The following is a 288,358-nucleotide window of genomic DNA, read 5'->3' as shown; positions in this document are numbered from 1 at the left end:
AGGAAGGAAGGAAGGAAGAGGAAGGAAGGAAGGAAGGAAGAAAGAGAGAGAGAGAAAGAAAGAAAGAAAGAAAGAAAGAAAGAAAGAAAGAAAGAAAGAAAGAAAGAAAGGAAGAAAGGAAGAAAGAAAGAAAGAAAGAAAGAAAGAAAGAAAGAAAGAAAGAAAGAAAGAAAGAAAGAAAGAAAGGAAGGAAGGAAGGAAGGAAGAGGGGAAAGAAAGAGAGGGAGGAAGAGGAAGGGAGGGAGGAAGGAAGAAAGGAAGGAAGAAAGAAAGAAAGAAAGAAAGAAAAAAGAAAATAGAGCATTTAAATTTTTTAAATTAATTTTATTTTATTTGCCATTTCAAATTCTCTCCTTCCTCATACCAGATAGAATATCAATTAATTATAAGAATAATCAATTATTATAAGCCAGACACTGAGCTGGGAATATAAACACAGGAAAGACAGTACCTACCCTGAAGATACTTGCATTGTAATTTGAAAAGACAAAATATAAAGGAGAGCTGAAAATAGGAATAGCATCTTTCATTCAAGAATCAGGCATCCAGTGTGGAGATGGCATAGACCAGTATGGTGGTAGAGATATTCTTAACAAAGAAAAAAAGTGACAGAAAATATCAATACCCACAACCCATACATTTTTCTCATCTGTATAAAATCTTTATGAGAAAGATCTACACAGGGGCAGCTAGAAGGGCAGTGGATAGAGTACTGACCCTAGAGCCAAGAGGACCTGAGTTCAAATTCTGTCTCAGAAACTTAATAATTATCTATCTGTGTAACCTAGAACAAGTCACTTAACCCCATTGCCTTACAAAAAAAAAAATTTAAGTCCCAAATTCTCTTCCTCACAATCCCCCTCATTGAGAAGACAAGCGATTTGATTTGTCATACATGTAAATGTAAATACAAAACATTTTCATATTTTTCATGTTGTGAAAAAATACATAGACAAAAAAATTTCTCAAGAAAAATAAGTTTAAAAATATATGTTCCAATCTATATTCAGACAATATCAGTTCTTTCCCTGGGGATGGATAGAATTTTTCATCATATGTCCTTCAGTTTGTCTTGGATCATTATATATTGCTGAGATCAGTGAAGTCATTCACAACTGATCATCTTACAACGTTGCTGTTACTTTGTATAAAATCCATTTTACTTTGCACCAGCTCAAGTAAGTCTTTCCATGTTTTTTGAGAACATCCTGTTCATCATTTATTATAGCACGATAGTATTCCATCATAATCATACACCACGATTTGTTCAGTCATTCCCCAATTGATAGGCATCCCCTCAATTTCCAGTATTTTTGTACACATAAACCCTTTTCCTTCTTGTTTTTTATGTTTTGAAATATGGACCAAGTAGTTGAATCAATTACAACTCCACCAACAATGCATTAATATCTCATTCTTCCTACATCCCATTCAAAATTTGTCTTTTTTCTTTTTCCATTCTATTCATCATTCTAACAGGTATGAGGCAGAACCTCAAAATTATTTTAATCTGCATTTCTCCAATCAATAATGAATAAGAGGGGGCAGCTAGGTGGCGTAGTGGATAAAGCACCGACCTTGGAGTCAGGAGTACCTGGGTTCAAATCCCATCTCAGACACTTAATAAATACCTAGCTGTGTGGCCTGGGGCAAGCCACTTAACCCCATTTGCCTTGCAAAAACCTAAAAAAAATGATGAATAAGAGCATTTTTTTCTTATGGCTAGAGCTAGATTACTTCATCTGAAAACTAATACTTTTTGATCATTTATCAAATGTGGAATGACTCTTATTTTTATAAATTTCACTCAACTCTCTGTGTTTGAGAAATGAGACCTTTAATCAGAGAAACTTGCTTCAAATTTTTTTTCACAGTTACTGTTGCTAACTGTCTCTCTCCATCCTATCTTTCCCATTTATTCTTTTTTCTACTTTTACCATGTCCTTTCTCAAAAGTGTTTTACTTTTGACTACTCCCTCCCCCAAATTGCCCCCCCTTCTTCACCCTCCTCTTTCTCTGTTCCCCTTCTCCTATTTTCCTGAGGTAAGATAGATTTATATATATATATATATATATATATATATATATATATATATATATATATATATGTATATGTATATATATATATGTATATATATATGTGGTTTGTGTGTATAATTTCTATATCCAAGTATGTATATTATTATTTCTTTGAGCTAATTAAGATTAGGGTTCACTTATTTCCTTTTCCATCCTCCCCTCTTCCCCTCCACTGTAAAAGAGCTAGCTCTCTTGCCTCTTTTATGTGACATAATTTACCCCACTCTACCTCTCCCTTTCTCTTTCTCCTAGAACAGTCCTCTTAGCCCTTAATTTAATTTTTAGATATCATTCCTTAATATTCAACTAACACCTGTGTCCTCTGTTTATATAGACTTCTAACTACTGTAAAAAAAAAAGAAAATTATTATGAGTTACAAATATCATCTCCCCATATAAACAATTTAATGATTTCCCTTTGCTGTTTATCTTTTTATGCTTCTCTTGGGTCTTGCATTTTCAAGTCAATTTTTCTATCCAGTTCTAATCTTTTCATCAACAATACCTGAAAGTCCTCTATTTCACTAAATGTCTACTTTTTCCCTGGAGCTTACCTGAAGTATTCAGTTTTGCTGGAAGGTGATTTTCAGCTGTAATCCTAGCTTCTTTGCCCTCTGGAATATTATATTAAAAGTCCTTTGATCCTTTAATGAAAATGTTGCTAAATTTTCTGTTATCCTAATTGTGACTCCACTATTCTTGAATTGTTTCTTTCTGGCTGCTCCTTGACCTAGATGCTCTGGGATTTGGCTATAATATTCCTGGGAGTTTTCATTTGGGGATCTTTTTCAGAATATGATTAGAGGATTCTTCCCATTTCTATTTTTACTCTCTGGCTGTAGAATATCAGGAAAATTTTCCTTGATAATTTCTTGTAAGACGATGTTGTAGACGCAAGGATTTCAGGAAATACAATAATTTTAAAATTATCTCCTCTGGATCTATTTCCTAGGTCAGTTGTTTTTACAATGAGAAATTTCACAATGTCTTCCATTTTTTTTTTCATTCTGCTGGTTTTGTTTTATTGTTTCTTGATTTCTCATTAAAGACATTAGCTTCCATTTCCTCAATTTTAATTTTTAAGATTCTTCAGTGAACTTTTGTACCTCCTTTTTTCATCTGGCAAATTCTACCTTTTAAGACTTTTTTTCCTTCAGTGAATTTTTGTGTCTCTTTTTTCATTTGGTCAATTCTGATTTTTAAGGCATTCTTCTCCTCATTGACTTTTTTATACATTTTACCATTTGACCTATTCTGTTTTTTAAGATGCTATTTTTTGTATCTCCTTTACCAAGTTGTTGGTTCATATTTCATGATTTTTTTGCATCACTACCATTTCTCTTCCCAATTTTCCTTTACCTTTCTTACTTATTTTCAAAATCCTTTTTGAACTCTTCTATGACCTGAGATCAATTTATATTTTCAGAGGTTTTGGATATAGAAGTTTTTTTTTAATCTTCTGTGTGTGTGTGTGTGTGTGTGTGTGTGTGTGTGTGTGTGTGTGTGTTAATCTTCCTTGTCACCACCGTAACTTTTTATAGTCTGAATTTTATTGTTGTTGTCTGTTCATTTCCCCTGTCTATTTCTTTACATTAAACTCTGTTAAAGTAGGGCTTTCCAGGGTGGGGAGTGAGCTTTCCCAACCTTCAGTGAATTTGTACAGCTGTTTTCAGAGATATTTCTAGGGACCCGTAAGTTTTTGGTTTTTCCAAAATGGCACGATCTGTTTTCCTGGCCTGTGCTATTGTCTATGAGTGACCACAAGCACTCTTTCTGCTCTGGAACATGATGAGAGTCCTGCCTTCCCTGAGACCACAAGTTGCCCTGGGATTGCTATTCAGGATTAGCTTTGAGTATGGATAAAGAATCAGAATCCTACCTCCAGTGCCAGCAAAAAGACCCTGGTAAACTTCTTCTATCAGTTGTTTGACTCCTTTATCATCTGTGGGCTGAGATCTGTACTGGTTTGGCCTTTTCTGGACTGGGCTCCATCTCCCCTAGGTAGCATAGATCTTTCCTGCTGAACTTCTAAGTTGTCTTTAACTGGAAAATTATTTCACCCCTCTTTTTGTGGATTCTGCTGCTCTAGAAATTGTTTTCTAGCAGTGTTTTGAAGGGATGGGGGAAGAGTTCAAGCTAGTCAATGCCTTTTCTTTGCCATCTTGAATCTGCCCTCTGAGATACTCTTAATGAAGGTAAGAAATAGGTTCAATCAGGTTTCATGGATGATAGTCTTATTATCCATGTACAATCATTTTAAATCTATTTCCATTTTAGTCATGTTATAAAAGAATCAGAACCACAGGAGACTTTCTGATTTGACTACAAGAGTAGAGAATCTGATTGTCTTTCTAATTTGTTTCTTGTTGTCCTTTAGTTGTGTCTAACTCTGTGATTTCATCAGATGAACTAGAGAAAAAATGGCAAACTACTCCAGGATTTTTGTCAAGAAAACACCAAATGGGGGGGGGGGGGTCACAAAGAGTCAGACACTACTGAAATGATTATACAACACAAATAAATTATTATGACATATAGGAGGAGGGAAATTACAGACATCCATATTCATACAACTTACAGTTTTATAGCAGGCTTTCACATTTATTAACTCATTTGATTCTGAAAACAATGTAATGAAGATGGTAAGAAAATTGTTATGGAGAGTACTATTCTCTAGAAAAGGAAACTGAGCCCCAGAAAATTGGGTCCATCTGATTAAAGAAACCATCTCTGACTTCCTCCTTTCTCCCTAAATTTTCCTAGAGCACTCTCAAGCCAACAAGTCTACTAGGTACTAGATATGTGCCAATGATTGGAGATACAAATGAGAGCAAAAAAAAAAGATAATCCATGTCCTCATGTAGCTTACATTCTAATGGGGGAAAGACAATGCAAAGAAGCTAAAAAAGCATCAAAAGCAAAGAGAAGACAGTAATGAAAACTTGCTGGTTTGGGCACTTCCTCAAAATGGAGATTCTTGAAAGACACTAATAGGAAAAAGGGGACCACAGGGCAGAGGGAAGTTCCAGGGTGAGGAGACAGCTGGGGTATGGAGGTGAAATCTGTAGATCAAAAGCACAGAAAGGAAGGAAATGAAGTATGGCTGATCAGGCTCTTCTTCAAAATGGAGGTTCCAGGAAGAATTCACCAAAGAGAGGATAGAAACTCAGATGTGAAGGGTGAGAAGATAGCTAATACATGGGGGTCATGTCCAGAGAGCTAGTTACTTGGGATCCTCCTTTGCTTTGATCAAGTTCAGTTTTGTGTTACACTTGCTAAAGTACACATCTTTCCCTACTATGAAGCTTCTTAGGGTAGAAACTATTTCATTTTGTATTATATTCATTTGTATTTCCTAAGCCACTACAGTGCCTAGTACATGGCACAAATGAATTAAATTGAGAGTAAGGTTTATGTTATATTGAGTTTTATACCCATTCCCAATTCTAGCACCTCACACAGGGTAGGCTCATATTGATAAAGGTTGATGAATTTAATTGAACCAAATTGAATTGAATTCTAGGAGGGCCCCTACAAAGCATAACTCAGGGACCTCTCAAAGTGGATTCCACCTAGCAGCTGAGGAAGAGAATGGAAGGAGAGAAGAATGAATACTAGACTATAAAGAAAAAACTATATTGGATGTTCCCAGTTGAGTTGACCTCAGCTTGGGTTTATATACTGATGTGTGTATGTGAAAGAGATGTTTCTAGTCTATTCATTTTTTGGTAGTATAGATGTGTTGAACAAAAACATTTGCTGCATGGGGTATATTTCATTTCGTATCATTTAAAGTACTGTGAACATATGTTGAATAGCTAAAATTATCTGATAGAACAGTATCCCTCCCACACACAGAAACCCTCTGACATCAGAACATATTTTCTTTCAATATACTCCATTCTTTGGATTGGGTCTATAGGATATGTATACATATATGTATATAGGTGCAGTATATAAATATATATATATATATGTATGTATGTATGTATAGGTGCAGGAAAGGAAGCTTCCATCTAAAAGCAGGTCATTCACTTCCCTTCACTTGGAGGAGGATGAAAAAAAAATCATGATTCATTCCCTCAGGCCCACTGAGAAACCTTCAATGAGATACATCTGCAGCCCCCCAAATAGACAAGAGTCCTTCTCTCTTCTCTTGGATGGATATTTATATAGGATCTATGGAATCTATGGCAGTGCAGAAGTATAGCTGTCTAGGATACATTAAGTCAATTCTAGAAAGGAAGCACTTATTAAGTTCCTACTATTTATCAGGGAATATTAAAACTACATCCCAAGCTACAAAATTTTATAAGTTATCTCATGTAATCTTCACAGTCTTGTGAGGTAAATAGTGTTATTCAATTCAACAATCCTATCCAATAAGTATTTTTAAAGTGCCTACTATGTGCTAGATACTGTTCTAGGGCTACATAGGTAGATAGGTAAATGTAGAGGAATGGATAAATGAATAGATGAATGAATTAAAAATATAAGAGGAGAGAGAGAGAGAGAGAGAGACCTGATGTCAAGAAGAATACAAGCACACAAAAAATCCATAATTAATGATTTGAGTTACCTATTTCAGCAGACTGATGGGGACAATCATCTTCTGTCTTGCAACTCTCAGCAAAGAGGTAGTAGACTTGAGGTAGGAAACAGGACATAAAATTTCAGACATGGCCAATGTGTTATTTATTTTGCTCATAATCATTACTTGTTAAAAGGTATAGCTGTGGTTGGGGTCAGTGGAAAGTTGCAATGACATTAAAAAAGGAACATCAATAAAATATTATTTGAAAAACCATATTTCATTGGAGGGGATGTGGGAAAACAGAGACATTAATGCATAGTTGGAGCTGTGAATTGATCCAATCATTCTGCTGGAGAGAAATCTGGAAATACAGCACTACTACATCTGTATCCCAAAGAAATCATAAAAAGGGAAAAAGACCCACATGCACAAAAGTATTTATAGTAGCTCTTTTTGTGGTGGCATAGATTTGAAAACTGAGAGTCTGTTCATCAATTGGGAAATGGTTGAACAAGTTGTAGTTTATGAATGTGATGTGATACCATTGTTCTATAAGAAAGGATGAGCAGGCAGATTTCAGAAAAACCTGAAAAGACTAGTATGAACTGATGCTGAATGAAATGGGCATAATCAAGAGAACATTGTACAAAATGATTGATTATGATAGACTTCACTCTTTTCATCAATAAGGTAATCAATGCCAATTCTAAAAGATTCATGATGGAAAATGCTATCCACCTCCAGAGAAAGAACCTTGAGTTAAATGCAGATCAAAGCATATTATTTTTAAATTTTTCTAATTGGTTTTTTGTTTTTTCTTTCTTGTGGTTTTTCCCTTTTGCTCTGATTCTTCTTTCATAACATGACTAAAATGGAAATAAATTTAAAATGATTGTACATGGATAGCCTATATCAATATTGCTCTCTGTCTTGGAGAGGGGAGATGTTGAATGTTGAATTAATGTTGAAAAATATCTTTTTGTGTAATTGGAAAAAATAAAATACTATTGAGATAAAATCATATTTCTATTCAAGCATGATTTTGATAACCGTATCAAATCTTAGAACAGTACCTACTGATAGTCAATGAGTTTTTTTCTTCAACCAAAGAGAAAAAAAATAAAATTAATGAGGATTTTACAGATGTCAATATACAATTAGACAATTTTTTGTGTTGGCCCATAGTATGTGGACTCTAGAGAAGGACAATAAATTAAGCCCAGAATTGACTATGAAAATCACAAAATTTGAGGGTTGAAAGGGCCTTAGCAGTCATCTGGATCAATCTATACTCAATAAAAGAAACCCTGCCATAATGTATTCAATTACTAGTCCTCTAGTCTCTAATGGAGCCTTATCATCTCTCCAAGGAGCCCTGATTTTCTCTGGCACTTTCTTTGTTTTTAATTTTTATTTAAGGCAATAGGGTTAAGTGACTTGCCCAAGATCACACAGCTAGGCAATTATTAAATCTGAGGCTGGATTTGAACTCAGGTCCTCCAGACTCCAGGGCCAGTGTTCTATCCACTACACCATTTAGCTGCCGCTGGCAATTCAATAAAACTATATTTCTCCCCAAGACAAGGGCTCATCTTCTAAACACCATCATCTTTCCAGGTATTAATTGGATAATGGAATACCACAATTTGGGGCAAAATCACATTTGCAAATAATACAAAGTAAGAGAAGCAGAGATCAAGTTGAACCCAAGTAAGCTGTTTTATTTAGTAGTGATATCACTACATGTGAAGGGGTATGAAAGGCATCATTTGTTGAGTCCTACTTCTGGACTCCCTCAATCTTCTCCAGGCTAGCATTTGAGGAGCGGGAGACAAGGATGACAAAGGAGACAAGTACTCCTTCAAGATCTCCAAGTGCTCCATTTATTTACTGAAACACCAGGGCTTAAATACCTTAGCGGTCTGTAACCCACTCCCACTCCCATGGCACTTAGTGAGATAAGATTCTGGTGTTCAAGGATACCAGGTGAAGATAATTTACAATGCTCCCATACACAATGGTTCCTAACAATCATTAATGACATGTTAAGATCAGAGAAGCAGGTAGGTTGGTTAAGTCATAGGAAAGAGGAATAACAGACCAAGTGTCACAACAGTACCTGCAACATTTTAAAAGACATAAAGGAAGACCTCAGCATGGGCTGGCATCTCAGGCTCTGTCTAGTTTCAATTCCAAGGTTTCAACTACTAAATTCACCATCATGCTGCTAACTCAAGCCTTGAATGGCCCCACCTTCCTTATCCTCCTTTCCCTTTAGATTGGAGGTTGAAGGGCAGAATACCAATCTCCTCTCAAAGCCTTCCTTTATTAGAGGGTGAAACTGGACTTTCTGGCTCACTCCACTCTGTATCTGCTGCTCTGCCTGGTTTTGGTTCCTTGGAACAAGATACCTCTGCACCAGGCTTCCCTTTTGGGTCACCCCACCCCGTCCCCCAGGTTCCTGACTCCTTATGTGTATTGTCTCTCCCTTTATAGTATAAACTCCTTGAGGGTAGAGACTGTCTTTTTATTTATTATTTCACCTTGCTTAGCATAGTCTCTGGCACATAAAAGATGCTTAATAAATGTTTATTGGATTAGGTAGATCCTTTACAGATGAAATTATTTTTCTATTATATTAATAAGCAATTACTAAATCAGGACCCAAGCCTTTCTCCTGTTGCTTTACTGAGGCCCGGCTCCTGTGGAAGGTCGGCTTCTGAAGGACATGGCTGACTGCGATTATCCCTTAATCCTCAGGCACACACTCTTCAATCTTGGGTCAGAGCTCTACCTCTGGGAACCCAAGTCCGTGAGTCTGCTCTGCCAGACTGCAGATAGAGGTATTTTAGTCAGTCCTGGGTGTCCCATTTTAGCAATGGGATGTTGATATTGATAAAATACTGAAAAGCTATGACAAGCAGACAAATCTTAAAGACTATAAATCGCGAAGGAAAACATGTGAGTAAGTATGGCATGTCCATATGGTAGATGGGGTCATCTCCCACTCTGCAGCTTGCCACTCTAGCTTGGCTGCCTCTCTGTGGTCAGAGGGCTGGGTCGGGCGGCCCGGCCTCCGGTCAGCTCTAGACTGGCCCACGCTCCTGCCCGAGGAGCCGCCAGGTGTTAGAGCAGGAGAAGTGCTGGGATTCAGGTAGACTCTGCTCTCAGCCACTTCCAAGTCCGGCTTCCCTTGTGGCTTCCCCAGTCCTGGTTGGCTCCGGCTTCTCAGCTTCCAGTCCTGAGCCGTGGTGCCCAGGTCCTCCTTCCCCGCAGTCTACCCTCTGGGTTATGTTGGTCCCCAGCTCCGAGCCGAAGCCTGCCCCGACGAAAACCAGCAACAAAAGAACAGAGAAAACCCAAAGCGTCCTTGGAGATCCCCCCCCCCCTCCAGGAGGCCTGGAGCCCGAGGTCGGAAGAGAGGCTGGGGCCAGAGACAGGGCAGAGCAGCCGGGCATCAGGGTGATCCCTGGGTCACACGTGACCGTAGATGCCCGCTGGCAGGGCCTCGGTGACATCCTCCTTAAAGTGGGACAAGATCAAATGAGAGAAGCGTTGTATAGAGCTCTGATGTGCTTAGAGGCTTGTTAACGGCTTGTTTCCTTTCCTCTTTTTCTTCTAGAACAGCTTTATCCTTTTTTCTCATAAGAAACTTTCTTGTGCATCCCCTTTGATCCAGAATACCACTACTGGGCTATACCCTGAAAAGATGATGAAAAAGGGTAAAAACATCACTTGTACAAAAATATTCATAACAGTCCGGTTTGTGGTGGCAAAGAATTGAAAATCAAGTAAATGTCCTTCAATCGGGGAATGGCTTAGCAAACTGTGGTATATGTATGTCATGGAACGCTGTTGTTCTGTTAGAAACCAGGAGGGACGGGATTTCAGGGAAACCTGGAGGGATTTGCATGAACTGATGCTGAGTGAGATGAGCAGAACCAGAAAAACACTGTACACCCTCACAGCAACATGGGGGCGATGATCAACCTTGATGGACTCATTCATTCCATCAGTGCAACAATCAGGGACAACTTGGGTCTCTCTGCAATGGAAAAGACCATCTGTATCCAGAGAAAGAACTGTAGCGTTTGAACAAAGACCAAGGACTATTACCTTTAACTTAGGGGAAAAAACCAGATATCTTATCCTCTGATCTTGCTATCTTTTATACTTTATGTTTCTTCTTTAAGGATATGATTTATCTCTCATCACCTTTAATTTGGATCAATGTATACCATGGAAACAATGTAAAGACTGGCAAATTGCCTTCTGGGGGGGGGAAGTAAGATTAGGGGGAAAATTGTAAAACTCAAATAAGTCTTTAAGTAAAAAAAAAGAAATTGCCACTTTCTTTCAAAGATGTGATATTAAATAAATTACATTCTTCAGTAAGATTTAAAAGAAGAAAATGTCTTATCTTATTTTTTTTACCTCCCCAGCTTTCATACTAGAGAATTCATTTAAAATACAGCAAATCTCCATTTCTGATCATGGAGAGTGGAGAGGGCTTGTTACATTCTCCATGAAATCTTGTGAAGGATTAATGATGTAAAGAAGATCCTATCTTAAGAAGAGAAAACTTGGGGCAGCTAGGTGGCTCAGTGGATAAAGCACCGGCCCTGGAGTCAGGAGTACCTGGGTTCAAATGTGGTCTCAGGCACTTAATAATTAACTAGCTGTGCGGCCTTGGGCAAGCCACTTAACCCTATTTGCCTTGCCAAAAAAACCTAAAAAAAATAAAGAAGGGAAAGCTTTTCCAACCACTTGAGAAGCTAGCATAAAGATTTGCTTTTCCATTAGGCTTTGAGATTTATTAAGCACTTGCCTCACAACAACTCTCAGGGAGATCATTCAAATATTATCCCCATTTTGCAGTTGAAGTAGATAAGACTAACAGCTACATATTAATTGATTTGCCCAGGATCACTAACTTCTGATATAAACCAAGGACTCCTAACTCAGTTTTCCCCAATTTTTTTTAATTTAAAGCAGTGGGGTCAAGTGATTTGCCCAAGGTCATACAGCTAGGCAATTATTAAGTATCTGAAGTTGGATTTGAACTCAGGTTCTCTCCATCCACTGCACCACCTAGCTGCCCCCCAGTATTTGGTTTTTGCTGTTGTGCAGTCATTTTTCAGTCCTGAGCCCATTTAGGATTTTTTTTTGCCTTGGCAAAGATGCTATAGTGGTTTGTCGTGGTTTGTCATTTCCCCCTCCAGTTAATTCTACAGATGAGAAAATTGAGGCAAACTGGGTGAAGTAACTTGTCAAGCCAGATTTGAACTCCAAAGGAAAAGACTATCTGACTCCAAGCCTACACCACCAACTGCCCCTTCTTCTGTTATATTGGGGCTAGGTCTGAAAATCTGAAAGGTTAGGAAGAAAGAAGGAAGAAAAGAAGGAAAGGAGGGGAGAGAAAGGAAAGAGAAAACGTGGGATTTAAAAAGTGTGAAAGAGGTAGTTTAATGCTAACATTTTCAATAAAAGGTCAGTGGGACTCTCAAATGCCAAAGACCCTTCATGGTCGTGGCCTCACAGTTTCTATACCCTGTTCCTAAGTATGAAAATCAACCCTGATTGGTTAGCAATTAATAAGAAAAAGAATATTACAATGAAAAGTTGAGCTATACTCCAAAGATAATCTTGGGGGTATTTGATTTGTACTTCCCAATTCTTATAAATTTCCATATCACCTGTCTAACCAAAGGGAGACTCCACATTTTCCTAGATCTGTCTGAGTAAACACAACAAACTGGAATATTCCCATTAGCCCAGAATGATTTAGCCTGGATAAGTCTTTGAGCAAGATTTCCGGATGAGGAAGTAGAAAAGGAATTTAAAATCTTGGTTCTCATTCAATAATTAGTTATTAAAAATAGAAAAATAATAATTCAGAAGAAAGGGAAGAGGAAAGAAAAAGGAGGTGTTCAGTCCTTACCATGCATAAAGCATCATGCTGAGAATACAATAGAAAAAAGCTAATTATTCTGTGACCTCCAGAGATTCACATTTTAATAGGAGGGAAAAACAAATATTAGAACTTTCATCTTTTGGATGAATGGAAAGGCCTGATGGATCTCAATGAGCAGAAGGTAATCGGCAAGGCCTAGCAGGTTGGAAGATGATGAGACCCCAGTGGCTTCACTATCATTCCAACCCCAGAAGACTTAGAGAAGAACCCTTAACCTCAAGGTCTTATTTCAGGTGAGTCATACCTTAATTGGGGCTTTCTTAATTATTTCCACTATAACATCTTCCTATTGGTGGTCACCTTCTCTAAGGTGAGGAGATTCAGAAGCTCCAGAATACCCTCACTGAGAAATATCTCACAGTGTCCCAATATTTGACAGAAGGGGAAAGAGAGAATGAGTTTTGAATTTTTTTTTTGGTCTCATCACTTTGGGACCAAATTAATGTCATTTACTGTGTGTATTTGTGACTCATAGACCCAGTCTGTTATTTCATAATTATCTCTAAGCTCCTAGATTTTAACTGAGGAAGGAAAAATATTACACTTCTTTAGGGAGAACTTGGTTCTATAATTCAGACTTTTTTAGTAATTCACACTGGACTTATTCTCAGGTTTCATTATTTTCAGTATCCTAGCTAATAGAGGAACAAGTTAATTGTGACCAAAAGTTGGATGTGTGAATTAGCTCCCAAAAAGCAAAAACAATTTATTGGTCTGATGACCTTGAGAAGGAAAGCTTCTGGAATATTATATGCCTGTGTATGTAATATAAACAATATTAAATCATTTGATGTGTTCCTATGTATATTGCAAAATTCTGTTCTCACAAGTCTGTGAAGAAAATAACAGGGTTATCATCTCCATTTTTAAAAAAGGAGGAAATATATTTTATAGAAGTAGCTCTGAAATTCCAGTCCAGGGTGTCCGATACAATGTCCAGCATACTCCTATACCACTACACTAGGCAATGGATGGATAGAGATGTAGAATAATAAAAATAATAATAATAATAACTATTTATATACCAATACTATGTGTCAGATACTATATTAAATACTTTACAAATATTATCCCATTTGATCCTTACAATAGTCCTCAGAGGTAGGTGCTACTATATTACAAATAAGGAAACTGAGGCAAACAGCTCACACAAATGGTATCTAAGGTCATATTTAAAAGCAAGCATTCCTTTCCCCAGGCCCGGAGCTCTACCCCACTATGTTACCTCATTGCCAGATAGACAGTCAAACAGACCTAGAAAAAAATAGCTAGAGATAGATAGATAAAGTATTGATAAAACCAAATTAGATTGATAGATATTCTTGTTCAGTCATTTCCAACTTTTTGTGACCTCATTTAGGTTTTCTTAACAAAGATACTAGTGGTTCCCCACTAGAGAAGGACTCCAGCTCATTTTGCAGTTGAGGACACTGAAGTAGACAGGATTAAGTGGCTTAGCCTGGGTCACAAGCTAGTAAGTGTCTGAGACCAAATTTGAACTTGGGTCTTCCTGATTCCAGGCCAGTGCTATATCCACAATGCATAAATGATAAGTAGATATTCAGATTGTTAGTCAACAAGTATTTGTTAACTGCCTCCTATATCCTAAGCACTATGCTAGGGGCTGGAAATACAAACAGTACAATAAAAAAAAAAAAACAGAGAATCAATGTCTGCTCTCAAAAAGTTCACCATCTACTGGAGAGGCAACATTCAAACAGCCACATACAGAAAAGATATGTACATGATAAATTGGAGATAATCAACCATGTATAAACATTTCTGATCTCTTCTGTCCTATTCTCATCTGCTTCCTCAGCCCTATTCTCCTCAGTATTATATGAAAATGAATTTTGAGACCTAAATAAAATATAAATAAGTCCTTAGACCTGAGATACTACTCAGTTTAAATTTTGAGGTCTGGCCCTTGATGTATTGTGATTTGACAGAATCCATGGTTATGAGAAATTGCCTTATCCTTTTGTTTCAGATACGTTAAAAAGACAAACATGCAAATAACTCTTCCCTTTAAAAATATCCTTCTTACATCTTTGAAGAGTTAGTCTAACCCTCCCTGGTTTGTCGTCAGGGTGGAGAAACACATTGTCCCAGCCCTAACATTTACAGACCACCCTTCCAACCTCACCCAAGGTCATGGTGCTCCAGGGAAAACATGCTGGTGACTGGTAACTGAAGCTCCAGGTCCTCATGAAAGGTCTTTCCTTCAGAATACAAAGCCCAGTGTTAGCCCAACAGTTTAATATCTAGTACTCTGGCAACCGTGTGGATGCAAAATGAATGGTGGCAGGCAGCTGGCATGGCAGATATTTATACCTGGAGGAATTAGTTGAAAGAATGTTGGTACCAAGCTCTGGGATCAGAGACTCTTAGAACAGAAAACCCCCAAGGCAAATCATTCATTCTCTTCTCCTGACTTCAGGCAAGACCACTATTGAGTCATTTCAGACTGATGAATTTCTTTTCTCTTTTTAAAAACCCCCAGGAGAGATGCCACAATATCCTTTAGTACAGTGTGCTATTCAAAAAGCAAAAATACTGAAAGCCCTGAATCTGCATATTTAAAGTCATTTTATTTGAATGATCAATCCACACTGTATTCTATTATCTTTGTTCTGTTATGATGCCCAGGGGGTGTTGTCATTCAAGGTGAATGGTTTTTTCTTGCTTTTTTTTAAATTCCTAGAATTTTAAAAATCACTAACATTAAAGTAGAAAGAATTTTTTTAAAAAGTATCTTGTTTCCTTTGAGTTTTTGTAATTGCATACTGGTTTCAAGGTTTTAGATATGGCTAGCATCCAATCTGGAATACTTAAGACATGGATTGAGTGGGTGGAGTATGTTTAAAAGCAAGCAACAGACTTTGGGCTCTGGAGCTAATGTTTATATAGCCTTTGAAGGTTTACAAAACACTTCTCCATATAACTCTGTGAGGCAAGTGCTATTATTATTCCTATTTTAAAGCTGAGGAAACTGAGGGCGAGAGGTGCTTAGACAAGATAACATGACTATCTCATGTCTCAGAATTTGAATCCAGATCTAGTCCATGACTTTTTCCACTATCTTACCTAACACCTAGGAGGTGCTGGAGGGCATTTCAGATGGAAAGCTTGAAGTCAGCAAGATCTGTATTTAAGTCTAATATCTGACACATACTAACTGTATGACCCTAGGCAGTTCATATGATAATAATAATAGCAAAATCAACAGTAACATTTATGCAGCATCAAAGGTCTGCAGATTTCTTTACAAATATTATCTCATTTCACCTTTACAACTACAACTCCAAAAATGCCATTTTTGACCCCATTTTATAAATAAAAAAAAACAAAATAAAACAGGCAGATAGAGCTCAAGTCACAGTCAGTAAGTCTCTGAACTGGATTAGAATTGATGTCTTCCTGTGGTTAGGTCCACACGGTGCTTGTACTACCTAGTTGCCTTTCAGTGCCCCCAGGCAACTTAATAAAACAATTACCTACAAATTGAATGCCAATCTGCATTTGTAAGAGAATTTTCCTTATCCAAAGTTTCAATGAAATTATAACTCTGGACTAAAACGATTAAAAAAAAAAGGTCAGGCTTTGATGGCAAACTTCAGATATGACCTCACCCTGATTCTTCATTTACCCTGTCATTTTGTCGAATTCCAACTCAATTATCTGGTGAAATGATATCTAGGCCAGTTCCTATCTCAGCTTTATCCTTTGCTCCTTTATCCCTGTGTCTTCCACAGAGATCATGATTTTAAACCAATCTTTCTCATGTGTTGAAACAGAATAGTATTATCCCAGATCAAGTTTTAGAGTAATAAAGTATTCTATCACTAGTGTAAGACAGTCTGCTCATCCTTTGTCTGTTTACTGGCATGTTTCATTAAACATCTTTTTCAGTAGTGAAGTGTCATCCTTTTAAAGTTAAGAAACAGCAGATTGAATAACTCTATTCTAAAGTGCTTCAGGCAAGACCACTATTGAGCCATCTCAGACTGATGAATTTCTTTTCTCTGTGAGCAACAGAATAAGATCTCTCCACCTTGGAGTTTGAATAGACCTGTGTTTAAATGCCTGCTTATATATATTTAGGAAGAGTGTGATGTCAGCCAGGTCCCCAGGATTTGTATAGGAAAAAAAGGTCTTGCTTTTTCTAGGAAGTTAACAATATAGAAAGTCTGGGATAGAATCAGGCTGTGCTCTTGAGTCTCTAATTCTAGACACAGGATCATAGATTTGAATCTAGATGGCATATAATTCACTCCCCTTCCCTCTATTTTAAGAATGAGGAAATGGAAATTTAGAAGAGTTGTTTGACATACACAAGAGCCAGGATTTGAACAAAAGTTTTCTGATACCAAATCCAGGACTCTGTGCTAACTGGGAAGGAAAAACAATCTTGTTATCAGAGGAATGTGCTGGTAGACTGAATTACTACCTCTATTCTACTGTAAGTTAAATAACAGAATCAACTCCTTCCATCCTGTTTAGGCTGATTACACAAAGTACAGCTGCACATGGGACTCTTTAGCTGAGAAGGACCCCACCAATGTTTCACCCAACTCGAAACTAGGAACTTTCCACACTGACTTCCTTATTTGGACCGTCTGTATCTCCCTAGTCCACTCAAATACCTCCAAATGCTGCTGATCTGGCTGTATGCTCTAAAGTGACTCATCCCAATTGTCCCAACAATCTCTACCTTTCCAAGTGATCCCAGGGCTTAGGCAGCAATAATGGCATCACCTGAAAAGCTTCTTGCTTGACCCTCCTCCTGGATGTGATTGTAGATTTCTCCAGTCCAGTCTTTCCAGCCTAGATTAAAAGGGATACATGAATAGATTGATGTGGGTGTTTAAAACTTTACCATAAGAAAATGAACAAAAAAAAAGACAGTTCTATGCAAGGGTTGCACACATAACTACATACATGTCAGTGTGCATGTGTGTACACATATACCCCTCCAAAACCCATTTTAATGTTTTGGATTCATCTTTTGAAATTACCCCACAGTAATAGCTTGGCTGATTGTGCCTATTTTCACTTGGCTTTTTTTTTATACTTTGTTTTTAAATCAAAGTCACATTACTGTTCTCTATTTTGGTAAGGGCAATTTTGTTTTAAAATTCTAAGCAGACCCAAAAAGTTCTATACAATCAAGTTTTGTGCCATAGGGAGATGAAGTTTCTATTGGCAAGCAAATTTCCCTAGTATATAAATACATTATTCCTCCTACAACACAGCTTTCCCCATTGTGGTTTCAATATATCTTGGATCAGCAAAAGAAATTAAACAGGGACTTTTGGGGAGTTTTGCAGAAGCCACAGATAACATGTGAAGGCCAATAGACAGCACAAAAAGTTTAGAAACCAAGAAATTCACAAAATATTTATATAGTATTGTTTAATAAAAACATATTTTAACATTTAATTCAGATTTCTTCTCTGGTAAAAAGGGAGGACCAAACAATTTTATGCTAATTTTACAGGTTGCCACCCCTAACCCCCTAAATGTGGAAGGAATAACTATCCAAATATCTAATTTGGCTACTCATTTTATTTGACCTTCAGTTTTGCTGATGCACTGGAGAGTGAATTATTCCATTAGACCAAACCTTTTCTGGGTGAGAAATCTCCCAGCATGGTTCAACACGACCTAATGTGTATAAATTATGCTAAATAGTTGAGGGATGTGTCGGGGGAAAAAAAAGATTGACTCCAGAATCAAAGGACCCTGGAGCAAAAAATAAGGGTTCATATGACTGTAGGCAAGGTAACCCTCAGTTTCTTTATCTATAAAAGAAAAAAAGTGTGAATTGATGATTTTTAGGGATTTTTTTTTGCAAGGCAAATGGAGTTAAGTGACTTGCCCAAGTCCAAACAGCTAGGTAATTATTAAATGTCTGAGGTCGGATTTGAACTCAGGTACTCCTGACTTCAGGGCCCATGCTCTATCCACTGTGGCACCTAGCTGCCCCAAATTAATGAATTTTTTTAAAAAAATATTTTGTTTTTCCAACTACATGCAATATAATTTTTACTAATCGTTTTTTTTGCAAGGTTTTGAGTTTTCTCCCTCCCTCCCTTCCTTCTTCCTTCCCTCTTTCCCTCTGACAGAAAGCAATCCGATGTAGGCTCTACCTTTATCACCATGCTAAACAATAGGTTCATATTAATCATGTTGTGAGAGAATTAAATCCAAATAGAAGAAAGAAAATTTTAGAGAAGAAAATATGACATAAAACCCAAGACAATTTAAAAAAATGAAGATAATAAACTTTGGTCTTCTTAATTTTTTCTCTAGATATGGATAGTATTTTCTATCACAAGTCTTTTATAATTGTTTTTGATTATCATACTGCTGAAATGAATGAGTCCATCATGGTTGATCATCACCCCATGTTGTTGTTAGTGTGTATAATGTTCTTCTGGTTCTGCTCATATCACTCCTCATCATAAATTGATGAACTTTAACATTGCCTCCAACTCTATATCCTATGATCTCCCCCACAACAAGCACTTTATGCTAAAATTAAGATATTTGATGAATTTTATTTCTTCTGAAATGGATTCATGAATGCCTCACACCAGAGTCAGCAGTTATTCAGCTACCAGAGATTTAAATTCATTCATAGAATAGTTGTCTGATTCAGGCAATACAGTACATACTGAAATACTGTGCCATTTGTGCACAAAGTTCAATTTGAAAGATTTCTTCAACTGCATGAAAGAGAAATCCAAGAAGAAAACATTTGCCTCTAGCAAAACAATTGCCACCTTCTCCACAAGCTCTAGAGAGCTCCACGTGATTTTTAGTTTGTCACATGTATATACAATTTTGGTAATTTCACTGGTACAGCAAATGCTTTGAAAAGAATCTCTCTCTGCACTGCAGATTGGCAATTGTTTGGCATTTTACAGTTTTAAAACCAGGGAGATATGAATTCAGATTTACCACTTACTGGCTGTGTGACCCTGAACAAATCACTTTACCTGTCTCAGTTTTTTCATCTGTAAAATGAGGATAATAATAATAATACCTTATCACCAAGGGTTATTTTGAGCATCAAATGAGATTATACTTGTAAGATCCTTTGCAAACCTTAATGGCGTATATAAATGCTAGCTATTATCATTAGCAATTTGCCCAGGGAAACACATTTAAACCTAGTCTTCCTGTCTCTCAGGCCAGTTGTCTATCAACTTCATTAAACTTCTCTTAAAAGATAAGACTTCCCCAATAAACTTTCTAAATGGTATATTCAGAAGTAGAGGACCAGAGACAGCGGTTCAGGACTTGTTGCCACATGATTGACTGTAAGGTTGGAAAAGCAACCTCAAATGAGATTCTGTGAATTATCACTTATGAGCCAGAATCATGTTGCTCTGCATCCTCAGCAGATTTCACATCTTTGTAGCTGATCAAGTAATATATTTAACTACATGGTATCTGAGTGGCCTATGTGAAAAGAATGAAGGCTCATCAGAGAAACTCTTTAAAGATTCCAAACTTTTCCCAACAGACAACTTTTCCCAACTTTTAGTTGTCTGTAAATCATCTAATTTGGGGAGGTATTGCATTGTTAAGCCAGTCTGTCAGCAAGCTTTTATGCTATGTCAGGCCCTGTCCTAAGCACCAAAGAAACAAACAAACAAACAAAAAAGGCAAAAATAGAGTTCTTGTCCTAAGGAAGCTCACATTCTTATGTGGGAGATAATTGACTTGGCAGTTGAGTGGAAGAAGAATTAAAAGACCAGAATGGTTATTGCCTGGGTAAAGGTGATAAATAGACTTGTACCAGGATGGCATCTGAGTTGAGTTGATAGAAGAGAAAGTATAGAAGAGTTACCATAGTCACCATGTAATCTTGTCCAAAAAAGTATATAACATATCCTGGAATTAGGCTTATGGATTCATTCACTACTATCAGCTATTTCTGATAGTATACAATAGATTCTGTAACTGACAGAACAAAGTGTACTGTCAGAATAATCCACCAAAAGTAGCCTGCTTTTCCCTGGAGAGTAATCTGGGACCCAAATTAATTTTGCAGGACCATTCTAGGAAAGAATTTCTCTTGATTAAATTTCTCTTTCTCAAAGTGACTTATAAACAAGGAGTCAAACATGTGGGCCAAATGTGACCCACAGTATTTCTGAGTACTTAAATGTAATAAGGAAATAGAAATAAAAAATTAATAAATGTAAACATTAATTTAGAATATAGATATAAATAAACCTTTGTAAAAATGAATTACTATAAATACAATACAATAAATATAATGTTAATATGTGGTTTTCTACTTCAATATGTAGCTCACAGGGACCCTTACATTTGTTTTGAAAATCCTATTTCTTCTTGAGTTGGATACTGCTGTTGCAGAATCTTCAGGAAATTTCATCTGAAGCTTTTCAGTACCAGCCACATCTATTGATTGCTAGGTGCAATGGTTTCTGCAATGGGTCTGAATTTATTTGATACAAAAATTGTAGAGTGACATCATAGCCAAGCTATTAAGACTTTGGTCCTGTGGAAAGGTAATTAGGTTTGGAATGAACATCCAAATTCAAATCCCATCCTTGTTGCATTAGAGTGAGTAGTGTCTCTGGAATCAGAAGATTTTGGTTCAGATTTTGTTTGACTCTACCTTTGTGAACCTAAACAAGTGACTTAAGCTCTCTGAACCTCATTTCTCCTTCGTTAAATGAGTTATTTTAACTAGATGATCTTAAGGCTCTTCGTGTTTCTAAATCCAATTCTGACTTATAATCTTAAACTAGTTGCCTGTAAGCTTACTCAGTGTTCTTATATTAAAATATTATTAACTAGCATTTCTATACTTAAAGTTTGCAAAGCACTTTACATGTATTATTTAATTTCATACGATTATTTTATTATTTATTTATATTTTATTGTCTATTAATATTTATTATCCTCATTTTTCAATGAAGAAATCAAGGCTATAGGAGATTAAATGGTGACCAGGTTCACATAACAGGCATTTGTTTGAGGCTAGATGTGAACCTAAGTCTTCCTGACTCCTGGACCAATATTTTATCCACCATGCCACCTTGTTGCCCTAGGCTACTCAATTCTTATCTTCTGGAGGAGATCCTCTACCAGCTGCTATTACCTCCCATCTTCCCTTCTATTTTCCTTAAGTATTTGAAAGACTGTCACATGGAGGAAGGATTGTCGTTTGGACACAGAACTAGAAAAAAATGACTAAGTTACAAAGAGGAATTACAAAGATTTAGAAGGGATGCCAGAAAAACCTTGTTAAGTATGAGAACAGTTCAAAAGTGCAATGGGCTGCGTCCAGAGGAAACATACTACCTCCATTGGAGGTCTTCTAGTAGAGGTTGGATGACCCATTGTCAAATATGTGATAGCTAGGATTCCTTTTGTAAATGAACTGGTCTAGACCACTGCTGGGATCCTTCCAATTCTCAAATTCTGTTATTTTGTGATTAAGAGGAATGCCCATAATTAGATTGTTGGAGAAAATTGACCCTAAATCAACAGGTTAATCCACACTACACAATCCTGCTAAATAATTGGTGAGGCAACATCTTGCAACTTTTCTCTACCATGTCTATCTAGACTCTTCTGAGAACTTATAAGACAAAAAAATTCTAATGTGTGCTCTTGAACTATACCTATCTAGTCTATTCATATTTTTATCCCTCCTCTCCTCACAAAGGTTTAAAAACTGTGGATCAGTATAAACTCCTGTCACCATATCTTGAAGTTATTGTAGGCCCAATATGCATTTAGGCCAATGATATTGATCAACTAAAAAAAATTCTACTGAATTGACAATAGCCAAAGTATTAAAAACACCTCCTCCAAAGTGATCTGGAATTTATTTTTATTGACATTTCTTAAAAAAGTAAACAGTCATGCTTCTTTGGTCACCATAATTGAAGTGGTGTCACCTTCTAATATAGAACAGAGAAATCTCACATCAGGACATAGTCCTGCTGGTTAAAATGTGTTGTCTAAGAAGAGTGGAAAAACAGGATAGTAGAGAGCAAGGATGTTTCCTTTCCTTTTGAGTTCCTGAAGTTGAAGGCTGCATTGATTTCTGGAGCAACTTCTTATAACACTACAGGCATGTGCCAACCTGCTCATCTCTTGCCTAAAATGATAACAACTAATTTCATTATGACTCTTCCCATGTACTTTCTTGTGTGTATCTTGTGTTTTTCCAGTAAGATCCTAAGAGAATAACAGGTCCCTTATGTGGCATATCCTTAATACAGTATTTCAAATGCAAGAAACATTAAATAAATATGTTGACAATCCCAAAGGCATCAGGGTATAGTTGAGAAATCACTAATCTTCAGGTCTCTTAAAACAAAATCTTAGCAAAAAAGAACAGAGGGGAACATCTTTCAGTAAAGTCTGTGGTAGGGTAGGGGAGAGGAGGCCTGCCCAGGACAGAGAATAGAAACCCTACACCAGCTGTAACCAGGCTAGGTGGAAGACTAACCTGAGAACCATGGTTGTGGGAGTAGAATCCTTTGTAGTGTGGGTGAATGGGAAGAGCTCTAGCATGACTGCCCGGGATACCCAATTTGGCCAATTACAGCTGTTTTGAATTGCCTGAACAGTGAGGCCCTAGTCTTCCTCAGGCAAACAACATAGAAAGAGCCCCAGGTGTTCATATCTTTCCCAGCGGGACAGGGTGGCTAACTTTCCCAGGGCTGACTATCCAGAGAGAACCTCTCGCATTTCCAGCCCTGCCAGTCAAGTCCAGAGACTAGATTGTCACTACAACCCCAGGCATAGGGAGTTGGGAGCTAAACTCCCCAGTGCAGACAATTTACCCACTTGGAGTTCCTAATATCTATGGCCCCAGGCCACTATGCAAGCCTATAGGGTTCTCAACAGCAAAGTTCTGCTGAGTAAGTCCTTTCCCCAACATAAGACCCTTGGGATAGGTTAAAAATCCCAAAATGAATGACAAAGATCAGAGAAAAGCAGAATCTATTGAATGTTACCTTGGAGATAAGAATACTAGCTCAGAAAAGGAGGATAGAAGTGGCATTATATGTGAAGTTCAGAAGAGAATATGAGTTGGTTTCCAGCCGAGAAAGACTTCTTAGAAGAGGTCAAAAAGGAGTTTAAAAATAGGAAAATTGGGGAGAGAAATGCAAAAGAAAATTAACTTTTTTCCTTTTTAAGTTTTCAAAAGGCAAGGGGGTTAAATGGCTTGCCCAAGGCCACACAGCTATGTAATTATTAAGTGTCTGAGGCCAGAAAATTAACTTCTTGCAACAAAAAAATGACAGAAGTAAAAAGATCCTTTAAAAATACAACTGAATAAGCACAAAAGGAAAATATTTCCCTGAAAGACACAATTAGGCAAATAGAAAAAAATAACAACTCCTTTAAAAGTAGAATTGACCAGTAGAAAAGGAGATGCAAAAGCTAAATTTGATTTTTAAAAAGGAAGAAAACCAAATTACCAAAAATGAAAAAAAAATGAATTCACCACCAATGAGGGGAAAATTAAAGTAATAATTTGGAGCTATTTTGCCCAATTTGTGCCAATAAATTTGACAATTTAAGTGAAAGGACTGAATATTTACAAAAATATAAACTGTCGAGGTTTAAAGAAAAGGAAATTAAAAAGTAGCCCCATCTCAGAAAAAGAAATTGAACAAACCATCAGTTAACTCCCTAAGAAAAAGTCTCTAGGTCCAGATGGATTTACAAGTGAAATTTTCCAAATATTTAAGGAACAATTAATTCCTATTCTACGTAAACTATTTTTAAAATAGCAGAAAAAGGAGTACTGCCAAATTACTTTTATGACATCAACATGGTGCTGATGCCTAAACCAGGAAGAGTCAAAACAGAGAAAGAAAATTATAGATCAATTTCCCTAATTAATATTTTAAATAAAATCTTAGCAAAACATTTAGAGCAAGTTATCACTAGAATAATACATTATCAGGGCGGCTAGGTGGTGTAGTGGACAAAGCACCAGCCCTGGAGTCAGGAGTACCTGGGTTCAAATCTGGTCTCAGATACTTAATAATTACCTAGCTGTGTGGCCTTGGGCAAATAATACATTATGATCAAGCAGAATTTATACCAGGAATACAATATTGTTTCAATATTAAGAAAACTATCAGCATAATTGACCATTTCAATAACAAACCTAACAGAAATCATAAGATTATCTCAATAGATGCTGAAAAAGTTTTTGATAAAATAGAGCATCCATTCCTATTAAAAACACTAGAGAGATGGATTGTTCCTTAAAATGATATGCAGTATCTATCTAAAATCATCAACAAGCATTATATGTAATAGAGAGAAACCAGAAACATTCCCAAAAAGATCAGAGTTGAAACAAGTATGTCCATTATGACCACTATTATTCGATATTGTACTAAAATTTTTAGCTTTAGCAATAAGAGAAGAAAAAGAAATTGAAAAAATTAGAACAGAAATGTAGAAATAAAACTCTCACCCTTTGCAGATGGTATGATGGTATACCTAGAGAACCCTAGAAAATCATCTTAAAAAACTACTCGAAACTATTAGCAACTTTAACAAAGATGCAGGATATAAAATAAATCCACAATAAATCCTCAGCATTTCTATTACTAACAATATTAAGCAGCAAGCGATTGAAAGAGAAATTCCATTAAAGTAATTGCAGACAACATAAAAATACTTGGGAGTCTACCTGCTAAGGCAACCTCAGAAACTATGTGAAAACAACTATAAAACACAAGTAAAATCAGATCTAAATAACTGTGTATACATCATTTGCTCATGGATAGGTTAAGCCAATATAATAAAAATGACAATTCCACCTGAATTAAATTATTTACTCAGTGCCATACTAATCAAACTTTCAAAAACTTACTTTATTGAGCTAGGAAAAATAGCAACTAAATTCATATGGAGGCACAAAAGGTCAAGAATATCAAGGGAACTAGTGGAATAATTGCTAAGGAAGGTGGCCTAGGCATACCAGATCTAAAATTATATTATAAAGCATCAGTCATCAAAATTATTTGTTACTGGCTAAGAAATATAGTGGTGGATCAGTGGAGTAAATTATATCAAAATAGCAATAAATGACTTTAGTAATCTAATGTGTGATAAAACCCAAAGACTCCAGTTTCTGAGATAAGAACAAATGATAAAAACTGCTGGGAAAACTGGAAGATAGTATTGCAGAAATTAGCCATAGACCAATATCTCACATCCTATACCAAGATAAGATTGAAATGAGTACAGGATTCAGACATAAAAGGTGCTATCATAATCCAATTATGAGAACATAGATCTGTCAGATCTATGAAAAGGAGAGCAGTTTATGACCAAGGAAGAGATAGAGAACCTTTATAAAATGCAAAATGGATCATTTCAATTGCATTAAATTGAAAAGTTTCTCTGCAAATAAAACTAATGGAGTCAAGATAAAAAAAATGAATGCTTTAATTTGGGAAACAATTATATGACTAGTATTCCTTACAAAGGACTCATTCCTAAAATATATAAAGAACTGAGTGAAATTTTTAAGAATATAAGTCATTCCCCAATTGTGAATGATCAAAGGATATGAAAAGGAAATTCTCAGATGAAGAAATTAAAGCTATCTATAGTCATGAAAAAATGCTCTAAACCTTTATTGATTAGAGAAAAGCAAATTAAAACAACTCTGAGGTACCACCTCATACTTATCAGATTGGTCAGTATGATGTTTGTCCTTCATTTCAAAGAAGACCACAACATCAAATATGTGATGCCTTGACAAGCACATGAATTGGATTTGAGTGAGGGGACATTGTGCTAAATCACCAGCCTCACTTTCTCCTCCAGAGTCATCTGGCTCCAGTGATCTGATATGAACCTGGACAACTGGAGATGACCCTGGATGCGAGGCAATCAGGGCTAAATAACTTGCCCAAGTTCAACAGCTAGTAAGTGTCAGAGGCTGGATTAAAACTACTGTCCGGATTCCAAGGCCAGTGCTCTATCCACTGTGCCACCTAGATGCCCTTGGTCAATATGACTAAAAAAAGAAAATGCTCAATGTTGGAGGGATGTGGGAAAACTGGGACATTGATGCATTGTTGATGCAGTTGTGAACTGATCCAAGCTCCCTGGAGAGCAATTTTGGAATTATGCCCAAAGGGCAACAAAACTGTGCATACCCTTTGATTCATTCATATTATTACTAAGTCTGTATTGCAACGAGATCACAAAAAAGGGAAATCCACACGTACAAAAATATTTATAACAGCTCTTTTCATCATAGCAAAGAATTGGAAATAGAGGGGATGTCCATCAGTTGGGGAATGGTTGAACAAATTGTGGTATATGAATGTGATGGAACACTATTGTTCTATAAGAAACCATGAGGAACAGGACTTCATGAAAAGACTTGCATGAAGTGATGCTGAGTGAAGTGGACTTGTTCATTTCTGTAGTATCATAATCATAGATTTGTGATGGAGAGTACTATTCAGATCCAGAGAAGGAACTGTGGAATTTAAATGCAGACCAAAATTTACTATCTTCAATTTAAAAAAAAAATTGTCTTATAAAAAAGGAGTGGGCAGGAAAAAAATTCCAGAGAAGTTAAAATACATGCAACTATTAGGACTGAGAAGTCTCTTTCTGGGCTAAGGGCTTGGGAACATACTGTAGATCTAAGGGGACTCCACAGGATGGTTCTACAAATAACAGAGACAACAGCAGAGCAGAAAACATCTGCCTGTGGGCACAATGCAGACACCTGTTAATGACAATTTGAGCCAGTTCCCTATACAAAAGTCCTTGCCATCAGGAGTATCATCTTCAAATACAGGTAAAGAGATAGAGACAGAGACAGACGAGAGGCATAGAGACATTATCAGATACATAGTGACAGAAAGACTGATGGTCAGACACAGAGAGACATTCGGTCAGTGTGGTGCATGTTTAGTCGTATTTCAATAAAACAATCATGCTTGACTTTTAATAAAGAACAATAATTTTCTTCCTCTCAGAGATTGAGTTGTTCCTGGCTTTCTAAAGCAATTATAAGTTTCTAGCTCATTTTTTGCTTCCTGTTCAACCTAGAGCAACTCTTAAGGCTAATAATGGCAATAAAAGTCTACAAATCTCCTTAGATAGTTTATCCATGCATAGTTGGGAACTAGCTAATGATTCTAGCCCTCATACATAGTGTTCAGCTAATACAACCCTATACAACTCTGGAGCATGTACAGATATTTGGTAACTGGTTTCCTTCTACTAACCACATGGTGAAGAAGAGCCTTTTTGATGAACTATAGAAGTATATTCTGTGGAAACTCAAAAGGCAAAAAGTAGTCTTTTTTGGTCAGATACTTTCCTGACTGATCACAAAACGATAAGGGAAGAAAGACAATGTGGAATGAGAGAAGTCTCAAACCTTCCCCATTAAAGTGTTTAGAATCAGGATAGGGCTATTCTTTAGAAAGTCACTTAGGGGTCAGTTAGGTGGCGCAATGGATAGAACACTAGCACTGGAGTTAGGAGGACCTGAGATCAAATCTAAACTCAAACCCTAAATAATTACCTAGCTGTGTGACCTTGGGAAAGTCACTTAACACCATTGCCTTGCCAGGAAGGAAGGGAGGAAGGAAGGAAGGAAGGAAGGAAGGAAGGAAGGAAGGAAGGAAGGAAGGAAGGAAGGAAGGAAGGAAGGAAGGAAGGAAGGAAGGCAGGCAGGCAGGCACTAGAGGTTTGGAAGGAGAGTGTATGCTGTGTTCTGTAGCCAGCTAATCCAACTCCAAGGTTGGAGAAATCCACTAGTTGAGACTTGGATTCATCTAGCAGTGATACCACATTTGAATATAAATATGGTGAGACTAAAGCTAAATGAAAACTATGTTAAATCTAAGCCCATTTTCCAGAGAGATTAAGGTGGTTTGGGGAGAATGCGCTTCTGAGGTGTTGGGGAAATGTTTGTACTTTTGTTCTAGCTCTCTCTTCAAAGTAATATCCCTTTGTCAAAACTAATTGATGTGAAAGTAATCTGGAAGAAACTAAGTAAGAACAATATCTTAGATCACATAACAAGATAAATCCCAAATTACATTAGATTAAAGGTGACATTAGGAAAAGTAATGAAGAAATTATCCATCAGATAATATTCTCTTGGAGAGGAGAAGAGTTTATAAGCAAAATATGGGATAAAGATCACATAAGATTAAAATGGACAATTTTGATTCCATAAAATTAAAAAGTTTTTTGTAAAACAAAAGCAATGCAGTTAAAAGAAGAAAGAAGCAAATAAATGGAGAGGGGAGAACTTCACAACAAATTTCTTGGATAAAGATCCCATTTATAAGGAAAAAAATGAAACATTCAAATTTATAAGATTAATATCCAATGCTGAATTGATAATGGTCAAAAGATAGGAGCAGGAAGTTTTCAGAGTCCAGACTACCAACTGGCATCATTATCATCATCATTATCATCACCACCACCACCATCAGCAGCATCCTACTTAGCATCCTACTTATTTCCTTAGGTTGTTGTAAGAATCAAATATTTCCAAGATACAGATATTAAGTATCTTGGAAATATTTGATTCTTACAACAACCTTAGGAAATAAGTGTTATTATTATCCTCATTTTACATTTGGGAAAACTGAGCCAAACAGAAGTTATTTGACTGGTCCAGGGCTATGCACTTTGTAAATATCAGAGGCAAAATTTGAACTTAGATCTTCCACTGAGCCACTAAGCTGGAAAATTGCTCTAAACCATTAATTAGAGAAACAAAAATAAAGCAGTTCTGAGATTGAACTTCACACCCTTCAGATAGGCAGTGACCATCTCAGAAACTTTATAAAAATTCAAATTTTTATACTTTCTTTGTTTTCCCATGTGTATCTCTTTATGCATGCTTTCATCTTCAGCTTGAATGCCACTCTTTTTACTGTCTACTCTTGCCCCAATCTCCTCCTGTTCATTTAAGAATCCACTTCCATGAAGTACTTTCTGATGTACTCAAAAGATGTAGTCAATCCCTGAATCCTCATAATACTTCTTTCATATTGATCTTTAATCAACAAGAATTTAATAAGAAGCCACAATGAGTCAGATATGCAATGGGCTAGAGATATAAAGCTAAAAATGTGAGTTCTTAATCTCAAAAAGCTTATATTCTATTGGAGAAGACAATATATATATATATATATATTTAAATATGTGTATATATATATATATGTGTGTGTGTGTGTGTGTGTGTGTCTAAATATCCATAAATTAATTTAATTTTTATGTGTATTATAAAGGCTGCTTCATGGAATAGTCATTCTAGTCTGACAGAGTCTGAAAATTCTGCCTCTAACATTTACTAGTTATGCAACTCTGAACAAGTCACTTTAGGCCTTCTCATTTTCAGTTTCCTCATCTGAAAAATGGTGATAATAACATCATCTACTTCATTGAGTATTTATGAGTATTATTATTAAATGATAAATATGGCAAGTGCTTTGCAAACCTTAAAGCACTATATAAATGATGACTATAACAGTTATTAAATACATATTAATTTATATTATATTACATTTTATAATATGTTATATATATTTTATTGTATTATAATATTCACAGTAAATTAGGTACATATATGTGTGAGTGTTAAACTTTAGTTTTGGGTATTTAGTATTGGGTATTTGAGGCTCCATTAATATCCTAATTATATTGGATTAATGATGGAGTTTCTTACTATTCTTGTGCACTGCACATTTCTTAGCCTGGTCCTCAGCATAGTACAGGCACTCAACAAAGATTTGTGGAATGACAAAAGATAGGCATGGATCAGCTGGATTATAGCTATTCAGCAGGCAAATAAGCTAAGGCCAATGAGTTGTGATCAGGCAAATTCTCCAAAAACTCGAGGCCAATTAGAAACAGACTTGGGGAGAGAAGCTAAGACTCCCATGGGAAAAATAAAGCATCAAGTATTTGTTCAAATACTGGTTCTATTCTTTACCACTTGAGTGAATAAGGCAAATCAGTTGACATTTCTGGTCCTCTTTTCCTTATCTGTAAAATGAAAGGATTGAACCAGATGATCTTTTAAAATTCTTTCCAGATTTCAATCTATCTAGGAAGACAACTAGTAAGATGAGTACCAACCAATTTATTTAGAAATAAAACATTCTCCCAGAGCAGAAAAACAAATTAATTTAGAGCACTTGCTTGCCACTGAACCTCCTGATGGGACAACCACCTAGGTTTTCCTCAAGACTTATTGACAGCAAGGCTAATATTCTTAATTGGTCCCATTAAAACAGGACTTGGGCAATTAGATAGCTCAGTTAATAGAGTACCAACTCTGGAGTTGGGAAGTTTTATCTTCCTGAATTCAAATCTGATCTCAGATACTAACCAGATTTATGACCCTGGGCAAGTCACTTAACTCTGCCTCAATTCCTTATCTGTAAAATGAGGTAGAGAAGGAAATAGTAAATTAATCCAGTGTTTTTGCCAAGAAAACCTCAAATGAGCCCATGAAGAATCGACATGATGATAAACAAATCAATATCAACAACAAAACAGGATTTTAGGTGAAATAACAATATGGAGGGGCAACTAGGTGGCACAGTGGATAGAGTGGATGGAAGCAGGAAGACCTGAATTCAATTCCAATTCAGACACTTAATAATCGCCTAGCTGCATGACCTTGGGCACTCACTTAACCCCAATGCCTTAAATAAAATAAAATTAGGAAAAAAAGAAGAAATAACATTAGGGGCAGGTATTTTTATGGAATAAAATGACTATGGTATTTCATGATTTTCATAGTGCTGTTTGACTATAAAGTATGTTAATGATTTTAATTGTGAAATAATTTTATAAGGGACATGCTTGTCTAAAAGAGAGAGGTGAAGGTTTGTCAAAGCAGGAGAAACATTTCCAGTCAGTCATAGGAACTCGGTTCTCTGTTACTTCTTATAAATTGCTTTCTTTCCATCTTATCATAGGCAACAAACTCACATATGAACACACACAATCTTAGCAGGCAGTGAATATGGCTTCCTGGTGAATGGTTCAGTTATTGTTGTCAGGGAACGGCAGGAAATTCACACACATCCGGTGAGTTTTGCCTTCTGTGGCTACCTTGGTTGAAATATGTGGAGTTTGGCAAATTTCCCAGCCCAAGGAAGTTTATGGGACAGTCTAACAACAGAGAGGAGAATGATCTCCAGGAGAATTTATTGGAAGGGAAATGAGCTGCCCTTATAAGGGAAAAAGTTAAGATGAAAAACAAAGTACAGTAAATACTGTCACATTATCTTGCCTAGTAAATGGTTCTCTATAGATATCTTTCCAGAAAAACAAGATGAGGGATTAGGAGCTCCTACATTATAAGAGAAAGTTAATTACCCCACATTGTAAAATTCTGCCCCACAAAAATAAATTGGTGCTCTCTAGTCTGAAGACCCAGGAACAAGTTCTAGATGTAACCTGCAACCATACAACCTTAGGCAAATTATGGCAGACAGAGGGTGTCCTCTCCCTGGATCAAGTCACACCAGACTGTGTTCAGTCACATTTTTGGAAAGATATTGATAAACTGGAAAGAAACCTGAAGAGAAAGGTCAGGATGTTGAAAAGTCCCAAAATTATACCATGAGAATCATTTAAAGGAAGTAGGAATATAGCCTAGAGAAGAGATGATGGAGAGAGAAGAAAAGAGGCATGGTGATAGCTGTCTTTAAGTTTTGACAGACTGCCATGTGGAAGAGGAATTTGGCTTTCTCAGCACTCTACCCACTGAGCCATCTATACCATTGACCAAAGGCTGCCCATATCAAAGGGCAGGTAAGACCAAGAGACCTGGAAATAAAAATCTTTATCAGAACACTGGTCCTGCTTCTAGTCCAACCTGGCAGCTATCACTCCTGTGAAGATGCCACTTGGCATGAGTTTCATAAGGGCATCAGCCCCTGAGACATCATCAGCTACAACTGCTGAAGGCTAAGAAAAGAAAGTTCTTGCCCCCAAATCCTTGACCTCATCCACTGGTTTAAAATCAAAAATGGCTATGATTATATTAATGATAATGATGTTTCTCTTCCTTTCTTGAAGATCATGACATCAAGGAGGTGATACCATGACAAGCACATGAGTTGGATTTGAGTGAGGAGGTGCTGTGCTAGGTCACCAGCCCCACTTTCTCAATCCGTAGCCATCTGGATCCAGTGACAAGATATGAATCAGGTTGACTGGAGATGGCCCTAAATGTGAGGCAATCAGGGTTAAGTGACTTATTCAAGGTCACACAGCTAGTGAGTATCACATGACTAAGGCTACATTTGAACTAAGGCCCTCTTGACTTCAGGACTGGTGCTCCACCCACTGCACTATCTGCCTGCCCCTTATATTGGTGAAAAGGCATTAAAGATAATACATTACCATAAGATTTACTTCTGTACCCTAAGGACCATGCTATCTTTCCATATTACTTGCAGCTGAAACATGCTCCCATTAGAATGTGAAGTTTTCTTGCCTATTTCACATTTCCATTTGTAACCCTAGGGTCTTCCACAGTGATGGCACATAGCAAGCACTTAAATTTTTCATTCATTCATTCATGTACAACACATAGAACTTGTGATCTTTTTTCTCTCCCTCCCTTCTTATGCCTCATTAAATTACTCCTCTCTTCTATGACTGTTAAGGCCATCAGCAACCACCCAGGTTTCATTCTCCTAATCATCCAGGTTTGATTAGATTATTGCCATCCTCAGATTCTCTCACTTATTGATAATATAAATCTGTATGATTTTCTTATTTCTACCTTCCTCAGTTCTCCTGTATTTATCTCCTCTCCTTCACTTCACCAGCACCCTACTTTAGACTATCATTACTTTTTGCATGGACTATTATTGTAAGAGCCTTCTAACTGGTCTCTCTGCCTCAAGTCTCTCCCTTCTCCAAACTATCCTTCCCTCAGTTATCAAAGTGATTTTCCTAAAACAGTTACTGTGTCACCTTTTCCTCTTTCTTGGTGAGTTCTAGTATTTTCCTATTACTTCCAGGATCAAAAATAAACTCCTCTGTTTGACATTTAAAGCTTTTCACCATCCTGGCCCCTTTCCAGGCTTCTTCCGCTTCCCTCCTCTTCAGAACTCCATGATCTAGCTCCAACTTACTAGTTCCTTGAGCATCCCAAAAGCTCTGGGCTTTTTCCCATACCTGGAGCATTCTCCCTCATCTACTCTACCTCTTAGTTCTCCTGACTTCCTTCAAGACCTAGCTCAATTCCCCCTCCCCTAGGAAGCCTTTCTTGGCCCATACATACACCCAGCCTCTGAGTTTACATCTCATCTACTTGGTGTATATCTTGAATATTATTTACATGTTATATTCTCCCACAAGAATGTGAGTTCCCTAGATACAGGTGCTGTTTTTGTCTTTTTTTATCCCCAAAGCTTATCTCTGAGCCTGGCACATAATAAACGTTTAATAAATGCCTGTTATGGATTAAGGTCATCTAAAATTCACCATTAACTATGCTATAAGAAAACAAGCAATGAAAGTATACCTCTCTTAATTTTCTTGTAAAAGATAAAGAAGCTATGAACATTACAGACCATTAAACTTTGAAGGTGATAGATAAGTAAATAATTCCATGGATATATCAATATATAATTACTTGTGTCTATTAATGACCATCTCTGGAGTGGGGGTGGGGGTGGGGAGAAAAAAATTTTGTTGCATTTTTTAAAAGATGAGCAAGTTGTACATAGTAGATTTGCAATTTCATGTGCAATCATCTTTTAAAATTATACCTTGTTATGGAAATGCTTTGTTTTATTCCATAAATTAAAAATAAAAAATTTTAAAAACAAAAAAAGAATAGGAATTCTTAACCTTAGATCAATGGATTCTCCTCCCACCAAATTGATCTCTAGGAACCTGTGAAATTGGATAAGAAAAAAATTCAACTGTATTTCAATATAATTGCTTTCCTTTATAATTCTATGTATTTTATGAATTTAAAACAACATTCAGAAAAAAAGCCCATAGGCTTCACCAGACTTCCAGTATGGTCCATGACACAAAATTGGTTAAGAATATCTATTTTAAGAGTTGTCTGGGACTGAAAAGAAAGACTGAGAAATGAAATGATTTTTCTAGGTCATCCAGTCAATATGTCTTTGAAATGAGATGTAAACCCAGTTTGTCCTCATTCTAAGATAAGTTTCTCATCTATTACCTTGAAGCTTCTCAACCATAGATGCTATGATGATTCTCATTTTGCAAATAAGTAAACTGAAGCTGAGAGATGTCATGACACAAGATCATAAAGGTGGGAATTTGCAAGGTTAGGATTGAAATTCAGTTCTTCCTGGCTCCAGATCATTCTCTCCACTAGGTCAAACTGCCCTCTTCCAACTATTACAGTGTTTTGTGCCTCTCTTGGAAAGCAGGACCTGTGCCTTAGCTTTCTTTATATTTCTCATAGCATTCAGCTCAGGGCTCTACACACAAGAGGTATGTAATAAATGTATTTTTTGTATTTTATTAGATTGTATAGTTTCAGGCCATTCGGAGGCAGATATTTAATGGTCAAACCTCTCATCTTCTTAGAGAAAAGATGGGGAGCATATGCAATATACCCCACAGCCTATGGGTCTTCAGAGAGATTCATAATGAGCAAAGGGAGGCTTCCTCCTTACTCTTCCTCCTGTTTTCCATCACAAGCCCTGTCCAGCAGGCTAAATCATCTGCCTGGGAGCCTTCAATGTGACAGGGCAACATTCGTGCACAGAGACATTTGGCTAAAAAATGTGATTGCTGAACAATGCACTTGAACCAGGCCAGCTGTGTGTACACAATCCTTTGTCTGAAAAAATTAAATCCAAGTGTTACATAAATACTCACATGGATGCCCATGTCTGCCTCTCAAAAAAAAAAAAAAGAGAAGAAATAGATAAATGTGAAACACAAGAGGAAACTTAGATTCCCTTCTCCTACCCAAGAGCCCAAACCCCTCCTTCACTTCCAGATTTTCCTCCTCCCTTACCATAAGGTATCACATTTTTGCCTCTACTAGTTAAAAAGATGACACTGATTTCTAGTCTCAGAAGTTACTAGGACAGCCCTTGCAAAGCACCAAGGGTACTTTGATGGGCAGCTCAAGTTGCAGTCAAGAGAGCAGAGGGATGGCATCCATGAATCTGACAAGAAGGTAGAAAAATGAAAAGCATAGGATCATAGATTTTAGAGCTCCATGGGACTTAGAAGTCATCTAGTTCAATCCCCTCATTTTACAGATGAGGAAATTAAGTCCAAAAAGATATAAAGGATTTGCCCAATGTCAGATAAACAGAAAATAGCAGATCTGGTATCTAAGTCCATATCTAGTGTTCTTTCCTAGGACCCTGAGTCTTGAAAGGTTTCCTTTTGTCAACATTAAAAGAATGATGACATGAAAAGAAATTTCTTGAGAGCTATGTGAAATTGGGTCAATGCTGCCTTTCTGGATTAACTGTAACATCATTAGGACAAGAAGGGAGAGCCCTGTGCTTCTGAAAGTGTGTTAGGAATTTAGCTAGGCTGCCTGGAATCTCTCAAGAGTGAGTGCTAATCTCCAACTGAGGACTTGGCTTTGTGAACACAGTTTAAAACATAATTTTCATGAGTAAATTGACCCAATGAAATGAAGTGGTAAATCCAGGTTAAAGGGGCTGCAGTGTAAAGGAGGTAGTGGCCAGACTGATCCCCTTGAAGTCAATAAGACCTGGCTTCAGACTTGGCTCTTAGACATGCCCATTAAACCTTATAGAATCCTCTTTAGGAAGAGGGTTGGATTTGGGATCTGAGGACATGCAGTGGAATCCTGGCTTTGCCCCCTACAACCTATGAGACTTTGGGTAAGTTATTTGCCAAGTTTAGCCTCAGTTTACCCATTTGTAAAATAAGAGGTTTGCATCAAATGTTCTACTATTCCTCCAAGCTCCATATCTATGATCCATTTATGCTCAAGACACAGACTCTGGAAACTGTATGTTGTAGATGAGTTGCTGGGCTGCATTCTGCCTCAGGGGATTGAGTTGCCATTCCAGGAGTTACTGAGAAAGATGTAATCACAGCTCTAGACAAAAGCAAAATTTGAGGTTGATTCATGAGTTATTATGAGTATTTTGGATATTCTAAACAAATTATGAGTGTCTATTCTTTTTCAAAATTCAAAAGCCTTTTGGATGATTGGGATTTTTAAGGACCCTCCCCATAATTCAAGAAAGAAAGGACTGGACTTTTAAAAAAGGAACATCTCAGAGTAGACATCATTCATGGAAATAACATCAAAAGCTAAGATGGAATGAACATTGCCTGTCATCCACATCCCTGCTCTTTTCCCTCTTGGTTTCCCTTTCAAGCATCAAAGCAAGTAGTGGTTATGGAAAAAGTGGTCTGGATTAGATGCAGAAGCCATCATTTCCTCTTGCCATAAGCTCATAAATATTATAGGAGAATAAAATATAGAGAGGAAGGAAAGGGGGGAGAGAGAGAGAGAGAGAGAGAGAGAGAGAGAGAGAGAGAGAGAGAGAGAGAGAGAGAGGAGGATAGGAAGGAAGGAAGGAAGGAAGGAAGGAAGGAAGGAAGGAAGGAAGGAAGGAAGGAAGGAAGGAAGCAGGGGATGGATGGAGGGAGGGATTGAAGGATCAAAATTTATACATAGTTTTATTGAACATTGGGCATAGGTCAAAATTTCTCTTCAGAATGGTCATTTCAATTCACAATTCCACCACCAACAGCAGTATCTCAATTTTCTCACATCTTCTCTAGCATTTATCATTTTCTTTTTCTGTCATATTAGCCAACCTGATAGTTATGATATAAATAGTTTTCAGTTAAAGAAATTAAAGATATCTTTAGGAAAGAAGGATTGAAGGGAGAAAGGGAGGGAGGGAGGGTGGGAAACAGTGAGGGAAGAAAGTAGATAGCCAGTCTGTAGGGTGCAGATTGGAATGTGTCTTCTTTAGTTTCTATTGATAAAATCTTATCAATTTCTGTACCTGCTTTTGGTTACCCTCACCCATACACTTTTCAGTCTATTCCCTTTTAATAAATATTATTTTGTAATTTTAGATTTTTAAGAGTATTTCATGACTAATTAATGACTGATTGAGATTGATGTCCTTTAGTATTTCCCTAGGTCACTGCTTTTGTTTGCATTCTTTAAATACTTATGTCTAGGCATTATTCTGGGCCATTATCTTCTTTATATGCCACTACAGCTAATGAAGACCTTATCTGGCATTGCTGACATCTACTTGATAATTTCTTGCCTTGTCTTGGATTATCACATTGATACCACATTAATGATCACTGATTCATAAGTCTTAGTCATATTTTTGGACATGACCTAGATCAGAGAGATTTACAAATTAATTCTATCAAACTCTGAAAGAACAATGTCATAAAGCTGCTCATAAAAATAAAAAGAATTCTACCAAATGACCTTCTATGTTAAAAAAATATTTTCACTATCTAAAGCAAAGAGAGCTAACTAGAGAAACAAAACTGTAGATCAATATCCTTAATGAACATTGTTCCAAAAATTTTAAATAAAATATTAGCATATAGGCTAAAGCAACATCTCAAAAAATATATCATATTTGTTCCAAAAACATAGGTTTGACTCAATATCAGGAAAAATATAAATATAATTGGCCATATTAATAATAAGAACAATAGCATTATATGATTATATCAATAGTTATAATTAGGAAAATATTTGAAAAAATAAAAAACCTATTTCTGTTTGAAAAAAACCCTGGAAAACAAGGAATAAAAAAGACATTTCTGATTATGCTTAGAAGTATCTATTTAAAGATGGTGGAGAGAAGTCAGGTCCTGTGCTAAAGTTTCCTGGTATTCCTTCATAAACAATATGAAACAAACCTCTTAATGGAAGTCCCATCAACAAAAAGAAAGAGAAGTGAGAAAAACAACATGTACCTCAAGGTCTGTCTTCAGGGATTGGGGGGGGGGGGTGGAGAGTGTGACAGCCAAAGAGGAGGGGCAAGAGTAGGACTAGTCTAAGATCAGCTCCGGGAGGCTTTTGCTGTGGGAACCACTTTGCTCTGAGAAAGAACCAGAGAGTGAGACTGATAGTCTGAGACTTACAGGAAAGGCAGGAGGGTAGGTTTCAGCCTCTGATACCCCCTATTGACTGGGAGGAGATGTTACATTCAGATATATACATCCAACATACCCTACTGGCCACTCAGTGAACAAAGTGTTCAACACCAGCCACTTGCTAGCTGGAGATACTACACTCAGTGAATAAAGCCTCTAGGGATCTGTGAACCAGCCCCTCCCCCAACACAAGATCTTAGGAAAATGAAGAAAGGCCAGAGAAAAGGGGGTACCATAGAAAAATTCCTAGAAGGAAAAGACTTTAATCTAGAGAGATGTAGAACCCTGAGGAGAATATAATTCAGTCTCCAGCACAGAAAAATGTCCTTGAAGAAATCAGGAATGAGTTTAAAAATCAATTGGAAAATTTGGGAAAAGAAACCCAAGAGAAAATTAACACCTTGCAACAAGAAAACAAATCTCAGGAAAATTGGACAAATGCAAAAAGAAAATCTCTCAAAACCTCAGATGATCAAAGGGAAAACTCTTACAGAAAACAGAATTGACCAATTAGAAAAGGAATTGCAAAAGGTAAATGAAGAAAATTCTTCCCTAAAAAAAATGAATGGAGTATATGGAAACCAATGACTGCATGAGACAACAAGAATTTGTTAAACAAAACCAAAAATTTGAAAAAATAGAAGAAAATGTTAAATACCTCATCAGCAAAACAACTGACCTTGAGAACAGATTGAAGAAAGATAACCTAAAATTTATTGGTCTTCCTGAAAACATTGAAGAGAAAAAACTGCTGGACTCAATATTACAGGATTTAGTGATGGACAGCTGCCCTGATATCATGGAACCAGAGGGCAAAATAGTTACTGAAAAAATACATTAATCCCCTCCAGAAAGGGATCCCAAAATGAAAACACCAAGGAATATTGTATCCAAATTCCAGAACTATCAGATAAAATAAAAAATCCTGCAAGCAGCCAAAAAGAAACAATTTAAATACCAATGATCTACAGTAAGGATTACATAGGACCTGGCAGCATCAACATTAAGGGATCAAAGGGCCTGGAATGCAATATTCTGAAAAGCAAGGGAGGTTGGAATACAGCCATGAATCCACTATCTATCAAAGCTGAGCCTTCTCTTCCAGGGCAAAAGGTAAACATTTAATGAAATATGAGACTTCCAACTTTTCCTGATGAAAAGACCAGAGCTTAATAGAAAATTTGGACTTCAAACAGGAGATTCAAGAGAGACAAGGAAAGGTAAAATTTAAAAAAAAGGAGGGAGAGGAATGGAAAAAAAACTGTTATCAAATAAGATGAAATTGACAATATCCCTACCTGGAAGAAAGACTTTAACAACTCTTGGAAATTGTAACTCTATTAGAGAATTTAATTAGCCAGAAGAGATGGATATACATAACTTATTTGAAAAACTGTTAGCCAATAAGATGAAAGTGGAAATATTCTTACCTGGGAGAAAGACTCTAATAACTCTCAATAATTGTAATTCTAGTAGAGAGAATAGCCAGAAGTGATGGACACTCAAGACCTTTCTGTGACTCAGATAGAATGATTTAAAAACAGTACCTTTTCTTAACAAGGGGGACAACAAGGAGATAGGAGGATGGAGGAGACTGAATGGGTTAGGGTTAGGGTTAAATGAAGAGGATATTAAATACCTAAATAACCCTATCTCAGAAAAAGAAATTCAACAAGCCATTATTGAACTCCCTAAGAAAGAATCTCCAGGACCAGATGGATCCACAAGTGAATTCTACGAAACACTTAAGGAACAATTGGTTCCAATTCTATATATAAACTTTTTTGGAAAAATAGGTGAAGACAGAACTCTGCCTAACTCTTTCTATGACATCAATATGGTGCTGATACCTAAACCAGCAAGAGGTAAAACAGAGAATTTTTAGTATCTTTGAGTATCTATGTCGGAGAATGCCATCTGTATCCTAAGAAAGAATTGTGGAAATGAACAAAGACCAAGGACTATAACCTTTAATTTTGAAAAAAGTTGTCTGTAATTCTGCTGTATCTGTTGTAATTCTGCTCTATCACATACTATATGTTTATTCCTTAAGGATATGATGTCTCTCTCATCACTTTCAACTTACATCAATGCATGCTATGGGAATGATGTAAAGACTAGCAAACTGCCTTCTGGGGGGGGGGGGGAGGAAACCAGATTGGGAGGAAAATTGTAAAACTCAAAATAGACCTATCTCCCTGATGAATATAGATGCTAAAATCTTAACTAAATGACTTCAACAAGTTATTACTAGGATAATACATTATGACCAAGTAGGATTTATCCCAGGAATGCAGGGTTGGTTCAATATTAGAAAAATTGTTAATATAATTAATTATATCAATAACAAATCTATCAGAATTCATATGATTATATCAGTAGATGCTGAAAAGCATTTGACAAAATACAGCACCCATTCCTGCTAAAAACATTAGAGAATGTAAGAATAAATGGATTGTTCCTTAGAATAATAAACAATATCTATTTGAAATCATCAAGAAACATCATATGCAATGCGGATAGGCTAGAGACATTCCCAGTAAGATGAAGGGTGAAACAAGGATGCCCATTATCACCACTGCTATTCAATATTGTATTAGAAATGTTAGCTTCAGCAATAAGAGAAGAAAAAGAAACTGAAGGTAGGGAAGGAAGATAAAACTCTCACTCTTCACAGATGACTTGATGGTATACCTAGAGAATCCCAAAAAATCATCTAAAAAACTACTAGAAATAATTTGCAACTTTAGCAAAGTCGAAGGATATAAAATAAACTCTCATAAATCCTCAATATTTCTGTATATGACTAGCAAGATGCAGCAAAAAGAGCTAGGAAGAGAAATTCCATTCAAAGTAACCTCAGACAACATAAAATACCTGGGAGTCTATTTGTCAAGGCAGACTCAGAAACTTTTTGAAAACAATTACAAAACACTTCTCACACAAATAAAAGCAGACTTAAATAACTGGGCAAATATCAACTCCTCATGGATAGACTGAGCAAATATAATAAAAATGACAATTCTACAAAAATTAAACTATTTGTTTAGTGCCCTACCAATCAAAATTCCAAAAAGAATTACTTCAATGAGTTAGAAAAAATTGTAAGTAAATTCATATGGAGAAATAAAAAGTCAAGAACCTCCATGGATTTAATGAAAAAAAGTACAGAAGAAGGTGGCTTAGCCTTACCAGATCTAAAGTTATATTATAAAGCATCAGTCATGACAACTATCTGGTATTGGATAAGAGTGGTGGACCAGTGGAATAGACTAGGTGCATTAACAGGAAATGATCATAATAATCTGCTATTTGATAACCCAAAGAGTCCAGCTATTAGAATAAAAATACTCTCTTTGATAAAAACTGTTGAGAAAATTGATAGTGTGAAAGATACTTGAATTAGACCAACACCTCACATGCTAAACCAAGATAAGGTCAAAATGGATACAGGATCTAGACATAAAAAAAGCAATATTATAAGCAAACTAGAAGATCAAGGACTAGTTTCCCTGTCAGGTCTATGGAAAGGGAAGCAGTTTATGACCAAGGAAGAGATGGAGAACATCATTAAAAACAAACTAGATAATTTTGATTACATTAAATTAAACAGCTTTTGCATAGATAAAACTACTGTAACCAAGATCAAAAGAAATATAATAAATTGGGAAACAATTTTTATGACTAGTGTTTCTGATAAGGACTCATCTCTAAATATACAGAGAACTGAGTCAATTTAAAAAAAAAAAAAGAAAAGCCATTCCCCTACAGACAAATGGTCAAAGGATATGCAAAGGCAATTTACAGATGAGGAAATCAAAGCAATCCATAATCATATGAAAATTTGTCCTAAATCACTAATTATTAGAGAAATTCAAATTAAAACATCTCTGAGGTTCCACCTCACACTTCTCAGACTAGCCAATATGACCAGAAAGGACAATGATAGATGTTGGAAGGGATGTGGGAAATCTGGGACTCTAATATGTGTTGGTGGAACTCATCCAACCTTACTGGAGAGCAATTTAGAATTATTCTCAAAGGGTAATAAAAATGTGCATACCCTTTGATTCAACAATACCAGCACTGGGGCTATACTCTGAAAAGATTATGAAGGGTAAAAACATCACCTGTACAAAAATGTTCATAGCAGTTCTGTTTGTGGTGGCAAAGAAATGGAAATTGAGGGAATGTCCATCAATTGGGGAATGGCTTAACAAACTGTAGTATATGTATGTGACAGAACACTATTGTTCTATTAGAATCCAAGAGGGATGGGAATTCAGGGAAACCTGGAAGGATTTGCATGAACTGATGCTGAGTGAGATGAGCAGAATCAGAAGAACATTATACACCTTAACAGCAACATGGGAGTGATGATCAACCTCAATGGACTTGCTCATACCAACAGGGTAACAATCAGGCACAATTTTGGGGTATCTGTGTCAGAGAATGCCATCTGTATCCTGAGAAAGAATTGTGGAATTTGAACAAAGACCAAGGACTATTACCTTTAATTTTAAAAAAAGTTGTCTTATGTAATTCTGCTGTATCTCATACTATATGTTTATTCCTTAAGGATATGATTTCTCTCTCATCACTTTCAACTTACATCAATACATACTATGGGAATGATCTTAAAGACTAGCAAACTGCCTTCTATGGGGGGAGGGGGGAGGGAAGCCAGATTGGGGGGAAAATTGTAAAACTCAAAATAAATAAAACCTTTCTAAAATTAAAAAAATATCTATTTAAAACCCACATCTGGCACTATATGTAGGACAAATAAACCAGAGTCCTTTCTAATAAGAAAATGATGACCATTATCAATTCTTCTATTGATACCATGCTAGAAATACTAGTTATAGTAATAAGACAAGAAAAAAATAAATTAAGGGGACAAGCATTAGCAAATTTTTTTTGGTGATCAGTATTTTATTTTTTCTAATTACATGTAACTATTCAACATTCATTTTTTTAAGATTTTGAGTTTCAAATTTTCTCTCCTTCCCTTCCATCTCTTCTCCCCAAGATAGTAAGTAATATGATATAGGTTATACTTATGAAATCATGTAAACATATTTCCACATTAGTCATGTGAAAGAAGAAACAAAACAAAAGGGAAAAAAACCACATACACACACACACACACAAAATAGTGAAAATAAATGCATCAATCTGCATTCTGATTCCATATCCTTTCTCTCGATGTGGATAGCATTTTTTCCATCTTGAACCTTTTAGAATTGTCTTAGATCATTGTTTTGTTGAGAACTAAGTCAATTATAGTTGATCATTGCACAGTTTTGCTCTTAATGTGTACAATGTTCTCCTGATTCTGCTCACTTCACTCAGCATCAGCTAATGCAAATCTTTCTGAATTTTTCTGAAATCCACCTGATCATCATTTCTAATGGCACAATTACATTCACATACTACAACTTGTTCAGAATTCCCCAATTGAAGGATATTCCTTCAGTTTCCAATGCTTTACCACAACAAATGGAAGTGTTTTAAATGTTTTTGTATATGTAAATTGCTTTTCCCTTTTTTTATGATCTCTTTGGGATAGACCTAATAGTGGTATTGTTAGATCAAAGTTTATACACGATTTTATTGACCATTGGGTATACTTCCAATTTTCTCTTCAAAATAGCCATTTCAATTCACAATTCCACCAACAATAGCAGTATTCCAATTTTCTCTCATCTTCTCTAACATTTCACATTTTTCTTTTCTTTCATATTAGCCAATCTGATAACTAGGATATGAACAGACAGTTTTCAGTTTTTAAAAAACAGCTATCTGTAGTCATATGAAAAAAGCTCTAAATCATTATTGATTTTAAAAAGGAAATTAAAGCAATTCTCAGGTACCACCTCACACATAGCAGATTGATTAAAATGACAAAAAAGGAAAATGATCAATTTTTGAGGTAATTTAGGGAAATTGGAAAACTAATTCATTGTTGATGGAATATATAATGGAGGACAGTAGCAGACTTACATCATAGGTTTCTTGTGAATATCAAATTAAATAAAACTTCAAAATACTTTTAAAACCACAGAATGCTTCATCAATGTTAGGAAGCATCATATTTTATGAACCATAAACATATTTATTTTTAAGATTTACAAAATGTTTTCCTCAAATTACAAAAGATAAAATATGCACTGTTTTCACTCCCATTTTATAGAAAACTAATAATCTTGGATGATTTGCCAAGATCAAAAAATAAGAAATAGTTTAACTTGGTCTCAAACTCTCTTTTGATTCAGATTTCAGTGTTCTTTCTATTCCTTCATGCTGCCCTTTGGGAACCTGCATTTTCTGCTGTCATTTCTTAGAGTCACTCCAGTCATTGTACAGCTCATATAGTATTTCAATTTGGCTCAATTATAGTTTAACATATAACAGGAAATACCCTCCCAAAATGCAAACAAAAAAGACCATTGAATGATCTTTCCCCAAAGTAAGAGACCACATCCAAGGCTTTGTCCTGGAAAATATAGAGTGTAGATTTTCCAAGAGGTTACCCTGGAACTGGAATAAGAAACTAGTGACTTTACCCTTTCCAGATTGAAGAAGGGTATATAAGTGCAATATTTTCTAGGAATCTGAACCAAATGAAATTGGGAGTAAGGTTAGGGAAGGGGAAGAAGTTTCTAAATTTTCAATACTACATGATCTATCCAAAGTTACTCCTTCTGAATTTCATGACATGTTGGAAAAATCAACCAACTATTGCTATCTTAGAGCACATGTTCTCAACTTTTTTTTTCCAAGTTGGTAAAAATTGACTTCCATGAGATCACAAATCATCAGAGGACACTTTGGTCTTTAGTCTTAGAGAAGCAATAAGTATAATAAGTATATATTGCTGGACTTGTAGTGGGGAAGACTCAGATGACCCCATTGGACAGGTCACTTAATCTAAAGCAATTAAGCCCCATATTCTTTATCTGTCAAATAAAAGTTTTGATTACATATGGATAACTCTAAGCCTTTTCCAGGGCTTATATATAATTCAACCTCTTGCTATGAAGAAATTGAACTTGCCTTTTTTTAACCCACTTTATTCTTTTTTCCACCCCTATCTAGATTTGTAAAGCATCCTTAACTTGAGTAACAATCAGCTGCAATAGTTTTTAGGATTTAAAAGACTTTCCTAAGAAGGTGAGGTCAACCAGCGATTCTAAAGGCAAAGGATCCTTATTTGATCTATTTTCTCTCACTAGAAGGGAAGGCTTAAGACTTAGGATTTAAAATTGGAAGCAACCTTAAAGTCCATCAATTCTAGCTTTCATATTTTACAGAAGGAAATTGAGACTGAGGAAGATTAAGGGTTAATAAGTGGCTAATGAAGGATTTGAACTAAGGACTCAAGATTGACACTGGATCAACTGCTCTATCTCAGTATTAGAAATGGAAATAGGCAAGAGGCAGAGACAACAAGGCAATCACCAAAGTAGTTGTGATGTTCTTTGGCCCAACTAGAAGAGGAAGTAGGTTCAATGATTTACCTACAGAGAGACTACTCCTCTGCTTGGGCAAACCCGGCTTCAACTCTCTGACCATTCCTTCCGATTGGAGAGACCACCAACAAATCTATTATCAAGTATTTATTGAGCATCTTCTATGTAATAGGTCTTGGGGACAGACTTACAAAAATGCCTTCTCCTGAATCATGTATCAACTCTCTTCCCTGGATCCAAGAGAGAGGATGTCCCCAAGAATGGGGCAGAAGGTCAATGTATTATAGAACTCACCCACCCAGAGCTGAGACAAGACAGTTCAGCATATGGATTCTCTCTCTTTTTTTTTTAAGTTTTTGCAAGGCAATGGGGGTTAAGTGATTTGCCCAAGGTCATACACAAGTGTCTGAGGTCAGATCTGAATTCAGGTCCTCCTAACTCCACGGCCAGTACTCTATCCACTGTGCTATCTAGCTGCCCCCAGGATAAAGGGTTTTAAAGGGAGATGAGATCTTACTCAGGTGCTTTCTATTGATGTCCCACCTCTAACTTCTCAGACCAAGAGCCTCCAATTAGCAAACCTACATGGGGCATAGGATTCTAGTTGAGAAGTTATGGGCACAGAAGATTCTAGAAAAGGAGTGAAGTACCAGACAGGAGGAAGGGTATAGCTAGAGTAAAATATTTATTCCTGTAGCAAAAAAGATGAAGGCCAGAAAACAAGAGGGACTTTCTGAACCTGTCCCATGGGTTTGACACCATCTTTTTTGTGGTTAGAAACACCTTGATGATAATTACTCACTTCCTCACCATGTACTGGGGTCCAAAAAAACACTATAAAAACCCACCAGATATTTATCAGTTTTAGCATACCCAATTGTACCAGACTTTCCAGAGAACTTATTTCCATCTTTCCTGATTAAACCTTTTTATTGCATTTCCCCTCAGTAAAGCCTTCTTGCTTCACATTCTGTCTTACAACCTTGTGCTTCCTTGTATTTATCCTGGCATCCTGAACCTCATTCAAAATGCATTGAGACAAGCTCCCATGATGATCTAGATTGGTCATCTGTTGCTAAAAATATTTTAAGCCCCAAAGCTTTCGTCTTATCTATGATTGAAGGAGCCCCCAAGACTAAAAATACCAGGTACAGCCCTATACACAACCTGTTAAATGTATATTCACCTTTCCATGGTTTAACATCCAAAGTTCTATGGGCACATAAAGGGTATGAGTTTTCAGATCATACCTCCAGGTTACTAGGTTACCTGAACTCTTCTGCTCCCCACTATGGAAATCTGTCATAACTCATATGTCATATCTCTACTCAAAATATATCCTTCTTTATATAGTATGTTTTCTATTTGCACTAGTTTTTAGAACTCACCCTATAAATTGGTTCTAGAAATCAACTACTTTCTGGAGAGTCTTCAATAATCTGTGAAGATTCCCAATGGTTTGTAATTAATAATTCATGTCACATCATTTTGAAAGCATAATTTGAATCATTTTTGCCTTGCATACATTATGTCACATTTGCCCACACTGAAATACATTTGTCATCTTTTTGGTCATTTACACAGCAAAATGAGAGTGAAATGAAGAAATTGGATTGGGTAATATATATGAGGTCATTTCTAGTTCTAAAAGTTCTGTTGGGAAATAAATGAGATAAACAATATGGGATCAAATCATGGATGACCTTGAATGGCCACAAAAGATTTCAAACTTTCTCTTCTGCCAATGATCTTCAAAGAAGTAGCATAGCAGAAGGACTCTGGAGGATTTGGGCATGTGAGAGGATGGGTGAATGGAAGAGTATGAACTGCCTCCAAGAGATGTGATCAACCAGTCAGAGAAAAGGAAGATGGGTCACATCTTCCACCCCATATACTAACACTCTACTCCCTTCCTTTGATGTAAAAACTCTAGATCTCTATTGGTCCAGCAGGTTATTGAGATAGTAACCTAAAGGATCTCACAGGGATACAGGTGGCATTTGGAAAATTCCAGCCCCCAACCACCACTGCCTGGTACTTCCTTCCTTCCTGACAATTTGGGGGAAATGTATTCATGATATGCTTTTTAATTAAATCTGCAACATTAACATTTCCTCCATCACTTTCTTAAATCTATGCAATCAACAAAACAAACAAAAAAATGAGACATAGTTCCTGATGTGTAAATTTAACATGTCTCTCTGATCAGCTGGCAGCAGCACATCTCTGATTTTACCTCTATATCTCTTGCATCTGTTTCCATTTCTCTACTTAGATAGCCTCATATTGAGATCCCCATCACCTCTCACCTGGACTAGTGAAAGAGTCTTCAATTGGTCTTATCACAAGTCTTTTTTCACAATCCATTCTCCACACAGCAGTCAAAGTGAGTTTTCTACAGTGCAGATCTGACCATCTTACCACCATCCCTCCCTCAAAAAACTTCAATGGTCCCCTATTGATTATAAGGTCAACCATTATTTCATTTATAAATTTTACCTCACACACTTACTAGCTGTGTGACATTGGGCAAGTCACTTAACCCTAATTGCCTCCTGAAAAAAAAAAAAGGAGTATATTATTTCAGTTTTATCTCATACTTTGCTAATTTCCATTTTGTGTAAGCTTTTATAATGCACACAATAATATCATTTTGCATGCATATAATTCATAAATAAGTAAAAATACACATATTGGAGTATACACTCAAGATGTGTTACCTTCAAGGAAAAATGTCTGGAAATGACTGCTTTCAACAAAGAAAGTCCAGTCAAGGTTATTACAATTATACATGTAAGATGAGCAGATTATGCAGTTCATCACATAAAAAAATGTACCAACTAAAACTTCATAAACTGAAATTATAAAAATCACACAGAAACAATGTACTGAGAGCTAATAAATCTAGATCCTACATGCTATTAATTTATGTTGATCTTGGCAGGAATTTCTCAGTCTGAGTTTCTTGAGAACTCAAGAAGAGTTTCACCCATAGGAAAGTTCACAAGACTGGAGAAAAATTAAAGTGAATAGTCAAGGAAGATTGTTTGATGCTAAGAGCTTTAGGTTCCTTGGGAACAACAGACCTGTCTAATAGATTTTTCAGGCTTTTTAGAGTATATGGCCTACAGACCAATGGGATATAGTCTTGTGGTCTAGTCTAATAAGGAAGTCGATCAGTAAAGTTCCAAGTTCAGTGTTAAGGTCAATATTGGCAGAAGCCAGGATAGTTAGAGTGGCCTGTGCAACTGAGCTTTATCTATTTAACCCAAAGAGGATGGAAGTTGTTAAAACAGGTTTTGTTTTTTTCAGTTCTATAGCAGAATTCAGTCAGGTTTAGGTTTAAATGAGTCAAATATTATATTCCTCTATGGTGATCCCAAATAAGGAATTCACTGTTCCTCTTTGGATTTGATTCTTTATCTGTAGATTATATCACATTTAAAAGTTGTGGGGGGGTTTTGCATAAACTAATCCAATGTAACTAATATTGGAAGGAAAAAAGTTAACTGGGGGAAAACACTTTGAAACAAATTTCTCTTTACATAAGAACTGATTAAAATTTATAAGATTAAATGCCATTTTTCAAGTGATCTAGATTACTAGCAATTAGAGAAATAAAAATTAAAGCATCTCTGAGGCTCTATCATCAATCTATCAGATTGGCAAAATTGACAAAAGGAGAAATAATAATGTGTTGGAGGGATCATGAGATTGAGGTGCATTGATAGTTCTAGAATTTATTCTAGAAACCATTCTAGAAAGGGATTAAAAGTTACTTAACACTAGAAATGTCCCTTTGATCCAGGGACATTATTACTAGGACTATACCCCAAAGAGATCAAAAACAAAGGAAAAAAACCACATATACAAAAATATTTAAGCAACTCTTTTTTGTGATGATAAAGAACAGTTGTCCATTAACTGGAAAATGGCTGAATATGTTATGATATATGAATATAACGGAATACTGCTATTGTGCTATAAAAAATAAGAACATGGAAAGGTCTTGGGAAAACTTGCATCAACTACTGCAGAGTGAAATAAGCAGAAGTTTCTGTTTCCACATCAATGATTTAAGAATTCTGATCAACCAAATGACCAACCATGATTCCAATAAATACAATTCCTAATAAAATACAGTGCTGCCCTCCTAATAATAGGGATATCATCATGGACTTGTTCATTAGGGCAAGATAATATACATTTTTGGATATGGCCAATATGGGAATTTATTTTGCTTGATTGTATAGCAATGAATATGTGCAATTCATGTAACACTTAGATGAATTTTTTAGAAGTTTAGAAGGTTTTTTCCAAAAAGTAGGTGGAGGGAGGGAGAAGGAGAAAAAAGTTTGACAACTGAAAAAATATAAAACTTGATTTAAAAAAATGTTTTCATTGGCTCCTCTGAGTTTTAATGACTTTACTTGCCAATCTTCTGGATTCATAGACCCAGAATTTTCATTTTACCAGTATGGAGACCATTTAGAACATGACTTGTGCTTACTCTTTATTAAAGGCTCCCTGTGGACTCCTATCTCTTATGGCAGTACCACTCCTCAGATCCTCATATAATGATCCTTTTTTTGGTCCTTGTCAGAATTTTGTTTAAAAACATATCTACTTTTCCCTCTCTACTCACTAGTACTGCCTGCTGAAAAATGTTTACTAGATCTCTAGATCGAAATTCCAATTGATGTCCCATGTGGCATTCACTAGATCCCTTAGGATCACAGCTCTACATACTGCTCCTTAAAAGAGAACAAAATTCTGAATAATGCCAAATTTCATTTCCTTTGTGCTTTAGTGTTTCCAAAGTATTTTCCTCACCACAACTTGACAAAGTACACAATGTAAAACTGTATTACAGTCCCATTTTCATTTGAGGATACTGTGTCTTAGAGAGATTCATCTACAATCACTGTGACATTTGAAAAAGTTAGAGTGATATAGTTTCTGGGTAGTTATTTTATTGATAATGCTAGTATTTTAGTAATAAAAGATATTATTAATAAAAAGAGGTCAGTGGCATTCTTTTTTCTAAAGAAAGATTCTATTTATTTTGAATTTTAAGTGACACTCTTAAATGCCAAAGCCCCTAATGGAGGTTGGTTCACAGTTTATATGACCTTGGAAGAGCAGATATTCCTGAGAGTGACAATCAATTCTGATTGGATAATAATTAAAGAGATAATGAATATTATAATTAGAAGTAGGTTATGCTCCATTGAGGGTCTTGGGGGTATGACATGGTCAAAGAGACTTATCAACTTCCATTTCATCTGTCTGACAAAAGAAAAAAATACATATTTTTCCAGACCTGTCTTTGTAAACTCAATGAATAGGAATCCACCTAGTCCAATAAATTTAGAATTTTTTTAACTGTCTTTGATTAGATCTTAGCCTGGATTAGTCTTTGCCCAAGATTTCCCACAATCTCTGGATGAGGAAGTAGAAAAGGGGGGAAAACTTTGGTCCTAATTCCATAAAAGGTTATTAAATATAAGAGAAATAAACATTTCTCTCAGTCACAAGGTTCACAAGGGATTAATCCAGTGGTAGAATTCAAATAAATTACCAACCAGTTCTCTGTCTAGTGACCTTTTATGTATACAAAAAGATATACCAAAAGGTAGTTTAAAATTTCATGCATTTAATTCTCCAATAACAACAATAAAAGAGGTACACAAAACTTGATTGTGTTATATTACTCATAGTAAGCAAATGTATCCTTTTGGAACAAAAGTAGCCACATGTTGGAATGTATGCAGAACCAAAACTCATTCTACCTATTCTAACTTTTTTCTACTACTTACATGACTTTCAAAATGGACAATAAGATTACCCTTGAAATTTATATTTCTACTGGTTCATTTTGTCCCAATTTTCTATTGGTTCCACCATTCAGGGAAAGCCAACGCACTCATAATATCTCAGGGGAATTTGGGGCATTATATACAAAGTAAAAACAAATGACACTTTGTCACCCCCTGGTTGTTTGGAACTTTTTTCCTTTATGTTATATGTTTGTTTATTGAAGTAAACAAAATGAGGGAATTAAAACGTAGTATTTCAACAAAAGTATGAGTTTTAAAAAATGAATAAATTAATATTACAAGCATAGTTCTATCAATTTTTTTCACCTGTGGATGGAATGAACATTACTATGGGTGCTTCAAAAATGAATGTTAAAAATAGAGTAAGGAATGTAAATTTGTGATTTCTACTTTGGGTGCCCAAGCACCCACCTTAGAGTGAACCCTAATTACAAGTGCCATTTTGCCTAACTCAGTATAAAATTGGATATCAAACTGACTGAATTCTACTACTAGAATCAATTTGTTCAGAGTCACACGGCTAATTCATGACTGAGGCAAGATTTGAACCCAGGACTTCTAGCTTCTTGTCTTAGCATTATCCATTGTCCCAACCAAGCTTATCAAACCATTTTGATATAATTTTTATTGTACAGTTGTACAGTGATATTTTGAATCCCAATCAAGTATTGAACCATACTGTCAGAGAGTAATACTGAAAATAGCCTGCATCATCTTGATATATATATATATATCAATAAAGCTAATGTTCTGCCTTCATGAGGGCAGAACTACTATTGATATTACTGTTAATGGCAATGAATAAGGATTACTTATGGGGGTGACTAGGTAGTGCAGTGGATAGAGCATCAGCCCTGGAGTCAGGAGTACCTGAGTTCAAATCCGACCTCAGACACTTAATAATTACCTAGATGTGTGGCCCTGGGCAAGCTACTTAACCCCATTTGCCTTGCAAAAATAAAAAAAAAGGATTACTTATAGAAAATAAATTTAAGTGTTAAGTGCACAAATTTGAAATGAATCCCATTCATATTTTAAATCATTGTATTGATTAGCTTCATATGTTCTGGAATAAAATAAAATACACAATTAAAAAACAATTTTCTGAGAATGGGAAGGGAATAAGCACTTCCTATTCGTCCAGCAATGTGTTAAGCACTTTAAAAATATTATCCCATTTCATTGACCTGCCAAAGGGGTTCATGACTCAAGAAAGGTTAAGAATCCCTGCTTTGGTTCAATCTTACGTTTCTTTAAGGCTCTTGGACTAGTAAGTACATTCATGTCTAAAATAAAGGGGCTTACCTTACTCCAGGCTGTGAATCTCTCACATTACTGTAACCTCAAAGTGAAACATAACCCTAGGATTAGAGGAGATTAACTAAATTTTAAAAATATGTGTGGTTCTGTGTGGGGATAGAGTATGTGCTTCAGAGGTGATTATTTCTTCTTTTTCTAAACAGAGTGAAAGGCCAAACAGTATTAAAACGGATGAAAAAGTTTTGTGAAAGCCAAAGTCTCTCCCTTTCCTGCCTTCCCAGCAATGGCCTTGCTTTGATTGGACTGAATAAACAAGGACAGGTTCTTGAGGAAAAGTTATAAGTCCCCCAACTGGTTCCCCAGGCTTAGTCTTGGCTGGGCTGAGAGCCCCAAAGAAAAATCACTCCAGCTGAATCTGGATGTAGTTGGCCCTAAAGGCCAGGGTTGGCCCAAGAACATAAAAAGGCACTTGTCAATGCCCTAGGAAGAAGAAATTGTCTTCTCCTTATTCACTCAGATCAATTAAATTCAACTGGATTCAGTTCAACTAATTGCTATATATGAGGTACTGTGATAGGCAATGGAGTAAATCCCTACCTTCAGGGAATTTACACATACAAATAATTTCAAACTATATGCAATATGACTTCCAAAGAGTACAGATTTGATATGAAAAAGTTTGTTATCACAAGACAAACTGGAAGGGCAGGAAGGAATAGGAGAGAGATATTGATAGACAGGATTTGTCTGACATGAAAGGATATAGGGAATGGGGAATGATAATCAAAATGTAATCTTTGCTTATATTAAAGGGTGTTGATAATATATTACCTTTCTTAGGAGAAAAAGGAATGTTGATTTGATTTTCATTACCAGAGAAAGAGGTGGGAGTAGGGATGTGCTGGTTAATATATAGCAACTGACTATTCTGAAGGGGTGGGAAGAGTAATCACAATATTCTTTTAAGTTTAATCTTCATTATTACCAGATCCAGTCATTTCCCTACCCCTCCAACTTTCTTCTCCTGTCTGATGGTCAAGACAGGAATTGATCACGTTCAGGGAGCAGTCAAGTTATAATGAGGTGAGGAGTTTTAAGTGTTTAAGGAGTGTTTCAGGTACCTACCCTAAACCAGGTCAGTAGTGTGCTCCATTTACTGAGCTCCAATGTTAAGTATAGAAAATTTACTCAGTGGAGCCCCAAAGTAGACAGTCTGCCCTGTTCAGCAGACCAAGGGTCAATGTACAACATTAAGAAGACTTTATTGGGATAATGTTTCATGGAAAAATGCAAAAACTAAAATACTTATTCTTGCTGGAAGAATTATGTAAAGAATACAGCAGCTTCCCAATCTGATAAATGAAGAAGTAGCAAGAACACTCAAAAACTCCTGATTGATAAGTTGAGCTCCCCTGTGAGAATAAGACCAATACTAACAAACCAACACCTCTGTCCTACCATATGGAATCTAAATATCAACTGGCCTCCTACTTCCCAGAAGTCCACTATCATGAACCCGTACCAATCTCGGCCTAGCTCTTTTCTTCCTGGTTTCCTGTTAGACACAGAAAAAAATCTACACTGATCTGAGGGGAGGGGGCATCCCATCATCTCAGAAACTCCAGTAGAGCACCCAATTCTACCTCCAATGGATGTGATGGGACTATTTCTATCATTCTTCCTGATTTCCTTTTATTTTGAAGTATTAATAAAGTTAGTCTGCTTTACTGTCTTGTTATGGGTTCCATGTTTCCTTGTACTGGACATTTGGTATTTCAAATTTCTCTGAGTCTGTTTTAAGGTCCATGGAAATTAAAACTCTCCACTTTTTTCTATCCAAGAAATGGAAAACAAAGTGGGTTCTCAAAAATAGGGAGATAATTGGACAACTTGAACAAAAAATAATGAAGCATTATTGAACTGAAAGAAACAATGAATATAGGAAGGACAGAAAGATTTATCATATTGTTTTTGCTTTTCTTTCTATTCCTTATGGTCAGAAACATGTCTGGCACATAAGAACTTTGACTAACTGACATACTGAGCTGATGCAGAGTAAAGAAAGTTAGAATCAAGATAATGGTAAACTCCAGGACACGGTGCTTTGGAATTCGGAAAAGGAATGTTAATTTCTTTCAGGAAAAACTAGTAAATGAAACAATACTAAAAAGACATCAGAATTCAAATGAAATGAACAACTTTGGCTCCAGAGGAAGGATGATGAAAAGCATTTTCCTCTTCTTGATAGAGAAATAGTGGGCTGTAGGTATAGAGTATTGAACATGATCATTATGATAGCCATTTTTTTCTCAAATTTTTCTTTATTACAAGTTGGAGTACTAAGGGAGTGGAGGAGTAGTTAATTGAGAAGAAACAGAGCTGCAAAAAGTAAAGGTCATCAATAAAACTTTTTTTTTGCTCTGTCTGCATAATTGGGTCTCCTAATCATCTGGGCTTCTAGAATATTTCACCCACTAATAGTTCAACAAGCCTGGACATCAAATAAAGTGAGCAACCAAACTGAAAAGAAATTTATTAGTGCATTAATCGGAAGTAGCTTCCACTCCCTAGCACATGATTCTTGGTTTATATAGCCTTTAGTCAATCCACCTGTCAATCAACACAATTAATCAGAAACTTTGATGGAGAAAAATAATGCAGATAGTTCATATAAAGAATTTGGTCCAAAAATCTCCTAGCTCACACTTTGGTGGTAACATCGGTGGGGATCATACTTGTGTAATCAGTCTAAGTAGAATGGAGGTATTGATTCAAATAATACATTAATCGGTAACAAGGTTGTTTTTCCTCCATACTCTCAAAGGCCATGATATGACCCTTTCTTAATTATGCTCCAATTTTCTGGTATTGTTAAGATAGCCATTTACTTATAACTATTGTTCATGGACCTTATTAATTCTTGGCTTTCAGTTCAATGACTAGAAATTCAAATCAAAGGCAAATTCAATGAAATAAAATTACTAGCAACACCAATTAAGCAAATGATGTATTAAGCCCTCTCAGTATTCATTCTTAAAAGGCTGCTATCCCTCTTCCCTACATTTATACCCAAGAGGGTGTAAGTCTCACTCCCAGTTAATCACTAGTCCACCCAACTCAAAGGGAATAAAAAATTAGTCATTGATAGCAGATGTAAACTTCAAATAGCTCCATTTTCTATTCTAATTTACTCCTTCCTCAGCTTGGTGCCTGGCTCCTTCCCCAGACTCCTGTTGCCCCAATCTCTGGCTAAACTTCTTCTTAACTCCAGTGAGGGTACTCCTGGATAAGTCTGCCCTTGCTCTCCTTACTTCCATTTCTTTGCTTTAATTTAGTCTATTTAGGTAGTCACTCTCCTACATCTGGCCCTCCCTTGAGATTTCTGTTAATTTTCTTTAAATGGATATGCAATACAGTTCTGAGAAATTAACATAGCACCTATCTCCTGGGTCTGCCATATCATTGTACCATCTCATAGAATTATGGAGTTTAAAAGATGGAAGTAATGTCAAAACTTGACTAATTCAAATTATAACTAAATAGGAATTATCTCTTCAATATTCTCAACAAGTTTTCAAGTCTGGGCTTAGGTCTTCCTCAAAGGCAATACATTCCAATTTTGGATAGCTCTAATTGCTATGAATGATGTTTGTCCTTCATTCTCAAAGAAGACCATTACATCAGGAAGGTGATACCATAAGAAGCACATGAATTAGATTTGAATAAGGGGTGCTGTGCTGTACTAAGTCACCAGCCTCACTTTCTCCCTCCAGAGTCATCTGAGTCTAGTCTAGATGGTTGGTTGGTTCTTGTCCTTTGTTAACGAAGATCAAAATGACATCACTATGTTTGAGACAAATTACAGTGTGTTCATCTGTGACTGATCAGACCAATATGAGCTCAGAATGCTCTACCTCAGGTTGGGCACAAGTAGTTCATGTGAACATCTAGGGTGAATACTCTAAACTTACTTACGTCCTGTTTCCTTTGAGCTGCTTCAATTCTGCCTTCCTCATAGAGAGCAGCACCCTCACTGATGAGGGCACACCATGTTTGGCAGTCCTGTGCCAGTGTCTGCCATGGTGGACAATCAATTCTAAAATTCTTAAGAGAGACCTGAGGGTGGGGGATTCATTGCTCATCCAAAAACTGAATGAAATTTTCCAGGTTATATGACATGAAGAGGTTATCCCCTAAGAATTCAAGGATGGCTCCATCCTATAAAGGCAAAGAGAATAGATTGTCCTGTGACAATCATAAGGTTATTTCTCTTTTAGTCATTGCTGGTAAGATTCTTGCCAGAGTCCTCAATAGATTGATCCTTCACCTGGAAGATGATTGCCTCCCTCAGAGCCAGTGTGGTTTCAGAAAGGGTCGAGGAACAATCGATATAGTATTTTCTGTCCAACAACTCCAGGAAAAATGCAGGAACAGAACAGAGGTCTATATACAACATCTGTAGATCTGACCAAGGCCTTTGATACCATCAGTAGTGAGGGTTTAAGGAAAATTATGTCAACATTTGGTTGCCCAGAGAAGTTCATCAGTACTATAAATCAGTTCATGATGGCATGCATGCCCAGGTTCTGAATAGTGGACAATGGCCTTGAGGTTTCCCACTCACTAATAGAGTGAAACATTGGAGTGAAACTTGCTCCCATACCTTTTAGCATGATGTTTTCATTCAGGTTATCAAAGGCTTTCACTGAGGATGAATGTGGCCTCAAAGTCAGTATCCAAATAGGGCAACAGGAGATGGTCCAGGATGAGAGGCAATCAGGGTTAAGTGACTTGTCCAAGGTCACACAGCTAGCAAGTAAGTGTCCAGTGTCTGAGGTTGAATTTGAACTTCTGTCCTCCTGACTCCAAGACCAGTGTTCTAACTACTGTGCCATCTAGCTAACAAGTTTTTCCTTGTATAGGGTTTTTCCCTTTCCTTTTCTTTTTTTCAAAGAGAAGGAGTAAGGGGAGAAAAAGGTTTGTTTTTTATTGAAAGTCAAATAAAAATATATTTTTAAAAATGTATCTCCTTACATCTAGCAAATTTGTGTTAAATGTAAAGAAAAAGAAAGGTCATAATAACTGGAGCTGTCTAAAAAGTGGAATGAGCCGCCTTGGGAAATATTGAAGGTTTTCAGGTTGAATGACTATTTGACAGATATGCTGGAGGGAGTTAAAAAAATTAATAATATTTTTCCCAATTACATGCAAAGACAATTTTTGAATTCAATCATGTAAAACATTTCCATGTTAGTTATGTTATAAAAGAAGAAACAGACCAAAAGGAAAAAACCCATGAAAAAATTTAAGTAAAAACAGTGTGGTTTGATATGCATTCAGATTCAATCAGTCCTTTCTCTGGAGGAGGAAAGTATACTTCATCAGGAGTCCTTTAGAATTATCTTAGTCACTATATTGTTGAGAATAGCTAAGGCATTCATAGTTGATCATCACTTACTTCATTCTGCATCAGTACATGTTTTTCCAGGTTTTTCAGAAATATACCTGCTCATCATTTCTTATATGCTGGAGAAATTTTTTGCTGGGGATATGGATTGGATTTGGACTTTATGACCACTGATATTGCCTACAACAATGAAATTGTGTGAAAATCTGTATCTCTGGAACTTCCATCTATTGTTTCTGGTTCTGTCTTTAGGAGAAATAGAGAATGAGTCTAATCCCTTGTCCTTATGATAACCTTTCAAACAATTGTTTAGAGTCAGGCAACCTTCTTACTCCCTCCTCCGGTTTTGGTCAGCCTCTGGACACATTCCAATGATTCAGTGTCCTCAAAGATGATGTACTCATAACTTATAAACCCTAGATGAGTAACCTCCCCACCTCACCTACCCATAGAGATATTTCTAATGTTGTTGTTCAGTTGTTTTTCGGTCATGTCTAACTCTTATTTCCATTTGGGGTTTTCTTGACAAAGATACTGGAGGGGTTTGCCATTTCCTTCTCTAGTTAATATTACAGATTAGGATACCAAGGCAAACAGGGTGAAGTGATTTGCCAGGATCACAGCTAATAAGTATCTGAGATCAGATTTAAACTCAGGAAGACTTATTTTACTTATTCCAGACCCGGTTTTCTATCCAACAGACTACATAGCTTTATACAGCGCTTTAATATTTCCAAGAAACTTTACAAATATTGTCTTATTTTACCCTCACAACAACCCTGGGAGGTGGATGCTATTATCCTCTATGCTATTTTTACAAAAGAGCAAATTGAAGAAGGCAGCAGTTAAGTGTGACTCAGGGTTTCACAATTAATGTGTCTGAAATTGGATTTGAACTCAAGTTGCCTGAATTCAGGACTAGTGCTCTATTAAATGTATCATAATGCTTTCAAGGCTATTTTTTTGTTAGAGAACAACTTGCCTTGATTGTACATGTATAAGTTATATCAAATTGCTTACAATGTCAGGGGGAGAGATGAGGGAGGGAAGGAGAGAATTTGGAACTCAACATTTTAAAAACTGAATGTTGAAATTATTTTTCAAGTAAATGTGAAAAAATAAAATATTTTTCAAAAGTAAAAAAAAAAAAAACAATACTATGCTTCTCCATTCTCCTGTCTTTTTTATCCCAGTCTGCATATTTAGAGATTTATAAAAAATAATGATGAGGTGTGAGTACTAAGGTTGATATGATCTTGCAGGATGATAGGTTTTTGGGGAACACAAAAGCATGCCAGTTAGGTGGGAAATGAAGAAAAAATGAAAGGGAAAAAGGAGAGTCCGAGAAGGGAAATGCCTTGTACAAGATCACACTTAGTGAGGATTCATTCATGCTCTTGGTTGCTATTAAGTTTCCACTCACAGACAGCCATACAGGGCTGTTGACTATTCGCTATTGATTAACAAGTGAAGTCTTGCCTATTTACTCCAGTCCTAGGTCATTGTTCCTTCCTCTGATGTTCTATAATGTTTTGGGTACCTGTTATTCTTTTTTCTATGCATTCTGCCGTGTGTGTGTGTGTGTGTGTGTGTGTGTGTGTGTGTGTATAATATACATACATATTTTTCTCATCTCCTTCCCTAGCCCCACCCAACCCTATAGAACCGGGCTTCTCTCCAAAATGGGAGTGGAGGTAGGAGTGGGAAGAAGGGTAGCCTCAGGAGCAGGAAGTGAGCCATTTGTCAATAGACCCAGTAGGAAGAACAAAAAGAAGCTTTGAGGAATAGGCTGAGAACTTCGAGAAAGAGGAGTTGGTGAGAGAGACTGACACAGACAGAGACTAACTGACTGACAGAAGAGAGACAGAGGAAAGAGGCAGAGATAGACAAGCAGACAGACATGATTAACAGGAAGATAAACATAAGTGAACCACAGAGCAGCATTTACTTTGTTCAGCTGCAACCTTCTGATTGTAGAAAGGGATCTTATCAAGCTGGGGGCACAGGGTTACCTCCCCCATTGCAGCTGTCCAGTTTGCTGAGAGGCATCTGCTAATGCTGGTAGCATCAACTGGTAGCACCATGAAAGTGCATGTGGAGTCAAATGATCTGAATCTGACCCCTAGTTATGCTTTTTTGCTACTTCTATGACTTTCTTGAGCCTCAGTTTCTTCATCTGTAAAATGAAGTAGAAAAACAAATGACCTCCAAGATTCCTTCCTGCCCCCGCAAAACTATAAATATATTTCTTTCTCTCTCTTTTGATATTGCAATCATCCCAGACTTCCGTAATAACTGGCTTGTGGGTCTGCCTGCCTCATGTCTCTCCCTGTGCTGCTTTGGCAACACATAAGCTCAAAATGAAGCAATATAGAGAAGATTAGCAAGGCCCTGTACAAAGGTTGACAAGCAAATTCATGTTATTTCCCACTCTAGTATATCCTCCACTCTGCTGAGAGGGATCTTCCTAAAGTGAAGATCTGACCTTGTCCCTCTCCTAATCAATGAACTTCTTGTAAAAGAAATATCACCTCTAGGATAAAACACAAAATCCTCTCTCTAGGATTCAAAGTTCTTCATCATTTGCTTCATCCCCTCCCAACTTTCCAATCTTCCTACGCATTGCACCTTCCCCTAACTTCCAATGTACACCTTCATCCAATGACACTGGTATTTTATTATGAACAGTAAGAGAGAAACAACCAGATTTTTATCTCCTAGACAGATTTTTCCCCTTCCTCATTTCTGCCTCCTGGCTTCCTTGGCTTTCTTCAAGTACCAGCTAAAAATCCCATTTTCTACAATATAGAAAGCCTTTCTCAATCCCTCTTGATTCTAGTGTCTTCCCTCCATTGACCATTTCACATATATCCTATATTTAGCTTGTTTGTACAAAGTTAGTTTAATGCTGTCTCCCTCAATTACCTGTCTTTGTATCACTAGAGTTCTTGACTCATAATATTTATTAATATTTACTGCCATTGAATAAATGAAATCACTGCTGGTCCTTCTCTGTCCCAGCTTCACATCCTATGACAAAGGATATCCCGGTATCCCCAAAGTCCCTTTCTCCTATGATCCCATGGGAATTTGTGTCACTCACTAGGGGAAGGCAGCCTGACCATGGCTCTGTGAATGTGGGAACCCACAGTTTAAAAAGAATAAGACATTCCAAGAAGTTGTTCTTGTAGAAGAAACTCATTCCAACTTCTCTAGGATGTATGGGATGTATTTATCCCTATCCAGAGAAAAAGTTGGAAAACTGGAAAGAGGCGATGGAAGTCATTAGAACAAAGGATTACTGTTAAATCCCATGCCTCCAGAACTTTTAATAAGCCAATTTATTTTTCCATAGTCATGCCTTGCTTGAATCCATGGTACCCTTGAGTTCATTTCCCTATAAAGCATGTGGCTAGAGTTTTGAATACCCATAGGATTCATCAAGGCAAATGAAGATGGAGCAGGGGAAGTGAGAGAGATTGATGGGGATCATAGATTTTGGAGGCAGATGAGGATCTAAGAAATCCTCTGGACTTATTCCCTCTTTTGACAGACAAGCATGAATAAACAAGCTATCTCTGAAGTAGAAATAGGGTAAAAGAAGCCAGGGAGAAAAACCAATAAAGGGGAGTTTAGGACACCTGGTAGAGTTTAATGACCTTGGCTTCAAAAAGCATTTAGGAGCTATAAATTTAGTAAGCAAAATGATATTTCCAAAGTAATAGCTCAGCCGAATCACACTGCTAAAAAAGATTCAGTGGCTTCAGGATTGTCTCAAAATTGAAAAAACAACACACCCCTTTAGTAATCTGTCCGCAAGCTCTCTCACAAGACTAAATTCACATTACTGTTCTGATCAAACCAGCCTTCTTACTGTTCCCTGGATGTGAAATTCCATTTTAATCTCATTGTTTTTGCAAAGGCAATAGAGGTTCATTTCTGAAATGCTTTCCCTACTTAATTTATAATCTTATTCCCCTCCTTATTTTGTAATCCTCAGTTTCTTTCAAGGCTTCTGCCAAGTGTCTTTCTGATCGCCTTTCCCCACTCCTACTTCCAGATTGTTAGTTCCCAGAAATTTTTAGTATATATTTATTTATTTATTTATGGACATATTTTTCCTCCAAATAAAATAGAAGATCTTTGAAGGCAGAAACAGTTTCATTTTGTTTTTTTGTCTTTGTATCTTCAGCAGTGCCAGTGCATCTGAAAGGCTTCTTCTTGTTGCAGTTGTCTGACTCTTCATGACCCCATTTTGGGGAAGTTTCTTGGCAAAGACACTGAAATGGTTTGCCAATTCCTTCTCCAGTTCTTTTTACAAATGACTGAGGCAAATAGAGTTAAGTGACTTGTCCAGTGTCACATTGGTGGTAAGAGTCTGAGGCTGGATTTGAACTCTCTTCCTCCTGACTGTAGGGCAAGTTCACTATCCATTGCACCACCTAGCTGCTCCTAAGCAAACTAAACTTTTAAAATATATTCAGCTTCATTTTTTTTTCCAGGAGAGTTAGCTGTTGAACATTCACCACATACATATCTGGGTTTCCAGTCTCCTGCCAATTCTCTGTCATTGAAATCCTTGACCCTTCAGGTCTTTTGGTGATCTTCTAGATTTCAGAATCTAGAAGAAAGTATAACTTAAATGTGAGTCAATCAGGAAAATGGCTAATGAAAATTCTAATATGATCTTAGTTGGTATTGAGAGGCACCATCCCCATAATGAGGGAGGTGATGGTTCCTCTACTCTTTGCCACTGATCAGGTCTCATCTGATGTGCTGCATTGGGCTGCAATTGCCAAATATACGAAGGACATTTATAAATTGAAGGATCAAGTAAAGTTCCCAGGATTGTGAGGGATAGTGAGACCATGGTGTTCAGGGTTTAGTGTGGAGAAGAAAAGACTGATGGAAAATGTGACAGACATGCTCACTCTCCAGACAGCTTCTGCCTAGTTACTTTGCCATATAGACCAGAAAACATGTTTAGGAGTATTTAACCCTTTCATCACCAGAAACAAGCACCCTGGTCTCTCCTGACTAATCAATACCTTCAGTTATCTACTACACCCAGTCCTAGCCTGGGCCACCCTTCCCTTCATTCTCCAACCATCTTCTCAATAACTATCTTGTCACCAAGGGCACACCCTCTTCTCTACCCCCTCTCTCCATCTTTCCACTTGTCAAATCAACTATCTTTGTTCCTGGAAAGGATATCAGTATATAGAAATACTCATTATCCCTATAAATAGCAGTGTGCTGATAAATATTTAACAATTGATTTTTATGGTAGGGGAGAATACATGAAGACACACTTTTGAGTTTAATCTTCAATTATTGACATTTTCTGTGTAACTTTCTGAGATCTAGACAACTGAAAAAACTGTAAGTCAAGCTTTGATTTGCAGCAGTTACTGACTTCTGAGGCATGGTGGCTCACATTGATTCTACAGGAGCTAGCTCCAGCACACCCCTTCCCAAATCAAAACACCTCTCCCCAGATACCATTTAGTGTTGTGGCAGTGTCCCCCATCAAAAAGTATGTTCTCTGATAACAGGGGCAGACCTCATTTTTGTATTCATATTTCAGATGCTAAGCATAGTTATAGATAAGACTGAAGAAATGATTTTTCAAGTATTTAAAAATCTGTCCATGGAAAAAAGGTGAAGCGTGTTCTGCTCTATCCTCAAAAGTTGGACTAAGAACAATGGGAAGAAGCTGCAAAGAAGCATATTTGGCTAGATACAAGAAACTTCCTGATAATCAGATCTACTCCAAAGAATAGGCTTTAATTAGGGAGGACCTGGCTAGATCACCTGATAGAGATGTTGTTGAAGGGATTCTCAGCAGGTATAGGTTAACCTTTTGTGATGGGGTTTTTTGCATTTATTTTTTTTGGTCCTTCCTTCTCGAAGATCATGACATCAGAAAGGTGATGCCTGAGCAAGCACAAGAATTGGATTTGAGTGAGGGGGGCTTGTGCTAAGTAAGTCACCAGCCTCACTTTCTCCTCCAGAGACCAGTCTCCTTCAGAGACCAGTAGCCAAATATGGATCAGGACCACTGGAGATAGTCCTGGATACAAGACAATCAGGGTTAGGCAACTTGACCAAGGTCACACAGCTAGTTAAGTGTCAAGTGTCTGAGGCTGGATTCAAACTCCCATCCTTCTAACTTCAAGGTCAGTTAGCCACTAGGTAGTCATGAACGTGTTTTCACATTCTGATAAACATCCAGTCTCCTTCCTTTAATACATATACTTAATGCTTTATTAGTAATAACTAATAGACTAGTAGACTTTCAGTCTACTAATTAGTGCTCATGAGGTTTTTAAGTCAGTTCAGAAGTCTTTCAAGAATAATCAAGAGGCAAACATGCTATGACTGTTAGCAACAAGCATGGAAGAGAGAAACTTGACTGGAATTGTCTCAGCATTGAGCATCAGGGACCCTGCTTTGGATTTTATAGATATTTGAGCCAGTTCTTCTCTGTCAGGGGTGGATGTGCCTTGGTCAGATTGGTCCAGTCTTTAAAGAATTTCCATTTGTATATGAGAAAATGGGGAAATAGAAAGCAGATAAACCTAGCTTGGTCATCTGGAATCCCCCATGCTGTTGTTCTCAGTGCTGTATTGTCCATCCTCATTTTATTTAGTGCCTCTCAGAAGACTTGGTAAGACTAACCAGCAATTTTTTCAGTGTCCAAGACCTCTAGAACATGAGTGGAAAAAAGAAAAGACAGACTTGGATAATAGCAATGCTTCATTGTCCACCTTTGAATTACAATGGTCTGTCTTATGGGAAAGGGCTAGTGTGGCCCCTGCAGTTCCTATAGCTTCTTCCTATCACAGCCTTGTCACCTTTGCTCTGAACTGAAATGCCCAAGAATTCAATAAAACAACAGTGATAGAACTCTTGCTAGGCACTGATGATAAAAATACAAAGAATGGAAATAATTTCTATTTTCAAGGAACTGCAATAAGAAATACAATTGTGTGAATATACATACATATACATATATACCCATGTGTGTACATGTATACATACATTATATGCCTTATGGAATAAATATAAATAAATAAATACAAAGCAATTAATTACAAGGTAGTGGGAAGAGTGGTATTGGCAGCTGGTAGGGGAGGGGTCTGGAAAACTACCATGGAGAAAATGGGGCTTGAGCTGAATCTTGAAGAGAGAGGCTCTCTTCGGTGGGAAGGGGAGGGGAAGGGAGTACATTCCAAATATAGGTAAATAGGCAGTGATGGAAGATAGACAGTCCTGTGTATCCAGTCAGTCAGATTGGATTGCAAAGCATGGAAGGTGGAGCTACACACACACACACACACACACACACACACACACACACATATATACATATATATACATATTTTATACATATATGTATAAAACTGGAAAGAAAACTTGCTAGGAAGGGTTTTAAAATGAATTTAGATTTGTTCTGGGAGGGAAGAAGGAGTTAATGAAGTAGGAAAGAGACTATGGGAGGAATCTTGAGTCAAGAAGAACAAAATGCAGTATCCTAGACAAGAAGTCTAGGATATTGAACTTGAAAAAAGGTGGTGGTTTTGTAGGCAAAGAAAAAGGGTAGAATTCCATACATATTATGGAGGTAAAAAATGCAAATTTGGCATCTGATTAGATATATATAGTGAGAAAAAAAGTGAAGAATGAATGATATCAGGGAAGTTACAGACCTGGGTGGTCCCTTTAGTACAGTTGAGGAAGTTTGGAAAGGGAGAAGTTTAAGAGGGAAAGTTGGTTAGTTATATTATGGACATTTTGAGTTTCAGATGACTCTTAGAAACCAGATCCATATGGGTGATATGGGACTGAAACCCAAGGAAGAAACTAAGGCTAGATAAATAGACTAAGAGTCATCTGTATGGAAATGATCATTAAACCTATGAAAATTGATGGAGTTGTTAAGAGGGAAGGGATAGAGATGAGAAGAATGCTTCAGAAAGAGTCTTAGAGAAGATATGACATAAGGGGATATGGGATGGGTTATGAACTGGGCAAAAGAGACTGAGAAACATTTAAATGGGGAGGAAGAGAGACGGGAGAATATTGCAGAGAGAGAGAGAGAGAGAGAGAGAGAGAGAGAGAGAGAGAGAGAATAACAAAAATATTACTTCAATTGTTATCTAAAAGGCACATGACCTCTAATACAGGTATAGATGAAGGAGAATAGGGGAGGGCTCAGAAGGTATTGTTAAGGGAGGCAACAATATTTGATTGTTGTATGATGAAGACCTCAAGGCTCAGGACTTCCTTTGGGACACACAAATCAGAAGGAAGGACCTCCTTAGATGTAACAGAAAAATGGCTGATAGGGACCCAGTCCTGCAAGTATTCAGTTTGTTCGATTTGATGACAAACAGGGATATGCTAGTAAATATTTTAGCAATCAGCTCTCCAAAAAAAAATAATAATATTTTTTATACAGGGTACCCTTTTAATTTGCATTATTAATACTTTCTCATCAATTTCTTAAATCTAAACTAGACATTCTGCACAATAAATTGAGTCAAGGTTTTTAATGTTTGTCAATTTCTGAGGTATAAATGTTCACATTAAAAATTTAACAATCTGGGGGCAGCTAGGTGGCACAATGGTTAAAGCACTGGCTCTGGAGTCAGGAATACCCAAATTCAAATCCGGCCTCAGACACTTAATAATTAGCTGTGTGGCCTTGGGCAAGCCACTTAACCCCATTGCCTTGCAAAAACTAAAAAAAAAAAAAAATAGGAAAATAGAAAAAAATTAACAATCTGTTCAAGAACTGGTTTAAGCTGGTTATATAGCACATTGCTTAGGAAGATAGGTAGCACAGTGGATAGAACACTGGACCTAGAGACAAGAAGACGCAAGTTCAAATGCTGCCTCAGTCACTAGTAGAGTGACTCTGAGCAAGTCATTTAATCTGTGTTTTCCTCAGTTTACCCAACTGTAAGATAGGATAATCATATCATTCACCTCACAGGGCTGTTGTGAGCATCAAATGAGATAATATATGTAACGTGCTTAGGAAATTCTTGGCACATAGTAGGTAATTTATAAATGGTCGTTTCTTCCCCTTCCCCTCTTCCTCTTTGTGTTCACATGCTTGCATGGGGAGACAGATTCCAGGAAGACCCTGACCCCCCACTTCCAGGAATGTTCACATATGGATCTTCTGTGATTACTTCCTGGTTAAGAAAAGCCTCTGGAGTTCCATACTGGACTGGGTGGCAATCATGCTACAGGAGCCAATGCCACTCTGACAGGCATATTGCCTGGCCCAACTTGGGGGTGGTCCAATTCAGTAATGAAGAAATTACACCCCGCAAGGAAGGGAGTCACTTCCTGCATTAGTACTGCCAAATTTGGAAGTGAACTTCATGAGGGCAAATGTTTGTAACAACCACTTTTATATTGAACCCATTTTTTTCCCCAAACTGGGATGGTAGAGAAAGTATGTCCCCACTTGGGAAATGATTTTGTATTTTGGTTCTTGCTATATATTTTCAGTAAGTTTTCCCTTTGTAAAAATTATTTGTTGCTAAATGATTATTTATGACATCATTATGAATTAATTAAACTGATTGGCAGGGCACCAATTGCAGGTATTGATTAGACTGACAACAGCTTAACTGGCTCTACATGATTGATAGTGGAGGGAACATAACAGAATAACTTGAGAAGAATCCAACTGCCCCCCAAGGCGTACCCCTAGATAAGTAGTTGTAAACTGGAGACTCATTTCCTCAGGGCTCATGAGGGTTGGGAAAGTAAATAGGTAGTCATGTTGGTAGTCAGACTCCCACTGCTCTGCTGCTACAGAGATCTCATTTGACTCTTTTCTGTCCACCTCTGGTCAAGAGATTCAGTTTTACATTCATAAAGTAGACTCAATTAAGAAAATTGTTGTTGTTGAGTCATTTTTTTCAGTCATATCTGACTCTTTGTGACCCCATTTGGTGTTTTCTTGGCAAAAAGACTATAGAGGATACCGGCACTCTATCCACAGAGCCCCATATCTGCCTTCTAAAACTTGCTTTTCAGCTGGTGCCAACAGACAATATCAAAACCAGAGACTTTCTTTAGAACTATTAGGAGTAAAAGGTAGATTCCTGCTTCCCTAGCTCACCACTCCTGTCTTCCTGATTATGGTAAGACTGGCAAAAATAGAAAGGAGGGTAATCAGAGGCAGAACAAAAGCAATGAGTAGAAGTTACAGAAAGGAAGATTTCAGTTTCTAGTAAGTGTAACACCTGCTCCCTACCTTGTACCCCACTCTCCAAATGGTACTCCAGGTTAGAGGTGTGTTATAAATATGCCACCAAGCCATTTAATCCAACTCAGGAGACACCATCAATGTGTTTCTTGTAAGAGACAATCAAAAGGTACATTAAAGCATAAAAATCAAACAAAAAACATTGCATTGTATTAAACAGAATAAGATATAAAAAAGCTTTCTCCTATGCACACAGGCATACATTATCCCATAAGTTACCATACTTCAGTGAAGTAGGAGACATATTTGGGGAACATGCATGATGGAAATACAAAGAATAGGACTTGCATGTTAACAACATGTGATCAAGATCCATGTGTCTCTGGTTCAACTCATGCTTTGGATGTTGCAGAGTAGCTAGTGTTCAATTTTTTTTTTTAATTTTTATTTGTTTATTTATTTATTTTTACTGAGCTGGTGTCCTGGATGCTTTACCATCTCTGTCACTGATTTGCACTGGGTGTGACTGTTACTCCCACCCGGTGGAGGGTGCTTGTCAAGTTGTGGTGAAGAATTTCCTTTCAATTTCTTATTTCTGTTTGCCATGAAAATCAATTCAAAAGTAACACCATTAACACCAATTCAGAAGGACCAGGTTGAACTGATGACTTTTGTTCTACATTTTTCCAAATAACACCAAAATTGCCATATTCCCTACACAATTTCCCTCATCTCTCTCTCTAGACTGCATTCAGCTGGACTTCCTCTGCCATGCCTTGAGTCTTTATCCCAAAGTTTCATGCTACCCCTGGGAAGTAGCCTTCACTTATGGAGCCTCTCTTTTCAGAATCACCATTTAAATAGGATATCCAGACTAGTTAAATCTCATTCCTCTCCAGGATATTACCCAGACTTCTACCATGTCCCATCCCCAATTTTACAGCATCCTTTTGCTATCTTCCTCCAATGAAAGGGGTTTCCCTTCATGGTTGAAGTTGTCTTTCTTTTCACTTGTATTTATATTCTCAGCACTTTACATTAACCTAGAACATAATAAGGACTTAATAAATGCTTGTTGACAGACTGGCTGACTACAAAGAAAAAACCCCCAACATTTCCCATTGAAAAGTGGAATATGCTGCCTCTGTGGTACTAAACTCCTCACCAGCAGAAACCTTCAAGCAAATCTTAGATGACAATGAGCATCTAAGATTCTACCAAATACTTAGGGAGGTGATTTTGTACTAGCGCCAAAGCCACTAATCAAAATGAGGTCCCATCTAGTTTCATCATTCCATAATTCTGTGGAGTTCACCATATCTTTCTGAAGAGTTGAATCCAAGCGTGGCAAATTGGACAAGCTCCTAGTATTGGCTTCCCTGAGCTCAACAGCCTCTCCCCCATTGTGTCTATGTATGAGTTGTCTCTTAACACCTGGAATATATTCTCACCTCTGCTTCTCAGATTACTGAAAATACTTCAAAGCACAGTTCATGTGCCATGCCCTAGGGAGTGCAACACATAGGGCTGAAAGCCTTGAGTCAGTAAGACCTGAGTTGTATATAAGTTGTATATAAGATACTAACTATATGACCCTGGGCAAGTCACTTAACCTCTGCTGCCTCAGTTTCCCCCACTTTAAAATGGAGCTAATAAAAGCACCTGTCTGACAGTGTATGTTGTATTATTAACTCCTGTATACACCAAATGAAGCAAATCTTAACTATGTAAATATCATTGCTATTAATAATGATTATTACTTGTCTATATGGTAAAGGTATGAAATAACAGGTTACCTGCCCTGGTTATCCACTGGTATCCTTCAGATTTCAGAAAAACCAAGGAAGGTTCTGAACATATTGGGTAAACTCCCTACTGTAGCAAGTTTAGGAGAGGATATGGAAAGAATTACACAGGATGAGCAGATAGGATGGAATTTATCTGCATTATTGGAGGGAACATCAAGTTAATGAGGTCACAGATACATCTGAGGAACTGAATCAAGCAAGCATTTATTAAACACCTACTGCATACTAAGTCTTGTGCTTTAGATGAAGCAAACATCATGTGTATATATATATATATACATATATATATACACAAAATATACATTTATATTTAAATAGATACAAAGTAATTTGGGTGGAGAGGCACATGCTACTAGAAAGATCATGAAAAGCTTCAAATAAGGTAGGATCTTGGACCCCTTCAGCAACTTGCTTAAACCTATGAACCTCGTTTCAGAATAATATTTTAAATGCATAAAATAAAATGAAGAGAATAATAAAATATATTGAAATACTGGCCCTAGATTAGGAAGCGCTGTTGTAGAAAGTGGGGGAGTCAAGCCTTGAGGAAAATAGGGATTCTTAAATGGCTTCTAAAAGTACATAATCCCCTTGAAGGCAAGAAAGTATTTTGGGTCTTTACAGTCCTGCAGAGAATACATGTTTAGTGAATATTTTAAATTGAATTGACTTCACTCTGGAGGATCTGAAATGGAACAGACATTTTTGGAGAATGGAAACTCCCCCTCTAATAGTCACAGATAGGCACATTCATGATTCTGGCCGCTCGGCAACATTAGGCTCTTTCTGAGTCAGAACAGAAAATATACTGGTGTGGACAAATGTTTACATTTAGAAAAAACCTCTTTCAGAAAGCAAATTTTACTGGAAACTGAAACTGAGAAATGTCTTTATAAAGAATCCAGGGAAGAGAATATCTTCAAGCCAATCACAGCACCTGCAGGGGCAGTTTTGTCTGTCCACCTAACCATTTCCACAGCCCAGGCTGCCTTGTACTGTTTGTGTGTGGTTTTGTTCATATTCTTCATGAGGGTTAACCAAATTACTGTTGCACAATCTTAGCAAGATAAATTCCACCTAGACAGAGGCCCTTGTTTGAACATGTTTATGGCACTGGTGTTGAGAAGTTGACCAGACCTGCAAAGAGCAGCCTGGAGAGAGAAATGTTAAGCTTTGTGCTGTGCTGTGCTGAGTGTGTGTGTGTGTGTGTGTGTGTGTGTGTGTGTGTGTGTGTGTGTGTGTGTGTGTGTGTTTCTTCCTCTAGAAATATAGTTAAACCGCTCCCCTATTCTCTCATCAGGAAACATGTTGCAGCTTTGGACGCTTGGCCCAGGGTTCTTGGACAGACTAACTTTATGCTAAAACTAGCTCTGAGGCCTCACCACTTCCTTCCTGCCAGTCACTATTTTCAGGAGTGCTGTTGCAGAAACACTACACCTGCTGTTGCAGTTAGTTTGGCCAAAATAAGAGATCTCTTTGAAAATCTCCCATTATTATAACTGACAAGAGGGTCCCTCTTCTACATGGTCGGGAGCATAGTGAGAGACCTGAGCTGAGCCAGAGAGTCCAAGCTGCTCAATGGTAAGGGGACAACCATGTGAAGGCTTATGAAAACTCTCCCCTTACATTTCCACAGTAGAGATGGAAGGAACCTCAGACAACACTCTTTCATTTTTCAGATGAAGAAACTGAGGTTGTCTGAGAGAATTAAATTATACACCTATGTCCTAAGCATTGCCATAAAATTTCCCCCCTTTTCTCTCCCCTCCCCCCAAAGGAATAGCAAATTTTACATAATAGATTTGCAGTCTTATGTGCAATCGTCTTTTTTTTTTTTATTAACGGTGTTATGGAAATGCTTAGAAATTCCATTAATTAAAAATAAATGATCAAAAAAATGAAGCTGAGTTGTGCTCTTAAGTCATCTGTGCATGGGTGAGAGAAACAGGTATGTTTATATGTGTGTCTGGTAATATCACATCCTCTCAGTCTCAGTTTCCTTCTATAGATAGAGGATGATAATATTATTTACCTCACAGATTTGTTAGGAAGATCAACCAAGATAATCTATAAGGCGATTTGCAAATCTTAGACTCCTTTTGAGGGAGAAATATACATTTCTACTTTATTTGGTTTCTTTTTATTGCCTACATATATCAGCTTTGAAGAGCTTAGATAACTTCATTTCCATTAAACTCCACCATGATAGAATGGTAAAAGCAACTGATATGAGAGATTGACCTGATTCTAGTTTTGATTCTACCACTGCTTAACTTTTGGTCCATGGACAAGTCTTTCTACTACTTGAGGTCTCAGATAGCTTAAGCCCCAGAATCCCAGAAATGGCAGCACCCCATATTCCCTCATCAAGATCACTACAGGCATTATCAATGAAAGCAACACTTATGAAGATGAAATCTGAGAGTTGACTCTGAGGGTACTGAAGTCCCTGTCCAACAACTCTGCAGTTATAGCTACCAAAATCCCCAAAAGAAAGTTCTGGTCATTTGAGTTCTTTGTAAAATAGTTCAATGTCAGAAACAGATATGGCTGTAACAGTAGACGGTGAGGGTAAAGATTCACTACCATCTGCTTTGTCTCCCTGACTCAAGGATCATAAGGCCTTTGCCCAAGACCTGGGAAGAACTGACTCTCACTGCTTGAAAAGAAGGACTGACTTGATTTTTAATTTTTAATCTCTAGTGCTTAGTATACTGTGTATTGAGTTTATGTTAAGAAGAATGATGACCATTATTTAGATGACAACAGTAGCAAACCTATGGCAACAAAGCAAAACCCACATATGTGTGTCTAGATAAACAAACACATAAATGTGCTTGCATATGCATCTATATTTGTGTGGGTGAAGAATGGTGATTATTATTTAAATGACAGCAGTGGTATATCTACAACAACAAACAAAACCCACTAATGTATGTATAGCTATATCTAACTACATAACCTACAAGTGTGTATATATAACATGAATGCAGATTGCATACATGTACCATGATATGTATACACATATCCACATCTAGACACACATATGAATGTCCGTAGACAAGTCAATGATGAAGATTTCAAAGAGATCATAAATTTGAATGGGAAAAAAAAGACTTTTCTTTTTTCATAAAATACACCTGGTCTTAAGAGAATTAGGTTCCAGTTCTGTTTCTAACAGTTCCAATTTGTCTAATATCAGTTTATTTCACTTTACTAGGCCTAGTATTCCTTATGTATTCCATAGACTTGTTGGTCTCCAAAGTCTCTTTCAGTTTGAGATCTATGACCCTCCAATCATACTTTCTTTGGCTAATGGAGATGTAGTTAGGGATTGGGTCAGGGAAATTGTGCCCCACCCCCCGCCAATTTAATTCTTCTTCCCCATATTTGAAAATTAAGCAGATATCCTTGTGTCTTATTTTCCTGAACTTGTGGAAAAGAATCATTGGGGGGGATGGAAATCAGTTTTTAATTGCTACTTTTCCAAGTTATGCCAGTTTTTCAAGTGCTCCTCAGCAATGGGAGAGTTTCTTTAAACTATTTTGATTGTGCCTCCAATTTCCCACACCTGCATGAATGTTTATTGCATTTTCTCTGCAAACAGTTTACCAAGACTGGGCACAGCTGCTGAAAAGAAACAGTCCCATAAATGATCAGAGAAGAATTTTATCTGGAGTGTATTTTGACTTTGATGTTGGCAGGAAGGGAGCAGGATGCTCTGAATATACATGGGATTAAGGAGGAAGAAAGAAGGAGGTTGAGGAGATGCTTCTTAACCCTGGACAACTGGACTAACTTTCCCTGCCTCTTCTCTATTCTGCCCACTAATACCTACCACAGGGGGCTGGTTCATTTCTCATTTCTCAATATTTCCACAGCAGTGGCCAGGCTACACTCATTTTGCATTTTTCTCTTTTAAGTGGCATATATTTGTCTCCTGTGCTTTCCCATTTTTTTTCAGTTTTTTTTTTTTTTGCAAGGCAATGGGGATAAGTGGCTTGCCCAAGGCCACACGGCTAGGTAATTATTAAGTGTCTGAGGCCAAATTTGAACTCAGGTACTCCTGACTCCAGGGCCAGTGCTCTATCCACTGTGCCACCTAGCTGCCCCTTTCCCATTATTTCTTTTAGAAAATGATGATCCTCTGATACTATCTACTTGACTCTGGGCAAGTCATTTAATTTCCTTGGGTCTCAGTTTGCTCACTTGTTAAATGGGGTGATTGGACTGGATGGCCTAAAAGACAGTGTTTACAAAGGTCTTAGCAAAGAGTCTAGCACATATAGACATGTAATAAATGCTTATTCACTTCCCTACTGTACCCTTAAGACTGGAGCTATGATCTCATGAATCCCAGGTCTTATCACAGCAAGATAATAAAGCTCCTCAATTCTGGAGCAGAAAGAAATCCTTTTTTTTTAAGTTTCTTTTTTATTTTATATTATTACAATAATCTTGTTATGAAAATGAACATAACCCCCCCCCCCAAGAAGATAAGAAATCTCAAGAGTAGTGAGAGAGAAAAAAAATGTACTTCAGTCTGTGTTCAGATTTCAATGGTTTTGTCTCTGGGATGAGTTGCCTTCCCCATCATAGCCACCCAAGATGTTTCATCAATATTTTCCCCACACTTGTTATCAATAGCTGTATTCCCCTCTACTCTATTCCTCCCCTCTCTCATTTATTCTATTCTCTCTCTCCTTTTATCCTGTCCCTGTTCAGAAGTGTGTTATATCTGAGTACCCTCTCCCACAATCTTCCCTCTCTTCTATCACCTACTCCCTCCTTCCCTCCCCCCATTCCCCCTTATCCTATCCCTTTCCTCTCATTTTTCTCCAGGTTAAGATAGAATTCTATACCCTATTAAGTGGGTATGCTATTTCCTCTCTGAGCCATTTCTGATGAAAATGAAGGTTCACTCATTCTCCCTTGCCTTCCCCCTTTCTGCTCCATTTAAAAGCTTTTTTTTGACTCTTATGTAAAATATCTTAGCCCCTTCTTCCTCTCCTTTCTCTTCCTCCCAGTCCATTGACTTCATCTTTTTTTACTATATTATACCATTATATGCTGCTCCTTCCTATACCCTGTCTATATATGCTCCTTCTTAAAGCTCTTGTAAATGAGAAAGTTCATATGAGTTATCAATATCTTCTTCCCATGCAGGAATACTAACATTTCAACATCATTAAATTCTTCATAGTTAGTCCTTCTCATTATCCCCTCTATGGTTCACTAGAATCCTGCACTTGCAGATCAAACTTTCTGTCAAGCTCTGGTTGTTTCAGTAGGAAAGTTTGAAAGTCCCCTGTTTCATTCTTTTCCCCTGAAAAAGGATGTTCAGTTTTGCTGTGTAGTTGATTCTCAATTGTAAACCAAGATCTTTTGCCTTCCAGAATATCATATTCCAAGACCTAAGCCCTGTCAGATCCTGTGTAATTCTGACTATAGAGCCATGGTAGTTGAATTGTTAGTTTCTGGCAGCTTTTAGTATTTTCTCTTTGACTTGAGAGTTTTGGAATTTGGCAATAATATTCCTAGAAGTTCTTCTTTTAGGATCTCTTTCAGGAGATGAAGGGTGAATTCCCTCAATTTCTATTTTATCCTCTGCTTCTAGGATCTCGGGACAATTTTGCTGTATTATTTCTTGAAAAATGAAGTCTAGGCTCTTTTCCTGGTCATGACTTTCAGGTAGCCCAATAATTTTTAAATTATTTCTCTTGGATCTGTTTTCAAGGTTGGCTGATTTTCCAATGTGATAGTTCACACTTTCTTCTAATTTTTGGCTTTTTTTGGAAGACATTTATTTCTTCCTGATTTCTGCATTTGAATGAGTTATCTTCTTCAGAGAGATTTTTTATCTCCTTTTCCAGCTGGCCAATTCTGCTTTTAAAAGCATTCTTCTCCTCATTGCCTTTTGTTTTGCTTTTTTCATTTGGCCTAAACTGGTTTTTAACATATTTTCTTCATTATTTTTTTTTGTATTTCTTTCATCGAACTGCTGATTTAGTTTTCATGATTTATCTGCATCACTCTCATTTCTCCTCCCAATTTTTCCTCCACCTCCCTTAATTGCTTTTATTTTAGGTTTTCTCAAGGCAAATGGGGTTAAGTGGCTTGCCCAAGGCCACACAGCTAGGTAATTATTAAGTGTCTGAGACAGGATTTGAACCCAGGTACTCCTGACTCCAGGGCCGGTGCTTTATCCACTGCACCACCTAGCCGCCCCCCTTAATTGCTTTTCAAAGGATTTTTTTTGAGCTCATCCTTAGCCTGAACCCATTTTCTATTTCTCTTGGAGGTTTTGGATACTGAAGCTTTGAGTTTGTCATCTTCTGAATCTTCCATGGCACCAAAGTAATTTTCTATGGTCAGATTCTTCTTTTTCTTCTGTTTTCTCATTTCCTCAGTCTGAGATTAATTTACCATACTTCCAAGGCTTTGGGAGTTTTTGAGACACTCCTCTGGGACCTTTTTTCCTTCAAGGTCTTATGCTCTCTTGCCTGTACTTTGATATGTAGATGACCACAGGCACTCCCATCTACCCTGGAGCTATGAGGAGGGTCCCTGCTTGGTGGTCTTAGTGTGGAAGCCCAAACTGCAAACTGGATCTGAGTGTGGACAAACAGCAGAGTCCTGCCCCAGGGAGAGCAGAGAGATTTCTGCAGTCTCCCCCTACCCCTTTACCATCTGTGGGCTGCAGGCTGGCTTCCCCAATTCCACTGCATGTTCTCACCATAGGGCTGTTCTGAGGCCAGTGCTCCTGTCCTCTGTTGCAGCAGAGTTCTCTCACTGCCTCTTCAAGATGTTCCTGGTGATAACCTGGGCTGCACTGTGGCTTTTTTCAAACCCCTGGTCTGGTGAAACACACCTTTCCCATGGAACTTCTAAATTGTCTTGGACTGGGAAATTGTATCACTCAGTCTTTCTGTGGTTTCTGCCCCTCTAAATTTTGGCTAGAGTCATAATTTGATGGCTTTCGTGGGGTTTTTTTTTTGGGGGGGGGGAAGGAGTTTCAGGGAAATTCTGCCTTCATGCAGCCATATTGACTCTACCCAGAAAGAAATTCTTAAAGGACTAGAACAGAGGTGTCAGACTCTGCCTTGGTGAAACTAGATTAAAAAGTAACTGGGAAATGGTTAACAAAATAAATAAAAATTCAATACAACAGATATTATGTAAAATTATGTTTTTTTAAGTCAATATGTGTCCTGCATGGATATATTTCTATTTGAGTTTGACTGACCACCAGACTGAGGACTCTTCTATGTTAAATCCCTCATATTAGAGATATTAAATGAGAGCCAATATAAGGCCCATAGAGAACTTACTCATTGGGGTAGATTGAGTTTCCAAGGGTAGAGTTCCCAACCACAAGGCCAACTAGCAGAATATTAATTTCCTTTTTAATTTAAGACTGATTAATTTTAAGACAGCTAATTTACATCCCCTGCAAACTGAGATAGGCATTTTAAAAAAATAATCCTTTGTATTTTCCATGAATTGGAAATGTCAATTAACTATCAGATCTTTGGATAGGAGAAAGTTTATGAGATAACAAGGAATAGAGAGGATTCCAAAAGAAAAAAATGGATAATTTTGATTACATAAAATGAAAGGTTTTTTTATAAGTAAATATTATCAAACTAAAATCAAAGGAGAAAGAGTAAACTGAGGAAAAATATATTACAATAGGTTTCTTTAAATTTATTTTTCTTGAATTCTCTCAACACCCATGCTCATGTAGAGGCCTATCCTTACAACTCATGCCTACTTCTATTTTGCTCACTAAAATCTACCACAGGAGTCCTATTCATTTCTTAAAACTTTCTCAGAAGTGGCTTGGTTATATTCATTTTGCATTTTTCCCTTTTACAGGGCATTCTTTTGGAAAATAATTATGACCCTTTAATCCTAACTACCATTCGCCATGACCATTAGAGAAAGGGAGAGAAAGGCTTTATTTTTCTAACCTTACAGACCAGAGGCCTTCAAGATTGGTTCCTGACTAGCCAAGGTTTCTCCCAAATATATAAGTAGGATAATGAATAGAATCTATCAAGATTTGGGTTTCTAGCTCAACAACCCTAGGAGAGGACAATTCCCATATGATGGGTTTTGTAGAGGCGATCAGTACAAAACTGTTATTACTTTCTCTAAGTTAGGCTGGAAGGGGAAAGCACATCATTGAGCATAACAGATTTATTGGCATTTATCTAGAGGTGGACCCTGAATTTTGTTCCTTTTTTTTTAAAGTGGCAACTTTAAGTTTCATTACTTTGGCAGTTTTTAAAAATTAGAAACAGTTCAGGTTACTTCCACTTCATGGGAAATCTCTTCTGACAAAGTACAACAGTTAAATACACTAATAGTGACATCATCTAAAAATATATGCAGTATTTCACATCTGTAGCACCCCTTCTCTATTTTTTAATGACCAAAAACCAATTTTCTCTCTCTCCTAATTCAATATTTTAAAAAAATCTCATAAAAAATAAGTTGCCAAGCAAAATAAATTTCATCTCATATGGAGAATATATATATCTTCGTTCCTATGGAATGAATCATGGATGGCCATTCAACCCCATCATCGTTCTTATGGCTCTCAAAGTTACTTGTTTTTACCATGTTGTTATTGTTTAAATTGTTCTCTTGTGTTTGTTTGTACATCAGTTTATTTGTCTTCAACATTGTTCATTTTTTGTAATAATTTTAGAGCATACTGTTTTCCCAGTTCTACTTACTTCACTTGGAATCAGTTCATATAAGTCTTTGCATGTCTCTTTTAAATCATGTTTCCTCATTCCTAAGAGTACAATATTTCAACACATTCATAATCTACAACTTATTTAACCAGTCCTCAATTGATGAACAGCTCCCTTTTCAGTGTTTTCCTATCACAAAAACAGCTATTAACAGTTATTTTAGAATTTCTTTTGGGTATAGACCTAGCAGCAATAAAGAACACATACTGTTTAATGACTATCCAGAGTAGTTGTATTCATTCACAGGACCATCATAGTACATCAGTATGATTGTTTTGCCACAATCCATCCAACATTTATCAATTTCTTTTTTCTATTATCTTCACCCCTCTGATGGGTATGAGGCAGACTCTTGGAATCACTTAAATTTGCATTTCTTTAATTGGTAGTGATTTGGAACATTTTTTCATAAAGCTATACTTTTGAGAATTGCATATTCATCTCAATTTGAAAATGGCTCTTTCCTTTCTAAATTTGAATATGTTTTTTATGTATCTTGGGAATAAAAACCTTTCCTCAGTTTACTCTTTCCCCTTTAATTTTAGTTTTATATTTGCTTATAAAAAATCTTTTTCATCCTATGCAATTAAAATAATTTATTTTTTTCTTTTGGAATCCTCTCTATTCCTTGTTATCTCATAATTTTTTTCTCCTATCCAAAGATCTAACAGTTAATTTTTCTATACTTCTCTAATTTTTTTTATGATGTGAACTTTTATATCTAGGTCAAGATCATTTGGAACTTAACCTGATATAAGGTGTGAAACATTGGTCTAGACCTAATTTCTTCCAAACTGTGTAATTTCCCCAGCACTTTTTTGGTTTTTGTTTTTGCAAGGCAATAGGATTAAATGACTTGCCCAAGGCCACATAGATAGTCTGAGGCCAGATTTGAACTCAAGTACTCCAGACTCCAGCTCTATCTACTGTAACACCTAGCTGCCCAGGACTTTTTGGTAACTACTAGGAGCTGGGCTCTTTGTGTTTATCAAGTGAATATTAAGATACTAGATATTTGTTTCTGAATGCTGTGTGTTTGTATGTGTGTATGTATATATATATATATATACATATACACACACACACACATATATATGTATATATACATACATCCATACACACACACACACACACACACACACACACCCCTAATTTGTTCTATTGCACAATCTATTTTTTTAACCAGTACCAAATTATTTTGGTATTCACAGCTCTATAGTATAGTTTGAGATCTGACAGTGTTACAGCCCCTTAATCCATTTCTTTTCACTTTTTCTTGAGATTTTTGAACTTTATTCTCCATGAGTTTCCTTATTATTTTCTAGTTCTTATAAAGTAATCCTTTGGTAATTTGATTGATATAGCATTGAATAATTAAATTAAACATCATTTTTATTACACTGACTCATCCTATTCATGATTAATATTCCTACTGAATTTCTGCAAATAGCTATTAGCAGTTATATTTGTATAGTTCTGGTGTCTTGGAAAGATAGACTCCCAAGAATTATATACATTCTCTGGTAATGTTAAATGAAATATCTTTGTCTTCCTACTGAATAGGTATTATAACTTATATAACTCCAATTAGATGATTTTTATGGATTTTATATCCTGCACCTTTCCTAAAGTCATTCATTGCTTCAATTTATTTTTAGTTAACTCTGTAGGGTTAACTATCTTATCCACAATTATAATTCTTGTTATTAAAAAATCCCTTTTTTTTCTTGCCTTATTGCTATGACCTCCATTTTTAGTACTGTCAAATAAAAATGATGACAATGTGATTGATCAGGATTTTTATTTCCACTACATGTAATGGTAGCTCTTGGTTTTAGTTATGTACTATTCCTCATCATAAGAAAGGGACTATTTATTTTTATGTTTTCTAGTGATTTTCAGAAATGGGTATCATTTATGTTAAAAGATTTTCTGAATTTACTAAAAAAATATGATCTTTATTCATTGTTTTTGAGATTTTCCTAAAAGTAAAGGAATCTTGCCTCCCTGGTTTAATTGTCCAACCTGGTCATAATGTATGTTCTTTGTATGATGCTATTTTAGTCTCTTGTCTAATATTTTTGTTGAATATATATTTATTGGTCTAATTTACTTTTTCATTTTGATTCTCCCAGATTATGATTCTAAAAAATTCTAATAAGAATGTTCTAAAAAGTTTAATAAGATCCTCATCCTCTGATTTTTTTTAAAGTAATTTACTTAATTTTGGAATTATTCTTTGAATGTTTGATAGAATTCAATTGGTCATAGTATTATTTTTCAATGTTCATTTATGGTACATTTAATTTTTTTCCTATGAAATTACATTGTTTACATGTTCTTCCTCATTGTATTTATTTGGATCCTGTGGTTTTTTTTTATAAATTTTTATTTCAAGTTTTTGGTTTTGTTGTTTCCTTGTGGGGCAAAATAGTTTAGCTAGTAATTTATGCATCTTACTGTCTTTTTAAACCAATCACCACCTAGTTTTATTTATTCAATATATTTGTCAATTTCTTCTTTAATTTTTAAGATTTTTATTTTGCTACTTAATTGGAATTTAAAATGTTTTCTATCATTTTAATTCATTGATCTGTTCATTTTCTTTCTTGCTAATAATGAAAGTACCCAAAGACATAATTTTTCTCCTAAGAACTAGTTTTGACTATATTCTTCAAATTTTGGAATGTTGTTTTATTGTTTTAATTATCTTTAATGAAATGATCTATCATTTGCATGATTTATTCTTTGATCCAACAATTCTTTAGGATAGATTTATTTAGTCCAAATGATTTTTAGCATTTTAAGTAGTACTTTATATAATTATTAATGCACTATGGTCAATATAAGAAGTGGATTTTTTTCCTTTTCTGCAATTGTTTTTCAGACTTTTATGTCCCAGAACATGATTAAATTTGTAAAGATACACAGTTGATATTAAAAAAAAACACAGACATACACAAACACCCATATAAATATATATACTTTATTTCCATTCAAATTCATCAGAAAAATCATATTTGAATTTTCTAAAATTCTATTTAGGGCTTTAGCTTCTTTCTTATTTATTTTTTGGTTAGATTTTTCTAGGGCTTGAAGGGATAAATTGAGGACTTAGTTTTGGGCAGTCTGCCTTTCAAAGAGGTGAGCCTGGGACACAGGGAAACCAGTGGGTTTTCTACAGTTCAAATAGTACAAAAAACCTTACTGGTGGGTGGGAATTATTATTCCCTGTTGTAGTTTTTGATTCTAATTTCTTTTTTGGAGGAAAACAGGAGTTGCCTTATAGCTCTTCATGTTCCATTTAATAAGTGTCTATCTTAAAGGATACAGCTTGAGATTCCCTAATAATACTCTCCTGAGCATCCTGGTTAGTAGTCCACCAATTTTGTCCCATTCCTGATGGAGAGAGGCAACTGGGTGGCAAGAGTACCTAGCTTCAAATTCAGCCTCACATGGTTACTGATGATTATACAGGTTGTGACCTGGAGAAAATCATTCAGTTTCTTCATCTGTAAAAATCAGGATAATGACTGTAATATTATAAATTCAAAAATAATTTACAAACTCCAAAGAGTTATATAAATGTTACTAATTATTATTAATTAATATCTGTATTCATTATCTCTGAGTTCTGAAACAGGGCTAGAACAATTTTGTTCATATAAGGTATGAACAGTAAATTAAGTAAATTCCTTCCAGCAATTCAGGTTGGCAACTTCTCTCAAACATACAGTCTTACAGAAGTACTTCAGCTGGACTCCATAGAACCCATCTTTGGAAAGATTTCAGAATGTGCACAAATGTGGATGAGAATGAAAAATTACATCTTTATTTTTAATTACCTCTAACTGATATTTAGCATTCCTTTTAGTTATGATAAAATATATATATATATACATATATGTATATTCTGAAGAATCTATAGGTTTTATGAGACTGCTGAAGACATTTATCTCTCTCTCTCTCTCCCCTTCTCTCTTACACACACACACACACACACACACACACACACACACACACACACACACACACACACACTAAGAAGATCTGTCCTGGGGGGCAGCTAGGTAGCAGTGGATAAAGCACCAGCCCTGGAGTCAGAAGGATCTGAAACCAAATCGGGCCTCAGACATTTAGTAATTACCAAACTATGCAACTTTGGACAACCCCCCCCAAAAACAAACAAACAAACAAACAAACAAAAAGATCTGTGCTGGAAAGATACCTAGAGTAGTGAGAGGTTAAATGACTTGCCCAGAGTCACATAGCAAGTATGTGCCATAGGTGGGACTTGAACTCAGATCTTTCTGACTTTCTAGGATAGCTCTCTGTGCATTATGCCAGGAAGCTTCGAAGCAGATTAGAAAGAAAACCAGGCAAAATGCTCATTAAAAATTTAACTTTATATCATATTTATTTATTATCAATCCACAGGATAATTTGATTGCTACACGAGCTCATAAAAGCTATTTCACCTTTACAAAATTAAAAAAAAATGTGCCACAAGGATGTAATAATAATTGCTGATAAACAAGAAAATGAATTTTAAAATTATAAATTTACTGTAGAAAAGATAAAAAACAATTATATTCACTTTAGAATTTTTACCTTGAATAAAATATTCCCCTGTATAAAAAATTAAAAAAGCTTGCTCTGGTTAGAATTAGAGTGCTTGTTTGTCAAATCTGGGAATTTGCATAATCTCCTCATGATAGGATTATTATTGTACCGCGTGGCATTCAAGCATAGCAGATTAGAAACATTTTTAAAAAGCAGTCCCAAAATGTGACATCTGTACACAAGATCAATATTCTTTTTCCCTCATCCTTATGGACATGTAGCATGAATAGACTTTGAGGAAGAGGAGAGGGAAAAGAGGGGTTCTGAATGTGCCATTAATTTAGAGCAAGATAATGAAAAAGGCCTGTTTGTAAGTGCTTTCATCAGATAAGGTGCAGAAAGCAGACTGCAATATTGCTAGTACTGCATTATATACATATTCACAAAATTTTTTTTTTTAAATTCCAGCGAGTTCACATTTTCTCTTCCATTCTGAGGCTTTCCGTCTTAACCTGGCCTTGACTATGAGAGATGCAGCCCCCAAGCAAGGTATTGATGGTCCTAGGAAGTCCTGAGACTTGAATGAGCAGGCCCAAAGTTCTGTCCTGGGAGAACCAACAGGCTTTAGAGAGATAAGCTGGGGTCCTGAGTTTAAAAAAACTCCAGTACTGGAGTGGGACATAGCAATTAATGTTCTATTGTCAAGGCATTTTCCTCCCTTCGATTTGTCTAAAGTAGGTGTTCAAAGAGAAAAATAAAATATAAATGAACAAACAAAAACAGAAACAAGGAAACCTCCAACAGCCACGGCCAAAATTCACAGTCCAAGGCTTAACAACTCTTGACTCTTGACTGGGTGATATCTGATGTTTTCTTGATGACGCTGGCCCGGGTCTCTTGGTCGGGCCGACTACTGGTGGGAGCCTGAGAGATTGAAGGTGTTAGGGGTAGGTCAGTGAAGAGAGGCCAAGAACTGTTGTAGGGCACAGGAGAGCTTTCTTCTTTGATGGTGACCTGAAGATCCGGTTTATTGGAAGTCACGAAAGTTGCCATACTAGGCAGTGGATAGCTGTTTCTTGTCCCCATATTGCTTAGGTACTGTTTACCTTCAATGTTTCTTTTCAGCCAATGTTGCCGTCCCTTTCAAAGAAAAGTATAATTTTAAGAACCATTTTCACTTCAGAAAGGTTTTAAAATTGCTTTGCTTTAAAAGAAAACATTTAAAAAACAGTTATTCCCCCAGAGAAAATGTATGCTGTTGTCAAATGTACTTTTTTTTAAGTCACAATCCTAGCAGTAGTCTAGAGTACTTTTCACTAAACAATATGCATATGTGATTAATTGTAACTTAAGCAAGGAATTCTCCTCACCCAGTTCCCATTCTCTGCCTGTAAAAACAGAGTTCTAGGGATGGATAGGTGGCAAAGTGGATAGAGCACAGGCCCTGGAGTCAGGAGTCCCAGAGTTAAAAGTCTGACCTCAGACACCTAGCAGTATGGCCTTGGGCAAGCCACTTAACACATTTGCCTTGCAAAAACCTAAAAAAATAAAAAACCCCAACAACAACAAAAACAGTTCTAGAGCAGAAAAAGACCTCAGAGGCTATCCAGTATAGCCCTTTCATTATATAGATAAAGAAAGTGGGACTTGGCTCAGAGATAAACTGGTCTGCCTAAGGTCACACAGCAAGTGTCAAAGGCAGAATTTGAACACCAGTGCTCTCACTTTAGAGCATGGGTTCTGAAGCAAGGTTGTTTGGACCCCTTTGCTAGCTGATGAAACCTATGAACCCCTTCTCTGAATGTTTTTTTTAGGCTTTTTTTTTGCAAGGCAAATGGGGTTAAGTGGCTTGCCCAAGTCCACACAGCTAGGTAATTATTAAGTGTCTGAGACCAGATTTGAACCCAGGTACTCCTGACTCCAAGGCTGGTGGTTTATCCACTATGCCAGCTAGCCGCCCCCTCTGAATGTTTTAAAATGCAATAAATAACACTTGCAGGATTACAAAGGAAACCCATTATATTGGTGTGTATATGTGTGTGTATATGTCCAATGCCCCCAGTTTAAGAATTCTTTCCTCTTAACCACACTAATTCCTTAAAGACAAGATTTATGTAAAGGAGGAAAAGATGATAAAAGATCAGTTTGACTCCATACCTTCTATCTACCTCCAAATTAAGAAGTATTATTTAGGTTTCACATTATTAAACAAGTATACTATGTCTATTCTAACTCTTACTGTGAGCCACAGGTTCAGTGAACCCCTGCTTCAGAGGAAATAAAATGAGGAACTTCTCAGCAGGAAGCTTAATGTTCCTGTTGGCTTCCAAATTAGTTCAAGGGAATCATCAATGTCTTCGAAGCATTAAGCTGGGGTGCAGTCATATGTCTTTTCTCTCTTTCCTTTCCTTCCACTCTCCTACTCTTCCTCCTCACTTTGCTGTTTTCTTTTTACCCCCTTTAACCACTTCTTGCCCCCCCCCCCACACACACACATGGAGTTTAGGGTCTCTATCACCATTTCCTATCATTATGTAATCACTGCCAGGAGGAGGGAAATCTCAAGGAGGAGGACCCAAAATCAAGATTAAAACACAAAAACAACTGCCTTAGACCTGATCACAGAAAGGGAGAGAAAAATCTAACTACTGGTAGAGTGCTTGGCTCTTCTGTTTGTTGGATTTGGGTTATGTGGTCCTGGCCAGACAACAATTCCTCTAATAACTTAAGGGTACTTGTGGTACTGACTAGTTGCATATGATTTTTTTTAAAAAGTTAATCCTTTTTACTTTCTCTACTTATTTTCTCCTATCTCATTACAATGACCTGATTTTAAAATTCATGATCCTTACCAGAATGCAGCAGTCAGACTCTGGTGCACTTCCCCACCCTCACTCCATTCTCTCTATCTTCCAACAAAAACATTCTCTAACAAAACTGAGATGGTATTTGGTAATGCTTTTTCCTAAAGCACCTCTCTCAGGATTTAATGCTCACCCACACTCACCTCTGTGCTTTCTTCATCACTTGGCACACTGTCTGTTGTTTCGCTTTCTGTTAGATAAAAATAAAAAAAAAAAAAGAGAAGACCATAATTCCTGCAGTTCACAATACCACTGGGTTCAGACACCATAGAAAAATGGTTCTTTCTTAAAAGAAGTAATGTGTAACTGAGCTAATATCCTTCCCCTCTGCAAAAAGAACACTCAGTTGCTCTAGCCCATAGTTCAATCAAAGAAGGTTCTGTTTTCTAAGCAAGATTGGGGTTAATATTTTGTTGTCTCTAAAATTTGAGCTCTTTGAAGGTAGGGATTCTCATAATGACATAGCCCCTATCATACTAAGTGACCCTTTAAAGTGTTGACTTTTAAGTAAAAAGTATGAGGGAGGGGTGGCTAGGTAGTACAGTGGATAGAGCACCAGCCCTGGAGTTAGGAGAACCTGAGTTCAAATCTGGTCTCAGACACTTAATAATTACCTAGCTGTATGGCCTTGGGCAAGCCACTTAACCCCATTGCCTTGCAAAAACCTAAAAGAAAAATGATAATAATAATAATAATAATAATAATAATAATAATAATAATAATAATAATAATAAAGCATGAGGGAAAGAGATCTGGGCTCCTCGGAGCTGAAAGGCTGAATCATAAAACTTACACTAACAAAGTGTGGGAGAGTGAATAAGTCATTGAACTCTTGAATCTCAGTTTCCTCTTATGGGTATAAGTACACTTAGGTGACAGAGATGTTCTAAGCAACATGCTTTTTAACTATAAGATGCTATACTAATGTGAGTGAGCAGCAATAAGAGGAGAGAAATTTCTGAGAATTCAGGCTCCCTTTTGGTTTCTTTCTCAACTTCATCTCTACCTATTTTGCAGCATGGGTTGTCCATTCTTTTTTTATTTTATTTTATTTATTTAAGGTAATGGAGTTAAGTGACTTGAGCAAGGTCACACAGCTAGGCAAGTATTAAGAGTTTGAGAGTGCATTTGAACTGAGGTCCTCCTGATTCCAGGGCCAATGCTGTATCCACTGTGCCACCTAGCTGTCCCTGTCCATTCTTTCTAAAGTACTGTCCCTTCCTAATACATTGTTGGTGGAGCTGTGAACTTATCCAACCTTTCTGGAGACCAATTAGGAACTACGCCCAAAGGGCAACAAAAATGTGCATACCCTTTGACCCAGCAATACCAGTATTGGGTGCATACCCTTAAGAGATTGTGAAAAAGGGTAAAAATATAACCTGTACAAAAATATTCATAGCAGCCCTGTTTGTGGTAGCAAAGAATTGGAAATTAAGTAAATGGCCTTCAACTGGGGAATGGCTTAGCAAACTGTGGTATATGTATATCATAGAACACTATTGTTCTATTAGAAACCAGGAGGGACGGGATTTCAGGGAAGCCTAGAGGGATTTGCATGAACTGATGCTGAATGTGATGAGCAGAACCAGAAAAACACTCTACACCCTAACAACAACATGGGGGTGATGATCAACCTCGATGGACTTGCTTATCACATCAGTGCAACAATCAGGGACAATTATGGGCCATCTGCAATGGAAAATACCATCTGTATCCAGAGAAAGAATTGTGGAGTTTGAACAAAGACCAAAGACTATTACTTTTAATTTTAATAAAAATCCAATACCTTATTATGTAATTTTGCTTTTCTCTTATATTTTATTTTTTTTCCTTAAGGATATGATTTTTCTCTTAGATCAATGTATACCATGGAAACAATGTAAAGACTAACAGATTGCCTTCTGTGGGGTGGGGGGGTGGGGGGAGGGAAGCAAGAATAGGGGAAGAATTGTAAAACTCAAAATAAATAAAATCTTTCTAAAAAAAAAAAAATGAAGTACTGTCCCTTCAATCCCCTCATTGTTTTGTACACTCCTGCTTCTCTAACTTTGCAAAAGTAATTTGCATTATGTGAAATATTATCTCAGTCCCTTATGGTTCCCCCATCCAAGTTTGTTATTTCACTGATCTTTTAAGGAATAGTCAACTATCTTGCATATATTCATGTAGTAATTGTCCTACAGTCTTCATTAAGGCACATTTATATTTCCCAAAATTGAGTGTAAGCACTAAGAGAAGAGTTGGATCTTGGATTTAATTTCTAATGATATACTCATTTATCCCAAGATAAATTAGGAAATCTTAAAAGAGCACTTTCAAGTCATGAGACTCAGATGAACTCTATCTTTGGGTGCTGAAAGAACTGGAGGTGTGACTGCTGAGTGGCTATAAATGTTTTCTGAAAGTGTAAAGAATGGGAGATGTGCCACAGGACTGAAGAGATCCAAATGCTATCCTGATTTTCAAAAAAGGTAGTCTGGAAACTACAAGCTATGGAACTTCAATTCCTGGAAAATTCTAGTAACATATCAATGAAGTAATGGTTTCTGATTCTTTAGAAAGGGAAACAGTGGCCCTAAAGAAGGCTAGAAGGCTTCTTCAAGAACAGGTCAACTGATCAAATCAACAAACATTTATTAAGTGCCAGAAATTGTCATAGTTGCTAGGAATAGTGCATGTCACACACATTTTATTTTATAACAGAGTAACTAGACTGGTAGAGCAGAGAGACACTGTAGACATGTGGATATATTAATATTATGTGCATATGTACATACGCACATATTTACATGTGAGTATATACAAAATACATGTATATGCATACATATATATGTACCTGGATTTCACCAATATTTTAGATAAGGTCTTTCAGTCTCTTTATGGATAATATGGAAAGCTGTGGGTTCAAGGATGACATATTTAGGTAGATTTGGAAATGATTGAGCACTAAAGAATACTCTGGGTGCCAACTTGAAGCTATTTTAGTGTAGTTTCCAAGAAAGTTATTCCTAGCTCTGCAATATTCAATATTTTTATCAAAGACTTCGTTGAAAGTAAATGATACAGGGCTAAGAGGGATAGGTAACCTCCTAAATAGCAGAGTCAGGATCTTAAAAAGATCTGGATAGATTAGAACAATGGTTAGAACTGAATATAGTAAAATATAATAGAGATAAATGTACAGTCCTAAGCTTTGGGAAAAATAACCAAAAAAAAAAAAAACCCCAAAGCCCCAAAAACACACAAAAAATCTTTTTCTGGTGCTATATTTGCAAGGATATTATGGGGAAAGTTGTTGCTGAACAATAGTACATAAGTGGGGAGGGGATGGGGGTTTTATCAGATTGCAAACTCAGTAAGTAAACAGTGTGACAGATTTGGAAAACAAAAGTTGAGATAATTTTAAATAGAGGGTGGATCAGTGGAAGTGTCAAAGAAGTCAAATTGGGTTTGATATAAGGGAAAATCCTTAACCATGAGAACATTCAAAAGAACAATCTTCAGAGGTGGCAGTTTTTATTCCTTGGGGTCTTCAAGCAAAGTCTGAATGAATACTTGTAGGTATTGTTAAAGAGGAGATTCCTTTCAAATTAAGATTGGATAAAATGTTTATTGAGATCCCTTCCAATCTGAGATCTTGTGGTGCTATGTTTAATACTTCTGTTCCATACATTCACCTTTGCTAACCCTGATTTTAAGAATAAGGTTGAAAAATGACAAAAAAATGAGTATTGAAGATGGTTTCCCCATTAATGCAAAATCAGTGACTATCTATATATCTCTCATCCATCTAGTAAAATCTATATCATTTATCTCATCTATCTTTACAAATTATATCATTTATCTATATACATCCATCTCTCTCTATCATCTATTTTTGTCTTTGTATCCATCATTTATCATTATATACATCTGTTTCCATTTATCAATATTTATCCATCCATCTATCATCTATCCAACCATTTTTATTATCAGTCCATCATCTGTCTGTCCATCATTTTCCCTGTCCATCTATCTACCCATGTATGTCTCAGTCTGAGTCTATTTGCCTCTGCCTATCTCTCTTTCATATCACATCCTCATATTACAACTCACCTGGGGGCATATTAGTATATTCATTTTATACAGAGAGAAATGAGGAAGAGAGATGATAAGTGACTTGCCTGGGATATGCCCTGAGTCAGCAGGAGAAGGGCAGGGTGGGATGGATTTAAAAAGCCTTATTCTATGACTTAATACGCTCTGCCCAAGGATTTTGGTTCTCAAACTGTTCTTACTGTCCTGGCACCTCTGACCAAATTTCAAGATCCTCTTTCCATTTTTATACTACACTCTCCTGCTCTAAAATCAGTTTCTTCCCTCTTCCGAACATCTTCAAGTTTTCCCCTTCCCTCCTCCCTTCTTGGTGGCATTTCCAATTACACTGCACAAATTTTTATCAACTTCTGTTCATTTCTCAATAGAATTTGAAAACATATTTATTTGTACATGTATTTATGTAGATATTTGGACATCTATTATATATGTTCATACTCATATATGCACAAAGAAAATGAAATAGAACAGGAAGAAGTTTTTTTATTTAAATCATGTTGCAAGATCAAAGAAATGATAATAAGGAAGAGATGTATCTCAATGGAAAAGGACTCAGAAGTAGGTGAACAGGGAGACTTCTCAAAAATCTTTTCCATTTTTTTCAAAGTGCTCAGGGCAAGAATGTGCTTTGGATCTCAACTTTTAAACAAATAATAATAAATAGACAGCTAGGTGCTACAATAATGCTGGTTCTGGAGTCAAGAAGACAAGAGTACAAATATAGTCTCAGATGCTTACTTTGTGACCCTGGGAAAGTCACTAACCATATTTCTGCTTTAATTTCCTCACTGTAAAATTTTTAAGAGTTGAATTAATAAATAATTCTTGTAGCTGTTATTTTTAGAAAAACCCAGAGTAGACAAATCTAAATTAGCTGACATGAGTAAAAATAAGAAAGATGAATATCAAATTAGCAGTGTCAAATATGAAAAAGAAGAATTTACAACAAATAAAGAACTGAAGGAAATTCACATAAATACATTTCCAAAGTATATGCCAATAAAACTAACCTAAATAAAATAAATGAATATTTATAAAAATATAAAATGCCAAAACTAACGGACAAGAAAAAAGAGGATTTAATGATCCAAATTCTGAGGCAGATAGTTAACTAGCTTTAAGTAAACTTCCAAAGGAAAAAAAAAGCTAGGATGGATTCACAATTGAATTCTATTAAACATTCAAAGAATTCCCTGTTGCAAAAATAAATACATTATTTGAAAAAAGAAGGTACCCTACTAAATTCCTTCTATGATAAAAATATGGTCTTGATATAACAATCAGAAATAATTAAAACAAAAAAAAACTATAGACCAATATCCCTAATGAGCACATATGCAAAATTCTTAAATAATATATAAGCAAAGGGACTAAAAGAACATATCACAAGGATAATACATTATGACCAGGTTGAAACTCTAAGAGTTACAGCAGTAATACAGGGTTGGTTTTTTATTAGAAAAACCATAAACTCAACAAACCATATTAATAACAAAATCAACAATGATCACATGTTTTTCAGTCAATTTAGAAAAGACTTTTTACAAAAGTCACCACCAATTCAGTTAAAAATCTCTAGAAAATAGAGGAATAAATGGACCTCTTCTTTTTTCCCCCCAGTTCTAACTAATCTAAACTTTCCCCCAGAACTAACCCTTCATTTTGACTTTACAATTCAATTCAGTAGGTTTTTTTAAGTTCCTACTCCTATGCAAAGACAAAAACAGAAAGAAAGAAAAGAAGCAATAATCTCAGCCTTACACTTTCATTTCATTATTACTACTTTATTCCATTATTATACATTTGCTTAAAATGGTAAATAGTAATAGATCTAGAGCAAAAGTCTATTACTACCTGAAAAATATATAAACTAGAACACTTCCCAATGAATTTAGAGAAGTAAAACAAGGACAAGGATGCCTGTTGTCACTCCTTTTCTCTAACATTTTATCCTAGAAATGCTGGTCATAGGAATAAGGCAAGGAAAAGATATCAAAAAAAAATAACCAGGTCAAGAGAAAACAAAATCATCACTTTTTTTTGCATATCATATGATGGTGTAAGTAAAGAATTAACTAAAAGTAAGCTGAAACAATATCTTCAGTAAACTTAGAGGATAAAAAGTAAATCCATATAAATCATCAGGATATCTATATAATAATAATAACAATGTAACATAGTAAAGAAAAAGAAAGAATTTCATTTAAAATTATTGTAGAATATATACATACAACATACACATACCTATATATATATACAATAAACAATATATAAATACAATTAAACTCAACTGTTTACAGAAATAAAGACAGACCTTAATAAATGGAAAAATATTAACTATTCATAGATAGGATGAGCAAACAGAATTTAAGATGACAATACTACCTAAATTACTAATTTAAAAGGTATACCAATCAAATTACCAAAGGATTACTTTATAGAATTAGAAAAAATGATAATGAAATCCATATAAAAAAAAGGTCAGGTATCTCAAGAAAAAAATGAAAAGAAAGGAACAAAGGGAGCCGAGCAATGATAATTCTCAAGGTATACAACAAAACCAATAATTATTAAAAACAATCTGCTGCTCGTTAAAAAGAAAGAGATTCATCAGTGAACTAGATTGGATGCATAACAGAGAATCAAATACAACTAGTATCCTAGAATTCTAATTAAAAAAACAAACAAACCCAGAAATTGAGATAAGTATTATTTGGTGAGGTAACAAAATTCTGGAAAATTTAGACTTTACATCAAAATAAGCTCCAGACATATCTGACCTAAATGTAAAAGGTAAAATCATAAACAAAATCAACATGGAAAAAAATTACCTAATCAGATAGGACAAAAATTCATGGCCAAACACAAAAAAAGACTGCAGAAGATAAAAAGAAAATTGTGTTTACATAAATTGAAGTTTTTCAAAAGTAAATTTAATAAAGCTAACATTAAAAGGGAAATGATTAAATAGGAAAAAAAATCTCTGCTGTAAGTTTTTCTAATAAACAAATTTATAAAAAAATATAAGCCATTCCCTGTTTGATAAAAGGTCTAAGGAGATGAAGGGAGATAGTTCTCAAGGGAAGAAACTCAGGCTATCTCTAATCATATGAAAATGAGAGAAATAATTATTTCTTTCATATTAATAACTAGTTATTGAATCAGGACCAAGGTTTTTCCCTTTTCTACTTCATCATCCAAAAATCAATCAGTGTTGGGATATCTAATCAAAGAAATAAAAGAAATTCTAAGTTTAGGCAAATCCTGTTATTGATTTTACTCAGACAGGTCTGGGAAAATAATCCCTTTTTTTGACAGGTGATGCGAAAATTCATAAGTTTCTTTGACCAAGTCTTGAGAGATCCAAGTCAAGAACCTCAAGACCATCACTGGAATATAATCCACCTCTCATTAATTTTTAATCAATCAGACTGTCACTTTCGGGAACACCTGCTCTTCCAAGGACATAGAAACTATGAGCCAACCTTCATTAGGAATCTTTGGCATTCAAGAGCCTTATGATAAAATGATTAAATTATCTAGAAATTATGTCACTTGAAGTTTTTAAACAATAGAAAAAATGCTTCAAATTACAACTAATTTGAAAACTGCAAATTAAAGCAATTCTGAGATTTTTCTCCCACATCCCCATCAGAATAGTAAAGATAACCCAAAAAAGGGAAACAATACTTGTTGGAGAGGCTGTAGGTACATTGATGCACTGTTGATGGACTTGAAAAAGATTCTATAGGTACAAAAATATTTATAGCAACTCTTTTTTTGTGGAGGTAAAAAAAAATAAAATCTGAAAATTATGAAGCTGTCCATCACATAAGAACTGGCTGAATAATTTGTAGAATACAAATGTTGGAAGGCTAACAAATGGATTATTTCAAAGTGACATGGAAAGACATGACCTGATGAAAATGAAGGGAGCAGTACCAGAGAAATAATTCAAATAAAATATCAATATTATGAAAATGAACAACGTTGAGGAATTTTATAAACTAGTACACAATGAAACAGAACCAGATCAATTTAAATAATAACAATATTGTAAAAGCAAACAACTCTAAAAGCTGTAAGAATTACGATTAATCCATTGATCCTCCATTATATCATGGGACTGGGGATAACATGTGATCCATAAGAGAGTGGTGATGGATTTAGGGTAAAAATGAGACATATTTTTATGTACTGTCTTTTAGAGAATTTGTTTTGCTTGATTGCATGTTTCTTACAATACATTCATTTTATTTTTTAAAATGTGCCATATTGTTAATGGGAGTTTTTTCCTTTTTAGAAAAATGTGAAATATTGCATGTACTTTCATATGAGGTCATTGTATTATTCATTTTACTTAGCTGTTTTTACCTTATTATAAGAGACTTCTCACAAATTAGGAGTAGTCTATAAATGTTGGTGATCTGAAAACAAAACAAGAAAATTTAAAAATATTTTTCCCCCAGGGGAAAAAGTTGCCTAGAATTTACATCTTTACTTCCTTATTATTCACTTTTTTTTTCCATCCCTAAGGGGGTACAGTGGATAAAGAACCAGGTTTGGTGTCAGGAAGATCTAAGCTCAAATTTCTCCTTGGAAACTTACTAGCTATATGACCCTGGGCAAGTCACTTATCTCTTTTGTCTCAATTTCCCTATTTATAAAATGAACTGGAGAAGGCAATGGCAAACAATTCAAATATCTTTTTCAAGAAAACCCCAACTGGGGTCAAGAAGAGTTGGACACAACTGAATGATTCAACAACAACAACAACCCAAAACTACACTGAAAGTACTCTCCCAGTGATCTTAATCACATTGTCATCATCCTCATTTTTCTTAAGTTCTCTTTAGCAACTGACACAGATAACTACTTCCCCTGACTTCTGAAACACCCCATTCTCTAAGATGTCTTTTTGCTTTTAACCCTGATGTTTCATTTGCTACCTCCTCATCCTCTCAACCCTGGAAGAGTTCAACCTTAGCCCTCAACTTCTCTCTGCATAATCTCTTCTTTGGCAAGCTCATTTATGAAATGAAATGAAGAGAAGAGAAGAGAAGAGAAGAGAAGAGAAGAGAAGAGAAGAGAAGAGAAGAGAAGAGAAGAGAAGAGAAGAGAAGAGAAGAGAAGAGAAGAGAAGAGAAGAGAGAAAAGAAAAGAAAAGAAAAGAAAAGAAAAGAAAAGAAAAGAAGAGAAAAGAAGAGAAAAGAAAAGAAAAGAAGAGAAAAGAAGAGAGAGAATGGACCCTCCCTTCAAGGAACTTACATTGTAATTTCATTATGATTGTCTCTGGCACCACCACTCATTTACTAAATCTCCCAGATCAAAAAAGTTCATTGTTAGCTTGGATCTTTATCTCTCCTTCACCTCTCATCTCTAATCAGTACAAAAAGATCAACCTCCACAATATCCCTAGTGTAAGTCATTTCTCTCTATTCCCTTCACAAAGAATGAGCTCATTTAGATCACTGAAGGAGAGTAATTCTTTCTGCCACCACTTTTTTCCACTTTGAATCTATCCCTCTTGGGTAGTTTGGTAGTGCCATGGAAAGAGCACTGGTCTTGAAGTCAGGAGGACTGGAGATCAAATCCAACCTCAGACCATGTGACCTTGAGCAAGTCACTTAATGCTGATTGTCTCACATTAAGAGTCATCTCCACTCATCCCAATTCACATATATGACCACTGGATCCAGATGGCTCTGAAGGAGAAAGTGAGGCTAGTGACTTAGCATTGTACCCCTCATTCAAATCCCAAATCATGTGCTTGTCAGGGCATCACATCCCTGATGTCACAGTCTTCTTCAAAAACAAAGGGACAAACATCATCCCTCTAAGCCTTATCTTCCTCATGAATGTTACTGATTCATTTTTCAATTGTGTGCCATTCTTCATGACCCCATTTGGGTTTTATTGGAAAAAATACTGGAATGGTTTGCCATTTCCTTTTCCAGTCCATTTTACATATTAGGAAACTGAGACAAACAGGTTAAGTGACTTGCTTGGGATCATATAGTTAGTGTCTGACACTGGATTTGAACTCATGAAAAATTTTCCTGATTCTAGGGCTGGTGTTTTTTCTACTGTGCCACCTAGCTACCTTCTACTTGTAAAAAGTGGTTCTTACAAGTAGTTCAGAGCATATTACTTCTCTTCTCAAAAGTTATCAGTGGTTCCCTACTGCCTACCAGTCAACATTTCCAAACTCTCCTTCACACAGTTCATATCCAAGATTCATTGGATTAATCACTATATCACTATATTTGATATACAACCTGCACTTTTCTGCCTGTTTCTCTGTTCATGATGTTTATACCTATAATGTTCTCTCTCCCTTTGTATTCCTGCCCTGTCTATAAAGCCCAACTCAAACATCACTTTTAGCATTCTGATTTCTCAGATTGATAACCTTCCCCCCTAAAAGCTCACACTGTTCTCTTGACTATCTTAAGTTTTTTGCATTGATATCTTGTCAAAAAGACAGGATTGTGACATGTAATCATTATATCACTAATGGCACCAATCTCAATGCTGTACTTAATAAATGTTGGCTGAACTGAACTGAATTGTCCTTCAAAATGAGTTTATTTCACTTGCAGCCACTTGGCTCCAATCATTACTGCAATGGCAGAAATATGGAACACTTTAAGGGTACAATTTAAGAAAGTTTTATAGAATTATACCACTTGTATCACCTTAGGCAAACCATTTAATCTTTCCAGGTTGTCATCTATAAAATGAAGAGTGTCAGGCTAAATGACCTGGAAGGTCCCTCCTAACTATAATATTCTACAATGATAATATATGTGCAAAGATTTATACGTATTATCAAAACAGATAACTACAAAGAGAAAAAGGACTATCCCATTTTACAACCAAGCTCTAAAAAAACTAAAATTTTATGATGAATTTTTCCTTTTTAAGCCATATTCTTCAGTTGACATTAGCCTTATTTTAAAACATTTCTTTGTTCTAAGTGACTTCTAGCCTTGAGAAAATAAACTATGATATATTCTCAGCGGCATTAACACCCTGGAGGATGGAATGTGGAGAATTTTTCATTAATAAACTTTTGGTTGATGTGCATTTGTGGTACAGTGGACAGACAATATACCTTGGGATGTGAGGAGTCCTGGATTTTAGTCCACAGGCACCTATCTAACTTCTCAGGGCTCTCCTAAAACTAAGTTTAAAAAGTTGCAGAACAAATGTTATTTTGCATTGGCAGTAGGAATTTTCTTTTGTTTTTTAGATTTTTTGCAAGGCAATGGAGTTAAATGGCTTGCCCAAGGCCACACAGCTAGGTAATTAGTGTCTGAGGCCAGATTTAAACTCAGGTATTCCTGACTCCAGTGCTCTATCCACTGCGCCACCTAGCCGCCCCCTAGGAATTTTCTTAATGGAAGCTCCCTCTGCCAATAAAAGCATGGGTTTAGCCCCCAAAATGAACATAAATGTATATGTAATAGAGATATAAACTTTTATTCACAGCATTGATAAGCTCTCCTAGCTATCTTATTGCTGCCTGGATCACTTTCTATATGACGTCTGATTAATAGGTACCAGTTTGTGTCCTTTTACCCCCCCCAAAAGAAAAAAAGACCTTGTAGCCACACCCAAAGAAAAGAACTTTGAAATGGTTTATATAAAATTGTCTTACAGGTCAGCAAATATTTCCCTTTCATTTGAGAGATTTCTCCTTTGTATCATAGCTGCCTCTCATTTTGTAGGAGTTCAATTCTATCACCCAGCAAATAAAGCTGATGGATTCTCTTTTATGGTGCTTGCTTTACTACACCATCAAATGACTGATAAAATGAAAGATTAGGCAGTAAATCATTTTTATGCAGAGTTTAAAATAAATATTTATTGAACTTAATTCATAACCAAACACATCTTCCACTTTCTCAGTCTTCTACCTTTGCTGACCTTGGTCCCTATCATGAACTGTCTCTGATTGCCATCGGCCTGGCCAGCTGAAATCCTTATAACTTTGTTTCCAATGAACTAATCCTACATTATGGGGGTAATATGATCATCTATGCATTTTTCTTGTCTTCAAATGAGACAGTAAGTTTCACGAGATCTTGGATCATTTATCTTTCCTAAATTCTGTGTGTCCCTTCAGTGCCTAACATAGTTTCTCAATCATAATAGGAACTTAACCCGATTGTCAAACTTAAGAATAAGCAATTATTCTTGTATGAATTGAAAATCATTTATTAGATGCTTACTATGGGCCAAGCACTGAGGTTAAAAATAGAAAAAAGGAGCTAGGGAAGCACATTAATCACACACCCAATGTCCTACGATAATTCCACCAGAGGACAAATCTTAATTAACTTACTTGAACTCAATGATTGGCAAAACTCCCACCCTGTCATTCTGAAACCTTGAGTTGCCATCATTCAAACCCCATTCTCCAACCCCTACTGACTCTTCTCTTATTCCTATCTCTCTCATTCCAACTTCATCCTTAAGCTATCAAACCCTTCCACTGTGCTACATGTAACAAAGTGTATTTCATCTTAAACCTTGTCTGTTGTCATTCCCTCAATTGCAGGTTTATGTTATATAATTGGAACTAGAGTCTTCCTATGTCAAGGCAATATTTTTACACCTTTCTAATCAATTCACAATCCCAATCACCACAGAGGCTTTTTCCAAGTTTTTTATCCCTCTTCAAACAGATCCCAGCTCCCTGACCACCACATTCTCAGTGAATAAACTTTGTCTCAGATTTCACTGAAAAAAAAACTAGACCATTAGCTGAAAAGCTTCCCCGTCTCTTCATGTCATTCAGATGCCTTCTGCCATTTTATCCTCCTTTAACCACTGATTCACATTCACTTTGCCAAAGAAAACCCCTTGCACATGCACAAATGATTCCATTCCATTCCATCCCATCTTCTCTGGCAGGCCTTGCCCCTTTTCCCTTTATCATCTCTATTTTCTCACTAATTTTTAATTGCTCCCTAACTACTGAATGCTTCCCTATTGCCTACAAATATTCTCATATCTCTACCACCCTTAACCCACCCCACCCACCCCCAACCTCCTTATTTTGATCCAACCATCTCTACCAGCTATTGTCCCAAATCTCTCCTTCCTTTTGTGGCTTCCTTTACAAATCTGTCGATGATAGGTCCAAACACTTCCCCCCTTTCTCTTACTCTCTTCTCAAATCTCTGCAGTCTGGTTTCTGACTTCATCATTTAACTGAACCTGCTCTCTCCAAGTTACTAAAAATCTCTCAATTACTAAAATCCAGTGGCTTTGCAAAGAGTGACAAATGTGAATTCTGAGCAAAGGCTGTGTGAACACTAAACTAGTTTGACATCCCAAAATGAAGGTCATAAAGAAGCCTCTGAGATGCCTTCCAGCTCTAGATCTGCAATCGTTTGACCCAGTTTGAGTTTCAAGGCATCCAAGAGGGAAGGGACTTCCAGAAGCATTGAGATGGTCATTGAAACCATGTTTTCATCAAATGAAAAATACAGAAGATAAAGAGAAGAGGGTCCAGGACAGTCTTTAGGAACCTCTATGGCTAGCAAAAACAAAAAACAAAAAAAGCAAAAAAACCCAGAAGCAGCCAAACAGGAAACCTAGGAGAGATTAGTGTCATGAAAATCCAGAGGATAGTATCAGGGAAAAAGGTGATCTACTGTGTTCAAGGTACAGTATTCACATTTGTCATTCTTCCCATAGACAGGAAGCATGACATGGAGAACAGAAAGTTGGCCTCAGAATCAGGGGAACCCAAGAGTTCTAGACCCACTTTTTATACATACTGGTTGGAAGATCATGCGCCCATTTTACTTAGGTTGCCAGTTTCCCAAGAAACTCAGAGTTTGAATTGTAGAATAGGTGATTATTGAATTGGGAAAAGGAGGTTTTTCATCAGAAGTTCCTAATATCAATTCAAGCACAGGTCCAGATTTTTAAAATGCCCAAAAGATCAGGCTAATTTCATTAGCCAACAGAGCAAAGGAACCTGAAAAGGGCCTTTTAACCAAATCTTAAACGAGTGGAACATGGATTGATTCTTTGGGATTTGGAAATCATGGAGGGTTTTTTTATGCCTGAGAACAACATGGACTTTGAGGGTATGTTATCGAATGGCAATGGCACACTGAATCATGTGAAAAACAGGTAAGGGGTGAGGCAGGGAAGGGAATGCCTTTGGAATAACATAGTCATAGCTCTTTTCCATGATGATGGAAAAAAACAATTGTATCAAATTTTCCTCCTATATAATTCTACAGGTCAATTCCTACAATTATGTGACAATTCCCTGAGAGAATCAGAAAAAGACTTAATCTCCTATTAATACAAAGCAGTATTTAAGAGATGACAGAGGGAAAGGTAGAGCTGAAAATTAATCTGGAAATGCCCTGTTAAATTTATGATGTTATGCACTCCCTCCTCCCCCTTGCCTCTTAAGAGAGCTCAGGTATTTATATGAGATATTTCCTTATTATCTCTCCCAATTACTTTGTGGATGTGTTTGCGATTATTTATCCATGTGTACACTGGACATTTTTCTAAGAGAATGTAACCTCCTTGAGCACAGGAATTATTTTTATTTTTGTCTGTGTATTCTTAGAACCATGCCTGCTATCACAGAGTAGGCTCTTAATAAATGTTCATTGGGGTTTTTTAACTGAATGCAAAATAGCAAAAACAGATGCTCTACCTAGCTGGTCTCAGAAAATCCCTATTATTCACAAGTCATACAAGTCATATATTACACACAAGTCATATATGATGTGACTGAAATTTCTATCAGAAGCAATGTAGTTCTCATGTTATTTAAGAGGAAAAACAATCTAAATGATAGTAGATTTGAGCAAGTTAAGCAAAATGACTGCCAGGAATCAGGTAACTTATTATGTGGACCAAAGAGAAATTTTCTCCTTGGAGATGCTAGTGATTCTTGGAGAATCAAGTGATGGCATTCTTTGTTCAGCATAAAAAGAAATTTCCTTCCATCATTCTATTCCAAGAGAGACTTACCTGCATAGGAAGAGATGGGGGAAATCTGCAGTGGATAGAGTTCACTCATACTGACAGGCTGTTCATCACTTTCTGTTGTCACCTCTACAACTTGGCATATATCAGGGGGGTTAGTGACAATCACTTGGTCCTCGATGTTGCTGTCAAGGTGTGACTGTCCTACAACTTCAAAGAAAAGATATATCATTTACTGATCCATATAGATTTCTTTGTTTAAATCTCTTGAACTTTAGTGAAAACACTCAATCTAGAAAACCTATCCAGGGTACACACAGGAATACAGAAATAATCTCCTATGACCTGCAAACTACCATGAATCTAGAAAAGGTACCCAGAGTTTTCAGGTGAAGGTTTCAAAGCAATTGCCAAGAGTCAGAACAAGGGCTGTCTCTGCAGAGCAGTGATGAGAAAAACATGGAGAAACTGGGCTCTTCCATTTTTCAGATAAGTCTATAGAGATCTCGGGGCTGCCGCGTCCAACCCCTTCATTTTATAGCTAGAGAAAATTGAAGTGACTTGCTTGTAATAATAAATGTATTAAGTATCAGAGGCAACATCTAAACCACTGACTCCCAAATGACCTCCTTCTACTAAACCATCATGTTGGGAAGTTACATAAGCTCTCTAGGCCTCAGTCCCCCAAGATCTCTTTGCCACCTCTCTATGTTTATGCCACCATTTTAAGGATCACTGATATTGTGCTTTATGACCCTTCTCCCTGTCTCCATCACAAAAATCTCTCTATTAGTACACCCCTTAATAATAAGGGCTGGGATTGTTTGTTATCTAAATTTTGTATTTTCCCCACCCCCTGCCGTGTCTAGTCAATCAGTCAATAAATATTTTTATACTTAAAATATAAAAGGATACAAAGAAAAGCAAGACAGTACCTCCCTCAAGAAATTTACCATCTAACAGGCAGAGACAACATAGAGAAAATGCTGAAAAGGGATGGAGGAAAGGGACTGAATCCACACAGCAGTGGGGCCTGAGGAGGTCTTTTAGCCAGGTAGGCAGTGAAATGCTACCTGGACCTCCTATTTCCATATACAGCAGGCAGTAAGTAAACATTGCTGAAATGAATTTGAAATGCATTTGATGAGATGAAAAAAATACTCATCTGTACATAGAAAATGAATTATAAAAGAATGATGATGAGTAGAAGTATAGACAAGGATACTATATCTTATATTTGATTTGTAGATACAGAATTTGTAACTTTTGAGACCTATGAGGTTTGTGGGACAGCTATTAACTCAGAACTTCAGAAATGAAAGATAGAAGAAACCTGAACACAATTTCAGAGTTAATTAATAGTGGAGTTGAAACTAAAGTACAATTTTTCAGATTCCCAATTAGTCCTAGTATTTTTTTAAGGTTTTTTTTTTTTTTTGCAAGGCAGTGGGGTTAAGTGGCTTGCCCAAGGCCACACAGCTAGGTAATTATTAAGTGTCCGAGGCCAGATTTGAACCCAGGTACTCCTGACTCCAAGGCAGGTGCTTTATCTACTACGCCACCTAGCCACTCCTATCCTAGTATTTCTTACATGAAATAATGCCTAACCAATCTTACATTCAATAACATTTATTAAATTACTACTATGGCCATGCACTTTGTAAGTGCTGGAGAAGCAAAAAGAGACAAAAGATACCTCTGGGCCCTATGGGAGCTTACAATCTAAATATGTCAACAAATAGATGCATTAACTCAAAAAATGTGAAGTACACAAATTTAAGAGATATCTTATTCCAAATGTTCATATGGAATATTTGTGCCTAACCTGTGGCAGAGCATTCCAAGTTCATATTAATCTGATTAGCCATAGTCTGACACACTGTACCTGGAATATCTTCCTTCTTCCTCTCCTCCTATTCAAATCCTATCCACCACACTGAGGCTCACTTAAAATCCCTTTGCTGATCAATCTAGCCCATAGTGATCTCTCCCTCCTCTGACTTCCTAAATGCTCACTGTCTTTTGTTGTTATTCAGTCTTCGGATGTGTCCATCTCTTTCTGATCCCATTGACATACTGTCCATGGGGTTTTGGCAAAGATTCTGGAGTGGCTTGCCATTTCATTCTCCAGTGGATTAAATAGCAAACAGAGGTTAAATGACTTGCTCAGAGTCACACAGCTAGGAAGTGTCTTAGGTCAAATTTGAATTCAGGTCTTCCTGACTTCAGATCCACTCTGCCACCTGCCTGCATCCTTATTGTCTATATCTTCTCAGCATTGAATCAGTACACTACTTTGTGACATCACTTACCTTCTGCTTTCAGATGGTTAATGCTTGTGATATTAAATTGTTTTTCCTGTATGAGTCAGTAAGTCAATAAGCATTTAATAAGTACTTACTAATCACTGAGGGATACAAAGAAAGACAAAGAATAATCCCTCCTCTTAAGGAGCTCACAGTCTAATAGCATAGAATTTTTCTCTTCCTCTCCATCTTAATCAAGTTTTAGATGCCTATGATTTTATAGATGTTGTTGAATGAATGAAGTGCCCAAGAATGATCTCAATATTTTCATTTCAGAGTTGGAATTATATTGGATCACAGATAAGTACGATAGTTGGAGATTTTGCCTAAGCCATAGAGGTCTAACATTTTACTTTTTATTAAGTGTTTTCAGAGCTTAAATGACAATGCTGGCTGCTGGACTTTCTTCTCAGTCTGCCTATAAACATAGTAGGCAATTATTTTAATATGGTTTCCTCATCTGCATTACAAGGGAGCTAGACTAGAAGACAAGCTCAAGAAGTATGAAATACTGACAAGGCCCAGAACACCAGGGGCCAGGGTGGAAAAAAATGTGTTTGTGATTTTTAGCTTATAGTCTGGCTACCTAATAACAACTTTCATTTAATCTCTTTGAGGTCAAGTTACTCAAAGACTCTGTGCTGCTTCATACACACCCCACACACCCCCTTGATGGACATGTCTCCCTTTTCTTTGCTGAAGCAGCTTTTGGAATACTTCCCAACTACATGTCAACAAACCAGAAAGGGTGAGTCAGATTTTCCCAGTACTTAAGCTGCTCTTGGCTGAATTTTCAGATTTTTTAGTAGGTGCACTAATTCCTTCATCATTACTATCACAAAGTATTTATAATGCACAGCACTAGGCTGGCTAGTGTAGGAGGTGAGGGAACTAAATGTGGCTCTCACATACTCTAAAATAACATGGATGTGAAAACAACACATAGAAATGGAGAAAGCTACATAGGGAAGTGGATAGAACACTGGGGCTGGAATCAGAAAAGCTGCAGTTCAAATCTACCTCAGACACAAACTAGCTGTGTGACCTGTTTGCCTCAGTTTCCTCAATTGTAAAATAAGGATAATAATAGCATCTACTTTGGAAGGTTGTTGTGAAGACTCAAATGAGATAATATTTATAAAGTGCTAAGCATGGTGTCGGACACATAATAGACACATACAATCCTTCCTTCTCTTCCTTTCCTTTCTTCCTTTCCCTTCTGCTCTTTTCTTTTTTCCTTTCCCTCCCTTTTTTCCTTCTTTCCTTCCCTCTCTCCCTCCCTTCTTTCTTTCCTTCTTTCCAATGCTGCCACATAAATACCTAACCATATAAATAGGGAAACTGCAAAAACCTACTACTACAGACAAGGTCCTATGTTACTGGTTTATTTTGTTAAAGGGTACTTAGGGAGTTAATAAAAGTTTTAAAAAACTAAAATAAACCTTGAATTTCTCTGAAAGCTTGTTCTCTGCCCTGTGACTATAAAACTGCTAGTTTTAAACACTAAAATAAACCCTGAATTTCTCTGAAAGCTTGTTCTCTGCCCTGTGACTAATAAAACTGCTTCTTGGGTCATTTTAAACAAGGATTAGAAAAAAAAATAGAGAATGAATTTCAAAGAAAACAAATTCATGATTTTTTACAACCTGGGAGGAAAAAAATGAAAAGTCACTGAGAAAAAAATCATAACGATTCACATTTATATGGCACCTAGGATTCTCTCCTTCCTTGCCTCTGCCTCCAGGCTTTGCTGGCTTCCTTCAAACCCCAGCTAAAATTTGACTCCCTATGAGAAGTTTTGCTTGATTCCCCCTTAATGCTAGTACCTTCCCACTATTGATTATCCCCATTTATGGTATGCTTGAATACAGTTTGCAAGTTGTCTCCCCATTAGCCTGTGAGTTCCTTGAGGGCAGGCATTATCTTTTACCTTTGTTTCTACCCTTAGATCTTAAAACAAAGTGCCTGACAATTAATAAAGGTTTACTGACTGACTAGTTGCTATCCTTTGTTTTCAAAGAAAACTAAAATGACATCACTATGTTGGAGTATTGTGTCAGACTATGGCTAATCAGACCGATATGGAATGCTCTGCCACAGGTTAGGCAGAAATATTCCATATGGACATCTGGAATCAGATGTCTCCAGATTTGTGTACTTCACATTTTTTGAGTTAATGCAATTCTACTTTGTTCATCGAGCACAGAGTTTCTCTGATGTGGGCATGCCATCAGAGGCAGACCTGGGTCAGGGTTGTCTCCTATGTCATGTAATCAAGTCCAAAGATCTGCAGAGAAACCTTGAGAGTGTCCTTGTAGCACTTACTCGGATCACCAAATGAGTTCCTGCCTTGTGAGAATCCCCCTCCAGAAGATTAATTGACTACTTTGGTTATAAAGTACTTTCTCACAACTAAAAACTTTCAAATGAAGAGAACAAAGCACAGAGACAGTAAGGAAACAATCCATAGACACAAAGTTATTAAGTGTTAGAGATACATATCCCATGATGAGATGGCTTGAACAGATTTGCCTCTGAGCCAGTTCTTAACATTCTGTGATTCCAAGTCTAGGGCTGTCTACTCTACCGAACTGTCTCCAAACTTCACTAACTAAAGTTCTTTTTTTAAAAATTAATTTATTTTTCCAACTACGTGCAAATAAAGTTTTCAACATGCATTTCTCCATAAGGTTTTGAGTTCCATATTTTTCTCCCTCCCATCTCCCCCTGACAGTGAGTAATGTGGTATAGATTATACATGTACAACTATGACTGACTAAATTTCTAAAAGAGTAACTCCTTTTTATCATCAGTAGTAGATCGGACATGATACCCCACTTGAGAAAGTAGAACTTACCACCATTTCATAAAGATCTACGACACCTGCTACCATACATGATAGACCATCAGTCAATATATCCTTACTATGCACCCTCTTATGACCCTTGTCCAGAAGTAGGAGTAATAAAACCAGTAAGTTCGCAGATCCTTAAAGAATTGATTTTAAACATGTGTGACTTGTAACAAAGTTCCTAGATTTGTTTGGTTTATCCTGTTTTGTTTTCTGACCTTTGTTCAGTAAAAGATTTATCCTTAACCCAAGTGTTTCTTCAGTGAATGGGGGAGATGGGAAGCAGGAAGCAGTCTCACTTGTTCTCATATAAACCAGCCCAGCATTAAAGGTGAGGGCTCGGGACTGGGAAAGGGGGCATGGTGTCTTTGTGAGTAGGGTTTGAAGCTTTGATAATAAGTAAAGCTACCACAGTGAAAGTTTAGATCTGGGAGCTCAGCCAAAGGGCATTTTTCATGTTGCTGTTTGAAGTTCAATTTCTTATATAAACATGTGTTTTAGGATTAGAAGACTAGCCTTTGGCTTCTGGCAAAGAGACTTTCTAACTATGAGACTCTGGGCATGTTACTTAAACACTTTGTGACTCAATTTCTTCAACTCTGAAATGGGGATAATAATATTGGCAACATTCTACCTCAGATGGTTATTGTGAGGAAGAAACTCTGGAAACCTTCAAGCATTCTCTAAATGTGAACTGTTATTATTTAAAGAAAGTCTAATTTATCAGTTTTTTGAACAAAAAAAATTTCTTATAATAACAGCTAAATTCCATTCACTGAGTCTCTTAGTTTATGAAGGATGACACAGCAACTTATAGATGAAAATGTATGCTTATCTATAAGGCCATGTTTTCTGATGAAAGTCAAAAATATTAGTTGTAAACAGACAAAAATGAAATTGTAGAAAATTTTAATTAGGAGAATTTTAAAGTACAAATTTTAGATGTAAAAAAAGGGGGGATGCTCCATTTCTCTGCTCTGCCCTTGGGCTGAGCAGTGGGGGCAATTATCTTTCTGGTGGCAGAATGAACAGGTGGTGGTCTGCAGTAGGCAGACTTTCTCAGGTGGTGGGCCAAGTCTCCATTTATTTCTCTCTCTTTAAAGGAATGGAGAAACAATAGTTCTATACAAACTCAGTTCTCACAAGTCATAGCAGTGTGATGCTTTTAGTGGTCAAGATGAGAGATTACACTGGGGAATTGAGAACCCTTGTGGGAAAGAAAAGGATATTGATTGGGGAGATGGGTCAGAGACAAAAGTTTTACCTACTACCCAATTCTGTTTAGGAATGGTTCTGGCCCCCCCCTCAAAATCTTTCCATATTTATTATGCCTTTGATTAAAGACATTCTAGAGTTAGAATGGTGACTGAGCTCTAAATTGTTTTCTGATTAAGTTGTTTGTTCCTCCATCTCTGGAAGGCCCAGGGTGAAAAGGAATACACAATTGTTCCCCCTTTCCCTTAAGAAATTGAATTTTCCATATGCGGGGGAGGGGGGGAGAAAAGTAAAAGTAAGATTTCATTGGTGAGTGAATTTCCAGTTTCTCAGGGAAATAAATTCCACCTACTTAAATGGATCAGTATCTGATCTGTGTATCATAGAGGCTTAAGTAACTTGCCCAAGATCAAGCAGTCAGTATAAGAAAGGACCCAGAGGAAATCCTAATAATCACAAGCTAACAAAAATGATTCTGAGTTACAAAATTCAAATTGGAATGCTTTTTAATGGCAGAAAAGGAATACTGTGTAAAGTAATTTTAGCCAGCCTAAAAAAAATTCATGAATCCAAAGTAAATCCCAGGGTTCTATCAGCTTCACATATGGCCAATGACTATTTCTTCTATTTCAACCATTAAATTCAACAAACATTAATTTCCCATTATGCACATGGCCCTATGTTAAGTCACTGGGGGATACAAAAATGAGTCAGGAGACTTAAGATTTTTGAATCCTAGCTCCAACATTTAAGATTTCTGCAGCTTCATTTGCTTTCTTTTGAAATAAAGTTAATAGTACTTTCACATACTGGCTTCATGGAATTCTGTAAGGAAAAACTCTCTTTAGACCTAAAGCTTTATAGAAAACCTTTGGTTTTCTTCATATACATATACATATACATATATATATATATATATATATATATTTCTTAAATATATTAAAGTTTTATATACATGCATATGTGTATATACATGAAAATATGTACATATGCATATAGCTACACATCTGTGTATACATAAATGCATAAACACAATATACACACACACATACCCACATGAATGCTCGTGTACTTTATGAGTCATCTATAATCTAATCAAGGATAATCTTGAAGATGATTAGGGAATAGGCAGGTTTTCATAAGCAATGACATCTTTACTATTTCACAGTTATCTGAGAGATGTGGAGAATATGTGAATCCCAATGTGTTTACTGTCTGTTGGTTATGAAAAAGCATTATAATTAAGCAGAACAAAATGCTACCTTACAGGCTTAATATAATGGAATACAATAGCTAGTGAGGTTCACTTTATCCTTATACCATCTGTAAAAGATAAGCACAAAACACCTTTAAACAGAATAAGTTGACAACCTACTAAATTCTCCTGTATACTCTCCCCCTCATAATATCCATACATCAAACCATTTAGATGATTCATTATTCTTTGGAAGATATAACAATAGAAATAACCCTGTTTGATTTTCTTTGATTAAAAAAAAACTTCAGGGGAGCACAGAACAGAGGAATGTATGATCATCAAAAGTATTTGCCTGTGAGCTCTCCAACATTTGAGGAAACTTCTAGTCAATGAGATCATAGATTCATTGGAATATTTTTAACAAATATGAATTGTTACACACACACACACACACACACACACACACAGTGTATTTAAGGACTTGCAACATCATAGGAGAGAAAGCCTGCACAAATAACTATCTTTACAGTGAACAGTGAGATGTTTGGACAAAATGTTATTAAGAAATCTGAGGAGGGGGCGGCTAGATGGCATAGTGGACAGAACACTAGCTCTGGAGTCAGGAGTACCTGAGTTCAAATCCGGCCTCAGACACTTAATAATTACCTAGCTGTGTGGCCTTGGGCAAACTACTTAATCCCATTGCCTTAAAAAAAAAAACTAAAAAAAGTAAAAAAAGAAATCTGAGGGGGTGATCATTGTCAGGTGGGGGACAGGCAGGGGAAAGTAATGAACAATCTCCCTTGTTGCATTTCAAATTTTCCTCTAACTGGGAAGTGGGTGGGGTTGCCTGTTATCTCTGTAGCACAATGGGGCCATACAGCATAGCCTAATCCAAGTTACATAGAATGTTTTTAACTTTTCACCTTCACACCTGCAGAATTTTTACACCAGACCAGGAAGAATTTGAGAGTGGCTCAACAAAAGTACTGCTATATTGGGCAAGATGCCAACTAGATAGTTTCAGAACAGTTTGCCCACCTACTTCCCCTTCCTCAAAAAATGAGTCATCCAAAGATTAACTTAGAAAAGGACCTGTTGTTTTTTTTAAAAAAAAAAACACATTTTTTTCTATGTGTACAAGTTTTCTTTGTAACTGTAACACTTCACAAAAAATTTAAAACTTCTTTTTAATACTCAAAGGTAATTCTCCTTAGTTTCCTTGGATATTGAAGATCATGGGTCATTTGAGTAAGAAAGTATATTTGATCCTGGGTTGGAGAATGAGGGAGGTGAAAAAGGCATCCACAGGAGTGCATGGCTGACTGCTTACATGTGATTACAGATGGTTTTGTCCTTATCTTTTCTCCTATGAATGGTACAAGGAGAAAAATCTGAATCTTGCTAATCATCTGTGAAGACAGGACTCACAATACTTAAGGGCTGAAAGGGAACTCAGAGGTCACTGAGTCCAGTGAGGAGTTCAAAACTGCTGAAGGAAGTTTAGTTCCCTTTCTATAGAGATTTGCTTATTAGGAAGTTTTTATAGGGTTTAGAAAGTACTTCAGACTTCATCTAGTCCAGCCTCATTATTTTACATATGAGAAAACTGAGGCCCAAAGCAGTTAAAGGAGTTGCCAAGGTTTATTTATCTAGTAAATAAGACAATGGGATTTGAACCCAATTCTTCTGATTCCAAAAGCTAGCACTCTAAGAACCACAATCTCATTTGATGGACACAACAACCATTCAAGATAGGTAACTTTATTATATCCATTTTTGAAATTGGGGAAACTGAGGCAAACAGGTAAAATGACTTACCCACAGTCACATAACCAGTAAGGTAAAATTTGAACCCAGGTGTTCCTGGCTCTGAACTGAGTGCTTAATCCACTGCCTTAGATTAAATAGCTGCTGAAGTTTCCCCCAGGTCTAAATTTATGTATCTTGTAATCCTAAATTATCCCAAAGGGATAATCCAGGATATTTTCTGTGGGGGCCCTTAAGAGAAGCAGTCATAAGAACCAACTTCCTTGGTACCATCAATTTACTGAACACCATCTTGGTATTTAATAAATTAGGAAATTTGGAATTTGAAATAAGAAAATTTGACTTCTACTTTGGAAGTCTTCTATGACCCACAAAATACAACCGCTCTGTGTCTTAATTTTTTCTTCCATAAAATGAGCAATATACTTGACTCTTCACTTAGAGCATGATAAATAGGTGATGTGGGACAAAACAAAAAAATTCTTTTTATCTTATTCTCAAGTGATATGTAAACAAAGGATAATGGATAATATTTCCTATGGTGACATGAAAAGTATAAACGAAATAGGTTTGCGTACCAAAATTTTCTGAGCCTAGAGATTTTCAATTTTAAAAAAGAAATAATAATTCCTGACCCTATACTTACTTACAAGGTACTTAAAACTTGAAGAATTATGTAATTGTACATGATTGATATTAAGTCACCTTCTTCAGTCTACATATATGTGCTTTGTTCAGTTATAGGCACCACATTTTTAGGAAGGACATAAAATTAGGCTACATAGGACTCTACCTAGGATGGAAAGAGTACTCAAAAATTATGCCATATAAGGATGGGTGGAAGGAAATGGGGAAAGAGAAGATTATGTTATTTCAAACCTCTCATTTCACTAAGTCATATCCCTCTACTCTGGGACTGGATGCATATTTCTCTAGGCTTGTCTATTATGTATGTAAAAATGCAATGTCAAAACCATTTTACCTATGATATTTATCGTGCTATCCACTTCATTTTTTATAGTTGAAGTCAGGACTGCATATTCAGGAGAAAGCTCACTTATTCCATTACTAAGCCCAAAAGACGACTCAACTGGTTCTTGCTAGAAAGAAGAAAAAAGGAAAAAAAGGAGTTGAGAATATATCCTTGAATTCTCCCCCACCCCATTTTCTTAGCTCGAATTCTACTATTTGCCAGAATTCTTTATTGTTAGCCCAATCAATGCTGCTCCTTGCTCCCATAAATCAGTTTGGACAGATGAGTGAAGGCATAGTTAGCTTTCTCACTTTTCCTCATTTATGTTTGAACTGGGAAATTATATTAGAGCCTATGACCCACTTAACTTAGAGGGCAAAAATTAATTTCTACCATTAAGAACTATCAGTCTAAGCAGAAATATATGTCGGAAAGACTGAGAAATGCCCCTTAGAAACCAGGGCAACCGTTCTTCTAAAACAGAATAACCACCCACATTTAGTTAGCCCCTTGTTATTTAATAAAGCTTGTAGAAAACTTCTCCCCCCCACCCAATAGCTCCAAGAGGTGGGTTATACAAGGATTATTATTATTATTACTACTGATTTACAGATGGAGAGCACACACACTCAGAAAAGCTCAGGTATTTGCCTATGATCATCCAACTAAACAAATATGAACTCTTATTTTCCAACTCAGCCCCTAATTATATTGTTACAATCATACAACACTTTTAAAGTTTGACAAGGCTTCATTTCTCACAAAAAACTCATGAGGTAAAATAGAAGTAATATCCCCATTTAGAGATAGAGAAGAAATTTACTGCTTACTACAGTGCTTGGAACATAGTAGGTGCTTAATAAATGTTTATACTAACTTGGAAATTGGCTTGTCCAAGATTGATAGAAGTAGAATCAAAAGTCAAATTCAGGTCAGACTCTCAAGTCCAGTATTCCTTCTACCTCTCCACATTGTTGATGACATGCCATCTTTCTAAGAGACACTATAAACTTCTTCTAAGAAATGTCCCTGACTTCATCTGTGACCCAAACACCAGAAACTAGACTAATTGTACGAGTATTTCTCTGAGACAGGATTTGTTCTTCTCTGAGGCCATCTTTGATGCTTTGAGAAGTTTGGCATTTCACTCTTAAGTATCTGGAAAATATAATACTCTAAAAGTCATAGATCAGATCATTCTTCAAAGTAGACTTGGAAGGAGGGAAACAAGCCCCAAATTCCCAGTGCCACCAGACCTTATAAAAATGCCTTATACGTACTTTAATTTATTAAACTAGAGCTGCTCCTTACGCATCATACCTAAAAATGTGATCAATACTTCTAAGAGTCCATAATTTCATTCCGTTGGATACTACTTATTATTATTAACCCCTCTGTACTCCCACAGACAGTTGTTATAAGTGCCTGGACAAAATAATTCATAACTTGGAGGTCAATTTGCTGGTGATGAGCCTTTTGGAAACTTAGCTATGTTAGTCCTCTGATAAGAAACACACAGGCTGATCTGCCTTTGCAGTTTTTTCAGCTAATGGAGACACTGCCAAAGACCTGACTCTGAAAATTCAGTCACCACTTGTGTCATAACAGAATCTAAATGGAGGATATCTTTTATGAATGATGAGAAAATGCCAGTTTTCTTATTTAAAATTATTAATACATGATTTAATTAAACATACCAGTTTGGGGAAAGACCATCTGAACTGTTTAATTTTCAGAAGGGGTAGCTAAGAAAACTGTGCTCCCAGATAAATTTGGAGGGCTCCCTTCCCACTATGGCAATTGTGCAACACATTAGATAAAATACCATGGAACAAATTCTGAAAGGAACAAGTCATTTGTCAAAATAACTGCCAGTAGTATTTATGTTTTGAAACTGCCTATGATGGAAATTGTCTATGATGCCTTTTGGTGCCCTGAGGTGGATATGGCCCAGTGAAATTAGTGGTTTGCTGCCGACATTCAAATATCTTTTTTTTTCCAAAGTAAAGATGAAAATAACCTGAAAATAATTAAGTAGAGTCTGACCATGAATTTAAGGGTGAATAGTTTAATCTATCACAATGTGGGACAGAGAAGTATTGCCTCAAGATGGCCAACATATTTTTCATAAGTTAGATATTTGAGTTTTTGTATGCTGAATCATTTTGACTTTACCATTTTACTAATTTCATATAACTAAAATGTGAAATTATATAAGAAGGGAATAAGAGAGGCGCAGGGTGAGAAATGAGATAAAGGAGAGGTGAAGGGAGAAATAAAGAGGGAGAAATAGGGAAGGGAAAGGAGTAGAAGCAATAAGGAAGGAAAGGTAGAGGAAATATCAAAGGAAAATCTTTACTCTTGAGGTATCTACATTCCAATGGGAGAGACAAGAAATACACACAGACACACACACACTCTTATAAATACATATATGTGTATGTGTATGCAGAATAAATATAGAGAGAATAAATACAAATTTATTTAATACAAGGTAGTAGTTAGCGAGGCAAATCAGGAGCAGTTAGGGAGATCAGGAAAGCCTTTATACAGAAGGTGATACCTGAGTGGAGTCTTGAAGAAAAGAAGAGACTGCAGAGATGAGGAAAGAAATATATGAGGATATATAGCCTGTGCAAAGTCATGGAGATAAAGGAAGGAATATTGTATATGAGGACAGAAATAAGGACAATTTGACTAAAAAGGAGATATAAAGATTTATAAAGTATTTCACAGTATATTATACTGACATACACTGTCAGTTAAAGCAATGGGGAAGGGGGAAGAAAATGAAAGAGAAAAGAAGGAAAGAGAAAGGAAAAGAGAGTCATAAGTCTAGAAAGACAATATGATATAAAAGGAAGAGAATGATCATAGTCATGCACATTCTCTACCCAAATGACTTTAGGTTGATGTAGCTGCATTATCTCATGGATTTTATGGTCCTCAGGGAGGGATTCATTTTTGTCTCTGTATCCCCCTTGCCTAACATAGTGCTTTGCAGGTAGCAAATACCAAAGAAATGTTTGGTAAATTAAATTAAGTCAAAAGAGAACAAGTCACTGATCAAGATCTGAATTTCTGTTCTGCCACTTACTAGCTTTATGACCTTAGGCAAGCCACTTAGGTTTTGAGCTTCAGCCATGATTTACATAAATAAAATGAGAGATTTTAATATCATTCAACCTATTTGTCATGAAATGAAATAAGAGTTGTGAGAGCATATCAGATTTGAAAATCTAACTTGTGCTCATGGCTCCGATGCTCATTTATGCATAAATGACTCCAAATTCTCTTATCTACTTACTTCCAAACTCACTCTCTTTTTTTAACATTCATTTGAAAATTTTTTCAGTTTCAAATTCTCTCCCTTCAACTGATCCCCCACACATTGTGAAAGCAATAAGCTACTCATCACCTCTGAATTCTTTCTGGTTCTTTCTCATCAGATGCCACTTCCAGTTCAACATAGCTAAAACCAAAGTTGGCATTTTTTCAGCCATCAGTAAAATGATGATTCAGGAAAACGGGTGTATTAGCTCTGCTCCTTACACACATTTCATCAACTATCTTGAAGTCTTTGTCCTGGCTATGCCATACTTGGAATGTACTCCTTCCTCATCCCTGCCTTCCAGAATTGACTAATCTCAAGTATCATCTTCTGCCAAAAGTCTTTCTCAACTGCTCTTGCTCTTCATCCATTTGCATTCAACAACTCTGTATTTATTTTTCATAAACTTGCAGGTTTTTACATACTTCTAGTTTCTCCTTTCTCCTTGAGAGAAAGGATTAATACATTCATTCTTTTTATCATCCCAGTGTTTGTTACATAACGATGATTAATAAAAGTTTGCAGATCAAACAATTAAGAGCATTTCAGCTGGCTTCCCTGAACCCAATCTGCCCCCTCCAATCTGTATTACATTCTACTATCAGACTAATTGACCTCAAATAACCCTCTGTTCAAAAACATTTAATGACTTCCTATTTTATTCAGACAAAAAACCCCCCTAAGAATTGGAAGATAACTAGGAAGTTTTCAAATCTAGTTTCTCCCAATATAGTCAACCCTTCACAACATCCCTGACCACTGATTCATCCTGACTGGTAGTATGGCACAAAACCCTCACGACATTACTATCTCTGTTCCAGTTTTTTCATCTTTACTCCAATGATCTACCAGGCTACTGCCCTCGTTTCTAGCCAATGTTTCTTTTGAATAAGATATCTCCTTTACCATGCTATAAGCATCATCCCAGCAAATCTCAATGATAGCTATAAGATTATATTTACCACCTTTAGTTCCCATTTAAGTTTCTTTTATCACCCACAATCTGTGTTGTATTGTACTGACCCATGGGTCATGCTGCATTATTATTACCATGTCATATGTGTTAAATTTGATTCACCAACCAAAATGCCAGCTCTTTTCAAGAACTACCTCATGAGTTAAACTTTGCTGCATAACACTGGTGAGCAGTTACCTAGCACTTTAAGGTTTGAAAAGTACATTATATCTATTATCCACCTTGCACTATTATTATCCATATTTTACGGAAGAAGAAACTGAGGCTGAGAGAGAATAAGTGACTAGTCCAGGGCCACACAGTTAACAAATGTTCAAGACTGGATTTGTTCAAGACATTTATTCTTGACTCCAAATGTAAGTAAGCCACAATGGAATCTAGCTCTACAGAATACTATCTGTGAGTCCAGACACATTAGTAGTCATTATCAGAAAGAAGCAGAATTTTAGTCAGAATGTAATGTTACCAAACATTCTTGTAATGACAGTAGGAAGGATAGGAGAGAGGCAAAGGAACTCAAAACTCAAAAGAGGGGAGAGGGAGGTGACATTATTTTTTACATTGAATCCATGACTCAAAATTGTTTATTAATCAGTCCAAAATTCTGTTGTCAATTTTAAGTAAGCAAAGGATATTTGTGTATATTCAGGTCTTAAAAAAAAACACAACATTTTTATGAGGTTTACAAAATCCTTTCCTTCACAACAGTCTTGTGATAGTGGTAGCACAAGAATTATTATGCCCATTTTCAAGATGAAGAAAACTGAGGCTCAGAGAAATAGTGATTTATACATGGTCTTCTACCAGAATGAGAAATCATTTTTCCTGATTCATGAAAAAAACATAAATGGAAATGCATTAGACATTCCAGTTACTTGTGTTCAAGAAACTGTCTCATTAAAATGACTGTCACATTGGTCTTATATTTTTAATAACCAAAAATTACCTTAATGTGCTTAACTCTGTCTTCTTTATCTGTCTTTGTTTTCTTTCCTGTAGTGACAAAAGGTAATTTTATTATAATCCAGGAAGGATGCAAGTACAAACATTTCCCTTATGCTGAACAAGTTTGGCAGTTCTGAGCAGACCAGACTCTTTCATCCATATGGAGAGATATTACATCTGCAAATTGAGCAGAAGGGATTCTGTATTTGGAATAACTATGGAAGAAAGCTATGGTATATATATATATATATATATATATATATATATATATATATATATATATATATATATATATATCTCAAGATTGAGGGTAGGTATTTAAGGGGACCCCTGTGAGCCCTTAAGAAGCATTCTCTACCTTTCTTAGAAGGTCTTTCAGATAAGGGCAGCATCCTATAGACCCTGAAGGCATTGTTTCCTTTTTTTATACTTTTATCTTTTACTTCTTCAATATCAGGCAAGGAATTCATAGCACAACGAAAATTTGCCTTCCATGTTTTTGGATCCGGTTTATCCACTCCTGGTTGATGCTTTCCTAATGCAGTAGCAAAGGGGAAAGAAACACAAACAAAAATTAAATCATTAAGAATAGCTACCCAATTATTTTAAGTTTTTTTAAGTTTGAAGGTTCACAAAGCATATAATATTGGTTATTTTGTTGGATCCTCACAACAACCCTGTGAGGTAGGTACTATTTGTAGCTATGTTTTACATATGAGGAAACTAAGGATAAGAAAGTGAATGTCTTGCCCAGGGTCACAATAAAGTGTTGGGGACAGGGGGTGTGGGATTTGAACTCAAGTCTTCCTGACTTAAAGCCCACCATTCTATCCACTTATCCCTAACTGCCTACCTAAGACTGCCCTGGACTGGTAACCAATTAGAAGACAGAAGAAGAAATTTCTGATATTTGGGGGGGAGGGGGGAATCCAAGTTAAACTCAACATCATTGGTCAGGATTTTTAACATTTTTAACAGACAACTACTGACTATGATCAGACCACTTCAACATTGGAGATTATGTGAAGTTTCTTTATAAGGGAACTTTATAAGGGCTAAATGTAACATTTGTTCTGGGTGATGAAGCACAAGCCTCATGTAACTTTGAGGTGTCCATTACATCAATGTATTATTCACAGTTATTTGCAAGCTCTTTTGTAATTCATAATGATAATGTAGAACAAAACATAGCATCACCCTGGTCACACACCCCAGAAAATAAAGGGTGTTTTCATACCTGTGTGAATTGCCCAGTTCCTAAAGAGAGGAGCATCTTTCTCAACATCCCACCCATGTCGTGCAGCATGCATCCAAGGGATCTGAAAAATCTTCTTCTCCTGGAAATTAAAGTAAAGGAGAACTAGAGCCATCAATTTTGGTCCACAATTGGAACACTGACCTAAAATCATAACTGGTTAACTCTCTATTTTTCCTGAGACTCTACTACTGTTTCTCCAGATTACTCCATCAACCCAAACACTATTTCTTGCTGCTCTAAACACATGTGAGCCCTGAATACATTTGCAAGGTCATTTCAAGAGAGGATCACTGATAGGTGGATACCAAATGCATGTCTGATAGAGTGGAACACATTTCGAAGTCAAAGATTTTTTGGATTCTTTGATATTCAGTATTATCCATGTTTCTTTTCCTTTCCTCTAGCATATATCACTATAAGATGATCAAAATTTCTATTTATTTCATCAATTTGTCCCCAGAACCAGCAGAAAAACTGTCATGATCATTCCAAGTGCCTTGGAGATGCTTCTTTTTGTTGTCAACCAATCATGTCTGATTCTTCATGACCCCCTTTCAAGGTTTTCTTGTCAACGATACTGGAGTGGTTCATCCTTCTCTTCTTCAGCTTATTTTATGGGTGAGGAAACTGAGACAAACAGGAGTAGGTGACTTGGCCAGGTACATAGCTAGTAAGTGCCTATGACTAGATTTGAACTAAGGAAGATGAATTTTCCTGATCCCAGGACCAGTACTCTATCCCTTGAGGATTCTTCTATGATCTTAACATGTGCCCCACACAGTTTGATGAATGAGATATTTACTGAATATGGCATTTTGTTCTATCAAGTCAAATGTCTTTTTTGGTAACCAAATGATCTAGCTTGATATTTTCATTTCTCAGTTATATGGCTATAAATATACCTGTGGGTTTTTTCCCAGCTACTGTTACACTACTTTATAACTAATATGCCCCTTCCCCTCACCTCTAGAAGCTGAGATCTGATTGTTAGGTGATAGTAATTAAGTAGTTAAAGATTGATAAATGCTGAAAAGGAGGCTTCTATTGTCTTAAAGAAGTTCTGAGGGGTGAAGCCAAGATGGTGACAGGAGAAGAGCCTCTCCTAGGTGTTCTCTCCATAATATTTTTAAAATCATAAAATAATGACTCTAACTAAATTGTTGAAAGACAGAACCTACATAAAGATCCAGTGAGGCGATTCTCCAGACCAAGGTAACCTGGAAAATAGGGTTAGAGTGGCAGCCTGCCAGAGTGAAGAAACTTCAGTCTCCTGCAGGCAGCCCCAGGGCACCTGGGAGCTGGGGCTCACAGCAGTGGGGTCACCCAGGAAGCACCGGGCACAACTTGGAGGATCAGCAGGGGACCTCTGCCAGAGATAACTCACGAAGCTCAGGCCCTTGTGGCAGTCCAGAAAAGGGAAAGGGAAAAAGAAAAAGTCATGGACCCAGCAAGCAGGAGCCTCCAGGAAACTGAGCCCTGAGTGCTCAGCCCACCAAAGGTAGTGGAGACTTACAAGGTTTGTCCTCTGTCCCTGGAACAGGACTCTGGGGCTCTGACCACATTCAGATGCTGATCTCAGTCTAGGCCCCCCATAGAACAGGGCCCCCCTCCCCCCACCTCAGCCCCATGGCAGAGGGGTGCTCTTGTGAGACCAGGAGGGCAGTCACAGCTTCACAAACTGAGATCCTTGGGGGAGGGAGTGCACCAATAATACTCAAAAGCTCAGAAAGCACCCCAAAACCAGGCACAGGCTGGGGAAATGAGTAAACAGAGAAAAAAGAGGAACACCATTGAGAAATACATTGTCTATGATCCCAAGAAAGATGAAAATACGTAATCTGAAGATGAAGAAGTACAAACTCCTGCATCTAAAGACTCCAAGAAAAACAGAAGTTGGGCTCAGGCTATGACAGAGCTCAAAAAGGATTTTGAAAATCAAATAAGGGAGATAGATGAAAAGTTGAGAAAAGTAATGAGAGAGATGCTGGAAAAACATGAAAAAGAAGTCAGCAGCTTAGTCAAGGAGATCCAAAAAATGCTGAAGAAAGTAACATGTTAAAAACCAGCTTAGGTCAAATGGATAAAACAGTTCAAAAAGTTATTGAGAAGAAGGCTTTAAAAAGCAGAACTAGCTAGATGGAAAAGGAGATAAGAAAGTTCTCTGAGGAAAACAAATCCCTCAGATGTAGAATGGAGCTAAAGGAAGCCAATGACTTTACGAGAAATCAAGACACAGTACCACAATACCAAAAGAAGGAAAAATTAGAAGAAAATGTGAAATATCTCATTGAAAAAACAACTGATTTGGAAAACAAATTCAGGAAAGATAATTTAAAAATTATTGGGACACCTGAAAGTCATAATCAAGAAGAGCCTTGACCTCATTGTTAAAGAATTCCTACAGGAAAATTACCCAGATATCCTAGAAGCAAAATAGAAATTGAGAGAATCCATCAATCTCCTCTGGAAAGAGATCCACCCAAAAAACAACCCCCAGGAATATTATAGCCAAGTTCCAGAACTCCCAAGTCATAGAGAAAATATTACAAGCAGCCAGAAGGCCACAAGTCAAATATCATAGAGCTGCAGTCAGGATCACACAGGACTTAGCAGCAAATACATTAAGGGCTCATAGGGCTTGGAATATAATATTCTGGGAGGAAAAAGATCTTGGAATGCAACTGAAACTGAACTACCCAGCAAAACTGAACATCCTTTTCCAAGGGAAAAGATGGACTTTCAATGAATCAGGGGAATTTCAAACGTTCCTGTTGAAATGATCAGAGTTGAACAGAAAGTTTGACCTTCAAATACAGGACTCAGGTGAAGCATACAGAACGGAGGAGAAGGGTAAAATATGAGGGACTTAATGATGATAAACTGCATGTATTCCTGCATAGAAACATGATACTGATAATACTCATATGAAACCTCTCATTTAATAGAGCAGGTAGAAGGAGCTTATATAGATGAAGCACAGGAAAGAACTAAATCTGAAGATATAATATATTGTCAAAATGGAGTCAATGGCTAAAAGGGAAATATACTGGGAGTAAGAGAGAGGAGAGGTGGAATAGGTTAAGATATTTCATATAATATATATATATATATATATATGTATATACATATATATATATAAAATATATTGCAATGAGCTATTGCAATGATATGGAAGGGGGGAAGGCAAGGGAAAATGAGGGAACTTTTGCTCTCATCAAAGGTGGCTAGGAGAGGAAACAGCATATATACTCAATGGGGTATAGACAGCTAGAGTAAAAAGGAGAGAAGGGTTTGGAAAGGGGGAAGCAGGGGGATGTGGGTGATGGAGGAGAGGGTGGATCGTGGGTGAGAGTAGTCAGCTATAACAGATTTTCTTTTTACTTCTTGTAAGGGGCTGGGATTGGGTGGCCTGTCTGGGACCACAGGGTCACTGGTTGCTGGGCTCAGGGGTGGAATGTGGATTTGGGCCTCTTGGCCCCAGGACCAGTGATCAGTCCACTTCCTCAATCAGCTACCTTACAGTACATTTTGGAAGAGGGACAGAGTGAAAAGAGAGAGAAAACATAGTATATGGTAGTGGAGAGGTATGGATAGAGGGAGTTGAGATCAGCAACAGCAAGGGTGGAAAAATTTGGAAGTAGCTTTTGTGATGGATTTATCATAAAGAATGTGATCCACCCAAGACAGAGCTGGTAGTGTTGGAATACATACTGAAGCACATTTTTTTCCTTTTCCTTTATTTCTCATGAGGGTCTATATTTTTGGGGGAGGGGGTATTATGTTTACTCTAAAACAAGAATATTTTAGTAATGTATAAAAAATCACTTGTATAAAAATCAAAAATAATTTAAAAATAATAATAAAAAAAGAAAGAAAAAGTTCTGAAAACACATAAGTTGGAGACATTGAAATCCTACTTCGATTCCCATACAAATTAAGGCTTTGATTGATGTGGTTTGAACATCATTGATGTATACATGGGCAGCTGCTAGTCTAAGAATGAATTTAGAACATATTCCAGGATGATTATAGATCCATGAAATTACTCACCCAATGAATTATTTTTTAAAAATGTATTTAATTTTAAAAAACCTAAGCTTAAATACCAATAAGTATTTCCATATACATTATAGATAATACAGGAACAAACTGTATACATACTCATTATAGCAAATTTTCCTCACTAATTAAAATGAAAAAATAATAAAATAATGGCCATGTGGTCATGAAAATTCAAAGGGAAAGTGGTGACTTAGTTTAATGAGATTGTGATTAACAGTATCCAATAGAGCATTAGGTATGTCCCCCACTGTCAGAGAGAATGGCCCAACAGGAAAGGAATTATGGTGCAATGATCTGAATACTCCATGAACAAATGCACAACCCTTGGAAGATGACAGGATTTCTTCAATGACATCTATAGTTTCAAAACGGATTGGCCTAACAATAGAATTCTAGAATTTAGAGCTAGAAGGGACCTTGGAGAGCATCACATCAAATCTTATTTTATAGATGAAATCAGTGAATTAATATGACCCAGATCATGAGGTTTCTCTGAAGAAAAACTGTACCAAGTGGCTTTCTTTTGTATCACTATCAGGAATAGTATTTTTTTTAACCAAACCTATATAATGTCATGATACAGTAAGTAGCTCCTGATGAGAAACAAGGTCTACTCATTCAAAACAGTTCCCTTTTTTTTCCAGTTTTTGACTTTTGAGAATAGCCTGGACCACCTAGCCATTAAGGTAACTAGGTTGTGCAGTAGATTACTAAACTCAGGAGGACCTAAGTTCAACTCCAACCTCAGACACTCACCTTGTTTGCTTCAGTTTCCTCATCTGTAAAATGAACTGCAGAAGGAATGGTAAACTTCTCTAATATCTTTGCTAAGAAAACTCCAAATGAGGTCACAAAGAGTTGGAACTTAACAAACTGATTAAACAATAAAAACTACTTAGTAATTAAGTGCCTTGCCCAGAGTCACACAACCAGTGTGGATCAGTCTTCTTAGCTCTATTTATTACATGCAGTTACCTGTTTTGAATCCTAAACCATGCTCATGAAATCCTATAAGGAAGTTAAGTGGTGGAACGTTCATAGGAGGACTTGAATTCAAATCTATTCAATGTTTACTAGCTATATAACATTTATAGATAATATGTAATTTATTTTACTTCTCTCAATCATCTATAAAAACTCCATAAAAATGCATTGTTATTATTGTTCAAAGAATACATAGACTAGATAGTATAATATTTCTTAGAAGACTTTATTTATTTCTGATGTTATGACAGGGAAAGTACTGAATTTGTAGTCATAGTCATCACTGTGTAAATTCTGCTACTGATATCAATTACCTCTGTATATAAAAAAAAGGAATTTAATATAACTAGGACTCAGTAAACTGTAAAATGAAGGCCACCCTACATGGTTTCTGGGTTTTTTTTTTTAATTTAAGGCAAAGGGGTTAAGTGACTTGCCCAAGATCACACAGTTAGGCAATTATTAAGTGAAAGAGTTCACATTTGAACTCAGATCCTCCTGACTCCAGGGCTAGTGCTCTATACACTGCACCTCCTACCTTCATGTTGTCCCCTGCATGGTTTCTAAGGTGATTTCCAGTCATAAATCTACAATCATCCTGCCCAGTATACCTTGGAATGCAATAAAAATTCCAAACTTGTTTAATCCCAGGGAACTAGGTGTGGAGATTGCAAACAGATATTTTGGCAATAAATAAGATCACAGTACAAAGTGGAAATAAACAAAATTGGCTTCAATCAGTTCCTTTGGGGGAAGGCTCAATGGAAGTAGTTAGCAGCTTTCCTATATTCATTGGATCACACATAACTAGACTTCTCCCTCCACACCTACCCATTTCCGCATTCTTCAGGTCCCAGATTAAGTGATACTTCCTCCCCACTTCTCCCAAATACTCTATCCATTATAGCATGTTTCAATTTCTTCTTTACAAAGAATCTAATAGGGACAACTTTGTGATTTCCTATCATTATGATTTTAATTAAATTTCTAAATTTAAGTAACCCTAGCAGGAAGGACTAAAGTGAAACTAACAGACTTTGACTCTAAGAAGAAAGGAAAAATGAACAAAACTAAAAAAACAAAAACTATGAATTAAGAAAAAACTGAAAAAAAAGGGTTTAAAAAACCTTGTCAGGTTGATTTTTATTTTTTCTAATTGGGTAAGAAAATGACCTTAACATCTCATTTTTCACTGAAATGGTCTCAAATAGATCTTTCACACAAAAGGAGGCTTTCTTCATATTTAAGATTTTCCTTCCTTTGTTTTTTCTCATCCAAAAGAAAGAGCTTCAGGTAAGACTGATTATATGCCTTCTCCTTCTTTGAAGGAGAAGTCATGAAGAAGAAGGTGGCCAGTGTAAATGACAGGTTCTCAACTTGATCTGAACCCCTGAGTAGGGAAGATCAAAAACTGGACTCCTATAGTCTCAGCAACAAAAATTGAGTAAAGAAGATAAAGAAAAAGAGACAGAGGGGCGGAGCCAAGATGGCGATATGAAGGGATCCAGTCTTAGGAGCTCTCTGATAAAAACTCATAAACTAAGGACTCTAACTAAACTTTCAAGAGACAGAACCCACAAAGGGACCCAGTGAGGCAGTTCTCCTACTCAAGGTAACCTGGAAAAGAGCATAAAGGCTCTGCTCCCCGGGGGCCAGAGGGGCGGCCGCCAGAGGGGTGGCCTGCCAGAGCCAAAGAACTTCAGCCTTCCGGAGGCAGCCCCAGGGTGCTGGGAGCCTCAGCTCACAGCAGCGGGGGAGTCTCCTGAGCTGCACCCCGGGGAGCATCAGACACAAAGTGGGGGAACAGCGGGGGACCTCTGCCAGAGCAAGCACTTGGAGCCCAGACCTCAGGGCACACAGGGAGCAGCTTGGTCTTTCTGCAGCCCAGTCCCACAAACAGAAGCAGGTGGAGCTGGTAAGCAGGAGCCCCCAGGGAATGAGCCCATTGAGCTGAGGGAGGGGAATGAAGAGAGACTGCAGAGCTCTGTCCTCTGCCCCTGGAACAGGACTCTGGGGCTCTGACCACATTCAGATCCTGATCGCAGTCTAGGCCCCCCCCCCCACCTCAGGCCTGTGGCAGAGGGGGGCGCTTATGGTCATTCACAGACCAGGAGGGAGGACAGAACCTCACACACTGAGACCCTTGTGGGAGTGTCCCAAAAGCTCAGGAAGCACCCCAAAAAACAGGCTTAGGCTGGGAAAATGAACAAACAAAGAAACAAGAGGAAGACTATTGAGAAATATTTTGCAAACGAGCCCAAGAAGGATCAAAATACTCAGTCTGAAGATGAGGAAGCACAAGCTCCTGCATTTAAAGACTCCAAGAAAAACAGAAATTGGGCTCAGGCTATGACAGAGCTCAAAAAAGACTTTGAAAATCAAATGAGGGAGTTGGAAGAAGAACTGGGAAAAGAAAGGAGAGAGATGCAGGAAAAACATGAAAATGAAGTCAGCAGCTTAGTCAAGGAAATCCAAAAAAATGCTGAAGAAAATAGTATGCTAAAAACCAGCTTAGGTCAAATGGATAAAACAGTTCAAAAAAGTTATTGAGGAGAAGAATGCTTTAAAAATCAAAATTGGCCAGATGGAAAAAGAGATAAGAAAACTCTCTGAGGAGAATAAATCCTTCAGACAAAGAATAGAATTCAGGGAGATCGATGAATTTACCAGAAATCAGGAATCAATACTTCAAAACAAAAAAAAATGAAAAATTAGAAGAAAATGTGAAATATCTCATTGAAAAAACAACTGATATGGAAAACAGACTTAGGAAAGATAATTTGAAAATTATTGGAATACCTGAAAGTCATGATCAGGAAAAGACCCTTGACATCATTTTCAAAGAATTACTACAGGAAAATTGCCCTGATATTCTAGAAGCAGAGGGCAAAATAGAAATGGAGAGAATCCACTGATCCCCCAGAGAAAGAGATCCCCAAAAACCAACCCCTAGGAATATTATAGACAAGTTCCAGAACTCCCAAGTCAAAGAGAAAATATTACAAGCAGCCAGAAGGACACAGTTCAAATATCGTGGAGTTGCAGTCAGGATCACACAGGACTTAGCAGCAGCTACATTGGAAGCTCGTAGGGCTTGGAATACAATATACCGGAAGGCAAAAGAGCTTAGAATGCAGCCAAGAATGAACTACCCAGCAAGGCTGAATGTCCTCTTCCAGGGAAAAAGATGGACTTTCAATGAACCAGGGGAATTTCAAAGGTTTCTTTTGGAATGGCCAGAGCTGAACAGAAGGTTTGATCTTCAGATACAGGACTCAGGTGAAGCATGGAGATTGGAGGAGAGGAGGGAAATAGGAGGGACTTAATGAGGATGAACTGCATGTATAGAAAAATGATACTGATAATATTCATATGAACCTTCTCAGTTAATAGAGCAGGTAGAGGGAGCTTTTATAGTGGAAGCACAGGAGAAAGCTGAATTCGAAGATAAAATATGGTGTAAAAATGGAGTCAATAAGAAAAAAAGGGAAATGGAATGGGTGAAAGAAAAAGGAGAGGGGGAATAGTCCAAGCTATTTCACATAATAAGATTTTTTTTATTACAATGAGCTATTGCAATGATATGGAAGGGGGGAGGCAAGGGGGAATGAGGGAACCTTTGCTCTCATCAGAGATGGCTAGGAGAGGAAACAGCAAATATACTCAATGGGGTATAGACAACTGGAGTAAGAAGGAGGGGGGAGCAGGGGGAAGGGGTGGGGATGTGAATAAAGGAGGAGAGGATAGACCATGGGGGGACAGTGGTCAGATATAACACATTTTCTTTTTTTACTTCTTGCAAGGGGCTGGGATTGGATGGCCTGCCCAGGACCATAGGCCCAGCTGGATTCTGGGCCTAAGGGGTGGTATGGGGGCTCAGGGCTTCTTGGCCCCAGGACCAGGGATCTGTCTGCTGTGCCACTCAGCAACCCTACAGCAGAGTCAGAGTGAAAGGAGAGAGAAAATATAGTACATGGTAGTGGAGAAATAAGAAAGGAGGGAGTTGCGATCAGCAATGGCAATGTTGGAAAAATATGGAAGTAACTTTTGTGATGGACTTATCTTAAAGAATGTGATCCACTCATGACAGAGTTGATGGTGTTGGAACAAAGACTGAAACACATTTTTTGTTATTATTTGGGGGAGGGTGCAGGGCAAGTGGGGCTGGGTGGCCTGCCTGGGGCCACATAGCAGGGTGATCATTGGGTGTCTGGGGCTGGATTTGGACCGGGGTGCTCCTGGCTCAAGGGCCAATGCTCTGTCTGCCACCCAGCCACCCCTACTATTATTACTATTTTATTTTATTTTTGGGTCTTTTTTTTTTTCTTCTTTTTGGTTTTTGCAGGGCAGTGGGGATCGGGTGGCTTGCATGTCACACGGCTGGGTGATGGTTGAGTTTACGAGGCTGGATATGGACTCGGGTGCTCGTGGCTCCAGGGCTGGTGCTTCGTCCATTGCACCACCTGGCCATACCTACAATTATTACTATTATTTTTTTTAATTTTAATTTTTTCCCCCCTTTACTTTTTTTGCCCAAGCAAGTCTATCTATATTCATGGGGGGAGGGGTATTTTGTTTACTTGTAAACAAGTATATTTTATTAATGTAAAGAAAAACTTTTGTACAAAATGAGAATAAAAAATAAATTAAAAAAAGAGAGAGAGACAGAGAGACAAACCCAGAAGATAGTAACTCCAAGAAATTCAAACATGTTATGACAAATTGGAAGATGGATAGAGTATTGGGGGAGATGGGGAGGAATGCTACATAGGGAAGGAGAAAAATTTAGAAATTTAATTAAAATCATAATGATGAGAAAACACAAAGTTGTTCCTGTTAGAGTCTTTGTAAAGAAGAAATTCAAATATGCTATGACAAATTGGAGGATGGACAGAATATTTGGTGGGAGGTGGGGAGGATAATACATAGGGAAGGAAAAAATTAGATGATAGGGAGAGAGATGGATAGATAGCTAGATAGACAGATGATAGATAATGATAGGTAAGGAGGGAGGCAGATAGAGATAAAGGACGTTTATGATTATTCTGAGGACTAAGGCACAAACCCAGAAGAGAATAACTCAAAAGCATCTATAATAAAAACATCAAGGAAAAAAAGTTTGCTCATAAGAACATTAAAATCCCTCAAAGAAATGAAGCAAAGGGTGGTCAATAGTATGAAAAGAGGAAGATCATTTCAGGCACTAATGCCTGAAATGGACAGCCAGAGAAAATGCCCAGAAGAAGAGAAATGGAGTGCCTTGTCCATGGAGGCCAGTGAGATGTAAGAAAATTGGAAAAGTAGAAAGCGACTAGGTTATGATGGGTTTTAAATGTCAAACAGAGCATTTTCTATCTGGTGTTGGAGGCCATAGGGAACAATTAGAATTTATTTAGTTGGGGGGGGGGGTGGAGCAGGGGGTATGTGACATGATCAGATGTGCATTTTAGGAAAATCACTTTATTTTTTCTCCAGTTCAACAAACTTTTATTAAGTCTCAGAAAGAGCACTGGCATAAAGAGAATATCTTGATGTAACATGGTTAATATTCTTCTGGGATCAAGAAAAACATATACAAAGATGAAATAGGAAAAGTTATGATCCATAACAGGGCAAGTAGGTACAATTATTTTCATATAACAGAGTACATGGGAATTGGGGGATACAATGCCTGAAGTCCATTTAACAATAAGCATATATTTCTTGATTTCTCTCAATTAGGGACAGATTGTGAGAGAGCAATCATTTGTCAAGGCTTTCTAAGAAAGACAGAAGGAAGGCATGAAGGATTCTAAGAATGAATTGGTAGGGAAAACAAATTAGATATGTTCTTTTTACATGATAAAATGATATCTCTTCACATTCATGGTCAAAGAAAATGCCAGTTTTAAGTTTGCCCACAGCAAAATGGTTGAAAATGAATGATGTCAGAAAACTATATTGGGTAGGATTTTATATGGATTTGAGAATAAAGATTGGGCTGGACCATGAGAAATCTTGAGATTCTTCTGAGTTTTTACAGATGCCAATACACTAGATACTATTATTTGGCACCCCCACTTCCTGGTAATATCTCCCTGAAATAAAGGACAGAAAAACTTTGTGCAAAAACTTTTAACTACTATTAAAAAACTGTAAAACCACTACTGTTGGGTCCTTCCTCCTGGACACCTTATCTCACACTTCAGAACCTTAGATATTCTGAAACCTGGATCAGCTGAGTGGTGTTACAGAGTGATATTCAATTTCAAATGAAAATTTATGCCATAAATAACTCTAGGGATGTTATACACAGGTATGCATACCTATCTATTTCCTTTTGCAGCATAAATTCATTCCTTTTAACTCTCCTTTCATATCCTGGAGCAAATCCATAACTGGTTTCTGGAGCCCCTCCTCTTACTCTATGATCCTCTTTCTTAATTCTTGACTCTAATGGAAAAATCCATTAATTCTCTTACTCAAGACTTCTAAAGGGCTCTCCATTCTGTTTGTAGATCAGAATGATATGCATCTTTCTCATCTAGGAATTGTTTCATTTTCTGAAATTCATACAAAATATTCTTCTTTTGAATTTCAATTTCCTCCTTTATAAATACAAATTTAATCTCCTCACTCTTGATTTATTGAACAATGTCCTCATCCTCCACAAATCAATCACTGTTTCTTGGAGTTTCCTCCTGAAGTTCTCAGTAACCTCATCAATGTAGCTGAGTCTATGAGCTTCATGCTCCTAGAATGAAAACAGGACACAGACTGGGCTCTGGTAATCCTCACAGAACAGCTCCTGCACTTACTGATTACTCACACTTTACTTTCCCTGTCCTTCTGGGTGCTGCAAACAATAGGGTCTTCATTTTTTTGGCAATGGCTGCCAGTTTCCAAGTCACATATTGGTTTGAAAATCCCTTAATTGGAAAACATTCCTGCACTCTGGACAGAAGAAAGGGGCTGAGACTGCCAGCCAATTGTTGATAAGGCAATTATGACAAAAACATTGGGTTTTCAGATGAACTCTTGGTGAATCAGCTCTGAGGAAAAGGCTATCTTTATATCTGGGAGTGTTCAAATTAAGATCATCAAGCTCACTTTCTCATGAGGACTCAATACCCACAGCAAAATGGTTGAAGATGAATGATGTCAGAAAACTAAATTATTTTTAACCCATACCTTTCATTTAATCCCTGGTATCTGTCCCCTCAGGAGATGAGCTAGGGAAAGGATCTTAATTCAAAGCAAGAACACTTCACTCCACTCAGAAAATCACTTAAGTGGCTAAATGATGGAAAGAGTGAATTGGGGAGAGACCTGAAGCAAGCAGACCCACCAACAGGCTATTCACAGTAGTTCAGTTGTTTTTATAAGGACATGCACCAGAGGCATGGCATGTGCCAGAAGTGGCAGTGAAAGAGCTAAGAAGGGACATATTTGAGAAGTGAGGCAAAAATGAAAGACAGACCTTGGAAACAACTTGGATTTGGGAAGTGAGAGATAGTAAGTAATTCAGAATAACTCTTAGGTTTCCAACCTGGGGGACTAGGAGGATGGTGTTGCCCTCTACAGTAAAAGGAAAATGAGGAGAGAGGAAGGATTTAGAGGGAAAAAGTATGAATTCTGTTTTGAAATTTAAGTTTTAATTTTAAGACTTCTACTGGATGTTCAGTTCAAGATACCTGCAAGGCAGTTGGAGATAAAAGACTGGAGGTCAGCAGACCAGGGCAGGAAAGGGACATTTGATTAAATCACTAAGGGGGAGAAGAAGAAAGGGTTCAGAATAGAACCCTGAGGGATACCTACATATCACAAGATTAGAAAATATGACCAGACTGGTGATATAACCGGATTGGTATATTATTAGGGAAACCATGAATTCAATGAACCGTATTAATAATAAAATAAAGAAAATGTTTTTAATGAATTATAATATCCATTTCTGTTATAAACAAATCACCAGAAAACAGAATAAGTGGAGTTTTCTTTAAAGTGACAAATAATATATAAAAACAAGAACTACTATTCTTTGTAATGGAAACAAACTGGAATTTTTTCTATTCTAATCAGGAGTGAGAAATAAGGATGTCCATTGTCATCACTTCTATTTGACACAGTACTAGAAATGTTGGTTATAGCAGGAAAGAAAGAAAAAGAAATTATTTAAGGGAATAACCATAAGTCTGAAAGAAACAAAATTTTCCCTTTTGGAGATGACATGAAACTATACTTAATGAATCCTAACAAGTTGACTAATGAATAATTTCAGCAAACTTTCAGGATATAAAAGAAATCCATACAAATCATTAACATTTCCAAATAATACAAAAAAACTCAGCTCTACATGGAGACATTCCACTTAAAATTACTACAGAAAAATAAAAATACTTAATAGTCTTTCTTCCAAGATGCACATTAGAACTATAACTACAAACAACTGTTTAGGGAAATAAAGACAGACCTTAATAACCAATTATTAATACTGTCATGGCTAGAATAAGCCAACATAATAAAAATGATAATACTAAATAAATTATTTTATTCAAGTTATACAAATCACCACCAAAGGATTTTTTAAAAGAAGTAGAAAAAATGACCCCAAAATTCATTTGGAGAAAAAAAAGTTCATAAATCTAAAGAGAAATAGTAACAAGAAATGGAAAAGAAGGGGCCTGGAAATGCTAAATCTCAAATTATACTTTGAAATAGTAATTATTATAGCACTTTAGAAATACTTATAAAACAGAGAAACTCATCAGCTGGAATAGATTAGATGTATTTAAAATTTTAACAATTTGACAAAAAAATGTAGTTACTGAAATAAAGATTAACAATTTGAGAAAAATTCCTTAGAAAAATATATTTAGACAAACACTTTATCTCCTAAACAATAATTAGCTCTAAAGAAGTATACTTCCTAGATGTAAAATTAAATAAACAATGTAATTTAGGAAAAAATATTAAAGAACAAAAAATAATTAGATAAACACAAAAAATACTTATCAGAGCTATAGAAAAAAAATGAAAAGTTCAAAACCAAACAAAGGATAGTAGAGAGGATCAAAGGAGATTAAAATGGATAATTTTGGCTACATAAAATGAAAAATACATTAAACACAAAACTAATAAAGTTAAGATTATAGGAATATTACAGGGAGAACAATTAATAGGGAAAATTAATTAAAGCAAGTTTCACTAATAAAGGCCTTATTTTCAAGATATATAAGAAACTGATTCCAATTTAGATGGAAGAAATAGCCATTTCTCAATAAATGATCCAAGATGAAGACAGTTCTCATGACTCATGGGGGGGGGGGAAGAGAAGATCAGCTTTCTATAGCCTTACAAGAGAAAAAAAATGCTCCAAATCACTATGAATTAGAGAAATGCAAATCCAAATAGTTCTGAAATTTCATTTCACATTCACGAGGGTGGTAAAGATGACAAAGAAGGAAAATATTAAATGCTGGAGGGGCCAAGGAGAAACAGACAGATTGGTGCATTGTTTGGTAGACCTGTGAATGGGCACAACCATTATAGAACACAATGTGGATTGGATACCCAATAAGTTACTTAACAGTGTAACTTTGAACTAGCTATACCATTACTAGACCTATATACAAAGGAGATCTCACACACACACACACACACACACACACACACACACACACACACAGAAATATATAAAACAGTTCTTTATGTGGGGACCAAAAAAAACAACTGTAAATTAAAGAGATGCCCATTCATCACAGAAGGACTGAATTAAGTTATGGTACATGAATGTGATGGAATACTATTGTCCTGTAAGAAATGAAAAAAAAATACATTATTTCAGACATAGAAATACATTTTATGAAATGATGCAGAGTAAAGGGAGCAGAACTAGGAGAACAATTTATACTATAACATCAGTAATATCATAAGAAACAATTTTAAGGACTTTTATAAGCTGAAGAACAGAATGAATAGAGCCAGGAGAACAATTTATTCAAGAACAGTACCATAAAAAAGAACATCCAACAACCATAATCAATATGATAACCCTTCATCATTTCAAGAGGACTGATGATGAACCATGCAATCCATGACAGAGAGGTGATGGATTTAGGATGCAGAATGATTCATATCTACTTTTGTGTTTAGTCACTGAGGGAATTTGTTTTGCTTGAATACAAATATTTGCTATATGAAATGTATTATTCTTTTCTCTCCTTTTTTCTTCCTTTCTTTTTTTTCTTTTTTTTTTTCTTTTTTTTTTTTTGCCAATGGAGTGGAAGTAAAAATGAACAAGAAAGAAAATAGATTTCTTTTAATTAAGAAAGATGTAGAGTGGTAGGTAGCAGGGATGCCACAGATATGAAATATTGCAGATTTTTTCAGATGTGCTCCCTATATTATTAGTTTTAATTATTTTACTTTGTTATGACATCTCTCATGAAGTAGGAGCAATCTGTTTATAATGCAAAATTTAAAAAGTCAACAAAACTTAAAAAAAAATTTTAAGTACCAGACAAAAATGGGTCAGATAGTACTGGACACAACAAAAAACAGTTAGCACTCTTACTATCTAAGTAAAAAGCTGTGCTTTCATTGAGAAACTCCTGGATCACCTTTGCAGCACCCCTGTCAAGAGACTTAGTTAGCCACAAGTGAACCTTTCTGAGACAAAATACACATAGAACACTAAAATGATTTCAGGGTATTTAAGAGTTTTTTGAAAGCTTCACTTCGACATCACAACAGTTGGTAAAGAAGCATCAAAATTAGCAAATTTTCACAAACTACTCATTGGTTATTCTATTTACTCCTTCATTATTCTATTTAAAGTATATGTATTCACAAAGAAAAATGCATGAAATGAAAGTTTTTAATGTGGGAAATAGATGGCAAAACTGTCCACTGTGCTTTTAAAAATATTTACACACACACACACACACACACACACACACACACACACACACACAAAGGAACTTTCATGAAAGGGTTTATTCTTTTTGTCCACATGTGCCAAAATTGGCTCCAAAACATCCAGTGCCTAAAGATATCATGTTTATTATAGATGCCAACTTTCAAAAGAATTCATTCTATGTACTTTGGCAAGAGTAGTGATACTGCGACTAGAAGAGAAATGAATGAAATATGGAAAACCACATGTGTGGACAAGAGGTTTTTTGGTAGAGCCTGTTCCCACTAAACCTGCTATCATGAAGACCAATCAATATCCAAGGCACAACGCCATGAAATTATGTCTGATCTTTAAAGAAATTATTTCCATTGGGGGAAAATAGAATCAAAGGACAAAAATAAAATAAGAGAATTAACATATGGTTTCTTCATTCCTCATAAAGAACTTGAGATTTGTCCTCAAACAAAGGCCACCCCCCTTCCTTGTCCTGTGACCATCCATAAAAAATGGAATTAAATTCCATATTTCTAAATTTCCAAATTATGAGGGAAGTGCTGATTAAGGGACCTTGGTGGAGTCGGGTCCCTTTTCTGACCCTTATTTTCTTCATTTGGATAATTAGGGTGTTTACAAGGTGACCCTGGGTGACACTTAAATTTCCCTGGGTCTCAATTCTCTCACCTTAAAAAGTGAGGAGATTGGATGAGATGGCCTCTGGGGTCCCTTCCAACTTGAAATCTAATGGCTTTTTCAGCTTTAAGAGCTATTGATTCTAACTTTTAGAGTCTATGATTCTAGAACTTCAAAAAAAAGTTTGGAGGTTTTCTTTTCTTTTTTGCAAAGCAAATGGGGTTAAAGTGGCTTGCTCAAGGCCACACAGCTAGGTACTTATTAAGTGTCTGAGACCAGATTTGAACTCAGGTACTCCTGACTCTAGGGCCCGTGCTTTATCCACTGCACCACCTAGCTGCCCCGAGGTTTTCTTTTAAATGAAAAAGTGGTCTAGACCAGCATTAACTTTAGTCCAAATCACTACAAATCAACCTCATATTCAAAATAATGATGCTAATTGAGGGGAGATAGTTCTACAGATTTATGCTGCACCTATTTATGAATGAGTAAAGACCAAAAGCATTTATTAAGCACTTACTGTAAACCAGGCTAAGTGCTGGGGATACAAAGAAACCCTCCAGAGATTCCCTTTCAAATGGGGAGATAAAATGTAAATAAGACATGTGCATGCAGGGTAAATTAGAGGTAACTTCAGAGAAAAGATATTACTAGTAAAGGGGTAGAGGAGAAAGAAGAAGGAAAGAAGGATTGGAGCCAATGTGCAAATGTTAATACCACAGTTTCTGCCTGAGATCAGGGAAGAAATATACATATATTAAGTGCCTATTATATACTTTGTAAATATGTTCTCATTTGATCCACACAACAATCTATTGTTATCTCTATTTTACACTTGAAGAAACTGAGGCAAACTGGTTAAAGAACACAGAGATAGTAAGTCTCTAAGGTCATCTTTGAACTCTGGTTTTCCTAATTTCAGGCCAGGGCTCCATCCACTGCCTACCAGAGTTGAGAAAGTAAGTGTAAGATCAGAACTAGTCTACCCTGTGTGCCCCAGTATATACCCCGGAGCAACAATAACTACTTTTTGTCACTCCGTGAATCCATAGAGGCACTAAGCAAAAACCTGTCCATTTGGAAATGAAACAGATGGGCCCTGCCCAAGTTTAAAAAAACAAACAAAACCTTCATTTAATAGTCATTTAACTCTTCTTAAAACTTAAAGAGAATGAATACCCCTATGTGTGAACACATTCTGCAGTTTTCAAAGGCAAACCTGAATATTTAACAATTTCTTTCAAATGGGTGGCTTTCTGTTTCTTCCTTCCCTCTGTCAGAGGAGCATGACTGCTTCAGAGCAGACTGAATGGGTGATTTTGGATTTTGGATTTTGCATTTTAGAAATGACTCTCTGCCCTTGGTAGAGTCCATCAAAAGCCATGTACAAACAGACAGAATTTCCACTGAAGGAAGGTGTTCAATGAATATTCACTGACTTGAACCAACACCCACATTATAATGACCTTCTAAGGAACTCAGAGCCAGAGAGCATTATTCAGAGACCCTGCTTTGGCAAATGCAACCCTTTTCCTAAGGATTGACTGAGGTCAAGAACTTTTAAGGATAAACAGGGTTAGGAGGGCACAGTAATACTAGAGCAGTAGCTGAAAAATAAAAGGAAGTAAAAAAGGTTTTTAACTTCAAAACCACCATGGAGGAGAATCCATAGACTAGATGAATGGGGGGAAATAAAAAAAATTCTTATAAGCCACTTCAATATTTTTGCTAAGAAAACCCATCATCCAAAAAGCGCAAAAATGTCAAGCTCTTCTTACTTTGTGAAATACTTAATAGCAGGGATTTGGGAAGTGGTAGGGGAGATGCTTTCTGTGTATCCTCCTCTCTTATTTCAATGCCTAACACTGTCTAAATCCCTCAACAAATAATAATTAGTTCCTTAATAAATGCATGTGGATTTGACCTTATATACTATGCTAGCTGCAAAAGAATACTTACTATAGGTAGAAAGACTGAAACTATGGTCTAATTTTAGGTGGGAGAGTAACAGGGAGGGGTTGGATCACAGAGATCACCTGGGGTTAAACCTCAGTATAGAGCAAGTCTATGATCCTATTCTATTTTGCTTTGTTAAATTTTTTAAAATTTTCTATTGTAAACTTAATAATCAACAAACACAAATATTTGAATACATAAATATCTGAATATATGAAAAAAGAACAAGAGGATTGCATAAGGAACTATGGACTTCTGAAATATACAGGTTTATATACACACACACAAATTTTACAAGGCAGTAACAAAAATAAAACTTGCCTCAACAAAGAAGTTCAGGAGAACCCGTTTATGTGGGCTTCATTCACAGTTCTGCCCCACCTTCCCCCAAGTCTTTTGCCCTCCCAGGAAATGAGGCAAATAGGTAGCATAACAGGCCTAGAATGGAAGAGACTCTACAGATCATCTGGTCAAATCCCACATTTTACAGGAGAAGAAAATTGAGGCTCAAAGAAGTTTGCATAACTTGCCCAAAGACACATAGGTATATTAAGATTCACATTTCAGGTCCCTTGATTTCCTATCTCTTTCTGATACTCTGAAAGGTTATTTCAACCCTCAATGACTTTCGGGGCAAGACTTTACATAAAAGGTCACCCCTGCCTGGCCTGACTCTCAGTTCCTGAATTCCATACCAAAGAAGAACAAGCTTTGGAAGATTTATCACCTTGGAAAGTCTTCTAAGTATGGTCCCAGTAACAGAATGAATGTTTCCCTGAGGACTAATCTAGTTAATCACAGAGGCACATCACCTATAGGTTGGCCACCTGGTGATCATTATTATGATGATGATGATGATGATGATGATGATGATGATGATGATGATGATGTCATGACAATCTATGAAAAGAGAGGTCCCAAAGCAATAAATTCTCCAGTCTCTCTCCTCCAAACTCTCAAAGATATGAGTGTGGATTTAGAGCTGAAAGAAAACTTAAAGATGATCTTATCCAATTCCCCTCTTTCTACCAAGGGTAGTGTTTGAATGATTTTTCTTGAGGCACACAGGTAATAAGGGGAAGCAATATAGTTTTAAGAGACAATCATTTTGATTCTCATAAATACCAATTAACAACCAAGGAACTATGAAGGAAGATACTATCTGCATCCAGAAAAAAAGAAAGCAAAAATAGAAGGATGTATAGAATAATTTTAGATTTATATACCTATTTGGGCCTAATAGTAGTCATCTCTAGGGTAGGGGAGGAGGAGAGAAAAAAAGGAAAAAAGAATATTACATGGTAACTTCATTATATATGTGAAAGGAATAGCAAGCTTTACATAATAGATTCATGTGCAATCATCCTTTATTTAAAAATTCTACTCTGTTATATAAATGTTTGTTTTATTTCTTAAGTTGAGATTAAAATAAATAAAATTTAAAAAACATTTTAAAAATAAAGGGAACAAACATTTCTTAACCACCTATGATGTGCTTAAGTACATCTTCACAACAATCCTGGGAGGAATGCATTATTATTATTATTATTATTATTATTATTATTATTATTATTTCTATCATACAGATTAAGAAAATTGAGGCAAACAGGTTAGGTGACCTGCCCAAGGTCACACAGACAATTAGTATTCGAGACCAGATTTGAAGTCAGGAAGTCCTAACTCTAGGTTGGCTGCTCTGTGTCATCTAGCTACCTAATGATAATAACATACTTATATAATACCTTAAAGTTTAAAAATCACTTTATGTGGATTATCTCAATTAAGCCTCCAATAAGGCTGTGAGGTTGGTGCTAGAGGCATTATTACCACCATTCTACACAGAAGGAAACTTGAGGCCATCTAAAAAACAACTCAGTAGTACTAAGGACTACTCTACATTAAAGAGGTATAGTAAGAGGTGAAAGAGAAGTAACAGTAGCTCTATCCAAGTAAGATCATAACTGGAGAACATCGAGTCTAGTTCTGAGAAGGTTAAAGCCAGGATTTGAACTCTGGTTGTCTCATTTTAAAACCATTTAAACAAAACAGAAGCATAATGAATATTTTTATTCTCCACAGGTAGGCATAGGACCTGCACAAAGAAAGGGAATAATAAGCATTTCTTAACTGCTTGGTTTAATATGTATTTATAATAAGCTTCAGATGATTAATAAAGGGATACAAGCATTATTTAAGAGAAAGAACTGTAATTAGCCCAGGTAATTAGTACACGAGGAGGAATGAACTGATATTATTTCCTCCCAATTTGAATTTAAAGGGGTGCCTTTGGGTTTCAAAAAATAGTAATAAAAAGGCAATGATTGCTATGTAATCTATACAACAGAGGTATAGTGAAAAGAACAATTAATTTTTCCATAAGACTGTAAGCTGCTTGAGACTACTTTTGCCTCTTTTTGTTTCCCCAGCACTTAGACTAGTGGAACAAAGATGTATTTTGTCCTTCCTTCTCAAAGACCATGACATCAGGGGGTAGTGCCATGACAAGCATGTGAATAGGATTTAGGGGTGGGGATAGGGGGCTGTGCTAGGACACCAGCCTCACTCTCTCCTCCGGAGTCATCAGGGTCCAGTGGTCAAATATGAATCAGGATGACTGGAGATGCCCTGGATGTGAGGCAATCAGAGTTAAGTGACTTGTCCAAGGTCACATAAATGTCAAATGTTAGCAGTTGGATTTGAACTTAGATCCTACTGACTCCAGGGCTGAAGCTCCATTCACTGCGCCATCAAATAGGTATCTAACAAAAGCTTATTGAATGACTAAACTAGAACCTCAAATTCAGGAGTTGGAATCTCAGTTTTTCTATTTATCATATGTGACCCAGGGCAAATCATAACCCTTCTAGGTCTGTTTTCTCATCTGTAAAATGAAAGGTCTGGATCAGGTGATCTCCAGGTTTCCTTTTACCTCTCAAGTCTATAATTGTGAGTCTTTGAGAACTTCATTGATCATAAAAAGTTAGAACAATGAGAGTACTATCTTACTTAAACCACTTGAAGTGATGATCCTGTCACTGAGTGACAATGAAGCTACAGAAAACCTAAGAAGGGGTACCTGGCCATATAAAGCAGGAGGGGGAAGGTCCTATCCTAACCCTTGAAAGACTAGTGGCATACCACTAGTGTCACCTACTCACCTAGACTGGGGATGCTTCTTAATCAAAATCACCAACTTGTATGACTCAAATATCCTTTAAGACATACAACTGCAGGCCCTAGGACTTGATTCCAATTAATCACAAAGGAGAATGCTGCATCTCCAGGCAAAAGATTCCCTATTTCAGTCTGGCTTACAGTCAATTCAAGGAAACCATGCCCAGGGTTACAACAGGGAAGTAGCGTTGGTATGGTGGAATGTACTGAATTTAGACTCAAAAATTTGGGATTGAATCTCTGCTCTGAGTTACTTAATCTCAGTTTCTTCATCTGTAAAATAACATTCTCCAGTGTTATTTAAATTAATGTTAATCTAAGCTATAAAAAATAACTTTGATAAAGTCTAGATCTCTCCTAAATATCAAATCTTGTGGAAACCTTCCCATACCTTTCCTCATAGAAGACATGGAGGGAAAGAGCATCAGAAGGATGTTGAGAAATGTAAAAAGGGGGAAAATAACTCAACTATAGAGGAACACAAACTAATACAAAATTGTCATCCCAAGGATAAGAAGCTTAAGTTAGTAAGTACTAAAAAAAAGTCCCAAATCACAGCAAGTCTTATATGTCTAGCTTTCTGTGTTTGAAATCAGAAAGCATTTGACTTTGTACCTTATTCTGAGAATGTGGACATCAGGCTTCCTCTGATTTTCATCTGACCACATGTAAAAGCTCGCACGAACACACACACACACACACCCTCCCATACACACAGAAACAACCAGCTTACCTTGCTTAACCATTTTAGCCCTGGTATTGTATTTGAGTTTATTTGCTCCTCCAGCCACGGGCGCATTCGCATTCTTTCCACCGGCATAGTTCCCTTTTAAAAAAAGGAAAAAGATAACATCAGATGGTTTCACAGCTGAATTCATAGTTACAGAAGAAATTTCTACATTCTTCTCCAAATATACATTTTTCAGAAGAAGTAAATTCAGGCTCTTTGTCTTGGATATATTCATTTATCTTCCACTTCAGATTAAAAACCCATCATTTCCTTACATAGGAAAGTGCCACCCACCTGGTCCATTTTATATCAGTTATCAGGTTATATCAATTCCCCTATAGACAGTTGCCTAGGTAGCAAAAATCCCCTAAAACTAAACTATATTCATCTCCCTTGAGCATACTCCACCATCAAACAGATACAATCTCAGATACTTAGCTCATGTTTTATACCAGATAGCACCAACCCTGGGGTCAGGAATATATGAGTTTGAACCTGATCTCAAATCACTTAACCCCAATTGCTTCGTCAAAAGAAAAAAAATTGAAAAAAAGTTCAGCTTTCAACTGAATGGATATTTTTAATCCATTCTCACTTCCAAGAACGAAGAGGTGACTGTTAAAGATGTAATTGGTTTGAGGAAGGACTGTGGTATTATAGAAAGCACGCTGACTCAAAAGTCAAAGGACCGAAGTTCAAATCTCACCTCTGATCCTTAATTGGAGAGGCTTGGAAAGAAATTTAACCTCCCTCACTTTACTTCCTTATATGAATTGGATTAGATGTCTCTTTCATCACTAAATTTGTGATGCTGCAATTCTGATAAACTGAGGCAGAAAGAAATTAAGTGACTTGCCCAGGGTCACACAGTTAGGAAGTGCCTGAGGTCAGGTATGAACTCAGGTCTTCCTGATTCCAGGCTCAGTGTTATATTTACTAGCCATCTTAACTACCTCATATTGCAGACATGTTATATACTGCTAATGCAGCATTTTAAATCCTTAAATTAATTTTTCATTTTGATTCTCATGTGTCCTTTCATCAACTTGCCTCTATAGAGGAGCAAAAAGAAGGCATATAAATACTCCTAAGTACTGTATCTAATCAGCTCCAGGCCACATCCTGTCTAATCATCTTCCAGCAGACTTGGGCCTACATGAACAAATTGTTATCTGCTCTGTCCTCCCCTTCATTACCTCTTCCCGTCTCTTTTCCTTTTGCTCTGGGAACAGAAGCCAAATCAACCTGATCACTGCTACTGCAAAAGGCATAGCAGCAACCTTTTGACCTATGGATCCACTTATAGGCCTGTGATCCCTTTTCTCTTTTATCCAATCTCAACTCTACAAATTATTTTATGCCTAGAAACTTCCTTCAGTCAACCAATAAAATTGTTCTCTCCCTTTAAGTTCTCTTTTAAAATTCCTCCTCAAGGAATCTTTCCCAATCATCTTCAATAATTTGCAGGTATTTACAATGAAAAGTACATTCCTGATTTCTGGGCATTCTCCTCACTCATCCTGTCTCCACACAGGGTAAAAATGAGCAGGCTGCCACAAATTACATGTAAGAAATAATGAAAGAGCAGTAATATGTAAAGAAAGTGTTTAAACAGGAAAAAAGATGGATCATTCATACAGAGTGTGTAGAATGACTATTAGAACCCACACAAAGTCACAAGAATGAGAGGAGGGTTCCAAGCACATTAAGAGGACTCCCTATTGTAGATATACTGGGAAAGATTTGCCTAGGATGCATTGACAGGATGAATCTGCATTATTGGGTGGAGTTCCTACATTAATGAGATCACAAATTAAGTGGACACTTGAATAATAAAATCTAACCTAAGAAATAAAAGCAAAGATGATTCCTGATTTTTTTTTCACCAAGTTCAATTGTCCAAGGTAAAAAAGACTGACAAATTTCGGATAATTTTTCTCCCTTTCCCATACAAAATTTAACTCACTCAGTACTGGAACTCTTTGTTTGGGTTAAGCTAAACTGATAAGGAGCACAAAAAAGTAATCTGAATCCTACATGAGAACATACTTCACATCTCATGTAGTCATCCATCCAGACCATCAATCCTCTTCCTATAACAGCAATCTATAGCTCCTTGAACCAAAGCATCCTTCCCTGAGCATTGCTTGCTTAAATTTGTAGTTTCCTCCACTAGAATGTAAGTGACTTTAGAGGAAAAAAAAAAATTTGTCTTTCATTTCTGTATTTCTCCTATCTAGGCTGATATATAACAAATACTTTTTCATTCATTCATTCCTCTTTATCATCTCATTTTCCAAATCTAGATCTAAGAGTTGGACTTCAGGATAGAGTAGCATTTGACAATCTGGATTCCCCAATAGTTATCACTTTTTCATGGCCACATGCTTCCCTTCTTACAAAGGATCTCAACACAAACTAAACCTAAAAGTCTAACTGGAAGTCATTAAAGGTTATTAAAACCAATTAAAAATATAGTAAAGATTATCCCTCACATCCTAGATTTGTGGTTCAAACTTATTTTTTTAGTATTCTCTCTCATTTCTTTCCTCCAAAACCAATCGATTTAGAATAACAGGTCTACTCAAGATCCCCTCCCAAACCTTCCTTTCACCTCTCACTTGAAATGACCCTCTTCTCCCTTCAGCCTGGCTAATACCCAGCTATCAATATCCAGTTCAAGATTCACTTCCTACATATAGAAGCTTCCCACACCAATCCAGCCCTACTTCTTGCCTAAAGACATTGACCTGGCCCATTAAAATCACAAATATGGCAACTAATCTTGTATTAACACATGAAATTACCAAGGTGAAATTCTTTAATATTATGGTGATAACTTATTTAATGTATTACTATTTTAGTATTATTAATATAGCAATTATAATATTAGTAAATAATAGTATTATTATTTTAACTTGTTTTTTATATCTTATCTCTCCAAAGTAAAGGAAACTTGCTACTTAAGGACAAGAATTCAATCATATTTTTTTTGCATTGCCTAGAAGATCTAGGCAATTCAGTGTCACATGTGAAGAAAAGGAAAAAGAGTAGTATGGACTGAAGAATGTGAAAGAGGAAAAAATATCCATTGAGATTGAAAAGATCACTTGAGGTCAGATTCTGAAGAGTTTTCAAAGCTAAACAGGGTTTACGTTTTATTCAATAAAAGTTACTGAGCATGAGAGGCATAGGGTCAAATCTACCTATGCTCAAGGTGAAGAGTCAACTCTGTCAGAGATTGAGGAAGAGAAGAGCATGGGACATTATGTCAGTTTTGAGAGGAAAGGAATAGAAGAAACCCATGCCAAATGGCCTCAATTTTCTCAGAAAAGTAAGAGGAGGGAAATGTGGAAGTCTTGAGGAGGGAAATGAATCATAGCAACACTATCTAAACCATTTTATTTGTTAGTTAGGTTTAATTTTATTTAATAATTAAATTTACATTATTCTGTACTTGACTGACATCAACAAACACAAAGAACGAATTAATAGGATTGGATAGGGAATTGCAAATCTTCATTGCTTCTACCTAGATTCTTTTTTGAAAAATAAATAATAAACTGTTAGTTCCAAAGCTCTCCTACTTGTCTATTTTTCACTCTAAAAATATTTTCTATTATCTTCTTTCTTTTAAAAAAATGTTCCATTGACATTCAAATATTTCTTCCTTTTTTATCTTGATATCATCACTATCACTAGCTCAACACTGTCCTCCCTTACGGTGCCTCCCAATTTTTTTAAAACCTCCCATGTAATAAATAAGCAGAATCAAGAATAAACAAACCCAACCTTAGTCATAGCTGAAAATGGAAATCTCATGCTACTGAGCGTCACATTAAGAACTCTGAGGAAGAGTACAAGCTCTTTGAGGGACCATCTTTTGACTCCTTTTGAATCCCTAACAGAGTGTCTGCCATATAACATCAACTTAATAAATGTTTATTGCTTGATTAATTGAATAATATTTTTGGTTCTACCAATAAATGTTTGTTGATGACCGAATGAGATGATGTTTTTGTACTACTACTACTACTACTACTACTAAAACTACCACCACCAATAGTAACAATAATAATAATAATTAGACTTTGTACATATACTATCTTCTTTGGTTCTCATACTTGGAAATTCCATCATTAAAAGTGATGATGATGATGATGATGCCAAAGTGATATTAAGCTTTTTGCTGATTTAATTTGAAATATCAAGGAAGAAAATAAGATTTGGTATAATAGAAAGATATGGAGCCAAAAGTCCTGGGTTCAAATCCTGACTCTCCCACTTATTAATTTCAAAGAAGATATTTTATAGTTATGGGTGCATCAGTTTCCCTAATTTAAAATGAGAGGTGGGACTAAAAGACCTTTTAGGATCCTTTCAATTCTAAAATTTGTTTTTACCTTCTAAAAAACAAGATAAAATTATTCATTCAGTCATCCTAAGTAATGTTATTTGCTGATTCACCCACACTGTTTCCTGCATATAAATAACATTTTCTGACCAAATGAACTCATTGCATCAGATCTGTTGTCTCTATTGTGCCAATCTGGTATGCAATCTGAGAAGCTGAAAATAGGCACCAAGTTTTGTCTTTTTTTTTTTTGTAAGGTCTCTCCTATTTCCCTTACATCCACAAAAACTCTTCAGCTGAATGAATGAATGAAGATGTATTTTTGAGTGTTTAACTATGTACAAAACCCTGGTGGTGGCAGAGAAAGGCACTCCTTCCTTCAAGAAGCACGCATTCTAACTGGAGACTTTATAAGAGAGAGTGTTCAACTAAAGGATGGATGAAAACACCCAGAAGACCTAAGAGTTCTATGGCAGGTCACAATGTAAAGTGGAGGCCATTTTTAGTAGATATTAAGGTTTAGAGACATGTGGATACAGTAGCAGAAATAGTTAAGCCAGTTGGTCCTCAGGCCATCAGAATCAAGATGGTGCCTCTCGGTTCACTCTCCCCTTTCTATCTGCAGCTCTGCTTCCCTTCTAGCATAAACTGATCATCTAAACTCTCCTCCTGCTGTTTAACTCGGCCTTGGAACCTCAAACCGCCTGGAAGTCTGAAGGGTAAACATTAAATTCCTTTCCTTTGTAGAGGGCAGGGAGCAGACTTTTTGGCTCATTCTCAGATGCCTTGTACTGGTTACCTCAAGCTAGCCCTTCTCAGCTTCCCCCATTAGACTGTAAGTTTAGCTCAGTGACAGGCACCTAGTAGGTGCTTAATAAATTTGCATTGAATTGAACTGATTCCTAACCCATCCAAGTGATGTGAGCAGTTAGTTGAGCAGACTGGATGGATCTGGGCAGTCTAGAGTTAAGAGAAAGGGGTGGCAGGAAGACAAGGGAGAAAGGTATTCAAGGTCTTTTATGCTCCAAACCTATTTTTCCATCTTTTTCTTCTGCTACTCCCTAAAATGAAGCCTGACTAATTAAACTAACAATTCAAATAAGAATAAACTTTTAGAGTGGGCAACGGGTTTGAGGTAGAATTATATGAAAGTGGTTGGATATTACAGATGGTGGCTTAATGTTAAAGTGGGGCTTGACTACAAGGCACCTTTATGTGGAGCATGCCTATTTAGGATCAGATGGTAAATGCCCGAGGGCAGGAATTATTGAAAGTCCAAAAGCTGTCCACTTGTCAGGTATGTACCTTTGAATTCTAAAATTCTGTGATTTTATTCATCTATATCCTTCCAGGGTAATTATCACAATGCCTATTACTTTTAGAGCTGGATGGGACTTCAAAGATATTCTTTTTCAACTCCCTCATTTTACAGATGAAGAAATTGAAACCAAAGAGTCTAAGTGTTTGCTCAAGGGCTACACAACTAACTTGTAGCATAACTGGAAAAATACACATCTCCAACTTCTGGGACTTAAAAGTTAGCCCTTTGTACTTAGAGGCTCTAGTGAACAGATTTCACCATACTTCATTTCATCAGAAATAGAACACAAATTTACATGGAATTCACATTCTAGAAAGTGAAAGCTGGCAATACTACAAATGGGCTTGTTATTTTACCTGTAAAATTAATAATAATATCCCTGTACTTTAAGTGCTCAAAGCTTACTTCCAGGCTTCAATTTCTAGGATTCTATGAAATTCTAAATTCACAGTGGAAATTAGACAGAATTCAATCAGATTATTAGAATTTCTTGGCATCCCTCCAAGTGATGCACTGGCATTCCTCCTAGATTTTCAATTAAGGATTTTCTCTTGGTTTTATTAAGAAGAACTGTCACTCCAAAAAAAAAAAAAACCCAAAAACCTTGTTCCACAAAATATTCTATTCTGGTGCTCAGCTATCATTACTACCAATAGAATTCATTTATGCATTTGTAATTGGACAGAGTGATTGACCTGGAATCTGCCAGGGTCCTTTACTTAACATAAATGAAATATCTATGGGGAAAGCATTATATTGTGCCTGCTATACTGTCTCATTTGAGCCTCAACACAGCAGTAGAAATCTGGAAGTTCTTCTGATTCCAAACACCTAGCCCACTCTACATATCTAGTCAGCCTCAGCTAGGTTTCTCATCTTATCCAGTCGCCATTTTAAGCATTTTGTCATCTATCTCTATTCAACATTTCCTTGCTTGGAACAACCCCTTCTTCTCCTTACCAGAATTAACTCATTCAACTCTTGAACTATCATCCTGGAGGTAAGTGACCCTGCTTGACAAGGCAGTAAGAAAAAATTCATTTTTACCCAATAAACCTTATATTTTTCTGTCTTTTGCTCTGGGAACAGTAGTCCAATGAGAACCACTGTTTTATCTGAAAACGGTTTGACAATAGGTCACTGAATTGCTCTACTCACATTTTAAGAAATGTAAAACCCGATTTCTCTGGCAATCAATCCCCTATGTGTCTGGCTCCCCCTTTTAGGATGTAAACTCTTTAAGATTAGAGATCATCTATCCCCAGAGCCCAGTATAGTTTATGGCAAATAGTAGGTGGCCAAGAAATGCAGGGTTAAGAAATGCAGGGTTTTTTTTTCATCCATTCATTTGTTCTTTCATTTATTTATTCATGTTTCTTTTACTGGGTACAACAGACTAAAAATTCAGAACCAATCTCTCTTCCTCTCTTGTTGGTCAAGACATCTCTCCATGAACTTCAAATTTCACCTAATGGTAATACATTTTGGTTTCCAGTAATCTGACCAATAATCCAATAGGAAGTTTTGCCTTTGATTTTTTTTTGACAGGTTTCAAATTCAGAAACAACATGTTACTTAGAAAGTTAGTTTTTGACATTGGCCGCTATTAAGATTTTAAAACCATTCTAGAACAAAGAAAGAGCAAAAGGACTTGTGTACAAAAATATTTATTGTAGTACTTTTCATAGCAGCCTAAACAGGAAGCTAAGGGGGTGCCCACCTACTGGGGACTGGTTAAACAAATTAAGGCATAGGAGTATAGTGTATTGTAACTATGCCATACAAAAAGCAATGGAGGGGCAGCTAGGTGGAGCACTAGCCCAGGAGTCTGGAGGACCTGAGTTCAAATTTGACCTCAAGACACTTAATTAACTAGCTGTGTGACCTTGGGCAAGTCACTTAACCCCTTACCAAAACAAAACAGCAACAGGAAGACCTATAGATGGAAAGAAATAATTTCTATTCAAGAAATATTTCTATTCAAGACAACTAAGAAGGTTAGCAGGGAAAATCTGTTGTACCATAGTGAAAGAGGAATGCAGAACAGTACAGGCCATGCCAGTGCAGATTAGGCCCCTCAAACCAGGAGCAGACCTAGGGCAGTAGTGGTGTCTTCCAGACCTCTCAGCCCACAGGTAGTAAGGGGAATCAGACAACAGGTAAGAATGAGATTTACAAGGGTCTCTTTCCTGGCACTAAGGGCAAAACTATGTTTCATTGCCTATACTTGTAATTTGATTTGTTGTCCGAGGTCTTTGTCCTTGAATGAGGAGTTAAAAAAAAAAAAAACTTGTGGCTTCAGGGAAGCAAGGATCCTGGTCATAGTCCCAGGACTGAAAAGAATGCATGTGGTCACTCACAAACCAATCACAATATAGGAGAATAGTAAACAACCTCTTCTTAGATGGTAACACCTTTGGAAAACTGAAAACTTGCAGGTCCCTAGAAGTATCTCTGGAAACAGCTGCACAACACTCCCTGAAGTTTGGGACAGTGAGAACTCCACCATGGAAGCAGAACCCTATTTTACCAAAGAGTTCAAATAATACTGGGAAAATGAGCAAACAACAGGAAAAAAATCTAACCATAGAAAATTATTATGTTGACAAGGAAAATCAAAACACATACTCAGAAAAAAAAGTCAAAGTTCTTACATCCAAAACCTCCAAAAAAAACATGAATTGACTTCAAGTTATGGAAGAGCTCAAAAAGGACTTTGAAACTCAAGTAAGAGAAGTAGAGGGAAAATTGGGAAGAGAAATGAGAATGATGCAAGAAAATCATGAAAATAACTTGATAAAGGAGACACCACAAAAATAAGGACTGGTCAAATGGTAAAAAAGGTTTAAAAAAAATCAATAAGTACAAGAATGTCCTAAAAAATAGAATTGGTCAAATGGAAAAGGAGGTACAAAAACTCAATGAAGAAAATAATTCCATAAATAGAAATGAGCAAATGAAAGCTAATGATTTTGTGAGAAATCAAGAAATAATAAAACAAAACCAAAAAAAGTTAAAAAATAGAAGACAATATGAAATATCTCACTGGAAAAATAATAAACCTGGAAAATAGATCCAGAAGAGATAATTTTAAAAATTATTGCCATGATTAAAAAAGAATCTAGACATCATCTTACAAGAAATTATCATTCTCTGATAATCTAGAACCAGAGTGTAAAATAGAAATCGAAAGAATACAATGATCACCTCCTAGAAGATTTCCAAAATGATAACTCCCTAGGAATACTATAGTCAGACCTCCCACAAATCAAAGAGAAAATATTGCAAGCAGTCAAAAAGAAACAATTCAAATATTGTGGAGCCATAGTCAAGTTAACAAAAAAAAAATTAGCAGTTTCTTAATAAAAGGATCAAAGGACTTGGAATATGATATTCCAGAGGGCAAGAGTTAAGATTACAACTAAGAATTTGAGTTGCAACCAAGCAAAATAATATAATCCTTCAGGGGAAAAGGACTTTCAAACATTCCTGATAAAAAAAGACCAGAACTCAAAAAGAGACACAAGAGAAATTTAGATAAGCAGACAAGATAAATCATCAAAGATTGGATAAGGTTAAATTGTTTAGATTTCTACAAGGGAAAAATAATGTTTATAACTCCTAAAAACTTTCTCAATATTAGAACAGTTAGAAGGAGTATACATTGACAGAAAGCAGAAGTGTGAGATGAACGTGATAGTAAGATTATCTAAAAAAATTAAAGGATGAGAAAGAATGTACTGGGAGAAGGGGAAAAAGAATAAGATGAATTATCTGACATAAAAGAGACCTGAAAGAGATTTTACAGTGGAGGGGAAAATGGGAGAAGTGAAGAAGGGAAGCACATAAACGTTACTCTCACCAGAATTGACTTAAAGGGGGAATAATATATAGTCAGGTGTATGTAGAAATCTATTCTAACACATAGAAAAGTAGGAAAGGAAGGAGATTAGAAGGAAAGGGAGCTAATAGAAGGAAGGGTAGCTTGGAAGAGATAAAGGTTAGAAGCAAAATACTTTTGAGAACAGGCAGGGAAAAAGGAGAGAGTAGAATAAATGGAGGGGGTAGGATGGAGGTAAAAAATTTTACACTGAGTTTCTATGATAAAGACTTCATTTCTGAAACATAGAAAACTGAGTCAAATTTGTAGAAATAAGAGCCTTTCATCAAAAAATAAGGGGTCAAAATATATGAATGGAGCAGTCATATAAAAATGCTCTAAATCATTATTGGTGAAAGAAATGTAAAATAAAACAACTCCGAGCTACTACCTCACACCTGTCAGACTGGCTAATACAACAGTAAAAGAAAATGACAAATGTTGGAGGGGATACAGGAAAATTAAAACACTAATGTATTATTGGTGAAATATAATGATCCAACCATTCTGGGGAACAATCTTGAACTATGTCCAAAGAGCTATAACACCATGTATATGTGTATATACTCTTTGACCAAGTGATACCACTATTAGGTCTGTATCCCAAAGGGATTCAAAAATAAATAAAAAGGAAAAGGACCCATATATACAAAAATATTTAAAGCAGCTATTTTAGTGGTGGCAAAGAATTGGAAACAAAGAATTGTCTATCAATTGAGAAATAGCTGAACAAGTTGTCATATGTGACTATATAATATATACTCTTAAGAAATGATGAGCAAGATGCTCTCACAAAAACATATGGTGATGCAAAAAAGTGAAATGAACAGAACCAGGAGAACATAGTACACAGTAACAGCAAAACTGTAGGATGATCTACCAAAAAAAATTTAGTTAGTTGTTCTCAGCAATACAATGATTCAAGATAATTCTACAGGACTTATGATAGAAGAAGCTGCCCATTTCCAGAAAAAGAACTAGTAGAGCCTGAATACAGATCAAAGATTTTTCTTTATTTTTCTTGAATATTTTTAATCCATTTTCATTCACAGAATGACTAGTATAGAAATGTGTTTTGCATCACTATACATGTATAACATGTCAAATTACTTGCTTTCTCAATGAAGAGTGTATGGAGGGAGAGAATTTGGAATACAAAATTTGAAAAAAAGGAAGATAATGTTAAAATTATCTTTTCATGTAATTGGAAAAATAAAAATATTAAATAAGATTTTTAAAAGTGAAAGTGTTCTTTTGCATGCAGCATGTGTGGGTGTTACGTGCCATTTTTCACACCAGATAATACCACAAACTTGTTGTGGTTAGGAAATTAAAGTTATTTCCTTGAACTGTCTTTTAAAAAAATTTTTTAAAGAAAAATACTGAAAAGCTAAGCTCTAGAGTGACTTGATATTAACGTTGTTTGAACTCCTACCCAAAAATGCCTTTAGAAGAGTTTATAAATGAAAGATAAGATTGATCTCTCATCTATTTGAAAAAAACAAACATTTCTGGTTTAAACATTTCAGAGGTGGATTTTACTCCATTGGCTGTCTGCACCTTGCTTCTGAATACAAAGCCAACTCTTTACTTTGAATCTTAGCTTAAATATTAACAGAAAAGAGCAATACAAGCAGAAAATAATCCCCTTTTAAAAATTGACTTTCATTTAAACAGTCTTATGAAGTTAACTATGTCAATGTCTTTCAAAACAAAGCAAAAAATATTAATTTATCTAAGCAAGATAGTTGGCTTCAAGACATCAGGGTATAATTAGAAATATTCTGAAGTTTTACTTCTTGAATTCAAGTTTTATAAAATGATTTGTCTGTGTCTGCCTCTCTCCCTGTTTTTTTGGGTCTCTCTCTCTCTCTCTCTCTCTCTCTCTCTCTCTCTCTCTCTCTCTCTCTCTCACACACACACACACACACACACACACACACACACACACACAAACAAACACACCAAAAAAATCCCTCAAAAACCCTCTAATATTATCACCAACTAGAGAGAGATGGGCCTGGTCTAGGGTTGAAGCATTCCAGTTTGTTGTCATCCCCCAGAGTCCTAGGCATGAGCAAATATTTCAGTGAATCTAAGTTCAAATCCAATGTTATATTATGTGATCTTGGACACATGATAACACCTAGAGACTCAGTTCCTTCACCTGTAAAATGAAGGAATTGAACAAAATGGTCTCTGAAGTCCCTTCTTGTTCTAGGTATGATCTAATAATGTACTAGGCAAACCAAAAGAACAGGCAAGGCCCATCAATGGGCTGTTGTAACAAAAGTAGATGCCTTCTACCAACCTTCTCAGGAGGCACATGGAGATACAAGTAAAGATGTGCAGACCACTGAACTGGAAGTCTAACCTTGGGCACAGGTATAATGCTTGCTGAAAGAACACACAAGTATACATGCTACAGTGTCAATGGTTGTTAAAATTTATGGTTCTGATTTAGTAGCTCCAAAGTTTATTTATTGTCAGGAGGAGATTCTGTTGGGGTGGGTAATCCTTGGGGCATTCGAGTTCAAGTTTTATAGTAATGTATCTGTCTGTCAATGGAGATGTCCCAGAACATGGGGATACCAGTCCTAAAAAAAATGGAAGACACAAAAATAAAAAATGCAATTGTCCTTATATTGAACCCTTTGAGAAATGGGGGCTAGGTTCCTGTGACTTCCCAAAACTATAATCTTTTGTTAAAAACTGCTGAAAATACATTTTTCTGCATACAATCCTTTATAACAAAACATTAATTCTGATAATATGCACTTTTCCTAACACAATGACCCTGCAGTAACTCATGAAATTTTCATTTTAAAAAATTCATTTTATGGAGAAGAAAGGCAATGCAGGACTAAAGAGGAAAATGCAAAAGCAGCAATGTGAGGACCCCAAGGTAAAACAGGGAAAAGGGCAACACCTACCATTTCAAATCTCCCTTTTTGCTGTGTCTCCATGAAAATTACATGCCTGAGTCCCAGTCTCTGTCCAAACTATGAACTCCTACTTGGATTAGCTTGATATTAATTAGGGCAGATGATAGGTTAGAAAGAGAGTGAGAAGACTTGCTTATCCCCATGAGCCTTGGAGAGAGGGCATGGTTGATCACCATCTCATTTACTCACAAACTTAGCCATTTTTTATTGCGCACTTGAAACATTATTTTATCTTCTAGAGCAGATTCACAAACACTCTCATGAACACTTTCCTCTTTTTGCCACATAGCTTTGGGATTCATTTTTTCATTACTGTAACTAGCTGTAAATGTGCTCTGTTGCCAACATAAAAGTGAAAATGAAGTTACTAATTAAGATCACACAAATGCTTGAAATCACAAACATTACATATATGAATGAAGGTTGACTATAAATGGCAGCCAAGAATGGAAAATGGCACAATTGTCTGTAAGACTTCATGACTGCCAGGCAACATAAAGGCTCACCAGATGGACAACAGTAAGGGGGAAGACCCATTGAGATGGAGCTTCCATGCTTCAAGAAGAAACTGACTGCAAGCAACATCTTTTTCCAGATCATAATTATATATTTTCTGCCTCAGTCTCCTTGCTAAAGAAGACTGATGAGTAGAGAGGTGTGAATAGTATAAACCAGGTGAGAGCAGTACCATGTTGATGATGTATGAAGTTTCTGCAGCTGCAGAAGCATAAAGACAGGGTTTGAGAGCAAACAGTTTTTCTATCATAAAAAGCCTGTGTCCACTGGTAAACTTTTGTGTCCTTTGTTATTGCTGCTGTTGTAGTTGTTGTTGCTATCCAGTAATGGATAGTGTACATTAGTCATGTGTAATTAATTATGACCCCATTTGGGGTTTTCTTGGTAAAGATACTGGAGTGGCTTTGCCATTTCCTTCTCCAGCTGATTTTTATAGGTGAGAAAACTGAGGCAAATAGAGTTAAGTGTCACACAGATAGAAAGTGTCTTAGGCTGGATATGAACTCATGAAAATGAGTCTTTAGCAAATCCATAAAAAGACATAATCAAAATGAAAAACCTGGGATAAAAAACAGTAATGTCCTACCAAGACTGACTCTTTTATTGAGACATGGGTCACTCAATGCAGTATAATTTTCACCCTCTCTCTGCCAAGCATTTTTGTGAGAAATGTAGGGTGTTGGTCTTCACGGGGTGTGGAGGGGAGCCCTAGGGAATCCATTACAAAGGATGAATGGCCCAGCCAATCACAAGACTGGAAGAGTCTTCCTAATCCCATTCCAGGTATATCAAACCCCTAAGGTCAAGAGTGACCTAGAGATCTTGACCTAATGCTACTGAGTTTGCCCAATTAGGTAACTGAATATTAACCCACACACCCCCTGTGACAATTGGGGTTCTTTAGCATATCATACCTTGGATGATGTGTGTGGGGGGGTGTCATGGAATGGGTGGACCTCTTAGATTGTAACTCAAACTCTGAGAACCTATGAACATCCAAGAGGGAGAGGAAAGTTTCTGAGGACAACAAATTACCTGACTCCTGAGACTAAGGTATGCCTCACGGCTAGGAGTAAGGTACCTTGTATCTTGTAAGGTGTATCTTGCAAGGTTAGTGAATAAAATGTACAGCTTTCACTCTAGTTAACACTTTTTTTTAAAACTTATAAGAATAATGCAAAAAGATAGGCAGATCATTTTCTTTTGAGTCCTTGAACTGAATTTTAAAAGAGAAGATAGTAATTCACCATAATTTAGGACTGATTAAATCAGAAAAGTTATCTATATACTAGAATATAGATAGCAAAATCCAACATTAATACACTTAAATATTAACTGTATAAGTCAGTATTTTATTAATGTGCCAGAATATACTAAAATGCTTAGATATTCTCAACAAATGTATTTGAACTAAACGAACTGAAATATTTTGAAGGATAAATCCTAAAAACCAATGCAATTTAGATTGGATTGGGATGAAGGAGGCAACATTTTGTTTCGTTTTGTTTTTCCCAGGCCTGCCATTGACTAGTTTCATTGCTTTGAGTAACTTCTCTTTCCCTTCTTTGCCATCCCTAGCTGCATAATGAGAAGATTAAATTAGATGATGCAATTAACATCTATAATATAGCGGACAAGCATAAACACCCAGACAAACCACAAAGTATGAAACCTGAAAATAAGTAAATCAAAATAAGAGGGATAGAGACATATCCCCGGAAGGGCTATTGGCTTTAATGGTGCACTGGCAAAACCAATGTCTTCCATTATATTTACACTGAGTTTTGTTGCTAATTGTCTTTATTAGCACAGCTATAGTCAGGATGGGTATTACTTTTCTGGATCTATTTTATTCATTTAATATCCACTTCATATAAGTCTTCATATATTTCTTTAAATTCTTTGTATTCGGGGCGGCTAGGTAGCATAGTGGATAAAAGCACTGGCCTTGGAGTCAGGAGTACCTGGGTTCAAATCCGGTCTCAGACACTTAATAATTACCTAGCTGTGTGGCCTTGGGCAAGCCACTTAACCCCATTTGCCTTGCAAAAACCTTAAAAAAAAAAAAAGATAAATTCTTTGTATTCCTTGTGGCACAATAATTTTCCATTGCATTCATATACCAGAAGTTGTTCTATCATTTCCTTTTTTTTTTGCTATTACAAATATTACTGTTTCTAACCATTGCTTTCTCAATATCATTCTAAAAAGGTAGGACCTACATCATATAGACTTTTTATTCCATGCAGAATATTAAAATGCTGTGAATCCTTATCTAGTCATTTCTTGTTTTAAAATTTGTTTTATGAAGGTTGTACTTGGGGTCAGATTTGTATGTCAAATGCCCTGTCCAAAGTTAATTTCTCTCTTTTTTCTTTACAAGAAACTGGAATTGTTTGCAATAAAAACCCACCAATTGTTTTCTCCAATTTTTGCCATATATCAATTCTAGCAATGATTAGCTTATTTGTTTTTTTAATATATATATAGATATATCAATCCAAATTGCTTTAATTTACCACCCTCAATGAGAGGGTGCAAGTAAAATTATGCTTTTAAAAATATGATTCTTTTTTTTCCTACCTGTTTATAAGATGCTGTTATTCAAAGGTTGAAATTTGACAAATTTCTATGACTTAAAATTGAGGTTCCTTTCTAATAGTGTTCTATGAAATATAATAACCAAAACTTTGTTCTCTATTTTCAATACTTTCATATATGATTCCCTAAATAGTTTTCAAACCCTATTTCTTCATATTTTTCTGAGACCAATAATTCTCAATTTACCTTACCTACTTCACCTTGTCTTCCAGCTCTATTACTTTCATTTTCAGAGATCACAAATCTTCTTCCATTTTATTTATTTTAAAATTTTTATTCAGGGGCAGCTAGGTGGCACAGTGGATAGAGCACCAGCCCTGGAGTCAGGAGGACCTGAGTTGAAATCTGAACTCAGACACTTAATAATTTGCTCAGCTGTGTGACCTTGGGCAAGTCACTTAACCCCATTTCCTTAAATAAAATAATAATAATAATCCCTCAAAAGTTTTATTCAATTGTTTTTTGGTTTACTCTACACTTCTCAGAGAACCCATTGAATAAGAATTTCTTCTATCAACTGTTCCAAGCTACAGAAACTCGTTTTTTTTCTTAACAATATTTTCATTGACTTTGTCAAGTTTCTCCTAATTGTGTTCATTAATCATTCTGAAGATTCCAGTTTTTCTTCTGTTACATTGCTTTTAGTTTCATTGCTCTTTCCCAACAGAAATTTGCTCCTTGCCTACTTCAACTCCATGATATTTATTCATTAAGTCCATATTGATTGATGACCCTTCTTAGATGAATCTCAACAATAATAAACACAGATGTGACAAAAAGATTTCCTTAACACCACAACCTTGAGAAGTGATTGTAAACTCTCTGTGTCCCTCTTCCTTCTCTTCCTCTCCCCCTCTCTCTCCCTCTACCTTCCTATCTCCCTTTCATTTTTTTCTATTCCTCTTCCTCTGCCCCTCCCTTGTTTCAAGGGGTGGCAATCAGTCAAAATTAACCCAACTCAACCCAAGTACTCAAAGCAGTCATTTACTATAGCACTGGGATCAAATAACTATTGGTGTGTATATAACCTGGAGGATGTCCATAAGCAGCAATTTGAGAAAGTAGGTTGCAGGACCAATGGAAGCATGACAGGAGGGGAAATGTTTTGTTATCAACAAGAATAAGAGATTAGAAAGGGATTTCCCACTCCTGGTATAGGGACAGGAGTGTCTCTATGCAGATTTTAGATAGTAAAAATAGAGTTGTACCTGATTTGTAAGGTGATGAGGAGGTGTCGCAATCTAAGCAAGCTCACTCAACTCTGAAAAGTTCTCAATTATCTGTCATTAAAAAAAATTATCTGCCATTAATTTACAACTAAACCAGACACTGTGTTTTTTTTTCAACACAAACAGCACTACATACATGGGACAGTTTGTGTGCATGCGCATGCACATACACACACACACACACACACACACACACACACACACGCCCTCTAAGCAAAAGCCTAATTGAGTGTCAAGTATTCAAGCAAGCAGACTTCAGTTCTATTTCTATGTAGGTAAGGAAGAATTCTGCCTATCAGTGTGAAAACAGAAATAGAGAAATAGAGAAGGATAAAAGTAATTCTCATGAAATTTGCAAAAAAGAACTAAAATATATTCTCCTCATGGGATAACATCAGAAATGTTTTGTTTTGTTTTGAAATAAAAATGATTTACCTCCAACCACTCTCATCCTGGTCATTCCTGTAAGTGCTACACTAATTAATAATTAATTGCATGCCACATTGTGAAATTTTACCAAAGTTGAATTCCAAAAAATATTGCATGAGCTCCTTGCCCAGAGTATTACTAGGAGAGAAGTCACAAGTATTAAAATCTGCAGACTGATTGACACTGTTTAGACATCCTGTCTCTGGAGTTTTAGCAACACTACATTCTTTGGCAGAACACAACGATTGAAGTTTTCACCAAAACCCCAAAAGTTGGCATTTCCAACAGTTTCACTTTCTCTACCGCACATATTCCCCTTTCTCATAGTTTGTCAGAACTTCCTTTAGCACAAAAAGAACAACAAACAATTTTAGCAACTCAACTTGCTTTCTGCATATCTTCAGCAACTCTTACCTTCCTCCACCTGATTTGACTTTTCCCTCAAACATCAGTAAGAAATATTTGCCCAGAACATGAAAAGCACTTTGCCTATTGAAATGCTCCAGGGGAAAATGAAAACATCACTAATGGAAAGTGAAAGTTCATGAAAGAGTTTAGGAATGAAAATGGCATAATGGGAAAAGTAATGTTCACAAAGTCCCATCCAATCAAAAATGTAGAGGTGGGAACCATCTTGGAAGTCATTGAATCCAATTCCCTCATTTTACACATGAACTCCTCCTGTTGACTTTAATATTATTACTTTCTATTATATTAATATATTAATTTATAGACTATAAGAATGTAATATATTAGAATATGGAATATAATGATATAATAAATTTATTAAAAATAATATATTAAATAGAAATGTTAATTTCTATACATATATCATATATTTGAATGGTTTTTAAGGTTCACAAACCTCAGATTTGATCTAGAGGATAACTCCCTCTGAGTGGAGCTCTATAGAAGATTGGAAGGAGAACTTGGACTAGAGTTACACAGGATAAGAATATGTGAGTGGGTTGTGAACTATATGAATGGCAGAAGCCAACCTTCTTATGCCTTATTTTCAAATTCCCTTGGCAAACTCTGGCATTTAGCTATATTGACTTCCTTGCAATACTCCATCCTCCATCTTGTCTTTTCACTGGCAATTCATTCCTCAAATCCTATCTCCTCATCTCCAATGGACAGGTCGAGGGAGTATTGTGGGCTTCATATAGTTTGACATTTTTGTTATAGAATATCTCACTCAGTCCAATCATTTCATTTTACCCATGAGGAAACTTAGGGCCAGAGAGATTAATATGATTTCTCAGGCTTCCTTTGGAACTCAGTTCAAATCCCATCTATTTGAGGTTTCCTCAAACCTCCCTTTCCTTTCAGACCACCTTCCTCTACTCTCTACATTTTGCAACAACCTAATTATTTACATGTTGTCTCCATCATTAGATTATAAGTACTTCAAGAAAAAGCATGGATTTTTGCCAACAAAGTGCATATGTAAATGTTAATAAATGCTTGTTGACTGCTGAATAACAACAGAATCATTTAAATAATCAGGTCAATACTCTCCCACAACTCATCCAACCTCTTGAATGACTCCCAATGAAGTAAAGTTCACTTACTCCTTGTTCAGGTCTCTTCCAACTCTACCACTATGAACTGCAGTACAAAGGAAGAAGCAAAATAAGGGAAATTATGGGGAATTCCTATTTGGATCAAGAGATGCTTAGACTAGAGGATGAAAGACCTGGCAGAAGGGAGTGGGAAGGATGCTTTCTTTGGGTATTGGGGGTGGTCATAAGGAAGTAATGTCACAGTTTGTTAGGCATCAATTATTTACCAGGTACCATGTTGAGTCCTCAGAATATTAAAAAAAAAAAAGGTAAAAGACAGTTCTTTTTCTCAAGGAACTTACTTTGACCTTAGAGGGCAAAACTAAAAGCAATAAATAAAGAAGGAAATTTTAACTTTCCTAGCAATGAAGGCTGACCCAAAGTGCACTGCACTGTTTCAGGAAGTGGGAAGGCTCCCCTTCACTGGAGGTCTAGGGCTACAAGTAGGCTAGACACTTGTTATGGATGCCATAGATCAAATTCTTCAGGTATATGTTAGGCAAGGTAATTTCTAAAATTCCTTCCAACTCAATGATTCCATAACTTTCCAGATAACAGAATTGTTGAATTTAGAGGGGGGAAAAGAACTTTATGGATCAGTGATGTCAAATTCATAGGGGAAGACATTAAATCATAAATAAAATTGTGTGTCACATATTGACTTATTTTGAAAATGTAATATTTTATTTTATTGCATTTTTATTCACATTGTTAAATATTTTCCAATTATAATTTATTTGGTTCAGGTCACACTTGGAAATCTTGTGAGCCACATGTAATCCATGACTGTATGTTTGATATCTTCATTTTGGGCTATTAAGTGGAGTCCAACCATTCATTTTACACATGAGAAAAGAGAGGGTGAGTGAGTTATCTGTGGTCATGTGGGCTAAAGAAAATGGATCTAACATGCAAATGATAAAATATTAGCCTGATGACTTTACTTTGTGATTTTCCTGATTTGTGAAGTTAGCATTATATTAATGTCAGATATATATCATTTAGCATCCCCCCCCAAGGCGAGGATGAAAATAACTTCAACAACAAAAATCCATGGATCATTAAATATTAACTCTGTGGTTGTAAATATTATTTATTCTTAGAACTTAAAAGAAAATCATATTTCAGATGCAGCTGAAAGAATATTTGATAAAGATGCTGTAGTTTTTCAGTCAAGCCATTTAGACTCAGGATCACAGATTTAAAGCTAGAAGATACTTTGAGACCAATCTCATTTCATAGTGTAGGAGGAAGTAATTTTGCCAAGGTTACACATGTAATGATAAAATGAGAGGTGTGATTTGAACTCAAGTCCCCTAATTACAGAAAGAGTATTCTGTCTAATGTACCAGAATGTCTCCTCCTCACATTAGTCAAAGAAAAAAAAAGCCTTATAAGCCCAAAGAAAAAAAAGGAAAATAGTTCTCAAATTTATCCCACTCACACTTCTGTAAAGTCCTATTCTTCCTGAAGCACATAACAAACATAAGAATTTCATTTTCATTTCAAAATAATCGCTTTTTTTCTTTTAAAAAAACTAGACTACAATCTTAGAACCAAAGAATGCTCCAATGGAAAGATCCCTTAAGGATCATCTATACTAAAACAACTCTGTTTTACAGTTGACAAAACACTTTCTTCACAACAAATCTATAAGGTATTAGGTGGAAATATTTTTAAATGATTGAGTAAACCGAATATGAGAAATGTAAAGTGACAGTCACATAGATAATAAATGTCAGAATTTTATAGATGAGCAAACTGGGAGCACAAAGACGTAAAAACAACTAGACCAGCAATCACCTAAGTTAGTGGAAAAGTTGGGAAAAGAATCTTGGTAACTGGAAAATGGACTTAAGACTTTTCCTCTTCACAAATAAACCTTTTTTGCCTTCTCAGAACCATCTTGTGCTTGATATTCTAGGAGGAAGATATAAGCTATTTTTATTCTTCAACACACTGGGGTTTGCTTGATCACGTGCCGGGATTATTCTTGAGTGGAGTACTATTTTAGGCAGTACTGGTGAGATGGAGGGTGTGTCTCAATTCTCTTCTAGAGTTTGACAATTACACATCCCCACATGGTTTGTGAAAAAATATGCCTGTACAGAGAAAAGCTGATCGCATGCTTTTGAGCTGAATCATCATGAGAAAAACCTTTCCTAAAATTTTCTTTCTAGTTATGAACTGATCCAAACATTCTGGGAAGTGATTTGGAATTATGGTAAGAAAATGACTAAAATGGACCCATTCTAGATTCCATTCCCCAAGGAGGGTAATGATAAAAAAGAAAAGTCCTATATCCCCCAAAATATTTACAAAGCTTTTTTTGTATTAGTAAAAAGAAAGAGACAAAGTAGATACTCTCTAATAAGGGAATGACTGAGCAAGCTGTAGTGTATGAATGTAATGAAGGATCACTAAACTGAAGAGTACAGAGAAACATGGAAAACATGTGAACTGAAACAAAATGACATAAACAGAATCAGGAAAACAATAAACACAATGACTATAACAATGCAAACAAAAATCAGCAAAAAAGTGCTATGATAAAGCAAGGATGTCTCCTTTTCCAACTATTATTTAATATTGATCTAGAAATGTTAGCAATAAAAACACTAAGACTAGAGAAAAAAAGTAAATATCAATATAGGCAAAGAGGAAGGAAAAAACATTTTGCTGATTACATGATGACATACTTATAAAAATGTAGGTGATCAGCAAAGTAACTAAATGAGACAATTTATAGTTTCAGCAAATTTGCGTTTAAATATAAATATACAAAATAATGAACAACTTAAAATGCCAGAGATTCAATGCACATGACTGGTTCATGATATAATATTTTAAAAATAAGAATGTCAGAAAATTTAATTTAAAGATTTCATGTGGGGAGGCTAGGTGGCGCAGTGGATAAAGCACTGGCCCTGGATCAGGAGTACCTGGGTTCAAAATCGGGCTCAGACACTTAATAATTACCTAGCTGTGTGGCCTTGGGCAAGCCACTTAATCCCATTTGCCTTGCAAAATCCAAAAAAGAAAAAAAAAGATTTCATGCTATATCAAATAAAATAATCTTTTAAAAGCATTTGGAGGTAAAGTTATCTAGAATATAAAAAATATATACAAGTATGAATAAGAAAATAGCACTTCCAGACAGTAATAAAATAATTTCATACTCATTAACAATGAAAAGTATTTCAATGAAATAGATTTGACAAAGAAGAATTGAACTCAATAACTCAGTGACCAATAAATCCAAAATTATATATTAACTAGAAAAGAATTTCCTCTCTGATACAAACTAGAAAAACTGGCAGAAATTAACCTAGGACCATATTGTACAAATAAATTCAAAATGGATAATAATCTGAATACTAAATATACCATAAAAATTAGAAAATAAGCAAAATCATATACCTTTCACAGATATGATTATGAGAAAAATTAATCAAGAATGAAAGCAATAACAAGAGGTAAAATGGAGACTTCTGAAATTACAAGAGATTGAGAAGTTTTTGCACATACAAAAAGATAAAGAAAATGGTTAATTGGGGTAAAAAATATCTTTAGTATCAAATATCACTAAGTTTTTGACATCTAAGACAACCAACACATATACACACTTTTTTAAAACAGTCAAAGGATATGATCAAATACTTCTCAAAGGAATTATTAATAACTGTTTGAAAAATGTGCCAAATCATTAATAATAGTAGAAATGCAAATATAACATGTTTTGACAATCAAGACTTCTCTATTACTGTAGAGAAAGGAAGGAAAGAAAGAAATAAGCATTTATTAATGTACTATGTTTAGGCATTGTATTACCCAAGGTATAGTGAAATCATCAGTCTTTTGAAATATTAAAGTACTATTGCAGACATGTAAGGTATTGCAGAAAAGATCAAACTCTTGGCACTTATGTATTAAAAATAGAAATTCTCTGAAAAATAAAATTCTCCAACACAAATCATTAGGGATTCTCAATTAATGCTGGAATATACAAATGGTTTCCAAACTTGAAATCAGAGCCAGGCTTATTGAGACAGTTATCTCCTTGTGTAAGAAAGATTTTGTGTCTACTATAAAGTAGCGAGAGCACTGGGCTTATAGTAAATAAGACCAAGACTGTTAGCCTGCTTCTTACCCTAGCTGTGTTACCATGAGCAAATCAATTAATTAATACTTCTAAGCCTCATTTTTCTTACCTATAAAATGGGAATGAAGGTACTCATATTACTTTTCTCAAAAGAAGGAAAGAGCTTAATGAATCTTAAAAAGTGTTACAGAAATGTGAGTTCTTTTTAAGACTATAAAGAACCTAGAAGAGACATCCAGGATGTAGGAGAGAGAGTTGATTTTGGAGACGAAAATAACTGGGCTCAGTTCTTCCCTTTGACACATACTGACTGTGTGACCAATGTTTCAGGCAACTCTCTAAGGTTAAATGGTTGAGGACAGTCCATTTATATAAATGGAGTGTTCCCAAAAAGAAGAAAAGAGAACCTAGTTCAAACTGAAAGAAAAAAAAAATAGTGCAAGAGAAAATAAACCATTTCACCTATGCTTTTGACTCCTCCAACCTTATTCATTTAATATTACTTATGTACCTTAGTAACCCATAGAGTGGGGCGGGAGGTGGGGGGGGGGGGGGAATACAAGAGAAAGTAAATGAGGTGGCTAGAACTAGGCCACAAAGAGGAAATCACATGACATTAGAGTTCTATTGAAAAAAACAAACAAGCATTCCTAGCTAAGGATCATTACAATTCAGGACAATTCTAACTGCAAAGATAAACAGTCTGTCCTAAGTTTTCTATGCTAAACTACAGTTGACAAAGGAACAGCAATCCTTGTTGGGTTGTTAGAGATCCTCTCCCTTGACACTATGAAAGTTTACTTCAGGTGATAGATGTGGAAGGTTACTTTGGGTGAAAGGATGCCAGTCAGGTGTACTGGAAAGATTTGGACATTTGTAGTTAAGAGATGTGGGTTTGAATCCTCAGCTCAGCTACAAGTCTTACTAGCTTTGGGATCATGGGTGATCATGGATGAATTCATTATAATGTAATCCTCATTTTTTAAATCTGTAAAATAGGGCTAACCATACTTCATTACTTAAATTCACATTGTTGTTATCCAGGAAAAAGTATAAATCTTTCTAAAGTTAAAGTGAAGTCAGAGCTACCAAAGAAAATTCAGGATGGATAGTCACTGTATCTTTAGAACATTGTAGCAGCTAAATACTCTCTAATAAGGTCTTGAGTTGAATTAAGAGGAAGAATGTAAAGAGCAAAGACTAGAATCTCCATGATATATGAAGCAGCCCTTTCTCCAGAGCTTATGATCAGACAACAAACAATAAATGGAATACTAAAGAAAGAAATACAAACAGTCCTTGAGATTAGTCAACCTGTTGGTGAAGATGATCTATTCATATGACCATTATTCCTGTTGAGGTGAAGATGGCCTCCTTTAGACTTCTCTAAGAACTTCCTAATTAGATTCCCTGCATCAAATCTCTTTCCCTTCTCTGAGAAAAATAGAGGCCTTACAATTAGCATCAAGAAAACAGGTGCTCCATCAGCCAGCATAACATCATCCATATGTGGAAGTATCATTTACAGAAAATGGATAAGTTTCGAGTACTGTGGAGAAGTCCACTCACCTTGGCAGTGTCCTTTCCAGGGAGGTACACATTGACAATGAGGTTGATATGCGCATTGCTAGAACTAGCTCAGTATTTGGGAAGCTCCAAAAAAAAAAAAACCTGATAGTCTAATACCTCTTCTTTCCCAAACTAAAAGTCTATGGAGCCATTGTGCTGACCTCATTGCTCTATGCCTGTGATACCTTAGGAAGATTCTGAAGATCACCTGTCAAAAGAAGATACCAGACATTGAGGTTCTTTCTCGAGCTAAGTTGCCTAGCACTCAAACATTACTACAGAGAGCACAACTACGATAGGCTGACCAAGTTGTCCAAATGCCAAATGTACACTCATCCAAAAGACTATATTATGGAGACCTCACACAGGGCAAGTGCTCACAAGGGGGTCAGAAGAAACATTACAGGGATACCCTGAAGGTCTCTCTTAAGAATTTTAGAATTGATTGTACAACTTGGGAGACACTGGCACAGGACTACCCAGCAAGGTATGGCCCTCATCTAAGAGGGGGCTGTGCTCTATGAGATAGCAGAATTGAAGCAGCTCAAAGGAAACGTGATATATGTAACTTTAGAGTAAGCACCTATTTGTACCCAACCCTGTGGTAGAGCATTCTGAGCTCGAACTGGGTTGATCAGTCAGTCAGACATACCTAATCTGTCTCAAACACAGTGATGTCATTTTGGTCTTCTTCAATAATGAAGGACAAGAACCAACCAACCAACACTGTAATACAAAGGAACTTAAAAGATAGTCTAGTCCAACCCCTTATTTTATGAATGAAAGAATTAGGCCAAAAGAAGAAAAGTAACTTTTTGAAGGGGGAAGAAAGGAAATAAACATTTATTAAGGCCCTTCTATTCTCATTTGTTTCTTAGAACAACACTAGAAGGTATAGCTATTATTACGTCCTGAGATGAGATATTATTATGTCCTATAGATGAGAAAATTGAGACAGACAGAGATTAAGCAGCTTGCCCATGGTCATCCTGCTAGGAAGCATTGGTAAGGTTAGATTTGAATTCAGATCTTCTTGATTCTAAGTCCAAGGCTCTATCCTCTATACCACTTAAGCCAGGTTAGTTTCAAAATCTAGGGATCTGCCTATTATAATACCATGATTCCTTTCTTAGCCATTTTTTTGTTTGGTTTGTTTGTTTTTTTGCTGTCTGTCCTAAGTTTTCAAATTTTAAAGACAAAATACACAACAACAACAAAAACATTCAACTAAGGGTTAACAAGAGCATAATCTGTGAAATGGAAAGATGAAACTAGACAAAATGTGAAACTGAAGATTGTTGAGAGGTGTTTCACTAAAACTTCAGCTACTGACATGTCCTATGGAAACAAAAACATTTTTCAGAATCTAAAATATAGGGGCGGCTAGGTGGCACAGTGGATAGAGCACTGGCCCTGGAGTCAGGAGTACCTGAGTTCAAATTTGGCCTCAGACACTTAATAATTACCTGGCTGTGTCACTTAACCCCATTTGCCTTGCCAAATCTAAAAAAAAAAATCTAAAATATATAGTCTACTAGGTAGCAAAGCAGATTTGACATCAGAGGACTTAAGTTCAAATCCCAGTTCCACTACTAATGCTGAAGTTATGCTAAGTAAGGCCTTTAACTTCTGTGGCCTGTTTCCTCAACTGTAAAAGTAACCATCCCACTCTAAATCCTACAGTCCAATGAATTTCTCAGCACTCTTCTCTCAACCTCAGAAACAAATCTTTTAGCTTTTCATTGAATTCTAATAGAATAACTAAAAAGACATTCAGTCTTTTAAAAAAAGTATGTATTCTTAAATTTCTAATCCCATCAGGATCACAATTGAGGCAATAGAGGGTAAATAGAAGAAAGAGCACTGGATTTGGTTGGGATCAAAGGACCAAGATTCAAATCATAGCTCTGCTTACTATCAGAGTGATTGTCAGAATCTCAGTTTCCTCATCTGTAAAATGAGGAACATTTTCCAGATGACTTCTAATGTCTCTTCCATGCCCAATTCTAAGTGCCATAAGATAATAGAAATTGTAAATGTGTTAGAATATAGATGAGAATTATAGATGATTCTACAATTTAGCAAGACCAGAGAACAGAACAAAAATTCTAAGACAGATGCACTCAAGTATATAGTATATTTTTCAAACATTCTTTCCATATGGTAGATAGGGAAAAGAAGAGCACAAGTTTTCCCTTAATAAGCACTTACTCCTAATGAAGATTTTGCAGGGCAGCAAAAACATTGCAGATCTTTATTCCTTTTAAATGTTTTATTCTTGCTCTTAAAAAAAATAAAAACATTATCACTTTCCAATGAAAGTGTCTCAACAAAATCTTCCTTTGTAATAAATAATCAAAATCAAACAAAACAAATCAACACACTAACCATGTCTGAAAATGCTTTTCTTATTCTACATAGAACCAATAGTCCATCACCTCACTGAAGGGAGAAAGGAGTCACACTTAACAACAGGTCCTCTAAAGTCACAACTGGTAACTGTACTAAAAGACTTTCGGGGGAAAAAAAAAAGACAGACTTTAGAATATGGCAGGAAATTTTCAATATATTGGTTAGCATTGATGACTTTTTAAAAATCTCTCTGGTTTTTTTCTTTATTTTGTTTGTTTTTTCTGCTCAAACTGAATCAAAATGACATTACTATATCAGGATAAGGGTACAGTGTGTCCAGCTATGGCTGATCAGACCAATATGAGCTCAAAAGACTCTACCATAGGTAGGGCACAATTAGTCCATATGAACATTTTGAGTAGAGATGTCTCTAAATTTATACATCTCATGTTTTTTTTGAGCTACTGTGTGCATCTCACATTTCTTTATCATAGGTACAGCAAGAAAGGTGTGATATAAAAGCAAAAGTATCTAAAAGGTCAGATTTGAAATAGAAAAGACAACAATTTATATTATTATGACTCATTTTAGTTCCATTCACTTGGTTCCCTGTTATCAGCTCATACAAGTTTTCCCAAGTTTCTTGACCTACAGATAAATCATTCTAGGAGACAATAACATTCCATTACATTGATGAACCACAATTTGTTCATGAGTACCCACTTCTTTTCCGGTTCCAAAGTACTACAAAAAAAGTGCTACTAAAATATTATTGTGGGGGCAGCTAGGTGGCAAAGTTGATAGGGCACCAGGCTGGAGTCAGGAGGACCTAAGTTCAAATCTGGCCTCAGACACTGAATAATTACCCAGCTGTGTTATTGTGTATTTTAGGGGTCTTGACTTCTGCCTTTGACCTTTTGGGAATATATGTCTAATAGTGGTTTGCCAGGTCAAAGGTTACATTCCACTCAATAACGTTTTTTAGTGTAATTTTTTTATCTTCCAGAACAGGTAGACCAATTCATAACCCCAACAACAGTGGCTTTTCATTTTTCATTTAAAGCTGCAAATATATTATAATAGGCAAAATCTAAAAGGATAAAGTTTAAGAGGGACAAATCTGAAAGCCTAGATCTTGACTCAACTAGTCAAGGGGAGGCATGGTTAAGTTCAGATGAGAAAGAAAAGTGATTTTGGTGAACTCCATGCTCAGTGTGAATGTACAAAAGATAGGCAATGAAAAAAGTTACTGGCAAAGATGAGAAAGTGAAGGAATAGGAAGAAAACATTCATAGTTTCAATCTGAAAAGTTGCTTAGTTGTTATTATCCTGTTTATTTATTTTTCATATATGGAAAATATAGATTTTTTTTATAAAGGGCATGAAAAATTTCTAAGAAATCTTGTTTACACAAACTTTCTGAAATGACAACAGAGAGGTACCGTGGACAATTGATTTTACCACAATCTTCCTCAAGGGAAATTGACTATTATTAATAGTATATACCCCATATTCAGTATGCTTCTTGCAGAAGAATTATCTTTTCTAAGAATGAGTGAAATCCACTCACTATGTGAGCTTCATCCCTTCTTGAAGTAAACTCTTCTTTTCACCAAATGGCAAATCTGATCTTTAGGAGATAGGGAGAAGGAAGAGGAGGAGGAAGGAACCAACATCTTTTAAGTATATGTCTGGCCCTCTGATAAGTGCTTTTACAAATATCATCTCATTATTATAATATTATTATCCTCATTTAACAGAAGGGGGAAGGAAAGGGAAGAAACATTTATTAAATGTTAACCATGTGAAGAAACACTTATTACATGTTAACCATGTGCCAAAGACTTTAGGAATATTATTTCAATTAATCCTCATAACACCAGAAAATAGGTGCTATTATTATTCTTTTTACAGGTAAGGAAATTAAGTTTATGGATTAGGCAGACAAAGTTATGTGACTCTCTCACAGCTAAGCTAGTGAGACTGGATTTGAGTTCAAGTCTTCCAGTTTCCAGACTTAGTGCTCCATCCTCCATACCAAAATACCTGCCTAATTGGATGGAAAGTATCCTGGGCTAGTGATCAAAAGAACTGAGTTGAGGATACAAATTAACAACCACTTCCCCAATGTTTATCAGTAGCCTCCTTGTCCTCAATAGTAAGAAGAAATAATGCTTGCACTCAAAATATTATGGTAGGGAACAAATGATTAACATCTATAAAGCATTTTGTTAATATAGTTATCTATCAAACTGGGCTATTTTGAATATGTCACACTTTTCTCCAAAATTGGCTTATAAACACATAAGTGATATATATGTGATATATATAGTCTCTCTTAGATTCACTTATTTCTTAAAATTATAGCTTATCAAAAATAGTGATGACAAATAAGATCCTAAATGTTGAAATGCAAAGGGAATTCATCTAAGATACACTCTCTTACTTCACAGAGAAGGAAACTTGCCTAAAATAGAAAAGGGCAGAGTAGAGATTTAAGAGTATTGTAACTCTAAATTCAGTACTCCTTTCACAATACAATGAATTAAAAGAAATACTGAGGAATAGTTTAATTATTTTTAATATTATTTAACTGTGGAATTGTGTTTCAGATTCTATTTTTTCCTTTCACAAAGATCTCATTTCAAAAGCACATTGCACACTTAATAATTACCTAGCTGTATGGCCTTGGGCAAGCCACTTAACCCCATTTGCCTTACAAAAAAGCTAAAAAAAAAAACAAAACCAAAAAAAAAAAAAGAACATTGTATATTTGGAAATCATAAGTGATTTATTATTATTAAGAGAAAGAAATAGCAAACTATTATCTTTGCCAAATGGGGTCAGAGTTAGACATGACTGAAAATGACTGACCTACAACAAATTATTGTTACGATTAATATTAAGGAAAAATTCTCCATTCAATGTTTCAATAGTGGTAAAACTTCAAAAAAGTACAAAGCAAACATTAAATATAGACAGTAGAATGTAGCAAATAAACTTATTTACTATATATTATAACAAATTGCATTGGATTGTATTAGGTTACATTATATTGGATTGTGTCATGTTTTATTTTATAACATTACATTGCATTTTATCACTTAATGTTATATTATATTACATTATATTAACTTATAAACAGCTACCCAATCAAATTCATTAAATTCAAGACCTAGTTCCAGCCAAGTCACAGGATTGAGGACAGGTAAGTGGACTGTTTGACAGTGGTATAGTGGAAGGGTAGTTCTAAGTATTTACTTGAAAGAAGGTCCAAGGTCCAAATCAGAGCTTTCTTCATACCAGCTGTGCCGCTACCACAATCAAATTGTTTTGGTTTCCTTGTGGTCTGCAAGACCGGAAATGTACTGTGAGAATTTTGGATTCACTAAGGCTGTTGCTTGATGTCAATGGGTCCATAACTGAAACCCAATATTTTGTCAAGAAATGTACTACCCCTCCAATCATAGTATCAATCAGCTTCTGGCCATTCTATAGTCATACTGTGCTTGACAGCCCTCTTCCAAAATGAGTAAATAAGGGAGCGGAGCCAAGAAGGCAACAAGAAGGGATCAAGTCTTAAGCATTCTCTGATAAAACTTGAAACTAAGGATTCTAACTAAACTTTCCAGAGACAGAACCTACAAGGGGACCCAGTGAGGCAGTTCTCCTACTCAAGGTAACCTGGAAAAGAGAAGAAAGGCTCTGCTCCCCGGGGTCAGAGGGGCAGCCCACCGGAGGAGTGGCCTGCCAGAGCCAAAGAACTTCAGCCTCCTGGAGGCAGCCCCAAAGCGCTAGGAGCAGCTGCTGGGGGAGTCTCCCGAGCTGCACCCCGGGGAGCACCGGGCACAAAGTGGGGGAACATCTGGGGACCTCTGCCAGAGCGAACATGTGGAGCCCAGGCCTCAGGGCACACAGCCAGCAACATGGTCTTTCCGCATCCCAGACCTAGAAACAGAAGCAGGCTGAGCCAATAAGCAGGAGCCCCCAGGGCATGAGCCCATTGAGCTGAGGGAGGGGAGTGAAGAGAGACTGCAGAGCTCTGTCCTCTGTCTCTGGAACAGGACTCTGGGTCTCTGAACACATTCAGATCCTGATCGCAGTCTAGGCCCCCCCACCTCAGCCCCGTGGCGGGGGGGGGGGGGGCACTTATGGTCATTTACAGACCAGGAGGGAGGACAGAGCCTCACACACTGGGACCCTTGTGGGAGTGTCCCAAAAGCTCAGGAAGCACCCCAAAACCAGGCTCAGGCTGGGAAAATGAGCAAGCAGAGAAATAAGAGGAAGACTATTGAGAAATATTTTGCCTGTGAGCCCAAGAAAGATCAAAATACTCAGTCTGAAGATGAGGAAGCACAAGCTCCTGCATCTAAAGACTCCAAGAAAAACTGAAATTGGGCTCAGGCTATGACAGAGCTCAAAAAAAGACTTTGAAAATCAAATGAGGGAGTTGGAAGAAAAACGGGGAAAAGAAAGGAGATGCAGGAAAAACATGAAAATGAAGTCAGCAGCTTAGTCAAGGAAATCCAAAAAAATGCTGAAGAAAATAGCATGCTAAAAACCAGCTTAGGTCAAATGGATAAAACACTTCAAAAAGTTATTGAGGAGAAGAATGCCTTAAAAAGCAAAATTGGCCAGATGGAAAAAGAGATAAGAAAACTCTCTGAGGAAAACAAATCCTTCAGACAAAAAATAGAATTCAGGGAGATTGATGAATTTACCAGAAATCAGGAATCAATACTTCAAAACCAAAAAAAGGAAAAATTAGAAGAAAATGTGAAATATCTCATTGAAAAAACAACTGATATGGAAAACAGACTTAGGAAAGATAATTTAAAAATTATTGGAATACCTGAAAGTCATGATCAGGAAAAGACCCTTGACATCATTTTCAAAGAATTACTACAGGAAAATTGCCCTGATATTCTAGAAGCAGAGGGCAAAATAGAAATGGAGAGAATCCACTGATCCCCCAGAGAAAGAGATCCCCAAAAACCAACCCCTAGGAATATTATAGACAAGTTCCAGAACTCCCAAGTCAAAGAGAAAATATTACAAGCAGCCAGAAGGACACAGTTCAAATATCGTGGAGCCGCAGTCAAGATCACACAGTACTTAGCAGCAACTACATTGGAAGCTCGTAGGGCTTGGAATATAATATACCGGAAGGCAAAAGAGCTTAGAATGCAGCCAAGAATGAACTACCCAGCAAGGCTGAATGTCCTCTTCCAGGGAAAAAAGATGGACTTTCAATGAACCAGGGGAATTTCAAATGTTCCTGTTGGAATGGCCAGAGCTGAACAGAAGGTTTGATCTTCAGATACAAGACTCAGGTGAAGCATAGAGATTGGAGGAGAGGGGAAAAATATGAGGGACTTAATGATGATGAACTGCATGTATTCCTGCATAGAAAAATGACACTGACAATACTCATATGAACCTTCTCAGTTAATAGAGCAGGTAGAGGGAGCTTTTATAGTTGAAGCACAAGAGAAAGCTGAATTTGAAGATAAAATATGGTGTAAAAAGGGAGTCGATAGAAAAAAAAGGGAAATGTAATGGGAGAAAGAAAAAGGAGAGGGGGGAATAGGCCAAGATATTTCATATAATAAGATTTTTTTTTTTACAATGAGCTATTGCAATGATATGGAAGGCGGGGAGGCAAGGGGGAATGAGGGAACCTTTGCTCTCATCAGAGGTGGCTAGGAGAGGAAACAGCATATATACTCAATGGGGTATAGGCATCTGGAGTAAGAAGGAGTGGGGAGCAGGGGGAAGGGGGTGGGGATGTGAATAAAGGAGGAGAGGATGGACCATGGGGGGAGAGTGGTCAGATATAACACATTTTCTTTTTTACTTCTTGCAAGGGGCTGGGATTGGAAGGCCTGTCCAGGACCATAGGGCCAGGTGGATTCTGGGCCTAAGGGGTGGTATGGGGGCTCAGGGTTTCTTGGCCCCAGGACCAGGGATCTGTCTGCTGCGACACTCAGGGACCCTACAGCAGAGTCAGAGTGAAAGGAGAGAAAATATAGTACATGGTAATGGAGAAATATGAAAGGAGGGAGTTGCAATCAGCAATGGCAACGTTAGAAAAATATGGAAGTAACTTTTGCGATGGACTTAACCATAAAGAATGCGATCCACCCATGACAGAGTTGTTGATGTTGGAACAAAGACTGAAGCACATTTATTATTATTATTATTTGGGGGAGGGTGCAGGGCAAATGGGGCTGGGTGGCCTGCCTGGGGCCACATAGCAGGGTGATCTTTGGGTGTCTGAGGCCAGATTTGGACCCAGGTGCTCCTGGCTCAAGGGCCAATGCTCTGTCTGCCACCCAGCCACCCCTACTATTATTACTATTTTATTTTATTTTGGGTCTTTTTTTTCCTTCTTTTCGGTTTTTTCAGGGCAGTGGGGATCGGGTGGCTTGCATGTCACATGGCTGGGTGACTGTTGGGTCTACAGGGCTGGATGTGGGCTCGGGTGCTTGTGGCTCCAGGGCTGGTGCTTCATCCATTGCACTACCTGGCCATACCTACAATTATTACTATTATTTTTTAATTTTAATTTTTTTCTCTCTCCTTTACTTTATCACCCAAGCAAGTCTATATTCATGGGGGGAGGGGTATTTTGTTAACTCTTAAACAAGAATATTTTATTAATGTAAAAAAATTTGTACAAAATGACAATTAAAATAAAAATAAAATAAAAACAAAATGAGTGAATAAGAGCTGCTTGAGAGTACTTAAGTTTAGAACAAATGGGAGTCTCCTTTTCTGACGCTCTTATCTATAGAATGGAAATTTATTCAAGAAGTGTTTAATTTTTTAACTTTGTATGCTCACTACCACAGAGCAGATGAGATAGTAAATGATTGTTGATGAAATTGAGTGATCTGATCCCCCAAATGAACAAATGACAGTAATATAAAAGAGGAAAATGTGCACAAAGAAGATCGAGGAAGAGGGATAGAAGAAATAAATATTAATATCTAAATTATTTTATCTATACCTAGTTGTGGGCCTCTCCTGGACCTGAGAAATAAAGAGTATTAAGGTTCTTTTCTGGTATGTATCTCTCTCTCTCTCTCTCTCTCTCTCTCTCTCTCTCTCTCTCACACACACACACACACACACACACACACACATACACACACACCCTAATAATCACTAAAGAAGTTCATCCAATGCTTAGTCAAGTGACTAAGACACTTCAAATGTGACCATCTCATGAAAAAAACTACCTAAAATGTCACTTTAATAACTGACAGTCTCTATAAAGACACAGAAAAATCTTACTTGCACAATAGAGAACATCATGTGGGCTTCATACTCTTTCAATGTTCTGAGCAAAACCTTTTTTCCTTATCCCCACTTAGTTAACAGAATAACTTTTTCAGAAACATGGCAAAACTGAAAACTAAAGCCTTGTGTGACTTCAGCTTCTAACCATGATCTTAATAGACAGGAAAAAAGAGGAATAGAAAATGATCCTTTGCTCTTTCTTGACAGAGCTGATTTTAGAAAGAAGTCTTCATCCCATAACCCTAAGCATTCATTAATTTTGATCGGAGATGGGAAAAGAAACCACACTAATTTACACTGGCTTCCACAGGGAGCAGGAACAACTTGGATAGTAATTTGCTGAAGGCAGAGAAATAACTTAAGAAAGAGTCCAAGATACAGAGTTACATAATTCACATTTCTCCTGCCAGTAGAACTACCTTCATCTATTTTTAGAAAATATGTATTAAGTCTCAAGGATTTCCAAATGGTAACCAGAAGCCTAATGGGTCAACTGTGACATATCACCATTCATATATTTTTACATACATATTTGTTTCTCCTGATCACACTTAAGGTTCTGGAAGGCAAATATTGCTTCACCTTTGTGTTTGTAACCAAAGTAAACAAAGTCATATATATGAATCTTAACATCTTAAAGCATTATATAAATACTAGCCTTTATTGTTACTATAACAAATTGATTTATTATTATTATATCTATAATTATTATAATATTATTATTACTATTACAACTAGAAATTATAAATTATTGTTGCTTGCATGCTTCTTCACTGTCCACCACCTTCCATTTACTTCTACCTCCATCTAATATCACAAAATATATTGCTTTGAAGCTGGAAGATTCCTGATACATCTTCTTCCTAAATCCTTAGTTTCACACCTCTCTGTTTTGTTCTTCCCTTTCATTTACCTAATTTGCCTTACACTATCTATTTAAAAAAAGAACTGAACAGGCTATTTTCTTATCAAAAGGGCAGCCCTGAAATTTTTATTAGCTAAACAAGGGAAAACTAATCATAATTATGCATATATGCTTGACTTTTTAGGGAGTAGTCAATATAGAAGAGCAGAGGGCTAGGAGGCAAAAGGAAGTCATGGTTGCTATTGGATTTGGGTCAATTCCTTTACTCTCTATGAAATTCAGTTTCCTTGAGTACAAAATGAGAGAATTAGATTGGATAATCACTAAGGTCTCACCTAGTTTAAATGTTCTATGATCTTAGAATTCAGAATAAAGAAAAGTATGATCCTTAACAAGAAGATGGAACACAATGCTTTAGAAGACTAGTTAAGACTAGTTAAAAAGTACAGCTAATTTATTTCTTTTCATCCATTCAGTTATCATGGTGGAAGGTTATCTATCATCATCATCATCATCATCATAATGTCCTCTCATAAGAAAGTCAGAATTCAAATAATATCTTTAATAAAAATAAATTAAAAAAAAGATATTCAGAATTAAGAGGTTCCTGGTCAAGAAATGAATTTGATTGAAAACTGGTCATAAGAGTAGGTACAACTAAGAGGGGGCACTGGAGAAATACCAAGTAGAGATTATAAAGAATGACCAGGGGAAGAGCCCAGATGATGCCATAAAGGTAGGGATTCACTTGAGTTCTTCCAAATTCCCGTTCCAAAAAATTTAATGTAAATGTAAATTCAAAATGAATTCTGAAGCTATAGAACCAAAAAATGATAGGGTGAAACAATTTTCCAGCCAAAGCAACTTAGGAGGTTGACAGGAAAGTTTGGTCTCATTGAGGTGAGAATAGGGTGCTGTCTAGAACAGGTCCCTCCCAGACAAGTTCACCACAGGTCTTAGGGGCAACTGAATCAGCTGCAGCTTCTACAGCTCTAAGTCCATGGAGAGTAAGGAAGCCAGGCAACTGTTCAGAAGGAGATTACTAGGGACCCTTTACTGGCATTGGATGCAGGAAATTGTTGCATTGCTCCTACAAGGTTTCAGGTCAATGTCCCAAGGTAAGGAAAAGCATTAGCTCTTGCAATCTCAGAGGAGCAGGGACCCTGATCCTAGATCCAGGAGTGTTTGTGAACTCTCACAAATCAGAGCACAGGACAGGAAAGCAGTTACTACATCTGTCCCTAGATCATACCACCTAGGAAACACTGAAAACTCATGGGTCTCCAGAAATAGTTTTGAAATTAGCAATACAAAAAAAAAAAAACCAACCTGATGTTTCAGACCATCATCCCTCTACTTTAGGAACAAAGTTGAAATTACTATAAAGCAAACAAGAACACAAACCAAGGAAGTTATATGGTGATGGAAAATAGCAAAACACAAACTCTGAAAAAAGACAACAAACATAAAGGAACTACAACCAAAGTCTTATAGAAAAATGTGAATTGGTCTTAGAATCCCCACAAAAAAAATTCTGCAAGAGTTCTAAAAGTATTTTACAAATCAAATAAACAAGGTAAAGAAAAATTGGAGGGTGGAAATTAAGAGTGATGCAAGAAGATGAAAAAAATGAAGCATTAGTTTGGTAAAGAAGGTACAAAAAATGCTGATGAAATAACACCAAGTAAAAAAAGAAGCACTAAAAATTCTCCAAAATGAATAATTACTTAAAAATTAGAACTGAGCAAGTGAAAGCTAATGATTCCATGAGACATCAGGAAACAATAAAACAAAGTCAAAAGAATGAAAAAAATTAGATGAAAATGTGAAATATCTAGTTGGAAAAGTAACTGACCTGGAAATCCTCTAGGAGGATCATTTTTAAATTGCTGAATTAACTGAAAGCCAAATTCAAAAAGGAACCTAGATATGGAAAACTGCCTTGATATCCTAGAATCAAAGGATACATAGAAATTGAAAGAATCTATCGATCACCTCCTGAAAGAACCCCCCAAATGAAAACTCTCAAAAATATTATAAACTTCCAAGAAGAAAATATTACAAGCAGTCAAAAAGAAACAATTCAAATACTATGAATCCACAGTCTAGCTAACACAAGACTTAACCTAAAGAACCAGATGAGGAGACTAGGTGGCGCAGTGGATAGAGCACTGGCCCTGGAGTCAGGAGTACCTGAGTTGAAATTTGGCCTCAGACACTTAATAATTGCTTAGCTGTGTGGCCTTGGGCAAGTCACTTAACCCCATTTGCCTTGCAAAAACCTAAAAAAAAAAGAATCAGAGGACTTAGAATATGACATTTCACAGGGCAAAAAAACCTACTTAGTAAAATGAGTATAATCTTTCCGGGGGGAAATGGAAATTCAATGAGATAGAGGACTTTCAGTATTTCTCATAAAAAACTAGTACCTCAAATAGAAAATTTCACCTTCAAGTACAAGACTCAAGAGAAGCATAAAAAGGTAAACAGAAAAGAGAAATCACAAGGGATTAAATAAGATTAGATAGTTTACATTCCTATATGTTGCTTGTAACTCTTAAGAACCTTATCATTATTAGGGCAGTAAGAAGGAATATATATATTATATATATGAAAATCACAAGTGTGAGTTAACCCTTTTGGTCTCTCATAAAGCCTATGACCTCATTTTTAGAATAACATTTTCAAATGCATCAAGTAAAATACTTAAGCATTCAAAAGGAACAAATTATACTGAAATTCAATTATCAAAAAAAAAGAACCTCTGGCTGTAAAAATCTGTTTTAACTATTTATAGTCAACTGCTGATTGTGATTCCTTCAATAATAACTTACATGCTTAAAATAGTAAATTCCTATTCTTAACTTCAGCTATAAAATGAAAACTATTCAAGGAGAGGTTGAAGATATCCAAGGTACTACAAAGAGGAAAGATTTCCAAGTAAAAATGCTAGATTATACCTGAGAAGTCAATAAAATGTGGAATTGAATAAAATGGTCTTTTCCATCTCTAGGAGCTCTAACCTATAAGATTCTATGGTACTCTATGGTTTCTGGAAAGAGTCTTCAGTGTTAATTAAGTTAAATGAAGACCCAATTTTTCACTGAGAATCTTCAAAGGTAAATCTTAAGCACTCTCTCATAAAACTCATAAGCTAAGGACTCTTAACTAAATTTTCGAGAGACAGAACCCAGAGAAGGACCCAGTGAGGCAGTTCTCCTACTCAAGGTAACCTGGAAAAGAGCAGAAAGGCTCTGTTCCCCGGGGTCCCGGAGGCAGAAAGAGCACATGAAGCCCAGCCTTCAGGGCACACAGGGAGCAGCATGGCCACTGAAGCCCAGATCCAGGAAACACAGAAGCAGGCTGAGCCCATAAGTAGGAGCCCCCAGGGCATGAGCCCATTGAACCTAGGGAGGGGAGTGAAGAGAGAGAGAGACTGCCAAGCTCTGTCCTTTGCCCATGGAACAGGAGGCTGGGGTTCTGAACACATTCAGATCCTGATCACTCTAGACCCCCCCACCTCAACCCCATGGCAGAGGGGAGTGCATATGGTCATTCACAGACCAGGAGGGAGAACAGAGCCTCACAGGCTGAGACCCTTGGGGGAGTGTCCCAAAAGCTCAAGAAGCACCCCAAAATCAGGCTCAGGCTGGGAAAATGAGCAATCAGAGAAACAAGAAGAACACCATTGAGAAATATTTTGCATATGAGCCCAAGAAGAATCAAAATACTCAGTCTGAAGATGAGGAAGCACAAGCTCCTGCATCTAAAGACTCCAAGAAAAATAGAAATTGGGCTCAGGCTATGACAGAGCTCAAAAAAAACTTTGAAAATCAAATGAAGGAGTTAGAAGAAAAACTGGGAAAAGAAATGAGAGAGATGCAGAAAAAAACATGAAAATGAAGTCAGTAGCCTAGTCAAGGAAATCCAAAAAAATGCTGAAGAAAATAGCATGCTAAAAACCAGCTTAGGTCAAATGGATAAAACACTTCAAAAAGTTATTGAGGAGAAGAATGCTTTAAAAAGCAGAATTTGCCAGATGGAAAAAGAGATAAGAAAACTCTCTGAGAACAAATCCTTCAGACAAAGAATAGAACTCAGGGAGATTGATGAATTTACCAGAAATCAGGAATCAATACTTCAAAACCAAAAAAAGGAAAAATTAGAAGAAAATGTGAAATAACTCATTGAAAAAACAACTGATATGGAAAACAGACTTAGGAAAGATAATTTAAAAATTATTGGAATACCTGAAAGTCATGATCAGGAAAAGACCCTTGACATCATTTTCAAAGAATTACTACAGGAAAATTGCCCTGATATTCTAGAAGCAGAGGGCAAAATAGAAATGGAGAGAATCCACTGATGCCCCAGAGAAAGAGATCCCCAAAAACCAACCCCTAGGAATATTATAGACAAGTTCCAGAACTCCCAAGTCAAAGAGAAAATATTACAAGCAGCCAGAAGGACACAGTTCAAATATCGTGGAGCCGCAGTCAAGATCACACAGTACTTAGCAGCAACTACATTGGAAGCTCGTAGGGCTTGGAATATAATATACCAGAAGGCAAAAGAGCTTAGAATGCAGCCAAGAATGAACTACCCAGCAAGGCTGAATGCCCTCTTCCAGGGAAAAAGATGGACTTTCAATGAACCAGGGGAATTTCAAAGGTTCCTTTTGGAATGGCCAAAGCTGAACAGAAGGTTTGATCTTCAGATACAGGACTCAGGTGAAGCATGGAGATTGGAAGAGAAGAGGAAAATATGAGGGACTTAATGATGATGAACTGCATGTATTCCTGCATAGAAAAATGACACTGATAATACTCATATGAACCTTCTCAGTTAATAGAGCAGGTAGAGGGAGCTTTTTATAGTTGAAGCACAGGCAAAAGCTAAATTTGAAGATAAAATATGGTGTAAAAATGGAGTCAATAGAAAAAAAGGGAAATGTAATGGGAGAAAGGAAAAGGAGGGGGGAATAGGCCAAAATATTTCATATAATAAGATTTTTCTTTATTACAATGAGCTATTGCAATGATATGGAAGGGGGAAGGCAAGGGGGGATGAGGGAATCTTTGCTCTCATCAGAGGTGGCTAGGAGAGGAAACAGCATATATACTCAATGGGGTATAGTCATCTGGAGTAAGAAGGGGGGGAAAGGGGGAAGCGGGGGATGTGAGTGATGGAGGAGAGGACTGACCATGGGGGGAGAGTGGTCATATATAACACATTTTCTTTTTTATTTCTTGCAAAGAGCTGGGATTGGAAGGCCTGTCCAAGACCATAGGGCCAGGTGGATGCTGGGCCTAAGGGGTGGTATGGGGGTTCAGGGCCTCTTGGCCCCAGAGCCAGGGATCTGTCTGCTGCACCACTCAGCTACTCTACAGCAGAGTCAGAGTGAAAGGAGAGAGAAAATACAGTACATAGTAGTGGAGAAATATGAAAGGAGGGAGTTGCGATCAGCAATGGCAACAGTAGAAAAAATACGGAAGTAACTTTTGTGATGGATCTATCATAAAGAATGTGATTGGGGCGGCTAGGTGGCGTAGTGGATAAAGCACCGGCCCTGGAGTCAGGAGTACCTGGGTTCAAATCTGGTCTCAGACATTTAATAATTACCTAGCTGTGTGGCCTTGGGCAAGCCACTTAACCCCATTTGCCTTGCAAAAACCTAAAAAAAAAAAAAGAATGTGATCCACCTGCAACAGAGTTGTTGGCATTGGAACAAAGACTCAAGCACATTTTTATTATTATTATTCTTGGGGGGGGAGGTGCAGGGCAACTGGGGCTGGGTGGCCTGCCTGGGGCTGCATAGCAGGGTGATTGCTGGGTGTCTGATGCCAGATTTGGACCCAGGTGCTCCTGGCTCAAGGGCCAATGCTCTGTCCACCACCCAACCACCCCTACTATTATTACTATTTTATTTTATTTTGGGTCTTTTTTTTATTTTATTTTTTTTTATTTTTGCAGGGCAGTAGGATTCGGGTGGCTTGCATGTCATACAGCTGGGTGATTGTTGGGTGTACGGGGCCGGATGTGGGCTCAGGTGCTCATGGCTCCAGGGCTGGTACTCTGTCCATTGCGCCACCTGGCCATACTTACAATTATTACTATTATTTTTTTTAATTTTAATTTTTTTCTCTCCCCTTTACTTTATCGCTCAAGCAAGTCTATATTTATAGGAGGGAGGGGGTATTTCATTTCCTCTTAAACAAGAATATTTTATTAATGTAAAAAAAATTATTTGTACAAAATGAGAATAAATATTAAATAAAAAGGAAAAAGTAATCTTGAAAAAAATAAATAAAAAATAATCTTGTAGGGCAGCTAGCTAGGTACAGTAGATAAAGCACTGCACCCAGAGTCAGGAGGACCTGAGTTCAAATCCAGCCTCAGACACATGCTTACTTAGCTGTGTGACCTTGGGCAAATTACTTAATCCCATTGCCTTGCAAAAACAAACCAAAAAAAGTAATTTTGTTCTTTGAAATAGAGTTCCCCCAGCCAAATGACAACTAGGATAGGACAGGAAGGAAGTATGAGACTTATGGACTCTATCTACCACCAAAGCAACATTAAGGACTTAATTAAAAAGGCAAGAATCTTATTGGAAAGTCTTTGGACCCCATTACAGATCCAGATCTTATGAAAAGTATCTGGGACTGAAGAAAAAGGACTTGAGTTGGCAGTTCTTCTACTAATTAGCTATTTAGTTACCTGAGAAACTAATCTTTCTAATAAACTAAAGATAAAAAAGATTTGGGAATCAGATAAAATACATGATGATTCTGTGCCTCAGTCTCTTCATTTATAAAACAGGAAATAAGATCTGGCCTACCTCCTTTACAGAGTAAAAGAAAAAATGAAATGGTAACATAAATTTTAAAATGCTCTGATTGATATAAGGCCTATCAGGAGGCCCAAAGTTGAATGAGATAGGCATTAAAAAGAAACATACAACTTCACTTTGCTGACAAATTTCCTACAAACTGAAATATCTTCATGGTAGGTAGACACAAATTCTAAACCCATCACTAGCATAGCATTCACATAATTCCACTTTACAGCTATACCTTTAAGTTATTGTGGTCTTATAGACTCAACTTCTACTTCTCACTCCTTTATTAAAAGTTTATTAAATTTGTTCTTCCATCAGGAATATTTTTTTTTAGGCTTTTGCAAGGCAGCCACACAGTTAAGTAATCATTAACTGTCTGAGGCTGGATTTGAACTCAGGTACTACTGACCCTAAGGCTGGTACTCTATCCACTGCACCACCTAGCTGCCCTTTCCATCAGGAATATTAACTAAGATTCCACAATATTATGGTTAAATGGTGATAGAAGGCATTCCATTTAAATTTAATTTCAATGAATTCTATTTTAAATGGAAATTTCCTTAATTTTCTTTAGTTTTTTACCTAGTATGTGTATTTTATTTTTTAGACAATAGTAAAATAGTAAATAATAAAAACATAACTAGAAATAGTAAATCGCTTCAATACTTATAAGATAACAGGGTCATATAGAGCTAGAGAGGATCTCAGATCATGTAGTCCAAGTCCACTACTGTGTAAGTGACAGGGAATGAGAAAACCGAGTCCTTAAGAAGGGAAGGGACTTGACCCAGGACATATAGGTAATAAATGAGAGAGAGGCAGGATTTGAATTTAGGTTCTCTGACTAGAGAGCTCACCCACATCAGAGGGTGGGATTGTGATCTCTTCTGGCACACCTTCCAATGAAGTGGGCTGTAATTCATTCAGGAATGCCTTTCGATCCTATTTTTCATTTCTCATTCATGGTTTACAAACACTGCCACTAGTGTTTTTAATCAGCTATAGATCCGATCCATTATCCTTCACTTTCAAGGCATAATTAGTTCACTTTCTTGCTATACAATGCTCCAATGCATATAAGAAATCAGATCAAGGACCTTTTTGCATCCAGCACACATCTTTCTATTGTCCCCTAATTCTTCTGCACTTCTTCTTTCCTGCCTTTTTTTTTTTCTTTTGGAGACTGGTTTTCCCTATCTCACTCAAGAAATTTTTGATTCACTTGACTTTTTCAAGCTCATCAGACTGATTTGCTCTGTTCAGGGAGAGGCTGTAGCATTCCAGACCTCAATACAAAAGCAATGCCCGCTGCAAATAGAGGCATTAGGAGAACTTCACTACTGAGAATCCTTCTTCCATTTAGGTAATACTTGAGATGCCTTCTGTGATGCTGGTGAAGACTTCAGATTAACTAAAATAAAAAAAAATAACCAAACTGGGCTTGGTGCCCAGAAAAATAATCAACAGACACTATAAAGTTAAAAGGAGAATTTCAAAGAAAAAAATGTAATGAGATGCTGGAATATTCAAAGACATATATGAATAGGAATTTAAAGGGGCAGGGGAGATAAGAGGAAGAGTGGAACAATGATTTAGCTCAGAACAAACCATGTGTCATACAAAAGATTTAAGTTATGACCAGTAATGATTTTAAAGTCAGACAAGATGGCTATCTGTGATTCCCAAATATAATTAATGGAAAACCTATGTAATTCCATTCCTATCTCAGTAGATCTCTAATACCATCACGTTTTTTTGTGTCTCCCAAACATGTAAAATATAACTCATTATATCCAAAAGTACATATCTATGTTAAACAGGAAAAGCCAAGTGAGAAAATAGTAAACAATTTGAATAACTCAGTTCAAAAATGCCGATAATTTATTTGAATATTCACTAAAAATAGCAGTTCAGCAACCTATTTCACTGTGAATATGCAGAACTCCTAAAAGCCATTTTTTTGTTTTTTTATTTTGAATTATCATGATTCAGCTGTGGAATTAGGCTACATAATTTAATTTTAATAAAGCTATGAATATAGTGTTAAGAGAAATGGGAAGATGAGCAATCTGGTGAATTCATTCAGTTTACCCAAATAATTAGAGACTGATGGTCTCTATTTTCAGTGATTCTTGTGCAGAGAATGTGCATGAGTGGCTCACTCCTTGAAGAAGACATCAGAGAATCATAGAAAAAACAAAAATTTGAAGAAACCTCTGAAATCATTCCAATTTCCCCTATACCAACCCTAACAAAAGGTTATCTGGCCTCTCCTTGAATATCTAAAGTAATGGGAAACTCTTCATGAAATCTATTCTCTTTTAGAACAGCTGTAATATTGAGACTACATCTGCTTCCCTGAAGATTCCATTTGATTGGTTCTCACTACGCTCACAGGAAAAACAGACTAAAAGCAATCTACATGATAAACCTTCAAATATTTGAAATCAGTGATTATACTCTCATGTATTCTTTCATGACAGTCTTTAGATTCACATTTCTTCATACAATGGTGACTCACTTGGAATTTAACATTGGTATCCAGATTATTATAAATACTCCTCATCTGTGTCATTCACAAAAACATACAGTCAATGACTGATCTCTTCAGATCTATTCAAGTTATTCTGAATCTAGATAGATTCTAGATAAATTATATCATAATTCATCTCATGTCTCCACATCAGTCTAGCAAGCCTGTCCAAAATGGAAATGAGATTGGTTGAATATAACTTATTTTTATGATAACCATGATGTCTAATGATCACTGATTTCCTTTCAATTGTTCAAAAATCATTCTAAAAAAAAGCTATTCTAGAATTTTGCATTGGATAAGAAATAAAGCTCAATGTTCTATAGCTTAGAAAATCTAGACTCTTCTCTTATGGTAGAAATAGAGACCCAACTCTCCTCAATCTTTAGCTTTTATCATTACACAGGAATTCATTAATCTCTAATATATTTTATCTGTATACCCCTGAAGAACCTTGAATAAACCTCTTATTTCTTCTATCATATAATCTCAGAATTTTCAGCTCCAAACATGAGTCAGTTACAAGGTATAGGCAAATCTTTGCTTATTTTACTCAAAATATCTGGTGAATCTCTGAGTCATTCTCATTGAATAAGTCCTAGTGGCATCAACTAACAATGTCCATAAGTATTAACAGTCTGTTATGATAGCATCTCAATGAGTCACCTATATACTACTTATGCAAATGACCACAGATGGAGTTTTCTATATAGCCTTCTCAAAGCAACTTGTCCTTTTCACCCTTATCTTTATTCTGTATTAGATTTCCTGTCTGAATTATATAAATAATTACTTATCATGAACTTCATTTTTCTTATCACTCCTGTCTTAAAAGAAGAAAAAAAAATAGATTCATTGTTCATAAGGGTTTGTTTTGTTTGTTTTTTGATCCCTAGTATTTCCTCTATCTGGTAAACTGCTGACTATCATTCTCAAATACAAATCTGGTTCTTTCTAAAGACTATAGACCCAATTGCTAAGCACTACTGAAGATTATTAAGTGCCTTTTCCCTTCTATCAAATCTTATGGCTCAGCTAAGCATTCAAAACTTCTGAAATTCCTTCCTTTAGACAAGGATTTTTAAGATGTATTTATTTACCAACAAAAATATTTAGAAAAAGGCCTCCAGTCAAAGAGTATGATACTTAATTACAACAGAATTGGTGAGCAGAAACAGTAAAAGATTTAGAACCAAAAGGATTTGATTTAAATACTGACTCTGCTTATTTAATCTTCTTGGGTATCAATTTCCTCAGAGTAAACTAGATGATCTCTCAAATTACTTTCAACTCTAAATTCTATGTATTCTTAAAACACTCTAGTGCTTTTAACTATAATTTTTTAAAACTTTTGCTAGCACACTTTTTTTAAAACCTTATTTTTGGTCTGTGTTTTCTTTTGCAACATGGCTAATAAGGAAATGCTTTGCATAACCACACATGTATAATTTGGAACAAATTGTTTGCCTTCTCAAGAAGGGGGGAGAAGAAAAGAGAATTTAGAACTCAAAATTTTTAAAATTAATGCTAAAAAAATTTCTATTTACATGTAATTGAGAAAAAATAAACTGCATACGTACTTTAAATCTTTTTTTTTAACAGAAGAAAAGCCATTTTCTGCATTGTGCCATTCTTTGATTTAGCACTTTTAACTGTAAGCTTTTTTCCTACCATTAATCATAACCTTGGTCTTAACTACCCTCAATCCTCTCTAACCCATTTTCCATGCTGCCACCAGATTAATCTTCTTTGTGCATATATCTGGTCATGTCATTATTCTGCTCAAAATTCTTTGCCTTTAGACTCTCCTCAATTGTAGAATCATCTTACCTTTCTAGTCTTATATAACTATTACTTTGTCTTCATCCCAACCCCTACATGTTCAGCACCTTTGATATTTCTTATGTTGTCTTCTATTTCATTTTTTTAATATACTGAATTTACAGTAATCCCATTTTCAAAGAGGACAAATGACATCATGAGGGTGATGCTTCATCTTGTAGATGAATGAACTGGTTTTAAGTGAGACAGAGTCACATAAAGTCAGTCTCACTCTCCCTTCCAGAGAGAAATCCAGTGGCAAGTCAATAATAATTGTAAATTACCCATCACTCATTCATTCTTTCCTCACCCTATCCACAACATCTGGAATACTCTCCACTTCAAGTTCCCCCTATTTATCTTTGAAAGGCCCATCTCAAACACTGCAATATCCATGAAGACTTCACTGATCTTTTCAAATGTCATTACATCCAGCATTGAATCTGCTAGCATGATTCTGCTAAATATGCATTTTATATGCTAATTTGTATTATATTAAATATGAACATAAATTATTTCCTCTGTATAATCAGAAACTACTTGAAAGCAGAGACAATTTATTTTGTTTCTTCCCCAAACTCTTAACTCTCTGAGGTGGGTGCTACTATTATTCCCATTACCAACTATTGTTATCTCTTGCTAGTCATATTAACCAGTAATTATCTGAGACCTGAACTGAACTCAGGTCTTCCTGATTCCCAGATCAGCATTCTATCCACTGAACCTGTTAATTGGCAAATTGAGTCTGTAAACAAGGTTCATAAAAACCCAGGCAGGTTAAAAAAAAAAAGACTATTGGCTGTCCTTATCAACTATATACATTGACTTAATTTCATCATCATAAAGTAGGGAAATGCTATAAGTTTTTTCTCTTAGGACTGACCTATCACTTCAAAGGGCAAATATGACACAAAGGATAAAGCACTGGGCTGGGAAACAGAAAGACCCATCCTCCTGAGATCAAATTCAGGCTCAGACACTTACTAGCCCTGTGATCATGGGCAAATTACTTAACCCTATTTGTCTAGGATCCTCATCTGTAAAATGAGTTGCAGAAGGAAATTTGCCAAGAAAACCCCCAAATGGGTACTGAAACACTGAAACTGACTGAACAAAAATCATTTTAAAATATACTAAAAAAAATTGCATGAATCTGCCAAACCAACCAATGCTTCCAATGATCAAGTCACAGACATGCAGTGTTCTACATTCCAAACTATGATATTCTTGGCCATGACAAATGAACTACAACATAAAATGATTTTTCATGAAAGGCAAGAATTCAAAATATTCTCATAAACAATATTAAGAAGTATTGGTTACTTCGAATCTCTGATGGAGGCATCATTCATTAATGTAGATATGATATGTATTTATCTTCCTGCTCCTAAACTTCCAAAGAGATTCATCCAGTGAATGGGAGATTCCCTCTTAATGAATTGGTATATTCACCTATTGCAGGGACAAAGAACATCCCATCTACAAAATCATTTGGTCTGGTGCTGCTAGGGCAATCATGAGTGGAACTTGAAATTCAATACATTTAGGAGCTTTCTAGGTGTGAGTTAATTGTTTGACCAAATATAGAAAGCTAATGTTTAAGTTGATAATTTTGAATGGCCTGTGAATGGTGTTAATAAATATTCAAAAGGCCCTTGGCATAATTTTGTTACTTCTCACTATGTGACTTCCTTTTCAGGTTCTGTGTTTCTCCTCAATAAAATCTTTCCTTCTGGTACCTAGTCACCCTTACCAATGTGCTACAACCTACTCAGGCATTTTCTTTATTTGGCGGGTTATAACTTTTGATTCTTTCAAGAGTATGATGGACAATGCCAAGTAGCACTGTCATAAGAATAACAGTGTAAGATGAGCATAGTTATATACCATCACCTAAAACAACTACACAATTTCCAAAATGCTACCCAGTCTGATCTTTTCCTCCTATTCATGTATAGAAATAATGTTATTTTAAAAACTAAACAATATCCTGATTCTCCCATTTAAGTCACAGAGGATAAAATAATGTGCCCTCAAGTTTTGTTAGGAGAGTATTTTCCAGGGCCTATGGCCATAATGAATGAAGCTGAATTCTCCTGCTTCACATAAATACAGGATAGGAACTAGAATGAGATTTTTTTTTAAACTGTGCTTCTGAGACTGCAATAAAAAGGGGGCATGAAAGTAATTATAAGAATTGTTGAAGCAAGAAAATCTATTATAATAGGGGAAAAAACTGTTCCAGATTATTCAAATTGGCTTTATGTGTTAACTGAAATACACTAGACAACTACTGAGCCATCTATTTTATACTGAACTTATAGACAATCATGGTATCTTTAAGCTTATAAGCAAAATAAAAAGATAGTAAGAAAATATGCCTTTTGGGGGAGTCTCTTACTGTAACTATTAGTTGCCATAAGACAATTTCCCTCAAAACCAACTGGAACCAGCGTGTTTCAGAAAAAAGACATGACTAAAAGAGTTGACGAGGGGATGGAAACAGTGAGTCATGATAGCCAGGGGGAGCTAAAACAGGCTTAAATTAGCATGGCTTTCTGAGTTGCAAAATTCAACACACTGTTTAATTCCCTGCTTAATTTGACCGTGAAAATTGGGCCACTTAGTCAAATCAACAGCATCTACTCTGTACCCACCCTGCACCATGCAGGGCCAGTTACTGTGCTGAGAACAAAGAAGGGCAAAATGTAGTTCATGCTCTCAAGGAACTCACCATTTAATGAAGTAGACTACATGTAAATAACCATTAAATAAGATAAATAACTGTACAAATAAGATAAAATTGAAAAAAATCCAGAACATAAGAACAAATTCAATAAAAATAAGCACATACAGCTCTATGTTCAGAGTAGGGCTGGATGAATGAAATGAATGAATGGAAGGAGCAGCCAACATGAAAACTATTTTTTCTCCTTCAAATGAAAAGTTTTTGCTCTAATTAGTTGTATAACCATTCAATAAGCATTTGCTAAGCATCCACTGTACCCAAAGTACTATGCTAAGTGCAAAAGTCACTAAGGTCACCAAGAAAGTGACTTTAAGAAATGTGCCTTCCATTGGAAGCAATATATTCATTATGCTCCCAGATGAGAATACATTCAAGTAGTGAGTGGATAGACAAAGGAGGGACGCAGAACAAATGCCTTATCTAAGCAAACTATAGGGAAAAGAAAATGCTTAAGATCACATGATTAGGGCTTCTACATCACTTTATTTATTTGTTTATTTATTTTTTAGGTTTTTGCAAGGCAAATGGGGTTAAGTGGCTTGCTCAAGGCCACACAGCCAGTTAATTATTAAGTGTCTGAGACTGGATTTGAACCCAGGTACTCCTGACTCCAGGGCCAGTGCTTTATCCACTGCACCACCTAGCTGCCCCTCTACATCACTTTAGAAGACTCAAAAAGCTTAGAAACAATTTGTTACATCACACAGGTAACAAGTGAAGCCAGGATTCAAGTATAGAACCACTGATTTAAATCCCATGAGGATCAGAAAATTAATAGGACACTAGCCATTATTTTATAATTCTCTCAAGTTTCTGCCTGATTTTATCTTCCCTTAATATTTTTTGGGGGGTATGGATAGAGTCCAAAGAAGTTTATTAAGTTCTTTAGTCACAATTTATTTGAATAGTCCCAAGAGTCATTTGAAGATAAGCAAATAAAAGCTATTATTATTATTATTATTATTATTATTATTATTATTATTATATCAAAAGTCCCCATAATAACTATTTCTCTCCAATAATACTTTGATATCCTTCTAATCTCCATTACTTTTGCATATTCCCAATCACAAAAGGAGCAGAAAGTGAGGAGCAGCAGCAATATCATAGCAACTTGATACTATCTAGGCAAGGGAATTCCCTCACTACAAGAGGGGTCTGTGACATGTGCAAATGCATTAAAAGATCATATATTTAATGATGGGGCAGTAGTTATAAGTGATCTAGTCCAACACTCTTCATTTTGTTATTTAGGAAATTATGGTCCATGGGGTTAGGTGACTTGGACAAGGTCATATAGTTAGTAAGAGACAAGACCTAGGATTTGATATCTCATTCCCAGACTAAATTCAACATTTTCCCCAATGCCTCCCAGTTCATACAAATCTGATTACTACATGTTCCTCCTATTTGAATATTGATAGTTGCTGTAAAGAACAGAAAAAGAAATTAGAGGAAAGCTTTGGACTTTCTTGAAATCAATCACTTCGTCCCCCAAAACCTGAACTTCCTCCTGAAATCCCTATCCCTGGCAATGGTGCTACCCTTTGCCTGGATCCCATTATTAGAATCTCAATGATTTTATCCTCTTTCCTTTATAAACTATCCCAGTTATTAACTCTAAATCTTTCCAGTTCTCTCTTTTCCATCTGTCCTCTCCTTTCCATTCCCACTACACTACTCTAGTTCAGGTCCAATTTGTCTTTCATCTATAACACTGTGAGACTTTCTAATTAGTTTGCCTCCATTCCAATTCATGTCAGCATGCTGATCAAATTAATCTTCCTAATACCTAGATCTGAACATAGGACTTCAGTGTTTAAATACTTTTAAATGAATCCCCATTGCCTGTCAATATGCAAAACCTTCTACAATATGTTCATATTTCCTTATCTGGTTCCACTACCAACCTTCATGTATCTTATGCTTTTATCAATTAACAAACAATTCTCAAACAGATCCCAAGCTTTCATCTCTTCCACCTGTCCCCTTCCAAATTCTGCCTATTGAAATTCCTCTCTATCCTTCAAGATACTGTTTAGACACCATCTCCTCCATGAAATCACTTCTGATCCCTCCAGCAGCTAGGTGATGCTGGAGTCAGGAGGACCTGAGTTCAAATCAGACCTGTAATACCTAATTAGCTATGTGACCCTGGGCAAGCCACCTAACCCTTTTGGCTTTGCAAAAAAAAAAAAAGTTATCCTGCTTATGAATTTCCTAACATACTATTATCACCTTTACAGTGATTTGTTTTGCATTAGTTATTTACATATATATCTCCTTTTATCAAGAATTTATAAAGCCCCTACCATGTGATAAGCACTATCCTAAAGGTCAAGGACACAATGGAAAAAAACAAACAAGCATTCTTTCCCCTCTAGGGGTCTACATTCTTTCTACTAAATTATAAACTGTATTTGAGCAGTGCTTTACATGTTGCAAGCACTTAATGATTATTTATTGATCTGAATATGAGCAATTAGTTTTTAAAGTCTTTTATCTGAAAGACTCATATGAACTGATGCAAAGTAAAGTAAACAAAACTAGGAGAACAATGTTATACACAATAACAACAATATTGCAATAGAATAATCCAAGAAAATTCCAAAGGACTCATGATGAAGTATCCTATATGCTTCCAGAAAAACATGTGATTCTTTCTGAATAGACTGAAGCATGATATATTTCTTTCTTTCTTTGCTTCTTCCTTCCTTCCTTTTTTGAGTTTTCTTACACAAAATGACTTATATGAAAATGTCATGGGCTGGCTAGGTGGCACAGTGGATAGAGCACCAGCCCTGGAGTCAGGAGGACCTGAGTTCAAATCCTGCCTCAGACACTTAATAATTACCTAGCTGTGTGGCCCTTGGGCAAGCCACTTAACCCCATTGTCTTGTAAAAAAAAAAAAAAAGAAACTTTTAAAAAATATTTTGAAAATTATTTTAGCATGTTAATTGGGGAAAAATAAAATATTACTTTTAAAAAGACTAACTGAAAATTTAAAAATCTCTTATCCAAGAGAAAGATTCATCAACATTTCCCTTTAGAATTCGTGGCAAGAGGTGGAGCATAAAATTGGACTTTTAAATTTTTATTAGCTATAAGTTCTTTATCAATTAGAAGTCCTTAAGAACTAAAGTATAGTATTTATGTTAGAAAATACAATGAAGAAAGCTCTGACACAGCAACCAGCTGGGAATGTCTTTGCTGAAGGATTGTTTAATGCTTCATTATTCTAGCTGCTGGCCTCATTAAGATGATTCATCTAACCCTGCAAAAAAAAAAAAACACTACCTAAGCATTTTTTATTTCTTGAAAAAATAGATTATTTCAGCTTAGGATACATAAATTTTTACTTTCTAACAAACAAGTTCAAGTAGACTGTCTTTTGCACAGTATTCAATATTTCTGGCTGAATCAAATTTGCTTCTCAAATAGGAAGAATGAGGCTATTATATAGGTTTACTCTGATCTTAGAATTTTATAGACAATCCACTGTTGCAGGTCAAAACTTATCTGGCACCCTCTCTCCCATATTGCCCAATTTTCATCCATGTCTTTCCATAAATTCTCCATAAAGGAAGTTTTCTCTGGTGCAGATAAGATCTAAGGTATATGAAAGTGTCTCTTGAGTTATCTATCAGTTGTCTTTCTATCTCACTATATGACTAGACTACCACATTCTTTAAATATATGTGCCTCAAAAATTCCTTTTTTTTCCACTGGCAAGTAATCACTAGGAGCTCACAATCATTTAGCACCAATAGGAGGATGGTGTTAAAGAAAGTTCATTTTATAACAATGTACTTCATTCCACAATTATATAAAAATATAGATGTTGTTCCTGATAAAAGTTAAGGTAATTAATTGAGTAGCCCCTTTCCTTGCAGCTTAACAGCTTATTAAATTTCTCACCACTATTGAAAATTCATATTACTTAAGTTAGCATATTAACAGGTTGATAGCCTTTGTTTTGTTGATTTTTATCTGTTTGTTTTAAACATGCTGTGACATGTTCAAAAAGAGAATAACATACATACTCAGTTGGGTATAGAAATTTATATTACCCTACAAGAAAGTAGGAAGGAAATAAAATAAGAGAAAGAGTAAGGGAACTGATAGAAGCAAGGGCAGATTGGAGAAGGAAGTCAGAAGTAAAACACTTTTGAGGGGGAACTGGGGAAAAGGAGTAAGAGAGGAGGGAAATAAACAGTAATCATAACTGTGAAAAAATTATAAGGAAATTTCTCTGATAAAGACATCATTTCTCAAATGCATAGAAAACTGAGTCAAATTTATGAGAATATAAATCATTCCCCAATTGATAAGTGGTCAAAAGATATGAACAGGCAATTTTCAAATGAAGAAATTCAAGCTATGTATAGTCATCCTAAAAAAATGCTCTAAATCATCACTGATTAGAGAAAAGCAAATTAAAACACTGAGGTATTACTCTATCAGATCAATTAATACAAAAAAACCAAAAAGGAAAATAATAAATGCTGAAAGGGATGTGGGAAAATTGAGACATCAAAGCACTATGAATGAAACTGTGAACTGATCCAACCATTCTGGAGAGTAATTTGGAACTACACCCAAAGGGCTATAAAACTATGCATCCCTTTGACCCAGACCTTACTAAGAGGTCTGTGCCCTTAAAGATATTTTTAAATTTATTTGTATAAAAATATTTTAGCAACTTTTTTTTCTGCTGTCAAAGAATTCAAAATTAAGGGAATGGTCATCAAATAGGGAATGGTTGAACAAGTTGTAGTATATGATTAGGATGGAATATTATTGTGTTATAAGAAATGATGAGCAGGTTGATTTCAGAAAAACCTGGGAAGATAGACATGGACTGATGCAAAGTGAAGGGAGTAGAATCAGGAAAAGAGTGAACACAGTAATAGCAATATTATATGACGATTAACTGTAAATGACTTAGCTCTTCTCAGCAATATAATGACAATTCCAAAGGGCTTCTAATGAAAAATACTATCCATCTCCATAGAAAGAACTGATGGGAATCTGAATGCAGATAGAAACACACTCTTCTTTAAATTTTCTTTTTTTTCTTGTTTTTTAATCTATATTTTCTTTCATAATATTACTAACATGGAAATATATTTTGCATGAATACACATGTCAACATATCAAAAATATATTGATAAATCAAAATATTTGTCTTTTCAATGGAGCATAGGAAGAAGGGAAGGAGACAATTTGGGGCTCAATTTTTTAAAAAATATTAAAAATTGTTTTTACATATAATTGTAAAAAATGAATTTTTTAAAACGCTGGAACAAAAAATAAAAGCAAACAGAATTTCTGTATACTATGTCTCATTTAGAACAACAAAAACTTATGTTGTTCAATGAATAAGCTATCATGTTCTTAAGAAAATATAGAAATGTACTAAGATTTAGCTGGAATGTATAAAATTCTGCCATATGGTATGGTTGAAAGTTTTGTGGGAAGGTGGAAAAAGTAGGGAATTTGGAGCCTTAGGATCTAGGTTGAAATCCCAGCTCGGCTACTTACTAACCAGATGACCTTAGGCAAGTTATTTCACCTCCATGGGCCTCAATTTCCTCATCTGAAAAATAAAGAGGTTGGAGTAGATGATTTTATGAGGAATATTCTAAATCCAGATCCCATATATTGCTGATGCTCAGTCATTATTATTATTTTGTGATTGTGTATATATATATCATATCATTTATATACAATTGCATTATATATGTTACATATGTGTAATAGAATTACATATAATTGAATTAATCTGAAAACAAAATAAGAAATATGTATTGAGGGCTAAGATACTCATTTTACCCTCAAAGAATTTAAAATACATTCATTTCTACATACAGCATTATACCAGGCCCTTTGGAGATACAAACTGTAAGACATTATCTCTTACCTCTAAGAATTTTCATCTTTCTCTCAAAACCTGTTCTCCTTTTTGATTTCTTTACCTCGGTGACAATCACCTAGTCACAATGGAAACCTTAGTGTCGCCTACTATTCATATTCAATCAGTCAGACTCCAAAAGTAAAGCAACTCCCCAATGCCCTCTGCTCCCACTGACTTCACCAAGCCTCCTTGGCACCAATTACTCTAGTGTACCATTCTTATCACCTCTAGTCTCTTCCCTATTGTTTTCAGTTGTGTCCAACTTTTCATAATCCTATTTGGGGTTTTCTTGGCAAAAATACTGGAATGATTTGCCATTTCCTTCCCAAATTCAGCCTTCTCTTAAAATCCTGCAGCGGGGGCAGCTAGGTGGCGTAATGGATAAAGCACTGGCCCTGGAGTCAGGAGTACCTGGGTTCAAATCCAGTCTCAGACTCTTTATAATTACCTAGCTGTGTGGCCTTGGGCAAGCCATTTAACCCCATTTGCCTTAAGAAAACTTAAAAAAAAAATCCTGCACTGGCTGCTAATAAAGTTTGAGGCATCACACATGTTCTTCCATCTTTATCTTCCTCTACTTCCTTCCAAATAAACTTGACACAAAACAGACTCCTTATCATCCCCCATAAAGAAATTTGTACCACTGAGCCATAGAGACTCACCACCTCCAAATTCCATTGTTTGAAGCCTAACTCCAATGTCATCTCCTCCACAAGCCTCTCTGGTATTTCCAGAAGGTGATTCTTTCTCCCCTTGGACCTCACAATAGTACTTTGTACATCTCCTAGGTACTTAGGTCTCATTTTTTTAAAGTAATTGATCTACTTATCCTGACCCCTCTATTAAACCAGAATCTTTGTCAGGATAAGGACTAATTCTTTTCATCCAATACTGTGCTTTATGTATTCCAGATACAATTTTTTGTTGCTATTATTGACATGAAAGAACTTAAAATCTTTTTTGAGAGAGAATTTGTCAATGTACTTCAATTCAATGACAGTTGATTATGGGCTAGTTACAGAAGAAAATTAATGTATTCTCCCACATGAGAGTCCAACTCCCTTTATTAATATTATTAGAATGTTTCCCATCTTAAAATTTTATATATATATATATATATATATATATATATATATATATATATATATGTACTGTATATGTCTTTATCCGTGAACGTGTACTCTCATTCACACAAAAGAATGTAAATCTCTGGAAGACAGGAATTGTGGGGGGATAGGAGGGAGCTTTGAGTCACCAGTGATAGAAGATCTTTCACATAGGTGGACATTTATAAATGTTTGCTGAAATGAAATGAAATAGGGAAAGAGCAGAGGAGTGGCATCAAAAGGATCCCTAATTAATATCTCTTTTTTAGGTCCATGACTAAATATCCTATAGCAAGAGAGGACTTTTATTCTTGGTAATATAACCAAATATATAATATATATATAATATATTTAATATATATTATGTAAAATATATATAATATAACCAAAAATATAACCAAAACATGAAAATTCATTATTTTCCATCCAAAATTCTTCCAAACTTTCCTATTTCAGTCAAGGACATCATTATCCTTCCACACACCTAAGTTCACAACTTCAGGATCATCCCCACTTTCTCATACAATCTCATGTTCACCATCTGCTAAAAAAGTTTGAAGCACCACATCCTCTCTGTTGCCAAATCTTATCATTTCTTACCAATACAACATCTCCCATACTTGTCCCCTTCTCTCCACTCACAGGACTCTCCACTAGAGTCCAATTATTGATCCTCCTGCCTCCTGCCTCTTCTCTCCCCAGTGCATCGTCCACTCTTCTGCCAAAGCACCAAATCACATCTCTACTTTATAATGAATTCCAGTGGCTTCCTCTTACCTTTAGAATCAAATAAGTTTGTCATTTAAAGAGCATTCAGTTTGTCAATTAAAATCCTTCTCCACAACCCTGGGAGATCTCTTGTGGACAATACCATCCACATCCAGATGAAGAAAACAAAACAAAACAAAAAACAAACTGCACAATCTGAATGAACACTATGTTCACTTTTTAAGATTTTCTTTCTTTTCCCTTAATCCTAATTCCTCACACAAAAAATGACTAATATGAAAACATGTCAAACACAAATGTACATATATATTGTTAACTAGACTGTTTTCTGCTGGGAAAGGAGGGTGAAAGAAAATTATATAACAAATATGCATGTGGATGAGTGTTGAAAAACTTTTATTAATATGTAATTAGAAAAATAAAATAAAATATTAACAAAAAAGTTCTTTACCACCCTGTCTCTATAATCTATCTTACCTTTCCTGGTCCATCACAATACTCTCCTCACATGCCATGGTCCTGTCAAATTAGCCTTTTTGTTATTCCCTACATAATCAATCTCCCATCTCTTTAGTTTTTGCTGTCTCATATCCCTGATATCAGACCTGAGTTCAAATTCAACTTCAGATACTTCCTAAATTTGTGTCCCTGGGCAACTGAGCAAGTTATTTAACCTCTTTTTGCCTTAATCCTTTGGAAATGGCAAATCACTCTAGTATCTTTACCAAGAAAACCCCACAGAAAGTTTGATCTACAGGGTCATGAAGAATTGGACACAGCTGAATAACAATAATCCTAGGAGTGCATTTTCTCTCATCCTCTCCATCTCGTAAAATCCCTTTAAAGTTCAGCTCAAAATAGCCAGCATTTCTGACATGAAGTCATTACTGATCCCACAAGATGCTAAAGTCTCTCTCCAAAAAAACTTCTCTTTAATCTACTTTGTATACACATGTTATTTCTTTAGATAGTTTGTAAATGGCAAGGAAAGGATAGAGGGAAGGAACAGACATTTGTAGAGTGCCCACTATATGCTATGCTCTTTTTATATATATTATCTCATTATATCCTCATGACAGCCTTTCTAAGTAGGCTATATTATTATCCCCACTTGACAGAGAAACTGAAGCAAATAGGGTTAAGTGACTTGCGCAGGGTCATACAGTTAGTAGACATCCAAGGCCACATTTGAATTCAGTTCTTTCTAACTCCAAACATAGTATTCCGTCTGCTTTGCCACCAGTTGCCTTCCTCTAAGTTTCCTGAGGGCAGGGATGACTTCACTTATAAGTGATAAATAAATACTTGTTGATTAAAAGATAGTTATAATTTTTTTATCATGGCTTGCTCCTCAGGGTCTAGGAGTGTTAGTCATTTACTTAAAATATTTTCTAAGTACACACCATTTCCACAGTGTGAAATAAAAAAATTACTTCCATTGCAATTACATATCATAATCAAACAACCATTTACTATACTTGGTGCCTTTCCTTTCTTCTCCTTCTCCTCCTGAAATCATATAAAAAATATGGGCTTAATCATCTATGGAAATCTTCCCAGAATAAAATTATTTATAAATGGTTGCTGAGAAACTTTATCTTCCAAGAAGCTACCAAATCTAAATGTAAACTACTGTAAAATGAACTGTAATCCTGGAAACTGTAACATGTGAATATCAAACACAATAAAAAGATGATGGTTTACACTGTTAAGAAAAGGATGTGTGTGGGGAGTTGGAAAGCAAGAGTTGTTTTTTTTTTCAGTGTTTCTACTATTCAGTAGTGAGGGAGCTCTGATTTCAAATAATTAATACAAGTGACCTACGGGGAAAAAATTCTTGCAATGAAGAAAGATGTTACTCTATGATACATTAGCTTTATGTGCAACAATCTCAAATTTTTTTCTGATTCTATGACCATGAAGCAACTTTTTGATTTGTTTTGCGATTTGGATCAACTCCCCCCACCCCCAGAAAAATGTAACATTTATAAATGAGGGGAACTGATTTCTTATGCTATAAAGACATTCTGGTTAGCATGAATCAATTTCCCAGAGCTTTAACATACTCCTTATTAGGTGATAAAATGAAGTTTCTATATCTAAAAATCTGAGAACATGAAACTGGGGACTGGTCTGTCACCCCTGAATTCAGTTTAAAACAACCATTTGGTTGCCATCTTCAGTTAAAACACCTGATGCCCAGAATTCAGGACTGGTTCTTTACAAAAGTGAATTGTAGTATCTTCACAATCTTTATCTCACCATAAATACTCCCAAGTTTAAGAGTGCCAGGCCTGAAGTCAGGAAGATTAATCTTCATGAGTTCAAATCTGACCTCAGACATTAATAGCTATGCAAACTTGAGTGTGTCACTTAAACACTGTTTGACTCAGTTTTCTCATATGTAAAATGAGCTAGAGAAGGAACAGTCAAATCACTCTAATATCTTTGTCCAAAAAAACCCAAATAGAGTCAAAAAGAATCAGACATGACTGAAAAACAACTCAATAACAACAAAAAAGGGAGTAAAGGGTTTGAATTAGATGGTCTACTCTGAAATTCTATAACTCTTCAATCCTGTTTAATGCAAAAAATTTTATTAAGTATTTATTACTTTCAACACACTACAAGATGCATTGGGTATTCAACAACAGTAACACCAGACTCTGCTCTCATGGAGCTTAAATTTTAATCAAGGGGAAAGATGATAGAGGAATTTGGTAAATTTATAAAATCAATAATGATTTTGTTATCATGGCTAGAAAAGAAGGTGGGTTGATCATATTGTGAGACTGAAACAAGAGAAAAACAAATATCTAAGCCCATCAAGAAACAAAAGTCTTCCAAATTTTGGGCAATGATTCACTTACTTTAGTATTGTACCTCTAGATCTGAATATGGCACAGAGTAGAAGAAGGTAGTATTTGCAATCTGATAGAGCTGAAAATTGCACTAAGATTTTTGGAACACTCTGTATAGGAAATGAGATGTGCAACGCATTTTGTAAACCTGAAAAGACTACAAATTTTAGTTATCATTATTATCATTCTTATACTAAGTGGCCTATGAATTTGAATAGGGTTCTCAAATACTATTTTCTTAATTACCAATCACTCTTTCTCTTTTGAAACTCCTTATTTCATCAATTTTAGGGATATTGGGCTCCTTTTGGTCATATCATATGTCCCCAAATGAATCCATCAAACTATATTAAGTACCTACTATGTATTGGGCATTGTGCTAAAAGGAGGGATACAAAAGAAGCAAAAACATAGTCCCAGTCCTCATGGAACTTACAGTCTAAAGAGGAGCTTACAGTGTAACAGGTTTACCTGTTTAACACATTACCTGCTGGACACTACAAGCAGCTGCCTCTGTTGTTCTTGTGAAAGGGAGTCCCTAAGCATCAGAATTCTCAAATCTGTAATAACACCTTTCCTAATGGCAGTGGATTACTCATCACTAATTTGGTTCCTTGGAACCAATGAAGTTGCTTCCACCTATTAGCATCTAGTTACACTTTGGGGGAAGTTTTTTACCTATTTCATAGATACAAGCCTTCATTTTTCTGGGTCACATCCTTTAAATCTTCCAATCTCCTGATGCAGGTTAGGATTCACCTCTGCCTCTTCAAAGTCTCTCTCTCTCTTTAAAGCATTTTTGTTCCCCTTCCCTCAGTCTTTCAAAGAGTTCTTTTTTTTTCTCCTTGAGGGATATTTTCCAAGTTTTTTTCATTTTCTCCTCTAATTGAAGGCAAACTTCTACATTATACATATATAGCTATACTTTTTCACTGGTAAACAAAACATTGCAAACTCTTTAGGTCATTGCAAAATTCCCTTTGCCTTCCACACCTGCTAGAAGCACAAGTTTCCCATCCATAGTCACTCTTGTTGGCTGGTCTCATGACTAGTTCTGGCTAACTGGTATGGCACACAGTCTCTTACCATCCCTATTGAGAGAGAGGGCTCAGTTGCAGGAGGCTTTACAGTAGGTTTCCTGGCTTGTCTCTCAATAATAGGTGGCATGGTGCCTTGAATAGAGAGTGGATTTAAGTTGTTAATGCAATCAGAAGCTGTTCTCAACCATACTTTGCCTGAGGGTCTCCAGCAGAAATTCAATTATCAGTCATTTGGTATCTCTTCCTATTTCTCTTAGCCACCAAAATTCATTCTATGCCATACTGAGATTTATATTAGGTATCAAAATTAGGAAGTCTATTGTTTCTTGATGGGCTTGAAAACTTGTTTTTGTTTTGAGATTTCAGATTTTAAATTTCTGTAATATAATTTGTTCACATCTCAGTTTGAAGCTAAAAAAAAGGCTAAGCTCCAGTTGACAGTTGATCAAAAAAAAAAAAACCCTTCAACTGCCTCAGGAGAAAAAAAAATCCCAAGGGACTAAGGTAAAACTGACAAATTTCACTAAGGTAAAAATTCATTACAGAGGGGGGAAAGCCTCCACTAAAGCTGAATTTTAAAAAAAAGAACAATGACCTTTATCCTTCCCACTCAAGAAAAAGATCTTAACACTCCCACTTATAGGAAGGTATCCCCAGATTTAAATGAGAATTTAAAGTTTATCCTTAGTCTTTCTCCCCATCCAAAGAAAAAGACTTCATTTAACTATGGGAAAACATGCCCATGGTTAAGAAAAAAGCCTGAAGAACACAAGGTAAGGAAAAAGTCTTCAAACTGATTTGATTCCCAAGAGTATAGAAGACTCAGACCTCAGTTTCTGAGGCCTCATCAATAAAAATGAACATTAAAGAAGGAAAAAAGTGATTTTTTTGTTGCCAGAGATAAACAAGGCACAAGCAAAGCTAGAAGAAACTACCTTGAAAAAACATAATCAAAACCAGAAAGAAAAAATAATTTTCCCACAAGAATAATTAGAAGTATCTGAAAAAATGATAGGAGTATAAAAAAAGATATTAAAGAAATGACTGACTCCAGGATACAACAAAAAATTTTTTTTTAGGTTTTTGCAAGGCAATGGGGTTAAGTGGCTTGCTCAAGGCCACACAGCTAGGTAATTATTAAGTGTCTGAGGCCAGATTTGAACTCAGGTAGTCCTGACTCCAGGGCCGGTGCTCTATCCACTGTGCAACATAGCCACCCCAACAAAATTCTTAAAGAAGCAAAGTAAAAAAAGAATGAAAAAATAAAAGAAAAACAACTGATCTGAATAACAGATAAAGGAGAAATTACTTTAAAAATCACTGTATTACCTGAAATCCATGAAAACAACTGGATATCATATTAAAGAAAATTGTCCAGACATAATACAAGAAAATGGGAAAATGGAAAGAACCTACCAAACACTTCCTAAAAGAAACCCCAAATTAAAAACTCCCAGGGATGTCATTGTCAAAATTCTGATGAAATCACAAATGAAAAAAAACATAAGCCTCCAGAAAAAAAGAAATCAATTACCAAGGAACCACAAACAAGATCTCCATGAGATTTACAAGCTATCATTTTTGAAGGAGCAGAGAACATAGAATGAAATATTCCAAAAAGTAAAAGACAAACATCTAAAATAATTTATTTGGCAATGGAGAATAATTCTAGGAGAAAAAAAAATTAACCTACAATGAAACAGAAGGTTTTCAAATTTTTCTGATGGTGAAAAAATAGTCTAAAAAAATTTTAAATATAAATATGGAATTTAAGAAAAAATATGTAGCTAAATGGGAAAAATACAAAGAGATTTTATACAGATGAAATGTAAAGTTAATCTTAGAAGGTATTGAGACAGACAACTGAAACAGAAGATCTACTGTTAAGTTTTGAAGATATATTTAAAAAGAAAAGGATCTGGATAGAGAAGCTATATTAAGAGAAAATGGAAGAAGTTCTTAAAACATAATTGTGTTGTGCAAGTGCAGACAAGGAAGGAATACAGTTTGGTGTAGAAACACTTTAAATTAAACAGAGATATGATAAGTACAGGAAGTGGGGAAAGAGAACTATAAGAGAAAGGGTAGATTCAGGGCAGGATTAGTCATAAATAAAACAACTTTAGGCTTGGAGAGGGTAAAGAGAAGGTTAAAGGGGGAGGAACAGAAAAAATAATGAACTAAAAAGGGAAAGAATAGTATAGAGTTTTAAAAAAAAGTATGAGATTGGAAAATGGAAAGACATTAAACTATTAACTATGATGACCATGAAACAGAAGAGGTTAGCAGAAAGTATTAAAAAGCAAAAATACAACAATATGTTCTTTATAAAAAAGACATTTACACAAGGCTAAAATAAGGGGATGGAGCTATGTCAGCTAAACTAATAAAGCAGAGAAACAAGGATGATTTTAGATAAAACAATGGCAAAAATATACTTAATCAAAAGGGATAGAAAGGAAAACTATATTTTGCTAAGAGGAAAGATTGACAATGAAGTGATTTTGTTCCCCATATGTTCCCCCATAGTATAGTTTCTAAATATTTAAAAGAAGGATTTTCTTTTTTTTATTTGAGTTTTGAGGTTTACAATTTTTCTCCCAATCTTACTCCCCCTCCCCCCATGGAAAGCAATCTGTCAGTCTTTATTTTGTTTCCATGTTGTACATTGATCCAAATTGAGTGTGATGAGAGAGAAATCACATCCTTAAGGAAGAAACAAAAAGTATAAGAGATAACAAGATCAGACAATAAGATATCTGTTTTTTTTCCCCTAAATTAAAGGGAATAGTCCTTGAACTTTGTTCAAACTCCACGGCTCTATATCTAGATACAGATGGTGTTCTCTATTGCAGACAGCCTAAAATTGTCCCTGCTTGTTGCACTGATGGATCTAGCAAGTTCCATCAAGGTTGATCATCACTCCCATGTTGCTGTTAGGGTGTACAGTGTTTTTCTGGTTCTGCTCATCTCACTCAGCATCAACTCATGCAAATCCCTCCAGGCTTCCCTGAAATCCCATCCCTCCTGGTTTCTAATAGAACAATAGTGTTCCATGACATACATATACTACAGTTTGTTAAGCCATTCCCCAATTGAAGGACATTTACTTGATTTCCAATTCTTTGCCACCACAAACAGGGCTGCTTTGAATATTTTTGTACAAGTGATGTTTTTACCCTTTTTCATCATCTCTTCAGATTATAGACCCAGTAGTGGTATTGCTGGATCAAAGGGTATGCTCATTTTTGTTGCCCTTTGGACGTAGTTCCAAATTTCTCTCCAGAAAGGTTGGATAAGTTCACAGCTCCACCAACAGTGTAATAGTGTCCCAGATTTCCCACAACCCTTCCAGCAATGATCATTGTCCTTTCTGGTCATATTGGCCAGTCTGAAAGGTTTGAGGTGGTACCTCAGAGAAGCTTTGATTTGCATTTCTCTAATAATTAATGACTTAGAGCAACTTTTCATATGGCTATGGATTGCTTTGATCTCCTAATCTGTAAATTGCCTTTGCATATCCTTTGACCATTTGTCAGTTGGGGAATAGCTTTTTTTTTATTTTTTAAGGGTTTTTTTTTTCCCAAGGCAAATGGGGTTAAGTGGCTTGCCCAAGGCCACACAGCTAGGTAATTATTAAGTGTCTGAAACCCGATTTGAACCCAGGTACTCCTGACTCCAGGGCCGGTACTTTATCCACTACGGCACCTAGCCGCCCGGAATGGCTTTTTTTTAATATGATTCCGTTCTCTGTATATTTTAGAAATGAGTCCTTTGTCAGAATCATTGGCTGTAAAGATTGTTTCCCAATTTACTACATTTCTTTTGATCTTGGTTACAGTTGTTTTATCTGTGCAAAAACTTTAATTTAATGTAATCGAAATCATCTAATTGGTTTTTGGTGATGTTCTCCAACTCTTCCTTAGTCATAAACTGCTCCCCTTTCCATAGATCTGAAGATAAACTAGTCCTTGATCTTCTAATTTGCTTATAGTATTGTTTTTTGTCTAAATCCTGTAACCATTTGGATCTTATCTTGGTAAAGGGTGTTAGGTTTCTTCCATACTAACTTCCAATTTTCCCAGCAGTTTTTATCAAAGAGAGAGTTTTTATCACAATGGCTGGACTCTTTGGGTTTATCAAACAGCAGATTACTATAATCGTTTCCTGCTTTTGCACCTAGTCTATTCCACTGGTCCACCACTCTATTTCTTAGACAATACCAAACAGTTTTGATGATTGATGGTTTATAATATAATTTTAGATCAGGTAGGGCTAAGCCCCCTAAAAGAAGGATTTTCTTGATTTATCCCATTAGTGGTATAGAAACCTAATATAAACACATATCCAAAAATAATAGTAAACAAGAAGTTAAGAACCAAAATAGAATTTTAGAAAACTTAGGTATGATAAAGCAGTGGTGATTGTTGAATGGAAATAGAAAGGACTGTACATATTTTTCAACTGTACATGTTTTACAAATTTGGTCAGCTCTGAGGATATAAATTCTCACCAACAAATACAAAAAATTAGATTAAAGTTTGGCCACTAAAAAGTTAAAAAGCAACTGGAGACTTAAATAACCTATCTTAAAGAATTGTGGATTAAAAAAACAAAGCATACAAATGCTAGATAATTTCATTAAAGATAATATTAACTACAATGAAATAATATTACAAAATTTGGGAGATGCAACCAAAGCAATTTTTAGAGGAAAATACAAATCTCTAAACACCTGCATTAACAAAATAGAGGAAAATCATATTGCCAAATTGAGAATGTAAATAAAAATACTAGAAAAACATCAAAATAGGGGTAGCTAGGTGGCATAGTGGATAAAGCACCAGCCCTGGAGTCAAGAGTACCTGGGTTCAAGTCTGGTCTCAGACACTTAATAATTACCTAGCTGTGTGGCCTTGGGCAAGCCACTTAACCCCATCTGCCTTACAAAAACCTTAAAAAAAAGCATAAAAATTTAAAACCACAACTAAGTATTAAGAGAGACATCCTTAAATTCAAATAAATTAACGAGCAAAATTAAAAGGATAAAAACAATAAAAATTAAATTAAGATTTGATATTTCTTAGGGGAAATAGAATAGATAAATCATTAGGTTTTTTGGCTAAAAAAAGAGGAAAATCAAATTACCAGTATCAAAAATTAAAAAGGAATTCACAATAAATTAATAATAAGACATAACTTAGAAACTATTTTGCCCAATTATATTCCAACAAAAAACCTAACTTAAATGAAATAAATGAATATTTCAAAAATACAAAAATAGGCAAATTAAAATAAACAAGAAAGAATGAATTTAAACAATCTGATTCCAGAGGAAGAAATCAAAGAAACCATAAAGGAAAGACTTACAAAGAAAAAATTTAGAAGATCAAATGAATTCACAAGTGAATCTATCAAAAAAAACACAATTAATTGTGATATTATGTAAATGGTAAAATCATGCATAAAAAAAGAGAATCCCAACAAATTCTCAAATATGATCTTGACATATAAACCACAGAGAATCAAAGCAGGAAAAAAGAAAATTATACCTCTAATGAACATAGATGAATGCATATTTACAAGTAAAAAGGATTGTACTCTATGACTAGAATGGATTTGAGGAATCCAAAGTTGTTAATCACAAAATCAAATAAAGATCACATGTTTTCAAGAGATGCATAAAGTCTTTGAGAAAATGCAACATCCACTTCTCTTCAACATGATTAGAAAATATAAGAATAAATGGATCTCTCCTTAAAATGATATATAGTATATCTCAAACTAAAAGCTACCATTGTTTTATAATGGAGATAAACAAGAATTCTTTCCAATCAATTCAATAGTGAAACAATGGTGTCCATTGTCATCTTTTCCATCTGACGTACCATATTTTCCTGAAGATAAGCCCTAGCATGATTTTTTCAAGATGCTTGTATTAAAAGTCCTACCTCAAAAATAAGCCCCAGGTAAGATCATCAGCCAGTGGTATGTCTGTCATAACACATGACAAATTTGTTGAATTATAAAATAATATTAATAAATAAATAATATTATTGATATTAATACTTAAAATAAATGATAATATAAATTAAAATTAAGAATTTATAAATATCCAAGTGGGTACCTTTGTACTAGAGGTAAAAAGCAAACAGGTGAACTCAAAACTTACTGCTGAATGACCAATTTCAATACAGACACAACAAGAATAATAACATGAGCAATGATAACATCTGGATGGAAAGAAAAGCCTCACCTCTAATCATCACTAAGGGCAAGAAAGATAGCAATGAATGTATATCAAGCATTCATGTTTTTCAAATCAAAAAAGCCTGACACATACAAGCACTTATAAAGAAGCGGTCAATTTAATGCTGTCACTTGTTTTACAGGGTGGTCAAAAAGATCTCCTAGTCTTGGATTTAGCTGGCATTCACCACACTAAAGACATGAAGAACTTACTTGCAGAGAGAATAGATCAAATAATGATTCCCGCAAGAATGATTACTTATCCCTAGACATCCCCTGAAATGTGTCTTTTGGAGTAAAAATTAATTTAAGACCTGGTCTTATTTTCAGAGAAATACAGAAGTACTAGAAATTCTGGCTACAGCAATAAGAAAAAGAAATTGAAGGAATGACTCCAGGTCAAGAAGAAACATAAGTATCCCTTTATGCAGATGATAAGATAGTATACTTAAAGAATACTAAAATATTAACTAAAAAATTAATTGAGTATTGTACACCCCAATATCAACATGGGGGTGATGGTCAACTTGCTCATTCCATCAGTACAACAATTAGGCACAATCTTAGGGTATCTGCGATGGAGAATATCATCTTTATCCAGAGAAAGAATTGTGGAGTTTAAACAAAGACCCAAGACTATTGCCTTTAATTTAAAGACAATGTTATTTTATTAGGTAATTTTGCTATTTATGTTTCTTCCTTCAGGATATGATTTCTCTCTCATCACATTCATCTTAGATCAAAGCATACCATGGAAACAATGTAAAGACTAACAGACTGCCTTCTGGGGCGGGGGTAAGATTAGGGGAAAATTGTGAAATTCAAAAAAATAAAAATCTCTTTAAAAAATTAGTTGAAACAATGTCTGCAAATGACAAATATGCACAGATCATCAGCATTTCAACATAATACCAATAAAATTTCTCAGTGAGAAAGAAAAATTCCATTTAAAATCACTATAAAATATGCAAAATACTTTAGTCTACTGTTCAAGATACAATCAAGAATTATAATTGTATTTAAATTATTAAAAAACTTTACAGAAATACAGATCTAAATAAGTGTAAATCTAGGGGCAGCTAGGTAGCATAGTAGATAAAACACCAGCTCTGAAATCAGAAGGACCTGAGTCCAAATTTGACCTCACATTTAACACTGACTTAGCTGTTGACCTTTGGCAAATCACTTAACCCCATTGCATCATGATAAATAAACAAATAAGCAAATAAATGGAAATCTATTAGTTGCTCATACATAGGTAAAAACAAAAAAAAATGACAATACTCCCTTCATTAGGTTACTTATTCAATGCCATATTAAACTACCAAAGAATTAAACAACCAGAAAAAAAGCATAATACTTAAGTTGATACAGAGGAGGAAAAGATCAGGAATCTCAAGAATGATAATAAAAAGAAATAGAAACAAAGGGGGCCTTGAAGTGCCAGATCTCAAAACTATACTAGAAAGCAGTATTGCTTATTTAATTTGGTTAAAAGGTAGAGAGATCCATCAGTGAAATAGATTAGATATATATACAAGAAGCAAGTGTATTTATACCCTAATATTCAAAAAATATAAAGAACTCGGATATGTGCAGGGAAAATTGGACAGCACTATAAAAGAAATTAGATTTAGACCAACACTTCACACATTATAGCCCAAATGAAAATCTGACCTGGTTGTAAAAGACCATCTCCAGGTGCTCTGATTCATGTCTGACTATTGGACCCAGATGGCTCTGGAGAAGAAAGTGAGGTTGGTGACTTAGCACAGCAATCCCTCACTCAAATCTAACTCATATGCTTGTTATGGCATCACCTCCCTTATGTCATGGTCCTCTTCAAGAGAAGGACAAACATCATCAAAAGGTCATGTCAAAACCAATTAAAGAAATAGGTTAAAAAATTTCCCACCAGATAAATAGAACAAAAAAAAGTTTTCAAATCCAACAAGGAAAAAGATACACAAAAGATAAAAAATGGATAATTTAAATTATATAAAATGAAGGTTTACACAATAATATATATGGAACTATTTAAATTTACAAAAAAAGAGCTTTTCCCAAATTATAAACAGTTTATGGAAATGAACAGGCAGTTGTCATGGAATACAAAAACATCCCAGGCTATTAATACTCCAAATCTCTACTGATTTGGAGACATGCAAATCAGAACAATTCTAAGATTCTACTTCACAACCATTGACATGGTAAAGATAACAAGAAAATTGATAAAATTTTAAATGTGGCTTCTGGAAAAATAGATACACTGATGTACTGTAGGTAGATTTGTTAATGAACACAACCATTCTAGAAAGTAATAATGTAAAATTACTCAATAATGTACTTTTTGATCACTGCCAAAAAGATCAAAGAAAGAGGAAAAGATTTTTATGTACAGAAATATTTATAGCAGCTCTTTATGTGGTAGCAAAAAACACCTGGAAAGTAGGGGATATCTGTTCACATCTGTTGAGGATTGGCTAAACAAATTGAAACAAAGAGATGATTTCAGAGACATAAAAATTTGTATGAACTGTCACAAGAGTCAGCACTCCCATGAAATTGGTTATACTATATCTTAAAAGTGAACAATTTTGAGGATTTTTATAAATTAATGAATGAAATGAGCAAAACCAGAACAATTCATACAAGGACACAACACTTTAAAAAAGCAAACAACTTTGAAAACCGTAAGAACTATGATCAACAGAACAGATTCTAAGACTGATGATAGAATATTTATCTACAACAAGGAAGTGGTGGATTTAGGGTCCCTAATGAGACATAGATATATATATATATATATATATATATATATATGTATATATATATAAAATATATATACATATATATGTTTTTACATATAGCCATTGAGAAATTTTTTGTATGAATATTTGTTACAAAAAAAATTTTGTTTTTCCTTTTTTTAAATGATACACAATGGAAGGGATAATAGTCTATTCATTTTTTAATACAAAAATGAGGGAAGAAGTGTTTCAGATGTGTTTGATGAACTTTCACTATTGATTTTGCTTAGCTTAACAATGAGACCTCTCACAAAGTGGAAATAATCTGTAAACATTCATAATGTAAAAACAATTCCAATTAATTAAAAAAAATGTTAATTCCAACAATATAAGACAAAGTTGGAGCTGAAAAGAATCTTAGGACATGATAAATTAGAACTAGGCGACTTGGAACAAAACAGAATGTCAGAATTTCTTCAGAATATAGAATGTCAGAGATTGAGTGAAGAAACTAGAAAGTTAGAAGAAAAATTAAAATTGCAACAGATCTTATGATATATAGTTTTTGAGCTGAAAAAGTCTGAAGACATAGAATTTTGGAGTTAAAAGGGAACTTACATGATGATGATGATGATGATGATGATAGAATTTATTAAGATTTGCAAAGCAATTTACAAATATTTCATTTTGTGAACACAAGTCTCATAGGTAGGTGCTATTATTATTCCCATTTTAGAAATGAGAAAACTGAGGCACACAATGGTTAAGTACCTTGTCTGTAGTCACACAGGTATTAAGTGTTGGGATCTGAAAGGGATTTTGCACAATAAATACTCAAATAGAGACTGCAGATGTTAGAGTTGAAAAGAATTTTAGGAATTTCCTTATCTATCTCCTCATTAAAAACAATAATCTAAAAAGGAAAAAGAAGTTTGATTTTCATATCTTTTCTCTGGATCTAAATTCAGAATCCAGTCTCTTCCACCTTTATTGGTGATCCACCACAGCTCCAGTATTTAAAAATGGAAGTGACCTCAGTCAATGAAAGACTTAGGCACCAAAAAGTGTCACAAAGTTGTTACCTCTAACCTGGTTCCCAATTCCATTCAATTCATAATAAACACCACTATTTTCATAAAATACAAAAGTTTACAAATAATGTCTTAGTTTGAATGAGTCATTATCAATTTGTAAAAACAGTCTGACCAAAAGGTCTTGGGAGCAAGGTTATTTCAACTTAGCTAGTCATTCTCTACTTCCTAGTAATAATAATTCATTTCTGTATTTGATTCTATAGCACCTTAAGTTCTCCAAAGACTTTCTTCATGACTGCTTTGTGATGTATGTTCTGAAAATAATATCCTGATTATATATGTGAAAAAGCTCAAGGTCACATAAATATGAGAGCTGGACTTTGAATCCAGTCCCAAGCCTCCTTATCACATAAGATCCCTATGTCCTAGGGGAATCTTTTTCCTATCAATGTTTCTTTAGCAATCTGCATTTTGAGGAAGTGCTCAGGTAAGGACTTTAACATCATACCCAAGGCAACTTCCTTTTTAACCTCCTTTGAAGAAGAATTCCATTACAATGTATATAGTCTTTCATTTTTATTTCATTTGTATCTTTTTTGTATAATAAACATTTAATAAATATGTGTTGACTTAACTGGACTATTTACCAAAAGTCTATCTATCTATCTTTCCATTATGCCAAAGCTGCTTGCTAGCTAGTATCATTTTACTATCCACCTAGAATATGAATATCTTTATTTTCTCAATATGGCCCCAACCACATTCCTATTATCACTTTATGTCAGAAAACCTTCTCATTTCTTCTTCATAGCTCTATCCCTCCTCTCCCTAAATTCATTTTAAGGGAGGGGGGGTAAGAAAACCACCTCAAATGTGCAAAGCATTTCTCAAAATGTCATGTTGTAAATACAGATAAGAACTATATATGTTTAAATGCTTGACTCTTTGAGTCACATTCTGTAATACCTTTTCCAATCAAATGTTCATCTTGCATTGTAAACTGTGAACTCAGAAAAAGAATAATTTGCAGATTTGAGGAATAGAAATAGCATATTGGTACAGGCATACCCTAGACCCTTTCAGAGTGACTGTGAGATCAGGATTATGTTAATTTCTATAACATTTCAAGGTTTACAAGGCATTTTACCTCATTTGATCCTCACACTATTCCTCTGAGGTTAGTGCTACTATTATCCTCATTCTACAGATGAGGAAACTGAGACTGACAAAGATTAGACAGTTTGCCCAAGTTTGCTTGTAGATACCTGGGTCAGGAAATTAATTCAGTCAAGTCTTCCAGACTTAAAACCCAGTGCTATCTACTGCACCACTTCACTATCTCTAATAATATTAAGGTGTGTTTCTTTCCAACATAGTAACTATAAACATATGTAACACACAAAAACAAAAAACTTTTGGGGAGGTTGCCAATAATTTTTAAGAATATGGGGCGGCTAGGTGGCGTAGTGGATAAAGCACCTGCCTTGGAGTCAGTAGTACCCTGAGTTCAAATCCGTCCTCAGACACTTGATAATTACTTAGGTGTGTGGCCTTGGTCAAGCCACTTAACTCCATTTGCCTTGCAAAAACCTTTAAAAAGAAAAAGAGTGTAAAGGGCTCCTTGAAAACACTTGATATGCTGCCTTCCTTTTAAATTCCCAACAGAGCTAGCAAAATGCTAGCTCTACAATAGGGTTGATTAAAAAAAAAAAAGAAAATCTGTAAAATTTAATCTAATTGAAATGAGTCAAATCAGGTTGAGCATACAATTTTTCCTTTTATTTAATTTGCCATATAAGCATAATATAGTGCAAACACTGTGAGAATTCTATAAATAGATGTTATTGTGACTAGTAATAATAGACATTTATAAAATGCTTTAAAGTTTGCAACATTGGGATTGTGTACATTATCTCATTTGAGTCTCACAGCAGCAATACTAGGAGGTAAATGCTTAAAGGTACTATTATTATCCCCATTTTTTCAGGTAAGAAAACTGAGACTCAGAGACTTGCAAGTTAGTAGTCATGCTGCTAAATAAACATTAGAGGCTGGATTTAAAACCAGTTCTTCTTGACTCCAAGTCAAGCACTGTATATTCATTATGAAAGCAGAGCAGGCACCTTCCACAAAATCATAACCAAAACTTTTTTTTTTCCTGAGCCAACCAGGTCTCATTGTTAAGGCACGTCTAGGGAAAATTCAAGTGTGATGACGTTGACAGGTCAAGCTAGAAAGCTTGATACACCACGGAAATAGACAAAGAGACTCCTCTCTCAACCTTTAATTTTCGTTTTTTTCTGGTAGAAGATGAATACCCAAAGCCTATAAAAAGGGAGTTTAAGGCTAAAACAAAGTAACAACAATGACAAAATAGCTCTCCACAAAGAGCCAATCTCACAAAACAAATTCCTTCCTGTAGATCCTTCTCAAAGGAAGAACTGAAATATCCCTCTCTGCCACAACACTGTTTTCTTTGCAAGGCAGGTTGAACCAAAACAGAAATTGGTTAGTGATGTTTGCAAATCAATTATTTAAACAATCAAGGGTTACTAAGGGCAGAAAAGGATCAACTTTTGCTTTCTTTGACAAATAGCCAAGAAAAGACAAATGTAGATGATTTAATTTTAGGCATGGAAAGTTCACTAGGGAATATCTCATCTAGCTCCCTTATTTTGTAAATAAGGAAATGAAAACCCAGAGAAGTTATATGATTTCACTGCTGTCACAAACTATAAGATCAGGGCTAGAACCCAAGTATCCAGACTCCAAGACAACTGTCCTTTCCCTTGATATATTTTAAATAGCGTCCATAATAACTTGAGTAAGTCTGTTCAGTCGACTTTTGAAAATGTCAAGCTCAAATGAACCTGATAAATAATAATGAGATGATGATGATGGTGATGATGATGTTGGAGACCTACATTGCCCCCCCACTCCTAAGTGAGCTGGAAGGCCCAGAGATGGATGGCATCTTTTAATTTAACATGACTAAAGTCAAACAATACTCCATTTCATAATTAAATATTTCCATTTATATCTTTATATAAAACAATTCATATTTAATTTTTTCACTGGCTATATTTACTCATAAAGAGCAAAATCTTTCCAGTTCTAAATTTTGTGTCCAGTGTTAATAGTAAGGGAAAATAAGCATTTATTGCAGAGCAATATTTCCTTCCTATGGTCTTGATAGAATTCTTTAAAAAATAAAAGAATTTAAGGAATTGTTTCTTTTAAATAAATAACAATAAGAAACCAAACCACTAAGCAATGAGAAAAAATAAATGCAGATCAAATGCTGAGCTCTCCAAAACTAAGAAATAATATAATTATATATATATATATATATATATATATATATATATATATATATATATAATTAGTGGTAATGCTTTATATTTACCAACTAAACTAAGCAGTTCAGATGACAGAGCAAGGAAGAATGGGGACAGTTTTTATGATGACTTCATTGTCATCAAGAGCCAGAAATTCGTAAGCATGGTGCACATTACTATCATTTCATTGTGACAACTTAATTTTGGGCTATGACTTGCCTTAGGTGTATCTTTATGATTATGATGACATTTTTAAAGTTAGTCCTGAAGGCTGCAATGATCATTTTATTACTTCCAAGCCCAAGAGAAAGGGGAAAATGAAAACCAAAATCCAACTTTGTTAAGTTATAAACACAAATCACAGAAATTATATATTATATATGACTACATTTTTGGCTCCCCTTGCTTTCAACTTCTTGTACAACAAATTAGGTTATGTTATAATCACTCACTGATTACAATTAGATCCTGATCTTTACTATTGAAATCAATAGCTATTTTTTCTAAAATTATCAATTTAAGTTGTAAATATTTAACCTGTTGGTACTCTCTTAGGAAAGATACAAAGGAAATTAAAAATTAAATGCAAAATACAATTTGCTGGGAAATATATGTATCTTTTGATGGACCATAAATGAAATGCATTTTAAGAAAACTAATGAAAATGCATTGTAGGAGGCTCAATCTAAATTAGATGACTAAGGGGTGACTAGGTTGGGTAGTGGATAGAGCACCAGCCCTGGAGTCAGGGGTACCTGAGTTCAAATCTGACCTCAAACACTTAATAAATTACCTAGCTGTGTGGCCTTGGGCAAGCCACTTAACCCCATTTGCCTCACAAAAACCTAAAAAAAAGGAGGAAAATAAAAAACAAATTAATAAATAAGATGGCTAAATGTTTTTCAGCACTTAACCAACTTTAAAGCCTGTATGTCAACAAAAGCTAACAATTATTAGGGGAAAAAAACAGTTCATTTGCACATATATAAATACATATATGTATGTATCACAGGCAGTTTCTTCCTTTTAATAGTGTTCCTTCATAACTTCATAAGAAATTAATTTGCTTCAATCATTGATCGGTCTGTATTTGTTAAATAGATGATACCCAATTGGGCAGGTCACTTTTTTGAATGCCAATCACAGACTTTATTTAGCTCAATGAAGAGTTGAGAGCATTTTTAAAACTGAAGTCTCCAAAGGCTCACAATAAGAACTAACCAGTTAAAAAAACATACACTTTTAGGCAGTTGAAAGTTGGTGTGCAAAAACAAATATGAAATAGTCTAGCTTCTTATCAAATATCTTTATGTAGCACTTGTGACTTTTAAACTAGAATTCTGTCATGGAAAATAAAATAATAGTAATAGAGAATGGGAGAATATTGAAGATACATTTCTAGCTCTTAACATTCTATGAATTCAGAAATTAGATTATCTATACCCCAATTCCACCCCCTTTTTTTCCTGTGTGGATCTGTAATTTCATCTTTGTGAGAATTTTAAGGTGGCAATTCCTAACATCAAAGTGGATCAACTCATCTATCACTTGACAGTCCCAAAGAGGCCTGGGGAGTATAATTAACTTATCTATGGTATGTATCAGAGATAGTGCTTGGACCCATATCTTCCTGACTTTTTAATTTACCTTTGTATCTTTTCTAAGAGACTCCAACAGGTTAAATATTTACAACTTAAACTGATAGAAAAAACAGCTATTGATTTCAATAGGAAAAACCAGGACCTAATTGTAATTAGTGAGTGATTCTAACATAGCTTATTTTGTTGTACAAAAACCTTCTAACCTTCTAACCACAACAAACTTCCTCCCTAAACTCTAAGGGGTAGACTGTCATATGAAAAGCATTTCATGTGTCCGGGAGAGTACAAGGTTCTTGAGAATCAATTTGACCTCTATAATGTCTTTCACATTGCAGACTTTAAAAAAAAAATTAGATAAATTGAGTGTCTATTGGTAAAGAAGTATCACCTCTCAGCAACATGCTTTCTGCTATTTTGTTACAGTCTTCTCCCATTTGGGGGCAGGATCCCAACCAGTCACTGCAACCTTCATTCTCCGGATTGGGTTACCCCTGCACCTCTCCCTTGACCCCTCTCTTCCTCCTCTCATACAAATTAAACTTCCATCGTTCCTGGAAGCCTGCTGTCGTGTGACAGGATCCAAGTTCTTTGAGAGTGGGGAATTTTATTAAATGGATTTTTACTCCTAGCAACCAAGATATTAATATCTGCTTTTTTTTTTCCTTGGTGCTTTTTTGTCCGAGTATTTCCGACCCATACCTGATCACAGTAGCCATTCGGTACTGATAATGGAGATTGGCAGTGGATTTGGAGTCGGAAGACCTTCGCTCTGCTGTGGGATCCAAAAGCTCTGACCTTGATTGAGAATCCTGGACATGAATTCCAGTGTGATCTGCCCGTAGAAGAGGTCCTCTATGGTTTTGTGTGTCCTGGACTTGTCTGGTCGGTTCTTTCAAGCCCTTGAACCCTTTCTAAATCAATGAAATGAAAGATGCAACTTCTTTCCATCTAGGTTCTTCCTGAAGGGGGAGGTGGCCCAAGGGCCCAGGAGGAGAACCCCCGGACTAAATCATCTCAGGTCGTTTCAAATTCGAAAATACTATGGTCCCAAGGTCATGGGCTTATTTTGAAGGCGCTGACAGGGATCTTTATTACCAAAACATGAGCTCATTAAGTTCCGAGGAAAATTAATGGATAACTGAGAGCCTGACCACAACCTCTCTAATTCCTGAAAATCAACAACAGGAAATCCAGCTGTCCGCGCCCCGGCTCCATTCATCGCCGGCGCGTCCCGTCTGAGGCACACACAGAGGGCAGAGGGGCCGGCCCATGCCCGGGACAGCGAGGGGGCCCCGGGGGGCACTGCGGGGCCCGGCGATGCCTCGGCTGCCCCGGGACGGGGCTTCTGCCAAGCCCGGGGGAGTCCTCCCCGGGCCGGCCTGGCGCTCGGGCTTCACCCGGGAGAAGGGCCCCGGGCCGCGGCCTCGGCCCCGCCGCCGGGTGTCCGGCTTCCTCCCGGGGCGGCCGTAGAGGGGCCCGCGGGCTCACCCCGTCCCCGGCTCGGCGCGGCGCGGCGCGGCTCCGGGGCGCGCCCGGGGGAAGCTCCCTGCGTGCGGCCGGGCCTGGCCCCGGGAGGGCCGGGCCGCCCCGCTGCCCCCGGCCCCGCTGCCCCGCGGCCCCGCTGCCCCGCTGCCCCGCGGCCCCGCTGCCCCCCGGCCCCGCTGCCCCCCCCCGGCCCCGCTGCCCCGCGGCCCCGCTGCCCCGCGGCCCCGCTGCCCCTCGGCCCCGCTGCCCCCCGGCCCCGCTGCCCCCCGCCCCAGGCCGGGGCCCGGGGAGGACGCGGCGCCCCCCTCCTCCCGGGGGCCGGGGCCCAGGCCCGGGGCGGCCCGCCGGGAGGGGCCCGAGGACGCGGCCCCGCGGTCCGCCGGCGGCGCTCCGCCTCCGCCCAGCAGCCGCCTCTCGGCGTCCACAAATCCAAAAGTGAAATTAAGCCGCCGCCGCCGCCGCCAGCTTCCTCCTCCTCTTCCTCCGCCTCCTCCGCCTCCGAGCAGCCCCCGAAGCGGCGTCCGCCCGGGAGAGCGGGGGGCTGCGGCCGGGGCGCGCACACACCCGCCCGAGCCTGCACAGCCCTGCCCCCGAGGGGACCCCGCACGCCGGCACGCGCAGGGCAGCCCCGGCACAGCCACTAGCACCGCGGGGAGAAGAAACCAAGGATCGTTACCTCTGTGTCTCACACGCACACGCCGTGCGCTCCGGCACGGGCAGAGCCAGGCGACGGCTGCGGGAAGCCCGGAAAATGGAAGCCCGTCCGTGGAAACAATCGCAGGAGCAAAACTAAAAGTTCCTGCCTGGGCTCGCGGGAGAGAGCCCAGACCGAAAGCAAAACAAGGAGAGGAAACTGCAAAGAGCCCAGCCTGGAAACCCCCTTCCCTCCGCCTCCTCCTCCTCCTCCTCCTCCCGGCCCCCTCCCCCAGCCCGCCCTCCTCCCTCCGCCCTTCCTCCTCCGGCCTGTTTGGTTCGCCTTGTGCAACCGGGGAGGAGGGGAGGGAGCGGGTGGCAGCGTGGCGGCTCGCCCAGAGGTGCGGAAGTTTGCCGCCGCCTCTGATTGGCCGGCGGGGCTGCTGTCATCATTTCTCAGAAAAGTCAATTTCATTTTCACTTCCTTCCAGCCTGCAACTGTTCATGGGTGTGCTGTGCGTCTGTATGTGTGTGTGTGTACACATACAGACACACACACACACACACACACACACACACACACACACACACACGCAGTGGCAGAAAAGTACCCGGCATCTCCCTCTCTAGATGAAGTCAAGGTTTGAGAAGGGGGTGATTTGGGGGAGAGGAGGGTGATCTGTGTGGGACTTTAGGGAGGCTAGAGACAACTATATTTGGTGAGGATACTGGGGTTTTGGTTTGCTTTTTGTTTAAGAACCGCTATAATATCGCGTTATTGATGGAGGGGTACTCTAACCATGCCAGACTAGCAGCTCCAGGCTCGCTCCTCTTGGAGATCCTAATCCATAGCTTCCCATAAACCCTTCTTGGCATTTTTCCTAACTGGATGGTTCTTTTGGAATCTCCCCTGGGTACCAGTATATTGCTAATACTTGAGCTATACATCTCGACTCTCACTCTTGCTACTTGACCAATGAATGAACCTATTTACTCATAACAATGTCTTTTCCAATTTACTATCTAGTTACAAACTTCTGTAAACATTTTGTCATTATTGTCATGTTCTGCTGTTTCAGACACTTTGTGATCCGATTAGGGGTTCTCTTGGCAAAAATACTGGAGCAGTTGGCTCTTTTCTTCTGCTCATTTTACAGAGGAGGAAACCGAGGCAAACAGGATGAAGCAACTGACCTAGAGTCACACACCTAGAAAGCATCTGAGTCTGAATTTGAACTCGGGAAGATGTGTTCATAAACCCGGGACTGGTGCTCTTTGCTCTGTGCCACTAGACAACTTCTTTACCTAGCCTTTTCACTTATAATGCAAATTCTTCAGCGCCTGCAATGATCCTTAACCTCCCTCAGCCTAATTTCTTCATCTGTAAAATGATGGGATTGATTCTCTGAGGTCTCCTCCCGATCTGGTTCTGTGGCTCTAAGTTCTCCTGTACCTACTGGGTTCTGAATTTAGTTCAATGTCCAAGCCTAAAGCACAGGATTTGCAGTCGGGAAGATCTGAGTTCAAATTCTACCTTAGACACTGAGTAACCTTAAGCTTGTACTTCAGTTCCTTCCTTTCTGTAAAGTTAATTTAATAGCACTTATCTCCTAGGATTGTTGTGAGCATAAGATGATCTAGGCTAAGTGCTTTGCAATATTATATAAATGCTACCATTATTATTGCCATTAATGGAGTAATCTGATAGACTTCTGAACTACCTTGGGCAGTTATATCTGCCATCTGTTCCCATAATATAGATGGAAAGGCCAATTTTTTTCACTTTCCTGTGAATTTCATCAACAATAGTTTAGCAATGTTCCTGAACTCATTGCAATTTGTAATGCAAATGGTAGAATTTGAAAAACCTCACCATTAACAGAGAATCCTGTCTGGGTCTAATACTAATAATTATAAGTCAAATTTGAAGTTTCCAATGTTTTATTCTTATTTCATCTGATCATCCCAGAAATCCAGTGAAAAAAAAGATGTTATTATCCCCATGTTACAAATGAGGAAACTGATACTGGTAGGAGTTAAATGATTCACATTCCCACAGCTAGAAACTATCTGAATCAGAATGTGAATAGACTCCAAAGCAAGCACTATTCATGTATGATTCCATGTTCCAAGATACTGGCAGACATTGTACAACAGCATGATTCTCCTTCTTTGATACATTATTTGGTCTCAATATTAGGTACATCATTGAACAAAGTCAAACAAAATCAGATTTAAATACCTGGGCAAACATCAACTGTTCATGGATAGGTCAAGCTAATATAATAAAAATGACAATTCTACCAAAACTAAACTACTTGTTTAGCACCCTACCAATCAAAATTCCAAAAAATTACTTTAATGAGTTAGAAAAAATTGTAAGTAAATTCATATGGAGAAATAAAAAGTCAAGAATTTCCAGGGATTCAATAAAAAAAGTGCAAAAAAAGGGGGCTTAGCCCTAAATGATCTAAAATTATATTACAAAGCATCAGTCATCAAAACTGTCTGGTATTGGCCAAGAAATAGTGGTGGATCAGTGGAATAGACTCGCTGCAATAGCAGGAATTGATTATAGTAATCTGCTGTTTGATAAACCCAGAGTCCAGCTATTGGGATAAAAATTGTCTCTTTGATAAAAACTGCTGGAAAAATTGAAAGTTAGTATGGCCAACACCTCACACCCTATACCAAGATAAGATCCAAATGGTTACAGGATTTAGACATAAAAAATAACACTATAAGCAAATTAGAAGATCAAGGACTAGTTTACCTGTCAGATCTATGGAAAGGGGAGCAGTTTATGACTAAGGAAGAGTTGGAAAACACCACCAAAAACCAATTAGATGATTTTGATTACATTAAATTAAAAAGCTTTTGCACAGATAAAACCACTGTAACCAAGATCAAAAGAAATGTAGTAAATTGGGAAACAATTTTTACAACTAATGATTCTGACAAAGAACTCATTTCTAAAATATACAGAGAACTGAGTCATATTTTTAAAACAAAAAGCCATTCCCCAATTGACAAATGGTCAAAGGATATGCAAAGGCAATTTACAGATGAGGAGATCAAAGCAATTCATAGCTATATGAAAAAATGCTCTAAATCATTATTAGAGAAATGCAAATTAAAGCTTCTCTGAGGTACCACCTTCACACCTCTCAGATTGGCCAATATGACCAGAAAGGATAATGATCATTGTTGGAAGGGTTGTGGAAAATCAGGGACACTATTACACTGTTAGTGAAGCTGTGAACTCATCCAACCCTTTTGGAGAGCTATTTGGAACTATGCCCAAAGGGCAACAAAAATATGCATACCCTTTGACCCAGCAATACCACTACTGGGTCTATATCCTGAAGAGATGATGAAAAAGGGTAAAAACATTACTTGAACAAAAATATTTATAGCAGCCCTGTTTGTGGTGGCAAAGAATTGGAAATCAAGTAAATGTCCTTCAATTGGGGAATGGCTTAACAAACTATAGTATATGTATGTCATGGAACACTATTGTTCTACTAGAAACCAGGAGGGACAGGATTTCAGGGAAGCCTGGAGGGATTTGCATGAACTGATGCTGAGTGAGATGAGCAGAACCAGAAAAACACGGTATACCCTAACAGCAACATGGGGGCAATGTTCAACCTTGAAGGACTTGCTCATTCTATCAGTGCAACAAATGGTAACAATTTTGGGTTGTCTGCAAAGGAGAGTGCCATCTGTATCCAGATAAGCAGCTGTGGAGTTTGAACAAAGTTCAAGGACTATTCCCTTTAATTTAGAAAAACGAAGATATCTTATTGTCTGATCTTGTTACCTCTTAGACTTCTTGTCTGTTCTCTAAGGATATGTTTTCTCTCTCATCACACCCAATTTAGATCCAGGTACAACATGGAAACAAAGTAAAGACTGACAGATTGCTTTCTGTGGGGAGGGGGGGAAGTAAGATGGGGGGGAATTGTAAAACTCAATATCTTTAATAAAAATTAATTAAAAAAAATTTATATGGAGAAATAAAGTCAAGAATTTCCAGGGATTCAATGAAAAAAGTGCAAAAGAAGGAGGCTTAGCCTTACCAAATCTAAAATTATATTATAAAGCATCAGTCCTCAAAACTGTCTGGTATTGGCTAAGAAACAGAGTCATAGATCAGTGGAATAAACTAGGTGCAATAGTAGGAAATGATTATAGTAATCTGCTGTTTGATAAACCCCAAAAGTCCAGCTATTGGGATAAAAACTCTCTATTGGATAAAAACTCTTTGATAAAAACTGTTGGGAAAGGGGCGGCTAGGTGGTCCAGTGGATAGAGCACTGGCCCTGGAGTCAGGAGTACCTGAGTTCAAATCTGGCCTCAGAACACTTAATAATTACCTAGCTGTTTTTTTTTGGGGGGGGGGGGGCTAGGTGGCACAGTGGATAAAGCACCAGCCCTTGCAAAAGCTAAAACAAAAAACTTGGGAAAATCAGAAGTTAGTATGGAAGAAACTTAGATTAGACCAACACCTCACACCCTATACCAAGATAATATCCAAATGGATACAGGATTTAGACATAAAAAACAATATTATAAGAAAACTAGAAGATCAAGGAGTAGTTTATCTGTCAGATCTATGGAAAGGGAAACACTTTATGACAAGGAAGAGATAGAGAACATCATTCAAAACAAACTAGATAATTTTGACTACATTAAATTAAAAAGCTTTTGCACAGACAAAACCACTGCAACCAAAATCAAAAGAAATGTAGTAAATTAGGAAACAATTTTTACAACCAGTATTTCTGACAAAGGATTCATTTCTAAAATATACAGAGAACTGAATCAAATTTTCAAAAAAACAAGCCATTCCCCAAATGACAAATGGTCAAAGGATATGCAAAGGCAATTTACAAGCTGAGGAAATCAAAGCAATCAATCCATAGTCATATGAAAAATTGCTCCAAATTATTAGTTATTAGAGAAATGCAAATTAAAACTTCTCTGAAGTACCATCTACACCTCTCAGACTGGCCAATATGACCAGAAAGGACAATGATCAATTTTGGAAAGGATGTGGGAAATCTGGGACACTAATACATTGCTGGTGGAGCTGTGAACTCATCCATCCTTTCTGGAGAGCAATTTGGGATTATGGCCAAAGGGCAACAAAAATGTTGACAGTAATACCACTACTGGGTTTATACCCTGAAGAGAATATGACAAAGGGTAAAAACATCACTTGTACAAAAATATTTATAGCATCCCTGTTTGTGGTGGCAAAACACTGGAAATTAAGTGAATATCTTTCAATTGGGGAATGGCTTAACAAAATGTGTATGTATGTCATGGAACTAGAACCCAGGAGGGATGGGAATTCAAGGAAGCCTAGAAAGATTTTCATGAACTAATGCTGAGAGAGATGAGCAGAACCAGAAAAACATTGTATACCCTAACAGCGACATAGGGGTGATGATCAACTTTGATGGATTTGCTTATTCCTTCAGTGCAACAACCAGGGACAATTTGGGGCTATCTGCAATGGGGAATACCATCTGTATCCAGAGAAAGAATTATGGACTTTAAACAAAAACCAAACACTATTACCGTCAAATTAGGGAAAAAAATTATATTTTTACGTAATTTTACTATTCCATATTTTATTTTTCTTCGTAAGGATGACTTATCTCTGTCATCATATTCAACTGAGATCAATATATAACATGGTACCAATGTAAAGACTAACAGAATGCCTTCTGTGGGGTGGGGGGAGGGAAGCAAGAATGGGGGAAAAATTGTAAAACTCAAAATAAATAATAAAATCTTTCTTAAAAAAATAAATAGGGGGGCTAGGTGGTATAGTAGATAAAGCACCGGCCTTGGAGTCAGGAGTACCTGGGTTCAAATCCAGTCTCAGACACTTAATAATTACCTAGTCGTGTGGCCTTGGGCAAGCCACTGAACCCCATTTGCCTTGCAAAAACCTAAAATAAATAAATAAAAAAAAGGTTAGGTTGGAACTACTATAATTAGAGTCAGTATTCTCTTATCTTTATTCTTTCTTTTAATATAGTCACTACTTGAACCTGTTCTCTAACATATCTGATGATCTGAACACACAATTTTTGAAATGACTGCTATATTGATGTTTATTAACTATGAGGAGATAGTCAATTCCACCACAACCAGTGATTTTTTTTAACTTTCTTTTTTGTAAACAATATTTTCATGATAAAGACATCAGCCTACAAATCTTTGGCTCGACTACTTTCTTCCTGAGATAAATTTTCCAAGATATCTTGCACTGACCTTCCAAGGCCTACTTTCACACTGAAGTCATCTGTTGCCATAACATAGAACAACTTGTCAAATTCTTCATAGAATTTCCTCAGTTTCAATCATATGCTACTCTTCATGATCCCATTTGAGGTTTTCTTTGGAAAGACTCAAGAAAGGTTTGCCATTTCCTTCTCCAGTCCATTTTACCGATGAGGAAAGTGATGCAAACAGGGATAACTGACTTACTCAAGATCATACAACTTAGTAAGTGTCAAGTACCATATGACCACTTTGTATATAATGAGAATGCTGAAGTGTGAAAAAGTTCTGGTGAAATCCTCTCAGGGTTAAAAAAAATGAAAAAAAAAAGAAAAACCTTACATAAGGAATTAAAACCAGGAGTCCTGAAGAGCAAGGCATATTGGTAGTTTCTGAAGATTTTAGGAGGCAATGGCAGAAGTATATTTTCCTCTTAGTTCTGCTTATTTCACTCTATATCAGTTTGTAAAAACTCTCTGAATTCTTTCTTGGTTTTTTTTGCAAGGCAATGGGGTTAAGTGACTTGTCCAAGGTCATGCATCTATTGCACCTATTGCAACTGGTGCTTATTGTTGTTCAGTTGTTTTCAGTTATGCCTAACTTTGTGACTGCATTTGGGGTTTTCTTGACAAAGATGCTAAAGGAGTTGGCCATTTCCTTCTCAGCTCATTCTACAGATGAGGAAACTGATGCAAACAGGGATAAGTGACTTGCCCAGGGTCACATAGGTACCAGATAAGTGTCTCAGGTCATATCTGAACTAAGGAAGATGAGCCTTCCTGACTCCAAGTTGGCACTCTGTGCACTATGGCACCACCTAGTGGCCCCAGTTTCAATCATGTTCTATTCTTCATGATCCCATCAGAGGTTTTCTTTGGAAAGACTCAAGAAAGGTTTGCCATTTTCTTCTCCAGTCCATTTTACAGATGAGGAAACTGATGCAAACAGGGAGAGGTGACTTGCTCAAGATCACACAACTATTAAGTGTCAAGTACCATATGAGCACTTTGTATATAATGAGAATGTTGATGTGTGAAAAATTTCTGGTGAAATCCTCTCGGGTAATATATATATATATATATATATATATAATATATATATATATAATCAAGAAAAACCTTGTATTCCAAGGGACCCCAGACATCCTACTTTTTCTTTTTTTCCTTTTTTTTAAGGTTTTTGCAAGGCAGTGGGGTTAAGTGGCTTGCCCAAGACCACACAGCTAGGTAATTATTAAGTGTCTGGGGCCAGATTTGAACTCAGGTACTCCTGACTCCAGGGCCTGTGCTCTATCCACTGTGCCACCTAGCCACCTCTATCCTGCTTTTTCAATGACTGTTTTGATAACTGAGGCACAACATCATGACCACGAAAACTTTGTTATTATTATCGCTATTCCTAGTCAAAATAAGTTATATAAGGTCACTAGGACACAGTCACCCTACTATCCAGTGAGACATATTTTGAAAATATTACATTCCTTTCTTTGCTGGGGTAGATTGTACCCTCCAAAACCCAGCCAATGGGCTGAAGGGGAAAAGGGTTAGGGAGAAAGGGAGGGGAACTGCAGTTAGAAATTATATAAACCAAATTTGTTGTGCTTTCAATGTGGTTCTCTGACCACTCAAGAAAGAGTAAATAAAAACTTTGTTTTGCTCAGACCCAGTCTCAGAAAATTTTCCTTAGTGTATTTTTATCACACATATTGATATAGTGCTGGTCCCTTTCCCCTAATGTATTTCTAGCAAAAACTTGTTAGGCAAAGTTTTCTCATGGAGTAGCATCAGATAATTTAATGTAAGCCTCTTAAGAACTCTCCTCCAGGGGCAGCTAGGTGGCGCAGTGGATAGAGCACCGGCCCTGGAGTCAGGAGTACCTGGTTCAAATGTGGTCTCAGACACTTAATAATTACCTAGCTGTGTGGTCTTGGGCAAGCCACTTAACCCCATTTGCCTTGCAAAAAAAAAAAAAAAACTCTCCTCCATCTTCAGTCACTACAATTTTCACTGTGAAAATAGAATGAAAAGTTTGTGTTTTTGTCCATCTATGGGTCATTGTGGCCAGAATAGATTCATCACTTATTAGTCAACTTTCTGGCACCCAAAACTACTGGGCTGGTTTTGTTCATGGTTCCTTTTGACAGTTTTCTTGGAAAAGATGCTGGTTTGCCATTTCCTTCTCCAGCTCATTTTACAGATGAGGAAATGGAGGTAAATAGGGATAAGTGATTTACCCAAGGTCACATAGCTAGTAAAATGTCTGAGTAGAACCATTGCTCTAGTCACCTAACTGCCCCCTAACTGGTTCCTTATACAAGAGCTTACACTCTGTTGTCACAGTCCTTTAGTCACTGGAGCATGACTTTAGTAAAAGTAGAATAATAGGATCTTTATCTTTCTAATATGAATAAAAATATATCATTCTAAATACAAATTCTAAATCAAAAAGGTTACAAAATACACAACTGAAAAGACAAGAAAAGTATCAATTTGACAGTACACAAAGAGTGGAACAATGTGAATTCTTCACTCTGTTGCTACAGTTGCCCATCACTGAGAGGTCTGAGAGGCAAGAAGTGTAGAGACAAAAATATTGTATCAATTCCAACTCTTACTGGCTGTGTCCCTACGTTATAGATAGACCAGTGATATGACCTTTCTAAGACAAGACTTTTCTTCGTCTGCAAAATAAGTCAATCAACAGACTTTTACTGGTGCTCAGGGTTAGACTCTGGAGAGACAGACAGAGAGAGAGAGAGAGACAGACAGACAGACAGACAGACAGACAGACAGACAGAAACAATCCCTGCCCTGAAGAAACTTATATGAGGGACAAAGATGAAAAAAGGCATATAAGACATGTAGTTGGGCAATGAGTATTTATTTAAAGCCATAGGGGATGGTCATGGAGGACTTTGGTGTGCATGTTTGCTGAGCCCTTTTCAGAGCTGCTCATTCACCTTTGGGGTTTACCTGTGGCTCCAAGAAGCTGTAATATGCACATTGGCCACACCTGTAAACTTTCTTGGCAGATGGGTTAAGGAGGATAACCCAACAGACCTCAAACCCATGGATGAGTTAGGGAGATGTGAAGACCCCACCTCCACCCCAGCCCATGCAGAATGGGTAGATGAAAAAAATTTGTTCATAAATGGCAGCTGAAGCAGGAACTGTGGAGCATGTCAAGTTTGATCAGACGTTGAAGACACCATGATCTTTCACTGCATCCTGGGCCACTGCCAGTTAATTTTGACTTTTGTCCTGCCACTGGACTTCAATGCCTCTGGAAGAGAAAGTGAGGCTGACGACTCTGTGAAACTGCCTCACTTAAATCCAAATCAAGCACAAGTTAAGACATCACCCCATGATGACCTTGGTCTTCTTCAATGAAAGATAAACAGCATATTATAAGTCAGGAATTATGCTGTTTATTGCTCAAATGGGACAAATAAATAAGAAAATAACTAAATACATACAAAGGTAAAAATGAAACCAGCTCTTCTCAAAGATGTATTCTCATCTCTTTTTTTGTTTGTTTTCTGTAAGGCAGTGGGGTTAAGTGATTTGCCCAAGGTCATACTGCTAGGTAATTATTAAGTGTCTGAGGTCAAATTTGAACTCAGGTCCTCTTGACTCCAGGGCCCGTGCTCTATCCACTGTGTCATTTAGCTGCCTCTCAAAGATGTATTCTCCTAGGGAAAACAATCTGCTCACGGATAGGGAAGGGATGGAATGGACACAACACAATACAACATACACACACACATACTAAAATGCACAAATACATACACCCACACCCACAATTTGCCTTGAGTGTAATATAAACTACTTTAGTATTAACAAGGTTGTGAACTATGTAAACTGAAAGGAAATTACAGATATACAAAAACTAACATCCTACATTGTCCAGATTAGAAGATAAATCCCACTTCTAGATTCCTAAATTCCTGAATATTTCTGTCCAGTTACTCTAGGTGCCAGAGACCAGTCCTTTGCCAGGACCTGTTATCACTGGATATCCAAGAAAAGAAATTCTTTATTCTAGTTCCACTCTACTCTTAGCCCCCAAGAAGGAAGCAATTTTGTTCCTAATGAAGCCCAAGGAAATCAGTAACCCTTGTCTGAATTTCATAGCTCCTACAGAATCTCAAACCATTTAGTCCCTCTTTCTTTTACTCACAACATTCTGCAGGACTTGCTTGCTCTAGAAATAAACAACCAGGGGTACTTTTTACTCCATTTGCCATTAAGTGATTGTAGGGAAGCCAAAATATCCTTCCCACAGTATCTAAAAATTCACTATTAGAAATTCAATCTTTTGTGCTATCATTGTTCTCTATCCTGTCAGTCTTTTTTTATTTAAATTATTTATTTAGTTTGCTAGTTACATGCAAAGAAAATTTTCAATAATCATTTTTTGGTAAGTTCCATGTTTTTCTCTCTCCATGTCTTCCTTCCCCTTCTCCCTAATAAAGAGCAATCTAGTATAGGTTATACATGTATAACTAGTTAAACATATTATAATAATCATGTTGTGAAAGAAGAATCAGAACCAAAAGGGGAAAAAAATCATGAGAGAGAAAAAAACCATAAAACATAAAACAAGTTTTAAAAATTGATCTGTATTCAGACTCCATAGCTCCTTCTTTGGATGTTTTCCATTACAAATCCTTTAGGATTGTCTTTGATTAATGTTCTATATTTTTAATGAAAATATCCTTAATATTAATATTATAGGTCATTAACATGTTAATGTGAATTGTTTCTCAGTTCCTCCTGCAAAACGAAAGATAAGATGAATGATAGTACTGAAGATCTTGAAGAAGGCTCAGCAAGATTACCCCTTCCCCTACCCTAAATTCCCAATCTATTCCCTTACCACTACAATTTTTCTTAGGAACTTTTTTCCCTTTAATTTAAGGCAAGAATTCTTAACCTGGGATTCCAAGGCCTCCTTCAAGGTATGGGAGGAAATGCCTCTTACTATGTATTTTATTTTATGCATTTGAAAGCATATGAACATAGGCGCCACAGGATCACTAAGAATGTCCATGACACGAAAAAGGTTAAGAACCTGTGATTTAAAGATTTTGAACCCCTTTGAATGAAAATACCTCTGAGCAAAATAGTATTTCAAATTATCAGCCATTTACAGAAATTGTTATTTTTCCATCTATGCATCACCAGCAAAAGAACAACAGGATGAACCCAGAATTAAATAAGAGGAAGAGTGAGATGGCTTGCATTTGGGAAAATTACAATTTTCAATCATACAAAAGTGTTCCCTGGGAGAAAAACCCATTTCTTCAACATGAACATTCCCCCATGATACTCCATAGCTGTGAATTCCTGGACCTAATAAAATCTGAGGAATCTAAGTTTCAGGTGACTCAAATAAAAAGAGGCATAGTGAGCACAGGAAGACAGGGTGATCTCTGTCCAAAAAAATAGCATTAGGGATAGCACTAAGGAAATGTCTCATCAAAAAGATGAGATGAGCCCAGTCCCCTGGCAAGAATGAAGGATGAAAGATAGACAGTCTAAGAACTCAGCTGGCACCCACAAAAAGCACAAAGTTCATAGTAGTAATGGTTCCCAGGGACCACTGAGTTCAACCTATTTATTTTATACCTGAAAAAACTGGAATCAAAGAAGCTATATGACTTGCTCACTGTCAAACAGTTTCAGGATTTGAACCCAGAATTTCCTTACTTGAGTCCAATAGTCTATCCACCACTACATTACCTCCCTAGAGGGAGGCCACCAACAAAATTGGTCATATCATAATCCAAAAAGAGGTACAACCTATAGACCTCTCTGATACCCAGAGTCTCATAATAGTCAGGCTGCCTCTATTCTAGACCCTGGTAATGCCTTCTTTTTCTAATGTTCATATGCTGGAAACTTCCTTGCCTTATTTCTTGTACTTCGTCTTTGATTCAATAGGACCTCCCTGCCCCAGTCAATAGCACCTCTCAGACTGTGATTTCAGAAATAAGGAACAAATAAATTTACCTAAGCAAGAATCTGCCTCTTCCCTATCAACTTTCTCTGCCTCAGGGAGTTGTCCCAAGGTTAAAGTGATTGTAATACAGGCATCCCACACCCAGACTAAGAAACTGAGAGCTCAGAGGAACTGGGTGTGCTGTCCAAAAGCATCCTTTCAATAGGGCCACTGATGAACCCCTTTCTGCCTCCAACTTTTGAAGACCCAACACATTCAAAGTTCCAATCACTCACCTAGTTTAATCTCTATCTTTGCACAATTGACTTCCCTTAGACCTCCCTTCCCCCTACCCTTTTTGCTTTAGACTGAGTCTCCCCTTTTACGGATTAAAAGGATAATAAAAGACCTAATGCCTTATTCACCACTACTGTAATTTTTTTTTTAGCTCCTCTCAGTCCTATAACATCCCTTCACCATGTTGGCTTCTTCTCTCACTAGAAAGTTCTTTCCAAAATCTTCATTTTGGTGACTGATCCATGCTGGTCATGCTTCCATTAGCTTCCGTGCCAACCTTTTAACTCTCTCTGGACTTTAACACCAAAGGCTCCTTCCTACCCTGAAGCAGAATCCTTTCACTCTGGATTATCTCTTTCCCCTCAACATCCCCCATCTCCCATTAGTGTGTTCCTTCCAAAGCCTCCATTTTGAACATAAGACCAGAATGATTCTGCTTCCTTCCTCTCCCAGCTGTGTTTCTCAGGGTTTCACCAATATGTGCAGTTGTTGATATTTGTATCCCTGGGAGCTAACACAATGTCTGGCATAAAGTAAGTTCTTAATACATACTTGTCACCTTGTCTTGGCTTGCAAATAACCATTACAGTTTTCAAGTCTAGTTCCCATGTGTCTACCCCCCCCCATCTGTTCTTCACCTTGGTTCTGGCCAGGCCCCCATATGGCTGGTCCCAGCCACCTTGTGTTCTTCCTTCTGCTCTTCTCTATCCCTGGCTCCCATATGTGCCAGCCCCCTCCCTCCACAGGCACATGGTCCCTCTCCTGTCTCCCTTCCCCCACCACAGTCAAAATTTGCATTTCCTTAAAATCTCTTTACTTAGAGTTATGCAGAATGGTCGAAGTAAAAATAACCAACTGGAAAAAAGAACACAACTCTTCAAAAAAATAAAACTGAACAACTGGAAAAGGAATGCAACTCATCTAAAACCCAAATGAACCAATTGAAAAGGGAATGAAATGCAATAAAAAAGTAAAATTAACCAAATGGAAAAGAAAACACAAAAGTTAACTAAGAAAATAAAATCCTAAAAATTAGAATCAGACAAATAGAAACCAATGAATCTATGAGACACCAAGATTCCATCACACAAAGTCAAAAGGCTGAAAAATTGAGGAAAACATAAAGTGCTTTTTAGGAAAGAACCAAAAACTCAAAAGATATTCCAAATAGAATTCTGAAAACAATAGCATAAAAATCCTGAAGCTTGAGACATTATCCCACACACACTGTGAACAGACCTTAACTATAACACAAACATAACAAGAAAGAGGCCAATATTAAAAAAAAAAAACAGAAAGAAGTTGACCAAAAATAATTACTGTGGTGATACAGAAGACCAGGGTTCAAACTTAGAAGACAATGAAGTCTTGGGACAACTAGGTGGCACAGTGGATAAAGCACCAGCCCTGGAGTCAGGAGTACCTGAGCTCAAATCCGGCCTCAGACACTTAATAATTACCTAGCTGTGTGGCCTTAGGCAAGCCACTTAACCCCATTGCCGTGAAAAAAATCTAAAAAAAAAAAGACAATGAAGTCTAAACAACTACTTGTAAAGCTTTAAAGAAAAAAGATTAATAGTCACTAGCACAAAAAGAGTTCTTCTTGGAAGAACTTTAAAAGGGTTTTTAAAATCAAATAAAAGATGTAGAGGAAAAACTTGGAAAAGAAATCAGAGTAATGCAAGAAAATCAAGACAATTATGAAAAGAAAGTCACACCCAAATGGAAAAAGAGATCCAAAATTTTAGTGAAGAAAAGGACTCCTTAAAATTTAGAATTGGGCAAGGGGAAACTAATGACTTCATAAAACATCAAGAAGTATTAAAAAATCAGAATAAAAAATAGAATAAAATTTGAATTATTTCAGAAAAAAGAGACATAGAAAAATTAGTATTTAAGAATTTTTGATCTACTTGAAAGTCATGATGAAAACAAAAGAGCCTAGATACTTTTAAGAAAGTATTAAGGAAAATTACCCCAAAGTTTTATAACTAGAGAGTAAAAAAGAAATTGAAAAAAAAATCCACTAATCACTGCCTGAAAGAGATTCCAAAATGAAAACACAAGGGAACATTATAGTTGAGTTTCAAAGTTCCCAGGTCAAGGAGAAAATAATATGAACAACTAGAAAGAAGCAATTCAAAATCGTGGCACTTCAGTCAGGAAACATAAGATTTAGCAACTTCTACCTTAAGGTACCAAACAGCATTGAATATGATATTTTGGAGCACAAAAAAGGGTCTGGGTTAGCAAGGAAGAAAAATCTACTCAGCAAAGCTGAGTGTACTCTTGCATGGAAAAAAAATGGATATTTAATGATTCAAAATACTCTCAGGCTCTCAAGGAAAATTCAAGAACTGAACATAAAATTTTATTTCTAAATACAAGAATTCAGAGAAACATAAAAGACTAATCATAAGGGATTTAATAAGATTAAACTATTTTCTTCTTATGTGGGAAAGTGACATTGGTAACTCTTAAGAATGCTTTCAATACTGAATAATTAGAAAGAATAAACATAGAGGACTTGGAATTGAGTTGATTATGATAGAAGAGTTGTAAAAAATAAAATTGTGTAGGGAGAGATAAATGGAATAAATTATCTCATATAAAAGAGGGGAGAATGAAAGAACTTTTTGCTGTGGAGGGAATGATAGAGTAAAGGATACAGTAATCTTATTTTCCTGGGAACTGGATTGAAAGAAGATTATCATAGGCAGCTAGTCAGGTATAAAAGTCTTCTTAACTTAGAAAGAAAGAGGAGAACAAGGGAATAGGATAAGAGAACTCTTAAAAGGGTGTGTGAATTAGGGAGGCAGTGTTCAGAAGAAAATTAGACTTCTCTGGAGGAAAAGGGTAAAAAGAGAGAAATGAAGGGAGGGAAATAAGATAGAGGGGGAAAAACACAACTAATCATTATAACTATGAGTGAGAATGGGAAGAATTCACCCATAAATGTAAACGGTTGGCAGAATGGATCAAAAACCAGAACCCATTGTTTACATTAAACACATTTAAAAATGAGAGACACATAGAGAGTAAAAATAAATCACTTGAATAGAATACATTGTGCTTTAGTTGATGTAAAAAAAAAACCAGAAGTAATAATCATGATTTCAGACAAAGTTAAAGCTATATTAGATTTAATTAAAAGAGACAAACAGGGAATTGACAATGTAGGAAAAGGTATAGTCAATAATGAAGTAATATTAATAATAAATATTTACACACCAAATGCTATAGCATCCAAATTTATAAAAATAAAGAAAATGTATTGCAGGTGGAAATAGAAAGCAAAGCTATAATAGTATGAGGTTTCAACTTTCTCCTCTCAGAATGAGACAAATCTAATTAAAAATAAATAAAAAAGTCAAAACAATGAATAAAATCTTAGATAAGCTAGAGATGATAGACATCAGAAGAGGACTGGATGGAATAGAAAGAAATATACTTTTTTCTCAGCAATATAGTACATCTTGACAAAAACTGTTTATATATTAGAGCATAACAGCTATATTGTCATATGCAAAAAATCAGAAATATTAAATGTATTCTTTTCAGATTATAATGCAATAAACATTATAATCAATGGATAGAGTTAAAAAACAAACTAACTGGGACAACTAGGTGGTACAGTGGATAGAACACCAGCCCTGGAGTCAGGAGGACCTGAGTTCAAATGTGGCCTCAGATACTTAATAATTACCTAGCTGTGTGACTTTGGGCAAGTCACTTAACTCCACTGTCTTGCAAAAAACAAAAAAAAACCCTAATCTTAAAGAATGAGTGGGTTAAAGAACAAGTCATAGAAACAATAAATAATTTTATTGAAGAGAATGATAATATAAACAATATGTCAAAACTCTTGGGATGCAGCAAAAGCAGTAAGCAGAGGAAAATTACTATCTCTAAATGCTTACATCAATGAAACAGAGAAAGAGCATATTAATAAACCGAAATGCAATTTTAAAAACTAGTAAAAGAAGAAATTAAAAATCCTCCGATAAAACCAAATTAGAAATCTTGAAAAATAAAAGTAAAATTAATATAATTGTACATAAGAAAAACCATTAAAATGATAAACAAAACTAGGGATTAATTTTAGTTAAAGAAATAAAATATAATAGATAATCTTTTGGTTAATATGATTTTTTTAAAAAGAGAAAGAAACCAAATCACCAGAATAAAAAAAATATAAATGAAGATGAAATTAAAGTAACTATTAGGAGGGGTTTTGTCCAGTTATGTGCCAATAAATTTAGCAATTTAAGTGACATGGAAGAATACTTACAAAGATATAAATTGCTCAGGTTAACAAAAGAGGAAATAGAATATCTAAATAAAACTATTTTAGACAAAGAAATTGAACAGGTTATAAACGAGCTTCCTAAGAAAAAAGCATCTGAACAAGATGTATTTATAAGTGAATTCTAACAAACATTTAAAGAATAAATAATTACAGTATTAAATAAATTAATTGGCATGATAGACTATCAAATTCCTTTTATGAAACAACTGTGATGCTGATACCTAAATAAGAAAGATAAACACAGAGAAAGAAAAATCTAGATCAGTTTCAATAATGAATTTGGAAGTATCTTTTTTCTCTGCTACACTTCCCGAAACTGTTGCCTCACTCAGGTGAATAAGTGTATCTCTGTGTATCCATTACTTTGTCAGGTGAGTCTATGCTTCTTACTTTTCAAGTGATAGGCAGTGGTGGCAGATTTGAGAAGAGGAGTAGGAAGCTTCTTCTCTTCCTCACCTCCAAGTTCTCTACAAAGTATTCCCAAATCTAGACACTTCCTTATCTAAGTCTGGAACCTAAACTGCTGAAATGCTTCATTATTTAAAGCTTTCTAAGGTATGGCTAGCCTGTCTGCTCAGCCATATAGCTAAGCAAAACAATCAGTCCAAGTACTTCAGACATTAAGAGAAAAAAAGACAATTGAGTTGTGGATCTGGGTCTAGAAATACCTACTGACTAGCTCCCAAAGAAATTTTACTGAATTCATTCCTTTGCTTCATTCCAAGATAGCAAGTGATATTGTAAAGTTAAAGAATTACTTGCATTGCAAAGTGTGCTCATGTTCTGGTTGAGCCTGGTGCCAAAAACACTACTCCTAGACAGGGTCCTGGAGACAAGAAAGAAGTCTTATTGTTGAAGGAGAAATTTTAGATAAATATTTGTCAAGCCTTTCTCAAGAATCTATTATTTGTGCTTGTGTGAATTTGGTGGAACCAACACTATGTAGAAACTCTCATCAGGGACCAACACTATATAAAAACTCTCCCCAGAGAACAAGGTGACAGAGAGGAGAGTATGCCCCTAAAATGTTGAGGGTGGGGCTGAGAGTGGAAGTGGGAAGGACAGCAAATGTTTCTTCCTTTGTGCTTGCTCTAGCTTCAAAATAAAATCTAATTAGTGTTAGGTAGTTAAAAGGAACTAGGTGGTTAATGATTGGTAGTTAATAATGAGAACACAGTAGAATGGGACTTCAAGCTGATGCTCCAACTCTAGGACCTTGAAAGAGACTGAGAAAAGAAGTCAAGGACCTTGAAAGGACTGAGAAACGGTGGAGTCAAAATAATCCCTTCACTATAAAGGTCTTCATGAATTTGAGCCAAAAATAACAATCTCTTTCTGGATCTTGGCTAGCATGGTCCTCTGAAAGGTCAACCTTGATCTTTCCTTTAGAAATCTTGTGTTCTTATGTTCTAGTCTTCAAGAACCCAGTCCTCTTCATGTCAAATGAAACAACAGAAGAGGATGTTTTTGCATAAGATAGAACTGATTAATTAAATGATGTAGTGAAGTTGTAAAGATTTAAAGGTTGAGGGTGCTAAATGTGATAACAAACATTTACAAAACAAGGAAACCTGCCCAGACAACTTAAAAATGGAAGCTATAATTGGAACAAACAAAAGACATGAAATTCTAGTAACTAATCCCATGTTTGCCTATTATTGAATGTTACTTTATATGAAAATACTTCCTTTTGTTATTTTAATTCATCATAAACTTCAATTTGTTATGAATATAAAATTTATATTTTTAAAAAATATGTTCAATAATAATTGGCCTCCAAGTGATGAATCTTGTGGTCACACCAATTTATGAAGTCTGTCTATTGAGACTTCATTCGCAAAAGGGAGTACCCACAACTGATTAAATAATCCATTTTTCAAAGGATCAAAGTTAATAGTGTAACTGGTGACCATGTTTTCAAAACCAAAAATTAGAACACATGTCTTAACAAAGGCTGGTCCATTTGCAAAACCTCATTAAAAGCACTCATTTTCTTGAGATTGAAAAATTCAGGAAAATGAGACATATGATTGCTATATCCACATATAACTACCAGGGGTAGAATAAAAATTCTTAGAATTCAAACATAGGAGTATGAAGTGTAACATATCTCAAATAATTATAGTAGATTTGTTCTTTTTTCCTCTTATTATTGTAAATAATATCAGTACTTCTGTCTCTTATTTTTGTTAATATCAATTCTCTATCTTGCTCATCTCTCAGTGATTCTTAAAGCTTGGTGGGTGATGGATTTAGATTCTGCTTTGCTATTTGTGTGACTAAATCACTCTGGGACTCAGTTTCCTCATTCATAAATTGGTCCTCATTTGGACTTTGTTTCTCTAAAGTACTGTACAACTCTGTTCTTATATACACCCCTATTATTGTTCAGTCATTTTCAATTGTGTTCAGCTCTTTGTGGTACTCAATCTACCAGGCCACCTACCCATTAACTCCTATTACTATGACTTAAAATGAAGATCTAAATTCTTTCATTTATTTTTAGACTATTATAATTGTCCTTTAGATAAGAGTTAATGTAAATGATCACTATGTGACATTTGACTGTCTTATAAAGATATATATATATATATATATATATATACATATATATATATATACATATACATTTCCTTTACCAGCAACTGTTCCACAATTTAGAATCTTTTGTTGTTCATTAGTTTTGATTATGTCTGACTCTGATCCCATTTGGGATTTTCTTGTCAAAGATACTGGAGTGGTTTGCCATTTCCTTCTTCAACTCATTATACATATAATGAAACTGAGGCAAACAGGGCTGTTTGTCTGAGGCCAGATTTGAATTCAGGTAGATGCGTCTTCCTGATTCCAGACTGAAAATTCTAGTCACTTGTACTGGAGTTAAGTGCTTGCCCAGAATCACAAAACCAGCATGCTTTAGAGGAAGGAATTGAATGGAATCCTTCTGATTCTATGATCAGCTCTCTATCCAGGTTATCATCAATATGTGAACTAAAAACCAGGGATATAAAGGCAAGATAGTCCCTGCCTATGTGATATGATTTAAAATACATCTAAAGTAATTGTAAGGGCAGCTAGGTGGCTCTATAGTGTATAGAGTACCAGACCAGGAGTCAGGAATACTTACTTTTCTGAGTTCAATTCTAGCCTGACACCTACAAGCTATGAGACCCTGGGCAAGTTACCTAACCTTGCTTACCCATTTCCTCATCTTTAAAATGAACTAAAGAAGGAAATGGCAAACTACTCTAGTATCTCTGCCAAGAAAATCCAAAATAGGGTGATGAAGAGTCAGATACTACTAAAACAACTAGACAACAAAATTGCAGGAGACATTAAAATTATTAAGAAAATGTGGGATTAAGAGAGGGTCCTTTGGGGGCAGAGCCAAGATGGCAGTGTGAAGGCAGCATTTCCCAGGAACTCCTTCCCCACAAGCTCCAAAACAACAATGATGGCTCTAGCCAAAATTTAGAGGGGCAGAACCCACAAAAAGACTGAGTGATATATTTTCCCAGTCCAAGATAACTTAGAAGTTCCACAGGAAAGGTGTATTTCACCAGAACTGGGGTTGGGAAAAAAGCTGCAGCCACAGCGCAGACCAGCCCAGAGATCACAGGCAACAGCTTGAAGGGGCAGTGAGTGTGGAGTGAATGTGGAATGAGAAGCACAACCCTAGAATCTGAAGCAAGAATCAGGAGAAAGCAGACTGCACCCTCAGAGACAGGAAGGAAAGTCTGCAGAGATTTCTCTTCTCTCCCTGGGGTAGAACTGTGCTGTTTGCCTACACTCAGATATTGCAGTTTGGGCTTTCAAACAAAATAACCAAGCTGGATCTCTCCTTATAGCCCCAGGGCAGAGGATAGTGCTATAGTCATCTACATATCAAAGCACAGATTAGAGAGCATAAGACCTTAGAGGAATAAAGGTCCCAGTGGAGTGCCCCCCCCACCAAAAAAACCCCAAACCTTTGGAAGTGCTGTAAATTAGTCTTGGGCTGAGGAAATGAGTAAAGCAACAGAAAAGGAAAAATCTGACCATAGAGAATTACTTCAGTCCCGTGGAAGATCAAAATACATACTTAGATGATGACAAAATCGAAGCTTCCATATATTCAAAACCTCCAAGAGAAATAGAAAATAGGCTCAGACTATGGATGAGCTCATAAAAGACTTTGAAAAGCAATTAAGGGAGGTGGAAGAAAAATTGGGAGGAGAAATGAGAGCGATGCAGAAAAATCATGGAAGCCAAATCAAAAGATTGGTGAAAGATATACAAAAAAAAAATACAGAAGAAAATAATTTGTTAAAAACCAGTTTAGACCTAATGGAAAAAGAAAAACAAAAGGCAAATGAGAAGAACACCTTAAAAAGCAGAATTGGCCAGCTGGAAAAGGAGATAAAAAAGCTCTCTAAAGAAAATAACTCCTTCAAATGCAAAATGGAACTAAAGGAAGCTGACAACTTTGCAAAAAATCAGGAAGAAATAAAACACTTCCAAAAAAGCCAAAAATTAGAAGAAAATGTGAAATATCTCATTGGAAAAACAACTGACCTCAAAAACAGATCCAGAAGAAATAATTTTAAAATTATTGGGCTATCTGAAAGCCACAACCAGAAGAGCCTAGACTTCATTTTTCAAGAATATAGCAAAATTGCTCTGAGATGCTGGAAGCTGAGGGTAAAATAGAAATCGAAAGAATTTCACCAGTCACCGCCTGAAAGGGATCCCAAAAGAAAAACTTCCAGGAATATTATAGCCAAATTCCCAAACTCCCGAATCAAAGAGAAATTTCTAAAAGCTGCCAGAAACAAGCAATTTAACTACTGAGGCTCCGTAGTCAGGATTACACAGGATCTGGCAGCATCTACATTAAGGGCTCATAGGGATTGGAATGTGATATTCTGGAAGGCAAAAGATCTTGGTTTACAACTGAGAATGTACTTCCCAGCAAAATTGAATGTCCTTTCAGGGGAAAAGATGGACTTTCAATGAAACAGGGGACTTTCAAACTTTCCTATTGAGACAACCAGACCTGATCTCCAAGTACAGGACTCCGGTAAACCATAGAGGGAGTAGAAGAGAGGGACTAACTATGAGGAACTTGATGATGTTGAACTATTTGAAATCCTGTACAGGAAGAAGATATTGATAACTCATATGAACTTTTTCATTTAGAAGAGCTGTTAGAAGGAGTACATATAGACAGGACACAGGAAGGAGTGGAATATAATGGTATGATGTGGTAAAGGGATGGAGTCAGTGGGTGATGGGGGAAAGTACTGGAAGGAAAAGGAGATGAAGAAGCTGAGAGATTTCACATAAGAGTCAAGAAAAAGCTTCTTCAATGAAGTGGGGGTGGGGAAGGCAAGGGGGAATGAGTGAGCCTTCATTGTATTCAGAAATGGCTCAGGGAGGAAATGACATACACACTTAATAGGGTGAGGAAATATATCTTGCCCTGGAGAAGGATGGGAGGAAAGGGATGGGATGAGGGGGAATAGGGGGAAGGAAGAGAGGAATAGGTGATAGAAGAGAGGGAGAGGGTACTCAGATGCACCACACTTATGGACAGGGGCCAGAATGAAAGGAGAGAGAATTGAATAAATGAGAGTGGGAAGAAATAGAGTGGAGGTACAGCTAGTAATAGCAACTGTGGGAAAAATATTGAACCAACTTCTCTGGTGGACTTATGATAAAGAAAGCAACTCACCCCAGAGACAGAATCATTGAAATCTGAACAGACTCAAGTACAATTTTTTTTCTCTCTATTTTTGAGGTTTCTCATCTTCTTGGAGGGGGTTATGTTTACTCTTATAACACATTCAATTTACGTCAATGTATGGCATGGAAACAATGTAGAGACTATCAGACAGCCTTCGGGGGGAGGGGTAGAGGGGACTGTAGAATTCAGAGCCTTGCAAAAAATGATGGGTACATATTACTATTGTATGTAATTGGAAAACAAATAAAATGTTAAAAAAAAATGAGGGCCCTTTTAGAATAGTCACTTGAGTTGAACCTTGGATTCATTCTAAGACAGAGACAGAAGTAACAAAGGAATATATCCCAGGCTTGAGGAAGAGCCTTATGAAGGCACAGAGATAACAACTAGATGCTATGGATAAGCAACAAGCTTAGCCATCCTGGCTAAAGTACAGACCATGTCTGGTGTTGTGGGCTGAGCCTAATTCAGGGCAGTCCTCTAGTAGTCTCAGCTCAAAATTGGGTTGAACTGAGACGCTCAACTCCCAGTTAACAAAACAGTCCCAACAGTCAACAAAAAGAGATTTAAAGTATATCATGAAAGAATCACAGAATTTTGGAATAGATAAGGGCTCCAGAATTTATCAACCACCTGAAAGTAGAAGTTAAGCCCTACAGAACTTAAGTGACTTGCTCTAGGTAATTAATGGCAGAATTTGTTCTTTATACTATCATGATCTGAATCAGGCAATTCCCTATCTGGGTTTGACTAAGACAGTCTTAGTCTTGGTTTTCACAGCTCATTTTAGGTGAGCACAAGTGCAGAAACTCACACATTAAAGACTGCTATTAGTCTTGAGTGTTCCTTCACAATGGAGAAGTTAGTTCTTAGGCTATGCCTTCAATGAACTGACAGGTGCATTTTCTCAGTCTTTTGCATTTTACCCCCAGTTTTTTGTGGACCCCATTTTCAAGACAAAGGAGAAATTTATTGTAAAATTTAATGTTTTCACCATTTAATGTTCTCACCATCTAGCAGACATTAGAAAATTCTAAATCCCAAAATGACTTATTCTAAGATAGTGAGATGTACATGATCTTAGAGATCAGTTATACCAGCTTGATGTTATCACTTCTAGATGACTTATCAAGATGTTTGAACTTCATCCAATAATCAATGGGAAGTCAATATGGATTCTTGAACAAAGCAATGACATTATTAAAGTGGTGTTCAAATCAAATTAACCATCTATAGGATGGACTGGACAAGGGAGCGACTGGAATTATGGTGTCTAGCTTAGGAGAATTTTATCCTTGGGCAATAAATTTAACTTATTGGTCTTATGTTCTTCATCTGTAAAATGAGAATGAGTTGAACAAAAAGGTAACTTCCAGTTCTATATAGGAACTCCAGTTCCATATTCTATTTTATATGGTATGAGGCATTCCAAACCCAAAATATACTTGTCCCTTAGGTCCTGCTTGATGCCAATAGTAGCCATTCATTTGAAATTAAAAAAAAGACTTTGGAGGTCAGAGTCCGAATCGATAATTTTATAGATCATTCAGTTAATAAACATTTTTAATTGTTTTGGGGGCAGTTAGGTGATAGAGCTCAAGGCCTAGAATCAGGAAGACTCATCTTCCTGAGTTCAGATCTGGCCTCAGACACTTACCAGCTGTGTGATCCTGTTTGCCTCAATTTCCTTTTTTTTATAAAAGGAAGTGGAGAAGGAAATGGCAAACCACAACAGTGTCTTTTTCATGAAAATTCCAAATGGTGTCATGAAGAATTGATCATGAATGAAATGACTGATCAACATTAAACTGCCTACTTTCCATCAAGCACTGTGCAAAAGTTAAGAATACAAAGAAAGACCAAAAAAAGTTCCTGCCCTTGAGGAGCTCACAATCTAAAGAGAAACATACAAAAAAACTATATATACAAGCAAGCTATATTCAAGATAAAGAGAAAATTCACAGAACAAAGAATTATAATTAAAATAAAAATAAGTAAACTGAGGCTCAGGAGGGCTAAAAGATTTTCCCAAGATTACAGGGCAGAAAGAATCAGATTTGGGACTTGAACCTAGGTCTTCCAAATGAAAAAATCAACCCTGTCTTTTACACCACATTATTTCCAAGTTAGTTTCTAAGTCATAGATAATAGATTAAGAATTAGAAGATATGGAGCAGGGAGGGCGGCGGCCTGAGGCTGGGGCGGCCCTCCGTCTCCCCGAAGCTGCCCCGAGAGCCCTCCCGAGGACAGAGGGGCCGGACCTGCCGGCCTGAAGTGGGCCAGGGCCCCGAGGGCCCCCTGCTAGCCCGGGATGCATGGATTTTGCAAGGCAGGTGGGGTTGAATGGCTTGCCCAAGTCCACACAGCTAGGTAATTATTAAGTGTCTGAGGCCGGATTTGAACCCAGGTGCTCCTGACTCCAAGGCCAGTGCTTTGTCCAGTGCACCACCTATCCGCCCCTGTGTGATCTACTTTTAAATCATATTAGATGCTTCCTGTCCTTGAGCAGATCTCTTCTCTTAATGAAAGAAGGCATTGAGAATGGATTATTGTAGCCAGACCGCTCTAGTCTCATGTGGACAAGATAAATACATATCCAAAAATGAACTTCTGGTACATCTGAAGACCTACAATTTATATTACGAGGGTCAGAACTTGCAGCTATGGCACCGAGAGGAAGAAGATGAGTTTATTGTGGAAGGATTATTGAACATCTTTGGGGCCTGCGCCAGCCTATCTGTTTGCAGATGCAAGATGAGAATGAACAGATCAGGCCTCCTCCCTCCTCTTCCTCCTGGTACTCTGGCTGCAACCTGGGAGCTCATGGGTCCATCATGAAACCTGCTGCCATCCCAGAGATTCAGATAACAGACACAGATGCAGCCCCTGGAAGTGTCAGGAGACTAAGCCCAACAGGTACCAGAGATCTGAAGCGCCTACAAGAAGACACTCCTCAGCTGATGAGGACCCACGGTAATGTTGGGATTTGGCGCCGTGGCAATGTGCACACCCCTAGTGACCAGCGGCGCATCAAGCAGCACCGTTTCTCCATTAATGGCCACTTTTACAACCACAAGACATCTGTGTTCACTCTGGCCTATGGCTCCGTCACCAATATCAGGATTAACAGCACCATGACAACACCCTAGGTCCTCAAGCTCCTGCTCAATAAATTTAGGATTGAGAATTCTGCTGAGGAATTTGCTTTATATATTGTTCATACCAGTGGAGAGAAACAGAAGCTAAAGGTCACAGATTATCCCGATTGCCAGAATCCTCCAAGGCCCATGTGAACAGGTTTCTAAAGTCTTCCTTATGGAGAAGGACCAAGTGGAAGAGGTCACCTATGATGTGGCCCAGTACATAAAATTTGAGATGCCTGTCTTCAAGAGTTTCATTCAAAAACTCAAAGAGGAAGAAGACAGAGAAGTAAAGAAACTAATGCGCAAACATACGGTACTCAAATTAATGATCGAACAGAGGTTAGAGGAGATCTCGGAAAGCCCAGAAACAATCTAAATAGCCAGATCATAGCCCTTCTGAAAACAGATGCAACTTCATGCATTTGTTTACATGAAGAAATACTGAAATGGAGAAGGATGGAGGCCTCTTGAGGGACCTTGTAAACCTCTTCTCTCAACCTATGACTTTTTGAATACAAAACTCCTGTCAAATCACCCTTCTCTTCTTGGACCTAGAAGCAGATGCACCAGCAGACAACTCTTGGATACTCTTCAATCACTGCTTCTTTTCCCTCCTTAGAAGAGAATCTTGATTTGTGGTGTCTAGAGGACTTGACCTACTTGTATGTTTGTGTGTTTGTGTGTGTACGTGCACTTGCATGAGAGTGTATTTACATGTATGCTTGAGATAGGTGGAGGAAAAGAGGAGAGATGTATGTATGTATGTATGCATTTGTGGAGGGGGGCTCTTATCAATCTAGAATGGTCTTTTTTGAATATTCATAGTATTTTCACATGCAAAAAAATTCCAAACAACCAGCAACTGGAAAAAAAAAAAGAATTAGAAGATACTTGAGAGATCATTGAGGCCAACTCAATCAACAAATGAGAAAACTGAGGCCCAGAGAGATTAATCCCTTGCCCAAGATCAGAGATGATCTTTGGTAGTCACTGAATCCAAATCCATCATTCTTTCCAATGTACCACATTGCCTCCTTATTGAGTACCAAAACAGGCAATATCTAAAATATGAATATTTTACTTTTAAAATGTATTTTACATATAAATTCCCATTAGAAGGAAGTCTTCCACTTTGCCCTAAGAACAAGTACTCCCTTCTTATCATAGTGGTGCCAATGGAGAGTAATCCCACCTGGAAGCATATTCAAATGAAAATTATTTACCAAAAACCTGTTCCAAATTCTAATTGTTACAGGGGAAATGTCACCAGCTAAAGGTTTAGGCTAAAGAACATAAAAGAATTCATGCAAAAGATCAACTCTGACCCAGAAGCCATTTTAGGGACAAAAAGATTTAACTATTGCTCTGATAAACAGAAGCTAAGGGGAAAGAAGACTATAAAGGCAGGGACCACTGAACCCTATGCAAACTAAGCTGCCATGAGAGTAAAGGTATAGGAGCATGAGAGGTTATGGGGGGGGGGGGGGTCACGTTCTCCCAGAGCAGGCTGGCCTCCCAAAGGAAGACAACTGAGGAGTGAGTGAGCTTTTAAGGAGGATGTAAGATGCAGGGAGACTCAGGTAGGGGTGGGTAACTCAGAGAACAGAGATATGTTGATGAGGTGCAACAGCTCAAAGATTCAATCCTTTCAAGGTTAGGGTAGGGGCCATTATTTTGCTGAATGGATTTCAGGAAGGGGCAAAGGTACTTAAAGTTCTTCAAACTAATATCAATAACTTGAACAATGGGTTCAATAACATGAACAATGGATAGGGGAAGCAGATGAATAATCATTTAACATATTTTTTGGTCTAACATTTCCTCTAATTCATTCCCCACTCAAACAATTCAGGATCAAATTATTTTGGGAATTGGGGTGAAGGTCTCTTTTCTTCTGAAATTACTTCCAGCTGAAAAGGAGATACAGAACTCTCTCTTGGCTTAGCAGGTCTTACTTGAGGGGGTATCAGAAGTGCATCCTAGAATCAGATGAAGTAGCATCCAAGGGGTGCAGGCTCCCAGATGAGATTCTGCTTGGACCACTAAATAGAGATGTATCATTTGTAATCTGGAGAAATAAACCTCATAAGATTAAACTTTAACAGGGGAACTCTGGAAATAGAAATATTGTAATCCTTTTGTTTTTGAAACTTTTCTGTACTGTGGAAGTGTTTTCCATTCAGTATTGGCTCTCTGTGAACTCCATTTCTTGTCAATATAGAGTTTAATAGTAAGGCTGATCTTGGTCATGCCCTTTGCAGTAGGAGTTATGTGGAGTACTAATGAATACAACTCATGCTCAGAGAGGGTTGTCAGGTATCAGCCACTCCTTGGGGACCACTCCTGTGGCAAGACATTGGAGAATACTTATAGCCAGGTGCTAAACCATTCCTCAAGCACCACCCTTATTCTCCCCGCCCCCCCCATACCACTACAGAAATGTATTTGAGCAAGGTTCTGCCCAAGCTTGCTCTCTTTTCTGAGCTCTTCTGGTTTCTCCTCCTCCTCTTCCTTTCTCTAAGATGGACCAATATGACCCCAGCTCCATGCAGCTGGATCTATGTTGAACTAAATTTCCTTTCTCTCCCTTAAACTTGACTACTGCCTTTACTATTCTCACTTAATTTTTTTTGCTTAATTTGCTTTATTATTCACCTCCTTCCCCAACTTGTAACTATCTCTTTAAAATGACTATGCCTTTTGCTATTCTCTCAACTGCTTTTGCCTAACTTTATTATTACCTTACAAACTATCTCCTTAGTAACTATTATCTCCTTTAAGAACCTATATAGGGGGCGGAGCCAAGATGGCGACAAGAAGGGATGGAGTCTTAGGAGCTCTCTGATAAAAACTCATAAACTAAGGACTCTAAACTTTTGAGAGACAGAACCCACAAAGGGACCCAGTGAGGCAGTTCTCCTACTCAAGGTAACCTGGAAAAGAGCAGAAAGGCTCTGCTCCCTGGGGTCGGAGGGGCGGCCCACCTGAGGGGTGGCCCCAGCAAAAGAACTTCAGCCTCCTGGAGGCAACCCAGGGGGCTGAGGGTCTCAGCTCACAGCAGCAGGGAAGTCTCCTGAGCTGCACCCCAGGAAGCACCAGGCACAAAGTGGGGGAACAGCGGGAGACCTCTGCCAGAGCGAGCATGTGGAGCCCAGGCCTCAGGGCACACAGCCAGCAGCTTGGTCTTACTGCAGCCTAGACCCGGAAACAGAAGCAGGTAGAGCCAGTAAGCAGGAGGCCCCAGGGCATGAGCCCATTGAGCTGAGGGAGGGGGAGTGAAGAGAGACTGCCCAGCTCTGTACTCTGCCCCTGGAACAGGACTCTGGGGCTCTGACCACACTGAGATCCTGATCACAGTCTAGGCCCCCCCATAGAACAGGGCACCTCGGCCCGTGGCAGAGGGGGGCACTTATGGTCATTCACAGACCAGGAGGGAGGACAGAACCTCACACACTGAGACCCTTGTTGGAGTGTCCCAAAAGCTCAGGAAGCACCCCAAAAAACAGGCTTAGGCTGGGAAAATGAACAAGCAAAGAAACAAGAGGAAGACTATTGAGAAATATTTTGCAAATGAACCCAAGAAGGATCAAAATACTCAGTCTGAAGATGAGGAAGCACAAGCTCCTGCATCTAAAGACTCCAAGAAAAACAGAAATTGGGCTCAGGCTATGATAGAGTTCAAAAAAGACTTTGAAAATCAAATGAGGGAGTTGGAAGAACTGGGTAAAGAAAGGAGAGAGAGATGCAGGAAAAATATGAAAATGAAGTCAGCAGCTTAGTCAAGGAAATCCAAAAAAATGCTGAAGAAAATAGCATGATAAAAACCAGCTTAGGTCAAATGGATAAAACAGTTCAAAAAGTTATGGAGAAGAATGCTTTAAAAAGCAAAATTGGCCAGATGGAAAAAGATAAAACTCTCTGAGGAGAACAAATCCTTCAAAGAATAGAATTCAGGGAGATTGATGAATTTACCAGAAATCAGGAATCAATACTTCAAAACCAAAAAAATAAAAAATTAGAAGAAAATGTGAAATATCTCATTGAAAAAACAACTGATATGGAAAACAGACTTAGGAAAGATAATTTGAAATTTATTGGAATACCTGAAAGTCATGATCAGGAAAAAAGCCTTGACATCATTTTCAAAGAATTACTACAGGAAAATTGCCCTGATATTCTAGAAGCAGAGGACAAAATAGAAATGGAGAATCCACCGATCCCCCCGAGAAAGAGATCCCCAAAAAAACCAACCCCCAGGAATATTATAGCCAAGTTCCAGAACTCCCAAGTCAAAGAGAAAATATTACAAGCAGCCAGAAGGACACAGTTCAAATATCGTGGAGCTGCAGTCAGGATCACATAGGACTTAGCAGCAAGTACATTGGAAGCTCATAGGGCTTGGAATATAATGTACCGGAAGGCAAAAGAGCTTAGAATGCAGCCAAGAATGAACTACCCAGCAAGGCTGAATGTTCTCTTCCAGGGAAAAAGATGGACTTTCAATGAACCAGGGGAATTTCAAAGGTTCCTTTTGGAATGGCCAGAGCTGAACAGAAGGTTTGATCTTCAGATACAGGACTCAGGTGAAGCATGGAGATTGGAGGAGAGGGGGGAAATATGAGGGACTTAATGAGGATAAACTGCATGTATAGAAAAATGATACTGATAATATTCATATGAACCATCTCAGTTAATAGAGCAGGTAGAGGGAGCTTTTATAGTTGAAGCACAGGAGAAAGCTGAATTCGAAGATAAAATATGGTGTAAAAATGGAGTCAATAGAAAAAAAAGGGAAATGTAATGGGAAAAAGAAAAAGGAGAGGGGGAATAGTCCAAGATATTTCACATAATAAGATTTTTTTTTATTACAATGAGCTATTGCAATGATATGGAAGGGGGGCGGCAAGGGGGAATGAGGGAACCTTTGCTCTCATCAGAGATGGCTAGGAGAGGAAACAGCAAATATACTCAATGGAGTATAGACAACTGGAGTAAGAAGGAGGGGGGAGCAGGGGGAAGGGGTGGGGATGTGAATAAAGGAGGAGAGGATGGATGGACCATGGGGGGACAGTGGTCAGATATAACCCATTTTCTTTTTTACTTCTTGCAAGGGGCTGGGATTGGAAGGCCTGCCCAGGACCATGGGGCCAGGTGGATTCTGGGCCTAAGGGGTGGTATGGGGGCTCAGGGCTTCTTGGCCCCAAGACCAGGGATCTGTCTGCTGCGCCACTCAGCTACCCTACAGCAGAGTCAGAGTGAAAGGAGAGAGAAAATATAGCACATGGTAGTGGAGAAATACGAGGAGGGAGTTGCAATCAGCAATGGCAATGGTGGAAAGATATGGAAGTAACTTTTGTGAGGGACTTATCATAAAGAATGTGATCCACCCGTGACAGAGTTGATGGTGTTGGAACGAAGACTGAAGCACATTTTTTGTTATTATTTGGGGAAGGGTGCAGGGCAAGTGGGGCTGGGTGGCCTGCCTGGGGCCACATAGCAGGGTGATCTTTGGGTGTCTGGGGCCAAATTCGGACCCAGGTGCTCCTGGCTCAAGGGCCAATGCTGTCTGCCACCCCTACTATCATTACTATTTTATTTTATTTTGGGTCTTTTTTTTTTCTTCTTTTTGGTTTTTGCAGGGCAGTGGGGATCTGGTGGCTTGCATGTCACATGGTTGGGTGATTATTGGGTTTACGAGGCTGGATATGGACTCGGGTGCTCGTGGCTCCAGAGCTGGTGCTTCGTCCATTGCACCACCTGGCCATACCTACAATTATTACTATTAGTTTTTTTATTTTAATTTTTTTTCTCTCCCCTTTACTTTTTTGCCCAAGCAAATCTATCTATATTAAGGGGGGAGGGGTATTTTGTTTACTTGTAAACAAGTATATTTTATTAATGTAAAAAAAACATTTGTACAAAATGAGAATAAAAAATAAATTAAAAAAAAACTATCTAGCTGCTTCTCCAAAAGACCTTAAGTTAGGAACTTTTTGTGGTGGTTTGTAAATAGTCTGTGCAACCAGTGAATTAAATCTAATCTTGCTTAACCTCCTTAGAAAATTGATGATTCCATCACCCACAAAATGAACCATAAGTATCCCTCTATTTGGCATCAAAACTCTGGCTCACAGGTTCACACAGGAGCCACTAAGAAGTAAAGCCAGGAGCCCTAGGAAGCAGTGCAGGGAAACAATCAAAATCTCAACAAAGACTGAGCCATTTGGTAACTGGATCAATGGACCTAACATGTACAATCCAGATTTGATCTCAGAGAAATTTCCTCCTTGAGTAGGGGAAATGTTAAGAGAAATATGGTCTATAATTAATCTGTTTCCTCTGCATTGACCACATACCTTACATTAACACTGACACCCCACCCTCACTCCATTTTACAAGTTATGAGATGAAGCACCAGCCCTGGAGTCAGGAGTACCTGGGTTCAAATCCAGTCTCAGACACTTAGCTGTGTGGCCTTGGGCAAGCCACTTAACCCCATTTGCCTTGCAAAAAAAAAGTTATGAGATAGGATAGATGAACATTATTTTTAATTGAAATCTTATTTTTACAATTATATGTAATGGTAGTATTTCAACATTGGACCAACCATTTGCAAATTTATGAGTTCCACATTTTTCTACCACCCTCCTTTACCTCCCCTTTCCCCATGGTGGACACATATTTGAATATGCCAAGTATATAAGAAAAGTCCATTAAAAAAAGTTCTAGAAGTTCAAATGAGGGTCAAATCACTACTGGGCCTATTAAAGGTTTTAATAAAGTAGCTAGAAACAGGTTGAGTGAATAGAGAGCTGGGTCTAGAGTCAGCAAGACCTTATTTCAAAATTTGCTTTCAGATACTAGCCACGTGACCTTGGACAATTCATTTAACTTCTATTTGCCTTGGTTTCCTCCACTGCAAAATGGGGAGAATAGCACCTACCTACCAGGGCAAGATTGTTTTTCATCTACTGTTTTCTCAGTATGAACTGTTCAGCCTATCACTTTTGAAGAGCTACAAATAAAACAGGCCATTCCATATTCTGGACCCTGGTATAAGCATATCAAAACACACACAAATGAAACAGAGACTATACTTTTTAATGACTCCACCTGATATTACTGAATTCTTGTTGTGGGGATATATGATGGGGTGGAGAGACTTAGAAAAGACTCAACGAGTATACTAGATCCTGTAGAGTATGTGTGTCCAACCTGAGGGGTTGCATGGGGCCCTCAAAGCCCATTCATGCAGCATTATTACATTTAATTATTATATTCATTGGTAACATATTACACTGTAGTCTTAAAGAAATAATAAATTCTATACGTGGACTTTGACATTGCTGGGCAATGCAGCCCAAAAGAACAAAAAGGTTTGATACCTATACTTTAGAGTTAGAAGAAAACAACATTCTTGTGGATAAGGAAATTGAGGTCTAGGGAAATTAAGTAATTTTCCCAAGGTCACACAGATAACATGTGGTAGAGAAAAAATTCAAACCTAGGCCTACTAACTCTGTTATTTTGATCCATATCTCTAAAGCTCTTTCTATTACACCACAAAATAAGATCTATAAATGTAAAATTATTAGAAAATAATTCCAGGCAAGGATATAAACAATGAATGAATAAGATTATATGTATATGTCAAACACACACACACACATATATATACACATTTATGTGTATGTTTGTATATGTGTACACACACACACACACACACACACACACACATATATATATATATATATATACACACACATATACATATACATAACTTAAGTGCCAAGGATTTCCTAAAATTATTTCTTAAAAAAGATAATCCCCCCAAAAGCTATAGTACTTAATTATTTAGGTGGTTCATTAAATCACACTCAGTTTCCAATAGAAAGGAAGCACAGTATCAATAATTCAGCACTTTATACTTCAAAAAGTCTGTAATGAAATCAATGTGGGCTCTCCTTTCACTATAGCAGATCACAGACTTTTTTGTACCTTACAAAATGGCACCGTGAGTTGCTTTTTTTTAATCTGGTCAACAAATGCACTCCTGTAGGAATGAGCCTGTCTGAACCTAGCTAAGGATGTCCTCTGATGAAAGCTATACAAGGTCATTAGATGTAGACCTAGAAGGAATTTTGAAAACTTTTAACAAGGGGCAGCTAGGTGGTGCAGTGGATAAAGCACAAGCCTTGGAGTCAGGAGTACCTGTGTTCAAATCCAGTCTCAGACACTTAATAATTACCTAGCTGTGTGGCCCTTGGACAAGCCACTTAACCCCATTTGCCTTGCAAAAAAACTAAAAAAAACTTTTAATAAATCCAATCCCCTCACTTTAAAGATGAGGAAATGAGAGAGCAGGTCATTTGCCCAGTGTTACACAATGAAGTGTTGAAGGTGGGCTTTGAAGTCAGTTCTTCCTTTGCTTTTGTTCATCCTTCTTCCAGTCATCAAAGTCCAGTGGCAAGACAAAAGTCAGGACTGGTGTTAACTTGGGATACAGCAGATGACCTTGGAATCTTTGATATTTGACCAGTCTCTAAGCACCCCATAGCACCTGCTTCAGTTGCCTTCATGGTCATTGGGATAAATCGCTTTCATCTGACCATTCTGCCTGAGAAGTCATTTGCTTGGGGTAGACAATCCCCTGACTCAGCAGATCTGAGGTCTTTCAGTCATCCTCAACTTGGTTTAGCCTATCTGTTGAGATGGTTTTACCAGGGTGTGGCAACTTCATTAAGCCATGGGTGACAGTTAAATGTGAGGGAGACATCAAAGGCGGAAGAGCAAACCTGAAAAGGGCTCCACAAGCTCTGCATACCCTCATACTCTTCAGATGTTCCTAATTTCAAATCCATTGGCTATGTTGATATTACTAAGTCTCCACCTTGGTAGGACCTGCCAGAGCTTACACATTCTGCTGATTTAGACTCTGGACAATGCAACTCCAGGCAATGATGAAGTCTTGGAGCAGATATGATCAATAAATATTGATTAAATGAATACTTTCACTTCACTAATACTTAAACTTCAGAATTTTCTATTTTTTTTTTTTAGGACCCCTCTCTTCTCACCTACTGTCTCACTGGAAATTGCTGAGGTTTCACCTAGTCCCTTTCATCTGTGAACAATTCATTCCTCAACATCTGAGCTAAGTCTTTTTCAACTGACCTTCTAGAATCTGAGGGTTAAGAATTGATGTTGGCAAATGTTCAAAATCTTACCAGGTTTATGCATCAGTAAAATGAACCAGACTTAGAATTCAGTGTAGCAGCATGGCATGGTGCAAAGAGGATAAGGGACAAGATCAGAAATCAGGATGTTGGTTCCAGTTTTATCACTCTCTGTCTTTAGGTCCTTGAAATAAATTCCTTCATCTCTCTTGGTTTCAGTTTTCTTACTTTGGAGTTTACCAAGGTTCTTTACAGGTCTACTATCTAGGAAGTTTAAGATTAAGACTTTAGAATTATAGCTATATCCTTTACTTAGAAGCAGATGATCTCTTAAGTTCCATTTCAATCTTCTGATTCCATAATTATAATGATTTCAGGGAACGTAGAAAGGAGGGATTTCTGACTATTTCTAGTTAAAGAGGATGTTAAAGAGAAATGTTTTAAAACTGAGCAAGTGTGGAAATGAACTGGGGAGAAAACTACAAAGTAGACATTCATTAACAAAACTTTGAGCAAATCTTTTAAAATCACTTTGCAAATCTTAAAACACTATTTAATGCTAGTTAATATTAAGTTCATCGTTACTATTACATTGTATTCAATGTATAACCAATTCCCATCATGAGGGATGGAATTCAATTGGCTAAATCCCCAAGTTGTCCTTTAACCTTTTCAAATTTCTTTCCATATGTCCAATCCTGCCACACTCTCCCCATTTCAGTGATTCCAAATTACCCCCAATGCTACCGGATTGTTGATAAATCAAACAAACAGCTAATCTGCAGTCCTGAATAGAGTTCATGAGAATGAATTTGACATATATTTATGGAAAGAAAATGGAAAATCAATATACATTATTTCAAATGCACATAGAACATTTACAAAAATTGATGATATAGTAGAATACAAACTAGTGATAAAAGCAGAAAAAATAAATATCATATTATCAAATATTAGGGATTGTACCTATGATTTAAATGTAGAGGAAACTTCTTTCTATCACTGCAAGTAGTGTTAGAGAACTGACTAGATCAAGCAGGTTAAGAGACTTGTTGAGGACTACATAGTTAAGGTCTGAACCTAGGTCTTCCTAGTTATGCTAGTTGTCTAAACATTTTATACTAAAGTCTTTCATATCTTTTAAAAAGCATTAAAACTTATCAAGAAGAGAAATAGCCAAAAGATGCAGATTAAGGTACAAACTAAAATTATGTTGAATAATGATTTGCTTATAGATCAAATTACAGAAATACTTTTAAAATATTAAAAGAGTGATAAAATATATAAAATTTATAGAATACAGCAAAACCAGTACTCAGAGGCTTTTTAAAGTCCTTGAACAATTATATTTTATTCATGTACTATATGTATCAGGATCCATATTCATAAGTTAATTTTATCCTTCAATGAATTTTTTAAAGTATACCACATAAATTTTTTAAATACATAAAAGTGACATTTTATATATAGTTCAGATTCGCAACCTAATAAAGATACAACAAAGTAAGAAAACTAAAGCCATTACCATTTATATATACACATATATGTGAACATAAAAATAAACTACAACAGTATATATCATTATGATTACACAGAATTCACATTACAAGTACAAGATTTCATTAGAAAAAATTTTCAATATGAAAACAATGAGATTATAGAAATAGAAAAGCAATGACATCACCCATTAATACAGAACTTTTCATTCATATGATCTTTAAAGTATTTGATTTCAAGTTAGCTGTAGATGTAGTGATAAATATTAGTTCTCCAACTATAAACAGGATTAAAGCAAAGTCATGTACTTTCACCATCATTAACTCAGTTTTAAAAACATTAGGAGTATTTTTTTAAAATTAAGACAATACACACAAAGAAGAGGTTGAAATATCTGTTATTTTAGAACTAAAGGGGAAGTTAAGTGGTATAATGAATAAAGTGCTGGTTTGGGAGTCATAAACACCTAAATTCAGATCCTGCCCCAGATACTGATTAGGTGGGATGACAGTGGACAAGTCACTTATCTTTCTTACCCCGTTTCCTCATTTGTATAACAGGAATAACATCATCTATCTTGCAGAGCTGTTATGAGGTTCAAATGAATATATTTATAATGTTTATGCAATAAATAGGTTTTATATAATATAATCATGACATTTTTAGCATGTATATATGGTCATTTATACATTCTCTTTAAGTTCTTTGCAAAGCCCATTTACATCTATTCTCATCTGAAAATCACAATTCTGCCTGGATTTTACAGATTACATACATGTGAAATTAAGATTGTGAAGGCAGGTAGGGTGCCGGCCGTGGAGTCAGGAGGACCTAGGTTCAGATCTGGCCTCAGACACTTAATTGCCCCCATTGCCTCAAATAAGATTTTGAAGAGTTCCGTAAATGTTAAGTATCATACTTATATAGAAATCTGGTTTATTTAGAAAACCAGAGAGGAAAAAAAACAGCAATGAGGAAATAAAAGAGAAGAAAATTAAAGGGAGAAGGGAAGGGAAAGAAAACCGAAAACAAGAACAAACAGAAGAGCGACGGGAGGACAGAAGGAAGGGAGAGGAGAGAGGCCAGCCTCTCGGAGCCACGCCTGGGAGGGGCCTACCTTGCGCTCAGGCCCCGGGCTCCAGGGGAGCCCCTGTCTGCGTCCCTGCCTCCCCCGCTCTGCGCCAGCACATCCTTTCCGAGCCCCGTTGCCAGGACGGGCCGCCCCTCCCCCACGCCTCGGGGGGCGTCCCCAGGCTGGGCCCGGCCAGGCCGTGAGCGCGGGGGAGGGGCCGCGCCTCCGTCCCGAGGTGCCTAGCGCGCCCCCGCCGCAGCCCCGGGCCTGAGCTCGGCCCCCGCCCCCACCGCGCCGGGGCGCCTCCCGCCCTCCCCGCCCCCACCCCGGCTGGGCCTGGTGCCCTTCCGCTCCCCACCCCCGCCCCTCCGGCAGGCACCGCGCGCCCCTCGCCTCTCGCTCCGGCGGCCCCACGGGCTGGGGCCTCAGCCGCACGCACAGCCGGCGTGCGTGCCGCCCGGCTCACCGGAGGGCCGGGACCGACGAGTCCCGGCACTCGGGCCCCTTCCCACCCCCCGCAGGCCGGCCCCTGGGCGTGGGAGCAGGCGTGTACGTGCGTGCGTCAGCCGCGGCGCATGCGCGCGCAGCGCCCTCGGCGTCGGTGTCCGTACTGCGCATGGCAGCCGGGGCCGCTCGAGAGGCGGCCCCCAGCCCGATGCCCGGATGGAGGCGCGCGCGCGGGGGCGGAGCCCGACAAACGTGGGTTTCACCTGAATAATGCCAATTTCGGTTTTCTCTCCTGTTTCTTGAGTTTCCGGTGGCCTGTTCATTTTCTGGGACTTAAAAAGAAAGAGAATTTACACGTTGACTGATTGTCTCGTGTGCCCTGGCCCCCACGTCGCTCCCGCGGGCTATCCTTGGGGCATGCCGGCAGGCCCAGCCCTCGGCCCCCCCCCCCATGAGCTTTTGTTACCGGGAGCATCCTGGGGTCTCTACAGGAGCCCGGCGGCGTGCCCTCTGCCTGGGCCTGGCGCCTTTGGGCAGAAATGCCGGCGGGCTTCCACATTTCCTTCTCCAGCCAGGAGCCCCCGGTGCGTGTCCGAGCCCCAGCGCCAGGTAGCAGCCCTGGGGTGTGTAGGTATGTGGGGCCGGCCCCTAGGCACATGTATGCACATGTGCCATGCCTACATGCGCATAGGCATATGCGTGTGTGCCCTGCTTACATATACACAATCATACTTTTCCATTTATAGATCGAGAAAGAGATAAGCAGGTATATACATAAACAAGAAAACGGGGTTATTAGAAACTGAAAGCTTTTTGACTTGCTGAGTGGAATATTCCCTCCTAGGAGTTAATATCCCCAGGAGTGCTAGGCAGCGCAGAGGATAGAGCACCGGCCCTGGAGTCAGGAGGACCTGAGTTCAAATGCGGCTTCAGACACTTAGTAATTGCCTAGCTATGTGGCCTTGGGCAAGCCGCTTAACCCCATTGCCTTGCAAAAAAAAAAAAGTTAATATTCCTGGTGAAATCCTCACAGAATAAAAAATCATTAAAACAAAGGCAGACAATTACTCTTAGACTATTTTTAGGAGAGGGAGAGAGGCCTTGCATTCCCAGTCAGACACCCTCCCAATTCTGTTAGGGAGGGAAACAGTAGAATACTTCCAGAGAAGAGACCTCGCATTCTTAACTTAGCCGCTACCTATTTGATGATAGACTGAGAGAACAGTAGACTGCCTTCTCTCATTTAATGATAAGTACTAAGGAGACCTTGCTTACTCAGACATTAATTCATTTAGATAGACAACAAAAGGTCATTAGAAATCTTCTGATACCCTCACCAGATGGTGAGGTAATGTTCTATGAAAACATTTTATTCTTCTCTTTGTTACCAGGTAGATTTTTCACGTAAAGATTGTAACTGAAAACCTTAACCAAACAGGTTGGAAGAGAGGGAGCTGGGGGTGGGGGGGATCATGCTAGGCCCTATAATCTTGCTTGACTGTCACCTTGGGGCAGCTCCTTGATCTTCACTGCCTTTGTGAGATTTGGGAGTGTGCCCTTTTCTCAAGAAAAGCCAAAATAAACTTTCTTTTTTGCTCAGAGGAGTATATTTTTTAAAGTTGATTTTTATCACATACAGTGCTCATATCTAAATATTTTACAGATATATATTATACATACCTGTTATATGCATTATATAATAAATCAATGATATTCAGTATTAAATATATCCTATTAAAGCTTTAAATTACACCAAGGCTTTTGGGGTATACTATATATTTCTTTACTTTTGTACATATGTGTATAAGATAGTTAAATATGGAATATAAATATATCTATATATAGATACACTATATAGAAGTATATTTCATGTATATCTAGCTCTATACACTTATGATTATAGACAGACTATATATATCTAGATGTTCATATCTAAATATAGTTATTTTAAAATATCTAAAGATATCACCATATATTTAAAAATATGAATATAGCAATATATAAATGTACATATATGGTATTTATACCTAAATAGGGGCAGCAAGGTGGCACAGTGAATAAGAGCACTGGCCCTGGAGTCAAGATGACCCGAGCTGAAATCTGGCCCTAGACACTTCATAATTACCTAGCTGTGAGACCTTGGGCAAATCACTTAATCCCACTGCCTTGCAAAAAACCAAGATAGATAGATAGATAAATAGATAAATAGATAGATAGATAGATAGATAGATAGATAGATAGACGAATGAACAAATAAATGAATGAATAAATAAATAGATGAATGAATAAATCCGTAAATGAATGAATAGATGAATAAATGAATGAATGAATGAACAAACAAATGAAAAAATAAATAGATGAATGGATGAATAAATACATAAATAAATGGATGAATAAACAAATAGATGAATGAATGAATGAATGAATAAACGAATAAATAAGGACTTATTTTTTTTTTAGGTTTTTGCAAGGCAAACAGGGTTAAAGTGGCTTGCCGAAGGCCACACAGCTAGGTAATTATTAAGTGTCTGAAGTCGAATTTGAACCCAGATACTCTTGACTCCAGGGCTGGTGCTTTATCCACTATGCCACCTAGCCACCCATGAATGAATAAATGAATCAATGAATGAATAAATCAATAAATAAATAGATGAATGAATAAATAGCTAAATAGATGAATAAATAAATGAATGAATGAATGAATAGATGAGTGAATAAATAAATGGATGAATGAATAAATAAATAGATGAATAAATAAATAGCCAAATATATAATGAATGTATAATATATATTATGATAAATGTTATATCTAATCCAAATCTCTAAAATTTACCAACATATTGTATATTATAATTATGCTGTGATTCTATTATATAATTATGATCGCATGTAACTATGACACATGTTTTGTATATAGCTATATAAATATTAGAAATATATACACAAATGAGATTTACTGCTAGTAAAATTCAATGAATAATGACTGCACATTGTAGTCTGGTTATTGTTTGTCCACTTGTTTTCCTATGTGTATAATTAGGTCAAATTCTTTTAAGTAATTATGAAGCTCATTTAAGAAAATATGTGCTTTGGGGTTTTTTTTTGGTTTTGTTTTGGGTTTTTTTTGTAATCAACACAATGTTACCAGCAACAAATATCTGGATTATCTCACTGTCCCGCTTTGATTTGGGGGGTGTTTGTCATCTCTAAGATAAGTCATCCCTTTTAGTATCCTGCTTATTTGATAAAAAAAAAAAATCAAGACAATAATCAGACAAGGTATGATAATATCTCAATCAATTTTGTATAATTTTAACTGGATGTGGGAGTCACTTTTTTGGAGCAAACAAAGTTGCATTTTGTACCACTGCATTTTTATTATTTGACATTAATGAAGCCCATAATGGGTTCTTGTATTCTGTCTATTTCAATCAATTGAGATTCTAAGATGTCTGTTGAAAAACATTTGTGAAAGCCAATTCTTCTCTACTTTTGCCTTCATCAAAAACGACATTTAATGTGTGTGTAGAGTACTCTAAGAAATGTTTTGTAAAGATGAGAAAGCAGGCATATAGTTCAGTGAACATTGGCATTTTCTTTATTGCTTTTGGAGGTAATAATAAAGTATGTGATTTTTTTTCTTAGGCATTTGGTATCTTTTCCTAATTTAAAGACCTCAAGAATTTATCTCTTCTTTTCCTTCACAATTATGTCACTTTTAGTATATGTACTTGGTCTAGTTCAACCTGTCTTCCTATTTTATTGGGGGAGGGGTACCAATCTACTTCCTTTATCCAGTACTTTGGGAACTGTGATACTGTAGTAGAGTCCCAATGTGATATCTTGATTCTCATTGCTAGCTGAAACAGCTTGCTAGAAACCTTTTAGAAGATAGTTACCAGTTTGTTGTCCTTCCAGTTTTACCCTTCAGTGCTCTTAGGTAATCTGGTTTGATTAGTTCTCTCAAAAACCTTTAAACCTCTAATTTCCTTCATTGCTTTCATCCTCATCATTTTTCCTCTAAAACTGTTTTACAAGCTAGAATCTAATAGGATCCTCGATCTTGAGCTAGGAAGGCTCCTAAGAGGCCCCTGTGAGTCCAGCTCCCTTGTTTTATACTTAATGAAATGTGAGGCACTTGGGTTTAACGATTTGCTCAGGACACACACAGATAATATATCTCAAAGGTGGGATTTGAATCCAGGTCTTTAAATTCCCAAGTTATGGTGCCTCAGGTCCATGAGATAGCTTAACATTCTAAACTGGTATTGTCCTCAACTGCCATGCATGCTTGACAAATCGAAACTGTTTAATTGTTCATATTGGAGTTCCCTCCGTTGTATATCATATTTTTATTTTATTTTTCTAATTTTGAATTGTTTTCTGTTTTTGAGCTAACAGATTAGTAAATTGACTATGTACAGATTAAAAAAATTACTCATATCAGTAATTCACAATTTTCTGTCCATTAGACTATAATCAGTTTCTTTTCCTTTCTTTTCTTTTTTGGTGATATCATGTGATCTTACTAGGGGAGTACATTGAGGATGGCTCTGGAACCAGAAGGCCTAAATTCCATGAGTGTGAGAATATGTAGATGCACACAAAATGATGTAGCATTTTTTAAAATGGTTTTGTGAACTTGGAGTCAAGAACATCTGGGGTTTAATCCTTTCTTTATCCTTTACTTGTGCTATCTTGGGCAGGTCTCTCTGGGTCTTGGTTTCCTCATCTGGAAAGTGAGAGTTGTACTATATCAGTGGTCTCAAAAAATGAGAATTGTTACTGGGCATCAGTGGTGTCAAAAAATGAGAATTGTTACTGGGCATCAGTGGTGTCAAAAAATGAGAATTGTTACTGGGCATCAGTGGCGTCTAAAAAGGAGAATTGTACTGTATCAGTGGTATCAAACTCAAATAAAAACCAGGGTCAATAAACCATTATGTTAACCCTGAGGGCTACATATTGACTTAGAAAACCACATATTAACATCATGTTCTTGTGTATTTTTACATTACATCTTAAATTGATTCCAGCATGTGGCCTGTGGACCAAATGTTGACAACCTCTAGACCTCCAAAGTCTTTTCCAATTCTAATTCTTTTTTTTTTTTTAGATTTTTCAAGGCAGTGGGGTTAAGTGGCTTGCCCAAGGCCACACAGCTAAGTAATTATTAAGTTTCTGAGGCCTGATTTGAACTCAGGTACTCCTGACTCCAAGGCCAGTGCTCTATCCACTGCGCCACCTAGCCGCCCCTCTAATCTTTTTTTAAAAAAAATATCCTTGCCCAAAGGGCAACAAAAATGTGCATACCCTTTGACCCAGTAACACCACTACTGGGTCTATACCCTGAAGAGATGAGGAAAAAGGGTAAAAACATTACCTGTACAAAAATATTTATAGCAGCCCTGTTTGTGGTGGCAAAGAATTGGAAATCCAGTATATGTCCTTCAGTTGGGGAATGGCTTAGCAAACTGTGGTGTATGTATGTCATGGAACACTATTGTTCTATTAGAAACCAGGAGGGATGGGATTTCAGGGAAACCTGGAGGGATTTGCATGAACTGATGCTGAGTGAGATGAGCAGAACCAGAAAAACACTGTACACCCTAACAGCAACATGGGAGTGATGTTCAACCTTGAAGGACTTGCTCATTCCATCTGTGCAACAATCGGCAACAATTTTGGGCTGTCTGCAAAGGAGAGTACCATCTGTATCCAGATAAGGAGCTGTGGAGTTTGAACAAAGTACAAGGACTATTCCCTTTAATTTGGGGAAAAAAAAACAGATATCTTATTTTCTGATCTGGTTACCTCTGAGAATTCTGTTCTCTTTAAGGATATGATTTCTCTCTCATCACATCCAATTTGGATCAAGGTACAACATGAAAACAAAGTAAAGACTGACAGAGTGCTATCTGGAGGGGGGAGCAAGATTGGGGGAAAATTGTAAAACTCAAATAATATCTTTAATAAAAATTAAAAAAATTAAAAAAAATATCCTTGCTCCATATAGGCAAGACAGTCTTTCACATTTCTTATTATTGAACCCTGTTTCCCAGCATATTTTTCAACATTCCAAATCACTCTGCCTTTGCATTGAAGTCACAAAGTATAAAAGTATGTTGGTTTGATTTGTAGCATCTCATTGAGCTTTTCCTAGAATTCCTATGCCTGCTTATCCTTTGCAACAATTCTTGGTGTACAAGCAGCAATTATTTTCATTTTTCACCATGATTAAGAGGGTTGGCCGGGGTGTTCATATTGTGCTGCTAGAAGTAAAATTCTTGGACCAATGCAGGATAGACCAGAGTGAAAGCATTTAGTCAAGAATGTTTTCATTAATCAATTCTGAAAGTTGGAGGTTTGAAGATCTGATACTGTCAGTTTCAACCAAAATCTATGCCAACTGGTGATCTGGAAATATTATTCCTATATTATTATATTATAATATTCCTGCATTATATTATAATAATACTATTATTCTTCTGGAAAACTTCTGAGAGACTAAATTTTGGATTCTGGGGAGAATATAGTTGAAGATCTAAAGAAAAGGCTGATGATTAGTTCATTGAGAGACAGGTTTGGATTAACCATGTTGTCATTACCCAATGTTGCTGAAACACTGCAATGCTTTATGAAGCACGTGTTACTGTTTTGTCACTAGATATCACATACTTGCATTTTGCCCAGCGTTGCTGGAGTGCCAAGGGTGCCTTACTGATCCAAGAGGAAAAACCATACTTGGGGCCAAGGACTTCTGCAGCATCTGGACCATCTCCAGACGTCCTTTTTTCTATCCAATCAGACTATAGGATGAAAGAGTTCTGGATAAGGCAAGTTGGAAGGATGTCTTTACACAACATACCTCTCACTATAGTAAACATAATGTATAAGTCATGCCACCATGATGTTTTGCATGGTTGTCTTCAAAATCAAATTATCATTTGATTATTATTAATATTTCACATTCAAAATTATTATTATTACTATTTCAAGAAGACTTTGAAGTGTTTCTTCTTTTCTCAGACCACCTGAGGAAATCAGTTCTATTCACTTTTTTTATATGCCTCCCTAATTACAACTAATGAGCCTCTACTTAGCCTCAAGTTACTTTTATAAACTTAAATATGGAAGGAAGAAAATCGGTGTTAGGAAGGGTCAGAGCTATGTTGAAGGTTTTGTAGGGACTATTTTCTCAATTGGCCAAAGAAATAGAGAACAGCTTAGCTTGGGAAGGAGTCAGTGACTGAAAAATACAGATTTCAAGAGTCAGGATTGTAACAGAAATCTTAAACTAATTGACAACAGAATTGGAAAATTCTGAGTTGTTTGAAAAAAAATTTTATTGCTTCTTTACTTTTGTATTACCATAGTTTCTCCCAGTGTTTTTTCTTTTCCCTTTCAAAGAGCTATCCAAAAATCATAGTATTTTTTTAAAGACAAAATAGAAGGAAAAAATCACATAAATTGATTTTTAACTATTTTATAATCTGCTCTACTGCATAATTCTTTTTCATTTATTATTCCATGTAATCAAAAATTTTATAAATTCTCATAAATTATAAATATTTTAATCTCATCTCAATTATTGCTATGTATCTGAATAAAAACGTAGGGAAATTGGATAACAGTATGATGGAAACATGGAGTTAGCTGAAGATTTTACGATATATATATACATATACAATAAGATCATACATATAAAGCCAAAGGGAACCTATAGACAGATGAGGAAACTGAAGCCCAGAGAAATGACTTGCCTAAAGTCATGCAGGTAGTAAATGGCAAAGAACAGTATTTGAATCCAGGTCCTCTGAGTCCAAAGCTGAAACCAGTCCTTTCCACTGCATCATAGTGCCTCAAGTTACATCATCCTAAATTCCTACTAAGTTTGAGTCAATTATAATAAGTGAAATTTATATGGGACTTTAAAATTTTCAAAGTATTTTGCATCCCTATTCTCATTTCAATCACACAGAATTTTTATTCTTCCCACTTAGAGTTTTAAAGAAGTTAAATGACTTTCCCTTATTTACACAACTGCTCTCAGACTCTGATATTCCTGGCTCCATTGCAGCCTGTGATCATAAAAGTTAGGACCTAATAGAATGTCATACTTATCTCTAAATGATTGTGTGTGAAGACTTTGTTTCATGACGTTTACTGAGTGTCTGCTATGTATTGAATACTGTGCTGAGTTTGTCACAATGATCTCAATCTTTGGGCAGATCATTTCACTTCTCCAGAAGGTAGTGTCTAACTGTAAAATGAGGAAGTTAGACTTATGATCTCTTAATTTCCCCATCTTGTTGTAACTGTGATTTTAATAAAGAGAAAAAATAGAGGAGATAGAATAGATACATTTTGTTATAGAAACTGAAAGCTTTCTACACAAGAAAAATAGCAGTGGTTTCCATGTAAGAACTTTCCATGAAAAAAACAGGCTGGGGAAAAAATTTAAATAAATGTGGTAAATTTCTGATAAAAATCTGACATCCAAAAGGAACTTCTGCAAATTTATGATGTATAATTGGGGAATATCCATTCCCCAATACCTAGAAGATCAAAGGATATTATAAGTAGTTTTTGAAAAAAAAGAAACAATTTTGACATATCACCACCTTGCAACTATCAAATTGTCGGATGTTTTTTGTTTTTTTTTTTGCCATAGGTTCTATTATGGAATGACTAAAGGAGAATAGAGATATTTTTACCACTGACAGAATTGTGACCTACTACAATCTTTTTTTCAAAAATAACATAAAATGATAAAGAAGTCCAAAACTGTTCATACTAATTAAATCAATAATTCCCTTGCTAAGATACTATAACCTAAGGATATTATTTATAAAAGAAGAAAATATTCTTTGCAGCATTATACCACTATTAGCAATAGCAAAATCCCATAAACAACCATGAGTCCAAAGACCAGGATAGCAGAACAAATGAAGACCTGTGACTATGATGAAATGCTATTATATTTTTAAGAAATTTGAATGAGTGACTGAAAGAAAAAGTATTGAGAATGTACTATGAGCAAAAGGTCTCTACTAAATATTAGTCAGGAATGCAGAAAGAAAATCTAGACTTTCCCTGCTCTCAGGTAGTTCATATTTTAATGAGAGAGATGGCTTTTAAAGGAGGCTTCATCTGCTTGTCAGATGGAAAGGTCCCATGGTCCTTTACAGTTCAGAGCAAAGCAGGTGACATGCATCTTTTTTTTTAAAGTTTTATGTTTTGATTTTTTTTAATTTATTTTTTCTCATTTTGTACAAATTTTTTTACATTAATAAAATATTCTTGTTTACAAGTAAACAAAATACCCCTCCCCCCATGAATATAGATAGACTTGCTTGGGTGAAAAAAGTAAAGGGGAGAGAAAAAAATTTTTAAAAAAGTAATAATTGTAGGTATGGCCAGGTGGCTCAATGGACGAAGCACCAGCCCCGGAGCCATGAGCACCCGAGTCCATATCCAGCCTCGTACACCCAACTATCACCCAGCCATGTGACATGCAAGCCACCCGATCCCCACTGCCCTGAAAAAAACAAAAAGAAGGGAAAAAAAGACCCAAAATAAAATAAAATAGTAATAATAGTAGGGGTGGCTGGGTGGCAGACAGAGCATTGACCCTTGAGCCAGGAGCACCTGGGCCCAAATCTGGCCCCAGACACCCAAAGATCACCCTGCTATGTGACCCCAGGCAGGCCACCCAGCCCCACTTGCCCTGCACCCTCCCCCAAATAATGATGACAAAAAATGTGCTTCAGTCTTTGTTCCAACACCAACAACTCTGTCACGGGTGGATCACATCCTTTAGGATAAGTCCATCACAAAAGTTACTTCCATATTTCTCCAACGTTGCCATTGCTGATCGCAACTCCCTCCTTTCTTATTTCTCTAACATGTACTATATTTTCTCTCTCCTTTCACTCTGACTCTGCTGTAGGGTAGCTGAGTGGCGCAGCAGACAGATCCCTGGTCTTGGAGCCTAGAAGCCCTGAGCCCCACCCCTTAGGCCCAGAATCCACCTGGCCCTATGGTCCTGGGCAGGCCTTCCAATCCCAGCCCCTTGCAAGAAGTAAAAAAGAAAATGTGTTATATCTGACCACTGTCCCCCCATGGTCCATCCTCTCCTCCTTTATTCACATCCCTACCCCTTCCCCCTGCTCCCCCCCTTCTTACTCCAGATTTCTATACCCCATTGAGTATATATGCTGTTTCCTCTCCTAGCCATCTCTGATGAGAACAAAGGTTCCCTCATTCCCACTTGCCTCCCCCCTTCCATATCATTGCAATAGCTCATTGTAATAAAAAAATCTTATTATGTGAAATATCTTGGACTATTCCCCCTCTCCTTTTTCTTTCTCCCATTCCATTTCGCTTTTTTTCTATTGACTCCATTTTTACACCATATTTTATCTTCGAATTCAGCTTTCTCCTGTGCTTCAACTATAAAAGCTCCCTCTACCTGCTCTATTAACTGAGAAGGTTCATATGAATATTATCAGTATCATTTATCTATACATGCAATTCATCCTCATTAAGTCCCTCATATTTGTCCCCTCTCCTCCAATCTCCATGCTTCATCTAAGTCCTGTATCTGAAGGTCAAACCTGTTCAGCTCTGGCCATTCCAAAAGGAACCTTTGAAATTCCCCTGGTTCATTGAAAGTCCATCTTTTTCCCTGGAAGAGGACATTCAGCCTTGCTGGGTAGTTCATTCTTGGCTGCATTCTAAGCTCTTTTGCCTTCCGGTATATTATATTCCAAGCCCTACGAGCTTCCAATGTAGTTGCTGCTAAGTCCTGTGTGATCCTAATTGCAGCTCTACAATATTTGACCTGTGTCCTTCTGGCTGCTTGTAATATTTTCTCTTTGACTTGGGAGTTCTGGAACTTGGCTATAATATTCCTAGGGGTTGGTTTTTTGGGATCTCTTTCTTGGGGAGATCGGTGGATTCTTTCCATTTCCATTTTGACCCTCTGCTTGTAGAATATCAGGGCAATTTTCCTGTAGTAATTCTTTGAAAATGATGTCAAGGCTCTTTTCCTGATCATGACTTTCAGGTATTCCAATAATTTTTAAATTATCTTTCCTAAGCCTGTTTTCCATATCAGTTGTTTTTTCAATGAGATATTTCACATTTTCTTCTAATTTTTCCTTTTTTTGGTTTTGAAGTATTGATTCCTGATTTCTGGTAAATTCATCAATCTCCTTGAATTCTATTCTTTGTCTGAAGGATTTGTTCTCCTCAGAGAGTTTTCTTATCTCCTTTTCCATCTGGCCAATTTTGCTTTTTAAAGCATTCTTCTCCTCAATAACTTTTTGAACTGTTTTATCCATTTGACCTAAGCTGGTTTTTATCATGCTATTTTCTTCAGCATTTTTTTTGGATTTCCTTGACTAAGCTGCTGACTTCATTTTCATGTTTTTCCTGCATCTCTCTCTCCTTTCTTTTCCCAGTTCTTCTTCCAACTCCCTCATTTGATTTTCAAAGTCTTTTTTGAGCTCTGTTATAGTCTGAGCCCAATTTCTGTTTTTCTTGGAGTCTTTAGATGCAGGAGCTTGTGCTTCCTCATCTTCAGACTCAGCATTTTGATCCTTCTTGGGCTCATTTGCAAAATATTTCTCAATAGTCTTCCTTTTGTTTCTCTGCTTGCTCATTTTCCCAGCCTGGGCCTGGTTTTGGGGTGCTTCCAAGGGTCTCAGTGTGTGAGGCTCTGTCCTCCCTCCTGGTCTGTGAATGACCATAAGCACCCCCCTCTGCCATGGGGCCGAGGTCGGGGGGCCGCTGCTGTTCTAGGGGGCCTAGACTGCGATCAGGATCTGAATGTGGTCAGAACCCCAGAGTCCTGTTCCAGAGGCAGAGAACAGAAGAGCTCTGCAGTCTCTCTTCACTCCCCCTCCCTCAGCACAATGGGCTCATGCCCTGGGGGCTCCTGCTTAAGGGCTCTGTCTGCTTCTGTTTCCTGGATCAGGGCTGGGGAAAGACCAAGCTGCTTGCTGTGTGCCCTGAGGGCTGGGCTCCACGTGCTCGCTCTGGCAGAGGTCCCCCGCTGTTCCCCCACTTTGTGTCCGATGCTCCCCGGGGTGCAGCTCAGGAAAGTCCCCAGCTGCTGTGAGCCTCGGCTCCCAGCACCCTGGGGCTGCCTCCGGGAGGCTGAAGTTCTTTCGCTGGGGCCACCCCTCAGGTGGGCCGCCCCTCCGACCCCAGGGAGCAGAGCCTTTCTGCTCTTTCCCAGGTTACCTTGAGTAGGAGAACTGCCTCACTGGGTCCCTTTGTGGGTTCTCTCTCTCGAAAGTTTAGTTAGAGTCCTTAGTTTATGAGTTTTATCAGAGAGCTCCTAAGACTCAATCCCTTCATGTAGCCATCTTGGCTCCGCCCCATGTTTTGATTTCTTAAACAATTTTATTTACCCTTTTGTCCTGTTTCTTCTGTCACAACATAACTTACATGGAAATGTGTTTAATAATATACCTCATGTCTATCTCATATCACATGCTTTCTTTTTTTAAATTTATTTTTATTAAAGATATTATTTGAGTTTTACAATTCCCTCCCATCTTGCTTCCCTCCCCCCACCCCCCCATGGAAAGCACTCTGTCAGTGACATGCATCTTCTTTAATGTCATTTCCCCTGTTAAAAATCATATAACTTTAAATAGCAACAAAACTCAGGTTAAAAATGGACAATTTTGCTATCTTTTGGGCATATAATTTTAAAAGTAGAAAACTAGTTAAGTGTGAATTTACTAAAAATGAATGGTTCCACAATTGCTTATTTATGTAGTTCTATTTTGCTGTTAGTAGGAATTTTACATTGTAGGGGAATCAACTGAAGGTATATAGGGGAATTGTATGATGACAAAACAAAAATATAAATATTTTGCATTTGGAAAATACTGTGGAAAAGAAAGTTGTCACTTTAAAAGCCCTTGGATTGTCAAATGCTTTAATAACAGAAAATATGGTTTTATTAGTGGAAATAACAGAACCAGTGGACCTTTCATCTGTCTCATAGCTAAAATTTCTTAAATGTGTTATTAACTCCTGAAATGTGAATTTCTTGAGAGTAAAGATTGAATTTTTTTTGTTTCTCTTAATACATAATTTCTCTCCCCTGCCCCCAGTCATCTGAGGCAAGATTTCTAAGTCTTTCATCCCAATAAGAACATTGAAATTATAAAATGCCAGAAAGCTTAAATATCACCCTTAATTTTGTAGATGAGGCCAGAGATGTGAAGGCAGTGCTCAAGGTCACACAGGCAGAGCTGAGGCAAGAAATGAGACCCCAGTGCAAAATATTGCCTCCCCAGTCATCATCAGCAAATTATTTCAGGAAAAATAAAATAGCAATAATTAAAATTTTAAAATAGTAAAAATAAAATAGCATAATCAATCCCTAATTGAAATATTTTGAAACTAAATAAAGAATACTCATAGAACAGTCATAGAGTATACTGCAGGCCCTTGGTTCATTCTCCCAAATCACTGGAAGCACAGGCTAAATAACTGTTCCCATTAGGATGGTTACAAGGAGTCCTCCCCAGGTGCTGGAGGTGGAATACTATTGCTCCTGAATATTCCTGAATATTCGTCCATTGTGTTCCTCATATTTAATCAGCTCACCTCCCTAATTTCAATTGATTAAGTTGATTAACTTTTGCAAAGGATATTTACTAAAAAAGTAAAGCAGAGTACAGTAACATAGGACCTAGAAACAAGGAGCATTCTACCCTCTGCAGACCCTCACCTCCTGGGAAGAATACCCTAAAATAGCTCCTCCCAAGGCCTTATCCTTTTGTGCAAGGTTGCCAGACTCCATCATGCCCCGAGACAGTTGACTCTCCTCTCTTTCTCCCTCCCCTCCACCTGCCCTCTTTCTCTATTGTCTTCCCACATTTGAGGGTGAACTCCTTCAGAGCAAGGACTGTCTTTTGCCTCTCTGAATCCTCATGGCTTAGCATGTATGCCTCACACTGAGTAAACCCTTAACCCGTGTTTTCTGATTGTGGAGTGGGTTCATACTTAAACTATTCTACCTCAAACAGCCAGACCCACACAAGACTCAACCACGGTGAGTTAATAATGTTAGGAGTCCATGTGTCCAAGGAAGACAGGTTCAGGCCTGGTACCCAAAGGATGACTCATCCTCTCAGGGCTGGCTCTTCCACAGACTTGCCTGTCAGGGCTCCTAGCAAACTCCTGTTATCATCATCAGTTGTCAGATCTCTAGTAGTACTTCTGCCTTTTAAAGCTCACAAGTCTGCCAACCTGGATTTTCATTTACTTAAGACTGTCTATACACCCTCTGTCAGATGTAGGTGCTCTGAAAGCAGAAGAGAAGGTCCTTCCATTGCCCATGCCCAGAAGTAGGCTCCCCAAGATTCCACATGGGTTGGAGTCAAGCAGGTTATACTGCCCTTGCTTGGATGGTTAGACCCTTACTAATACTAAGAACCTCATGTCCTTATCCATTGGACTTGAGTAAACATCTTGGTGGTACTTTTCTATTCCCCAACCTATATACATTTTTCTTTTTATATCAAGTCTCCTTCATCCCTTCTTTTTCAGCACATTTATTTTTTTTTCTTATCCCTTGTTTTCCCCCTTTCTTCCATTCCTATCCTTTGGGTTTGCCAATGACCCCTTCAGGTGGATCAAAAGGGCTTGGGAAGAATTTAGTGCTATGATAATAAATGAAGTTTATATAGTGGTTTAAGGTTCGCAAAACAATTATATCCATTATCTGTCCCCTTTGAGCCTTGCAACAACTCAATAAAGTGGGGACTATTGCCTTTATTCTTCCCATTTTACAGTTAAGGGTAAATGATGTGCCAGTGGTCACATGACAGAGGCAGGATCTGAAATCATATTTCCAAACTCAAGGCTCACCCCTTCATCCACTATATCATGTCGTATCCATCTAAGAAAAGATGGATGTTATCCACAATTAAAAATCAAAAGGATGTTTAATTCCCTTGGTTTTGATCATTTTTGGTCTTTGACACACACAAGACAGGTAGTCCTAGCTTAAGCAACATGAAATCATAGTACCAGGTGCCTGGTAATTCAAAATGATAGATGTCTATCATTGCAACCATGTCTTTCCTCATATAAGCTGATAACATTTAATAATAACATTAAATTAAAAAGGAGATATTTATATCTGCTTTACAGCATCCTAAGGACCCCAGGACAGCTCCATATCAGGTGCAACTAAATATATCTACTGTTTATCTTCTGATTCCCCTATTAGGACATGAGCTCCTAGAGCAACTCCTGGGGATAGCCTTTACTTTTCTAATTGACTATCCAATGCTTAGCACTGTCTTTTGCACATAGTAAATGTTTTATGCATTGTTCCTTTTTGTGCCACATAAAATCACAGTAACTTTTCTTGGGGACAAAGGAATAAGAAATCTGCCTTCAAATGGCCTGAGAAGAGAGTGATCTGGCTCCTCAGTGCTTTAGAGTTAAAACTACCCTGCCTCACATTGTTGGAGGTCTTATCTTTTTGACCAGTTTCTCAGCTGAAATTTTTTCATATAGGAACTATTTTTTTTGGAGGGTTAGACTGTATGGACTGCTGGTCCTCAAGTCGGGAAGACCTGAGTTCAGATCCAACCTCAGATTCTTGCACTGTATGATCCTGGACCAATCACTTTACTTTTATCAGACTCTTGTTTCCTCAACTGTGAAATACAAACAATAGCTACCTCCCAGGGTGTTATGAGGATCAAATGAGATAATATTTGAAAAAAATTTTGCACAGTAGACCTGACCCATAATAGATATTATATAAAATGTTCATTCCCTTCCACGTTCACCTCCTGCCAATTCCATAGCTCATTAATATTGTGTGTGTAAATGTGTTTGTGCACACATGTGTACGTGCTGCTTATTTCACAAGTCTTATCACCATGTGGCTTTTCCAAAGCAAAAGCAGCCATGTGATGAGCAAAATTTTGCATTTGATTTGGAGAAAAAACTATTAAGCACTGGATAAGTAGAAATGAAGATGTTAGCTGCCATGATTAGGATTTATTTTACACAGTTCCACAAACAGAAAGGGTAACAATTTAGAGGTCGTCCTTTGCAGGAGCCATGGAATGCTTTGCCACTTGCCTAAGGTATAGGAATAAAAGGCTCCCTAGAGAATATTTCCTAGTTCCTTTGCTTTTTCCTCTACCCAAAACAGTGTGTAGAGTGTGTTTAAGGAAGATTAGTACCTTTGGTGCGAGGGCTACTTTCCACCTTTGATGTCCACCTGCGACACCTCTCACCTGTGACTCCAAGAAGCTGTGGTGTGCATAGTGGCCACACCCTGTTAAACCATTTTGGCAGACAAACTAAACTAGGATGAATGTAGCTAAGGGGTCCCAAACTCATCGGTGAGTTGAGGGATGTCTACCCCAAGCATATGAACTCTTCTACTAGTGGAATGGGTCCATGAAAATACTTTGTTCTAATGGTCATGAAGGCAGCTGAAGCTCATTGTAGACTGCTTAGAGCTTGGTTAGTCATTGAAGATACCAAGGTGATCCACTACATCTAGAACCATCACCAAGACTCTGTCCTGTCACTAACCATGATGACTTTGATGACTTTGGAAGAGAGAGTGAGGCCAACAACTTTGTGCAACACTTAAATTCAATTTACATATGAATCAAAAGACATGTCTATTCCACTTTACCATTCCTATCTCAAAGTCCTTGGGTGACAGGCAAGTAAAAAGGGTCAGGTGCAGATACACTGGGAGCTGTAGTCACAACCCTGCACATAAGTGGCCCAGGTCATAGGGTTGTTTCCCTAATGGAATCTGCAGTGGGATTCAGCAGCCCTTATATCTGAGAAGCCTTTTAAGAACCATACCACTGTCCTCCTGGTATGAGTAAGGGGCTAGAACACAGCATCTAGGTCAGCTATCGCACTAATGGTAAATTCTTCAACTTGAAAAGGCTACAAGCCAAGACCAAAGTGGAGGGAGTGCTGGTGCATGACCTTTTATTTGCAGATAATTGTGCTCAATGCCACCTCTGAAGCTGAGATGCAAGAAGGTATGGATTGATTCTCTGTTGCTTATATTAACTTTGGACTAACAATTAACACCAAGAAAACCAGGTGCTCCATCAGCCAGCAGCACACCATCCATATATAGAACCATCTGAACACTGTGATAAGTTCACTTACCTTTGCGAAGCACTTTCCAGGGAGGTGCACAGTGACAATGAGGTTGACATGAGCATTACCAGTCAGCTCAGTGTTTGGGAGGCCCTGAAAGAAAATGTGGGAGAAAAGATTGATTACCAAGTTGAAGGTCTCCAAGAACCATTGTGCTGACCTGTGAAACCTGGACAGTCTACCAGTCATTCCAGGAAACTGAATTGTTTTGAATTAAATAATCTTGGGAAAGTTCATAAGATCTTCAGACAGGAGAAGATATCAGACACTGAGGTCCTTTCTCGAGCTAAACTGCCGAGCATTCAAATATTTATAGAGTGCAATATTTATAGAGAGTGCACTATGATGGACTATGTTGTTCAAATGTATATTTGCCAAAAGACTATTTTATGGAGAACTCACAAAGGGCAAGCACTCTCAAGAAGGGTCAGAAGAAACATTAAAGGGGAAGCTAGGTGGTGCTAGGTGGATAGAGCACTGGTCCTAGAGTCAGGAGGACCTGAGACACATAATAATTACCTAGCTGTGTGACCTTGGGCAAGTCACTTAACCTCATAGCCTTGCAGCAGCAGGAGGAGGAGGAGGAGGAGGAGGGAGAAGGGAGAAGAAGAGAACAAGAAGAAAGAAGTCAAACCAGGATTAAATTTAGATGAAATATTAAACCTTAAGAAATGTGGAGAATACAAGGAAGTATGGGGGGAAATTTGAAGTAAAAAAGTCATAAAACACACAGAATACAACCATGCAAAAACATAATTATAAAAATTACAAAAGCAACAAGATAGAAATTACAGAGAAAAAGAACAGAAGAGGATGTGGAAATAAATTGCTATAATTTTTGTAAAATTGGTATAGATCCTTTAAAATTGTAAATATAAATACTTGTAGGTTTATGTATAATCATTTAACATTAATAAGTTTAGGCTTTTAAATTTTTTTCCAGAAATCAGTCTATAATGGGAAAAAATTTTATTGCAGCTTTGTTATTGAATTACCTTAGGTAAGTTTCTTCACTTCTCTAGAAATTAGTTTCCTCATCACTAAAACACTGGATGAGGTGATATCTAAGATCCCTTTTAACCATGGATCTAGAATCATATGAACTTAGTTTAAGCAGCCTTTCCCTTCACCCTGACACGAATAGCCTTCTGCCACTATTCTGAATTAGGAAACATCTGTACCTGATGGTGGGTTGGTGAGTCTCCACTATTACTTACAATTAAAATAGGAGTGGAGAAAAAAAAAATCACTTTTTTCCCCTACCTTTGTTACCAGACTTTCTAGTATATCACAGTACTGCACAACTCACTCATAAATAATATCTCTCACTTGTAATGTTAGGACTTGTTTTCCAAAGAAAATTCCAATAGGATTGGCTCAAACCATAAACTTGGATATAGACAATGGTTTCTTCTATGTGTGTTATTCTACAGCACAGTGAGGTACATTCATTTCCATCTGTGCATGTCAGTGACAGCTTGTGCTTGATGCAGACTACCATGTTTTGTTTTGGGTTTTTTTTTCATATCTTATTGGTTCACACATGTTAAGATTCGTAAGATGTCAGATCCCCACAACACTAAGTTTGAGGCAACAGAAGTCATTTGTGTGTCAGACACAATTTGTGGAGGAGAATTTGATAAGTGAGCAAAAAATTTTTAAAAGGCATGAAAATGGTCACAAGGCCCAGCTCTCCTTTCATTTCTTTGTTTCTAAGTAATTATGAAATACGGGATAGAGAAATGAGTTTCAGCTGAGTGTGACCTTGCTAGGCATATCTAGATGTCAAATGTTACTGTCATGCATTATTTCAATGACATTCTTACCTACATCAAGTAAGTTTTGAGAAAACCATTCACTTTTCAGAGAATTTGAAATATTTGTGACCTCCTAGCCCTTGGGACTCATGTGAATGTTCAAAAGTCTTCTTCCTAGCCTTCATTAATTTCGACTACCCCAGACAGAAAAAGAACCCTAAGCTTAAATGAATTTTTGTGAAGTACCAAAATATTTGTTGCAAAACAACAAATTTTGCACATTTAAAAAAATTCATTTTCTTTTTTTCCTTGTAAATATTTGGTACTAATAAGCCCTTATCACTGTAAGGTGTGCAAAACACTTTAAAAATATTACCCTGTTTGATCCTTCCAATAATCCTTGGAAGTTAGTGCTATTATTTCCATTTTGCAGATGAGGAAATTAAGTCAGACAGATTAAGTAACGTTCACAACTAATAAGTATCTCAGGCTGAATTTGAATTTAGGTTTTCCTGATTCCAGATCTAGTGCTCTATCTACTAAGCCCTCTAACAGTAACCATTTCTGTTGCCTTTATACTAACCATATTGGAGAAATGTATGTGAAATATTACCATACAGTTCCAAAGAAACAAAAGACCAAATATCATCCAGAATTCCAGTCTACAAATACAAGTTAGGTGGCTCAGTGGATAGATTGGCAGGCCTGGCACCAGAAGAATATTCCTAAATTCAAATCTGGCCTCAGATACTTTCTAGTCATTTTACTCTGGACAAGTCTCTTAAACCTATTGCCTCAGTTTCCTCATTTGTAAAATGAGTTCAAATTGAAAATAGCAAATTACTCCAATATCCTTGCCAAGAAAACTCCCTATGGGATCAGAAGAGTTAAATATGACTACTGAACACAAAACTAAAAACGGCTGGACAACAAAAAAATCTCTTAAGTCATTTTCCCACTAAATAACAAACAAAAAAACATTCAATGATTCTTTCTTGTCTGCCATATTGTAACTCACAAAACTAACATTCAAGTCGAGTCACAATCTGACACCAATTTCCCTTTCAGGTTTTATTATATACTAATTTGTTTCATGTATTTAATATTCTCATTTAATTGAATTACTCTAAATTTATCATTTGTGGATTGTCTTCTGTCCACATGCCTTGGCTGGCTCCTATAATCCCTCCATCTCTATTTGATAAGATTTGGGAGTTTGGGAGGGTTGGTTGGTTGATTTGTGTTTTTTTAACTCATACAATATGGAAGTATAAGGACTATACATGGAGCCAATCTCAGACTAGTTAATCAGCACGGGAACTTGGATGGACCTTGTTTCTGATCTGCATCAATTTACTAACTCCTTAGGCATCCTGGTGGTCCTTTGCTTCCAAGGTTCACTACATTAATATCAACTAGAGGAGACACCTGATTGACCTAGGCCAATGCAGCTCAGAATCCCTAAGTTTCCCCTGGCTTCCCTGTAACTAGGATTACATCACCATGTCCAGCTGTTTTGGTATATTATTTTTTCAAATTGGCAAACCTGCTCCCAACAGTCCCAACAAGCTCGCAATTGGATGGGAATCAAGGACAAAAAGGAATTTGATAACTCAATCAAGAAAGAGGACATGCTTTTTTACTATTAGGGTGCCTTAAGTAGTTTAGAGGTCTATTTAAAAACAGTATTTCTGTGTCTCCTTTTCCCCCCTACAACTTGATTTGACAACATCAGCAAGTTAGTAGAATTCCCCCTAAAGAACAGTGGACTCTCAAAACATCTATTCTTGGTTGAGATTCTAGAATATGGTGGGGAGCAAGGCTATGGAGAAATTCCTTTAATGTGCAGTTAGTAAATCCTACTTTCAATCATATTCTTTTCCTTCTTCCTGGCTTATGAGAAATCTTTTCTGATGGCATTATTTGTCCTAGTTCAAAAGTCCTTAACTTTTGGGGACCATGACCTTTTGATAGCTTAGTGAATCCTGTGGCCCACTTCTCAGAGGAATGATTCACTGCCTACATTCATAATAGAAGGAAATACTGAAATACTGAAGGAAATAACGAAAAGTAATTGAAAATAAAGATGTATTTTTTTCCATCCAAATTCACAGACCCACTGAAATCTGGTCCATGTATCCCATATTAAGAAACCCTGTCCTCAGGAGCACCGTGGATAGAGCACCAGCCCTGGAGTCAGGACACCTGAGTTCAAATGTGGCCTCAGGTAATACTTACTAGCTAGGTGAGTCACTTAACCTCATAACTCCACAAAAACAAAACAAAAAAAAAAAAGGAAGGAAGGGAGGGAGGAAAGGAAGGAAGGGAGGGAGGAAAGGAAGGAAGGAAGGAAGGAAGGAAAGAAGGAAGAGAAAACCCTGTCCTGGACAGTTTCAAACTGCAGTCTATTCCCCTTATTAACTCATTTTAAATCATATGTGATACAGTATGGCAAAGTAGATAGAGGTGTGAAAAAGATCTGAATTCAAGCCCTGCTCCATGTGACCATGGAAAAATCTCTTCACACCTCCTGGAAATTGTCTAAGCCTAAAACTTAAAAACAGTGGCTTATTTGCATGGGTGTAGGAAGTCTACATATTGGGAGTTCTCTACACTGATGAAGTCACAAGCTTAAATTTTTTTTGAAAGGAGGAGAATCAAATGAAAAAAAGCCTACAATTCCCAGGATGCTATGTAGCAGGTACAGGTCCATCCAGAAGAAACAATATTTCTTGTGAGTCCCAGAAGCCAAGAGGGCCAAAATAACTCGTGTCAGTAGTGATGGGATGTCATAATGATGAAGAGATGACCAAAATAAGTCCAACTGAAGGCAAACAAAGGGATGGTAAGGAATTCCAATTCTTCAGGTTTCCCAGAATTGGAGCCAAAGATAATTAGGCTCACAGATTAGAAATAAAAGGGAATTTTAAAGTTAGCTAGTCCAGTACTATTATCTTACAGTTGAAAAAATTGAAACCAGAGAGGTGTGACTTGCCTCTGTTATCCAGTCAAACTGGCTTTCTCTCTTTTCTCTCTCCAATCTCCTTGCCAGTGCCTGGTTGCCCCACATCCTACTGAAGCATAATTCCTATACTAAGTCTGACTTGATCCCTCAATTGCTAGTGCCTTCCCTTACAACTACCTTGTATTTATTTGTATTTGACTTATTTGTCATTATTCTGTGGATGCTTTTATGTCTACCGTTTTCTCCTGGGAGCACCCTCATTTGGAAAATTGTTGGTGTTGCTTTTCTTTTCATTTAAATATTTTTGCTAAGTCTATGAGGTTTTTTGGTCCAGAATTCTATTATCATTTATCTAGACTTATATTGGTTGATATCAGAGGTTCTCAGTTCAACCTGGGGGAGGACTTGAGCCATTTGATTATACTTAATGGAAAATATACCTCACATGGGTGTTGGTTGGCACATGTGTGACATGAACATTTTGCATGCTCTATTGTGAAAAGTGGTTAAGCTTAAAGGTCCACCTTTGAATCTGAAACATAAGGAATTATTCCATTTAAGTCTCTGAAGGTTATTGGATTTTAAAACAGAGACCATTGTTAACTAGTCCTTCCACATATTTTCCCTATAACCTTAATCTACTTCTCCATGCCCTAACATGTCTATCTGTCACAGGCCTGTTTCTTCATATCAGCATTGCCCATCTTTTACCTTTCCAGGTACACAGTAGGAGTTTGCATTGATTAGATTTCTAAAATAGTGGAACTTGTGAATGCAGCTGGCCAGGTTGAGCTGTTTCTGAAACACTGAACTGGGGTGACTCATCTGTTCCATTGCCCGTTAGCTTCCCACTCTGTTTTCTAAACCTGCTACTCCTCTCATTCTGACTGCTGCAAACCCACTTATTTTCAAATTTGCTCAACAGCCATTACATACAAACCAAATCTAGTTCATATACAGGATGCTAAAAAAGTATATATAGTGAGGAATAAGGATTAAATAAAAATATACTTTTCTTGGATACTTCTTATGTGGAGAGAAAATACCCCATGTATCTGGTTGCCAATAAAAATAAAATATTTTGGTGAGCACCATCATTCCCAATTAAATTAGGGGAATCCATTCATTCTAACTGATGACTTTTTCCAGTAAAATGTATCACATTTTAATTTGAAGACACAAACTTGACATGTGACGAGTACAATCCTACATTGACAAAAATCTTGGAACTCCTCTAATCAGCCCCATTATTTTGTAGTTGAGAAAACTGAAGTCCAGAAGAGAGCTCAGTTGTATATCTGTTTTGTGACAAAAGGAAAGGTTGATGTTGTGAAGATCAATATTACACAGGAATCTGGAGTGTAAAATCTATGAATCAATATAAGTTGGATATGGTCAAACAGGCAATAGAAAGTTTAAAAAACCAAGGGGTGGCTAGGTGGTGCAGTGGATAAAGCATTGGCCCTAGAGTCAGGAGTACCTGGGTTCAAATCCAGTCTCAGACACTTAATAATTACCTAGCCATTTGGCCTTGGGCCAAAAAAACCTAAAAAAAAAGTTTAAAAAACCAATTCTTCCCCCCCCAAAAAATGCTGACTACAGTAAATCTCAGACTAATATATCCTTATGCCTGTTACAAAATCTTTGAATATAAGGTTACTAAATTGGTTCAACTTAATATTTATTATTTATTCACAGATGGAAAAGGAACTAGAGAGCTGCTCTTGTATCTTTGCCTAGAAAACCCCAAGTGGAGCAGTTAGGTGGCATAGTGGATGGAGTACCAACCCTGGAGTCATGAGATTCTGAATTCAAATCCAGCCTCAGATATTCAATAATAACCTAGCTGTGTGACCTTGGGCAAGTCACTTAACCCCACTGCCCTGCAAAAAGAAAAAAGAAAGAAAGAAAAAGGAAACCCCAAGTAGAGTCATTATGAGTCAAACACAACAAAAACTAATATCATAATTTTCATACATGACAGTCATAATTTCAGTACATTCTTTATTATTAGCAAATTTGTAAGTTTCCCTACTGCAGCTCAGAGTAGTCCTAGTTTCTCAAACATCATTACCTTAGAATTTTACAACAAGCTTTTAACAGAGTTGATAAGATATTATAACTTTGTTGGGCAGCTAGGTGGCGTACTGGATAAAGCACCAGCCTTGGAGTCAGGAGTACCTGGGTTCAAATTTGGTCTCAGACACTTAATAATTACCTAGATGTGTGGCCTTGGGCAAGCCACTTAACCCCGTTTGCCTTGCAAAAACCTAAAAAACAAAAGATATTATAACTTTGTCCAAATAGAAAGTTTCAAGAAGCCACATAGATAAGGAGAATTAAAGAGGATTTTTTGCTGCTTTTCTTTCAACAGCAAGACATAATTATCCATTTTAAAGCAAAATATGCCTCATTAAATATTGAATGGTTTTCAAACATTTTGATCATAATATTTTAACAGTTTAATTCATAATTTAACACTATCCAGATAAAAAGAGAAGTTACTTGTCTTTTTGTTGTTTTTGCAAGGCAATGGGGTTAAGTGACTTGCCCAAGGTCACTCAGCTAGAAAATTATTAAGCGTCTGAAGCTGAATTTGAACTCAGGTCCTCCTGATTCCAGGGCTGGTGCTCTATCCACTGCTCCACCTAGCAAGATAAGTTACTTTTCTAACAGCACTTCTACTACAGGGATTTCCCAAAATTCATAACATAGAAAAGTTAGAAACACAATAATAACATACATAGTATCTATCATGTCTTCAAAACATAAAACAAGTTTATTACCAGTCAGATGACCTCAATTCAGTTGAAGGCAGTTCCAAATTACCTTACAGAAAATCATTTTATAACTTTTGGCATTCAACACTGATTGCATTTCAAGACTTCTAAAGAGTAAATTTACATTTAATAACATTTATATCATGCTTAATGCACTAAGCATTTTACAATTATCATGTCATCTGATCATCACAACAATCCTGAGAACTGGGTGCTATTATGAACTCTTTTATAGATTAGGAAACTGTGGTAAACAGAAGTGAAATAACTTGTTTCAGGTTTTCTGATCACTGCATTTTACATGCAAATTGCCTTAACAACCAAATAGCAAATGTATTTTACATTAAGCTCTGATGATCACAATTATCCTAATAAGAAAATGCATCTCAGTGTAAATGAGATCACAGTATAATTTAGTTTCAGGTCAATCTTCAAACAAATCAAATCTGAATTTACAATCATAAATGATAACATTCACAATTGCAGTTTTCCCAGAGGCTCTTAGGTGCCAAAACCTTGAAATTCAGAGCCCATTGCTTTCAGTTAGCTCACTTTAAGATATTTCTGACAGCATCCCCACCTCTCTATAAACCTTTTTTGGTTCCTTTAAAAATCACCCAGTGAGCCAAATCAAATCTTTTATGCTCTAGCCAACCCCTTCCAGATACTATTCTTTTCTATTATAACTTTAGGGAAGGTCTGAGAGGGATTCTAAATGGCAATATCAAGTTTCCATCCCCTTTCTTTGGAACCATGAAGTTTTAGTTTTAAGGACCCTTCAAAGGCCCTTCAAGGATAGAGGTTTTATTTCTGTATTTGAATATATATCATGCTTGTAAATTTAATTCAATGACCTCTATTTGATAAATGTTATAATTTTATATAAAGCTGTCTAAATACTAGAAGCATTCTCCAAAAGTTTCTCATTGTCTTCCTATCTCAATAAGAAAAAAACTAAAAACAAAACCAAAAAATTTTCTCAAACCTCTTTCCAAAACCCTTTACTTCACCTTACTTTTCACTCATCTGCTCTGGGCAAGGGGACTCCTCTTATCTTTATTTGTTCAAACCTTGAAGTTTTTTAAAAAATACATAATACTCATTAAATGTTAATTTTTTTACTTCTTGAGTGGCACAGTCTATTTCAATTTAAATGACTTTGTTACCATTTTACCTAAAGAATTAAATTATGTTGAATCATTTCATACTACATTTACTTCTGCTTATTCTTTAGTCAGTGTATGAAGTCATCAGAATAAAATTTACCTAACATCAGGAAGGAGACAGTGGTGTGATGAGTCCTAGTTCTGAACTCCCTCAGTCTTCCCCAGATGAGTGTTGGAGGGGTGGGAGACAAGGATGGGGAGACAAGGGAGACAAGGGAGACAAGGGAGACAAGGGAGACAAGGGAGACAAGGGAGACAAGGGAGACAAGGGAGACAAGGGAGACAAGGGAGACAAGGGAGACAAGGGAGACAAGGGAGACAAGGGAGACAAGGGAGACAAGGGAGACAAGGGAGACAAGGGAGACAAGGGAGACAAGGGAGACAAGGGAGACAAGGGAGACAAGTACTCCATCAAAATCTCCAAGTGCTCCATTTATTTACCAAAACACCAGGACTTAAATACCTTTCCAGTCTCTAATCCACTCCCACTCCCCTGGCATTTAGTAAAATAAGACTCTGGTGCTCAAAGACACCAGGTGAAGATAATTTACATTGTTCCCACACACAACAGTCCCTAACAGTGGTGTGAACCAAAAATCCACTAAAATGTTTTAGCAGTTACAAAAATATTTAATACATAATTTGGAAATTTACAGCAAAAATGATACATTTCATTTATACTTTTTAGTCCTAGTTTATAATGCCATTGATTTCTACAAACCAAGAAAAAGATTTCCATCCTCTGCTTGTCTATCCTTTTCCTCTGCAATCTCCAACATAGCTAGAGTTGTAAAAGCAAAAATAAGAATTTCAGTTTTTCCTCCTTATTTTTCACTGAAAGTCTAATCAAAAGGCAGTAAAAGTCCCAGTTTGTTATGACTGATAACTGATCTAACTGTTTGAGACCTCAGTCTTTTTCACCCACTAAGCTCCCCTTCTGTGCTACCTCACCACAGTTTTTTTAAGGGTGACAAAAGTGGTCACCTCCAAAGTTCTCTAAGGTAAAAAGACCTTGTGCATGTTAAAGAACTTCTGAAATGAAAGACCCATCAAGTCCATCTCACTTCCTGTATCATTTCCGGACCCATTGAAAGCTTTACTTCCTTCTTTGATTATTCCCAGAAAAGTAGTTTCTTGAGTGCTATGATCTTCCTTTTCTCCTAGGTCTCTAGTTTTTCAAATCTGGTTTTTAATGTGTGCAGCTAGCAATAATCAAAGATTTCATATTTATATGGTCAAATTTGTTTCCCATAATTATAAACCTCAGTTACCAAGTCCATTTCATGCTGGACAGCTCTACTGGCAGTCTTTCTTTTCCCAAGCTTTTAACAACAGGAATCAGTAGGATATTTATTCTGTACTAATCCCATATTGGTACTAGTACTGTCTTGACTTTTCTGTTCCTGAGCAACCTAGTATTGGATAACGACTCACACTCACCCTGCCTTTTCTTATTTGTGCAGCTTCCATTTATTTGTGCACAAATAAGGGGAAAAAAAAACAAATTTTAAGTATGGGATTTATTTTTTTTCTTATCCTTTCAGAGTCTGGAAAATTTAATTCTCTAACTACTTTATGTCTAACTAACCTCTAAAGGAGTCTATTAAGACTCAAGTACTTGACTCAAGCCAGAATAGGCGAAAGGCCTCCAAACTTCTACCTGGCTTACCAGATTTGTTGAAAGAAAATCTAAGTTAGGGTCTAACCCTGGTCATTTTAGGTAAACTCAGGAAGTAAAACAAAAAGAATTTATTAACACAAGGCCACACACATTGGTGGGCCAGTCAGGATTCAATTTGTGGGTTACTTTTTGTAGGAGTGAGCAATTTCCATATAATAGAAAGACAATTTTGATTAATCTATGTTTCATATAAGGAGATGGAATTAGGGTCACTTCAGCTTCTCCCTCATTACAGTACGGAATTAAGGAACATATGTCACTACCATCTTATACTGCCATGTACTCAAAAAGGTTTTTAAAACAGTCACCTAGACTAATGATGCAAATAGCTGACTTCTCACAGTACTTTTACAAAAATTGACCTTCAGTCATAAAGACTAACAATGTGAAGTGGTGGAGCCAAGATGGTGACAGGAAAAGAGCCTCTCCTAGGTACTCTCTCCAAAATATTTCAAAAATCTTAAAATTATGACTGTAACTCAATTTTCAAGAGACAGAACCCATAGAAAGATTCAGTGAGGCAATTCTCCAGCTCAAGGTAATCTGGAAAATAGTGGAAAAACTCTGTTCCATGGGGTTAGAGGGGAAGCCCCACTAGAGTGAAGAAATTTCAGCCTCCTGGGAACAGCCCCAGGGTCCCTGGGAGCTGTGGCTCCTGGCAGCAGAAGCAGTTCCCTAATTTGCACCCCAGGGAGAACCAAGCACAACTTGGAAGATTAGCAGGGAGACATCTACCAGAATGAGTGCAAAACCCAGGCTCTGAGCTCAGTCATGGCACTCAGTGCACTTAGCGCTGTCATGGTGCCGCCTGCAGCCCAGATCCAGGAAATGGAAGTAGGCTCACAGAGCTGGCAAGCAGGAGCCTCTAGGCAACTGTGCCCTGAGTGATTAGCCCATCAAAGGTAAGGGAGTGAAGGGAGAACTCTGAGGTCAGTCCTCTGTCCCTGGAACAAGACTCTGGGGCTCTGATACATTCAGATCATGATCACAGTCTAGGCCCCCCAATAAAACAGGGATTATCCCCCCCAGCCCCCTGGCAGAGGAGTATGCTTGTGGTCATTCACAGACCAGGAGAGCAGTCAGAGCCTCACACATTAAGGTCCTTGTGGGGGTGTCTGAATAAAACTCAAAAATCTCAGGAAGCACCCCAAGACCAGATACAAGCTAGGGAAATGACTAAGCAGAAAAAACAAGGAAACTGACCATTGACAAATACTTTATCTATGATCCCAAGGAGGATCAAAAATACTCAGTCTGAAGATGAGGAAATACAAGTTTCTGCATCTAAAGACTCCAAGAAAAATGAAAGTTGGGCTCAGGCTATGACAGAGCTCAAAAAAGATTTTGAAAATCAAGTAAGGAAGATAGAAGAAAAATTGGGAAAAGAAATGAGAAAGATACAAGAAAAACATGAAAAAGAAGTCAGCAGCTTAGTCAAGAGATCCAAAAAAAATGCTGAAGAAAATAACATATTAAAAACCAGCTTAGGGGCGGCTAGGTGGCGCAGTGGATAAAGCACCAGCCCTAGAGTCAGGAGTACCTGGGTTCAAATCCGGTCTCAGACACTTAATAATTACCTAGCTGTGTGGCCTTTGGCAAGCCACTTAACCCCATTTGCCTTGCAAAAAAACCTGAAAAAAAAAAACAGCTTAGATTAAATGGATAAAACAGTTCAAAAAGTTATTGAGAAGACTTTAAAAAAGCAGAATTGGCCAGATGGAGAAGGAGATAAGAAAGCTCTCTGAGGAAAACAAATCTTTCAGATGTAGAATGGAGCTAAAGGAAGCTGATGACTTTACAAACAATCAAGACACAATATTTCAATACCAAAAGAATGAAAAATTAGAAGAAAATGTGAAAACATCTCATTGAAAACACAACTGATCTGGAAAACAGATTCAGGAAAAATAATTTTAAATTATTGGGATACCTGAAAGTCATGATCAGGAAAAGAGTTTTGACCTTATTTTTAAAGAATTACTACAGGAAAATTGCCTTGATATCCTAGAAGCAGAGGGCAAATAGAAATTGAAAGAATCCACTGATCTCCGCCAGAAAGAGATCCAAAATAACAACCCCCAGGAATAATCATAGCCAAGTTCCAGAACTCCCAAGTCAAAGAGAAAATATTACAAGCAGGCAGAAGGACACAACTCAAATATCATGGAGCTGCAGTCAGGATCACACAGGACTTAGCAGCAAATACATTAAGGGCTTATAGGGCTTGGAATATAATATTCCAGAAGGCAAAAGAGCTTGGAATGCAACTGAGAATCAACTACCCAGCAAAACTGAATATCCTCTTCCAGGGGAAAAGATGGACTTTCAGTGAAACAGGGGAATTTCAAATGTTCCTGATGAAACAACCAGAGCAGAACAAAAACTTTGACCTTCAAGTACAGGACTCAAATGAATCATAGACAATGGACAGGAAGGGTAAATTATGAGGAATTTCATGATGATGAACTGCATGTATTCTTGCATGGAAAGATGATACTGATAATACTCATATGATACTGATAATAACCATTTAATAGAGTAGGTAGAAGGAACATTTTTAGATGAGGCAGAGGAGAGAACTGAATTTGAAGATATAATATATTGTAAAAATGGAGTCAATGAGTGAAAAAGAAATGCACTGGGAGTAAGAGAGGTAGAATAGGCTAAGATATTTCATATAAAAGCTATTTCATGTATCTTTTGCAATGGTATGGAAGGAGGGATGGTGAGGGGTGGGGAATGAAGAAGCCTTCATTCTCATCAGAAATTGCTCAGAGAGGGCGGCTAGGTGGCGCAATGGATAAAGCAACAGCCCTGGAGTCAGGAGTACCTGGGTTCAAATCCAGTCTCAGACACTTGATAATTACCTAGCTGTGTGGCCTTGGGCAAGCCACTTAACCCCATTTGCCTTGCAAAAACCTTAAAAAAAGAATATTTTAATATTGTGTAAATAAATTAAAGAAAAATAAAAAAAAATTTAAAAAGTGAAAAATAGGGGTGGCTAGGTGGCGCAGTGGATAAAGCACCAGCCCTGGAGTCAGGAGTACCTGGGTTCAAATCCAGTCTCAGACACTTAATAATTACCTAGCTGTGTGGTCTTGGTCAAGCCACTTTACCCCATTTCCCTTGCAAAAAAAAAATGAAAAATAAATAAAGAAATCTATGACTTAAAAAAAAAAGAAAAGAAAACATTCTTGGCAAATGGTTTTACTTTGGTCCATCTTGTATAGGGCCAGGAATTTCATCTCTAATGGTACAATACCCCCCCCTACTTCAATCACAGCCTCAGTTCTAAAAACCAACAAAATAGAATGAAGGCGGACACCTAGGTGGCACAGTGCATACAGTACCAGTTCTGGAGTCAGGAAAACCTGAGTTCAGATTTGGCCTCAGACACTTAATAATGGGTCCTATTCCATTATTCCTAGATGGGATATCTATGTGATTCAGGCCTGCTTTGAATACTCTAATTTTTAAGAAATAAATGCTTTGGACCCTTCAGGATACTCAGCTTAGAGCATCAGGAGTACTCCCTGAAAGATAGGAGCTGGTACAGGTGGTGACTCACCTCCCAACTAGCCTCAGCTCAATCACAAGATCCATCTCTGAGCTTTTTAACTGTTCCACCATGTCAGAGGCTGTTCACCTTGGAGACCTGTTGTGGATTTGGGTGCAGACAAAACAGTTTTTAGGGAGGAAGACTATTCTTATATATTTGTTGAAGTTTTTAAAAATCTATTGCAATGATAAAAACAGACTTTAAAAACCCCTAAAATAGATAAATCATTAACTAATTTTAATTTTTAAAAGAGAAGAAAACAAAATTGCCAAAAAAATTTAAATGAAGAGGGGGGTATTCTCACAAATAGAA

The 288,358-nt window shown here is 36.8% G+C and overlaps 1 protein-coding gene, 1 long non-coding RNA gene, 1 other non-coding gene and 1 pseudogene across 16 annotated transcripts in view; 2 read left to right on the top strand and 2 right to left on the bottom strand.

Annotated features, from left to right (window-relative positions):
• Positions 1–61,087: 61,087 nt before the first annotated feature.
• LOC141519733 (U6 spliceosomal RNA) lies at positions 61,088–61,193 on the top strand. The gene has a single exon (XR_012477384.1). It is a non-coding gene; the product is annotated as a U6 spliceosomal RNA (small nuclear RNA).
• Positions 61,194–82,400: 21,207 nt separating this feature from the next.
• On the bottom strand, positions 82,401–256,714 carry IRF2 (interferon regulatory factor 2). 14 transcript variants are annotated; one of them, XM_074228888.1, is made up of 11 exons: positions 219,083–219,284; positions 217,621–217,832; positions 195,841–195,895; positions 141,322–141,414; positions 118,865–118,964; positions 117,986–118,162; positions 117,629–117,675; positions 112,385–112,502; positions 102,108–102,272; positions 87,134–87,180; positions 82,406–85,266 (listed from the first exon to the last, which is right to left on the bottom strand). In XM_074228888.1, the coding sequence occupies exons 4-11, from the start codon at positions 141,406–141,408 to the stop codon at positions 84,958–84,960; spliced, it is 1,050 nt and encodes a 349-aa protein (XP_074084989.1). In that variant the 5' UTR covers positions 141,409–141,414; positions 195,841–195,895; positions 217,621–217,832; positions 219,083–219,284; the 3' UTR covers positions 82,406–84,957. The 14 variants fall into 14 exon arrangements, with proteins under 14 accessions (XP_074084982.1, XP_074084994.1, XP_074084989.1 ...); XM_074228889.1 differs by lacking the exon at positions 217,621–217,832; XM_074228890.1 differs by lacking the exon at positions 217,621–217,832 and having other exon boundaries at positions 195,845–195,895.
• LOC141517640 (ras association domain-containing protein 2 pseudogene) lies at positions 244,128–245,473 on the top strand (annotated as a pseudogene).
• A 31,000-nt stretch (positions 256,715–287,714) lies between the features above and the next one.
• LOC141517645 (uncharacterized) overlaps positions 287,715–288,358 on the bottom strand; it is an 8,543-nt gene continuing 7,899 nt past the window's right edge. The window contains exon 3 of the long non-coding RNA XR_012476931.1: positions 287,715–288,142. This is a non-coding gene — a long non-coding RNA (uncharacterized LOC141517645). The remainder of the gene's footprint in view (positions 288,143–288,358) is intronic.

The sequence above is a fragment of the Macrotis lagotis genome, chromosome 3 (genome assembly GCF_037893015.1).
Source record: "Macrotis lagotis isolate mMagLag1 chromosome 3, bilby.v1.9.chrom.fasta, whole genome shotgun sequence".
Lineage (NCBI taxonomy): Eukaryota > Metazoa > Chordata > Mammalia > Peramelemorphia > Peramelidae > Macrotis > Macrotis lagotis.
Note: the sequence above shows the minus strand (reverse complement) of the source record. Positions and strands in the feature narration are given on the sequence as shown.

Bases quoted from the DNA above. Each gene is read 5' to 3' on its own strand.
- IRF2 (XM_074228894.1), bottom strand. From the start codon at position 141,408: ATGCCGGTGGAAAGAATGCGAATGCGCCCGTGGCTGGAGGAGCAAATA. The intron at 118,163-118,864 runs GTATGAAAACAC...CTACTGCATTAG, and splicing joins GAACTGGGCAATTCACACAG to GAAAGCATCAACCAGGAGTG. The intron at 117,676-117,985 runs GTAGAGAATGCT...TTGTCACTACAG, and splicing joins TGAAAGACCTTCTAAGAAAG to GAAAGAAAACAAAGACAGAT.